Source organism: Meles meles, chromosome 10 (genome assembly GCF_922984935.1).
Source record: "Meles meles chromosome 10, mMelMel3.1 paternal haplotype, whole genome shotgun sequence".
Classification (NCBI taxonomy): domain Eukaryota; kingdom Metazoa; phylum Chordata; class Mammalia; order Carnivora; family Mustelidae; genus Meles; species Meles meles.
The window spans coordinates 15,044,667-15,291,957 of NC_060075.1; the positions used below are offsets into that span (position 1 = coordinate 15,044,667).

The 247,291-nt window shown below is 44.8% G+C and overlaps 3 protein-coding genes and 1 pseudogene across 3 annotated transcripts; 3 read left to right on the top strand and 1 right to left on the bottom strand.

Annotated features, from left to right (window-relative positions):
* Positions 1 to 3,503: 3,503 nt before the first annotated feature.
* ZC3HAV1 (zinc finger CCCH-type containing, antiviral 1) lies at positions 3,504 to 62,927 on the top strand. Its single transcript, XM_046020404.1, has 13 exons — positions 3,504 to 4,182; positions 23,951 to 24,086; positions 26,305 to 26,557; positions 30,743 to 31,885; positions 32,327 to 32,425; positions 35,631 to 35,754; positions 37,973 to 38,147; positions 43,436 to 43,556; positions 48,087 to 48,189; positions 49,818 to 49,899; positions 50,668 to 50,798; positions 51,181 to 51,314; positions 58,914 to 62,927. Exons 1-13 carry the CDS (start codon positions 3,875 to 3,877, stop codon positions 59,177 to 59,179), a joined length of 3,075 nt encoding a protein of 1,024 aa, XP_045876360.1. The 5' UTR covers positions 3,504 to 3,874; the 3' UTR covers positions 59,180 to 62,927.
* A 4,177-nt stretch (positions 62,928 to 67,104) lies between these two features.
* On the top strand, positions 67,105 to 76,158 carry ZC3HAV1L (zinc finger CCCH-type containing, antiviral 1 like). Its single transcript, XM_046020076.1, has 4 exons — positions 67,105 to 67,559; positions 68,521 to 68,656; positions 72,020 to 72,278; positions 74,402 to 76,158. Exons 1-4 carry the CDS (start codon positions 67,189 to 67,191, stop codon positions 74,554 to 74,556), a joined length of 921 nt encoding a protein of 306 aa, XP_045876032.1. The 5' UTR covers positions 67,105 to 67,188; the 3' UTR covers positions 74,557 to 76,158.
* A 7,553-nt stretch (positions 76,159 to 83,711) lies between these two features.
* Positions 83,712 to 228,235, top strand: KIAA1549 (KIAA1549 ortholog). Its single transcript, XM_046020242.1, has 22 exons — positions 83,712 to 83,792; positions 93,881 to 94,638; positions 94,684 to 95,087; positions 146,332 to 149,013; positions 152,089 to 152,177; positions 153,212 to 153,389; positions 154,328 to 154,458; positions 156,593 to 156,776; positions 157,976 to 158,035; positions 159,280 to 159,428; positions 168,199 to 168,376; positions 171,974 to 172,158; positions 180,352 to 180,548; positions 182,428 to 182,543; positions 187,531 to 187,736; positions 189,332 to 189,555; positions 190,447 to 190,600; positions 196,485 to 196,802; positions 205,138 to 205,184; positions 211,124 to 211,281; positions 223,110 to 223,255; positions 225,226 to 228,235. The coding sequence occupies exons 1-22, from the start codon at positions 83,712 to 83,714 to the stop codon at positions 225,478 to 225,480; spliced, it is 6,900 nt and encodes a 2,299-aa protein (XP_045876198.1). The 3' UTR covers positions 225,481 to 228,235.
* On the bottom strand, positions 138,377 to 139,225 carry LOC123951821 (annotated as a pseudogene).
* Positions 228,236 to 247,291: the final 19,056 nt, after the last annotated feature.

Sequence of the window (247,291 nt, forward strand, 5' to 3'; positions counted from 1 at the left end):
TAAAGTGTCAGGATATAAAATCAATGCACAGAAATCAGTTGCATTTCTATACACCAACAACGAGACAGAAGAAAGAGAAATTAAGGAGTCGATCGCATTTACAGTTGCATCCAAAACCATAAGATACCTAGGAATAAACCTAACCAAAGAGGCAAAGACTCTGTACTTACAAAACTATAAAGTACTCATGAAAGAAATTGAGGAACTCACAAAGAAATGGAAAAATGTTCCATGCTCATGGATTGGAAGAACAAATATTGTGAAAATGTCTATGCTACCTTAAGCAATCTACACATTTAATGCAATCCCTATCAAAATTCCTCAATTTTTTTCAAAGAAATGCAACAAATAGTCCTAAAATTTATATGGAACCAGAAAAGACCCCGAATAGCCAGAGGAATGTTGAAAAAAAAAAACAAAAAACACCAAAGTTGGCGGCATCACAATTCCAGACTTCAAGCTCATTGCAAAGCTGTCATCATCAAGACAGTATGGTACTGGCACAAAAACAGACACATGGATCAATGGAACAGAGTAGAGAGCCCAGAAATAGACCCTCAACTCAACGGTCAACTAATCTTTGACAAAGCTGGAAAGAATGTCTAATGGAAAAAAGTCTCTTCAACAAATGGTGTTGGGAAAAATTGGACAGCCCCTTGCAGAAGAATGAAACTGGATCATTTCCTTACACCACACACAAAAATAGACTCTAAATCGATGAAAGACCTCAATGTGAAAAAGGAATCCATGAAAATCCTTGAGGAGAACACAGGTAGCACAACCTCTTTGACCTCAGGCACAGCAACTTCTTCCTAGAAACATCACCAAAGGCAAGGGAAACAAGGGCAAAAATGAACTGTTGGGACTTCATCAAGATCAAAAGCTTCTCACATCAAAGAAAACAGTCAACAAAACCAAAAAAAGAAAAAAAAAAAACCCCGACAGAATGGGAGAAGATATTTGCAAATGACATATCAGATAAATGGCTAGTATCCAGAATCTATAAGGAACTTATCAAACTCAACACCCAAAGAACAAATAATCCAATCAAGAAATGGGCAGAGGACATGAACAGACATTTCTGCAAAGAAGACATCCAGATGGCCAACAGACACATGAAAAAGTGCTCCACATCACTCGGCATCAGGGAAATACAAATCAAAACCACAGTGAGATACCACCTCACACTAGTCAGAATGGCTAAAGTTAACAAGTCAAGAAATGACAGCTGTTGCAAGGATGTGGAGAAAGAGAACTCTCCTACACTGTTGGTGGGAATGCAAGCTGGTGCAGCCACTCTGGAAAATAGTATGGAGGTTCTTCAAAAAGTTGAAAATAGAACTACCCTACGACCCAGCAATTACACTACTGGGTATTTACCCTAAAGATAAAAATGTGGTGATCCTAAGGGGCATGTGCACCCGAATGTTTATAGCAGCAACGTCCACAATAGCCAAACTATGGAAAGAACCTAGATGTCCATCAACAGATGAATGGATAAAGAGGTGAGATATATACAATGGAATACTATGTAGCCATCAAAAACCTGAAATCCTGTCCCGCATGGGCTCTCTGCTCAGCGGGGGGCCTGCTTCCCTCTCTCTCTCTCTCTGCCTGCCTCTCTGCCTTGTTGTGATTTCTCTCTGTCAAATAAATAAATAAAAAATCTTTAAAAAAAAACACACAAAAAAACCCTGAAATCCTGACATTTACAATGACGTGGATGGAACTAGAGGGTATTATGCTAAGTGAAATAAGTCAATCAGAGAAAGACAATTATCATATGATCTCCCTGATATGAGGAATTTGAGAGGCAGGGCGGGTGGGTCGTGGGGAATAGGGATGGAAAAATGAAACAAGATGAGATCAGGAGAGAGACAAACCATAAGAGACTCTTAATCTCAGGAAACAAACTGAGGATTGCTGGGGGTGGGGGGGAGGGATAGGGTGGCTGGGTTATGGACATTGGGGATGCTATTTGCTATGGTGAGTGCCGTGAATTGTATAAGACTGATGAGTCACAGACCTGTACCCCTGAAGCAAATAATACATTATATGTTAAAAAAAAAAAAAAGAGTTGTATGCTTGGGGTACCTTGGTGGCTCAGTCAGTTAAGCATCTGCCTTTGACTCGGGTCATGATCCCAGGACAAGATCCAAGGCCCCATTGGGCTCCCTGCTCAGTGAGGAGTCTGCTTCTCCGCCTCCTTCTGACCCTCCACCCCACTTGTGCTCTCTCTCAAATAAATAAATAAAATCTTAAAAGAAAAAAAGAAAAGAAAGTCGTATGTTCCTCCAACTGAGCCAGCCAGGCACTCCCATTTTGAAGAATTTCTAAGTTGACAATCAAATGTATCATTAAAAAACAACAACAACAACAACAACAACAAAAACAACTTCCTGATCAATGACCCATTTATTTTACCTGGGAGAATGTCGGGAAGAAAACCTTTTTCTTCTTCCAACTTGGATAAGGTGGTTGGGGATCTGCAAATTAACTAACAATAGACAGATCAACAGAAAAAGGACGAGGTTTATTTTCACTTTGGGAGTTGGGGGGAGCTCCCAGTAATGGGAAAGTCCTGGAATAGCCAAAGTTTATATACCTCAATTTAACAGAAGAGTTTATTTTAGGGCTTCAATGGGAGAGTATAGAAGGTTCTATTGCGCTTTCTGATGCTAATGGAAAGGGTCAGCCTGTCTCTTCTGGGCCGCTGAATTAGCAGGAAGCTCCCTTTGAAGGGGGTTAATGGTAGCTGTATCTTCGGGAGGCTCCGCTTTCAGATTAAGAGAATTTCAGATAAAATTTCTTTTTGCGTCTTCTGTAGCTCGAATGTCTTCTTTTTAAAATAATCTTTATACCCACCCTGGGGGTCCAAGAGGGTCTCCGCAAGGGATAAGGCCTTGTCCAAACATCTGAAGAGAGGAACCTACCTGAGATCTTGGCATACGTCTAAGCACGCCTGTGACCATTTGCTGTTGGGAATTAAGCGGCGCCTGCGGCACCCCTGTTACCGATCGACGGCAGGCAAGAAAAGATCAAGAAGTGTCTCTTCTAAAAGCCCTTGAAAAGGAAAAAAAAAAAAAAAAAAAAAAAAGGAAGAGAACTCGTCGCTGTTCTTTAAGAGTACTGGGGGAGAAAGAGCACATCGGTCCTGGCTGGGTGGACCACGATCTGGGGTGTGGGGGCCCGATATGGGGAACCTCGGGTAGCATGCAGTTTCCACCCTGATGGCTGTGTTTGCTCAAGTTACTTCCCCAAGTACAGATCGAGGATCGTAGCATCGAAGCCTTGGAGTCTTGGAGAAGATTGGCTTCTAGAGGAGGTAGGGCGCCTAGCCCTACGCGCTGTGGTCCGTGCTTTCCCGGAATGGGTTGGGTGGAGGAGAACAGAAACCTCCTCAAGGGGGCTCCCAAGACGCGCGTCATTCGCCACTTGGGCTGGCTTATAAAAACTCCACCAGAGCCCCAGATCACTTTTAGTTTCTCTTCTTTCGGAAGAAGCCTCGCGGGGCCCAGCTGGGGAACGTCACCCTCGCGGAGCCCAGAAGCGAGCGAGAGGTCGGTCGGTCGCGGCGGTGACCGGCAGATCGGCGCGCGCCGTCAGCTCTCTTCCCATTCGGCGGCCGTCGCGGGTGACTTGCAGCCAGCCACCGGGCTCGGGTCGGTGAGTTCTGGCCTCTCGACCCGGGGCCGAGCGGGAAAGCGAAAGCGCCTGGTTCGGCTAACGGCGGCGAGGAGCGCGCGCTCGCTGGCTCGGGGCGCGCTCGCCCGAGCACCGCCCGAGCACCGCCCGCGCCCGCCCCCGGACTCCTATAAGTTTCGATTCTCCCCGGAGCGGAGTCGGGCGTCTCGGCCCGAGAGCGCAGCGCGCCATGGCGGACCCGGAGGTGTGCTGCTTCATCACCAAAATCCTGTGCGCCCACGGGGGCCGCATGGCCCTGGACGCGCTGCTCGAAGAGATAAGGCTCCCCGAAGGGCAGCTCCTCGAGGTGCTGGAGGAGGCTGGGCCTGACCGCTTCGTGCTGTTGAAGACGGGCGACAGGGAAGGGATCACCCGGTCCGTGGTGGCCACCACCCGAGCCCGGGTATGCCGTCGCAAGTTTTGCCAGAGACCCTGCGAAGACCTGCACCTCTGCAAGCTCAACCTGCTGGGTCGGTGCAACTATTTGCAGTCGGATCGGTGAGTGCACGAGAAGGAGGGGGGTGGCGGCTTCGCGGGGCTCGGGTCTGGGAGCACTCTCAGGGGTGCTGCTCTGCGAGGGGCGCGCCCTCGTGGGGACCTGGTACGTCCAGTCTCGCGCCTCTGCTTCCCCGGCCCCGCCCGCGCTTCTGCACTTGGCGGTTCCCTTGCGCCCAGCACCTCCACACCTGTCCCCGATTTGGCTAACTCCCCATCGCCTCGGGGAAGACCACGCTCATCTCCCCACCCCCAGAGGAATACAGTACTTTTGGGTCAGCCTGGGTCTAGAGCATTTAGAGGCAGGTTTGGGAAGGAAGGGAAACGCCTCCCCTGTGTGGAATCGTGAGTCTTTCCCTCTGCAACGCTACCGTCGTCCCTGTCCGTGCCCGGATTGTCTGTGCCGCAGCGACCTGGCCCTGCGCTTGGCCCTCCGTTCCCAGCCCCCTCCATGCCCCTCATTACCACTTCCCTGATCCCTGAGGCTAGTCCGCACCACCTGGCCAGAATGGTCCTCTTCAAGGTTACCGAGGAAGTAGTGTCTTCTCCCAGCGCTCCTGCCCCAAGTTCTCCGTGGTGGCCTGAGCGGGCAGTCACCAGCTTGGGACCACTTTGAAAGAGTGCGGCGTATCTCTAGGGCAGCTGCTTCTGGGTTTCCACTTTTTCATTTTTTCCTCTTTAATATAGTGTGCCCCGAGGTATGGGTTCAGCCTTTTGACCTGTCTTCCCAGTCTTCCCCGGAAGAGAGCTCACTCCCTTGGGTCCAGCTGTCACATCTACGAAGATGGCTTCCTTGTGTATACCGGCTGCCTCCGCCTTCCTCCTACATCTGGGTTCTTCCTTCCGCAGTGTCCGAGCAACATCTGTACCTGGATATGCGGCCAGTCAGTCACACTCATCCTCTTTCCTCCACGGCAGGGTCTCTGGCACTGCCCCAAGCCCTTCTTCACCCTTCACAATACCTTCATCACCAAGCCCTTTTCTTGAGGGTTCCTATCCCTTCCAGCTTGGTTTCCTTTATCCCATCCCACTTCTGATTGAATGTTTGTTCAATTAGTGAATGATTCTCTCCGACCACAGTCGTTCTCCCCATCTTTTCTGCCCCTGTGCACTCTTGCTCAATTATTTTTCTTGATGTACTACTTTTTACACTTGGCCCCTCCTTAAAAACTTTAAGTGGTGTCTTGATGTCCAAAATGGCGGCCATCAATCTTTTGATCTTGTGCTTGTTAGCAAAAACCTTTGGATTACTCACCCCCAATATGTGTGTAGGAAAGCATACAAAAGACCGGTGTTTTATTTTATTTTTTAAAGATTTTATTTGTTTATCCAACAGACAGAAATCACAAGTAGGCAGAGAGGCAGGCAGAGAGAGAGGGGGAGGCAGGCTCCCTGCCAAGCAGAGAGCCCGATGCAGGGCTCGACCCCAGGACCCCAGGATCATGACCCCAGCTGAAGGCACAGGCTTTAACCCACTGAGCCACCCAGGCGCCCCAAGACCAGTGTTTTAAATGGATGGGGTAGATAAGATAATATTTAAAACAATTTTTTTTAGGACAAAATGGTAAAACTTCTTAAAAATTGCTGAATGTGCTCCATTATTAAAAAAATATATATTATGTTGTGAAGCACCAAATTGAAAGTTGGTTTCAAAGTTTTGGTAAATTATGAATGAGTGTAGAGGGACTCCTCCAAGTCACAGCGACTCAGGAAATCTGGGAGGAGGAAGAAGGGCAGGGGGTGGAGGATAGAAAGGGAAGGAACATTCTAGTACTATCCTGAATAACAACAGAGTTGAAGGGATTTATCTTCTTCCTTTTTTTTTTTTTTTTTGGTGCTTTTCTGATCTGTTACTAAAAATTCAACTGAGTGTTGGCTTTTAGTTTTAAATACATATATATATATATCCGTTATATTTTATTTTTTTACTCTAGATAGTTTCAAAATATACTACAGAAAAGAGAAGAATGACCTGCTATGTACCCATCATTTTAATTCAACAGTTTTCAAAATATGGTCAGTCTTGTTTCATTTATTTCTCCCTCCCCAGCCCTGTCCCCAGTGCCTAATGTGTTTTCTTACACCAAATCCCGGAGATTACGCGTTCCATAAATTCTTTAGTATCTCTAAAGGGTAAGGACTCTGTTTTATTATTAACATAACTATAGTACAACAATCACAATTTTTTACAATTACAATTTTAATATAATCTGATATATAGTTGGCATTCATATTTCCCTGATGGTCTTATGATAGGACTTGCATTTTCAGGAAGAAACCTACAAAGACATAATCCGTAATTGTGTAAATATGTTACATACCCATATGTAAAGAAACTGGCAATTTCTTATACACAATATGTCTAGACACTTTAGTTTTTTTTTTTAAGAAACTTTAGTTTTTTGTTTTATGAGTATTATTATGGTAGTTTTGTGTGTGTGGTTTGAAACATTAAAACCATTTTAAACTCCTATATTGGGTTGTTAACCAGGACTTTTATGTATTTTAAAAGGAGAGATAGGGTACAAGGATAATTTGCTCTTTCAAATTTGGATGGCTCCTCTGGGGAATTCATTAAAAAGTTGTTTTTTTTTTTTTTCTTTTAGTGAAGCGATACATTTTCACTTCTTACATATATTCGTCTAGTTGTATTTTTTTATTTCCTTTTTCATCACTTTTGAATTAGAGAGAATTACAAATTTTTAATCCATTAAAGTGTATTTTGTCGTCATAATAGGGCCCTTGGGAGAACTTTTTTTTTTTAACTCAAAACTTAAAAATATGTTTTTTCCCCAAGTGTGTTTTAGAAATATTCCCCCTTCTTAGAAATTTATAAAATCTAAAACTTGACATGTAGGAGTCTAAGGACTTCCTACAGGTTAATGGGATCTGTTGACCAAGTGATACTCATATCAGTTGCCTGAGGACAGTTTGCATTTTGCTGGATTTTTAAAATCTCCTTTATACTGCTTTATATAAAAATTCCTTTATATTCATCGATAGGACTTCTCCTATCTGTCCTGCAGTTCTAGTCTTTTTTACATGGGTTTTATTTTTTAAAAACTTAAAAAAAGATTTTATTTATTCATTTGATAGGGAGAGAGAGCACAAGCAAGAGGAGTAGCAGGCAGAGGGAGAGGGAGAAGCAGGCTCCCTGCTGAGCCAGGGAGTCCAAAGCGGGGGCTCGATCCCAGGACCCTGGGATCATGCATGACCTGAGCCACCCAGGCGCCCCTCTCACATTGCTTGTAGCTGTACACCTTAGTCAACATGCTTGCTTCAGTGTTGGGTATTTCCTTGTTTTTGTACATCAGTTTGGATGTTTCCATTTGCTTTGCCGAAATACATGCCCACACATGGAGTTCTGATCCCAGTTCTGATGCAAACAGTTAACTACCGTTTATTGAACAAATAACTACGTATCAAGCACGATGGCAAGCAGTTTAGAGATGGTATCCAAGATGGTCTTTACCATGGCTCCGGAGGTGGGTATTATAAGTCCTTTCTTAATAGAAGTCAACTCAGACCCAGAGCTGTTAGAAATTTCCAGAAGGCCACAGAGCAGATAGCTGGCAGAGTTGTTGAACCCAGATCCATCAGCACGATTACTTAAGGAGCTACTTACGTGGGGAAGTAACTCTGTGAAGTAGGATCTTTCATTAATTCAAGTTGAGTGGGTTTTTGTTTTCTGGGTTTTTTTTGTTTGTGTTTTTTGTTTTTTCTTTCCAAGCATGACTGTTTAACTGTGTGAAGCAGGCTCTCTAGTGTTTTCAACTAGCTTTGCGGTTTTTGCCACTGTGGGTGTTTCCTTTGGGCTCTTTCCTGTTTGTATGCCTTTCCTGTTTGGTTCATTGTAACTTTGGGTGGGGTAGTTAGATGGAAGAGGTTTAATTGACTATTTAATAGATTGGGGGGAAAAGATTTCAAAGAATAATATTCTTTTAAAAATTATTTATGTATTTGACAGAGAGAGAGAGAGAAAGAAAGAAAGAGTGAGCCAGAGAGCACAGGCTGAGGGAATGGCAGAGAGAGGAGGAGAAGGCTTCCTGCTGAGCAGGGAGCTGGATATGGGGCTCCATCCCAGGACCCTGAGATCATGACCTGAGCCAAAGGCCGACGCTTAACTGACTGAGCTGCCTAGGTGCCCGCAAAGAATAATATAACAAGCATCAGAGTATTTATCTATATTCTAAAAATATAACAAAAGTTATATAAAAGAAAATACAAGATAAATAAGCTTACAACTCACCTCCCAGAATAAGAAATACTTATGCTTTTCATTTTGCTTTTCTTTTAAGATATAATAAAAGCCATAACAGGCCAAACATTATTTTCTATTTCCTAGTCTCGTTCCTTTCTCTCCCCAGAAGCAACCTCTGTCAGGATTTATGGTGTGTCTTCTGCCCTTCCATGAATTCTATAATTTCCTCATGTACATGTTTGTATCCTTATACAAAATGTAGTATTGTTTTATATATTTGAGAATTTTTTTCAATGTTCTGCTTTGGAGATATATTCCTAGTGATATGTAAGGGTCTAATTTATTCATCTTAACGGCTGTATAGTATTTCATTCTGTGACTTCTGGCACTTCTGTGGCCCCAGGAACGATCATTTGGGATATTTCCAGTTTTCTGCACTAGCAAACCCTGCTGTCAAGAATATACATGTCTCTTGGTGCTTCTCCAGAGTAGCTAGATCATGAGGAAATGGAATTGCTGGGCTGAATGGTCGCACAGCTTAAACTTTTCCAGATTCTGACAAAGAGTTTCCTGTTTTAGAGTCCCAGTTTCCCCATCTGATGGCTGGCTGGCACTTGGCATTATCAGACTTTTTTTTAGTTTATGCCAATTCCAAGGGCATAAAATGATACCTTAATGTTCCAACTTGTTTTAAAAGACTTTATTTATTTATTTGACAGAGATCACAAGTAGGCAGAAAGGCAGGCAGAGAGAGGAGGGAAGCAGGGCAGAGAGCTGAGCAGAGAGCCCAATGTGGGGCTCGATCCCAGGACCCTGAGATCATGATCATGAGCTGAAGGCAGAGGCTTAACCCGCTGAGCCACCCAGGCGCCCCTGTTCCAATTTTTAAAAGAATTTTCTCTTTAAAGTTTTTTATTATGTGATACTTAAGTCTTATGAAAATATATAAAACATCCAATGAGTTATCTGTGTATGCATGAATCAGCTTCAGAAATACAATATTACTCGTTTAACCGTCCCCTGAATTCTCTCTCTCTCTCTTTTTTAAGTAGACTCCATGCCCAGTGTGGAGCCTACCATGGGGCCTGAACCCTGATATCAAGGGTCCAACGTTTAACTGACTAAGCCACCCAGACATCCCTGAATTCGCTTTCTTGATCATCTCCCCCGTCTTAGAGGTGATAGCGATAAATACTGTTCTTTTTTTCTCTTCAGCTTCAATAAGGTACCATTGACTAACAAACATTATATATACTTAGGTATACAATGTGGTATTTTGTTTTTATTTTTTAAAGTAATCTGTACCCCCAAAGTGAGACTCAAACTCCAGATCTTGAGATTGAGAGCCTCATGCTGCATGGACTGAGCCAGCCAGGTGCCCCTGTGATATTTTGATATATGTATACATTGTAAAATAATGTCCTCAATCAAGCTAATTACCCTATCTATCTCTTCATCTGTTTATGCCTTTTTTTTTTGATGATGATGAGAACACTTAAGATCAACTTTCTTAGCAGATTTTAAGTATACAGTGTTATCATCTATAGCCACCATGGTGTACCTTAGGTCTCTAGAATGTAATCATTTTATAACTGAAGATTTGTATCCTTTGACCAGTATCCCCATATTACTCCCCCCCACACCCCTGCCCCAGTCCCCGGAAATCACCATTCTACTTTCTGTGAGTTTGACTTTTTAGATTCCACATACTAGAGAGATCATACACTATTTGTCTCTCTGGCTTATGTCACTTAGGATAATGTCTTCTAGCTTTATCCATGTTGTTGCAAATTGCAGGATTTCTTTTTATGGCTGAATCATACATATCCCTTTTTTTTAAAAAAAGATTTTATTTATTTATTTGTCAGAGAGAGAGAGCACAAGGAGGGGGAGAGACAGGCAGAGGGAGAAGCAGGCTCCCCCCTGAGCAGGGAGCCCGATGCAGTACTTGATCCCAGAACCCTGGGATCATGACCTGAGCTAAAGGCAGATGCTTAACCTGCGGAGCCACCCAGGCATCCCATACAGATTCCTTTGCATATCTATGTATCTCTGTCTCTTGTCTGTATCCCGCATTTTCCTTATCCATTCATCTGCTGATGGACGTGTAGGATGTTTCCATTTCTTGGCTATTATGAACAATGCTGCATTGAACATGGGAGTGCAGATATCCCTTTGAGATAATGAAGTCATTTCTTTTGGATGTATACCTAGAAGTGGGATTGCTGATTATACGGTAGTTCTGTTTTTAATTTTTTTTTAAAGATTTTTATTTATTTATTTGACAGAGAAAGATCACAAGTAGACAGAGAGGCAGGCAGAGAGAGAGAGAGGGAAGCAGGCTCGCCGCCGAGCAGAGAGCCCGATGCGGGACTCGATCCCAGGACCCTGAGATCATGACCTGAGCCGAAGGCAGCGGCTTAACCCACTGAGCCACCCAGTCGCCCCTGTTTTTAATTTTTTGAGGAATCTCCGTACTGTTTCCTATAGGGGTGTACCAATTTATAATCCTGCCGATGCTACTCTGCATGTGGTTTTTATTTTCCCCATACATTTATTATTTTTACTATATGCATGCATTTCTAAGCAATATTTAGTATTGTGTTGCCTGTTTTCAAGCCTATAAATGATACCGATACTAAGTGTGCAAATACTTGATTTACTTTTCTGTGTGCAGTATCATGATTCTGAGACTCACTTGTAATGTACAAAGCTGTGTTTGTGTTTCTGTACCATCTTGAGACCTGGACAAGATGGACTTCTGCCCTGGGCCCTCTTGCATTACAGCCATACTTCTGGCCGTTATTTATTTATTTATTAGTTATTTAAGATTTTATTTATTTGATGGAGAGTGACAGCACAAGCAGGGGGAGCAGCAGGCAGAGGGAAAGGGAGGAGCAGACTTCCTGCTGAGCAGGGAGCCCGATGCAGGGCTCCATCCCAGGACCCTGGGATCATGACCTGAGCCGAAGGCAGATGCTAACTGACTGAGACACCCAGGCGCCCCTCTGGCTTTTAGTCTTTTAGTTACCATCCCTGCTTACTCTTTGAGGAGACCAAGGAGCCAAGGAATCGTGCCTATCCAGCACCTGTAGCACCCACTTTCATTCTAGACCATGCTCTAGGTTCTGGGGATCCTGGTTTCCCGGGCCCACTTCCGGGCCTGGGAGGACTTCTTTTGCAGGTCCTCCTACATGTGGCTGGCATGCTCGCTGCCTGTGAATGTTGGCTCGAGCAGTGTGGGACACAGTCTGGGGTGGGAAGAGAGAAGGGGTGAGCCAGAGTTGGAAGCCAGGGCCAACTTGCTTCATTCCCCTGTACCTTATCAGAGAACTGGGAGGAGTCTGAGAAGAATTCTCATGTGGCTTTCCAGGTCATTTTGCAAGTATGTTTTCAAGATAGGAAGATGAACAAAAAATTTTTCCCCCAAGATTTTATTTATTTATTTGACAGAGAGAGCGAGAGCACAAGCAGGGGAAGCAGCGGGCAGAGGGAGAAGCAGGCTCCCCTTCAAGGCTCAGTCCCAGGACCTCTGGATCACAGCCTGAGCCAAAGGCAGACGCTTAACCCACTGAGCCACCCAGGTGCCCCGAAGACAGAATATATTTTATTGAACCGTTTCGTAGCTTGATTTTGTACTTTAAATGTTTAGGCGCTTGGTGCATGGATCTCAATTTTATCTTGTCCCGAGTCCCAGACGTTTTAGGAAAGGGACTGCTTTAGCTCTTTGGAATGTATAGACAGCTTTCTTTTATAGGAATTGTGAGATTTATATACCAGTTTTTCTTAGATATGAGAAACCATGATGTTTTGAATATTAAGGTATGTCTCTCCTTGTGTACATGTGCAGGAGCTCCCTGGGTACCTACCATCTTTAATGTTCTGAGATAATACCAGGTTGTTTCCCAAGGGTGCATACCGGCTTCTACTCCGATCAGAAGAATACAAGCCTTCCCTTGCTTCGAATCCTCGCCATTTGAACATCGGCCTTTTGGGGGGGCAGGGGGTGAGGGGTAGGTGAGGAGCGGGGGAAGGGGTACCATAGCTTTATTGCTTTGCCAGGCAAAGGAGACTGCAGCAAAGGTCTGCAAGCCTGCCCGGAGGGGACATCGTCAGCCCTTTACAGTTTGTGCCAGTACAAGCAATGCGGTATCGTACCTCACTGTGGTTTTAATTTATGTATTTCTGCGTCTGGCCATTTTAAGATCTAATGCTCATATTTTTGGTTTGTCTTTTTTGGCATCTGATTAATAAGAAGTAAGAGAATTGCCTCTTATTTCCATTTTTGAATTTTTTTTTTTGTCGTCTTACTGCTCTATTTATTTTTGCTTGGGATAGTCTCTATTTTTTTTTTAACCATTTACAAGTGCATAGTTCATACTTAATCTTGATGAGCACTGAGTAAATGGGTAGAACTGCTGAATCATTAAACAGACACCTGAAATTAGTATAGCCCTGTGTATTAACTATGCTGGAATTAAAATTAAAAAAAAAAGGGCGCCTGGGTGGCTCAGTGGGTTAAGCCGCTGCCTTCGGCTCAGGTCATGATCTCAGGGTCCTGGGATCGAGTCCCACATCGGGCTCTCTGCTCAGCAGGGAGCCTGCTTCTCTCTCTCTCTCTCTCTCTGCCTGCCTCTCTGCCTACTTGTGATCTCTCTGTCAAATAAATAAAATCTTTAAAAAAAAAATAAAAAAAATTAAATTAAATTAAAAAAAAAAAAAGGAATGACCTCCAGACTGGGGGCAGGGGGAAAGCATGCAGTTCAATGGCGATAAGTATGTTCATGATGTTGTGCAATCATTGCCATTCTCTGGTTCCAGAACATTCTCCTCAGCCCACACAGAAGCCCTACACCAATCAGCAGTCATCCTGTTCTCCCCTCTCCCTGCCCACACCCCTCTAATCTACCTGTCGTCTCCATGGATTTGCCTTATTCTGGATGTTTCTTGCAAATGGAATCATACAGTGTTTGTCCTACTGTGTCTGGCTTCTTTCACTTGTTTTGAAGGTTTGCCTTTTACTTTTGCATGTCACATGTCATCTGTGTGGTGTATTCATGGTGCTGGAGTCTTCCCGGAAGTCCCTTCAGTTACTGTGCTCTGTCCGCCGAGTCTAGCTGTCAGGTTGATGGCGGTATCAGGGCCCAGAGAGTGGTGTGCCCCATCAGAATCATTTCGGAATTTCTACTCTCTTTTTAGATTTGCTTCGTGTTTATTTTCACTCGGCTGATTCTGACTTTCAATTCCTGCCGCTTTCTGCAGAAATTAAGCTAAGGGACATAAGGACATTATGAGTGATAGTGTGAATCTTGATGACATGTTGAGTAAGGGACAAAGAAGCATCTGCCAACAAAATACTTTCTACTTTTTACGTAATGGAGAGATGGCCGAAGTGAACAGAGAAAACGAATGCAGGGTTGTTTTCCTTCTGTAAAAGGGTTCTAATTTGCTTACAGTTCCTGACCATATTTACTTCCAAACAGTTGTCTTTGATCTTTACCTATAGGCTACTCTGGGATTGGCAAAGCCCCAGAATGAGGGTGTAAAGGAGTAAAAGAATCCAAGAGGACTTAGGATTTCAGGCCCAGTGAGGAGTCAGTTTCAGTGAGTCGGAGCAGAGGAGCTGGACGCAGGTTTTGAGGAGAAAGCAGAACCCTGTTTTGCCATCTTTTTCGCTCCTCCACCCTGAGAAAGAGTTTCATCCGCATCAGGTCACCTAGGGGAATAGTTTTCAAACATTTTGATTCTTCAGCCCTCTCAGTAGAGAACATTTTGAGCATGTACTCTTATTATGTATATATTTACTTAAAAATCACATAACTAACGTTAACTCTTAATTTGGATATTAAATAGTGACTCACTTGTTTTCATCTTTTAAAAAAATTTTAAAATCAACTTTCTATGATTTACATACAGTAAAACGTACCCATTTAAAAGTATCCAGGCTGAAGAGTCTTTTTTTTTTTTTTTTAAAGATTTTATTTATTTATTTGTCAGAGAGACAGAGAGAGTACAGGCAGGTAGAGTGACAGGCAGAGGCAGAGGGAGAAGCAGGCTCCCAGCCCAGTGTGGGATTTGATCTGAGGACGCTGAGATTATGACCTGAGCCGAAGGCAGCCGCTTAACCGACTGAGCCACCCAGGCATCTCCAGGCTGAAGAGTCTTGATAAATGGATATACCCCATCGGATATACACCAATGGATACAGGCAATTTCTGTTAGAAAAAGAAAAAAGAAAATTTCTGTTCTAAAGGTCATCTTGTGCACCTTCTGAATTAACCAGTGATCCTCCCTACTTCTATAGCCCAGGCAATAATTTTTTACTTTTTTTAAGTAAAAATGTATACAAAGTGGGGCGCCTGGGTGGCTCAGTGGGTTAAAGTTTCTGCCTTCAGCTCGGGTCATGATCTCAGGGTCCTGGGATCGAGCCCCATGTCAGGCTCTTTGCTCAGCAGGAAGCCTGCTTCCCTCTCTCTCTGCCTGCCTCTCTGCCTACTTGTGATTTCTCTCTGTCAAATAAATAAATAAAATTTTAAAAATGTATATAAAGAGTTGTAACTTTTTTTTTTTTTTTTTTTGCTGTACCCTGAGGTATCAGTTTTGGGTAGCTCCTGGGGTGTGGTACCTAACTAGCTTTGGAGCAGTACGTCTCAAACTTTGATATATATCTGAATCCCTTGGGGAGAGCTTACTCAATGCAGATTTCCATGTCCTGCATCAAAGATTCCGGTTTTGCAGAGGTGGGGGGGCTGGGGCGGTGGAGGGTGGATTGGGCCTGAGGATCTGCATTTTCGCCCTCGCCTAGGATTCTTTTGCAGGGGTATGCTTCCTGGCAGATTGCAAAAGTGGGGTTTTATGTGGCTTTGGACTCTGAGGGCATAAAAGAGAAGTGGGATGGATTCTTTAGTGCAGAGTGAACAGAAGTTGAAGAAAAGAATTGCTTTCTCCAAGGTTAGGGTGACCTGTTACTTTTCTGTGATAGAACCGCAAGACACACAGGGAATGTGGGGCATTCTTGCCACTCCCTCAACAAATATTTATTGAGCACATGCTTTCTACGGTAAACAGCCTGTTCTAGAGCCTTCTGCCCCTTTCTTTCCCGCTAAAGGAATCTTCAAACCACTCTTAAGCAGTTTATTAGTCTTTCTCTCTAGTCTATTTGAATCTTTCTCTTTACTTCCAAAGGGATTCATGTTGAGGAGTACGGCAGGGGGAGAAGGGAAGGGATCTTTGTGAGGAGAGGATCTTGGGGGCTCCCTTTTTCTAATCGTCAAGATTCTGGCAAAACCACCACCACCCCCTGAACCCTTTACTCTTTGCTTCCTATGCCTTTGCTTGGTCCTGATGTGGACTTAGGGGGATGGTTCCCAGACTCTGCTGCCCATTGGAATGACTTGAGGAGTCTTTGAAAAGAATCCTGAAGCCCGGCTCCTCCCCCCACAGGTTCCGATTTATTGGGTCTGGAGTATGGCTAGGGCACTAAGCTTTTTTAGAAGTCCCTAGGTGATTCTTTCTTTTTTTTTTTTTTTAAGATTTTATTTATTTATTTGACAGACAGAGATAACAAGCAGGCAGAGAGGCAGACAGAGAGAGAGGAGGAAGCAGGCTCCCTGCTGAGCAGAGAGCCCGATGTGGGGCTCGATCCCAGGACCCTGAGATCATGACCTGAGCGGAAGGCAGAGGATTTAACCCACTGAGCCACCCAGGCGCCTCTCCCTAGGTGATTCTAATGGCAACACTAACTTGGAGCGCTGGGCACGGGAGGCATTGTCTGCAGTGACAGAGAGATGATTTCTGGGTGCCCCACTCTCGGTGGAGTAGACTACATGCAGGTCCTTGGCCCCCCCCCATCCCCCCGCCATCCTCTGCAGGCGTGGTCCTCTCCTGTTGCCCTCTGCTGCCCAAGAGTCTTGCAGCCAATGGGGTGCATTCCTGTCCGTAGCAGGTGTGCCTGGAGTTCACCCTGTGGCCGCAGTTGGCCGGCCTTCTCTTCTTTGCACCTTGTAGGTTCTGGATAGCAAGTCGTGGCTAGAGTCGGCTCCTTTCTTCAGCTCCACGCTTGCTCTTTCCCCACACGGCCCCTTATCCTGCTTCCGGTGCTCTCTATTGGCCCACTCCGATTCTCCCCAGGACTCCCAGATTCACAGAGCCACCCCTATCTCTAGTAGCCTGGCAGTTTAACCTTGAACATCCTTAGTACAACATAGGGAACGGGAGTCTCATGGCTTTGAAATAATACTTCATTACGGTTGTTTTTGATTGATGACATTTTCCTCTTTAGGCCAGAATTTGCTAGATTTTATCTTTTACACGTTCTGGTTCCTTTTCCCCCTGGTTTATAGCATGGTGAGCTGTTTCCTGTTTTCTGTACAAATCAACTCTATCTTTGTTTTTATCAGCCCCTGCCCACAAGGTGTTGGGGAGCAGAGGGAGTGAGTGGAGAAGGGGAGGGTTATTTTGAGACAAATTACTGTCACCCCGCCCCCAAGATTGTTATCTTTTCCCAGTTGCTCTGGTTATGGAGCCCAGAGCTGGCTCTGTGTTGACCAGCTTGGGAAGCACAAGGGCTCCGAGGTGACCTTCTAGCTCAGGAACCGAGCTTAGACTCTGATCGGACGAGTCCAACTAGCAATTCTCAGCCCCAGCTGCACGGTGGAATCACCTGTCACCCCCTGTCCGATTAAATCAGTCTTTCAGGGTTAGGTTTAGGTGTTTCTAAACACTCCCCAGTTGATTATTATGTGTAGCCAGGGATGAGAGCCATTCTGCCGCCCAGCCCTCATCCAAGGTGTGGGGGAGGATTTATTGCCTGGGTTAAAATAACATTTTGTTCTGTGGCTGGAAGAGAAAAGTAAAAAGGTCATTTGTTTTTAGGTTTTGGCCAGAGATTCTTGAAACTGAGACGATTATGTTCTTCCAAGGCCGTCTTTGCTCTTTTTTTTTTTTTTTTTTTTTTAAGTTATCATCTCCTATCCCAGCTCATGCTGTTTGAAGTTTATCTGCTCCAAGTGCAGGCAGAATTCTGCAAACACTTGTTTTCCCCTGGGCAGTTCATAATGGTTTGTAGGAGAGCTCTTCTCTGTGCGAGGCTAGGGGCAGGTCTTGGGAGTGGATTGGGAAGAGGGGAGCCCCTGCCTCTGTGCGCTCACTTGCCTTTTCCCGGAGAAGGCAGCTCAAGTGTTCATCTTCCCAGGTGGAGTCATGGTCCCGGCAGGCAGCGGCATCACCTGGGCGCTTGTCAGAAATGCACATCCGCAGTCCCCACCCCAGGCCCACCTATCAGAAACTCTGGGGGTGGAGCTCAGCAATCTGTGTCCTAGCAAACCTTCTAGAAGATTCTGACGCACGCCAAGAGTTTGAGACCCAGCCAGTAGGTCTGGGATGGGGTCTGAGAATTTGATTTCTGACAACCGCCCAGTGATGCTAGTCTGGGGACCTCGCCTGGAGAACCACTGGCTTAGTGAATCCGAGACAGCCATGGCCGGCTTTCACGCTCTTTCCAGGCTGAAGCCTCCTGGTCAGTATTCAGGACATGGAGCTGGGGCAGAGTGACGAGCAGGATGTGGGAAGGAAGCTTCTGCCACCGCCAACCTAAGTCATGACCTCCGTCAAGCCCTAGTAGTGGCCAGTTCTGCTGAACTTGTCTCCCCAACGCCCATCCTAAGAAGTAGTTTCTCTCGTGCTGTGTGCCTGGTCCCACCCTTCGCAGATTCCCATGCATTGGGAACGGTGCCTTAAATAATCCAGAAGGGCTTTTTGCTTTCCTTCTCCTCCCTCACCTTTTGGTTTGGAAAAGTTCTGATCTGCTTTTGTTTTTCCAGATGAGGTGTTTTTGTTTTGTTTTGAGATGGGGGTTCATTCGTCAGATCTTCCTCTTATTTGAGTTACCTTGGAGTTCCTCATTTTATTTCATTTTTGATTTCTCATTTTATCAGCCTCAGTTTCCATAAACTGCTTCCTCATAGGCATACCATGTTACTTATTAAATATCAGATGGAGAGTGCCTGTCACTTAGTAAACATGTAATAAATGTTGGTTTCGCCCTCCCTGGCTGACTCCGGAGGAGATGAGCACGAACGGCCCCACCCTAGTGGCAGACCAGTATGAAATTAGGCAAAGGGAAAATTAGGCAAAGAGAAAAGCCTCTGAGAAGTGGGGAGCAGCCTAGGGAATGCGGGGAAATGGAGCAGGGCCTCCCTGGGAGGAGGCTGCTGGTCAGAGACCAAGGCTAGACGTAGATGTTGCCAACTGAAGCTGGGTACAGAGTGAGTGTCCCAGAGGACGACGTTAGAGGATTGAGCAGTTTGCCTGAGGGTGGATGTGAGAAATGACGGTGAAATTGAGCCTCCTTCAGACAGGCTGCAGCAAGGACCCAGCCAGCTCAGTGCCAGGCGTGAGTGTCTTGGGTGAGCCCGGAAAAGCCTAGAGACTCAGGGTTCTGGACAGAACCATTAGGCCATTAGGCTGCCTGGTGGCCTCGAGTTATTTACAGGAAATGTTGACTTCGGGGACCTTAGAAGTGCCCTGCTCCTTCTCAGCCAGGACAGGGAGGACCATTGCTGCATCTGGCTGTGACCTGGAGAGGAGTGAATCCTCTTCTGTGATTCTGATTTTGCCATAGGAGAGGGACCATTGTCTTGGCAAGGGTGGCGGGACGACGACGTCTGCAGTAGAGGCTAAAGAGAAAGCAAAGATTCTTCATTCCTTTCCAGGAACAGTTGTCATGTATCTCAGAGACAGAAGGCGGAAGCTGTCTAGTGGTGGGGTGTTTATTTCACCGAGGTCATTTTCCACTCCACAGCAAGGGGATCATTTTTTTAAAAAATTAAATTCAATTAATTAACATACAGTGTATTATTAGTTTCAGAGGTAGAGTTCTGCGACTCATCAGTAGCAAGGGGGGGATCATTAATGGCTCTGGCCAGTGGAGGGAGGGGCCTTCTAGCTAAGGAGTCTCCCATTCATCTGGTGATAGAGCGGTTTTCTGCCTGGACTGGAGGCTGAGGACCCCCTTCCCCCTCAATGTCGATTCTCTCCAGATTCCCCCTCCCATGGGGGGTGGGAGGAGTGATAAGGTGGAGTTGAAGCCCAGCTGCCGAGGGTCCTGGGGCGTACTGCTGGGAGCAGTTTTATCGGAAACCACAGAACCCCAAAGCAAGCTGAGAGAGCTGAAGTCAGCTTTATCAAGGAGTGCCAGAGACGCACAAGGCCCACCCGAGGAAATGGTTAGAATAGAGGCTGTCACCGGAGCCTGCTCAGCTGCCCTTGACTTCTCTATGAAGCAAAGTGCATGGGAGGGCCGCTTGAGTTCTGAGGGCTCAGAGGGTAGCAGACAAAGTCATTGATTCTGTGATTTTTTTTTTTTTTTCCCTGAAGGCAGTTCCATAGCTAGATCTGAAGGCAGCTCCGGAGGGTTTCAGAAATGCCTTACACCCAGACTGCAGCATTTGAATAGTGCCCCCCCCTTTTAGTAATCTCTGTACTCAACATGGACTCAAACTGAAGACCATGAGATCAAGATTCACCTGCTCTACTGACTGAGTGCCCCAGCCAGGCACCCCAGAATAACTGATTTTTAAAGATTAGTTTTTAGAGAATAACTTTTATCTAGATGGTCACATTAAAAAAATTATCAGCTTCATGGGGCTCTTGGGTGGCTCAGTGGGTTAAAGCCTCTGCTTTCGGCTCAGGTCATGATCCCAGGGTCCTGGAATCGAGCCCCGTATCAGGCTCTCTGCTCAGCGGGGAGCCTGCTTCCCCCTCTCTCTGTCTCTGCCTGCCTGTCTGCCTACTTGTGATCTCTGTCTGTCAAATAATAAAAAAAAAATAATCAGCTTCAGTAAGATGGTTTTGCAAAGTCATTTGCATTTCTGCAATGGGTAACAAACAACTAAAAAATAGTGGCGATAGATAAATGTTTAATATTTGGGAAATGAAAGAAAACTATTAAAAGAAAGATTTTAATTCTCCTTAAGAAAAATAAAACTTGAATAAATGGAGAGAGTGTTACTGTTTCGGAATCAGATTAATGTAGTTAAGAAGACATAATATCTGACCTAATTTATGGAGTTAACACAAATTAGATTCTCAATTTGATATTTGTATGGAAATTGACAAAACCTTAACAAAATTTCTATAGAGAAAAATAACAGGTAAGCACACTAAAGAGTTTTTGGAAAAGGAGTAAACCAATGATGTGATAAATTATTCCGTTAATATTTAAAATATGGCGCAAAGGAGATTTATGTTGTATTAGTGTTAAAGCAAAACTATAGATTGACAAAATCCCACTAGAGATTCCAACAGTTCTAAGTTAGTTACAAGATTAACACAAAATAGTCCAGAATTACAGAATAATAAGAGAGGAATCCTATTTAATAGGATTATTATTGAGAGGCGCCTGGATGGCTCAGTCCGTTAAGTGTCCGATTCTTGATTTTGGTTCAGGTCATGATCTTAGGGTTGTGAGATCGAGCCCTGAATGGGGCTCTGTTCTGGGCATGGCACCTGCTTAAGATTTTCTCTCTCCTTCTCCCTCTGTCACTTCCTTCCTCCCTCCCTCTTTTAAAAAAAGAATAGGATTATTATTGAGAAAAGTTGATGTAAAGCATTTCTCTCCCTTTCTGACACAATTTGTCATAATAAGCTCCAGATGTTTTAAAGAATTATAGTTTAAGATATCTCTTTTACAAGTGAAACAAAATGGTTTACTATAGTTATTCTACTATAGTGGAGGAATTAAGACCTCAAGTATTAAAATTATGAAAGGGAGGGGCACCTGGGTGGCTCAGTTGTTACGCATCTGCCTTCAGCTTGGGTCATGATCACAGAGTCCTGTGGTCGAGTCCTGCATCGGGCTCCCTGCTCAGTGGGAAGCCTGCTTCTCCCTCTCCTACTCCCCCTGCCTGCTTGTGTTCCCTCTCTCTCTCTCTCTGTCTGTCTCTCTCCCTGTCAAATAAATAAATAAAAATTCTTTAAAAAATTATTAAGACCATGAAAGAAAATTGGAAGGTTCTGATCATATAAAAATTTAGCAACAGCAACCTTGATTAGAGTTCTTGGTAAAAAGGGAAAAAAATGCAAAACTATTTGAAATAAACAAGCTGGTAGTAATTTTTAGAAGTATAAAGAACAGTTATAAATCTATAGGTCAGTAACCGTTCTCTACTACAGACAGTTAAAAAATACGAACAATTAGTAAGGAAGTAAGGGAAGTAAGGAAAGGAACTATAAACATCAAGCCAACATTTGGTAATATTTCAGTCTCTTTAATAAATAAATTGCAAATTAAAAGCGCAAGTCTATTTTATACCTACTGAAGTAGCAAAAGTGATAAAACCCCTTGTTAAGGAGCGCCTGGGTGGCTCAGTGGATTAAGCCGCTGCCTTCGGCTCAGGTCATGATCTCAGGGTCCTGGGATCGAGCCCCGCATCGGGCTCTCTGCTCCGCAGGGAGCCTGCTTCCCTTCCTCTCTCTCTGCCTGCCTCTCTGCCTACTTGTGATCTCTCTCTCTCTGTCAAATGAATAAATAAAATCTTTAAAAAAAAAAAAAACTCCTTGTTAATGTGCTTGCAGGAAATCGATACACTCACAGATGGCTGGTATGTTTCCTGGAGAGCAGTAGATCAAAGTGAAACAAGCTGCCAAGAGAATTATTGTGTCCTTTGAGGCAATAGTCCCAAAGGAATAAATCCCAGGAGAATATTGTAGAAGATGGGAGGTTATTTGTACAAAGGTAATTGTAGCCATGCTATGTATATAGTGAAACCATACTTAACCACCTGATAATTTGATGATGGTTGTACAAACTAGAAAATATTAATATCCATCATATTAATAACTATTAAAACCATAAATTTGAGAACTTTAGCTATAATTGTGGGTAGTGTATGGAAGTAAAAAACTGGAGTGATTTTGTTACGTGGACACTGATAACTGCCCAATTACTTTTGTCTAATGAAAACAATATTACCATCAGGGTTTCTCAATGATCTAAGGATCTTAATGTCATTAAGTCATTCGGGGATGTTGTTGAAAGGCAGATTTTGATTTAGTATAACTAGGGGCGGGGGCTGAAACTCTGGATTTCTGACAAGCTCTGTGGCCATGGTGATACTACTGGTTCTCCCATACACTGAACACTGAGGACCTAGGTCTCTGCCATTGGGATGGTAGTCACTAGTTCCAGGGGGCTGTTTGAGTTTAAATTAATTAAAATAAGGTAAAATGGAAAATTTAGTTCTGAGGTCTTGCTAGCTGTGTTTCAAGTACTTGGTAGCCATATTGGGAGAGCTCAGATTACAGAACAATTCCATGATCATAGAGTGTGCTCTCCTGGACAGTGTGGACCTAGGCTGTCGATGTCTTAAAGTGCAGGAATTTCTATTTCTTTTTCTGTAAAGTTTTTGAAACGTGCAGCTAAGAACTTGTTCTATTTCTTTGTAGTCACAGATCCTATAAGTATACATTGGTATATAAGACATAGGAGAAATAAAGCAATGAATAATTTTGTATCGTTAAAACATTGGATAAGTAGGGGCACCAGGGTGGCTCAGTTGGTTAAGCCACTGCCTTCAGCTCAGGTCACAATCCTGGAGTCCCAGGATCGAGTCCCACATCGGGCTCCCTGCTCAGTGGGGAGTCTGTTCCCTCTGACCCTTCTCCCTCTCATGCTGTGTCTCTCTCTCTCTCTCTGTTAAACAAGCAAACAAATAAATAAAACCTTTAAAAGGTCTACCTTGAGCTCAGGTCATGATACCAGGGGTCTGAGATCAGCCCCGCATTGGGCTTCATGTTCAGTGGGGAGTCTGCTTCTCCCTCTCCCTCTGTCCACCCTCCTCATTCATGCTCTCTTTCTCTCAAATAAATAAAATCTTAAAAAACTGATAAATGGAACTCTTTTCTCATTCACTTTTATTGTCAGTCCATACACGTATTTTTTTAAAATTCTATTTTTAAGTAATCTCTGCAGCCAATGTGGGACTCAGACTCACAGCCCTGAGATCAAGAGTCATATGCCCTGTGGACTGAACCAGCCCAGGTGCCCCAAGTCCATAGATGTATTCTCCTAATTCTTCTTTGTCCCTGAGTGGGCAGTCATTTCCAATAAATTGATTTTAGTTTCTTTGTCAATTTTTCCCCCTAATAAGGTATATTAGAGGAGATACTGCTTAAAGAAGCATTGCAGCAATTTAAAATATAGATGTGTATAATTTGTGGAAAAAATACAGTGCTGGGGAACCTGGGTGGCTCATTCAGTTGAGCGTCTGACTCTTGGTTTCTACTCAGGTTGTGATCTTGGGGTTGAAGGATCGAGCCCCCATGTCCTCCTCCTTGAGTGTGCGCACACACACACACTCTCTCTCTCTCTCTCAAACAAATAAATAAAATCTTTTAAAAATACATCCCTTGTACCCCCACTGTTTCATCAATTTATATTTTTAAAATGTATTCTCTAAGCAGGATTAGTTACCAAAGGATGTGAGCACTGATAACTGAGAGTTCCCTGGATGATTTGTTTTTCTTTACTTCTGTGTCGTGGAAACACTGACGATTGTTGTCTTCTTCCAGGAATTTGTGCAAATATTCTCACAACGTTCTCTCAGAAGAGAACTTCAAGGTCTTGAAAAACCATGAGCTCTCTGGACTGAACAAAGAGGAATTAGCTGTGCTCCTCCTCCAAAGTGACCCATTTTTTATGCCTGAGGTAAGTTACGATTCCTTAGTTTAGCAGCAAGGAGGGTATGATCGGCTGTGTTGTGTCATGGATGTGTTGGAAGAGGAACACAAAGGACTCAAAGTTACCAGCAGGCTCTGCAGAGAGCAGTCAGCAGGTGACTGTTGCTTAGTGACCTCAAGATTCCAGCAATTTCCTTCCTATTTGAAGTAACCTGAAGATACAGTAGTAGGACTAGGGGTTGCTGTCCATCTAGGTGGCTTCCTGGAAGGAGATGGTCTTTGAATTGAGGTTTTGGGAGACAATGGGGTATATTGGTTGAGGATTATAGGCAAAGCTGTTGCACCAATGAAACCCCAAAATGGAGTGATTCAAATAAAATGGCATTTTACTTCTCTGTCACTTGACAGTCTAGATCCAAGTTCATCAAACATTGGCCTAGGGGCCAAATTTGGCCTGCCCCCTGGTTTTACGAATAAGGTTTTATTGGAACCCAGCCACACTCATTCATCTGCATATTGTCCATACCTATTTTCTTAACACAAGAGTAAGCTGAGTAGTTTCACGGTCCTGAGTCTGTGTGATCTGGCACAAACAGGGACTCCCTCTGGGTCTCACGTCATTTGCAGTTGCGCATTCGTTCGACTGACATTTAGGAGCCTGCAAATTATGGGCACTGAATTAAATGTTGGAGGCAGCAGTGGACAAGACCTCCGAGAGTTCACACTTTCTTGCTTTGCCTTGCCTTGTGAGAACATAAAAGCATGCGGCAAACCTGACTTCCTGGTTTATAAGCTTGTAAAATGTAAATGTGCTTATTGAAGGTAGAAATGCTGTCACTGGTCCTGCCCTAATCAAGGCCAGGAGCATTCCTACCTACGCATTAGAACCGTCCTAGGATCGTTAACCAAAGTGTCATTTGTGAAGTTGCTAATTATTCTTTTTCTGCCAGAGCCTTGAGGACGCTGGTTCTCAAACTTTAGTGAGCCTTGGAATCACCTGGTTTCTTACACCAGCGTGCTGAACCCCACCTCCGGCGGTCCTGACTGTAGCCGTGGGACCGGGTCTGGGGATTTGCATTTCCGATCAGTTTCCAGGAGGCGCTGATGCTGCCAGTCCAGGGACCCCACTTAGAACCCTGCTGGTCTAGAGTCTAAAATCTGAATACTAGACTTGAAAGCAGTGATAGCTACTTGAATCAGGTTTTCGAAGTTGTCTGTGTACCTAAATTGTTGTATTGTTGTTGCTAGAGTCGGAATGTCCTTGCCTCCCAGATAGATCGCAGCGAACCAGGCGGATCCAGGCGGATCCGGTCTGCTCCCTCTGTTGAAACAGTTTATAAATGTTTTGATTCTTTTATGTAACGATTCAAACATGGGCCGTGCATTTTCTATTTTGGACATTTACATATTTTATTATGTAATCCACTCAATTACTTGGGTTGGGGGGACAGAGCAAATATTTTGCTCCTTCACAGCAAAGGAGACAGAGGCCGGGGGAGTCGGTAATTCAGGTGATGTCACAGAGCTGGATCTGGGGCTGCCGCTGTGGACTTTGAAATCCGCTGCTTCCCGTCCTGTGTCATACGGTCCGGCCTCCACAACAGGACCTCAGTGAGAAATACGTATGCCCTCTTTTCAGTAAGAACTATATGTCTGCAGGGCTATTTACATAGAAATAGAAAAATTACCTTCTTTAGTTGATCTTTTGAGAACCCTTGTCACATTCTGCCTCGCAGAGACACCAGCTGCAAGGAAGACCCGCATGTCCTTTTTTTTTTCTAAAGATTTTTATTTTTAAGTAATCTCCACACCCAGTGTGGGGCTCGAACTCGCAACCCTGAGATCAAGGGTCACATGCTCCACCGTCTGAACCAGCCAGGTCTCCCCCTCCCCCAAATGCAGAATGACTTGATAACCTTCCTCTTTGGGGTTCCTTTGTAATGTAGGGCTCCTTTTGGGTCTTGTTTGGTCCTCTCTGCAGCTGGCCATGGCCATCTTACTTTGATTCTTCCAAAGGGTGATTAAATTCGTGGCTCGTTTAGCTAGTGGGCAGTCCTCTTCTACCGCAAATTAATTATCGGTGTGATACAACTCATCTTATGAGTGTGAAAGACCCCATGTATTTCTTTCCTTCGGGTTATCTGCTTACGGCCAACATTTTTGTTGACTTGGGCTTTCCTTAATGACTGCGGCAGATGTGGGCAGGGGTTAATGTCCCTGGCTATTGTCTGTTTCTTTCTCTGCAGATATGCAAAAATTACAAGGGAGAGGGCCGAAAAGTGATATGCGACAAGTATCCACAGTGTGAAAGGCTCCACATCTGCGAGCACTTCACCCGAGGGAACTGTGGCTACACCAACTGCCTCAGGTCCCATAACCTGATGGACAGAAAGGTGCTGGCCATCATGAGAGAGCACGGGCTCAGCTCCAGCGTGGTCCAGAACATCCAGGACATCTGCAACAGCAAACACAACCCAAAGAAACACAGCGGGCACAGAGGTAACTGCTTTCCACGTTTCCGTTAACAGAGGAAACAGAAACAAACCGACATCACAAGGGAAGTGTGACTTTGCCTATAAGCATTCTACCTCCCCATGTGAGACTGTTGTTGCTTTCAGACCTTGTCTGTGTGTGTGCATACTTTTACTGCGTTACAATCATAGCATATATGCGGTTCTGCAACTTGACTTACATGCTAAGCATTCTTCACCCCCATTTGTTAAAATGTTTATCATTTTTCTTTTCTTTTCTTTTTAAAGAGATTTTATTTATTTATTTGTCAGAGAGAGAGAAAGCACAAGTAGGCGGAGTGGCAGGCAGAGGGAGAGGAGAAGCAGGCTCTGTGCTGAGCAGGGAACCCAATGCGGGACTCGATCCCAGGATCCTGGGATCATGACCTGAGTCAAAGGCAGCCACTTAACCGACTGAGCCACCCAGGGGTCCCTATTGTTTTCTAAAAGCTTTTTTCCCCTCAGCTATTATCATTTTGTCCCAGTAGTGTTTTGTCGCCATTGTTTTGTCACTTTCTCTCGATCTTTGTGCACATGTCAACACTGACACGCACACACATAACATTTTTGTGGGTAGAGCGCTTGAGTATGCTGCCTTCAGGAGCCACACACCTGTACACCTGTGTATATAAGCATGCACGTCCTTAAAACAGAGCCACTCTCTTCCGTAACCACAGTACAGTTAATACAGGAAGTCTAGCATTAATGCAAAGCAAACACAATTTAATTCACAGTCCTTAATACTATTTCTTTAAAAATGTATTTATTTTTACCTTTTAAGTTGTGGTAAGAGATAACATAAAATTGACCCCTTTAACCATTTTTTTTAAAGATTTTATTTATTTATTTGACAGAGAGAGACAGAGATCACAAGTAGCAGAGAAGCAGAGAGAGGGAAGGGGGAGGCAGGCTCCCTGCTGAGCAGAGAGCCCGATGTGGGGCTCGATCCCAGGACCCTGGGATCATGAGCGGAGCCGAAGGCAGATGCTTAACCGACTGAGCCACCCAGGCGCCCCCCCTTACCCATTTTTAAGTGTACATTATGGTATTATGTTCACACTGTTGTCGGCCATCGCCACATTGATCCTTGGAACTTTTCCGTCTTTCGGAACTGAAACTCTGTACACAGTAAACAATAACCCCATTCCTTCCTGTGCCTGCACTTAGCAACTTGCCATTCTGTTTTCTGTCTCTATGAATTTGACCTCTCCAGCATCCTCATAGAAGGGGAGTTATATAGGATATATACTTTGTGACGGGCTTATTTCATTTCTATAATGTCTTTGAGGTTCATCCAACCCATGTTATAGCATGTCCTTCCTTTTCAAAAAAAGGAATATATATATATATATAAATTATATATAATTTACGAATTGCAGTAAAAATATACCTAGCAAAATTTACCATATGAACCATTTAAAAAAAAAGATTTTATTTATTTGATAGAGAGAGACACAGCAAGAGAGGGAACACAAGCAGAGGGAGTGGGAGAGGGAGAAACAGGCTTCCCGCAGAGCAGGGCACACAATGCGGGGCGCTATCCCAGGACCCTGAGCCAAAGGCAGATGCTTAATGACTGGGCCACCCAGGTGCCCCCATCTGAACCATTTTTTTTAAAGATAAAAATGTTTATTGGACAACATTATATAAAAGTAAAAAATTATAAATTGTATCTTTTTGCTGTAAGTGATATCATACAAGAGTGAATACAACATATGTTTCAAAGAACAGGAAATGTATGAACCATTTTTAAGTGATCCGCAACATTAAGTACACTCACGTTGTTTTGCAGCCAATCTCTCAAACTCCCTTCATCTTGCAGAACTGAAACTCCATACCTATGAAACAATACCTCCTTCCTCCTCTGCCCAGCCCCTGGCAACCACCGTTCTGCTTTCTGTTTCCATGAATATGACTACTCTAGGGACCAAATAGAAATAGAATCATGTATGATTTGTCTTTTTGAGACACTGGCTTATTTTGCTTTATGTAACACTCCACACTGTATGTATATGCCCCATTTTGTTCCTCCCTTCGTCCCTGGTTGGATACTTGAGTTCCTTCTACCTTTAGCTGTTGTAAGTAATAACTGCTGTGAACATGGGTGCACAAATACCTGCTTGGGGACTTGCTTTCAATTCTCTCGGGTATGTACCCGGAAGTAGAATTGTTGGGTCATGTGATCATGCTCGGTTTAATTTTTTGAGGAACTGTCATCCCATTTTCACAGCAGCTCCGCCATTTTGTATTCTCACCCTCACCACACAAGGGTTCCATTTTCTCTACCTCTTCATCAATACGTGTTATTTTCCGTTTTTAGGATAACAGTCATCTTAATGGGTGTGAAGGGATCAGTTCCATTTTGTGATCATTTTCACATTGTTCAATGATAATAACCCTTGCAATTTTTTGAGCCTGTCTGAAACGGAAGTGAAAGAGGTGAATTTTATAAAGCAAATAGAATACATAATTCTAAGATTCTAGAGTACATAATAAACAATTACACCTCCTTATATTTGAGACAGGCTTTATTATGAACCAGGGATTTTTCACCCAAAATATCTCATCATTGTTCCTGACAGCAAAGCTGTGAAGAAAGGAAGGTGTATTATTAGCCTCATTTAGTTGATAAGGAGACCAAGGCTCAGAAATTATTTATAAGATTTTATTTATTTTTAGAGCGAGACAGCACGAGTGGGAGGGGCAGAGAGAGAGAATCTCAAGCAAATTCCACACTGAGCATGGAGCCCGCTGCGGGGCTTGATCTCAGGACCCTGAGGTCATGACCTGAGCTGAAATCAAGAGTTGGATGTGTACTAACTGTACACCACCCAGGCACCCTGAGTCTCAGAAATTTTAAATGACATCACAAGGAGTCTTAAATCGTTTTTCACTGTGAACAAATGAAAAACAAATTTCCAAGGTCTCACAGCGAGCTTGTGTGTTCTGGTCCCCTCTCTGGTGTTTTTCTCCCACATCAATGCTCTCTGAACAGGGGAACCCCTGAAGGGGTGTTTTCTGGCATAGTTTCCCAAAATAAATACATTGTATGTGAGAGAGATCTTTATTATCCCTCCTGGTTAATTTACTTGATTAGCTATTTTGTTGGCAGGAGAAGGATGTTTGCTTTCACTCTATTACTGCTGTTCTCTGAGTTTGAAGGAGAAAGTCCCTCTTCCCACCCTTCTCCACACACAATAACAAGGCTCATATACCACACACAGGTACACACAACACACATGCCACACGTATACACACGTACCCCACACTTGTACAGGCCACACAGAAACACACATGCTTCCACACCATGCACACTTACCTCACACACCACACACACACACACACACCTTACTGACAGACACATCTCACACACCAGCTACATATCACACACGTGTATCTCTCTCTCACACATATACACGGCCCTCACACGTGTACACCACACATAAGTCTTACACACATACACCCCTCACGTGTGCACGCACATCCAGCACGATACACACCACACATAAATGTCACACACACACCCCTACCTCCCCCACACACTCTTCACACACACTCACAAACACGCACGCTCCCTCATTTCCTCCTCTTCCCAGGGAGTGTGACTCATGCGATTTGTTGAGAGGCTAATTCTTTTTGACGTTTCTCAGTTAAGCTTGGGCATTTGGTGATGAGATGAAAAACTCTGGAAAAACTACCGGATTAAATGGACTCAGAACTTAACACGGTGGATGGATGGATTGATTGATGAATCTTTAATTTGTTTGGGAACCTTTGTCACAAATCTTAATGACTTGGAGAGTCCCTCCTGACTCGCATTCGCATGCGTCTCCCTTGGTCAGAGCGGTGAAAGTTGACTTTGAACTAGAGCACAGTAGACAGCCCTACCTAAGAGTCTGGGGGCTGGGGGGGTGGGATTACATCTGAGGCTCTGGAGAGAAGTCGAGAAGATCCAGGGTCACTCCGAGTCTCAACGTAGACCGTGGGGGTGGTGTTTCCTGCCCTTCCAGCAGAACAATAGATTCCTTCATCATCTTTTAACACTGTTCTCAAGGTGCGGACGCACTAGACAGGGACACTAATCTGACAGAACTCAGATAGCAAACTTGGAGAAGCTGAGGAGAACCCACACCTGTCTGTGCTCATTTTCCTGGTTTCATCTTTTTTTCCCCAGGTCCTCCAGCCTATCGCAGAGACCCGGCCTACCGAGGGAGAAGCAAGAGCAGAGACCGGTCCTTTCATGGCAGCGTGGAATTTCTTCCATCGGCTTCAGCCTCTACTCAGAAGTCCTGCACGGCCGCTGCAGATCAGATCGGCCACAGGCTTTCCCAGGAGGACGTGCCCTTAGAGGACCTGGCCCACAAGTTCGTGCATCTGGGAAGTCAGGATGGCCCTCAGCCTTCCCCTGTCCCGCCTCACAAGGACCATGTCAGAGGAAGAGGTCAAGTGGGAGGAAGCCAGCGGTTTTTGGAGAATGGCAGCCCAGAGGATCTGTTTTATGGGAATCAAGGTAGCGTTTACCTCCCTTCCGATTCAAAGCCTGCTGCCAGCCGGAAGGGCCCTGCATCCTGGCTGAATGGCAAAGGCACCGGGAGAGAGAGTTTGTTTTCGCAGAGTCAGGCTGCCCCTGGCTCTCCTCTAGGTTCTCCACAGACACCCGATGCCATGACAGCCAGGAAGAACACAGGCCTGCTCTCCTCAGATGGCGTGAACGCCGAGGGCAGACGCGGGAAGCAGAATGTCCAGTATGGCCCACTTTTTAGTAATAATGTTGATGGAACGGCCGCAGATATAACTTCCCCAAGATCTTTCAGTTACAAAGCTGCAGCCGGCGGACAGAGGGAAAAATCGCTACCTAGGAATCGGGACCCCGGAACCACTCACGGTAATGTCCAGACCACCGGCAAAGTTGCAGGTGGCAACGACCCTGCCATGGCGTCTGTGAATGGTCAATGCAGAGAGAAGACAGTGTGGGCTAATCACTCTGTCCACGGCACACCAAATGGCTCTAGTCAAGTTGCGGATGAAACCGCCAAAGTCTGTAAAACCGGGGCCACTGGTTTTGACTTCGCGTTGCCATTCAGAGGGGATAAAAACGCGCCGTGCTTTGGAAGTCAGAATCTGGAAGGCCAGGTCCTGTCGACACCTTGGGAGACCACTGTCCCCACACCACAAGTCCGTACTCCGTCCAAGGTGCCATCCTCGACGTCCTCCTCAAGTGACAGAAGTGCAGCGTATGCGAGTCATGGTCAGAACTCTGCCCCCGTCTTGGTGAGCCCCGCCAGTGAGCTTGCGAGGACCCCGAGATGTGCTCCGTGTAAGTCACCGAAGGACAACGGGGGCGCCATGTCTTGTGTCGGCAGCAGAGCGGGTATGGCTGGTGGCCTCTCTGGGGACGTTCCCCAGTAGTTACTAAAGGGCACAGAGTTAGAGGGTTTGGTTAAGGGGTGGTCCTGGTGAGGAGACTGATGCGAAGATTCAAGTACCAACAGTTGCGGCATGTGGGGTAAGCTGCCATGTTTCCTGAGAACGGGAGTGGTCATGGGTTAAACAGTAAGCATACCTCTCGCATGACCCAGACATTCCTGTTTGCTTTTATGGAGGGGCTGTCTAGGCTCTCAGGAGCAACACACGAATCTGGAATTTTCTTGAACATGGTGCCCGTGACATACACTTTCTCCCATTGTGAGATCAGGTATCTTGATTTTTGGTCTAAGCACTACGATTGACATCCACGCCTCATCTTTTTTTTCCACAGATTTTGCGTCGGACGTTGAGAGCACCAGCTCTTCCAGGATGGCTGATTGTGGCTCAAAGGAAATTTGTCTTGACCATCTGTGTAGGGGCTGTCAAGTTGGTGAGTAACTTAAGGACTTTCTAGAAGCCGACATTTACTGAGCATTTGCTGTATTAGGTGCATTGCCAGGAAACTTAGGTGCATCGTCTTTAAACTTCAGAACAACCCTAGAAGCAGGTTCTGTTGTTAACCCATTTCACAGATGTGGAAAGTAGAGTCACTGAGAGGTTAGAGTAGCCAAGTTGGGTTTTGACTCTAAATTGCCCAGCCAGCCTGTGTTCTGGATCGTTGCGTGATATTAAACTTTTGGGATTCACGCTTAGGTGAAATATTATACTTTGTCAGGGACCCTCTTTTCATATGCTAAAGCAAACAAACAAGAAAACAAATCCAAAAAAATAAAAGTGTCCCAGCGGACACACTTCCACAGTTCACGTCCTGTCCCTTAGGCATCATGTCTGTTCCGGGCCATGGGCTCTCTGCGGCCATTTCTCACACATGTACTGAGAGTCCTGCACGCCACAGTCTGGGAGCCACACTTGTTCACTGTCCCCTCCCACCGGGCTTCCTACAGAGCTGCGTCCCATGGAACCGTGTTTGGGACAGATAGTAGCCCTTGTAGCCTGAGACCGCCTGCTCACTTCACGCCTCTGTCCCGGGCCCCAGCATCCCATTGGAGCCCCTCTGTTGGACCCCTTCGTGGTCTTAGACTCAACACCTGGTGTCAGAAAAGGAAGATTGTGGCCTTGTGTTCTTGAAATCCTAAGTCTTTAACTTAAGTGCTTTTTTTCCCTTTTTAATTGTGGTAAAATATACTTAACATAGATTTTACGATCCTAATCATTTTTTTTAAAAAAAGGTTTTATTTATTTGAGAGAGAGAGAGCACGTGTGCCCGGGAGTGGGGGGAGGGCAGAGGAAGAGGGAGAAGCAGGGTCCCCACTGGGCAGGGAGCCCGAGGCAGGACTCCATCGCAGGACTCTAAGATCATGACTGGAGCTGAAGGCAGATGCCTAACCGACTGAGCCACCCAGGTGCCCCATCCTAATCGGTTTTAAGTGTATAGGTCAGTAGGGTTAGAGTCACATTATCGTTCAATGCGTTTCCAGAACTCTTTTTTCATCTTGAAGAAGTAAAACACTACTGCCCTTTGAGCAGCAGCTCTTTTATGCCCTGGCAGCTGCCGTTCTAATTTTTGTTTCTCTGAGGGGGACGACTAGAGGTCCCTCATGAGGGGGGTCACACAGGATTTGTCTCTGTGATGCTGCCCTATTTCACTTTGTGTCACGTCCTCAGGATTCATCCATGGGAAAGAGAATTTCCTCTGTGAGAATTACCTTTTCCTTTTTAAGGCTGAATCATATTTTATTGTGCATATTTGCCACATTTTGTTTATCCATTCATCTGTGATGGATATTTGAGTTGCTTACCCTCTGGCTGTTGTGAATAAGGCTTGCGTGTGTGAGATCTGCTCAGGACCTTGCTTTCACTTCTTTTGGGATATACACCCAGAAGTGGAATTGCTGGATATCATGGTAATTTGGTGTTTATCCAAAAATTTTGTTTTGGGGGTCGCCTGGCTGGCTCAGTTGGTTAAGCATCTGCCATCAGCTCAGGTCATGATCCCGGAGTCCCAGGATTGAGACCCGCATTGGGCTCCCCACTCAGCAGGGCGTCTGCTTCTCTCTCTGCCTATTGCTCACCCTGATTGTGCTCTTTCTTTCTCTCTCTCTCCAAAAAATAAATAAAAAAATAAAATCTTTTAAAAAAAATAAACAATTTGTTTTGATGATTGCATGTTTAACGTTTCAAGAAGCTGCCACACCATTTTCCACAGCGGCTACACATTTTTACGTTTTCTGTAGCAGTGCACAAGGGTTCAAGTTTCTCTGTCTCCTTGCCAACAATTGCTTTTGTTTTGTGTTGCTTTGGTTTTAGAGCCACCATTGGAATGGGCATGAATCACGAATGGTTCTATAGTTTTCAGTCTGCCTCTTCTGGTTTTATTTTGTTTTACTTTTAAAACCTTATTTATTTGAGAGAGAAAGAGAGAGAGCACGGGTGGAAGGGGGAGAGGGAGAGGGAGAGAGAATCGCAAGCAGACTCCGTGCGGGGCACCTGGCTGGTTCAGTCAGGGGAGCGTGATCTCTGGTTGTAAGTTCGAGCCCCACATGGGGTGTAGAGCTTACTTAAAAATAAAATCTTAAAGGGGGGGGCACCTGGGTGGCTCAGTGGGTTAAAGCCTCTGCCTTCAGCTCAGGTCATGATCCCGGGTCCTGGGATCGAGCCCCACATCGGGCTCTCTGCTCGGTGGGGAGCCTGCTTCCTCCTCTCTCTCTCTGCCTGTTTCTCTGCCTACTCGTGATCTCTGTCTGTCGGATAAATAAATAAAATCTTAAAAAAAATAAATAAAATCTTAAAGGAAAAATACTAAAGTAATCACATGTTTTTTGAGCATTTCAAAATGATTTAAACCTAAGGGAATGCAGATTTTCAAAGACGGAACTATTTTCTGCATTCCTGTGTTAACGGGCTTATGATGTTAATGCCAGCAAGCACTCATTTTGTAGCTGTCTGTGCAAGAGCCCGCGTGAGTCATGCGGAGGGGACGAAAGCCACGCAGTGAGGCAGGCTTTTTTTTCTGAGTTTGTGATGGAGGGCGCATCAAATATCCACTAATGAGAAAACTGCATGCCACAAGTAAATGCATAAGTAACAGAAGTTTCAGCTGGGGACTGAATTAGGGCTAAGGGAATGCAAAGTACGAGTCAGATCAGAGCAGAGTGAGATGAGTGAGGGAATCTTTCTGGAAGAGCCCTATCTTAGGCCAGGCTTCGAGGAAATGCATACGGTTGTGGACGCTGGAGCGCATTTTGTCTCCGTGGTACCCCTTGGTACCATGAAGGGGTAATAGTACATTTCTGATGTACTATTACGATGTACATTTACGATGTACCCCAGAAACAGTAATAGTACATTTATGATGACGTCAGATTTCCGTGCGGATAAAGTGACTCCTTGGGGAGTGGGAAATTTCTGTTTTCTGATGAGTCTCTATTGGTGACAAGGGAAGCTGAAGATGCAGATATGGGGCAGCGTGGGCAGGAACCAGCGTGGGCAAAGGTGTAGACTGGAAATGTGCTTGCATGCAGGTCTGGCAGAGAGGGAAAGGCAGGCCTTCGATGGGGAAAGTCAGCAGCAAACTTGGTGGAATTGGTCAGAGCCCACACTCAGCAGACCCTCAGACCTCCTCTCTGTCTTTGTAGAAAGCTGCAACAAAGTTCACTTCCACCTGCCCTACCGGTGGCAGATGTGGCTTGGAAACACCTGGATGGATCTCCAGCCCATGGAGAATATCGAGAAGGCCTATTGTGACCCCCAAATCCACACGTAAGTTGGTGGCCGGACTCTGTCTTGTGGGGTCCACGGCATCATCAAAACAAAACATGGTGCTACGCTCATGGCAAGAAGAAAAAAAACATTTTCCTTCAGAATCGCACTCAGGTTTCTGGTTCCTCTTGAGATAAAGATGGCAGATGCCTGCTGAGTTCATGAAGGAAAACCTGAGCTAGATCTGAAGTCACAAAGAGCCTGGCTAGTACTAGGGGTTCTGGGACTGTTTGCTAACTCGTGCGATATGAGCAGTGACACAGTTACCATCACTGTGTCCTGCAGAAAAACACATTGCGGAGGTCGGTGGGTATTCCTGTGAACTCACACTAGGACCGTGACAAGTACAGTGATGTTAGCTCAGAAGAGCCGCTGGCATAATTTCATAGCTGTGGAACACGCGTTGAGTAATTTCATATAGTTCTAGTGCAGAATTTTGTTGTCTACTTGAGCATTTTATATCTTCTCTTATGTTTGCAATTTTCTCTATCCTGGAGGTACCTGAAAGGATACCTTACATTTCTGTTTCTGCCAGGGGGTAAGTTGGGTGATAGCACTCATGACCATATTTATAAGGTGCATCCTAGTTTTATTAAGGAAACTCTTTTTTTCCCCTCATTCCCTATGCTGTACTTTTCATCCCTGTGATTTATTTTATAACCGGAAGTTTGTACCTCTTACTCCGTTTCACGTATTTTGCCCATCCCCCAACCCCCCCCCGCCCCAACTCTGGCAACACCGATTTGTTTTCTGTATTTATGATTCTGTTTCCTCCTCCCCCGCTGCCTCCTCCTCCTCCTCCTTTCTGTTATAAGGAAATTCTTTGCGGGGGTGGAAGTGGGGTGGGGTGGGGCAATGGTTTACATGCCATCATCGGAGAGTGAATTTTTGGTGGAGAGTGTGTTACTGCATTTTGCCACTAGAGGGCAGCATCAGCTACTTTCTTGTTTGGAGGTGTGTTTCTTCCCCCTAGGTAATTCTGAAGCTGCCTTTCTCAACCTTAGCACTATTGACTTTCGGGGTTAGATAATTATTTGTTTGGGGGGGGCCTGTTTGAGCAGCATTCTTGGCGTTTATCCACTAGATTCCTGTTATGGATAACCAAAAATGTCTTTCAAACTGTGCTGCATGTTCCCTGGGGATAAAACTTCTTCATTGGGAACGACTGATTTAGGAGATGTTTCTTAGAGCAATAATTTTCCAGCTTGTTGGTCTCAGGACCCCTCTACAGTCTTCAGATATATTGAGGATCCCAAAGAACTTCTGTTCATGTGAATTATAGCTGTCAGTATTTACCATATTAAATCAAAACTGGAAAGAATTCAATATTTATGGATTCATTGAAAAATAACAATAAACTCATTTATGGTAACATAAATACCATATTTTCATCTACCTGTAAGTAGATATAATTACTATAAATAGTTACATGTAATAACTGTATATATGTGTATATAACTAAATAATACCTGTTTTCCAAAGTGAAACAGAAAAAGTCATTCAGAAGAATGACATTGTTTTATATTTTGAAAAATCTCTTTAATCTGTTATAGAATCACACATCCTGTAGCCTCTGGAAAACTCCACTGCACCTGTGAGAGTATGAAAGTGAAAAAGGCAAAATAATGTCTTAATATTATTATGAAAATAACTTTAACCTTCCAGGCTTCCTGTAGCTATTTAAATAATAATTCTTGAAAAACCCGACCTAATGTGAGTTTCTGACATTGAGCCAATCATTTTTTTTTTTTTGTGTGGGTCCATTTTATTCTGGCATATTTGTTGAGGAGAGAATATATTTTGTGACATCGTTAACTATATGGGGTGGGTAACTTACCTACCCTCTCTGCATTTCAGTTTTTTTCTTCTTATTTATGTATGACCTGGAGCTTTATAAAGAAAATTTAGGGGCACCTGGGTGGCTCAGTGGGCTAAAGCCTCTACCTTCAGCTCAGGTCATGATCCCGGAGTCCTGGGATCGAGTCCCACATCTGGCTCTCTGCTCGGTAGGGAGCCTGCTTCCTCCTCTTTCTCTGCCTGCCTCTCTGCTTACTTGTGATCGCTGTCTGTCAAATAAATGAATAAAATATTAAAAAAAAAATTTAAAGATCCCGGTCAGCTCGAAGATCTTAATTCTGTGCTTTTGTTAGGGAAGAACAGATTTTAGAAGATGGAGGTCGATGAAATACTCTGTTAACTTTAAGCTTTTCTCTCTCAGCTTTTCTATTGGAGATAAAGACATCGATTTCCAGAAAATGACTTGTAATTTTAACCCTATCCGACGCATATCTACGCCTTCGTCGGTCATAGCGCTGACCAATTTTGTCTTTGCCACGAAGTGGATTTGGTACTGGAACAGTGAATCGAACAAGTGGGTTGAATATGGAGAAGAGGTGAGTACCTTCCTCCTCGCGGGGGCTCTTGACATCTTCAGAGAAACCACCAGTAAAATGTTTGACGCAAGAGGGGACGGGGTAGCGGCAATAGTGCTTTTTCATGTTACGCACAGTGTGTCTGCGTTTTTCCTAGCAAGCGTATACTCTGTTGCCATAAGCAACAGCATCTGTGAATTATTTACAGGGAAACCCTTGAGAGCTGAGTCAGGCCCACATTCTTCTTTCCTCACGATCAGGGACCGAGGTGGAACCTTGAGCCAGCTTCCTCTGTGTGAGTTTGTAACTACACAGAGACTCCTGCTTCCAGCCAGTGGACAAGGCAGGGTGAGAGATCGGAAAACTGGTCTCCAGGATCCCGGCAGGGTCTGGATTCAGATGGATGGGAAGGACCGAACCTGGAAGATGGCAGGTTTACCACCCCACCCCCCAGGGACATGGAAACAGACCATAGAAGTTCAGATAAGGGAGTTATCTGACCCCTTCTGCTGGGGTCATGATCCTGGGGTCCTGGGATCAAGCCCCACATCGGGCTCCCCGCTCTGCGGGGCGTCTGCTTCTCCCTCTCCACATGCCCCCTGCTTGTGCGTGCGCTCTCCCTGACAAATGAATAAATAAAATCTTTTAAAATAAGCAAATAAATAAATAAACAAAATAAACACAAATTAAAAAAAAAAATGAAGCCAGAGCTGAAGTGGGGACAATGAAATGCCAGCGAAAGGTTTTATTCTGCATAGACGTCGACGGGCCCTGAGTTTGGCTGTGAGCGGCCTCACACCCGGAGCTCTCGGGGAAGCACCGTCTGTCACAGCATCAGCTGCGCCTCCACGGGGAGAACACAGCAGTTCCTCCGGAGAAGCATTGCTTTTTTCTGTCAGTGGAACCTGAGGAGACCCTCTCCTCTGGGGCCACAGAGAGGGGAACAGCCAGTGAGGTCCTCCCCAGGAGCCCTCCCGGCTCAGCTCTTCGTGGTACAGTGGTTTCCCCGCTGGCTTCGCCGCAGAGCCGTGTCAGCAAACTGTCGCTCACAGAACCCAAATGAAGGATTGGGGGGGTAGAGCAGAGCTGCCCTGTGGAAACAGGAGAGGGGCTCAGAGCCCGGTCTGTTGGTCTCTTGTCCCCTTCACTCTTCTCTGTCCTGTGGTGGCTTGTAGAACAGGATGGAGTGAAAACCCCTGTGATGCCAACCACTGTCCAGGTTCTCTCCATGGTCCAGCCAAGGATGATGTCAAAGTGCAGTTTTGTAAAAGTGATTCTGTGAGTTGACTGTGGAAATAGGTATGACAAACTCAAGTTAATTAGCCTTGGTTAAAATAAAAATAAACCATAGGCCTCAGTGGTTCTTATGTCAAATACTTGCGGTTTTTGGGAAGAGGGGAAGAGGGTTGGAAAAGATTTGCCTTCTAGGGACATCGGGGTCCCAGAAGTCAAGGAGGACTATCAGTGGGGAATAGATGATATTTAAATATACACAAGTTCCAGTGCTCATGGTCCCTAGTAAAACATCAAGAAATCGAGAAACTTCTTTTCTTTTCTAATTATTAAAGATTTTATTTATTTATTTGACAGACAGAGATCACAAGTAGGCAGAGCAGCAGGCAGAGAGAGAGAGGAGGAAGAATTCTCCCTGCTGAGCAGAGAGCCCAGTGTGGGGCTTGATCCCAGGATTCTGGGATCATGACCTGAGCCGAAGGCAGAGGCTTAACCCACTGAGCCACCCAGGCGCCCCAAGAAACTTCTGATGAAACTTTTTTTAAAAAAAGATTTTATTGATTTGTCAGAGAGAGAGTGGGAGAGAGCAAGCAGGGGGGAGGTGGCAGGCGGAAGGATAGCACGAACAGTGGGGAGAGGCAGAGGGAGAGGGAGAAGCAGATTCCCAGCTGAGCAGGGAGCCTGTTGTGGGGCACGATCTCGGGACCCCTCCCAGGATCATGACCTGAGCCAAAGGCAGACACCTAACCGACTGAGCCACCCAGGAGTCCCGTCTGATAGAACTTCTTGATACGAAGTTCTCCTTGGGACGTTCAATCTGCGTTAAGTGCAGAGTTCTAGAATGTAACCTGGAATTTTATGCAAGCATGTAGAATGTTGTTGGATTCCTTTAATCTGTGGCATATGTTCTTGGTGATGTGACTAAATTATGACTCCCTCATATTAATTAGACCCATCATTATATAAATTGAGTTGGCTTTTCTGGTTTTTTTTTTTTTTTAAGATTTTATTTATTTATTTTGAGAGAGAGAATGAGTAAGAGAGAGCATGAGAGGGTAGAAAGTCAGAGGGAGAAGCAGACTCCCCATGGAGCTGGGAGCCCGATGTGGCACTTGATCCCGGGACCCCAGGATCATGACCTGGGCCAAAGGCAGTTGCCAACCTGACTGAGCCACCCAGGCACCCTTGGCTTTTCTGTTACTAAAAAAACCCAAAGGAAATTAGGCCCTAGGTTTGATGTTTTCCTTGCTGTCTGTCCAGGTGAAGTAAACATCGGTCAAGTCTGTAGCTCTTTGATGGCCTGGTTTGATCCAGTGTAGAGGTTAGAATATTTGGGGAGAAGAGTGGACTGTATAGCCTTCAGATGGGGAGAGTCCTACAGGTTGTATTTCTTGCAGCTGAATTTTTAATAAAATTGGGGCAACTCAGATTTCTGGGTTAGGAGTCCCCCTAGTAGAAACTGGGAGAATGAATGGCTTTTGCCAGCCAAGGGTAGGTGCATGTTCTTGGACTGTGAACTCTTCGGAATGTAGCCTTGATTTCCTTGTATGGAAGCTCAGGTGCTGAGCCAGGACTTGTCCCTACGGAGATGGTAAACAGGGCGAGGATGTGGCATTGGGAGGAGTGATGGTTGCATAGCCGGGCAGGGGAGCCGCCATGGTGCAGGATGGAGTGACAGCAGGAGGGGCAGCAGGAGTGACTGGAGGGCCAGGCCTGGTCGCCATGGGGTTTGCTTTGGGCAGCACCTGCAGGTCCAGACCGCAGAGATGCTGGCTGCGAGCCAAGCTTAGTGGCTGTGACAGCTGGGGTGAGGGGCAGGAGTCCATGGCCGGAGAGAATCACCCAGGGCCAAGGCACGCCATCGCTCTAGAAACCAAGACCAAGGCAGTCATGTGCGCACAGGACAAAAGCCAGGACCTGGTTACGGAAATGGAGATACACATTCAAGTCTTTTGGGAGAATAAATCATTGAAGGCCCAGTCACTCCTTCACTTCCTCAAAACTGGAGTATGGTGAGAGGGAGGGACCCGAGGGCGGACCAGGTGGGAGGCACACTGGGCTGTTCAGACACTCAGACACAGAAGTTGCCTCGCTCTGTCCAGTATGACAGCCACTAGCCGCTTGTGGTGACTATTTCATTTTCGTTCAATTCGTTACATTCAAATAAAATGAACACTTCACTTCCTTGGTCACACTAGTCCCAGACAGCTACCTGTAGCTAGTGGCTATCAAACAGGAAAACACAAGAGAACATTTCCAGGGAAACATTCCAGAAAGTTCCAGCAGACAACATGGATGCAGACCCCGAAGCCTTGCGAGTTGAAGTCAGATCCCAGACCAGCAACACAGGCACCACGGGAGCCCTTTGACAAGCAGAATTAAAAACCCTGCATCTTGGTCTGCATTTTCACAGGATTCCCCGCCCGGCCCACCATGATTCACACACAGATTAAAGTGTGAAAGGCTCTGGCCCAGAGCTTGTGAGGTTCCTTCAGCCAGGAACAGGGTCCTGCTGGGCTGAGCTGGCGGTTGAGGGATCCGGGACTTCAGCTGTCAGAATGGGAGGTTAGGACAGAGATTCGAGGTGGCAGACCAGGGTCCCCAGAGGTGACCGATCTGCCTTGCCGGCCCCTATGTTCTGTCTGTAGGCGTTTGCCCACATCGGCTGCTCTTTGGGATCCTGTGGGGGGGGGGCATGTGACTCACCCCCCACCCCCATCATCTAATCGTGGCAGTCTCATTTCCTCCGGCCCTCTGCTGATGGCAATCTCCTGTACAATTACCTGGGTGGATAATGTCCCTGCCGCTGTCGCAACAAACCCCTTCGAGGTGTGGCTTAATGGTTGGATGCTGCCATTCAGGAAGTTCTGCTAACGGTAGCCTCCGTGCCTTCCAGTCGTCTGTCCTGGTTCTAGCTTCTGAACCTCATTCTCGTTTATTCCCGCTTTGCGCTGTGTGCGGATACCCGAACCCAGCTTCCCTGACCCCACCGTAGTCCTCTCCAGGCTAAGGAGACCTCGTTCCGGCCCTTCTCCATCCAGGACGTTTTCCTTGGAGTCTTTCGAGGTGGCCCCCTCTCCCCTTACATCCAGCAGGCGTGTTCACTGGGGAAGGGGGAACGGGTGGGCGTAGCTGAGGTCTTGTCCTTAAAGAGACGGGGAGACCCTCCCTGCCACAGGCTGGGAATTATCTGTCATTAGCTCCTCCGTTCTAGATCATAAGGAACAGCGTCTCTTCACCGTTACATATCGGGAACCCCTGCTATTCGGGCTTACATCCAGTCCGTCCTGGTCTGCCACCCCGGCACAGGGCGTGGACAGTGGAATGGTGGCCTGGCTCATCTTGCCAGAATCAACACACTTCCCTTTACCCAGCCATTCTGAGGTTCAGACTCTTCATACAGGCCTTGAGACCAGATTCTGTCTTTACATTGTTGGGGGGCTGTGCTCCTTTCTTCTCTCATTACACAGTCCCAGTGAGAGGCAAATCCAAGCGCTTTTTCAATGTTGTTGACCGACTGGAGGGAGGGGGTGGTCCATTTTCTCTGCTTCCTGTGGTTCAGGGCAGAGGAGAAGGGGTAGGTGGTCTACACTGGGACCACAGTGGGCCCATGGGAGCGTCCCTGCCTTTTAGGACAACTCCAGGCTGCTTCCTCACACGTGATGGGCTAAAAACAGCTACGGTGTCTGACTTCATGCCCGAGTGTTGGATTCTGTCAGACAGCGACGGCAGACATGATTTCTGTTCCGTGGGTTTAGGGGGCTCTGTATGCTTGGGTCTTATTTTATAGAAGGCGCGAAAAGGGCATTGTAGAGAGCCCTGTTTTTCAGGCATCCCCCAAGCGTAGGTTCCGTTTCTCCAAGTAGACTGGCCTCTTCTAGCCCCGTGATGGGGACGCCACAAGACCATGTGACATGGCCTGAAGCCGGCTGCCTTTGCAGTCCGGTTTGGGAGGCAAGGTGCATTCCTGTTGAAATCCCACGGCTAAAGTACAATTGTATAAGATATAACGGTTGAGGTTTCTCAAAAGCCTACCCTGAAGTGTCTTTAACTTTTGTTTTTGTTTTTTTAATTAGGCTGACAATCAGCAAGCTTCCAGCATCGACTCTTGCTACCTGGAGTCCTTCTTTGTGTGCCATCCCAGGGGCGTAGTGGCGTTTCACGCGGGCTCCCGGAACTACGAGCTGAGTTTTGCGGGTAAGACTTAGCGTTTGGCAGGGGTGCCTGTCGTTGGGATGTGGCATGCGGTGTCCACGGGGCGGTGGCTGCCGAGCGGAGGTGTAGGCCGTGCTTTTCAGCAAGGCAGGCGGCACGGTGGGGTGGCAGCCAGCGGCTGTCAGGAGACCTGTGCCCGAGAGCCTCGGCTCTAACAACAGCAGAGACTTTGCTTGGGCCCACTGGTGCCTTCGGGACTCTGGAACCTTGCTGTTCTGTACCTTTTGGGCTTCATCATCTAAGTCACTGATCTTATCCATCTCCTTGACTGAAGATTTGGCCTTCTGCCATGTTTATCGGAGCTGCCGTGGAAAGGCCTCCCGCTTAGCTTTGACCAGTCTGTTGTGTTTAGTAAGAGATCAGGGCGGGAACGGCCCTCCCTCTGAAGGTACTGTCCCATCGACTGCATCCCTGGGACCCTTCCTTGCATATGGTCGGATGGTTGCCCTTTCGGGATCAGCCCTGCAGGTGCTTTGAAAGAGGTTAAAGAAGACTTTCTCAGGTCCTTGACGTTCCAGGTGGTACCTGACATCTGGATCCTGTACCAGTTACTGTGTATTGAGGAATGTAGCTTTGAAGGGTTGTTATACCAATTACTGTATGTTGGACAGCAGTCTGGTTCTCCATATCAAGAGATAGTAAGAAATGCTTGTTTTGGGGTGCCTGGCTGGCTTAGTCAGTAGATCATGTGACTCTTGATCACAGGGTCATGAGTTCAAGCCGCGTGTTGGGCATGAAGCCTGCTTTTTCATTTTGTTGAGAATCTTTCTAAGGAAATAATTCACCAGGAGGGAAAAAAAAAGCAATGAGCATGAAGATCTTTAGTAAAGCCCCTATTTGACGTACTACAGTAGAGAAACAGCCTGTAGGTTTGCCCCGTAGTGACCAAACCAATTGGGGTATTAAATTTTGGTGGAGAACTGGTTAAAAATTATGATTATAAAAACTGTACAGTTAGAACCAAAATTTAATGTTGTTAATGGGGCAGAAACCCCAAATTTAAACTTTCGTGCCTTCCTCTCTAGGTGTTGCATTTCAAATGAAAAGTTTTTTTTTTTTTAAATGAGAAGTGTTGTTTTTTTTTAATTTAATGTGCATGGTCAGTGCAACAGTGTATGCACGTGGTCCAAGGCCAGAGGAAATAGAACAGAAATCTCTTCTGTTGATGGTGAAATTAAGAATGGCTTAAATCAAAAAAATTTTTTTTCTCTGGTTGTTACTCTGTTGTTTTGGCAATTTAAAAAAGGGGTGGAGAGAGAACTAGTAATGTACCTTGTTCCCGAACCTGGAGAAATTTGACCTTCAGTTTTGTTCACTTGGTTCATAGAAACTAGTTCAGAGCAGTTTGTGGTATTCTAGGTGATTTTTTCTTATTTCTTGTATTCTGACATCCTTTAAACTGGTATTGGCGTGCCAGGTCTGTTGCTAGGCACTGTTCTGGGTGCGGGCGTCAGGCAATTTCTGAAAATAATGACAGCTCTGGGGACGATGAAGCAGTGTGATGGAGAAGCCAGGGAATTGGAGGAGTCCCTCGGAGACCACCCAGTTTTGTCCCCAGAGGAACCCTTGGTAGGGAAGCAGCAGCTGGTGCATGGGGGAAGGCGGGCCCCCAAGAGAGGGAGGGGCTGGAGCTAAGATGGTGAAGGGCAGACAAGCTGGAGGTTTCGCAGAACAGCGAGAAGATCTGTAGGAGACGAGAGCTGCACGAAGGGTTGAAACGGAGTTGTGCCACCAGGTCATTCATTTATTTATTTATTTATTTTGAGGGGGGGTGTGGATGAGTGGGGGAAGGGCAGAGAGGGTCAGGCAGAGGGAGAAGGAGTAGAGCTAATTCCTGCCTGATCCAGAGGCAGACCGGGGCTGGATCCCATGACCCTGAGATCATGACCTGAGCCGAAATCGAGAATCCCACGCTTAATCAAGTGAGCCACCTGGGCTCCCCGCACCGTCTCATCTTACCTTTTTATTGCTATGTGTGTTTCACTTTGCATCAACTATGATGAAGCATAATTGCTTCAATAAAATACTTCCTTTTTAAAAAAGATTTTATTTAATTGAGAGAGTGGGAGAGAGAGAGAGCGAGAGCGAGCACACAGCCAAGGGGAGGGGCAGAGGGAGCAGACTGGTGAAGCAGACTGTCCGCTGAGCAGGGAGCCAGACAGGGGCTTGGTCCCAGCACCGCAGGATCATGACCTGAGCCAAAGGCAGGTGTTTAACTAATGGAGCCACCCAGGAGCCCCAAATGCATCCATTTTAAGTATGCAGTTGGATGAGCACTGACTTATGTATGGATGCAACTGCTCTCCTGATCAAGCTCTAGAACATTCCCATCAGTCCCAAAAGTTTCCTCATGCCCCTTTTGCAGGCAGTCTCTTCCCACCCATTTGCTGTCTGTCACTACAGATTAGTTTTATCTATTCTAGGACATCATATAAAGAGCATCTTAGGATATGAACTCTGCATGGGGCTGACTTCTTTCACTCAGAATGTTTCTTAGACCCGTCTATGTCGTTGCACGTACAGTAGTTCTTCCCTTTTCAATGCTGAGTCATACTTAATTTTAAGGCTGTACCATGGTTTGTTTTTATCTATTCACACTTAGTATTTTTGGTTGTTTTTTTTCTTCTTTTCTTTTTTTAAAAGATTTTATTTATTAGTTTGATAAAGACAGAGACAGTGAGAGAGGGAACACAACCAGGCGGAGTGGGAGAGGATGAAGCAGGCTTCCCGCCGAGCAGGGAGCCCAATGCAGAACTCGATCCCAGGACCCTGGGATCACGACCTGAGCCGCAGGCAGCCGCTTAATGACTGAATCACCCAGGCACCCCTTTTTGGTTGTTTTCACTTTTTGGTTATTAGAATAATGCTACTTGAATCATTTAAACGCAAGTCTTTGTGTGGGTGTAAGTTTTCATTTCTCTTGGTTAAGTACAAAAGAGCGGGATTGCTAGATCAAGTAGGTACTCTGTGTTTAACTTCGTAAGAAACTGCCCAACTGTTTTCCAAAGCGTTTGTGCCATATTATACTTTCACTAGTAATGTAAGATGATTTCATTTTTATAAAGATTTTATTTTAGGGGCGCCTGGGTGGCTCAGTGGGTTAAAACCCCTGCCTTCGGCTCAGGTCATGATCCCAGGTTTCTGGGATCGAGCCCCACATCAGATTCTCTGCTTAGCAGGGAGCCTGCTTCCTCCTCTCTCTCTGCCTTCCTCTCTGCCTACTTGTGATCTCTGTCTGTCAAATAAATAAATAAAATCTTAAAAAAAAAAGATTTTATTTTATTAAATCAAATTAATTTTAATTAAGTTTAATTTAACAAAATCAATTTAATTTTATAAAATTAAATTTAATAATTTAAATATTAATCAGTTATTTAAATTAATCCAATAATTAAATCAATTTTGATTAATTTAAGCTTAATTAATTTAATGAAATTAAATTGATTTTGTTAAATTAAATTTTATTAAATCTTATTTATTTGAGAGAGTGAGAGAAAGCACAAGTGTGTAGGCGGGGGGAGGGGCAGAGGAGGAGGGAGAGAGAATCCCATGCAGACTCCCCGCCGAGTGCAGAGCCTGATGTAGGGCCCAGTCCCAGCATCCTGAGATCACAGTCTGCCCTGAAACCAAGAATCAGATGCTTGGACACCCAGATGATTTACTTTGTAAAGAGCTCCCTCTGGCTGCAACTTGGCCCTGGGTCAATAAGGTGCATGAGTTGAAAATGACATTTCGGGGCACGTGAGTGACTCAGTGGGTCAAAGCCTGTGCCTTCCGCTCAGGTCATGATCCCAGAGTCCTGGGATCGGACCTTGGGCTCTCTGCTCAGCGGGGAACCTGCTTCCTTCTCTGTCTCTCTGCCTACTTGTGATCTCTGTCTGTCATATAAATAAAATAAAATCTTAAAAAAAAAAAGAAAGACAGTGACATTTCACACTTGATATAGAAAGATCCTTCAAGATATAGCTACCACATTCCAACCCATAATCACTGATGGCTGGTTTATTATCTGGCTGCCCTCGTCCTTCCCTTTACTCTGACTTTGATTTACAGATTAGATTAATTGCTGACTGCTCCTCTCATTGCCTCTTTGTTTCCTGGGTCTTATCAGAAGGGCAGGGAAGGATACAAGTTTTTAATCATGAGCAATTCCCATCCGAAAAGATTTTCTCTGTTCAGACCTGTTACAGTTCAGCCATGCATATTTGCTGTATTACTAGCCTAAGGAAAATAACAGGAGGGGCGCCTGGGTGGCTCAGTGGGTTAAAGCCTCTGCCTTCCGCTCAGGTCATGATCCCAGGATCCTGGGATCGAGCACCACATCAGGATCTCTGCTCAGCAGGGAGCCTGCTTCCCTTCCTCTCTATCTCTCTGCCTGCCTCTCTGCCTACTTGTGATCTCTGTCTCTCAAATAATAAATAAAATCTTTAAAAAAAAAAAGAGAAAATAACAGGACATCATTTTCTAGGACTAATTGTTGGTTCTTGTTTGTTTTCCTTTTTCTCTCTAAAGGCATGATTCAGACAAACGTAGCTTCCAAGACCCAAAAAGGTGTGGTCAGAAGGCCAAAATTTATGTCTTACAAGGATGTGGAGCAGATTAAAAGTGGGTTCAAGTAAGTGTTTGGAAACACTGCCTACCGGCAAGTCCTCAAGACAATCATCCACTGATCTCACCAACTTATTCGTCAGTCTGTGCACTTGAACTCTTCCTGCCTTCATTCCACAGTGGTTTCCTCTTGCATCATCTGCGCTCGTGAAGCCGTACAGGGGCCCCAGAGGGGTGGGTGAGCAGGAAATCCATCTCCCTGGGACTCATAGGGGACTTGGGGCAAACCTCCCATACCGGGGTCCCAGCTTCTTCCTCGTGAATGGCCTGGTCGATGGGGTGAGCCTCGGAAGTAGTCAAGTGCACAGTTAAAGGGGTTTTGTTTTGTTGTGGGTTCTTCTGTGTGTCTTTAGTGTAGCTGAGTGGATTTAACAAGGGGAGGCGGCAGAGAAAGAAATGGAAGAAGAGAGGAATGTGTTAGCTGCCTGAGGGAGGAGATTTGGACAATGATACATGAGATGAAAGGGGATTGTTTAAAGGATACTTTGCTTTGGGGGTTCAATGTTACTCTCCTCTGTCCGCTCTGGAAACTCAGTGAAATCTACATTGTTCCACCGTGGAGATGGACGCTCCCTGCCCCTGCCCCCGGGTAATAATGTGGTTAGGTAAAACAGATTTCAAGGCAGGTATAAAATCAAGCATTGCATTTTTGTAGTTGATTTATATAAATTTTTATCCAAACAAGGTACGTACATTGGATTTGGTAGATTTGTCTCTTAAACCTCTTAATCTATTACATCCCCTCACTTTTTTTTTTAAGAAATGGGGTGATTCGTCCATATAGAATTACCCAAATTCAAAATATATCAAATTGTATGCCCATGGGGGCATCTGATGAGTAATTTCTGCGAGTTGATGGTTAGATGTAGAGGCTTGATTAGACTCAGGCTCCATTTTTGGTCAAGAAAACTACAGACGTGGTACTTTGCTTCCTGCCACACTATAATAAGAAGTATGTAATGTCTAGTTGTCCTATTTTTAATGATGGAGATGAGCTGAGGGGTTCAGGTCGGTCCAGTGTGACCCCTCTGTTCCAGCATCTGATCTCTCAGTGGATCATTATTGTAGCTAATGCGGGGGTCATCGTTTCAATCCATTATTTCACGAGGGGTTACAAAACGGTGGTTTTCTAATCCGATTCTGTCAATTCTGCAGTTAATAGCTATGAATTGTCTATAAAAAAGACTTTTTCCTCCTGAATAACTATACCCCGAAATACAGCTTCTCCAGGAAAGACAGCAGAATTCTTCTCCCGTGCCTCAGCGTACCTCCCGTGCCTCAGCGTACCTCCCCCGGGGCCTCAGTCTTTATTGTTTCACATAGATGCTATAAGATATCTTACTGCTCACGTATTAGGTTCTCTGAAGGTTGGGCAGAAATCTAAAAAGGAATGAGTGCTTTGCATTTTAAATCAGTGGGAAAATAACATTAATTTATCAAATTATGAATAATGACTTTTTTTTGTTTTGAAGCATGATTACTAGTACATCTATACCAGGAATATGCAGGAATATAACCCAAAATAAAGTACAAAGAAAAAATTCTCTGGGAAACCCTTGCTTTGTGGCTGGAATTTTGGGACAGAACTTGGGCATATGAAACAGGGAACGAAGTGAATTCTTTCTCTTCTTGTAGCTATCAGCTGGCGCCGACCCCGTCAGACCCTTTACCCTCAGCCCTGCTTCCTCAGTGGGACTTTGGCTCTGGTGGCTATGAGGTACTTGGTTTTTACCTTTTGGTGTATAAATTGTTTAAAGGCGGGGGGCACGCATTTAGCTGTCAATGTGTGTATTTGTTTGGATGAAAGGACGGATGGTTTCTGTAAAACTCTGGTCAAGATTCAGTGGCATCCCAATGGGAACTGTTACCTTCCCAGAGAAGATCCACATGGTAACTGTGTTACCTTCCCAGAGAACAGCTGCCCTCCACAGGGTACCTCACCGCCCAGCCACACACCATCTCTTACCGCACATCCTTACAACAACCCTCTGACATGCATATTATCGTCTCCACTTCATGGATGGGAGCACTGGAAGTCCTTGTCTGTTAGGGGGAGTTCAAAGGCAGGCTTCTGTGGGACCCACACACTGCCTCACCTCACCACCTAACTTGGATGGGGCAGGACTCTTTCTAGATCACTTAGCTTGGGTGTCATGCTCCAGCTTTGGATGCAGGCCTCTCTAGCTTTAGGCAAGGAACTCATCGGGTCCTTCGAGTAAATCTGACACCTTCAGGGGGGTGTCCCTTTGCCTTTAAGCATAAAGCTAGCCCTAAGTCAGCCTGCACAGATGGGCCCCGGGCCAGCTAGTTCATTACTAAAATGAACCTCCAGATGTGGAGATCCTAAGCCAGCTTATCCCACCTGCTATCAGAGGCTTGGCAAGGACGCTCCATGGTGTAGGGGGTCACGTGTGTGGACATATATGCTTTCAATGTCTCCTGCTTCCCATTTTACATATTTTTTTTTTTTTTTCAAATTTTTTAGTTGTTAGAGATCGATAGTCGGTGTCCGGAATATGCCATGATAGGTGACTATTTTAAAGCTTCCATGAAAAATTTCAAGATTGAAAAGATAAAGAAGATCAAGAACACAAAGCTCTTGAATACTTTTGAAAGGTTGGTGGCCACCTTCTGGGGTTTTCTTTTCTTTTTTTTAAGGCAGAGTTTTGAAAGGATTAGTTAAGTGCTGTTTATAGGTTTAAAACCTATTCACTGGTTTATTTTACAGTCAAGAGTTTCTTCAGTGTCTGGTGGTTTTTTGTTGTAGACTCGAACTTCTCTCAGCTTCAGTGTTAGGACTCTCGGATTTAATGGATCTGTCATTTAAAGGCCCTCATAAATTTACTTTTGTGCACCTGGGGCAATTCATGTTAGAAGCTCTGTTCTGAAAATGGGTGGAATCCCATTTTAAGACGATTAGACTTTATTGGGATTAGTGTCATTAACCAGAGGGGGAGAGGAATGCTCTGGGTGTTAAGTCTCACATTTCCTCTATTAGGAAAAAAATGAAGATGAACAACAGAACGGAAAAAATCCTGTTTTATGCGATAAGCCGCGTCCATCTGGAGTCTATCTGTAAGAATAATTTTGACTGGCTCTTACATGGAACTGGTGAAGCCAAATATGGAAAAGGTTTGTGCTGGAATAGAGAAGCCTAACTAGTAGAGTCCTAACTTAGGCTCTGCTATGAGGTGGGAGCCATGATCATGTACTAAACCAGTGTGTGTGGGCTTTTGCATGCTTGGAGAATTAAGCTCATGGTAACCTTAACTGCCCAAATTATAGGGGTATGTTGATTTGGGACTTGATTGCCATAGCGTATCCTTGCTCCTGTCTTGGGTTTTTTGGGAGATAGAAGGATGGAAGCATCTCATACATGCTTGTGACCTCTTCTAACTGTTGGCTACATTGTCTACCTTTACTGCTCACTTTTACCAACGGCCTGACTTAAGTCCGACCCTACAAAGCCACTGCAAGTAGCCTGCCATTGCCACTGATGGGTTCTTTTTTTTTTTTAAAGATGTTATTTATTTGAGAAAGAGCGTGAGCAGAGGAGAGGGGCATAAGGAGAGAGAAAAGCAGGTTCCCAGTGAGCAGGGAGCCCCATGATGTGGGGCTCGATCCCAGGACCCTTGGATCATTGCCCGAGCTTAACTCAGACCCTTAACTGACTGAGCCCCCCCCCCCAACCCCCCTCTGCTCATTTTTAAATAAGACTGGTTTTTTTGGTGTTGGGTTGTACCGTCCATGTAATTCTCAAAACAAGCAAACACAACGAATCACTCATCTTAAGAGAACAATAAATAGTGTATCAAGTTTCAAAGTGGGCTCAACTCATACAAGGAAGATTAAATTCACGCACACTGCGGAAAGCAAGAAGCGAGTCAGTCAGCCGAAAAAAAAATTTTTTTTTAAAGATTTTATTTATTTGACAGAGATCACAAGTAGGCAGAGAGGCAGGCAGAGAGAGAGAGGAAGGGAAGCAGGCTCCCTGCTGAGCAGAGAGCCCGATGCGGGGCTCGATCCCAGGACCCCGGGATCATGACCCGAGCCGAAGACAGAGGCTTTAACCCACTGAGCCACCCAGGCGCCCCAGCCGAAAAATATTTTTGAGTGCTTTTTGTACACTAGATACGGGGTGGGGAGGCATAGCAGTAAACAAAGTAGACACGGCCCCCATCAAAATTACTTCACATAATTAATCAAATGATGGCAAATGTGCACCTGCTGTAGAGGGAGTGAACAGATTCTGTGGACACCTAGCCTGGCTGGAGAGTGGTTCCCAAGGGAAGGCACAGGAGGGATCATCTACACTGCAGAGTCCCTGTGGGGAGTGAGCGACAAGTGGTGTAAGACATGGTGCCGCAGGAAAGTGTTGGAACTTGACCCTGAGGGCATGGGAAGCTAATGAAGGAGCTTCAGGGGAATGACTTGATGAGAACTTCCTGTGTATTAAGTTTAAATGCATGGATAAAGGGGCACCTGGCTGGCTCAGTGGGAAGAGCATGCGACTCTTGATCTCAGGGTCGTGAGTTCAAGTCCCATGTTGGGTGCAGAGACTACTTAACTAAATAAACAAACTTAAAAAAAAGCCTCACTAAAAATATACTTAGAAGGGGCGCCTGGGTGGCTCAGTCGTTAAGCGGCTGCCTTCGGCTCAGGTCGTGACCCCAGGGTCCTGGGATCGAGCCCCGCATTGGGCTCTCCCCTTGGCGGAAAGCCTGCTTCTCTCTCTCCCACTCCCCTTGCTTGTGTCCCCTTTCTCTCTGTGTCTCTCTCTGTCAAATAAGTAAATAAAATCTTAAAAAAAAATGTACTTAGAAATGTTTGGAGAAAGCAGGATGACCACTTTGAGTGAAACAGGTCTCTCTTATGTTAGAACTCAAAGGAAAATTTATTGCAGAAAATGGAAATATGGTTCACATGTTCTTCAGTTTTGGCCCTATTTGGCTCTGATTGTGATGCATGGGCATGTAGTCTGTTTTTCCTATTTTGTACATGAAAGGGCACTGACACCCTCTAAAATACATCTTTTTTTTTTAAGATTTTATTTTTATTTATTTGACAGAGATCACAAGTAGGCAGAGAGGCAGAGAGAGAAGAGAACGAGGAAGGGAAGCAGGCTCCCTGCTGAGCAGAAAGCCCGATGTGGTGCTCGATCCCAGGACCCTGAGATCATGACCTGAGTCAAAGGCAGAGGCTTAACCCACTGAGCCACCCAGGTGCCCCTGAAATATATCTTGATAGTTGATAGTGTTACTTACTATTGCTTTTCCTTTAACTTAATAAAAGAGGAGAGTTCCTAATAGCCAAGAAAACACAGGCAGAGATGGAGTCCGCAGTTCTCACCGATGGGCAAGGTGTCTGTCCGGGAACTGTGCCCCCTTTCCCATGCCATCCTCCCTTGAGAAGGTGGTGATCCTCCTACTCGGCCTGTCTCCTGTTACCCGGAGTTAGGATGTGTTTTTGTTTTGTTTGTATTTATTTTTCATACCAACTTGCCACTTCCATCACCCATGGTGGTACCAGTCCCGGCTAGTTAGGCGGGTATGAACCGTGGCGCCCATAGTCTTAAAAAAAGTTCAGGCAGTTGTCCTAAGAGAGGCCAAGGAGTGGACCTCAGACATACTGCTCCCCGCCGAGGGAAAACAGAGTCCCCCTTTTGCACCCATGAAACCTCTCCCTAGGCTGTTCTCTGCCTGATTTTGCATGTGACTCTCTTAAGAAGAGTATCTGGAGAGTAAAATGTGCCTGGAAAGACAGGAGGGCTCTGGGCTACTTTTGATAAATTGGAGGCGGGAAGAGGGCGTGTGATGGGAGATGGCGGATGGGAGGGGAAGACAGGTCAGGAGGAGAGCTGGTAAGAGCGGGGAAGCGGAGCCGACCTGCTGAGCAGAGTCTGCACTGAGAAGGACAATAGTTAGGGAAACGCCACTCAACCTCCCAGTCAGAGGAGACGATGAAAACCCCGATTTGGATAGTAAGTGGAAGCAAGTGAAATTCGAAACAGAAGCACATGTTTGGGGGTGGAGCTATGCAAACAAGGACCAGTCCTGGTTACAGACTAGATTCAAGAGACCCAATGGGGGGCATATAAGAACATATTTGGGATCCAGGGTGCCGCAGATATGGAGAGTTATAAAAATCTGCCAAGATTCTGCAACCCAGGGTCTGCCCAGTGGTTGGAAAGAAAGAAACCAAAAATGTTATTTTTGATAATACGAGTGTCTACGTAGAAAACCCGAAGGAATCTACGGAGAATTGGAATGGTGGTATTCTAGCCCCGAAATGGGACACATGAGTTCCCCAGCCACTGGACTCCTGCCCGTCATCCCTGACAGGCCCAGCGAGCTAGAGCCTGGATGCCTGAGTAACCTAGTTAGAGCCAACTTGACCCTTTTGGATTCCCAGCCTAGAACAAGGTCCCTTTCCCTGGTCTCATTCAGAGTTCTTTTCTAGTTAACAAAACCCACTTTCTGCAGTGCGTATCCAGATGGCTATTTTGGTCATCAAAAGCTATGATTCTTTCTTTCTCCTTAAAGATTCCCTCCAGTGGTTCTTATTCTCTCTGAGGCAAAGAATATGTCTGGCTAAAATAAAAGACAGTGATATATAAAGAATTATAAAAAGAAAAAAAAAACATAATATTATCCCATTAAGTCAATTATACTAAGTAAACGAAAAAAAAATGAATAAGGTAGATTATAGGAAGATAGCATATTGTGAAGTCTAGGCAAAAACCAAACCAAACCAGAACAGTTGGGAGAAGAGTGTTTATGAAGGCTGGAAATTGACAAAGGCCAGGAGGGCTGTAGACCGCACAGGGCATTTACGGTCTGGGGGGAATGAGAAAGGAGAAGGCTGGAGCTGGAGGTCAAGATCCAGTCCTGACACACCTTGCAAGCCATGCGAAGGGGAGGGAATTAATCCAGAGGGCAATCACAAACCACCATACCAGGACTGGGGCTGCACGTAAGAAAGGATAGGCAGGACCAAGCCTATAGGAGGAGAGAGTAGGTAGGGAGGTCATTTCCAGAGTCCAGGCCATGGGGTGCCTGAATGGCTCAGCTGGTTAAGCAACTGACTCTTGGTGGAGGTCAGCTCAGCTCCTCCTGATCTCAGGGTTCTGAGGTCGAAGTCCACCTCGGGCTCTGCGCTCAGTGGACAGTCTGCATAAGACTCTGTCCTTCTCCCTCTGCCCACCACTCCCCAAATAAATAAATAAATCTTAAAAAAAAAAAAAAAGAGTTCAGGCCAGAAATGAGGGTGGCCTAGATCCAAGTAGAAGGATGAAGGGATGAAGAGGATATTGGGGTTCAGGGAATCTATCACTCATAAGAGGTATTTACAATAAAACAGAGTCCAGGTTTTAGGAGAGTGGGCTATAAGGTTGGCTCTTCAGGTTGGCTCATGTAAGCAAATATGGCTTCTAGATTATATAAAAGTGATTTTTAAAATCACCTGATGATCGATTTTAAATATCAGTTCTTTAGGGTAATAGTTACTCTTTTTTGAATGGGAAATGATAAAGATACCCTCCAAAGGCCTTAGAGTAACTGTATAAATGTAACTGTGTATGTATTTTGTCATTGGCTTCACTTGTCTTTCATTTGGTTACCACTGATAAGCAAAAATAGCTGAATAGGGGTGCCTGGCTGCCTCAGGCAGTAGAGCGTGCAACTCCTAATCTGTGGGGGCCGTGAGTTCAAGCCCCATATTAGGCATGGAACTTACTTAAAAAAAAATAGCTGGGGCACCTGGGTGGCTCAGTCTGTTAAGTGTCCCAACCCTAGACTTCAACTAACTCAGGGTCATGAGATCAAGTCCCAGGTTGGGGTCTCTCTGGGTGTGGAGCCTGCTTGAGGTTCTCTCTCTTCCCCCCACCATCCCCTGCTTATGTGTGCTCTCTCTCCTCTCTAAAATAAATAAATCTTGAAAAAAAATAGCTAAGTAATCAAATCAGTACTGAGACTTAATTAGAAGATAGAAAAAACTAATTTAACAAATACAAAAGTAACTCAGTGCCGTTAAAATGTGTACAACTATCTCTGAATGTTGCAAATAGGTTTTATGGCTTTATCGAGCAATAAAAATGCACACTAAAAAATATGAATGGAATTTTTGTCTATTGACTTTATTCCATTTGCTTTAAGTCAAATACATTTTTACCAGTAACTCCATACTGTTTATTCGACACTTTTTACATGTGTAAGTGGAGTTCACTTGTCTGGAAAGATTCGCTTTCTGAAAGACAACTTGGAATTGGAAAGAGTGAACAACTGTGTTATGAGTAGCCTACGTTGTTTTCTTAAAATTCCTGTATTGAAGATTGTGTATGTTTTTTCTTGGGAGCTTCTCGGAAACATTTAGTCTTATTTCAAAACAGTGGGTTTTTTTTTTTTTTTTTTCCCTCCTCAGCCCAGCAAGTGTGGAGTGGGAGTAAAGAGATGCTAGAGGCAGGCAGCAAGAAGGAAATTAGCAGTTTTAGGTGGAGAACAAGAGGGGGGATGATCTGCAAGACACAAGCGTAACTTAACATTTTTCTTTTGTGCTGTGCATAGACCATCAGCATAGGAGTAAATGGCTCCATCCGCCTTAGTAACTCAACAGGGCGTCCCTATAATGTAACACCATGTATCAGAATTAATATCTACATCTGACGCATCAGGACAAGAAAGGGCAAAATGACTTGTTCTACTTTTTACATCAGAGAAATGTATGTGTGTTAGAAAGATTTCCTTAAAAAACAGCTTAAGTTGTTTAGAAGTTCTAGAAACCGACATGGGAGGAATGGCTCTTTGCAGACACCAAGAAATGACTTGTGACTAGACTATGATGCACAGAGCCGGGTAGTGTGATACAGAGTTTGTGGAGGGTGTCCATCAAAAGAGAGAGAATAAAAATACAGTACAGGGGCTCCTGGGTGGTTCAGTTGGTGAAGTGTCTGACTTCAGCTCAGGCCGTGATCTTGAGGTTCCAGGATCAAGCCCTGAGTCAGGCTCCCTGCGCAGTGGGAAGTCAGCTTCTACCTCTCCCTCGCTTTCTGCCCCTCGCCCCCACTTGTGCATTCTCTCTCTTTTTTAAAAGATTTTATTTATTTATTTGACAGACAGAGATCACGAGTAGGCAGAGAGGCAGGCAGAGAGAGAGGAGGAAGCAGGCTCCCTGCTGAGCAGAGAGCCTGATGCGGGGCTCGATCCCAAGACCCTGGGATCATGACCTGAGCCGAAGGCAGAGGCTTAACCCCCTGAGCCACCCAGGTGCCCCAATAAATAAAATCTTTAATAACAGTAAAATAAAGGAGGCTCATCCTCTGTACTCAGGGGGTAGCAGAGTGGTATGGAATATATCTGTAGTAGGTCGTCTGGGAAAACAGGAGCTGGAACTGGCTGGCAAGGAGGGTTGTTGGCAGTAACAGAGGTAGAGGGGGTGGCCTGATAGAGTTGTGGTGGGATGATGATTGTCGTTTATGTCCTTGGTCATTTTCCAATTGTCTACTGGCCTACTTTGTAAGATTAGAAAAAGGTCCATATGGTCACTGTCTTTGAAATATAAGCTTGTTTTGGTCACACATCAGTAAAAAAAAAAAAGACAAAAGTACAACAGGAGAAAAAGATGTAGACAAGCTGTTCCAAGAAAGAGCATATGAAGTATGCCAATAAGCCTATGAGAAGATGCTTCATGTCACTAGTATTAAGGGAAAGGCATATTATTTTTTTTAAAGATTTTATTTATTTATTTGACAGAGAGCACAAGTAGGCAGAGCAGCAGGCAGAGGGAGAAGCAGGCTCCCCAGGGAGCAGGGACCCCTATGGGTGGCTCGATCCCAGGACCCTGGGATCATGATCTGAGCTGAAGGCAGCTGCTTAACCGACTGAGCCATCCAGATGCCCTCAAATAAATAAATCTCAGAGAGAGAGAGAGAAGCATCTGGCAATGACAAAAATTAAAATAGGAAATTTCAATTTGTTAAGAGATCATTGTTGATCTGCTGAGTACAGAAACCTCAGTGATGCAGGGGCACGTGGTTGGCTCAGGCCGTGAAGCCTCAGTCTCTTGATTTAAGCTCAGGTCATGATCTCGGGGCCCTGCCTGGGCTCAGCGCTGAGAGTGGAGTCCTGCTTGGGATGCTCACCCTTCTGCCCCTCCCCTTGCTGCACACACGCATGTGCGTGCGCTCTCTTCCTCTCTCTCCCTCTCAAATAAACAAACACAATGTAAAAAAAAGAGAGACCTCAGTGATACAGAGGTTGTTCTAAGGCTGTGGACGGTAGATCAACTCTTTTGGAAAGGTCTGCAGGGTCCATTGCTTGCCCGTGCTATGCTTCCCTCTTTCACATTCTCTGAGACCTTCCCATCAGTAGTAAATGACCTTTGTTCCTTAAAATGCCCACAACAGAAAACGGTCTCTGCTGAAGGATCTTTGGTTCAACAAGTTCCCAAATCAGCTCACCCTGCATGATTTGCACGAGTTGGGCTGCTCACACCATCCCTGGGAGCCGCTGCACAGTGGCGTTTCTGTTATTTCAGTAGGGTTCTATAGTGGATTCAGATTTACTTGCATCATAAACATTTTTTCGGTACAAAGGAAAGTTGATGAGTATCAACACGGTGCTGCGGGCACGTGCTTAGGGAACGCCCATCATCTGATGTTATGTAAATAATCTTACAAACTACATGCCTTCTTTCGTAATAATTCTTTACCCTTTCTCTTTTTCTGATGGTTTCTAGGCATTTACTTCACAAAAGATGCCATCCATGCCCATAAAAATTGCCAGTGTGATACCAAAAACATCGTTATGCTTGTAGCTCGAGTCCTGGTTGGAGATTTTACTCAAGGAGAGATGGGAAGCGTTAGCCCTCCCCCACCGCCGTATGACAGCTACGTGGATATAAGGTTGAATCCCTCCGTTTTTGTTATCTTCGAGAAAGATCAGATTTACCCAGAATATGTGATTGAATATACTGAACTAGACAAAGCCTGTGTGATTAGTTAGGAGTGATGAATACAAGTGTCATAAAGGAGGGCATCACCCTTCTGTTCACTTACAGAGCCAGATTGCCCCAGATCATAACATTTTTACATTTCTCATCTAGTTATCAAACGCCTTAGATCGTGGTTCCCAAACTTTGCTCCACATTCGAATCGTCTGGGAAGCTTTTTGACAAGTCCAGTGTTCAGATCGTACCCCATGCCAACTAAATCACTGTTTCTGGTGTGAGAGCTTGGGCAGTGGTATTTTTTAAAATCCCAAGGATTTGAATATGTCCTAGAGTTTGGGAACCACTGTCTTAGGGTATAACTGGGAAAGACGGATTTCTAAAACGTCTGTAACAGGTTACTCTCCCAGCTCCTCTTCGTTTACTGTAGGACATGGTTTGGTTTTGGTTACATTGAAAGAAAAGTAATTTGGGCAATTTGAGAGAAATCTAAAAATGCCTGTGGAAGTAAGGACATAAGACCGCACTGCCTTGGATAGAAGATTAAGGAAAGTTGTGGGGGGAATTTTTAGGAAAATCCAGGGGTGGGGTTGGGGGGGGAGGTCATTTAAATGCCATCACGGATGTACCTGTACTATACCTTTGTGGTAAAACCGAGTTGGGGCACACATTTCTTTATCTCTACGTTCATTTAGGGGCTCCATCCACGCTGGTTCTCTGGAATACAATGAAAAGAGCCGCAAAGTGGGGCTCAGAGAGAAGCAGCCAGCTGGAGTTAATTGCCCGTTCAGGTTCTTTATATAATTGTAGCAGAGTAGACATTTATATTCTAGTATATGATTATAGAGAAGGTTTTCAGGTTGGACTTTGATGAAATGTCTGTATTGTGGGGGGTCTGAGTTGCAGTAACCAGGCTCACAGTAGCATGACTGATAAACCTGAGTGCTCTTGTAGTCGTTCGCTGTAGTGGGTGAGGCTCACCGTGGAATTAGGAGCCAGGCCATCCCTACTGAAGGATAGGCCCCTTAAGGAGGCGAGATTTGTTTCCCGGTGAGCACGGAATCCGAACAAAGAGAACATTGCCTCAAACAGGTCTTACACCTGTAAGGGGCTTCTTTTTTACTAAATATCACGGATTGTATGGAATTGAAGTACAATCAGTTTTTAAAGCAGTTGAGGTTCCTGGACCAAGATTTCTTTCCTTCTTAGGAAACAGATTTTTCCTTTCAGTTTTTCTTTGCCACGTTCTGTACCATTCACCGAAATTTCATGTTACTTCTTCTGCCAGCAGACATGTTATAAGAGTTAATCAGCATTAGAGGTGATTTTATATTAGTCAGATAGTAGATCAGTACAGTCTGTACTGTAGATTGTACAATCAGTACAGTCTACAATGTGGTATGTCCACAGCCCCTTGGTTTAAAGGACTCCACAAGTAACAAAGGCATAGAGATTTTTTAGGGCAGGATTATTTTCTGGGAGGCTTGTCACAAATAGGTACTCTCATTTGCCTTTTTATTTTATTTTATTTTTTTAATGGTACTTCTGTTTTGGAGTTTTCATTTCCTGATCTTGGTTCTCACGTTTTCAGAGATGCAAATTGTCCAACTCTGATCACGCATTAGACATCTCTGGTTGGATGTTTCACAGACACCTGTAAAGCAACATGTCCCAAATGGAATTCTCAATCTGCCTCCTTTAAACGAATCACCTTCTCCCCGAGTGTTCTGTACCAGAAGTCATCCTTGACTTCTTCCTCTCCTTCTCCCAAGCTGTTCCTCAATCTAATTTTCCCTCTTAAATATTTCATTGTCCCCTTCTGAGTTCTTTACTTAGCAGTAAGAATGGTCATATTTTAACATTTTTTACATAGTAATCTTTAAAAACACAAATCTGACCATGCCTCTAGAATAAAGATCAAAATCATTATTATGATTACTATGGCCCCACACGATTTCTATGTTCCTTGTCCTCTGTCATTTATTTTCTTCTACCTAAGCCACTCTGGCTTACTTTTAGTTCTTAGGTACACCTTTTCCCCTAGCTCAGTGGTTCTCAATGAACATGCCTGCCATTTTTTTTTTTTCTTACACATACATGGTAACATCTACTTTATTATCCTCAAAGTGCAATCCAGTGGTAATATACTCTACCTACACATAATTTCAGATATAAATTTAAAATTAATTAAAATTAGCATTATGATAAAAGGGAAATAAAAGGTACATTACTTGGGCACGACTGTATTAGAAGACTTAAGTAATCAGACGTGTACATCTACTCATAATGGGCAAATTTACAAGAAGGTAGAAGATCAAAATTGACTTTATACAAAGTATGGGAAAATGAAAAAGCAGGAATAGGATGGACCTTAGGGAAAAAACTAGTGATGCATAACTTATTTGCATATGATAGTATTTATAAGAGATATATCGAACTAGCCTTCATTGAAATAAAGATCCTATGCAAGGAAATCTACAAACTGTCGACATGGAGAAAATGAGGAAATAGTCTATTTTTTGCAGACGAGCCGTAGGTCATACAAGAATGTCTAGCGAGACATTCAAAATTCGTGTAGGGTGCAGAATGATTTCTTATTGTGAGGAACTGTCCAGTATATTTCAAGATGTTTGGCATACCTGGCTCTCCCGTACTGAGTGCCGTTAGCACCCTCTCCTCCCCCCCAGGTATAGGGCTAACATAGCCCCTATCAGATCTGTTCACCCTTTCCAGGGCAGTCACATTTTGTCACATCCCGTTTGTTGGCCCGAGAGGACTCCGAGGTCATAGTCTCCTTACACACGTGAATGTCTTTAAAAACTCATTTAACACCCCAGCTGTGTTATGATGGAGACACAAAAGGAAAGAAATGTGTAACTAAAATACAAGGAGTTTCTGTATGTAAATGCTCAGGCATGATTATGCTATCTATGCGACATCAGGAAATAGATATCTACTCCTACTTACAGTGAATAGCTTTGAATTTCAGAGTCGTTTGGAGGCTACTTCTGATAAAGAAGTACAGGAAAATGACAGATGAGAGGTGCGGGCGACTCTGGGATGAAAATCAGTGTTAGGGCGAGTCATAACAGACCACATACCTTCTCTGTATGTGATTAGGGAAAGAGCGCAGTTACCTTCATGGTATAAGGATAACAGATTGTCTACGAGGGAGAAATGAACGATGCTCCCTCTGGCAAGCTGTAGGTCCTACATAAATGTCCGGCGGGACATTAAAGAGGCGAATAGGGTACAGAATAAGTCTTTGTTGTGTGGGACTAACCCATCCACTGCAGGACATCCGTTCTCCCTGGCTGCATCCACTCAGTGGCCAGTAATCGTGCCCACCGGTTATGAAGCCAACAACGCATCCATTTCCAAAATACTACAGTGAGAACCACTGACTTAGTTAATGTCTAGAATCCTCAGATGTGCTCACTTTACCTCCGTAAGGGGTCTTTCTGTGGAGTAGTAGATGAGATGCTTGCTTTCCCGCCCCCGGTTTTTAAAAGACTGTGTGCCTGCCTTTGTTCATGTTTAGCATCTGTCCAACCTGTGGTTGCTTTCTGCTTTAGAATGTAAGCTCCTTGAGGGCTGAATCAACCCGTTAACCCTTTGCGTTCACTGTTCCATACCTGATACTTGGCTGTGTGTTTGACACATGGATCCCTTGGATACATTGTGTTGACTAAAGTAAGCTCAGATGTTTACATTCCAGTCCTTGATTTGTATTTTTTCTTCAAGTGTAATTTGAGACTATCAATAAAGAGAAACATTAACTTTGCCCTGCTGTCTGGATGGACTGTATTTATTTCTAGGTATCTCTGAAAAGGAAATCAGCAGCAGACACTAATTTATTCAGTGGGGGCTAGAGGATGTGTTTGCCCCTTCTGGCTTTTTCATTCCAGGAGTTGATGACCAGAAAGCTGTCAGTAAGAAGCAGGGTGGTAGTGATGGAAAACCCCTGGTTGATCAGCCTATCTTCTGTCTTGGGGCTTGGAGAAGGGGAGGCTGGAAGCTGTGAATATGCCTTTCTTCCTTTGGTCCCAGGAGTGGGAACAAGGCCTGGCTGAAGCACAAAAGTTAAAAATACCCTATCAGTCCTTCCTTCAAAAGCCCTTCTCTGTGCATTCGTTTTGAATCACAGAGCTTTGGATGGAAAGAAAGAGGAAGATCCCTAGATGGCAGCATAACTTTGATTCAAGTGAAGGTAAAACCCATTGGATTTGGATCTCACATTTCCTACATCTGCTTTTTCCACACACATGCAGCCCCTCTGGTCTTCGATTCCTTCCTTACCTACCCTGAGGCCATTCCGTACCTGACCACTCCTTCAATTAATAACTTTCAATCACCCAGAACCCTTGACCTTATGTCTCATCCGTTTGGCAAACCTAGCAGAGGATTCATCAAATTCTCTTTCTATAAATGAGTACTTTTATTTTTATTTATTTATTTTTAAACATTGAGTACTTTCGGAGAGAATTAGCAGTTTGGATTAATACCGCTGCGCATGCCTAGTACTCATATTTGGCAAAGCCCCCTGCCTGCCCACTTGTCCTCCCCGTCCACATTGCCCCATCCCCACAAGACAGCTGTGTCAAACCTCCACCAGCCTCCTCACCGGTTCCCCCTTAACAACACCACAAATGGCCATTGGATCTTTTTTACTTCATCTTAAGCCTACAAACTTGTCCTTTTATATACTTACCCTTACTTCTTTTCCTCTTGTCTAAATGGAAGAGGTATTTCTCCTGAGGTTCATTCTTCCAGCGTCCCGTCCTCTCCCAGTTGCCTTATGAAAATCTCCCACTGAATTCTCTCTCTTCTCAGCCAGATTTTCAACTTTCCCTTCTTACTGGCTTTGTTCACTTGGCATATAACTGTGCTTGCCTCTCCTGTAATAAAACACCGCTCTCAATCTTACATCTTCCTTTAATCATCATTTTATCACTACCTTACCTTTTCAGGTAACTTATTTTAAAGATTTCCTTTATTTCACAGATACAGATCACAAGTAGGCAGAGAGGCAGGCAGAGAGAGAGGAGAAGCAGGCTCCCTGCTGAGCAGAGAGCCCAGTCTGGGGCTCCATCCCAAGACCCTGGAATCATGACCTGAGCCGAAGGCAGAGGCTTTAATCCACTGAGCCACCCAGGTGCCCCCAGATAACTTATTTTAAAAAGCTGGACTTCTCTATTCTTTTTTGCTCTTAGCTTACAGAAATCTGCCTTTTCTCATTATTCCTCCAAAATAAACTTGCCTAATTTATCAGCACCCTTGTAGGGCAACTTCCCATAGCATTTTATAATGCTGACCATCTTTACCTTGAAACTTTCTCCCCTGTCCATGAATGACTGATTTTTCTATACCCTCTTTTTATCGGTTTATGTCTTGGGCTGGCTTCCCTTAGAAGCAAACAGAAAAGGATCGAATGCAGTTTATTTGGGAGGTGGTCCCAGGAAACACTGGTGGAGAAGTGGGGAGGAGACAGGGAAAGGAAGGCAACGGAGAGCTTGTTAATGAGAGGGTTATAGCTGTAGGCAACTGGGGCTCGATGCCACTGAAGGACCTCTGGGAGACTATGAACAACCTTGAAGTTGTTCCACCTGAGAAATAATGCCCTGGGATACTGAGCCTCTATCTGGGGGGAGAAACTCTTCCTTTATTCTTTTAGGTTCAGTTTCTGGAGTGCAAATTTAACAAACAACAGATTAGTAGGAGAAAAAAAAAACCCTCTAAGTTCATCACATGCATCTGGAAATGAAGTGTCTCCCTAAATGGTTAAAGATAGGGGTTTACATATTTATATTAATAGGGGAGAGGAAGGGGGAGAAAAGGCTTCTGTGGGAAAAGCAAATGGGTTTCTGGAGGAACAAACAAGATATGGAAGTTTGTGATTATGTTTATTTATGCAAGTGCCAGTGATCTCCATTTTATTTTTTTTCTTCATGACCATAAAACTGCCCCAGAGAGATCTATGGCAGCCTCACTTCCAGAACTTTCTGCTTTTCACTGAAATAAGGAAAGTTCCAAGAGAGGTTCTTCCTGCGTCTGTTGTATCTCAAATGTCTTTAGTTGAGTCTTCATACCAACTCTGGTGGTCTGAGTGGGCCGCCACACCACTAACTCCCAAATATCACTAGTCAAGGACTCTTCTGGAATGCAAATACCTTGGTAATTCCAGCCTCCCTCAATTGCTGGCAAGCTTGCTCCTTCAGTGGAGAGGAAGAACTTAGAGCAGAGAAATCCAGGTGCAAATGCTGAGTGTCACAAGACTTAGGCAGAGCATTACAAGCTACTTCTGGTTTTCTGGTTTTTCTCTTCCTCCCCTTTTTCAAGGTTCTGTTGTCTCACATTTGCTTTACGCACTCTCCATTTTGCTGGGTGTGCTTAGGAACTCTCACAGCTTCAATTACCTAATAATTTGATGTCACTCATCTCTATTCCCCTCATCTTTTGCTGGCTCTACATTTATATACATAACTCCTACTGGGGATCTTACCTTGAATTGTCCAGTGCAGACTCAACATCGTAAAAACAGGTTATAGTCCCTCAAGACCTCTTCTGTTGTCTTGCTTTTCTAGAAATCCATTCTTCTCATAGCTGCCAGCAATCTTTCTAAAACACCTCTGCTAAGTATGGCCAGGTACTGTTTTGTAAATCTGGGGACAGAGCAATGAATAAGACAAACCAGGTTCCTGCTTTTACTGCTTGAATTCTACGAATATAGAAATAAAGAAAAAGAGAAACTGTCAGTGCTAAGTTCTGTGTAGAGACCAGGGAACTACTCTCATTGGGAGGTCCAGAAAAGTCTTGCTGAAGAGAAGACATTTATGCTCACAGATGAAAGACAGAAAGGAGACATCTAGAGCAGGGGGAAACATTCTGGGCAGAGGGATCCTTCCACTCCCATCTGAAATTCCTTCAATGGTTTCCCCACATCTTCAGCACATAAGCTCAAATTTCTAAGCCTGGCAGAGAAGGTCTTCTAGCACCTGGCCAGTCAGTCGCCTTCCTCTTTAGCTTCTTTACATGACATCCACTCAAGTCATCCTCACAACCACCCTGTAAGACAGCTGGTTGAGTCCTCCATCGGGTCTTACCGACTTCGTCGCTGCATTAGCAGGGGCTAGAAAGCTGTCCACGAAATGAGGAAGGTGTTGGGCAGAAAGGATGGCTGCTGAGCAAACAGGTCTAGACTGGTCTGGTCCAACAGAAAGTGAGCCCCATAGGTAGTTTAACATTTTCTCACACTACGTTAGATAAGTAAAAGAAACAGATTAAATTTAAGGACATTTTATTTAAATATCATCAACTAAACACATTTTTGTTTAAAGATTGTATTTATTTGACAGAGAGAGAAAGAGCAGGAGCAGGGGGAGCGGCAGAGGGAGAGGGTGAAACGGGGAGTCCCCACCCAGCAGGGAGCCCGACGTGGGGCTCCATCCCAGGATCCCCAGTCATGACCCCAGCGGAAGGCAGACGCTGAACCGACTGAGCTCCCCGCAGTGGAGCATGACTAACGAAGTCACTCATGAGAGCGTTTGCATCCTCAATCTTCCAAATCCAGGCTGTGTATCTCACACTTGCATCGCGTCTCGGCTCCAACGGCTCAACCTTCCGAGGCCTCGAGGCCACCTGCGGCTCGGAGCGGACTGAATCCTTCCCCCCCAACTCCCTCGGGCGCCCCAGCGCGCCCCTTCCACCTCGTCACCTGTTTCATCTCCGCAGAACTTACGGGCACCCCGAGCCTCTCCTTTGCTGGCGTGTCACGACTCCCCCACTCTCCACGTCTCCCTTGGCCAGGAACCCCCCCGCCCCCCCACCGCCCTTGACCCGGGGCCGGCACAGAGCAGGCGCCCGGCCAATACAGTCCCCTCCCCCGCCACGGCCGCGCCCCGGGTGCCCCGCGGGCCCCCCTCCTCCTCCGCCGCCGCCGCCGCCGCCGCCGCCTTGGCGCGCCCTCCCCCTCTCGGCCCGGCCGGGCCGGGGAGCTCGGGGCCGGAGTCGTGGACGTGACGGGGAGGAGTCTGCCCGCCTCAGGTTTCCGCGCTCGGCCGCGGCCATGGCGGAGCCCACCGTGTGCTCCTTCCTCACCAAGGTGCTGTGCGCCAACGGCGGCCGCATGTTCCTGCAGGACCTGCGCGGCAACGTGGAGCTGTCGGAGGCCCGGCTCCGGGACGTGCTGCGCCAGGCCGGGCCCGACCGCTTCCTGCTGCAGGAGGTGGAGATGAGGGAGGGCCTCTGGGACGCCGAGGCCGAGGTGGCGGCCGGCGCGAGCGGAGGCGGCGGCGGCGGCCCCTGCGCCTGGCGGGTGGTGGCGGTGTCCTCGGCGCGCCTGTGCGCCCGCTACCAGCGCGGCGAGTGCCAGGCCTGCGACCAGCTGCACCTCTGCCGCCGCCACATGCTGGGCAAGTGCCCGAACCGCGACTGCTGGTGAGGCGGGCGGCGGGGGCGGGCGGCGGTCACCGCGCGAGGGGCCGCGGGCCTGACGCGCCCGGCGGGAAGCGGGACCCCCGAGAAGTGAGAACGAGGCTGGTTGGGTCGGGGCTGCACGCTCCCCCGCACCCCCGCCGCCCCCACCGAGGGCGGCAGGGAAGTCTCGCGAAGGGGCCGCGAGGGTCCTCCAGGCGAGGCCTCCCCGGAGCTTCCAGCTCCCCTAGCGAGTGAGGCCCAGAGCGAGGCCCAGAGCCGTCGCAGTCTGGATTTCTCCACTGCTGCTCGCCCTCGGATCTCAGCCCCTGCCCGCAGGGTTCTCCGCACCTCGGCTTTGGAGTTCATTCACTCCAGCGGTCCCACTGGGGGCTTCCTGCGGACCCGTGAGGTCCGTGCACCCTTCATGGAGGGTGCCCTTTCTTTCCACGCGTAACCTCAAAGTTTTGCCGCAGCGCCTGTGCGCTCCAGGTTTAGAAAGCCCTGTCTAGAACCATCCCCCAGGAACCCGAGGGCTGGGTGGTTTGGGCGAGGTGTTACAGGCCGCCTCCTGACTCTCTAGGCTTCTTTGGTTTTACTCAAGCTCCCCAAAGCCGGGGTGTGGGTCCGCTTTCCTCCTAACGTCGGTGGACTGTGGGGGTGGGCAGTTGTTTGGGGTGGAGAAGGCAAGTGCACCCCCCTTCAGAACAACAGATGGCATCCTCTGCCCCTCAAGGTCGGTGCCTGGGGGAGGGGGTACCTTTGGCTTTAAAGCATCCGGACTTAAAATGAAAATGACCTTGGGAGAAGAGATGCTTCAACTCAGCTGTCTTATTATCCGTGCTTCCTTACTAGGATATAGTATCTGAGGTCATGGAAACTTGTTTAACTTCCATGTGAGTTGAAAGCAACCCGAGGCAGGGAATTTGGGGGACCGGCCCCTTCTTCATCTGGGCCCCTGAGCCCGAGCTCTGTGTTCTCCTAGGTCTACCTGCACCCTTTCCCATGACATCCACACACCCGTCAACATCCAAGTACTGAAAAACCATGGGCTTTTTGGCCTCAATGAGGCCCAGCTTCGGATCCTGCTTTTACAGAATGACCCGTGCCTTTTACCAGAGGTGAGTTACCAAGGGTTCGCCCTCATATTGTCTGCCCGATGAAAGAACTCACTGGAGAACATTGGAGGTCTGCTTGCAGAGGGCAGCAGGTGTGTAGGTGGAGGTAATGGCACAGGGCCGACCTCTGTGGGCTCGTTTTACCAGTGATTTTACCAGGCTTTGACACACAGGGAGTGATGGACACATGTGGTATGGTAATAGCTATTGGTAGTTTTTTTTTTGTTTGTTTACTGAATGCTAAGCCATCCATATACCTCAGCTCATTAATAACATGTCCCTATTTTACAGGTGAGGAAACTGAGGCTCAGATACATTAACTTGCTCCAGGTCACATAGTACACGGCAGATTTGAATTTAGGTCTGTCTGTGAAGCCTGTGTTTTGCGAATTGCCTGTGTCTGCTTTTGCCTATGTTGAGGCGTTTGTCTTTTTCTATTCATTTATGTCTTTAATGATACCAGCCCCTTTTGTGGTCACGTTTGTTGTAAGTATGTCCCCCGTTTACTTTTTGGGGGCTTTAGATATTAATTTTAATTGTTTTGAAATGATTTAGCTCCACATGCTTCACAAGTGCCTATTAGAATTGCTCTCCTGGTGAAATTAGCATGTTTGTATCTGTTTAGCTATACACGAAGAATTTTCTTTAAAGATTTGTTTATTTATTTTAGGGCAGGGGGAGGGGCAGGCAGAGAGGGAGAGAGCATCTCAAGCAGATTCTGCACTGAGCCCGAAGCCCAACACGGAGCTCGCTCTCACCACCCTGAGATCAGGACTTGCGCCAAAACCAAGAGTTGGATGCGCAACCGACTGAGCCACCCAGGCGCCCCTACATGAAGAATTTTTAAAAACAAAATAGTAGGAATCCCAGAAGAAAATAGTACAAGAGCCCTCCAGCTGAAAGAATCTTCTGCTCTAGCACAGTGATGCTGTCTCAGACACTCAAGTTGCCAGGACAGCAGTGGGAAGAAGGGAGGCTGTTGGGAAAGTTGAGGGTAGTTTGTGACTGTGGTCCCTGTTAATGCTAAGGTATTTCAGGCCCAGGAAGGGAAGGGAGTCCCAAGGCTAGAGGAATGAGCTGGAGCCTTAGGGTCAGAGGGCAGCAGGACAGCAGAATCCATAAGGAGTCAGCCTTAAGAGCTAAGAGGTTTGTTCTTGACATCCATGTCTTTTCTCATTTCTTCGGACTTTGAAGCCAGACTTGGTCAGGCTTGGTTATCATAAACCGATACATTCCAACCATACTGCCGAAAGGGCTCCAAGCAGCAGCCGGAGCAAGTTCTTGGCAGGAAGGGAGAGGAGAAAGGCCGCAGCAGGGTCCGGTCCTTCCTCTCTCAGAGAGAAGAGGCAGTGACTCTTCTAGTAGTTACCTTTTAGTTTTTAAGATACTGTGTAACTTGCAGAAGTTTAACATCATTACGTTGTTTAACTTATTGAACACTTTTCTTTATGGCTTCTCCCTACTGTCCAAGATGTTTAGCCTCATCTTGTCACGTCAAACTACTGCCGTGTTCTGTGAGCAGCCAGTGGGTTGGCTGCACTTACGGCAGGAGCCCACTCCTGGTCCTGTCACCCAGGACTGGAGGTGTATGTCATGTGGCCCACAGCGTGGCCGCTTAGATAGCAGGGACCATGGACAAGCACAGTGAATGAGGCAGGAAGGGTGCCTCACATCTCTGGCATGAAAATGCCCCATGACCCTTTCTCATCAGATATATACAGATATACCACTTAGTAAAAAGACAGTAGGGACAAACATTGTGATCTTGGGATTTATAAAGAGAAATATAACATATTTGGTCTTCAATCCCACTCCTGGCAAAGAATTCCTCAAACCCTTGGAATTTCCTAAACGATGAGGGCTATAATAGTGTCTCGTTGTTAAGTCAATGGTGAGTTTTTGGAAAGCCCCTCAGTAACCTAAGGATGGGAGCTGGTTGTCAGGAGAACCAATCTTGTGATTAGACAGTTGTAACTTTTATCCCTTTGCTCCCCACTCTCCCATCTCCTGGGAGTGCAGAGGGGCTGGGGATTGAGTTCATTCACCAGTGGCCAGTGTGATTTAACCTATCATGCCTATGATATGAAGCTTCCATAAAAACCCAAAAGGACAGACTTTCAGAGAGCTTCTAGGTTGGCGAGCACATGGGGGTGCTGGGAGAGTGGGATCCCAGGAAAGGCCATGGAAGCTCCACACCTTCCCCCCCATTCCTTCCTCTGTGCATCTCTCCCATCTGCGTGTTCCTGAGTTACATCCTTTGATAATAAACTGGTCATCTAGTAAGTAAACCATTCCTCTGAGTTCTGTGAACTGTTCTAGCACATTAATCTAACAGACGAGAAGATGGTGAGAACCTTTATAGCAGTGCAGCCAGTGACAGATGGCAATCTCGACCCGCGATGGGCACCTGAAATGGGGGCAGCCTGGTGGGCCTGAGCCCTTAGCCTGTGGGATCCGACTTTATCTCCAGGTAGACAATATTAAGATTGAATTAAAATTTATGGGACACCTGGTCATTGTCCACTGAGAATTACTTGGTGGTGTTGAAAGAAACACACATTGGAAATATGTACAATGTGATGCAGATACATTTGAAAACTTCCATGAAATGGACACATTTCTAGAAAAAATATAACCCATCAAGCCTGATTGAAGGTAGGCCTGGGTGGCATATCGGTTAAGCGTCTGCCTTTGGCTCAGGTCATGATCTGGGGATTGAGCCTTGCATCAGGCTCCTTGCTCAGTGGGAAACCTACTTCTCCCTCTCCCTCTCCCTGCTGCTCCCCCTCTCCTGCTTGTGCTCTTTCTTTGTCAAATAAAAATCTTTTTAAAATCTTTTAAAAAAACCCAAACTGATTCAAGAAAAAGTAGAAAGCCAGAATGGTCTTTATTTTTGAACAACAGAAGCATTAAGATGAAAATTTCAAAACACCCTGAAACGAGAGTATTAGTTAAAAAGTCTTCTACAAGAAAACATTAGGCTCGTATAGTTTTATTGTTGAACTCTATCAAATCTTTAAGGAAAGGATTATTTTGGTTTGGGGACTAGGTCTAGGGTTCTCCTCTTCTTGATCTCCTATGCATTCTGAAATCAGTATCATACTGTTTAAGTAGTTTGTGTTTTAATATATGATGGTACAAGACTCTGTACCCATTACACTTCTTTTTCAAAATTATTTCTTGGGGTGCCTGGTTGGCTCAGTGGGTGGAGCATGCAACTCAGTCTCAGGGTTGTGAGTCTGAGTCCCACGCTGAGTGTAAAGGTTACTTAAAAATAAAAACAAAAAATTTTTTTTTCTTCAATCAATTGCCTTAAGAAACGTAGTGAAAACAAATGTGTTAAGTGTTGCTTCATTTCTGGACCAGGTCTGTTTACTGTACAACAGAGGTGAAGCACTTTATGGCTACTGCAACCTCAAGGATAAATGCAACAAGTTTCACGTGTGCAAATCCTTTGTCAGAGGGGAGTGCAGACTTCAGAAATGCAAACGGTCCCATCAGCTCATTCATGCCACAGCCCTGCAGCTGCTGCAAGACCAAGGACTGAATATTCCAAGCGTCGTTAATTTTCAGATCATCTCTACCTACAAGCACATGAAGCTGCACAAGATGCTTGAAAGTCAAGGTGAGACCATCAGAGGGAGACAGGGCACTAACAATGTCGTTCTGACCTGGAAGTCAGTCTAGGGGGTGGCAGCTCATGCTCTGTCCTTGGGGAAACAGAACCACCAGCATTTTATGATATAAAACTGTGGTTCTAACCAAAGGAGGGAAGGGATAGAGTGTATTTTCAGCGCTGGCAGCCAATAGCTCCTGCTCAAGGGTTTGAACAGTGCGGCTCCTTGCAAAGCTGGGGGCCAGGAAGTAGATACAATCGTCCTCAGGGCTTTGTTAGGAAGAAAGAGGAGGGAGGTGGGCCAGTGGACAAGAAAGGGAAGGAAGACATAGGAATAGCTTTCTTTTATTACATTTGAATTGAAGCGTTTTCTTCTTCTTTCTTTGTTTTTCTTGAGATAGTTAACATAGAACATTATGTAAGTTTCAGATGTACAGCATGGCTCAATATTTGTGTACTTTGCAAAGTGATTGCCGTAAGTTGAGCTAACATCTGTCACCGTCCATAGTCACACAGTTTTTCTTGTAATGAGAACTTTTAAGAAAGTATTTTCTTTGGGGGCACCTGGGTGGTACAGTTGGCTAAGCGTCCGGTTTTGGCTAGGTGCTGATCTCAGGGCCACGGGGTCCAGCTCTGTGTTCAGGCTCCACACGCAGGGCAGAGTCCGCTTGGGATTCTCTCTCCCTCTGTCCCTCCTGCTCATGCTCTCTCTCTGAAATAAGTAAATAAATCTTAAAAAAAAAAACAAAAACCTATTTTCTTTTTCAGTTGTTAAGAAATTTTAACCATATGACAGAAAAATTTGGAAAATAGAGAGTAGAGATATAAATTGCGTATGATTCCGCGCTCTCTATCCATAGTCATTAGTACCATTTAACGTCAGGCCCTTCCCTCCTGTTACCCTACAAATACTGGTCCATTTGTGGTCGCAGTATGCATCAGTATCTAAATTTTCACTTTACACAACATCATAAACATCTTCCCGTATTGCTACATAGTCTCTCATTTTTTAAGGTCTGCCGACTGTGGTCTGGTGTACTTTTAATTACAGTGCATTCAGGTTGCTTAACTTACTAGATTTGCTTATAGCTCAAAATCCGTTTCAGTGGGAGGTAGGCTTAGGGGAATTGTGGACGGGAAAACGAAATCAGGAAAGCCAATGTCTCTAAGCTTTTGATATGTTTTATTTTACCTCTTTTTTTTTTTTAAAGATTTTATTTATTTATTTGACAGATTGAGAGAGAGAGAGAGAGGGAGCACAAGCAGGGGGAGCTGCAGGCAGAGAAAGAAGGAGAAGCAGGCTCCCTGCTTTGACAGGCAGAGATCTCAAGTAGGCAGAGAGGCAGGCAGAGAGAGAGGAGGAAGCAGCTCCCTGCTGAGCAGAGAGCCCGATGCGGGACTCCATCCAAGGACCCTGGGATCATGACCTGAGCCGAAGGCAGAGGCTTTAACCCACTGAGCCAGGTGCCCCTCAATATGGAGTTTTCTTATGTTGGGTTGGTAGTGGCTGACTTCCTGCACAGGAGGTCTGGAGGGAGTATAGGAGGCTGTCAAGGGGACCCCAAATGGTGGCAGGGATCGTCTATACTAGCACAGGGCCCGTCATTACCTTCCTCTGGTCTTCTTTAGTGGGTCTCTCATAACTGAAGTCTCTTTTAGCTGGTCACTGAAATAGTGACTTTCTGCTGTGTGTGTGTGTGTGTGTGTGTGTGTGTGTGTGTGTGTGTATAAAATAAATCCAGAAGACACAAAACTCTCTAAATTCACAGTGTTGGGACTTTTGTCTGAGATCTGATTAGCAGGGTTCATGGTCCCGACATAAACTGATATTGAGAGCCTTAAAAGGGGGATCTCAGGGGGGCGCCTGGGTGGCTCAGTGGGTTAAAGCCTCTGCCTTCGGCTCGGGTCATGATCCCAGGGTCCTGGGATCGAGCCCCACATCGGGCTCTCTGCTCAGCAGGGAGCCTGCTTCCTGCTCTCTCTCTGCCTGCCTCTCTGCCTCCTTGTGATCTCTGTCTGTCAAATAAATAAATAAAATCTTTTTAAAAAAATGAACTAGAAGAGGAGGTTCTGCTTTAAAAAAAAAGGGGGGGGCATCTCAGGAAAGCTCATCTCTCTCCTCTGCTTTTTAGGTAATGCTGCTTCTCCTGCTGAGTATTCGCAAGGCCTCGAGAAGCCAGGCGGACACATGGCTGGCGCCGCAGAGGCCAGTCCTGTGGCTCCCGTCCCTGCTCCATCAGCCAAGAAGCCACACACAGGGAAACCGGAAAGGATGTCTGTGAAATAAGACGCTTGTCCAGTTAGAAGGTCTGAAAACAAAGCTTCTGTTGAGCTTTATTTCTAAGTTCCTTCGTGTAATCACTTATCGATAACGGTCATAGTAATACCTACCTCACACGTTGTTGTAAAGATTAAAGATGATGGAGAAGGGGAGAGCATCAGGTTGCATGGATGACATTGGGGATGGGTGGTTGGGATGTGGTGGGACGTGGAGCAGGCAGAGAGGGGAGAACGTGCATATGGTTTGGGTCAGTCCAGGGCAAACTCTGAAGATGGCAGATTCTGCCTGGAGTCCTTGACAGGTCCCCTAGGCTGGCGGGAGCTCCAAAAGGAGCGGGTTTTGGCTGCCTTGCTCCGTGACCCAGCCAGTGTTTTTCTGCACGCCCACACACACGGCTTACATAGTGGTTGTCAGAGACTGTATATGGACACTTAGTCCTCTTGTTCTTTCTTAACGTGTCATAAGCCTCTTTCCCTATTCACATTTTATCGTATATAATCATTTTTATGCACAGATACACTAACATACAGTCATTTCCTTAACGACTTCCCTTATTCTGGATGTTTCCGTTCTTTCTAATAAATTTCGAATGGAACTCTTTTCCTCAAATCCTCGCAATATTGAATTTTTAAATGTATTCTTTTGCTTAGCTTGTTGGTGCTAAATGATACTGCCTTTTGATTTGCATTTCTTTAAGTATATGCAAGGGAATATTTTTCCAGGGTGTGTGCTTTCTGTATGTGTGTGTGTGTGTGTGTGTGTGTGTGTGCATTTTGTGCCTGCCCTCCTGGGGCTGATGTGGGATGGCGTTTAATTAGGTTCCTTAATTTTCATGAAAGGATATCAGTCGTACCGTGCTCACATGATACCCAGCTCTCCTGGGTTCATCCCTCAGCCGTACCACAAAGTGTGTAACTGTTGAGTGCTCACCAAAGATTTCTACCTCACTGTGTCTACTCCGCATTTCTTATTAAAATTTTCGCCAACACCCCCATTGTGATAGGGTCGTTCATCCATTTCTCAAAGTTGTATCCATTCTTTCTGCGGATCCGGAGGGACTATCAGAAACCTGTAGACTATTTCATGTTGACTTTCCTTCCTTCTCCCTGTCCCCACCACCTGGCTCTCTTCATCCAGTTACACTTAGATGTTTGGTTCTTTGTTTTCATCCAAGGGTACCGCAGAGAATCTGCGTTATGACATCCTTTTCTGTGTTTGCTTTTGTGATATCCCCAAATGTTGATGTGTAAAGTTTTTTTTTTTTTTTAATTTTGACTTTCCTGCAATAACACAATATCTGAGAAATAGGGACGAGGGAGTGAGTTTTGCATAAAGCTGAATTAATTTAGCGTAGAACCATATTTTATCACGAAATGCTGTCTTCTCTGCTGGGGGGAGGTGGGCCAAAATATCCTTTGCAAAGCGAGAAATTGCTGTGTTTTCTCCTACAGACAGTAAGATCATGCTGCTTCTGTGAACCTTTTCACTTTTGCTGTCCACAACAGTATTTCTGAAAGCCCTTAGGTTCTGCATACTTTGTTTCCTTTTTCCTAGTTCTGATTTCTCCTGGTGCTAATTTTTTTTTTTTTTAATTATTTTTACGGGGCACCTGGGTGGCTCAGTGGGTTAAAGCCTCTGCCTTTGGCTCAGGTCATGATCCCAGGGTCCTGGGATCGAGTCCCACATCGGACTGTCTGCTCAGCAGGGAGCCTGCTTCCTCCTCTCTCTCTGCCTACTTGTGATCTGTCAAATAAATAAATAAAATCTTTAAAAAAAGTATTTTTATATTTTATTGTTATTCACATTTTATTCTTTTACCATGTGTATTTTTACGTAAGCCATGTTTAGTTCTTAATGGGAACAGTACAGAGTACACATGTATATCCTGGACATTAGGAGACCAGGTGGACTTTTACAGGCTTGTGTTCTTGCAATGTATCTTTTTTTTTTTCTTGTCATGTATCTTATTACTATGCTTTTATATGCATGAAAACGACCCTCTGTAATCTTTGTTGCAGTGTTTTCTTCAGTTCTTTAATAGTCCATTTAAAGCTTAGTTCTGTTAGTATCCATTCTGTAAAGATATTTCATATAACCCCCCATTTTCATCTCATGAATTCAGCTGTTAGGATGGTTTCACATTGGAGTTGGAGGGGTGGTTTTCTTTGGTCGTTTATCAGGACTTCAGAGGTGAAGCTGCACATCTGTAGACTCCGCAGATCCAACAAACCCTAAGGGAAATGATGACTTTTCCTACAGTCTCGTTCCTCCTTTGGTTGCCCTATTTCCGAGTTGTCACCACCTACGGACTTAACCCATGACCCTGCCGATTGCCCTGTCCTCTTCTTTCTCCTGGTTCCTGGGGTCAAACCCATTACCCAGTGTTGGAGATTAGTTTCCCTTCAAAAAAATCTCAAATTCGCATCCTCCTCTGCCCCTCTCTCTCCCTCCCGGACACCCCACCTTCTTTCTAACCCTCTTCGCCTCTTGCATCTGTTGCACAGACGGACGATTCACTGGTTTTCCGGTCATGTCTCGTGAGAGTATTTTTATAGGAGGTGCTAGGTGGCCCCCTGCTCTCCTTCCGTGATGGCAGTCCCGTTTTAAATTTTTCGTGAAATGGCCTTTTTATGCATTTCATTGATCTCCTGCCACCCTTCTACCTCCCTGCCTTCCATCCTGTGCCTGGTGGATCTTTCGAAATGCAGATCTAATCACATTGCTTTGTTCTGCCATAACCTTCATGGGTCCCCATAAGGCAAGTAGGAGTCATAAACTCAGACGCCTTCTTGGATGAGAAGGGGGAGCTGAAGAGGACGATGTGAGCTGGATGTAGAAGAAATGGGGGAAAAGAGAAGTGTCATAACAATTTGTCCCATCTGAGTGGGGCCCCTGCCTCTTGTGCCCATGTAGGGATGTGGGCCCATTTTTGTCGTGTTTCCTAGTTAGTCGAAAGAAGCCAGATCCAGATTTTATGATAAATTTTCAGATTTTTAAATACTGGCGTTTGACTGACTTTTAAAAAATGCAGACCAATATTGTGTGTGCTGACCTATTTGCAGTTTTTGGAATGTGCCATTTTATTGTATGACTCTCTGTGCTTGTAAATGATGTTCCCATTAAGTGCCACTCCTTCCCTCTTCCTTCCTCAAAACCTGGCAAAATCAGATTCTTTGAAAATGCTAGGTTAGTCTTTTCTGACCCCAGGAAGGGTGGTTCTCTTAGTGTTCTCAATGTTCTAGCATAACACTTACTCTGACATGCTTTCTGCTTCTGTTCCCTAGCTTTGAGCAAAAACAAAACCATTATTTCTTCTTTTTGCACAAGTCTCCAAAAAGAATTTTTTTGGGCATATAACGAATCAAACTTTGTGAATCCATGGAATCAGTATCATATTGGTCTTCATGGTTCTTTCTTCTCCCCACATTGATATTTTCCATTTTCAAAAAGTCTTTTTCCCCTAAGGAATGTGTTATTTCAAGTAAACATCTTTTTGGTACTTCAGTTTGAATCATCTAGGTCTAAAATTAACTGTTTAAGACTTATGCTCATGATACTAATCTTCCCATCAAGGAATTAAGTCTCTTCATTGCTGATGGGTTCCTTGATTTCTTTCATTATAATTTGTTCTTATTTTTGTCTAGCCTTCTATGTCCCTTATTACATTGATTTTTTTCTTGGCTACATACATCTGTATTGCTTCTCTGTATGGGAATCTCTGTCTTTAGAATTCTATTGATTTTTAAAATATTTGTCTTTTGTTGAATTATCTTTGTCCTAACAGTGTTAGATGGCCTCTGTGTTTCTTCTAAATATAAAATCATAGCTGCAAAAAGATTTGGCTTTTCTTATGTATTTCTATTTTGTCTTGTGTTAGATAAAATTGTGGTGAAAAGATATTTTTTGATACTTCTTCATTAAATATGAAGTTAATTGTTCATTTTAAACAAATGTTCTCTACTTAATAAGGGAAATTACATTTATTGTTTGTTAGAAGCTTTTAGTAACAATGGTATCTTTTGCATAATCATGTAATTTTTATCACTTAAATCACCTAATGTGATTATATTACTAGTTTTACTATATTAAAACATTTTAAATTCTGAGGAACTCTACTTGACTATGGCATATACTCTTTCAATGTATTGCTTTTCCCTTTTTTGGTAATTTTTTTTACAATTATATGCATCAATACATTCATAAATAAAATTCATTTATATTTTATATGTGTATGTAGTAATTTCCTTTTTATTTGTATTGCTATATGCTCAAAGTATACATTTTATTCTAAATCCTGTTCTGAGTTTTGCAAATTGATTATAATGTCATTATTATTTTACATTTTTTTCCCCAGCTTTATGGAGGTATTATTTGACATATAACATTGTATTGGTTTAAGGTCGATAAGGTGATGATTTGATACCTACCTGTATATCATGGGAAATGATTCCCACAGTAAGTTTAGTTAACATGTCCATCACCTTATATTCCTTTTTATTTTTATTTTTTTTATTTTTTTTTTAAAAGATTTTATTTATTTATTTGACAGAGAGAGATCACAAGTAGATAGGCAGGTAGAGAGAGAGAGAGAGAGAGAGAGAGAGGGAAGCAGGCTCCCTGCTGAGCAGAGAGCCCGATGCGGGACTCGATCCCGGACCCCGAGATCATGACCTGAGCCGAAGGCAGCGGCTTAACCCACAGAGCCACCCAGGTGCCCCTCCTTTTTATTTTTAAAGTAATGTATTACTTGGAGCACCTGGGTGGCTCCGTCAGTTAAGCTTCTGCCTTAGGCACAGGTCATGATCTCAGGGTCCTGGGATCGAGCCCCACATTGCGGGGGGGGGTGTTGGTCCTTGCTCAGCGGGGAGCCTGCTTCTCCCTTTCCCTCTGCCCCTTCCCCTGCTTGTACACTCTTTCTCTCTCAAACAAATAAAATCTTTAAAGAAATTTATTACTATATCCTTGAATTTCTCTAATCTTATTTAGGAATAATTTTTCCAAAAGATTTTTTTTTTAAATAAAATAAGATATCATTGTGGAAATTTGGGAGAATACAGGAATGTATTCATAAAGTAGTAGTAATTCCCTATAATACCATTGTGTAGTATTGTTCTGAGTTCTTTAGACACACTACCTTGTTTAGTCATCAGAACAGAGGTGAGTTAAATCAGTACTGCCTTGACCTACGCAAGAAGGGACTCTGACTTGGGCCTCTGCTTTAAAAGGTTTTCTCTGCTCGTGATTTACACCAGTCAGACCTCAGGGAAATGCTTCTCCGCCTCTCTTATCCTGTATCCTCAGCACGTAAAATGTGATTGCTTCTGAACCCTGTGCAGGTCTGTGGTTTGAAACACTGTCATCGCTGGAAACAGATACAGTTTAGACTTCGTGGAGGGTTTCTGTGGTGGAAACAAGTGGGTAAGCAAAAAAAAATTAACTTGTCAAGGCCTATCTTTTGGAGAGTGTGGACACAATAGATTCTTACAAAATGAAGTATCCTTCCCAGTGGTTTCCAGCGTGCATTTTCCCTCCTCTTTGTCTCCTAATCAGTAGCTCTGGGGATACCCACAAATTGTATAGTATTTGCTGCAAGTACACACAGGAGCAGGGGAATATTTTTTGCACCATTAAACAATTGATATTATTCTTCAGTATTTATACAGAAGCAGTTTTCCATGTACCGTGTGAAAGACAGGATTCAATTCCTTCCATTAGCAAGAACACGCACGTCGAATGTGGTATTGGACATATGGTTTTATGTCCTTTACAAAAATAGTCTTGATTTAGTTACATTTCTAAAAAAATCAATTGAGGAGTTAGACTTCAGCTCAGGATGTAGAAAATCACAAGAAAAACCAGATAACCTATAATACTGTAACTTTTCTCGAGCCCAAAAGAGACTGGCCATAAGTCCAGTTCACTGAAATCCAAGAAGTGACAAGGTTCTGTACAGAAAGGTGAGGCACAGACATGCTTTGACAGAGCCTGGGGGAGAGATGGTCCCCTTACGAATAGATGATGTCAGGTATATTTTTAATGGATTCTCAAAAGCCAGATATTGATTAACGTGTTAATTTGTAAAAGTTATTAGCAGAAGAAAACACCAAGGAAGTTATGCAAGAATAACTAAAACAAACAGACTGCGATGATTACTGCGTAATCGGCTCCCAACACGGAATTTCATAGATGACATGACCTCTGTAATATAGCAGTGCTTACGAACGCAGCAAAAGATGGTGTGAAGTTACAACATCCAGCTGGATCCGGGGCCTGAGGGCAGATGCTCTCGTGCACTGCTGGAGGATTGGTCTCTTGGACGACAGGTTGGCAATATTGTGAAAGGTCTTAAAAATATACATGCTTTTTAATCAAATACTTTCAGTTTGAGAAATTTATCATATAATAATAAAAGATGTTTAGAGGAATTTACTTACAAAATTGTATCTATTGGCTAGGTCCTGGCAAGAAACAGATGTTAAGAAACACTTAAACAGGATAAATGGAGGGAATTTAATGAAGGACTATCTTTGAAGAGATGGGCAGGGTTAAGGGAAGCCGACGAAGGTTGGGGGTGTAACCCAGGCTAGCAGTGATGGGGACACCGTTCCATGATAAGCATGAAGGCATAAGGTCGGGGGGAGGATTACAGGAACCCGGGGAAAGTAACTATATGAGAGAACATCCCACCAGAGGCATTCAAGGTCTCATGTTGGAGGACACAGCCAACAAGTAGTCTTTTCAGGGTGGGGGCTGGGGGAATACATACCCTTGCCTCACTTTTTTTCTATTATCAGATTTCTTGCTGGTGTTCCCCACGAGCCCCCTTCCATATTGGCCAAAGGCACTGGAAGCCAGAGAGGGAAGGAGCCCAACGAGGCAGTCTTGCAAAGGTCAGCTTCTTGAAGCAAACAGCATGGTGGAGAAGGGTAGATGATGAACCGCAGGGTATATAGGAATTTGCTGAACAATTTGTGATAGGGTTTGATCTTGGAATACAGTGCCACCATTAAAAATGATGTTTTGAGAGTATTATTTATTAAGGTGAAGAGATGTTCATAATGTATTGTTGAGTGCAACACAATTTTATGTACAGTCTGATCCCAACTTTTTTTTTTTAATATTTATTTTTATTTGTTTATTTACAGCATAACAGTGTTTATTGTTTTGGCATCCCAACTTTTTATCAGCATTATATGTAGGTATGTGTGTGTACACATTTATGCATTTAAAGTGCCTGGAAGAGGGGCGCCTGGGTGGCTCAGTTGGTTAAGATTCTGCCTTCAACTCAGGTCATGATTCTAGAGTCCTGGGATTGAGTCCCACATCAGGCTCCTTGCTCAGCCTGCTTCTCCCTCTGCCTGCCACTCACCCAGCTTGTGCTCTCTCTCACTCTCTCTGACAAATAAATATTTAAAAAAAAATGCCTGGAAGAGCATATAGTCTAATGCTAACAGTGTCTCTTTTGGGCAAGTGAGATTACAGATAATTTTAATATTTATAACTTTGATTCTCTGTATATCCTACCTTTTCTACAATGTGTAATAAAAAATTAAAGTTCTTTTTAGAAAAGTGAGAGCTATGGCACGATCCCATATTAATTCTGTGAGTTAAGTAGGTGCTATTCTTAACACTGACGAGGAAAATTCCTTAAAAATTCCATTAGAAACCAATTTCGGTTTTGAATATAGTTACAAAATTCTTAAATAAAATTCCAATGAAAAATTGAACAATAATCATTATCATGGTATACGATTAGTGCCGATTATACTACTGAGTGACTTACCTAATTTTTTAACTTAATTTCATACAACACTATGAAGTAGGAATTCTACTAACATTTCCATTTTTAGGTGACGAAACCAAAGCTCAGAAAAGTCACAACCAAAGTTACAAGGTTATTAAGGGGTAAACCAGTATTTACAGTCAGGTCTGAAAAAAAAAGTAAATAAAGTCAGGTCTGTCTTCATCTAAACCCAGTGTTCCAAACTACATCACGGCTTAGTAGAACTTATCTCCAAAAATATAAGACTGGCAGATCACAGAACTCCGAATATATTCATCATGTCAACAGAATGAATAATGAACATCAGAAAATTACTTTGTAGATATTGCAGAGTCATTGTATAATACTTAAAAGACTCTCAGAAGCTAGAAGCAGGTAGATAACTTAATTCACTTGGTGTTCTATGTCTTTAAAAAAAAGAAAAATCACGTTAACTAGCAATTGGCCTCTATTATAATTATTTCACATGCTTTTAGAGATTATTGTCATTGCTTCAAGATGGCAAAAAAAATGGTTGGAAAGAAAACGATCAAAACCTTACTGTAGTCGCCTGATGGGAATTCCATCATTCATTCAGTAAATATTTACTGAGACCCTGCCTTGTGCCGGCACCGTACCTGGTATGAACCAAGCAGTGGCAAAGGATCCTGACAGCTAACACTGATGGAGAGCTTGCGACATGCGAGGCTCTTTTCTAAGTGTTTTATGTATACCAACTCATTTAATCTTCATACAGCTTCATGAGGTAGTTACTGTTATTGTTCCATTTTACAGATGCGGACACTGAGGCACAAAGGGGCTAGTATGTCATAGCTAATAAGTTGTGGAGCTGTAACACAAATCCAGATAGTACTGGCCCGAGAGCCTGAGCGATCAATCATTGTGTAAAAACTCCTCTCTAAACCAGAATAGTGTCTGCCATCATGGGGATTCTGGTTTAGTGGCAAAATAGATGTGAAACCAAACGCAGAATGAAATATGCAATTTCAAGTAGTAAGTGCCAAGGAGTAAGAAGCCAACAGAAAGGACTTTCTAGGTGGGAGTGGAGCAGTCAGGGAGGGCTGGTAAGGGGAGGAGCCCCCTCAGATCACAGATGTGTGAAGGATGAGGGGCTCAGGAAGAGGAGCAGGTGCAGTCACTGGAAGGATGGTCCCAGTGCCTCGACTTACCTGCAGGAGTCCGAGAACCTTTGCAGGGTGCGCTGAGCAGTGGGTTTTATTTGAAGCGTGATGGGGAGCTTTCAGTGTTTTGCTTTTATATTTATGGAGTGTTTGTTTTCCCTAGAGATGGTTTATCTGCAGACCTCTTATGTCCTATTCACCTGGTGGCTTCTCTGTACGGCACATGAGAGTTCCTCAGACACCCGTGGTCAGGGGTGATGGGGGCTGCGTTCGATGCTGAGTGTCAGGCAAGCAGCCCATCACACCCAAACCTTGAAGTTCAAGTTGATGCTCAGAAGGTTAGAGGGACACCATGCTGAGGGTGGTACGAAGTACTTAAGATGACTCCCATTTTACAGATGAGGCACCTCTGGTAGAGAAAGTGGTGTTTGTCACAGAGTCATGCCACATTCAGGATTTGTGATCAGATCTGCATACCATGCTACAAATTGGCAGTTTCTACATTTACTTTACCACCTGGGAGCCATCACACTTTCCTCCCCGTGGTCCAGAGCTGTGCTGTCCCGTATGGTGGCCAGTAGTCACAGGTGGACAATTAACTTTAAATTAATTAAAATTTTTAAAAAATGTTAAAAATTCCACTTCTCGGTTGCATTAGCCATGCTTGAAGAGCTCGATAGCCATTTGTGGCCAGTGGCTACTTCGTGGATGGCACAGACGTATGGAGCCTCTCCACTGTTGCAGAAAGTTCCATCTTCTGGACAGCACTGGTCCAGAAACTTCGTAACTTGCCCTTTTAAAGGCCACAGTTATTTCTTTTTTATTAAAGATTTTATTTATTTATTTGACAGACAGAGATCACAAGTAGGCAGAGAGGCAGGAAGAGAGGGAGAAGCAGGCTCCCTGTTGAGCTCCCTGCTGGGCTCAATCCCAGGACCCTGAGATCAGGACCTGAGCCAAAGGCAGAGGCTTAACCCACTGAGCCACCCAGGCACCCAACCCAGAGTTGTTTATAGGCAGATAATTTTATCCAGCTTCTCAAAATTTTCATCCAGAGCCTATGAAATTCAAATTTTGTGAGCATATTTTATTGTTTGGAGATTGTCATTTCCTAAAGGGCAGAGACTGTGTTTTTCCTCTACTTTGGGGAAGAGTCTTAGTTCACTACATTTAGTAAATGTTTGCTGGCGCCAATTACTGTAGCTTACGAACTCTGTGTAAGACCCAGGTAATGTCATATCAGAAGTGACCTTTTCCGTTTTCCATGTGCTCTCCATTGGTGTTTCATCACGGATCATGGGGATATCTGGCATTTCTGGACAGACTTTGAAGTCTGTCCCCTGTCAGCGTGAGGGTAGAGAGGTAGATCCCACACAGCGCCTCCCTCCTGGGCCTGGCACGGAAGAACTGTGGGCAAACTTATGCTCCCCTTAGGCTAAGTTGCTAAGTTAACCTAATTAGCTAATTAGGTTAATTGTTCATCAGGGAGAAGGGAGGGATAAGGTGAGGGAGGAGTCTGGCTTGGAGCATATTTTTTGTATTTCTGCTTACTTATTCAACAAGCATTACTTGAGCCCTGTAATCTGCCAAGCGCTGCACCAGACACTGGGGAATAGAGATGAAAACAAGAAGGTCTCTGCTCTTGAAGAACTTAGAGACACGTGAAGTTTTATTGTGTGTGCTCAGTGCTGTGACAAATGCATCCCAGGGACTTAGGGCAGCACAGAGGGAGGGCAGATCACCTCTGGGAGACCACGGAAGGCTTCCTGGAGGAGTGATGCTCTGCCCACAATTCTAAAAGGCTCAAAAGCAGAGATCTCTCCCAGGAAGGGTGTCCACTGAGGGTTTTGAGTGAAGAAGGAGTTTTCTAGAGGATCAGGGTGATCAAGACAGGTACCTAGATAGTGTGGGTTTGGCTTTATTGATTCATGGAGTTGATCAGAACTTATGACAAGATGGGAGAAAAAGACACTGAGCTAGACTACAATCATTATTCTCCTTCTGAATTTGAGCCAGAGTTGATGAGTTTTAGAACATAGTCATATGTGAGTTGGAGTTAGTAGAATGCCAGAGAATGAGGGTGATTCTAAAAACAGCTTTCGCCAACTGTTGCCGTGATTCCAATGTGGATTTTTGGCATGCCTCAGGAGAGCTGCTGGGTCTGGGGCTATAGTGGGAAATGACCATGGAGAGTGTGGGCAGAGGACTGAGCCAGTGGATCTGTGGCAGTCGTGTGTTCGGGGGAAGGAGTTGGGGGAAAGGAGGTGAGGCAAATTGCAATGGACGGAGGCAAGTCTGGGACTGTGCCTTAGGAACATTCTCTTACCACTGAATTGTGCAAGGACAGACATGTTCATCCCGTTTCCAAGACAAGATCCTGGTTTTAAACATTGTGCTTGTGGGGGTACCTGGGTGGCTCAGTCGGTTAAGCATCTAACAGTTGATTTTGATCTCAGGGTCATGGGATTAAGCCCCGCGTCAAGCCCCACATTGGGCTCTATGCTCAGTGGGGAGTCTGCTTGAGATTCTCTCTTCCTCTCCCTCTCCTTTGAGAGAGATCACAAAGAAAAATAATAATAAAGAAAACACATTGTATCTGTGGTGATCAGTGCTTGACAATGTCACTTGCTTGCCCCCAAACCCCGCCCGCTGGCTTCCCTTTTGATAGGCAGGAGTTCCTCTGTAGGTAAATTAAGTAATGACAGGTACCCTACACTTTCTGAAGGTTCATGTTAGGCCAATTGGTTTTTGTTTTTGTTTTTTTTTTTTTTAAGATTTTATTTATTTAATTGACAGAGAGAGAGATCACAAGTAGGCAGAGAGGCAGGCAGAGAGAGAGGAGGAAGCAGGCTCCCTGCGGAGCAGAGAGCCCGATGCGGGGCTCGATCCCAGGACCCTGAGATCATGACCTGAGCCGAAGGCAGCGGCTTAATCCACTGAGCCACCCAGGCGCCCCGCCAATTGGTTTTTTACCAAAGACTTGTATTAGCACCTGTTTTTGCTAATGGAAAGAAATCCAAAGAAGATTTTCGCTTTCATGAAAATAGTTGTTACTGTATTAATGTACGTCTTTCAAACTTTCTGAAAGTGGGGTTTACTCTCCACTTTGTGCCATTTCCATCAGAGAAAAGTTTCATAGCTGTGCCTACTTTCAAATAATGGGGGAAACCTTATTTAGACCATGGCAGACCTGAATTCTTTGCTTGCTACAATCTCGCCATGTTCTATGGATTTGCTCTTTTGTCCCCAAATTCCTTCTTAATGGCTTTTCTTCCAGAGAGGCAAGTGGTCGCTGCCCACATTCTCTTCATTCCTACCCTCTAGTCTTGCCTTTCTACTTCTCTTTTCTCTGCAATACCCTCTTCTTCTTCTTCTTCGTCTCCGTCTCCTCCTTCTCCTTCTCCTTCTTCTTCTTCTTCTCTCTCTCTTTAACAGACATTACCCCTCATTCCCATTGCTCAAGACCCAACTAAGCCTCACCCCGTCTGTGAAATCTTCCCTACCTACTGTAGTTAATGCTGATCTTTTCCTTTTTTGGGTTTTCACACTTCCAAGTCCAAATCCTGTCATCTAACACTGAGACGTCCGGTGCTGGAAGAACGAGAATTCGCTTTGGAGACCACCTAAAACCTCCATCTTGACCCAGTATCATCTTCTCTTGGAAAAAGACATTCCAAACACTTTTTATGGAAAAGACACATCCATCAACAACATCAAAGGGTAACATGCTCATAATCCCTAACGTTACTGCCACCATCTCAAATGTTGCACAATTTCTTTCTAGTCATGCACATTGTTTTATATTAACACACAAACCATTTTATATTTCGTTTTGGTCCCATTTAACGTTATAACCCAAACACGCCCTGCGTGTCTTCACAGTCATTGTAACAGAAGCACACATTCCCTCCTTACTGTAATATGATTCGATCAAGCCGCTCTTCTCATACTGGACACAGGGTCACTGGCCCTGTCTTTTCAAAAGACGTACATGTTGCTCTTGAGTCCGTCTCCTCTAAGCTCTGAGAATGGACTCAATGAACCTTCTCTTGCACTTTGTCCTCTCACTGTCTTCAGGCATTTTCTCTTCTCTTGGCAGGGATGCTTAGTCTTCTCTGTCCTAGAATATGTCTCAAGCCTACTGTGTACCATTCTCTTTGGGAGCCATTATTTCACAAGCAGCTCTTTCTTTTCCTTTGTTTGGCCCCCAGCCTCGCCATTTCATGGAAAGTCTCTTTTTAATGACCAGTCATCAAGTCCAAAGAGATTTTCTCAGTCCTTGTCAGCCCTGACCGCGACCATTCCCTTTGGAAGCTTCCCTCCAGGCCTTTGAAGACACTACATTTCCCTTGTTCTCCTCAGCATTCCCTCAAAGTCTCTCTGCCTTTTTCTACTCCCTTTCAGCTTTTCCGGGATGAAATTCTTTCGTGAGGGCCTGTCCTCAGGCCTCTTCTTTTCTTCTCTCCTACCTTCCCAGACACAGTCATTTACCCTCACATCTGCAGTGAACAGCTTTCAGCAAATGATTTTTGTGTCTGTGTTTTGAGCCCCACCTGCCTTATTTCCCAAGCTGATGCTCTTACCGTCACCGCACTCTCTGTTAACGTTGCTCCCTGGGTGCTGGCCAGGCTCCCACAGCCAACCACTCTGCCCTCAAGTATCTTTCCCCTTAACCTGGACCCTCCAACTGACTTGCCTTTGTCTATCCTAACATATACGGCCTCAGACTCTCTGCACTTGATCTTCGCCAAAAGGCGGAGAAGCAATGACCTCAGAGCCTCTGAATAGTCAACACTTTATTCTTTCCTCCCCTCGTATTTATCAGTTGATTTAAGATCCAGAATATGTCTCATCTATTTTCTAATTTCCATTCCAACCCACAAAGTTTTTATTAAAAAAATTTAAATACATGGTGTGCCTGGGTGGCACAGTCAGTTAAGCATCTGACTCTTGGTTTCCACTCAGGTCGTGACCTCAGGGTCATGAGATCAAGCCCTGTGTGGGGCTCTGTGCTGAGTGTGGAGCCTGCTTAAGATTCTCTCTCTCCCTCTCCCTCTGTCCCTGCCCTGCTCCATGCTTGTTTGTGCTCTTTCTCTCTCTCTCAAAAAATTTTAAATACAAAAGTAGTACACGCTTGTGTTAAAAATGCAAATGATATAATATTACTATTATCAGATGGATTAATATAGAGAGTAAAAAGCAAGTGATTCTCTTCATAAAAGTGAACATTCCCAGGGTGCCTGGGTGGCTCAGTGGGTAAAGCCTCTGCCTTCGGCTCAAGTCATGATCCCAGGGTTCTGGGATCGAGCCCAGCATCGGGCTCTCTACTCAGCAGGGAGCCTGCTTACCCTCTCTCTCTGCCTGCCTCTCTGCCTACTTGTGATCTCTGTCTGTCAAATAAATAAATAAAATCTTAAAAAGGAAAAAAAAAGTGAGCATTCCCTTTCATGTATTTGCTCCCCAACCCCTCTCCAAATTCTGTTTCTTCACCCAGTGATACACTTACACTTTTTTAAAGCAGTGGATTTATAATCACATTTTTTCTCATTCATGGGATTACACAATACAATGTCTTGCTTTCTCTCACATGTAATACATAGATCTTCCATGGAACAGAGTAGGAAGTCCAGAAATAGACCCACACAAACATAGCAATTAATTTTGAGAAAGTATAAAGTCAGTTCAGTGGAGAAAGGAGTCTTTTCAACCAGTGGTATTGTAACAACTGACATATACAAAAAAAAATTAACTGCAACCCTTATCTTACAAAAATATAAAATTTGACTCAGATGGACCATAGAGCTAAACATAAGAGCTAAAAATTACATTTCTAGGGGGAAACATAGAAGAAAATATCTGTGACCTTGGGTTAGGTAAAAATTTCTTATGTAGGACTCAAAAAAGCATGAGTCAAAAAAATAAAGAAGGAAAAAATAAAAATTGGGTTTCATCAAATTTAAAAACTTCTGGTTGTTTTTTTTTTTTTTTGGATACCATCAAGAGAATGAAAAGACAAATCACAGAATATGAGAAATTATTTTCAAAATACTTATTTTCAAAAGGATTTGGTATTCAGGATTTTTAATGATGCTTACAACTTCATACTAAGGAGACAAACGATCCAATTATAAAATGAGTAAAAGATTTGAAGAGACACTTCATCAAAAAAGAAATATCAATGGTAAATAAGCACATGAAAAGATGCTCAATGTTATTAGTCATTAGGAAAATGCAAAATAAGACCACAAGGAGATAGCCCTGCACACCTACTAGAACTGTTCAAATTAAACTGACAAAAGCAAGTGCTGACAATTACGTGGAGCAACTGGAACGCTTAAACATTGCTGGTGAGAATGTGAAGTATTACATCACATGTAATATTTGGAAGACAACTGGGCAGTTTCTTATACAGTCAAATATATAATTGTTACATAATTTTGGAGTTTAATTCCTAGATATTTACCCAAGAAAAATGAAAACATATATTCACACAGAAGCAAACATTTATAGAAGCTGAATTCATGATAGCCCCCAACAAGCAAAACAACCCCCCAAAACAATAAACTGAAATCAGCCAACATGTCCATGAGCTGGTGAATTTATCCAAACAAATTGTGGTACATCCATTAAATGGAATGCTAGTTAGCAGTAGAAAGGAACAAATTATGGATACATGTAACAAGGTAGATGAATCTTAGAGACACGGTAGGTAAAAGAAAGTGGACACAAAAGGCTACATACTGTATCATTCCATTTATGGGATATTCTGGGAAAGGCAAAGCTGTAGAGACAGAAATTAGATCAGTGGTTATCAGGGACTGGGGTAGAGGCAGGGGGTAAACTGCCAGCTGGCATAAAGGAACTTTTGAAGGTGATGGAAACATTCTCTATCTTGAACATGGTGGTGGCTATAGGATTTTTCATACATTTTCCCAAACCCATTAAAGTGTATATTTTAAAAACAATGAATTTTATCTGATGGAATTACTGGACTGAATTTACCTGTCTGAAGTAAGCCTAACTAAAGAACAACACAATAAAAAACAAAACACCAAGGAAGAAAGAAAGAAAGACAGAGAGAGAGACATGCAAAAGCATATCTATATATAGAATTTTCTATACCAGATGGTGAGCTGATTTTAAATTTGGATAGATTAGGCCAAATTGTCCTCCAAAATGGCTCTACCAATTTATACCTCCACGAGTAGAATCCAAGAGTGCCTATTTCCCCACGCTATGGCATAAATGGATATAATCAATTTTTTAAAAGTTCTGTCTATTTGATGGTGAAAAATGTTATGATCCTGATACTTCAGGCATGCACAGTTAAGATCTTGTCCTAATTGGTCTCTCCACTCGCAGTCCTTTCTCTCTCCGAATCATCTTATATAATGTTAATAGAGTAATCCTTCTTGTGCCTGGTTCTAATAATATCTCACAAAAATTATTAACGATACCCCACTGCCTAGAAAATCATGTCCAGACCCTTTACCCAGATATTTGAGTCCTTGTTCTACCCCAGCTCCTACCTTCTCTCTTCTCTATGACTGTCTTCTTATTTTTAGCAGAAAATGTTGACTTAAACCTCTAGTTCAATGGTTCTTACTCCCTTTTCTTTCCAGCCTTTTTGGACGTAGAGTTGACACAAAACGTTGTACACGTTCAGGGTATACAATGTGATGATTTGATACATGTGTATTTTAGGCAAGGTGGGCATAATCAGACCTATCATCAGAAAAGAAAAGACTGAGGTTTGAGAATAAGTTTTCCCCAAGATGACAAGGTTTTATGTGAGAGAGCAGAGCTCAGAACTCAGCTATTCCCATTCCTAGTCCAGGGCTCTCCATTCCATTCCCTCCTGCCTTCTGGCCATCTCCAACTTTCAGGTTGTCAGTCTGTCCTTCCTGTTTCTATTCTACTCCTCAGCACGAAGGGGCCTAGGTCAAAAATACAGCTGGAGGTTTACACTTATTTCGTTGAAATATCAGAAACTTATATGCCACGCAAGCAACCTATTAAATATTGCTCGCCATCTTCCTTGACGAACATACCTTCAAGATGGTCTGGCAGGCGAGGTTCAAAAGCAGAGGGGCTCCTGGGTGGCTCAGTGGGTTAAGCGGCTGCCTTTGGCTCAGGTCGTGATCTCAGGGTCCTGGGATCAAGCCCTGTGTCGCGCTCCCTGCTCAGTGGGAAGTCTCCTCTCCCTCTGCCTCTGTGCTTTCTCTCTCAAGTAAATAGATAAAATCTTTAAAAAGAAAGACAACAAACCAAAAGCAGAATTCCCAGACTCCTTGAAATCTGCATAGTATGGCAGCCAAGCCATATGAGTATGAATACGGGGCTTGTTCCACCCTCTCTGCCCACTCCTTGTTCTTGGCTTCATTCACTTGGGCTTCGTGGGCTCATCTCATCCTACCTGCGTGTCTCAGTTCCCTCACTCCCTGGCAAACAACTACCCACGGCTGCCTTGGGACCAGACATACCTTGGCCCACTCACCCTTTGGGAAGAAGAGGCCACAGGGGCCCTGAAAGTGAGCGTGGGGCCAGCTGGTAGGGCATTGTGGGGGACTGGGTACCAGGCCACGGGGGAATGTGGGCTCCTGCTGGGGTGTTCCTTTGGCTTCTCAGACTCCTAGTCCTGTGGGGAGAGGTGCAGTTGGAGGAGGCCCACTCTGAGACCCTCCCGTAAAGTGGGGCCCATTGTGCTTAGGTGTAAGGGTGCCACTGATCCTATCTCCCTTCCCAAATCAGACAGCAAAACTTTTGAGGACCCAGGCTCATTCTCCCTCACCCCACCCGAGAGATTGTATTTTACTAGAAAACAGGAGATGGGGATTCTAGTTGAGGGTCAGCCCTAGGTAAATAAACTCACCTGCCTGGTTGGTTTCTTTCTCTATACAATGAAAATTGCATGAGATAATATCCAAAATCACTATTTTAATCTTCTTTTATATCCCCCCCTGCCCCCAGCACTAACACATTATAGTATGGCGTTCAGAAGAGTCTGCTGGATTTATTTTTTGCCTCATTTGGTATGAATGCCCCGAGGCCTTGTTTTAATCTCTTCTCAGACACAAGTGTGTATGGGTGTGTGTGTTTACACATGTATGTGCCCCTACCTTGTACCACCCAGTCGGCCTTGGACTTCCAAGTCACACAACCCGCTAGCTGGATGATTAGAGCCCCAGGAGACTTTTTCTTAGACACTCAGGCAGAATGCATGAAATCCTAACAGAGGTAACATTCAGTTTTATGCCTTCAGAGCTTGGAAACTAGGAGACCCTAGGGGTCTTTCTATAGAGAGTTGGTGACCTTGAGTCATTTCTAATATCTCTAAGTTGCAATTTTTATATCCCACTGATGTCAATCCTTTCTTAATGGCTCGGCAACCATTTTATTTTCTTTAAAGTGGCTGAGAACGGAGAGGGAGCCTTCTTCTTTCTCTGACACCCCAGTACCAGTGTAGGTGGGAGCTCTCTGGAGGCTGGGGTCAAATCTGAAAGGTTGAATCTCTTCCCTGGGCGGGTAGATACTCTGGTTCAAGACCACAAATGTATAATGAGGGCTTACCGGTGCTATGGGGATCCCTAAGCTGGATAACATCATCTTGGAACTTCGTACTAATTTGATTGGAGAGCAAAGGATACATTTATAAGAGATAAACTAATACTCGAGGACAAGATAATTTAAGAACCACCCCAAGGCAGTGGTTTGTAGTCAAATGACGTGTTTACACGGTGAGTTCAGAGGGGGAAGAAAGGCATTGAACAAGAGGTCCTAGATCTTGGGCCAAGGTATCCCGGGTCAGACATGCCTGAATAGGCAGTGTTTTCCCAGAGGAACTCACCTGGAGGTTGTGGGCTGAAGGCAAGGTTTGCAGAACTCTCTGGAAGCTGGTGGGTAATCAGTGTTACGAATATAGCACTGTTTGTGATGGGAGGCGTAATGAAGTACAAAACAAATTAGGAACGTCAACAAAAGCTAACTTTCACCTTTACTAATTATCTTCCTCGAAAGTAACAGGTGAGTACTTCTAGGAGGGTGCCTCAGTCTTCTTCAGAGGAAGGCCTGCTACTGATTCTCAAGTCATCTCGCCAGGGGGCAGGGTGTCCAGGTGAGTTGGAGCCGCCAGGCTGGATCTAGCAGGGGAGCCGGACTGGAGAGCAACCGGGATCCTTTTATCAGTGGAGATGAGTCACATTTTCCACTAACCACTACAGTTTCCCAGGCAGTGAGACAGTGTCTCCAACTCACACCTTTAGTCCCCTGCCTGGTGCAAGCCTTCTAAAAGGATGCAAAGATCCAAAATTGCCAAGTTCACATTCCAAGACCTTTACACCAGGTATGTTCAGAGTTAGACGCCTGGCACGTAGCGGCTATTTGACAAATGTTAACTCCCCTCTTGGCTTTCCACTTTTCTCCTCAGTCCCCAAACTCTGACTCCCCAAACGCTTTTCCTCCGACGTTCTCTCCCCTGCCCAAGATAGCTGCTTTCCCTAAAAGGGCCTGGACGGGCGCGCTTCTCTCCAGCTCTGCGGCGCTTCGGTTCAGCAGGCGCCTTCTGAAGACCTACTACGTGCGGGGTTTGCGGACCTCCCAGGCCCAGAGCCTCCTGTCGTTCCGTGACGACCCACACAGGAGGCAGAAGCTCCGGAGGGAGAAAGGATGCGTAGAGCTGTGTGCGCGCTTTTCCCACCTCCTCGGCCGCACGTCGGGCTCTCGGGAAGGGAGCCCGACCTTTGCTTCGCTTTGTCCCCTCCGCAGCCCCGAAGGCTGTCCTCCGAACGCAGGCGCCCCGCTCACACCTGCTGCCCCGCACGGAACGGAGCAGAGCGAAGCCAGGCGCGGGAGGAGGAGCGTAAGGCCCGCCGCTCTCGGGGCTGCCCAGGTTTTCCGGCTCTCACCCCTCCTCGCGGGCCTCCCTCCCTGCCGGCGCCCCCGGGAGCGGAACGCGCGGGGCCCCCCGGGCGGCGGGCCCCGGGGTTCCGTGCGAGGCGGGGCGGCACCGGCCGCCGGCCCGGCCCAGGCCTCCCGCGCCTCCCCCGCGTCCCCCGGCGCCCCCCTCCAGGGAGGCGGGTCCTGGGGGAGACCCGGCACCGGCCCCGCGCGGCGCAGCCCCGGCGCGCCCGAGCCCCGCGCTCGCCGCCTGGCCGCCCCGCAGACAAGCGCCGGACCGGCCGGGAGGTGGTGCTAGCCTCCCCGCGCCCGGGCCCGCGCGTTGCCGAGCAGCCGCTCGGAGGCTCCGAAGGGGGCGGAGCGGCGAGGCCGGCGAGCGGCTGGCGGCCCCTGTCCGCGGTTCCGGCCCCCGGCCCGCCCCCGCCTCGCCGGCCTCCCTCCGCGCCGGTGCGCGGCGCCCCGTCCCAGCCGCAGCCGCAGCGGCCGCCCCTCCCGAGCCCGACAGCGCCGAGCCCCGAGGCCGGGCCGGGGCGCCGGCCGGGACTGCCGGGGGGCGCGGCGCCGACGCCGAGGCGCGGCCATGGAGGGGAAGACCCGCGCCGGGGTCGCGCTGGTCCCGGGGCCGAGCGGCCGCGGGCCTTCCGCCCGCCGCGCCCGCCGCCTCCGCCGCCGCCCGGGGCTGCTGCTCCCCGGCCTCTGGCTGCTGCTGCTGGCCCGGCCGGCCTCGTGCGCCCCAGGTAAGCACCGCCGAGACCCTCGGGCCGCGACCCTGCCTTTTTTAATTGCTGTTATTTTCAAAAAAATCCTGCTTCGCCGCCCACCCTCTTTTATTCTCCATGGCTCCCTAGCCCTCCTTTCTCGAGATGCTTTCCCGTTCTTCTCGGGCCCAGCCGATAAAAGGCACGGCGAAAATACAGCGAGAAAGCGAACGGATTCCGGCCAGTCTTGCTAAAGGTCTGCACAGCTCTCCTGTTATCCACGGAGCCCGAGGCGGGCTGTGGCTTCTCCAAATGTGCCTTTATTTTCTCTGCAAAACGCAGGCACTGGAATTGTATTTGTTCACGGCTGTGCCAGGGTGGCGTGTCAGATGTTCGGGAATACTTCATTGTAGGGGCGAAGGGGGTAGCCTGGGTGTGTGGGCTTTAAAACAGTATTGCGTTACTCCGAGCGGCCCGGCGTCCCCCAGATGCAGGCAGGCTGGCGGTGTCCCCCAGTGCACCAGGACACAAAGAACATTCAAAGAAAATCTCTTGGAAAGCGCCCTGGCCATGGATCTTTCCAGGGAAATAGCTAGTGCTATTACTTCTGCAAAGGCATCAGTACAATAGAGTGGGAAAATATTGTGATTCTTCAGTGTCGGGGCATGAAAGGAGGAAGGGTTGTTTTATAATAGGTGCAGTTTACTGACTGTTCGTCACCCTGGAATTAAGAGGCATCATTTATGAAGGAGCATGTGGGCGGGTTTTGTTGCTGAAATGATTTAATTCATACTGCTTCTCTGAAATGTTTACTTGTCCACACGGAGGACACACACAGGATGCTCTGGAAAGCTTCTCTGAGCTGACACCGGGTAAACCAGTGGTTGCCCCCGCACCCGTCCTCCACCACATTGGGGCTGAGGAGGAGAGGTGGAATGAGCAGCTCTGGGTGGAGAGCATCTGCACAGTGAACACAAACAGAGCCATGGAAGCTCCTGCAAACGCTCCCTTCGTGGGGGCAGGGCCGAAGGACTGCCAAGTGGCTTTGGAAGGAAATGGAACACATTTGAAGGTGTCCCTGGGACATCACTGTCGGAATTATAACCAGTGCCCCCCAGGGGATGGTACAATAGAAACACAAGAAGGGACTTTGGGGATCATAGAGTGAAACCTCTCCTCTTACTACAGAGGAGAGTGATAGAGAATTGGCTTGGTCAAGGTCACTGGCTAGTTGGTGTAGACTCATTGCTTTTCCATTACCCCCTGCTGCCCTGTGACCTGTAGGCTTATAGGCACCTGAGGCTACCGCAGAGATTTCCCGTGACTGGGTGGAACCCTGGCTCAGGGAGCCCCGCCAGAGCTGGGGCGACAAAACAGGACTCTTGCAGGCAGTACACGAAGTGCAAACAACTTTCCTAACCCAGCGGCTCAGGTCCCAGTCCCACCCTCTGTGTGTTCCAGCCCTGCGTGTCCCCGGGAGAGGAGAATCAGGGCTTTCTGTGAGAAAAGCTAATCATGAAGAGTGCCCTTGACTTTCATCTGCAAAGAAAGCCCATCTGATACTAATGGACTCATCTGTGAAGGGACCCGACGCTAATCATTTCCATTTACTGAGCGCTTCCTCGGTGCCAGATGCTGCATTTTATAGACACAATCCAGTCCCATTGTGAGTTGGGCGGGATTAACCCCATTTTACAGATGAGGAAACTAAGACTTCAGGAGTGTAGGTTAGTTTGATTCCAGACTCTATGCATTTAACTTCTGCACAGCTTCCCTATGTGAATATACCACAGATGTTGTGGAGAGCATAGGTAATTCTTTTGATAAACTTAAAGTATATAGCGGAGACATTTGCACTGTCCCTCTGTAGGTTTCTTGTCTTAGTCGTTCCTGTTTCCCATCAACCTCCAATACAAATATTCAGCCTGGACACACGAAATTCAGTGTATTTCTGTGCTAGAGCTGACATCACCGAGGTGGAGACATCTTCTTTTCACTCATTTGTTTTGGGCTTCACTCGTTTGTACAATTACTTCTAGACCAGGTAATAGAATAGCAGATGAAGAGGTAGAGGACACTGGGGCTGTCCCCAGAGATCCAGTCAGAAACTCAGAGCAGGTGCAGATCTGTGCATGGACTGTTCCTTCGAGAAGAAACATCTTAAAGGTAGACCCTGACCCACTTCTTGAAGGCTGTGACAAGCCACAGTGGTGGAGGGTCGCTTCCTGATATGAAGACGTGGACTGGTGCGTGCTGGTTGGTCCTAGGAAGAGGTTGCATTTCCGTTGGCCCGCGTCTCCTCTCTGTGCCACTAGGACCCTCTGGCTCCCAGTCCTGAGTGTTTCCTTTTCACATTGGAGTGGGGATGGGGGAGGCTTTGCCGAACCCTGCTGTAGTGGTTCTATTTCTAAAGCGCCTGATTCAGAAAATGGCATGTCTTAATCCTGTATGGGATTTCCTGGGTTAGGCAGTAGTTCCTTTCAAGGCTGACGGAAAATGATCTCCTTCGGCAGGCTTCTCTTTCCTTGTTAACTTCTGTTAAATGGAGTCCACCTTTCAGTGGGTCCCCTTATTTCAGTCTTTATTTAAATTTCTGTGTTTTATTGATTTCTTGTCTCTTTCTGTCTCATTCAGAATCTTGAATGTGCCCTTTTTTGTTTGTTTAAACATTTATAAATTTGGTCTTGAAGGTTCACTATTGTGCAAACAGCGTGAAGTACTTTGGACTTGCTTTTGATTGTATTTTTAAGGCGATCCTATATCTACAATATAAAAAGAAAGAATTGCACTCCATTTATTCATCTTTTTTTTTAAGATTTTATTTATTTATTTGACAGAGATTACAAATAGGCAGAGAGAGAGGAGGAAGCAGGCTCCCTGCTGAGCAGAGAGCCCGATGTGGGGCTCAATCCCAGGACCCTGAGATCATGACCTGAGCCGAAGGCAGAGGCTTAACCCACTGAGCCACCCAGGCGCCCCTGTTTATTCATCTTATGCATGGATAAGTCTTTCTTTAAAATTATGGTTATTATGAAATTGGTAACTTTGCAGAGATTTTGGAAATTACTAGAAGATACAGAACACAGGTACCCATAACCCCGCAACCCACAGATAGCACTGTAAATAGTTTTTCTTTGTTAACATTTAAGTTGAATTATGGGCACAATTGCATTTATTACTTTTTTCACTCAATATTTAACTTAAGCATTTTCCTATTCATTAAATATTGTTTGGAAACAGTGTTCCATCCTAATAATTTCCTTAATTATTCTTTTATTATTTCCAGCTTTTTTGGCTGTTATAAATAATGCTATGATGAATAGCTGTGTAGATAAGGTTTTGTATTTCTGTGTGTGTGTGTGTGTGTTAAGCATATGTTTCTAAAAGGGGAATTAGAATGCAATTTAAATCTAAGACCCACCAGGCTGAATCTTTGCATGTTCAGTGTGTTGGGTACCTACCAGGTGCTCTATGAGTGGTTGTTGAATGAACTGACTTGTTCTGTGCAGCCATGATGCTGAAATAAACCTTAGTAACTTACACAGTGGCCTATTTCACTTCATCATCATCAGCATTGGATATTATTTTTAAAATTCTTATAGAAGGGCGCCTGGGTGGCTCAGTGGGTTAAGCCTCTGCCTTTGGCTCAGGTCCTGATCTCGGGGTCCTGGAATGGAGCCCCACGTGGGACTCTCTGCTCATTGGGGAGCCTGCTTCCCCGCCCCCCCTTTCTGCCTGCCTCTCTGCCTACTTGTGATCTCTGTCAAATAAATAAAATCTTAAAACAAACAAACAACTCTCATAGAATAAATTTGTAACCCACCGCTTAAATTTTTTTTAATTTGGGTTGGCTATTTTTGGTTTATTTTGTATTTGTATTCTGTGAATTCTCTCTGTGTTTTTGCTCACATGTATGTTGTTGGTATATATTTAAATTTTTTTTATGTTAAGGATAGCAACCGTTTCTCTCCTGTTGGTTGCCGTTTCCCCCTTCCAGTGGATTTTCTCTTCAATTTTAGACAATTTAGAAATTCAGAAGTTTTGATAATTTTGATTAGCAAAATCTGCTGTTCTGCTTTTCTTTTTGTAACTTTTTTCATTGCATTTATTCTCACGACATGTTAAATTTGTATCTTCATGTACTTATTATTAGCCATTTTGAGGTGAAGGTTTGTTGTACTTTTTGGTTTAGTATCTTATATACAAAGACCTTAAATGTTTCAAAAGTGTGATTCCCCAGCCCTCCTGCTTCAATATCACTAAGGGATGTGGGGGTGCTTGTTAAGAAGTTAGATTTCTGGGGCTCACCCTTGACCTATATTAGAGTCTTCAGTGGTGGTGCCTGGGAATCTTCATTTTTAACAAGGTCACAGTTGATTGTCAGGCCCTTTAAACTTTGGAACCACTGATCCAGAGACTGTACACCCAGTAATTGAAAATTTGGGGGACACACTGCTTAATATCTCGCAATTGTCTTTTCATGATTAGAACAATTGATTCAAAATTGTGACGTTGCAATTTTTTTTTTTTTTTGTTCTATCTTGTTGGCTTGGTTTTCTTTGGGTTGGGAGTCAAAGGGCGTAGAGGACTTCATTTTAAATTCTCAGTCCTGGCCACTGGGGAACAGCGGCTGCCCTCTTTGTCAGGAAATGACTCCCTTAATCCTGAAAACAGAACCCAGCCAGGGAGTTGTTAAAACTCACCAGGGACCTAGGAGCCACAGGTTTTCTATCAGTGTGCCCTGGGTGCTAGAGGCAGCTAGTTACTGTAATTAGAATTACACTAGGTTGATTCAGATGGGAAGATGCTGCTGTAACCGATCTAATTTGTTTTCATGTTTTGTAGCTCACAGTGACGTGGTTGCTTTCTTGGGCTTAAGCAGCATGATTTGTTGGGGGGCTCACTGAACTGTGAGCTCACAGACCCGAGTGAGCTCTTTTCCGCTGGTAACTTGCTTTGTGACTGTGGACGAGTTACCTTGCTCTGGGTTTCTTTGTCGGTGTCAGAAGAGGTTGCTGAGATGATCTCTGAATTCCCTTTACCTCTTATATTTCAAGTCCACATGTTGGATATCTTAGAATGCACTTGTTACAGACAGCGACAGTCCTGTTTCTGTTGAATGTTTGTGTCAATGTCTGCCTGTCCTGTAGATGTTCCAACCCAGTGACTTGCCGAAGGCAGTTCATTCAATTCTTTCTGTTTTTTAAAAAAATCCTCCTCTGCTCGTCCCTCCTGCATCTCCACCCGTGGGACACATACTTTGCTCTCTCATATTTTCTTTTTGTCTCTTCCTTTTATCCATCTTCACTGATAATGTTTCAGGTGCGCTAAATGCGCTAAAGCTATGGCTTATGACTTCAGGCATTGCTTCTCCTCGTTAGTGAAAATCTAAACTTCTTACTTATTCTGAAAGTGTGGGCCACAGCTTGTTAGAAATGCAGAATCTCAGGTCCTACCCCGAACCTCCTGCATCCGAATCTGCATTTTCACAAGCTCCTCAGGTGATTTTGAACACACACTTGAAGTTTGGGAAGCACTGAGCCAAGAGGTGGTGCCTCCTGTTCCAACCATCTGGGAGCAAGTGGTATTGGATCCCCAGGGCCTGAGTCAGCCCGCACTACTCTGGAGCCCTTCCAGATCTTCAGGGACCTTGAGATGCACCTGCCTTAGGGACCGAATCTGTGTGAATAGCGCGCAAGAGCCCTACTGCCTTTGACCAGGCAACTTCAGGACAAAATGATTCTCTTGATCTGCCCTGATTTTTAACCCATTCATTCATTATGGCCATTTGGCTGGTTGTGAAAATACTAAAATGGGGCCATACCACTTGGTAGATGGCGGCTAATCCCCAAGTGCCTCCCCCCAGGCAATCTCCAAGTGCCTGGGGTCTCCCTGTCCCCCTCAGGCACTCAAATTTTGAAGACTGAGATGTACCCACCTCAGATGGAGGGTCAGCCCACACAGGTTTTTCAGCCTCAGGGTGTGCTTCCTGGTGACAGACCAGCAGCTGATTGCGGGCCATCTGTCACTTCGGGCCGGGATGGGATGGTGGTGCTGCTGTGTTTGCTCTAGGAGCGAAACAGGGCAGAACGTTAGGGGATGGTGAAAGAGGGTGTGGAAAGGTAGGGACCACTTGTGCAGCTGAGGAAATAGAGAGGAGCACAGCAACACCGGGTGGGGCTCGAGGAAGTGGTGGTGGAAAGGGGGCAGGAGGGAGAAATGGGGGGCTAGCCTGCAGACAGAAGCATTGAGGACAGGGTAGCTTTGTAGAGAGAGGTAGACAAGATGACCTTTTGGGAGGACGGCAGGCAGGGGAGGAATTGGGGGCTCGAGAAAATACAGCTGGTTTCCCGAGACAACTGAGAAGAGGTGAATGCCTCAGCGGTCAGGTGCCTGCTGTCTGCTCTCCCCCCCCGCCCCAGCAGCCCTGGGTGGCCCAGAGCCTTGGCGGGCAGGGAGCGGCCGACGGTGCTCCTGGGTTACCTCCTGGCAAGTCTGGGTGCGAGGTCTGACTGGGGAGGCTCCTGCTCCTGATGATGGGGGGGGGGTGCCCAGCCGTGTGGAGTCATTTAGAAAACTCTCCTTGCTTCTGTCTTTGTTCTCCTGTCTCTTGTTTGGGCCTGCGGAAGCGACCCTTCATCACTATGGTTTTGGGCACTAGGATTAACTTCGGAGCCAGACAGCCTAAAGGGCTTTAAAACACTGGGTAAATACCGCTGGGGAGCCTTCAAAGGGGGAAGCCTCAAACGTAGAAAACAAACCATCTTCTGAAGCCAGCTTTGAGGCGAACTTGGGCAAAGCCCAGGAGACAGGTGTGAACTGGTGGCCAAGTCGCTCGGCCTCTGCTACTCCAGGTGTGGTCCACAGACGAGCAGCCTCAGCAGCCCCTGGGAGCTTGTTAGAAAGGCACAGTGTCTGGTCCCTCCCCACGTCAACCCAGAGGCCACCTCTGACCACCCCTTGGCCGGGAGTCGTGGGCGCACTAAGGTTCGAGATGCTCTGGCCTAGGCTGTGTCTCCTTGAGGTTGGGTGCATTCCAAAGATTTTTGGTTGTTACCCAGTTATTGAGGAGGCTTTACCTTGTAAAAATCCAGCCCAGATTTTAAGTTGATTGGGTAAACCGGGGGAAGGAGCAGGAGCAGAGTAGTTGGTTCAGAGCTGAGCTGGTGTCTGGCTGGACGTGCCAGTCAGAGCGCTGGTCCCACTCCGCCTCTCCCCACAGAACACCCCCCGCCCCACGGGGCCCGAGTGTGTTTGGGAGCTTTTTTTCTAGCCCTTAATTTCTCTGCCCTGATAGCAGGAGTCAGGGCGGCTGGCTGTGGAGGCCTGCAGGAGCACGTGGAGCTCGCTGAGGCAAACAGGTGTCGAAGCTGAGGTGGAGGTGGAAGGGCCCCAGGTGTCTGTCAGGAGACGAACGGATTAACAAAATGCGGCTTATACACACAATGGAATTATTCCTTCTTAAAAAAGAAGGAAATTCGGACACACGCTACAGCATGGATGGGCCTTGACATTCCGCCAAGTGAAATAAGCCAGTCACCAAAAGACAAAACCTGCTGAGTTCTCTTATGTGAGGTATCTGGAGCTGTCAGCATCACGGGGACATGGTGCTCTCCAGGGGCTGCATGGAGGAGGGACCGGGGGCGTCGTGTGGGATGGGGACAGAGTTTCAGTTCCGCAAGACGAAGCGTGTTCTGGAGATCGGTTGGTTGCACAACCAGTGTGAATATACTTAACGTTATCGAACTGTGTGCGTAGAAGTGGGAGGTCGATATGGTGAATTTTATGTGTGTGTGTGTGTGTGTGTTTAACCACAATTATGAAACAAAAACAAAGTGAAGCTGGGTGGGGACTCGCTGGTTGGGTAGCAGAAGTGGACGCTTGTGAGAGCTGGGAGCCACAGTCTGGGGACAGGGCAGGAGCACAAGACAGGTGTTCAGTGGGCTCAGGTGAGAGGCCGGATGCAAGGGCTTCTGCAGACCATGAGAGGCCAGATCTGCATGGGGACAGGAACGGGGCAGGTCAGAGCCTGGTGGCCAGGAGAGGAGTCACAGCCCCTGCACCTGGCCTGTGGCATCAGCTAGGATGTCCAGGTCTGTCTGCCTCAGGACCGCTTCACCTCACCCCGACCGCACCCCACTCACTGCACCCACCTCTCACCTCACCTCTCATCTCACTTTTCACCTCACCCATCATCCCTCACCTCACCTCTCACCTCTCATCTCACCCCTCACCTCACCCTTTACTTTTCATCTCACACTCGTCACCTCACCCCTCACGTCTTTTCGTACCTCCCTTTTCACCTTGTCCTTCACCTCTTACCCTTTACCTTTCACCTCCCCCCTCGCCTCACCCTTAACCTCAGCCCTCACCTCATATCTCACCCCTCCCCCTTTACTTCTCACCTCCCCCTTCTCCTCCCCCTTAACTCTCATTTCACTCCTCACCTCACCCCTTCCCCTCCTATCTCACCTCCCCCATCACCTCTCACCTCACATCTCACCCGTCTCACCTCGCCTTTCATGTCACCTTTTACCCTTCACCTCACCTCATCATCTTCGTGTTACTGAATGGTTTTCTCCTGGATAGCTGTTTGATGGGGGATGGGCTGGGGAACTGGACTGGGGAGGCTGAATAGGATCTTGGGAATTTACAAAATCAGATTCTTTTTCCTAGCCTTTGGAATGGTGCTTTTAAATATTTTTATACATTTTCACAATTACAATAGTTTTGTTGGTTTTTTTCCTGATTATGAAAATAATACATGTTCATTGCACTAATGTGGGTGTACCATTCCCTCCGCCTAGAACATTCTTAATCTCTGATATCATCTACACGGTTTACTACCCGCTTTCTTCAGGTCTGCTCAGATCTCATGTGGTCGGGGAAGCTTTCTCTAACTAAGTTTTAAAAATACAGTGACCTCCTTCATGAGTCCTTGTTCCAGACTCTGCATTAGTTTCCTCCGTGGCGCTCAGCACTGTCTCCTGTGTGTCTCTTTATTCCCTGTCGGCGTCCACGAGACAGTAAGCTTCGTGAGGGCCCGCTGTGTTCTTCTGTGCTGTTTGCTCATCTATTCGTCCCATCTTTCTCCAGTGACTGCTCTGTGCCGGCGCTGTGGTGGGCCCCTGGGATCCATGGGTGAACCCACTTAACTGTATGCTGGGTTCCCAGGCGGTAAGGAAGGAACGGGGCAGAGAAAAGGCTTGGGTGTGAGGAATTGAAGTTCTAATCTGAGTGGTTAGGGAGGCCTCACGGAGAAGGCGAGTATGGTAGTATGCTAGGGCTGCCGTACCGAAACGCCACAAACTGAGTGGCTTACACGAAAGTTACTGTCACATGGTTCTGAAGGCCAGACGTGCCAGATCAAGGTCAGCAGGGCAGTGCTCCTTCGGAAGGCATTAAGGAAGGGTCTGTTCTCGGCGTGTCTCCGAGCTTCTGGTAGTTCCTTAGGTTTGTGCAGCACAACTCTGATCTCCGTGTGGCCTTCTCCCTGTGTGCACGTCTGTGTCCAAATTTCCCCTTTTATAAGCACAGTTTTGTTGGATTGGGGCCATCCTACCCAGTATGACCTCATCTTAACTAATGACATTTACAGTGACCCTGTTTCCACATAAGGTCACATTCTGAGGTACCGGGGGTTAAGACTTGAACATATGAATTTGGTGGTGGTCGGGGGGAGGGCATGGTGCACCCTTAACAATGACATTTAATCTAAGATTTGAAGGAGGTGAGGGGGTGAGCCAAGCAGGTATTTGGGGAAACAGTGTTCCCAGCAGGGGAAATAGCCAGTATAAAAGTGGGAGTTTGCCTGGTGTTGGGGGAGGGGGAGGGGGAGGAGGCCAGTGTGCCCAAAGCGGAGTGGGTGGGGGTGAGGGTCAGCAGGTGCTCGGGTGGGTGCTGGGCATAGAGGAAAGTGGGTGCTGGGGTGGAGCATCAGAGGCCCTCTTAAGGACTTTGGCATCACTCCAGGTGAGGTGGGAAGCGGTTGGAGGGTTTTGAGCAGAGGAGGGATATGATGAAGCTTAAAATGTAAAATTTATTGCACATTAAATGAATTCAGATGGTAAAAAAGATGTAAGTCAGAAAGTGAAAATCACCCCAAATCCTACCACTCAGAGATAACCATTATGACATTTTGGTGTTTCTCTTTTCAGACTTCTTGTTCACACATACAAGCACACACACATACACGCGGAGTGTTGGTGTCATACTCGCCGTGTTTGCTGACTTGCTTTCCTGCACTTCACACTTTATCACTGAATCTTTACGTTGTCAGGAAATATAGATCCACGTTATGATTTGGTACGATGCACTGGATGTTCTATACTTTACTTAACCAGCTCTCTGTTCATGGGTAATTATATTGCTTTCAGATTTCTCGGTGACAAAGAACACTGCTATGAACATCTTTGTATTTCTGTCTTTCCATACTTTTCTAATTATTCCCTTAGGATAAATTCCCAGAAATAGAATTGCTGGACTAGGCAGTATTCATACATTAGATTTTGATACATATTGCCAAATTGCTCTCTAGAAAGGTTGAAGCACTCTGCATTCTCTCTAGCAATGAATCAGAGTGCCGCTTTGCTTCTTCCCTCCATCTTACTGGCTGTTACCAATCTTCATTATCTTTGCCAAACTCCTAGGTAACAAATAGCTGCTTTAAAGTTGCATTTCTTTGACTCTTAATTGGCACTCGGGCCTGTCATCGAGGCCCCCTTTGCTCTCCTTCTTTGGTTCCCTCCTGCAGAAATGTCGGGCTGACCTGGGAGTCATAATACCCAGTAATTACAGAGCGCTAGCTAGCCAGGTGCCAAATGTTGTGGGAGGCATAATGTATCTTTTTAAATCTATACAGTAACCGCAGGAGGTAAGAACTATTATTATCCCCATTTTGCAGATTAGAAAGACCAAGATCAGAGAAGGTTACTAACTTGCTCAAGGTCACACAACTAGTAAGAGTCTTCCTACCTTCAATGTTGGGAGGGGGTGCGCCTCAGCCAGTGCCTCTGGGGCTCTTGGTCCATGCTAGAGAATGAGTCTATAATCTCTACCATTTAGATGCCCACTCACAGGTTTTGCTTGCTGGGTAGAATGAACTCTTTGGATAGAGCTCTGCCGTCAGGGCCTTCTGTGGCCCCTGTGTGTCAGAAGCCCTGGCTGGCTGTGAAGGCTCACCCAGGGCCCCACACAATGATAGAAATGAGACTGGACCCCGAAGTCAAAGGCACAGACAAGGCTTTATTAGGGCTACATCTTGAGTGGAAGAGAGACAGGACACAGGCGGGGAGACCCTGATTGTATAAAGACAGTTCCCTCCTCCTGATTGGTAAGGGCCTCGTCCTGCTTGGTGGGTATTGGCCTCTGAGGCAGCTCATTGATGCTTTTTGGAGCCGCGGCTTCTATTTTAAGTCCGACTTGACTGTGACTGGGTGTCCTGGGTCTGCTCTGAGAGAAGCATGTGTGATAATGACGGTGTCCCATGTGCATAATGGCTTTCGCTCAGGGCTTGTGCCCGTGATCCCTAACTGTCTCGCGCAGAAGGTGCTCACCATCTTGGTTAAGAGAAATGAAGGAAGCGGGCTTGTGAAAACTACAGTATTGTGTGTCATTGAGGTGTCGTTTTTGTTTGATCCCAGCAGATTAAAAATTAAAAGTTTTAAAAGTAAAAAAAAAAAAATTCAGAAAGTTAAAATTAATCTTTCGAGCCTATATTCCCTGTCCTCCCCCGCACGGAGAATAACATTTTTTGTAATATCAAGTAACATTTTTGTACGGCATTTCCTCTCTTATGTGCTGGACCATATCCTTGTGGGTTTGATAATATTTCTTCTTTGTTTCGGCTACACTATCTTTCTGTGGCTTGTTTCTGACTGCAAAGCGTGTGGTTTGTAATACATTTTCTTTGTTAATAAATTGGCATATAACACTGGTTTAAAATCAATTTCTCATTAACTCTGAAATTTTGGTGGGAGGAAGTCAATGCCATAAAATAAATACCTTGTTCGAGACTCAACCAGTGAAACTTGCTGTCCTGGTTCCATTGTTTTATGTGCCCCTTGAGCCTTTTTAGTTCTTCGTAAAACACAGTGTATTAATTCCTTGAGTTCTTGCCTGGATCTGGTGTTAAAGTTTAACCTTCTGAATAATTTCCAGAAATCTTAGGCCTGAAACTGTTCTATTTTTTCCCTCACAGTTTGTATTGACTTTACTCATTGACAACCTTCAAGTTTCTTTTCTCTCTCTTGGAATTCAAGGTTCAAGCCCCCCTGAGAGGAAAGCCACATGTAAAATATGTGTTCTCTCAATCAGGATAGACTAGTTTTGTTGTAGAAAAAACCCCAAATCACAGTGGGTTTCACCTTTTGGCTTTAAGACTTCACCATGCTGATATTTCCCTTTGTCTCTTTCCTTTACCTTTTGGATTTTGTGTGGTTCTGGAAATTTTGCTTTTCCATCCTAGTCTTGCGGTTTCCAGTGCCAGAATGAGTGCCTGAAGGTAGACCAGTTATAAGGAGGCCCCATTCATTCATGCATGTGTGCATTTTTCAGCTAACGTTTTATTTTTTAAAAAAGATTTATTTATTTTTTGGAGGGGGAGAGGGGCAGAGGGACAGAGAATCCTAAGCAGACTCCATGCTGAGTGTGGAGCCTGACGCAGAGCTCACGACCCTGAGATCACAGCCTGAGCCAAAACGAAGATTTGGATGCTTAACCAGCTTTGCCATCCAGGTGTCCCTTCAGCCAGCATTTTTTGAGCACTCACTACCATGTGCTAGAAGCTGGGATATGAAGATGAATATGGCAGTCAGTCATGGCCCTCAAGGAACTCAGTCGGGAAGGAGAGAGAGTCCTGTACATAAGTAACTATACAACAGTGTAGTCAATGCCGTGTTAGAGGACGACAGTGATGATACAAAGAAGGCAAGAACTGGTCGTAGATGTAGGATCAAGGAACTGTGGGATATTTTGTTTTAAGATGGGACGTAAGATTGGAGCATTCTTTTAGTGCTGAAGGGGAGCATTGTTTGGTTATCTATGACTGCATAACAAATCACCCCAAAACTGAATGATACAAAACAACAATGATATATTATTTCTCATGATTCTCTGGGTCAGGAATTTGGACAAGGCTCAGATGGGCAATTCTTCTCCATATAGTCACTACTGAGGTAACTCACTTGGCTGCTTGTGGTTGGTGCTGGGATTGGGCTGGAAGGTTTAAGAGGGTTTCACTGATGTGTCCAGTTCCTTGGTGCTCCTCCCTATGCCTCCCCTTCTCGTATGACTGAGGCTTTCTCGAAGCATAGTGGTCTCAGGGTAGTAGGATTTCCTATTGGGCTACAGTCTTCCAAGAGGGGTGAAGTAGAAGCTGCCAGTTCTCTTAAGATCCTGGGCTTGAAATTTATCCAGAGAAGCCACGAGAATGTTGCCTCTTGTGCATATTGTTGGTTAGAGCAAGTCACAAAGCCAGCCTAGACTCAAGGGTTGGGAGGGAACAGGAGCTTGCCATTGATGGATGGAATAGCATATGAATTGATGGTGGCCATCCTTGGAGAATATCTTCCACAAGCACAACATGGTCCCAAATGGAGAGGAGCTGGAAAGGAGACAGACAGTTGCTGGAGCAAGTTCTCAGCATAGACGGGAATAAGTGATAACAACAGGCATTATAACAGCTAACTCACACTAACTGTGCACTTCTCGTGTGCCGGGCATTCTCTAGGCACTCAGCTCGTGTTCACTATATTAATTTATTTAATCCTGACAACAACCATGTCAGGTACAATTGTTAACTCCCTTTCTCAGATGAAGAAGTCGATACACGGGGAGGCGAAGTAGCTTGCCTTAGGTTGCCCATCTAGTAACTGGGAGCGGAGGAATTCAGGCTCCTTGGACAGGAAGGATGGCGTCTCTTCCACTGAGATAGGTGGGAGGGAAGGAGTGGTGGGTGCAAGTAAGGGTGGGAGGGTCATGCTGTTGAGGAAGCCAATGTCCGATTGGCTCTTTTTTTTTTTTTTGATGGTGCTGTGGTCATCACTTAAGTGCGGTGGGGCTGAAGCAGTTTGGGCTCCATGAAAAACGTTGTTTCTGATGGTAGCATCTGTGCATCATAGCGGAAGGGGCAGAGCAGGGAGCTATAGAGGGACAGCTGAGTGGTCGAGGGCCCTCTCAGGTGTGCCGCAGCAGCGCCCTCTCTTGGCCCAGTGGGGGTTTCTGCGGCTGGATTTGTCAGGTGGAGAAGGTACACAGTGGGGCTGATCCCAGAACGACTCTTTGAACCCATGATAAAAGTCGCTTAGATCTATATTTTCTCCAGCGGCTGTGACTGTCTCGCCTCACAAGATTTCCCCAGTGGCTCTCAGAAAGCAGCATTTCCATCATAGATTTGAAAAGAAGAGTGCCAAGTGACTCCCTGTGTTGATCCCACAAATGCTCCTTGACCTTGCATTGGGTGCCTGTTCCAGGTACCAAGTGTCAAATGTCAAGTCTTGAGACTGTCCCTGGGACAACTTAGAATAGGCTCCCAGAAAAGACGCCACTCTTTTTGGTGGGGTGAAGCATGTGGGCATTGACGGTCACCAGCTCAGATGCGGCTCCCACTCTGCAGGCCACACCGATGGCCTGCAAGGGGCCCGTCTTTCCACAGGACTGCACAGGAAGGGGTCACGCTGGGGATTGAGGAAGAGCCTGCGCTTTGGGTCCCACCCACCCCTTTTATTTGCTCATACCGGGTGGGATCTGTGGTGTTGCTGCAGTCTCCCAGTGCTTACCACTTACATTCTCGGAGACTTTGAATCATAGGAGTCTATCTTCATAATAATTTGATCTCTTTGGAAAATTCAGAAGGTACCTTCACATGTCTTTCTAGTCCTACAGGGCTTTAGAAAGCATTTCTTTCTTTTTTTTTTTTTTAAGATTTTATTTATTTGACAGACAGATCACAAGTAGGCGAAGAGGCAAGCAGAGAGAGAGAGGAGGAAGCAGGCTCCCCTTGGAGCAGAGAGCCCGATGCGGGGCTCAATCCCAGGACCCTGGGATCATGACCTGAGCCGAAGGCAGAGGCTTTAACCCACTGAGCCACCCAGGTACCCCTAGAAAGCATTTCTTGAGAAAAGCACACTTAATATGCAAGGAACAGCTTTACCCCAGAAGGTTCCAGATAAACTGCTATGAGGTGCCCACCTCTGTAGTTTTGGTTCCAGCCTAGGGAGTGTCTGGGAGGTTCTCCGTGTCTGGGATCGGCTTGCTGGTGTTAGAAACATTTTAGTCTGTTATTTTTTGACATATCATACTATCTCCTAAGCCACAGGGCTCCAGGGGACAAATTCTGTTTCTCCTGGACCCCAGTGGCCCAATAAGCCTTCGCCCGTTGGAGTGGGGATATCACTCTAATTCCTGCTTTGATTTGTCTATCTTGGATTAAGTTCTGTGGTATGAGCTAAAGCCTCTAACTGGACCAGATCTTATCCACGTCAGGGGACCGGCGGTCTTCTCCATCTCTGCCCTCTAGTCCAGAGAATGGACCTGAAACCATGAGGCCATGACATTGGGAGTTGAAAATGGTTAGTGCTTAACACCGGTGTTTAAAGAAGGGTCATGTCTAATTCAGAGGCACGGTTCCCTGCAGTCGCTCTGTGATCCTTGCAAGTGGGGTTGGCTCATTTCCCTTGACCCAGCAAGTCAGTTCTTTGGAATTTAACCAACTTCTGACTCTGACAGTAAAATTTACATAACTGTATAAAGACATTTGTTAATGGATCCTCTAATCAAGAAAAATCAATGTCTCTAACTTAACATAAATTTATTTTTTAAAAAGATTTTATTTATTTTTACATGCGTGCGCGCGCTAGGGAGAGAGAAAGAGAGAGAGAGAGAGAGAGAAAGAATGCGAGCGTGCTCACAAGATGGGGGGAGGGGCAGAGGGAGAAGTAGGCTCCCCACTGGGCAGGGAGCCCAATGATGCGGGGCTCCATCCCAGGACCCTGGGATCATGACCTGAACTGAAAGCAGACAGATGCTTAACCAACTGAGCCACCCGGGTGCCCCTTAATGTAAATTTAAATCTTATCTTACAATAAAACTTTCAAGACTTACTTCATGCTGAAATAACTGATAATCAACATCAGGGTTAAAAATGATAACAATGATTATATTTTCTCCATTTATAAAATCTGGGTTTGCCCTGTGCCATTTGGGCCTCTGCACCATGAACCTCCCCACTCCCTTTTTCCCACAGTGGGAACATCGTCTTTTTATTCCATGATGCCCACCTCAGTGTCCCATACAGGCAGACGAGTGAGTGAGTAAATGGGTGAGTGGCCACTTTATCTAGTGGTTCGTGGTCATGATTTATGGTTGTCTTTTGGTTTCGGTGGTTGGTCAGTTACTGAGAGGGAATGAATTAATATACACCAGGTTTTTGTAATACTATTAGGGTTGTTGGGTTCAAAAATTATACATCAGAACTTCTAGCAATAGTACAAAAACAAATCTGCATTTCCTTAAGAGGGTAGCTTGTGCACCTACCTGGACAGGAGCAGCTTCTGAATCCTACCACATTGTTTGGGTCCCATTGGATCCTTGCTGAGAGATCCAGTAGTGTTTGCCGTCCACACTGGGTGGGGGTTGCTAGGTGGAAGCTGGTCCTTTCTGGACCTGGGAGAGGGAGGTGGCTGATGTGGGATAATGGAACAACAACAAAGTGAACTGGGATGAGAGAAATACTGTTTTAAGTGACAGTCCCCGGCAAAGTTGTCATCATGGGAAGGATGTGATAGATTGTAAAATAGTTCATGAGTCATAGAACTTTTCAGCGGGGAAGTTATATAAATAATCATTCATATATCTATATATATATGTCAGTTTCTACTTCTGTGGCCTTGACAAGGTGCCCCAGGGCCTGCACCACCAGGATCCAGACTGTAGGAGTTGGAGACTCTTCCTTTAGGGCACACCCAACAGGATGAATTTCAGCCTTTTTATTATTCTGTCAAGATTCAAATTTTGGGGAGAGAGCCTGCGGCTTAGAATTGCTGTCCCTTCCTTGGGCAGGAGAGCGTGGGCCTCTTGGGTGACAGATGTACTTAGATCATGCTCCGAGGTAGAGGGAACATCCCCAAAACAAGACTGGGGGAGACCAAAACCAGTGTCTACTCCCATGGCCTGCATGTGTGAGTCATGCAGGTGCAAATGGGCAGACCCATAATCAGAGAGAAACACGCCTGTTTATCCAGAGGAAGACAGTCATGCAAAGATGAGAAGAGTCAGAAATAGGCATTAACAGACATTTCCACGCATACAAAATACGCGAAGACACGTGAGTATATACAGAAGCATCGTGTGTACGTGTGTGTAGGTCAGTAGCGGCTTGAAGGGAGATGCCCCTATAGACAGGCACGTGGAAATACTGCATAAATGCAGACCCACTTACGAATACATGCCGGTGGCAAAGTGCGTGGGTGCTTGGAGAGAAAATGAGCAGAGGAAAGGAGGCTGCATCGTGGAGGGTGGATAAAGGAGAGAGAGTACGGGGGCAGCAGAGTGCCATGCTTTCACCAAGTAGTCGGTCAAGATTTATAGATTGGCTTTGGATTTCTGCCTGTGTTCTTCGTAGGCCTCTTGGCTCTGGTCCCTGTTCCTGTATCCACTAAGTTCATTTGATCAGAAGGGCAATGTGATGCCGCAGATGGCAATCTCCCCGCGGAGCCTTCATTTTCCTTGGTCTGCCTGTGTTAATGGAACAGCCTCTTCCGCCTTTCATGCCTCACTTTCTTCCTCTGCTCCCACCATACCGTCCTGGCTGTGTGGCTGTTCCCATAAGGGGAACCATGTTGAGTTCTTTCATGCCTCCGTGCCTTTGTACATGCTGTTCCTATACTGTTCCTTCTGCTTGGGATGCTCTTTCTTCTCATTTGCCTGATTCTACTCTTCTCTCAAAAATTGCAGGCCTGATGTCGCCTCCTCCAGGAAGCCTTCCAGAAATCCCAGAATGGTTTAGACACCATCCCTCCAGGTGCATCCCTATTAAAGCACTAACTGCTCTGCGCTGTAATTGTTTTTAACCATATCAGAAGCTTCTGGAGGGTAGAGATGTATATTTGCATCCTCACCGTCTAGTGTTGAATCGTTACATGAGTGATTGAAAGAATGACTCTATGAATGAATGAATGATTGTATAAATGAGCAAATGAACTAGAATAAATAATGACTTGGTGAGTTTGGTAACCTGAACTTCATAAAGCTGGGAATTCCTTTTATTTTTTTGCTGCTTCTGACCTGTTTTCTCCTCTTAAATCATAATTCAGAGCTGCTTTTCATACCCCCTGTTCTTACTTGAAGACCTTACTCATGTGGTTGAACCTCAAAACTACACCTTCATTTAAACCCCTGGAGTTGATTGTCATTTAAAACTCAGTAGTTTCTGAGTCTGAGTTTTCCTGGCATGCCCATCCCTTCTGTGTGGGGCAAGAAAGGTTTATTTGTCTCTGATGGCAAATAATACTCATTTATATATACTTTGTGAAGTATGGAAGTACATTTGGAAGAAGATAAGGATCTTTATTTCTACCGCCTCACTATTTTGTAAAATGTCTGATATGTGTCTTTATAGTCTTCTAGGAAATGTGCGTACATGTATATATGAAAGACTTGACTTTTCCGTAAACAGAGCTATCAGATCTGTCTGTGTAATCTCGCATCTTGTAGATTTCACTTCCTGACAACGTTTCCCATGCTATCACATATTCTCTAAAACGTTTTCTGAGGAATGCATAGTATTTCTTTATACAGCAGAATTTTCCAGGTCACTCTTTAATCGTTTGGTGCTTATTGTTGCTGTTATGTACGACGTTATGATGAACCACTTTGTACATAGGTGTTTGACTTCTAGTTATTTCCTTTAGGTTGGGTTTATTGAAGACGAATAACTCGGTCAAGAAGGGTAGGCTTTAAAAGAAAAAATCTTGTGTGTATGTGTAACCCAGAATGCACTGCAGAATAACGATTACAAAATACGCCCTCTCTGTTGGGATTTTCAGAATAGATTTATGGTTTGTGTCGTTGAGCTGTTTTCCAGAACAGGAGTTCTGCGGCCGGGACTGTTGCTTTTCCCAGCCCTGCTGTCTGGTCATGTCCTGTGTCATCTCTCGTTGGGAGCAGGTGTTTCCCCAGAAGGGGGTCTCCACCCTATGCACACCTTTAAAGATCCGGAACCCGGGAGACAGAAGGTGTTGGCTTTGGGAATCTCGGCCACACTGGGGATGTGGGATGTTCCTTGCTGGGGCTTGATGGTGTGATCTAGAGGTGAGAGGAGGAGAGCTGGAGAACTAGGCCCTTTTCTGGGGCATCCCGCCTGCCGTCACCCAGCGGTGACCCTCCTTTGTGCAGCAACTGTTTCCATTGTCTTTGTACTGGCGGTCATACTAGTGACCAATCGATCGCTTACTGGGGTAAATATGCACGATACAGGATCTACCATGGAACTGTTTTTACAGGCACAGTGCGGCGGTGTGAAGTGCACTCACGCTGTTGTGTGCCAGCCCCAGAAGTTACCACCTCTTACCGAAATTCTCCGAATGACTTACTTTTAATTCGGAGCAGCGCAGGGTCAGGGACTGTGTCTCCAGATCCCAGAAATCTGGGGCGGTCTGTGGCACAGAGTAGCAGCCTGTCAGTGTTGGCAGAAGAGATGGCAGAGTCCCCTGAAGTCACGTCACGGGAGGCCCAGCTACACGGTTTGGGGTCATCCCTGTTGTTGGGTGTGGCCCTGTCCGCCTGGCCCACGGCTCCCCGACTCCGCTGTCCTGGAATTAGACTGCACAAGTGCCCTCTGATTCCTTTTCTTTTCTTTTTTTTTTTTTTCTTTCTTTTTTTTTAATTAGGTTTTATTCACTTATTTGTGGTGAGAGAGAGAGCACAAGCAGGGGGAGAGGCAGGCAGAGAGAGGGAGAGCAGGCTTCCCGCTGAGCAAGGAGCCCGATGTAGGACTCGATCCCAGGACTCTGGGATCATGACCTGAGCCGAAGGCAGATGCTTAACTGCCTGAGCCACCCATCCGTCCCTCCTTCCTCTTTTAGCCATTTCTGTCACTTCATTCCTTTGCCCTTATGAGGATCGAATTTTTATTATTCTCCATCTGAGCTTTTGTGTATACATCTTGTTTCCCTGCTAAAATGATTCGCTCGCGGCCAGCACAAAGCCTTGCATGCTGTAATATTACTGCTGATTACTGGTATAATAGTTCATTGATGCGACGATGCCATCAGCAGCGTGACGGACCATTTATTTTTGGCACCTCTGAGAAAGCAATATCATGAATCAAAAAACACTGTCCCTTAAGCCATGACACACCATTGGTCCTAAGTGCACCCTAATTTCAGATATCTTAGAATGTGAAAAAATGTATTTTTGAACGGATGAATCTCAGTAAGCAAGAAGTAAATGCTTGTTTCATGTTTTGTTTCTCTGTGTGTATCTGTATTAGGTGAAAGACGGGTGAGAACGTTTATAGATATTATAGGCAAAATAAAATCTTATTTTGTGAAAATTCCTGAATAAATTTCCATTGATTCTCTTCTTGAGGATGTAAATCACAACGTTCTCCATTCTTTCCTAAGGTGGCTGTCCTCCTTTTGTTTCACTTGTGTTTCTTTCATATTTTTGTTTTTTACTACAGATTTTCAGTTTATTCGTTCTGGGTTGTGGGCTTTTTTTTTCCTCCCTTTTTTCTTTCTTTCTTTCTTTCTTTTTTTTTTTTTTTTGCCGTGTTTCCTGTAGGAACGGTGACCCTTCTTTTAAAGGCCTCCTGGAAACCTCTAGAGTATTTTTTTTCAGGGCCCAAAAGAGTCTTACAATTAGCAGAGTGACAGAAGTGATAAGAGCAAGTGTTAGTGTCTTTAATGTCAAGTGCAAATTTCAGTGACTGAAAAATGCATTTTTAGACTAGAGTATGAATATTTTGCTAAAGTGGCCCATTAGATGATGATTATATTAGTAGCTGGTTGGATCTTCAGGTCCTGGGAATTCATATCAGCAATTTACAGTTCCTACTGCTTAACTATGGGTAACCTTCAGTGAACACCACTTGATACAGTGTGTCCTTAATTTATTCCTGGGAACTACATTTTCTTTTTAAATTATACTGCTGAGAAGAGCAGGAACAAGAAAGCATGTTTGTTTCTATGGGCCCTCAAACCTATTTCTGCTTAAGCTTCTTGATTATTAACTCACTTGCCTTAGCTTGATTTCTTTTATGTGCCTAATCTTGTTTACACCCAGACCCTGAATTCTTATTTTTTTCTAAGCCATATTATTAATAATTACAAAGAGCTGGCATGTGTTTTGAAAGCTCGCCTCATTATTCAGTGGCTCTTGACCTTGGGCGCATTAAATCACTTGGGAAACTTTCAACTTCCGGCCCATACCCAGACAATTGCAGTTAGGATCTCAGAGCGGAACCCGGGCATCCTATCCCTGCCATGTACTATCTCATTTAATCTGTCCAACGACCCTGTGAGGCTTCTATTCTTTTCCTTATTTATGGATGGAAACACCGAGGACAGGATTGAGTGACCCAGCATTTGTGGAGACTCAAACCCAGTCTGTCAGATACCGAGGACTGTTCTTTCCATACCTATTAGTTATGCATTGGCACCAGATTGTTTCGTTAAAATAAAGCAATTATTGGGATGCCTGGATGGCTCAGTCGGTTAAGCGTCTGCCTTCGGCTCAGGTAGTGATCCCGGGATCCTGGGATCGAGTCCCACATCAGGCTCCTTGCTCAGCAGGAAGCCTGCTTCTCCTTCTGCCTGCTGCTCTCACTGCTTGAACTCTCTCTCTCTCTCTCTGACAAATAAATAAAGTATTTTAAAAAATCACATTAAAAAAACTCGAAGCAGTTATGTTCTGCAGTATTTATAAAGGTAACTCTTCACCCATCACTTCATGAGTCGTTTCAAAGTCCTGGCCATTGTGCGGGGCTATGTTGTGTTCTTTTCTCTTGTGATGGGCTCTTCAGGATGCATTAAATTTCCGCTGGCTCTGGAGTATCCACCAAACTGGAATTTTATTAACTCAGATGGTCCTGAAGGATCCTGGAGGAATGACTTGTTCTGTTTGTAATACTTCAGTCACTTGTTTTGTGGAGAGAGCAGTGTTATCGCCCAAGAGGTGGGTTTATAGAGTGAGCCTGTGAGAGTCGTTCATCTGAGTGGCTCCCAGAACCCCAGGGATGGACAGAAACAGCCCCAAGGGCCAGCCTTGTGAGTGTAAACCCACCAGAGGAAATGCAGAGAAGAGATGCTAATTGTGCCTTCCAGGAAATGCCCCGGGAAGGAAAGCACAAGGGATTTAAAAAAAAAAAAAAAAAAAAGAAGTAGGGACTGGGTAGGGGCAGCAACAACAGGGTTAAGGACCCGTGTCTGATGTTTGAAGGAGAGAAGATTTTAAGGAGGAAGAGAGACGAAGCTGGTTGGAGGTAGGTCCCCATGAGCCCGCGTTCTGAGATGCCGTGTTTGGGTTCAGAGAGGAAGATGTGTAGGTAGATGGGGAGGGGAGAGGTGCACCTGACCTTGGGGGCTGAAGGGGTGATAGGGAGGTACCTGGTGACACAGATGGGCCAAGGTGAGGGTGAAGGTGGTGGGGGCCTCGTGGGAGATAATTGAGCGATACTTGAGCAAAGCAGGAGAGATGATCTGGTGAGAGGGGGTGGTTTCAGCCCCAGCCAGAGCAGGAGGACAGCAGCCCTAGGGAGGAAGGGGATCTGGGGAGAGCTGGTGGTCCCCTCTGCCCTCTGCCATGCAAAAAGGGGGGTGGGGAAGGAGCAGCCCTGAAGGTAATTTGGAAGTGATTATTCTTGGGCTAAACAGTCTTTAGATGATAAGAGGCCCCTAAGGCACTTAAATGTAATTCAGATTCCAGAGGTGGTTTCCGTACAGGTTTTTAAGAATTCATCTCATCAAAGCATTAAGGCTCACAAAGCAAATTCTCTTTTCTGGAAGACCGGGAAGGCTGGAAGGACGATTATAGGCAACCTTTCCCTTTTCCCAACAGCTTAGTTGAGTGGTTTAGCTAACTAACCAACCAGCTTAGCGGGAGTGTTTGGTGGGTCTGTTAGAAGTGTTTTAAGGGTTTTTGATAGAAGTACAGTTTTTGAAATTTTATATATCTCTACACCTTTTACTTGTATCTTGAGGTGTTATATATTATTATATATGTTATGTATGTATATATATACGTACTCTTAAGTATATAGCTCCATGAATTTGCCCAGACTGAATACAGCTGTGTAACAATACTGAGATCAAGAAACAGAACATTCCCCACCCTTCAGAAATGCACCCCCGCAATGCGTTCTTCTTCCAGGCTCGAGCCCCTCCTAGCAAGGTAACCCTTGTCCTGACCTCTGACAGCCGAAGCACTAAATTAGTGTGTGCCATCATGTCAGACACACATTTGAGTGCGATGGAGACCACCGGCGTGTTAGCTTATGTGGCTGGGGTAACTTCGTTTTTGTGCAGATCCTAAAATAAGATGGCTTTAGCCGTCTTCTTGAAAATGTGGCATGAATTAGGAGGATTGTGGCTTGGCACAGGCTGTTGACTTCAGCTCTGCTCAGTGCCCTCTTGAGCTCGCACAAGCTGCCCCCAGTGCCCGCGCTGGTTCGTAGGGCTCAGACGTGTTTGCTTAGTGTGTGTGACGCATCCCTGGGTCTCTGGGAGCCCCGTGTGTTACAGCCCCTTCTGGGGTCTGTCTCGGCTCCCTGGTGCTCCTGGGCCTCTGCATTCATTCCAGGGACCACAAGTGATTGTTAGGTAACTTTAGGGACTCTTAGTATTTTTATTATTTTATATTTATTATTATTTTTTAAGATTTTATTTATTTGACACAGAGAGAGAGAGCACAAGCAGGAGGAGCGGGAGAGAGAGAAGCAGACTCCCCACCGAGCAGGGAGCCCAACACAGGGCTCGATCCCAGGACCTTGGGATCATGACCTGAGCCTAAGGCAGACGCTCAACAACTGAGCCACCCAGGCACCCAATATTTTTACTATTTTTTAAATTGAAAATAGATTATTCTGGCATAGGTAATGTACAGTGTTGTTAGTTCCAGGCGTACAATCTAGAGATTGACCAGTTCTACACATTGTGCAGTGCTCAGCAGGGTAAGGGTGCCCCTAGCCGCCTTGGCCCGTTTCACACATCCCCTCCCCACCCCTCCCCTCCGGTAACCATCAGTGTGTTCTCTGTAGTTACGGGTCTGTTTTTTAGTTTCTCTCTCTTTTTTTCTTGGTTCATTTGTTTGTTTCTTAAATTCCACATACGAGTGAAGTCATATGGTATTTGTCTTTCTTTGCCTGACTTATTTCACTTAGCGTTACACTTTCTAGATCTGTCCATGTTGTTGCAAATGGCAAGATTTCTTTCTTTTTTATGGTTGAGTAGTAATTCCTCTGTGTGTGTGTGTGTGTGTGTGTGTGTGTGTGTGTGTGTGTGTATTACTTCTTTATCCAGCCATCTATTGGTGGACCCTTGGGCTGCTTCCGTAACTGGGCTGTTGTGACTAATGCTGTGACTAAAACACAGGGGTACTAGATCTTTTCAAATTAGTGTTTTCATATTCCTCAGGTAAATGTCCAGTAGTGGCATTACTGGATCGTGTGGTAATTCTGTTTTTAATGTTTTGAGGAACCTCTAGATGGTTTTCCATAGTGGCTGTACCGGTTTGGCTCCCTGCAACAGTGCAGGAGGGCGGAACTCTTCAGTCTCAGCGCAGACATTTCCTGGTGCTCCTGTTTTGAAGTTGAGCCTGAAGAAGTGGGCTTGTTGGCCTGCAGACTTAGTTATTTATTTATTTTTAAAGATTTTATTTATTTATTTGATAGAGAGAGATCACAAGTAGGTGGAGAGGCAGGTGGGGAATGGAGGGAAGAAGGCTCCCTGCTGAGCAGAGAGCCTGATGCGGGGCTCAATCCCAGGACCCTGGGATCATGACCTGAGCCGAAGGCAGAGGCTTTACCCACTGAGCCACCCAGGCGCCTCTTATTTTTAAATGTTGAAAGAATTGCTAACATTTAGAGATGCAGAGATTTCACATCAAAATGTAAATTTCAGTCATATCTTGAGGTAACAGGATAGTCAGAATCCTCAGCCTCACCGAGCCCACTTTTATGAACCGTGACCCCATGCTGAGGATGCTTCTGGGCAACCCCCTTTACTTGACCTCACACCCATTATTTTGTACAGTCACTCCTGGGCGTCTTTCCTTCTCCTGTAGGCGCTTGTGTTGAAGAGCCTTCTGAGGTTGCAAAGTGAGGAGTTCAAGAAATGTTACAATTTTTTGTTAAGTTTGATTTAGAATGTTCTCGGTATTGAGCAATGTAACTATTTTTCAGCAAATATATATATATATATATTTTTATATCAATATTTTCAGCAAAATTTTCAGCAAATATATATATATATATATTTTTTTTTTTTATATCAATCATGGATCACAAGCTTCCAGCCAGAATTGGCAGACATGGTATGGTATTTTGTTGTTTTAAATTTTTTATTAATCTAATTTTTATTGAATAGGTCATACTTTCACCTGGTTCCAAGTTTAAAAGGCTAAGTCGCAGGGTGCCTGGGTGGCTCAGTGGGTTAAAGCCTCTGCCTTCGGCTCAGGTCATGATCCCAGGGTCCTGGGATCGAGCCCCACGTGGGGCTCTCTTTCAGCAGGGGGCCTGCTTCTTCCTCTCTCTCTCTTCCTGCCTCTCTGCCTACTTGTGATCTCTGCCTGTCAAATAAATAAAATCTTTAAAAAAAAAAAAGGTTAAGTCACAAACTCAGACACCTGCAGAGGGGAGTCAGGTGGAGAATAAATAAATGAAGCAGGCTGGTGGCACAGTAGTCAAAGGACAGTAGGGGATAGTGGGGCCTGTGGAGAATGCCCTTTTAGGTATTACAATTTTATTTTATTTTATTTTACTTTTTATTTTATTTTATTTATTTATTTGAGAGAGAGATAACGAGAGACAGTAGGAGCAGGGGGATGAGGGAGAATTAGCTCCTTGCTGAGCAGGGATCCTGATGTGAGGCTTAATCCCAGGACCCTGGGATCATGACCTGAGCTGAAGACAGACGCTTAACTGACTTGAGTCACCCAGGTCCCCTTAGGCATTAAATTTTAAAAACTATGTGCAAATGTTGGCAAGAGCCTGAAAGTGATTGCCTGGTGGTTAGGAACTGGGGATGTGGGATTGACTAGGAGGAGCATAAGAGAACTTTCTGGGCTGATGGAAATATTCTAATATCTTGCTTTGGGTGGTGGTTACATGTGTACTTTGATCAGATAAACTTCATCAAATAAATTCAAAAGACACAAATTATAAATAGCAAAGTGTCCCTGCTACCCTGTTACCTGACCACCTAATTCCCCTCCTCGAAGGGTATCAGTGTCTTCTGTATCCTTCCAGAGATTAACGCAAATGCAAGCAAAAGGGCGTGCACGTGTGTGCCTCGCTTTACACAGACGCCTTCCCTGTACCTTTCCTTTTCCATTCAAGAACTGATCTTACAGACTAGATTAATACTTAAGGAGCCTCCTCATATTCTGTTGCATATATTACACTTTTAGAAAAGTTAAGAGTAATTTGAATCTGGGTGTTTGAGATCAGGGCTGCACTTTCTCGGTCCCTCAAAGCCCCACCGCTCCCTAGAGCCTCCCTCTGCACTGCTTTGTGGGGACGGGTGTTCCCTGCCGGGCCCTAGAGGCATATATGCATTTGCTCTGGGAGTCCAGCCTTTCTGCTATCCTGACCCAAGTCCTACCGTTGCTATGAAGGCCTCCCCAAGCACATATCATGGGATTTGGGGAATTCTATCATTCTTGCAATTACATTTAATTGTCTTGCCACCCCAAGAATTTTTTAAGTTCTATGTGGCCATTTTTAAAAAAAATATTTTATTTATTTGACAGAGAGAAATCACAATTAGGCAGAGAGGCAGGCAGAGAGAGAGGAGGAAGCAGGCTCCCTGCGGAGCAGAGAGCCTGATGCGGGGCTCGATCCCAGGACCCTGGGATCATGACCTGAGCCGAAGGCAGAGGCTTTAACCCACTGAGCCTCCCAGGTGCCCCTATGTGGCCATTTTTTTTTATGTTTCTAGGACACCTAATAATTTACTTGGTGCCTGGTAGATACTGAGTAGATAAGCATTGACCCAATGAGACTAGATGATTTGACCTTTATTAACTTGGAGTTGGTGGACCTTTTGGGAGTTAAGATGTCAGAGGGTCCTACAGGTCTCTCTCTTTACCATATGACGAGATAGCAGTATGAACTTGTGGTTTCCAGAGTGGGAGAAAAATAGAACATTTACTTATTTTAAAAAAATTTCTATTTTATGGGGACATCTGGGTGGCTCCGTCAGTTAAATGGCTGCCTTTGGCTTGGGTCATGATCCCGGGGTCCTGGGATGGAGCCCCTCATCGGGGTCCTTGCTCAGTGGGGAGCCTGCTTCCTCCTCTCTCTCTGCCTGCCTGCCTCTCTGCCTACTTGTGCTCTCTCTCTCTGTCAAATAAATAAATAAAATCTTAAAAAAAAAAGAAAAAATACCTATTTTGTATATAAAATTCGAGATGATGTTTTCCAATAGGTCGTGTATGGCTTGAGCCTGACGCCCTCATCTGGTGGGTATGACAGGGTTTCGCGTCACATACAGAGCATAGAGGACTCGAACACTGGGGAGGGAGACGATGGCAGCGGGTCTGTTCCGTGTTGCTGTCTTTCAGTGGCTTGGGGTGGATGGAGGTGTGTGAATGCTCTGGTAAGTGGGAACAGATCGGTGAGCAGGACTGGCCGAGCCCACGCCGCTCCTGCTCCCAGCTGAGCTCTTCAGCCTGGTCACCGCAAAGACAGTGACTGAATCTCTGTGGTCTCCCAGGGCTGCCCACACAAGGTACCCCAAGCTGGCTGAAAGCCACAGAAATGTACTGGCTCGCTGTAGAACCTGTTTCCCAAGAAGGTCATGTCCAGAGGTACTGGGCGTAAGACCTTCAACATATTTTTTTGCAGGGGACGCAATTCCACCCACAGGGGCATTTTATCAGATGTGGTAAGAAATTGACCCTTGAATATTGACACTGAATCATGTCATGTATCACATGTTCATATCATTCTTTTAGAACTTGGTTATGGGTGGGGTGTTCGGGTGGCTCAGTTGGTTAAGCATCCCACGCATGACCTCAGCTCAGGTCTTGATCTCAGGGTCATGAGCTCAAGCCCTGTGTTGGGCTCCATGCTGGGTGTGGAGCCTACTTAAAAGATAAAATGTGGTTATGTATATGATTCGTAAGATTCATAATATTAAAACACTAGGCTTTGTGTGGGTTTTGTTTTTTTTTAAAGATTTTATTAATTTATTTGACAGAGGGAGACACACAGTGAGAGAGGGAACACAAGCAGGGGGAGTGGGAGAGGAAGAAGCAGGCTTCCCTCTGTGCAGGGAGCCCAGTGTAGGGCTTGATCCTGGGACTCCAGAATCATGACCTGAGCTGAAGGCAGACGCCTAATGACTGAGCCACCTAGGCACCTCTGTATGGGGATTTTAAAAAAGAAATAAAAGCATATGAGTGGAGGTGTGCTTGGGAATTTTTAATGGAGTGTGTGTCCTGCCAGTCTGGAGACCACCGCCTGGGGTGTCTGACCAGTGGGAGCAGGTGCACAGGGCTGGAGGCCGGCAAACCCATGTATAGATTCCTGTTCCCTGTCCTACTATCAGATGGCCCCCGTGGATTCCTTTACCTTTCCAGCTTTAGTTTCTTCATTTGCAGAATGGGTTTTTGGAGAAAGTTAGTGCTATGATCCCTGAAAGGTGCTTAGCTCAAAACTTGGCTTACAGTAGACAGTCAAGAAATATTAGCCATCACTGATGTTAATAAACGGGTTTTTGACTCTTTTCATTTCATCGCAGGGAAACTGCTCAGCCCTTGGGGGCCACAAATCACACAAGAAACACAACTGGATAAATCGTGATTCTGTACCAACAGGCTTAAAAACAGATCGTGTAGAAGGGAGTGGAAGAATTTACTTTTAGTCCCACCCGCTTGGTGTGAACATGTCAGCAACCCTAACTGAACATACTGCTGTATGTATGCCAGCTGGGAGGGGTCTGCCAGGGGCGACCTGGGGTTGTTGACCTGTCCTCATCAGCTGGTCTCCCCAGGCTGCCCCAGTAAAGGAGCAGGTACGGCAGTGGTTCTCAGCCGGGTAGTGTCACCTGCAAGGCATTTGTTGTCACTGTCAGAATTGGGGACACGTTACAAACAGCTGGTGGGGTCAGGGATTCCAAACATTTGGGGACCTCTACATGTCCCTGTGTAGGACTGCTGTAAGGCCTGAATTTATTTATTTATTTATTTATTTATTTATTTATTTTAAGCTAAAGTTCTGTTTTGGAATATCTTTGGTCTGTGAGAGACTTTTCTTCCTGTCCCCATAGCCCAGCAAAAGAAGGAGTCATTGTATCAGGACAGTAGAGTGGTTTAAAATTCTCACTGAGGATGCCCTGTGTTCCTTTTTTAAATGGTGTCTGTAATCAAGACCCTTTTTCTCTCAGAGGCCATGGATTCCTCAAGAGAAATCAACCAAGGCTTACATACAAGCAGGAAAAAAAAATTTTTTTTTTTTAAAGAACAAATTACAATCAGTGTTTAAAAGCAGAGAATAAAAAGCCCCACTCAGTAAATGTAACAATGACTATAATAGGTTATTTGGTTTCATATTCTTGTGTTAAACCAGGGGAGGAACGGGAGAAGACAAGAGGCAGATGAGAACACAAGCTCTGGGGAGAAGCTGGGGAAGGACGGGGAGAGAAGGGGAAGCGGCCAGGGGGAGGGCCCGTAGTAAGAGATGGGGAACTAGCTTACGGAGCATTCTCTGCCAAGATTGCTGCTCATCCAGACTGGAGGTGCACGTCACAGTTGCCACTCATATAAGAACATTTCTCATCTTACTTAAAAATTGGTTCATCTTAAAGGATGATTTTTTAAAAAAGATTTTATTTATTTATTTGACAGACAGAGATCACAAGTAGGCAGAGAGGCAGGCAGAGAGAGAGAGGGAAGCAGGCTCCCTGCTGAACAGAGAGCCCGATGCGGGGCTCGATCCCAGGACCCTTGGATCACGACCTAAGCTGAAGGCAGAGGCTTAACCCACTGAGCCACCCAGGCGCCCCTTAAAGGATGACTTTTAATATGTCTAGAAGAAACCGTGTTAGTAATCTTGGGTTTTAAAGTGGAGATGGTCAGAAATCCATCACAGTCTTTGGGTCAGATGGCACGTGTGAATTCAGGCTTTGAGTATGAACTGTACTTTGAATACATAAAATTAACAGATGAAAGTACAAACGTAGAAAACCAACAAAGTCTCATCAGTCTCAAAAGCAGGGTAGCCACCTCTGTGGAACAGAAGCGGCACAGGGCTGCACCTAGTCAGCAGGGTCAAGGTCGGCTTCTGCCGGGTGAAGGTGCTTGACTTAGCAAATGCGACTGAGCGCTCACACAGCAGATGCTTACAGCTCGGAGGGGGTACCCAGACAGCAGCTGTCAGCATATAGGAAGGAGGTGATCAACACCTTCCTTTTGAGAAGCTCTGGGAACTGGCTGGAAGGACAAGGATGGGCATCTTAGAGGTGGTGCCTACGCACTAGGTTCCTGGGTCCCATCCTCTTGGAAAGTCGGGGGGAAAGGCCTGGAAATCCATATTTTTAAAAGAGCTTGAGGAGATTCTGAGAGCAGGACCCCTTGGAGCAACACTGTGGGGATAGGAAAGTCAGTTTGAGGATAGCAAGCTTACCAAAGTTAAATCGGCAGAAGGGTATTTCACCTGCACCCCTGTACCCAGGAGCTTTTTGTATTTGAGCCCTTGAATTGATTGCTTTAAAAAATTATCGTAACTGGGTGCCTGGGTGGCTCAGTGGGTTAAGCCTCTGCCTTCGGCTCAGGTCATGATCTCAGGGTCCTGGGATCGAGTCCCGCATCGGGCTCTCTGCTCGGCAGGGAGCCTGCTTCCTCCTCTCTCTCTCTCTGCCTACTTGTGATCTCTCTCTATCAAATAAATAAATAAAAATCTTAAAAAAAATTAAAAAAATTTATCGTAAAATGCACATAACCCAAAATTGCCATTTTAATTATTTTAAAGTGTGCAATTCAGTGGCGTCAGGGATAATCACAGTGTTGTGCAAACATCACCCCCATCCCCCCACACCCCCAGCAGCCCCTAATCTCCTTTCTGTTCCTCAGAGTTGCTGATTCTAGATATTTCATGCAAATGAAATCATACAATATGTGGGGGGTGTGTGTGTGTGTGTCTGTGTCTGTGTCTGTGTCTGCTCTCACTTAGCATAATATTTTCAAGGTTCATCTGAGTCGGAGAATGTATGAGTACTTAATTCATTTTTGTGGCTAGATAATACTGCCTTGTATGAATGGGCCACGTTTAGTCTCTTCATTTGTTGATGGCTTTTTGGTGGTTTGCACCTCTTAGCTGTTGTTAATAGTGCTGGTGTGAACATTCCTGTACCAGTTTTTGTTTGAACACCTGTCTCCAGTTCTTTCGGGTCTCTGCCTAAGAGTGGGATTACTGGAGGGGCGCCTGGGTGGCTCAGTGGTTTAAGCCGCTGCCTTCGGCTCAGGTCATGATCTCGGGGTCCTAGGATCGAGTCCCGCATCGGGCTCTCTGCTCGGCAGGGAGCCTGCTTCCCTCTCACTCTCTCTGCCTGCCTCTCTGCCTACTTGTATCTCTCTTTGTCAAATAAATAAAATCTTTAAAAAAAAAAAAAGTGGGATTACTGGGTCCTGTGGTGATTCTGTGCTTAACTTGCTGAGCACGGCAAAATCTTTTCCACAGCCAAGGCGAGGCAGTGAATGAGGATTCCAGTTCCTCCACACTCTGCCCAACACTTTTTTTTAAAAATCAGGCTCTCGGGGCGCCTGGGTGGCTCAGTGGGTTAAGCTTCTGCCTTTGGCTCAGGTCATGATCTCAGGGTCCTGGGATTGAGCCCCGCATCCGGCTCAGCAGAGAGACGCTTCCCTTCCTCTCTCTCTGCCTGCCTCTCTGACTACTTGTGATCTCTGTCTGTCAAATAAATAAATAAAATCTTTAAAAAATTTTTTTAATAAAAAAAAAGAAAATCGGCTCTCCTAATGGGTGTGAATTGGTATGTCATCGTGGTTTCTCTAATGGCTGATGACATTGACCACTGTTTCCTGTGTTTGTTGGCAATTATATTGCTCTTAAGTTCAGAGGTACTCAGATGCCTGTTATTTGCGGCATGCGGTGGAGCCCTTTGCTATACTGTGACAGAAGACACAGGCAGACCAGGGTCCTAGCCCTGATTCTCTTGCTAGAACTCTCTGCACCTGCCTTCCTGTTGCTGAAGCTCTGACGGGACCTTCCCTACCTTCCCGGCAGGGCTCTGTGAGAGCAGAGGGGTCCGTGTAAAGTGTCTAGGAACAGAGGGAGCCCTACATCATCATCGTTTTCACAGGTGATCCCTGCTTCTTTCTTGTGGGTCTGACAGCAGTCCTCAGTGACTGAAGAGAGACCACCCCGAGGGGCACATTTTCATTGCCTGTCCACTGCGTGAGGCCCCTGGGACCAATTTCTGAGTTGCTGGGGGTAGCAGGTGTTTTGGGCCTTTGTATTCCTGCTTGGGTTTTCCTGTTTTGGGCCCCACCTCCCGTTTCTCCTTGCAGGTAAGGCAGTGAATGTATTATGGGCACAGTGCCTGGGAAAGCTCATCCCTAGGAAAGTTCTCAACCTTTTCACGGATCCCCTTTCTGGGCCTCCCTACGGGCCTGAGCATCCTTAGCCAAGTACTGGGTCTTCCTGTGGCATTACTCCTCTGCGGTCCTGGTCCTGGTCCTGGGGAGATGCAGAGCTGACCCCAGAAGTTTCATGCCCCTATGGACACAGGGTCCAAGACGTGATCCTTGCTGTGTTATTCTTTTACATATTGTGTAGTGCACCCCAAGTTGGTAGGCCTGTGTTGGGAGGCAGTGAGCACAGTTTTCAAGTTGGGAAGTTGTTTTTATTTTTATTTTTTTATTTTTTAAATATTTATTTATTTGACAGAGAGAAATCACAACTAGGCAGAGAGGCAGGCAGAGAGAGAGGGGGAAGCAGACTCCCTGCTGAGCAGAGAGCCCGATGCAGGGCTCGATCCCAGGACCCTGAGAGATCATGATCTGAGCTAAAGGCAGAGGCTTAACCCACTGAGCCACCCAGGCACCCCTGGGAAGTCGTTTTTAATATATAGAAGTCTTGTTTGTTGTGTAATTATAAAGACTTTTGTGCATAGTTATTCAAGAATGATAATCTGGAACTTCCCCTTGAAAACTCTTGGGTGCAATTTAAGATCCACCTCCCCAGAGAGGCGGTGTGGTGCTATGTAGGGAGCAGCGGGTTTTGGTGACAGAGGGGTTGGGGTCACCTGGAACAGAGGGGTGGTGATCGCGGACGCAGTCATATGGGCTCAGCTGACCAGCTGGCCATTGCAATGTTTTTTCTTTATTGCAGTAAGACACACAGAACATACAAATAACCATTTTAATGATTTTTAAGGATATAGCTCAGTGGCATTCATTGCAACATTTGAAACATTTCCTTACTGGTGGAATTCAGCCTCTCTCCCCATCATCTCTGGAGGCCACACCTGATGGCAGGACTCCCCAGCCCCTCCCCTACTACTTGGGGCCCCACAGGCTTGTCCTGTGAGCTGCAGACTCCCTGCCCCAGAGGGAAATGCAGGCTGGCTGGGGAGGCTTAGCTATTAATAGAGGCTTTCTCAGGGTCATTAAATGATTCCACAGAAGGTATTAACTAGTGTCCAGTTTTGGAGGAGGGGAGGATTCTTATGTTCTCAGAGGCATTATACTGTTTATTAACTTCTGAGTATGGGACAGGGAAAAAAAAGATTCAGGTTCTTTTTTTCCTATTTTCTCGAAACTCCAGTTAAGGGGTTTGGGAAAAAGTGAAATTGACCATCATGTTTTAAAGTTATTTTAGTGCTCCATTCATCTCTCCTTTGGGAAGGGACTAAAATAAATGTACTGCTTTGGAGATATTCTGACATTTTATTTCCTCCTCCCCTCCTCCTTCATAATTCTCATAATTTCCAAGATTTCCTTTATTTTTTATTCACTATCTTTTAGGAACTTTGAATTTAAGAGCGAGTCAGACAGACTTAAGGCTTTATTCTGTTATGTGCAGAATCAGTCATTTATCTGTAATCTTTCTAAAGAACAGTACAGAAATGAACATCTTTGTACTGAATTAACCAGGTGACTTAAGAAATGTTCTCAAACACACACAGATATGTTATTACGTAATCATGTTATTGTTTCAGACACTAAATAATTATTATTCTTTCTGTGAGTATATCTCAGAAGTGTTAGGAATATCTTTTTTTTTTAATATTTTATTTATTTATTGGACAGAGAGAGAGATCACAAGCAGATAGAGAGGCAGGCAGAGAGAGAGAGAGAGGGAAGCAGGCTCCCTGCCGAGCAGAAAGCCCGATGCGGGACTCGATCCCAGGACCCCGAGATCATGACCCGAGCCGAAGGCAGCGGCTTAACCCACTGAGCCACCCAGGCACCCAGGAATATCTTTTAATTAACGCAGGCTTAAATAACTTGCAACCTACCTAATGAAATAAGGGATGTAAGCAATAATCGTCATGACTGTTTCATCATTAGGTGACAAGTTGGTGAAGAGCCTTTTCATGCATAGAGCTGACTGTCACCGCCTAAAACCCCTGATCAGCTTGAGACTCACTGAACATGGGACAACCAGGTACCAGTCACCTCCTGAAGTGTTGCCATGGGAAGTACAAAGGAGTACCTAGAAAATATTCTTGCTAAAAATATTAATCCTGTATCTAATGAAGGCTCTCAATATAATGACAGGTTTATAGAAAATTTGGGGGTTAGAAGAACATCCTAAATGACACTGTGAGAATACAGTTAGCCAAATACGGAATATGGGCTGGCCATGGGGACAAATGACCTTTTTCTTTAACAAGTCAATTATGAGAGCTTAAAAATATAAAAAAGGAGGAAGAAACTCTTATAGAGTAAAAGAGACTTAGGAGACACATCACCCAAAGCAGTGTGTGTTCTTGGTTTGGATCCTGATTTGCAAAAGGCAATTGTACAAAAATATTTGGAGGCCATCAAGGAGAACTAAGTATGGAACGTGTAATTAGATGATATTAGGAATTATTTTTAATTTTGTTGGCTGTGATAATGCTTGTGGTTATGAATTTTTTTAAGTCTTTATCAGAGATACCAGAGTATTTATTGGTGAAATGAATAGTATGGGGGACTTGCTTTACTCTTGGTTAAAAAAAAAGAGTGGGGGATAGAGGAAGTGAACATGGCCAAGAGTTGAGATTGAAGCCTAGTAATGGGTTCTGTCCAGTCTTTCCGTTTTCATGTATGTCTGAAAATTTCATAATGAAAAGTTTAAAAGGCTGAAATTGGTTTCGTGGTGGCATTTAGACACTTTAAAATAGCAAAAACAAATATAGAACTCTCTACACTGGTAAAGCCTCAATTTTGGAAAATTGCCTTTTGGCTTATCTACATATTTGGTCTGGTTAGTTTCTTGGCAAATTAGTATTTACATTAACTTCATGTTATTCCTCATCCTGGAGTCCCACGGAGCCCTCAAATAAACTAAGAGAAGTCATAATTATAGATACTTAGAGAGTTAATGCTACGGATAATTGCTAATCAGTTGGCTCTTCATACCAATAAGCAGGCAGAAGAGGGGGTTTGGGAAAGATTGTCAGTGAATGGAAATAAATTAAGTAAGGATGAGAATAATTTGTGTGCTTGACTGAATTGGATTGTGGAAGGGTATGTAAATAGCACTCTGTCTGGTATGAGTGCTAAAGGTCGCCCCTTCTGATTGCTGCAGAAAACTGGGTTCTCCTGCCACCCCTGAAATGAACTAGAGTTACGGGAGTTGAACTTTTTTCTCTCTCTCTTCCTTGATGGGGTCGTTTGACTTCGGTCATAATCTTTCCTCAGATAATTACCAAATCTGTCTCCCCAGCCCCAGTGGCTCTTTGGAGCACTAGAATCACATTTCTACCCCCCCCCCCCCCCGGGGTTGGCTTCCTGCCTTCTGCACCGGCCTCCAGCTGGCCGGGCTCCCCTCCCCAGCTCTGCGCCCGTGCACACCACACACCGGCTGTATCTACATCTCTCCACATCTCTCCTGCCTCAGGCTTTTGCATGCACCATCCCTCTCCCGCTCTCTCTTACTCCTGGCTTCTCGTCTTCTAGGTGTTGGCTCAGACACAACCTCCTCAGAGTCGATTTTCCTGACCTTTACCCATCATTCTGGGTCGCCAGCATCTTGCTTGTTTCCTTAGTAGCTTTCTGAGTTGAGCTGGTAACTCCTGTCTCCTCTCCTCCGCGGTGATGTCCCTGAGCTAGCAGGGGGACCTTTCTGTCTTGGTAGAGTTCTGAGCAAGCAGTCATAAGGACTCCAGCTCTTTAGCCGGGGTGATGGGAATGAAGGGATCTGGGAGTTCTTGGAAAGACCCTGGTGTGAAAATGAGTGTTAGCTGGAAAGGTGGGCTGGTCAGGGTGGGGGTCGGGGGTTCTTAAGGACAGATACTTGGGGGTGTTGTCTGCAGTGGGCGGTTGAATCTGTGACTCAGAATCACCTTGGACTTCCCGGTCCATCCCTCCAGCTGCCAAGTTCTACACCTTTACAGTTGTGCATCTCACTGACTTGTGGCTTCTTTCCCATCTTTTCCATTCCCGTGTGACCCTGCTCTGTTACTGCTTGTCCCGTCGGCTGCGTACCGCGCTCAGGGTCACTGTCTCCTGCTTCTGCCGGCTTGCTCTTTCTGCAGAATAACTACTAAAAAGGCCCCTTTGCTCAAAATAACCCAATGGATCCCCATTGTCTGCGGACTTTCTCACGTCCCTTAGCCAACTTTTCTAGTATTCTCTCCAACCAGTGGGAGCCACGACTGTTTGTTACGCAAACACATCCCACATTGTGCAGACGTGGAGCCTTTTGTCTGCGAGGCTGCTTCCAGCCAGAATGGCTCCTCTCTGTCTTTTAAGCCTCCTGCTCCCCTGATATAATATAAAAGCTTAATTTAGAGCTGAATTAAGGAATTCAGCCTGTAGCATAAGCTCTTCACTGTTTGTTGGAATTAGACCCACCCAGGGAGGCGGTGATGTCTCCTGGTCACTTAGCTAAGGGCTCGTGCATTTGTGCGGACACGGGTGCTGGGGTGGCTGCAGTGTTTGGGCGGGAAAGTGCCTCTTCCTGCTGAGTCATGGGATGTCCTGCGCCATTCCAGCCCGGAGTGTAACCAGAGACAGAAGATTATCTCAAAGCTGATGGTGTTCTTTTCCCTGTTGCTATGGGACTGTGTTTTGAATTAAATTATTTTAGAAACAGATGGCTGACTGAGAATTTTTTGCCTTTGTTCTTAGTGAGTTGGGAGTTTGGTTTGGTTGGTTTTTGTGGCTTGCGGTGCCGATGGTCCTGCCTCGCGGGGTGGTAAGAGGATTGCGTTTTATTTCGGAAAGGAGAGAACAAAGCAAACCAGCATCTTCCGATAAATACTCTGTACCATGCTTTGAATTAAGCCAACATTTCAATATCTTTATGTGCTCAAATGAGAAAATCATGCAAAGAAACCGAGTCCCTAAATCCCAGCACAAAGTCCATACGGTAGCCCCCCCTTATCCGTGAGGTGTACATTCCAAATCCTGTTTGCGTGGATCCCTGAAACTGTGGCTAGTACCGAAGCCTCTATATACCGTCTTCTGTCTTATGCATACATACCTGCGGGCAAGTTTCATTGAAAAATGAGCATAGCAAGAGATAAACAACAATACCTAGTAATAAAATAGAACAATTATAATAACATACTTTAATAAAAGTTACAGGAATCTGCTCTCTCTCAAAATATGTTATTATACTGTCCTCAGCCTTCTTGTGTTGATGTGAGATGACGAAATGCCTACCTGACAAGGTGAAGGGAGGTGAGCAGCGTAGGCATGGTGATGTCACGTTAGGTCTCTGTTGACCTTCTGAGCTTCCATCAGGAGGATCATTTGCTTCTGGACTGCAGCTAACAGCAGTTGTGGAGTGAAAACTGGGGAGGGAGGGGGGACTAGTATGCTGATGTTTTTAATTGTAATAGTGTCAATTTTTTTAAAAACGCTTTGTGGAGCATTCTTTAGTGTTAGTTTTCTGAAGTTACTCATTAGTTCTTGCCATGTTTTAGGGAAGCCACTAATTGTTCTGCGTCCCCATCTCTAGAGGAGGAAATGGAAGGTGTGGCTAATTATAAGGGATTTCTCCAGGGAACCTGAGCAAGTTTGAGGTAAAACAGGGCCCATTTCTCTGTGGAATGTTCTGGAGCTTTTGGCCCTGTTACCTCCCTCTCTGACTGGGATTGTATTCCACTGGTGCTGAAGGGCTGTGCTTTTTCTTAGCTAAAACTGAAGCCCCCTCCCACTACTGACGTAGTGGCCATTTGTCATCTTGGGAGCCTCCCCTTTCCCTTTCAGGAAATCTTTCATTGTGTGAGGGTCAGAAGACTGCAGGGTTGAGGCAATGTGGCTTGGGATTTAGACATGGCCAGTGGGACCCTCTCAGCTGGACTTTGAATTTTGAGGATATTTTGCCATGAAGCAGAGGAATGGCGGGTCCGTTGGCAGCTGGGCCAGTGGAGAGCCGCTTGGCGTCATCAGCAGACACTGTCAGCCGTGGGCTTCTCTGCTGCCCAGTCGCATTTGGCCCTTTTTAAAAAAATAAAATTATTTATTTATTTATTTATTTGACAGATCACAAGTAGGCAGAGAGGCAGGCAGGGCAGGGGGAGGCAGGCTCCCTGCTGAGCAAAGAGCCCAATTGGGGGGGGGGGGCTCAATCCCAGGACCCTGGGATCATGACCTGAGCTGAAGGCAGAGGCTTTAACCCACTGAGCCACCCAGGTGCCCCCGGCTTTTGTCTGTGTTCTGAAACTGAGCTGCCTTGTCCATTCTCTGGACCCCCTGGTATCCTTCCACCGAATTCCCCTCCTGCTTATGCAGTCAGAGTTGTTGCCATTGCAAACAACAGAGAACCCTGACTGAGAAAACCTACACATAAGCCAAGGCCCTTATTTCGGGCCTATACATAGAAAGTCAACCCCTGAGTGCTCATTTTTCAAGTAGTGATTTTCAGGAATCCTATATCTTTCTAGCCAAAGCGGGAACTGAGACCCAGGAATGTGACCTGAGTTACACAAAGTGGGCAGTTAATTAACTGTGGTGGACCAGGGTGAAGTCCAAGGCCTACAGGCTCTTGTTGCTGGTAGTGCCTACCCGTTCCCAGCGCCTCTTGTTTGAGTCAGGAAGGGAAGTTGTCTCTTAGCCTCTTGGGCTGTTATAACAGAATGTCACAGACTGCGTGGTTAAACATCAGACATTTATTTTCTCATAGTTCTGGAGGCTGGAAGTTCAAGATCAAGGTGCTGGCAGGGCTGGTTTCTTGGGAAGCCTCTTTCTGCTCACAGATGGTGTCCTCTTGCTGTGTTCTTATATAGCCTTTCCTCTGTGCCAGTGCACCTAGAGGGAGTGAGCTCTGGTGTCCCTCCCTCTTCTCAGAAGGATGCCGGTTCTGCGGGACCAGGATTGCACCCCTATGACCTCATTTAACCGCATCTACCTCTGTGAAGGTCGGTCTCCAAATACAGCCTTATTGGGGGTTAGATCTTCAACATATGAATTTTTTTGGTGGGGGGTGGCTCACGATTCAGCCCATTCTAGATGTGAAATATGGAAAGAAATATGGACCTTCTGATGTTGTCTGTGACTTAATAAAAGCTGAGCAACAAAAATGTCAAAGGAATATTTCTTCTTCTTTTTCTCCTTCTCTTTCTTCTTAAAGAAAGGGAGAGGGAGTGGTTCGGGGGTGCTGAGGGAGGAGAGAGAGAATCTGAAGCAGGCACCACACTCAGCCAGAGCCCGATGTAGGGCTCCATCTGATGACCCCGAGATCATGACCTGAGCCAAAATCAGTAGGCAGACGCTTAACTGACTGAGCCACCCACACGCCCCCAAGGAAGATGTCTAAAAGAAGTGTTGACATCTTCAAGTGTCGGGACTGTGCAGCTGGGTACTTAACATTCACCCTGAGAGCTCATCGGTGGTTGTTCTTAGGGTGAGTCCCCATACCCAGCTATAGCCTAAAATGCTGATTTGGGAACAGCACCTTTTCCTCACGCGGGACATGAAACCCACTTTCTGGTTTAGGACTGTATCTCTATGGGAGAGCCTGGTGGTGTTGCTCATGTCTGTAGGCAGCCCTGCTCCCCACTCCATGTCTTTTTCACACATGTCCTGGTGTTCCACTGGCCTGGTGCTCTCTGCCCTATGCTAGCTCTGACCTTCTCTTATGTTCTCACCAGCATGTCTGTGCAACTGACCCGTCTTTGTTCTCCTCCTCTTAGTCTGTCCTCTAATTGAGCATCAAAGGCCACTTCCCCTCTGGATGCCATTTCTTCTTCCTTCTCAGCCACTGGGGTTGCTCACTAATCCACTGCATCTTCTAGCTCTTCCTCTTTTCTGGATTGTTCCACTGGCTCTGCTCTAGTCCAGTATCTTTCAAAGGAAGGTCTCTGTATTTGTGTTAGAATTACCCATGGCGTTGGTTCAAAACGTAGATTCCAAAACAGCAAGAACAGTAGCAAATACAACACACTCCAATTCCTAAGCCCCATGCCTGGTCTATTGAATGAGAACGTGAGTTTAGTTTTTGTTTTAATACACCGAGTTCCCATATACCCTTTAATCAGCTTGCCCTAAGGTTAAGATCTTATGTAATCATAGTCGAATGATCAAAGCTAAGAAATTAACTGTGTTACAATACTATTAACTAGACTACAGACTTCATAGGGTTTCACCAGTTTTCCCACTTCTGTTCTGGAATCCAGTCCGCAATCCCATATTGCATCTGGTTGTCCTTTCTCCTTCATCTTCTCTAGTCTGTGACCATTCCTTACTCTTTCCTTGTCAGTTATGACCTTGAGATCTTTGAAGGGTCAGGTCTTCTGTAGAATGTCCTTGGGCTTGTCTGACATTTTCTCTTGATTAGATTAGCATTTGCTTTCCAAGAAACCTGTGCCTTTAATGATCCCCTGGGTGATTCTTACCTACTGTCTGAGAAATGACTTCCCCTGGACCCTTCCAGTTGCCCTCCTGTCCCGATCCTTCCCTATACAGCGAAACCCAAAAAAGTTCCTGCAAAAAATCCCCGTTTCCTCACCTGTCATTCACTCTTCAACCCACACCAACCTGGCTCTGCTACCACAAGGCCAGAGACCAGTTATCCTGTCTAGGTGGTGCCCCCCGTATTCCTCTGCTTGGCCTCTCTGGGTCATTCAGCACAGGTGACCCCTTCCTGACTCCTAAACAACTTTTCTGTCGGCTTGTCATCTCACATTCCTGGTTCCCCCTGCTTCTCAGATTTCTCCTTACTTTTGCAGGTTTATCTCCAGGCTCATATATCTGTTTGCAAACTTGATATCTCCACGTGGTTTCTCTTTTAAAAAATCCCCCCCTCCCCAAAACAAAATAAAACAAAAACTTTAACGGGCACATGAATCACTGGGAATCTTGTAAAAAGCAATTTCTGACCCACTAATATCTTGATGGGCCAAAGAGGATGCGTTTCTGAAACAGCCCTGGTGATGCTGCTGGTCTGCAGGCTACACTGAGTAGCAGAGTTTTGGAAAGAACACTCTACTGTAAGGCACCATCATCTCAGGCCTCGACTACTGTGAGCACATAACCAGTCTCTCCCCATCTCCTCTTGCTCCCTGTTCTCCTGCTCTGCACACTGAAGCAGGAGGGAGTTTTAAAACCATTCTTCTGGTGAAGTCATTGTCATGTTTCTGAACCTCCTCGATGGCTTCCCGTTGCGTTTATGAAATCGTTCTCCTCAACATCATGGCTTCCAAGCCTTGTATGTTCTGATGCCCTCCCTCCCTCTCACTCCATCTTTGGGCACTTTATCCTCCCTTCCTTCCTTCCTTCCTTCCTTCCTTCCTTCCTTCCTTCCTTCCTTCCTTCCCAGACACACTTGTCTTCTCTGTGTTCTTCAGTGGGCTGCCTTACCAGTTCTTCCTCCACCTGTCCCGCCCCACTGGACGTTCTGGAGCTCCCACATCCTCTGCCCAGATGATACCGTGCAATGAGCTGGCCTGCAAAGTCTTGTCTTCCATCCAAAATGAGATAAGGAACTTAGACCGGAGCACAAATTGACCCCTTGTGGAGCATGCTTTCTAGTTAGCTGACATTTTTGTATCACGACCTACTCTATAAGAAGCTGTGCATCTTACATGGTGACTCCAGAACCTTCTCTCATTACAGGCCAGTGATGAAAAGTGCAGCCACTTTGAGTTTCGGTCTGAGATACTCTCATCCATGTTCATACTGCATATACGTGCACACACACATACACACACATGTGCACACAGACTGTATACCTCCAGGCACATGGTGGCTTTAGATGGGAAAGGCAAAACCTCAAAACTTTGAGAAGACAGTGTAAGGCCATTGTCAAGCTTTTTTTTTTTTAATATTAAAAAATTTAAAAACTTTCTTTTCAGTGTCATTGTCAAACTTTTTGATGTAGGGAAGGATTTCTTAAACCTCTGTGTTAAGAGCAATGCATGTGACCCTCAGACAATAACAGAAAAGATTGTTGAATTTGACCATTTTTTTTTGGTCTCCAAATCCTGATTCTAAAATCAAGGTAGGTCTTTAAGACTTTGATCCTGCCCATGAAGCCCCACATTCTAGGATACATTATTCCCCATTAGCGTGTCTGTGGTTTGACAAAAATCAGAGTACATACTCTCATATAGGAGCACATTAAGATCATTGAAATTCATAATTACAGTGTTTAACCTGTTCCATAATTACTTAAAAATTCATAACAGCATCACTGAAACTTGTTAATTTTCAGGGAAGTTGATTTAGGAACATTTCCTCTTGCAACGATTGTACTACTATCCATTTATATTTATTTCTAATTAAATTCAATTTTGACTACCTGATTCTGAGTGTGAGGTAGCCTCATAGTTTTATTGTTATGAAAGTAGCAGGTTCCAAAGTACCATGTGAAATATTCAATTAGATTAAAATGAGAGGAAAATACGGGATCAGTTAAACCATTTCCTCACTTGGCATACGAACTAAAAAAAAAAAAAATAAATAAAAATTAAAAAACCCCAAAATACCATCCATCTTTAGTGATAAAGATACAGTTCTTTTGTGAGCATAGATACAATACATGGCATCTGTTTCTTTCCATGAAAAGAAGAGTCAAGAGAAAAGGACTCAAAGTCTGTGGCTACCTTTTGGTTAACCCGTGTAAGAATGTACGTAAACTCAGGCTTGTGAGCATGTGGTTTCAGCATCGTGCAGAGTGACTGGATGAAGCAGGATCCGTCCTTTGAGTTTCGCCAGGAATAGTAACCAGGGGCCGTGGAATAGGCATACAGGAAGTCCTCTTCAACTGGTATTTTCTGACAGACCTTGTTGTCCTCGGTTCCACTGTCCATCTCAATACCACAGTCCAGGTCTGTGCCTCAGCAGGCCTGAATAATGAAAAGTTTGGGTTTTCCAGTCAGACTTCTACAGTAATCCCCTCTGAAGAAACCTGTTAGTTTTTTCAGGTCAACAGGTCCATTGGTTCCAAAAATTATCCCTTCATCCCCATGGCTTAGAAGTATGCAAACAAAACTGCTCCTTTGCTATGATCTTCTTTAGAGACACTGTCCATTAATTCCAAAATTTCTTCGCATGTGAGATCATTTTTATTCCTGACTTCATATTTCAAGTTCATGGATGTTTCCCGGAGGTTTGCTGCATCTACATTGTACCAGACCAAGGTGTCATTCCAGTACTACTATGAAAGTTCTTATTATTAATTATTATACATAAACCCATTTCAGGATAATCCATTTTATAACTGTTGTCCAAGGACATTCCAGAGTCCACTGATTTGCTTCCATGTAAGATCTTTGTTTCTGAATTTTTAATGGATTTTGCATCTAGTGAGCGTTTACTGTTCTCCATGGATACTTCTAACACACAGCCTCCAAACAACAGTCACGTACGGATTTTTCTCGCACTCGTTAGGCTTCCCCGAATTTGACCATATTAAAATTGAGAATTACTGTTCATCAGAAGGCCATATAAAGAGAGTCAGACAACAAGCCACAAAACTGGGAGAAGTTATAACTGACAGAGGATTAGTATCAAGAATGCCTTTAGATCAGAAAGAAAAAGACAACCCCATAGCAAAATGGGCAGTAGAATTGAAAAGACACCAGAAGAGGCAACATGAATGGCTAACAGATATGGAAAAGGTGTTCAGTCTATTATAATCAGGGAAATGCAAATGAAAACCTTAAAACTATAAGGTTTCACACTAGCTAGATTAGTAAAAATGTGGCTATCTAGGAGTCTTTAAGTATTGATGACAATTTGTAGCAATCAACAGTGGGAGTATAAACTGATTCAACTACTTGGAAAGATTACTTGGCATTATTTAGTAAAGTTTCAGGTGAATATCTCTTTTAACCCAACAATTTTTAATTTTAAAAATATTAATATAAATGTTAATATATAATATTAATATATAATATCTATATATTAATATTTAAATATTTAAAAAATATTTTATTTATGTATTTGAGAGAGAGATAGAATGAGCAGGAGGAGGGGCAGAGGGAGAGAGAAAAGGAGAAACAGACTCCCTGCTGAGCAGGGGGCCTGACATGGGACTCGATCCCATGACTCTGAGATCATGACCTGAGCCGAAGTCAGACACTTAACCGACTGAGCCACCCAATCCCTCCCAGTCCAGCAGTTCTTTTCTCATGCACATACACAGCACACATGCACACATGTTCTTAAGACACAGGTGTACACACACAATCATATACACATACACACATCCATGTACACATACGTACTCACATGAATATTTATATTTTATATATACATTTATGTACCAAAAGATGAGTAAGAAAGTTCATATCAGAAATGTTTGGGGCGCCTGGGTGGCTCCGTCAGTTAAGGATCTGACTCTTGATCTCAGCTCAGGTCTTGATCTCAGGGTCATGAATTCAAGCTCCATGCGGAGCTCCATATACTGGGCATGCAGCCTACTTAAAAAAAAAAAAAAAAAAAAGGTGGGCGCCTGGATGGCTCAACTGGTTAAGCATCTGCCTTTGGCTGAGGTCATGATCCCAGGGTCCTGGGACTAAGTCTCGCATTGGGCTCCCTGTTCAGTGGGGAGTCTCCTTCTCCTTCTTTCTCTCCCTCTGCTCCTCCCTCCTGCTCATGCTCTCTCTCTCTTTCACTCTCTCAAATAAGTAAAAATAAAATCTTAAAAAAAAGAAATGTTTGTAATAACAAAATAGATAGTAGTCCAACTGTTCAACAATAGGTAGATAGGGATGCCTGGGTGGCTCAGTCGGTTAAGTGGCTGCCTCTGGCTCAGGTCATGATCCCAGGGTCCTGGGATCAAGTCCCACATTGGGCTCCTTGCTTGGCAGGGAGACTGCTTCTCCCTCTGCCTCTGACTACCACTCTGCCTGCCACTCTGCCTGCCTGAGCTCTCTCTCTGACAAATAAATAAATAAAAAATCTTTAAAAATCCTCCCCCAAAACAGATAGATAAATTAATTTTAGTATGTTCATACCATGGAGTTCATGTTGAAGTGGGAATAAGTACATGCAAAAAATACACTGGGACGAATCTATAAAAAATGGAGAAAAATAAGTTTCAGGAGAACATATGTGATATAATTGCTTTTTGATAAAGTTTGAAGACACAGGAAACAGGAGAATATGTACTCTTTAGGGATACACACATGTGGTAAGACGAGAAGGAAAGCAAGGCTTGAGAAAGGCATATTTCAAGAGTGATTCTTTCCGTGAAAGGGAGGAGGAGAGGGGTCCCCAGGGGATGTCAGAGGAAAGGGCGAACTTTTTTTCTTAAACTAGGTGATAGGAACTCGGGTGTTCTTTATACAATTGTCTATATACTTGGCAAATATGTTTTTATAAATAGTATTTCTTAACGTACTTGATAATTTGATAATAAAACCCATACCAGTTGGAAGAGAGAGTAATCTAGTAGAAGGTATTAGTATACGGTTGGGTTTGGAAAAGAGAAGGGGAAGGAAGATACTTTTTTCTAAACCAGGGAGAAAAATGGGAAGGGGAAGGATGATATTTGTTTTAAAGATTTGCTTTTTTATCCTAGAGACAGACAGAGAGAGAGAGAGAGAGCGCGAGCGAGAAGGGGGAGGAGGAGGGGCAGAGGGAGAGGAAGAGAATCCCAAGCAGACTGCCCCAGGGAGCACAGAGCTGGATGTGGGGCTTAGTCCCCTGATCCCAGAGATCATGCCATGAGCCAAAATCAAGTGTAAGAGGCCCAACCGACTGAGCCACCCAGGCAACCCCCGGAGGATGATTTTAATAACAGCACTAAAGGCTCCAGGGTAACCCGAGACCTGCAAAACGAATTAAAGTTGATAAACATTGACCCAACCAGGTACTAGTTTAATTATCTGCTTTTCTGTTTTAATTCTTAGAAACCCTAGGGGGTCCTTGTTTGGTAGTTGACGTAACCTCCACCCAGAGTTGAGATGACTCACTATGCTTTGAAAATTCCACAATTTCACAAAGAAGCAAAAGTAATGGTTCCATTTGGATTAAAGCTCTTTAGAGGTTATTGCCACCGGGTTTCCCAGGCCAGCCCTCCGAGCATGTGTTGTTCTCCTGGTACCTGGGCCTGCACCTGTGAGCTGTCCCCAGGTGGATGTGAGGCCTCACAGCTCCGAAGACAAGCCTCTGCATGGGCTTCAGCAGCACAGAATCATAATATATGCTCTCAGCTCCTTTATGATGTCATATAATTTGGCATGTTTTCCAATGTAATTTCTTTACTAACAATTGTAATTAAATGGACTGATTTGACTAAGGGTGCTGTGATGTGTGAGGCGCCTTCAGTCACTGAGCCTTTATGAACCCGCCTTCCTAAGGCTGCCTTGGGCCCGGGTGCTATTTTAAGCAAGTCAGCTTAAACTCTTTGAGCCTCCTTTGCAACGTGATGGGATCAATTCAGGTCTTAAAGTCTCCATTCAGGTCGGAAAGGCCACAATTCCATGATCGACCACTGTATTTGGGGACGATTTCCAGATAGAACAATATGACTAAAAACAAGAAAACAAAATTATCTTGCTTGGGTAAGACCAACAAGTTCCTAGAGACAGTTGGGCATCTCCCTCGTAGATTTCTAAAAACATCCTGAAAAGCTTTCTAAGAGATTCTTAAAAGCGTTTGTTTTTTTCAAAGAACAGTTTTAGGTTCACTGAACGGCGAAATTGAGCGGAAGGTGTAATTTCCTCTATGTCTTCTACCTCCCACACATGCATAGCCTCCCCCTCGCCCCCCCTCAGCATCCCCCACCCAGCGGCATGTTTGTTACAAACCGTGAATCTAGGTGGACAAATCATTTGTCACCCAAAGTCCATAGTTTATACCTTAGGGTTCGTGCTTGCTGTTGTACGTTCTGTGGGTTTGCCTTGTGAGTTGCTAAGCCCTGCGAGTCTGCGGAGCAGTAGGACAGGCCCAGCTCTGTTACTACAGCTTGGCAAGATTGGAGCCCAGGTCGAGGTACAAGGTAGGTACCCAGTACGTCTGTGTGGCTTGGTCTCCACGGGAGAGAGTGCCTCAACACGGGCTCTACAGGGTGGCTGCAGCCGGGACACCACCTGAGAGCGACGCGGAAACTCAGCGCCACCACAGCCCTGCTGGGACAGCACCTGCCTTTCATCAAGACCCCCATGACCCCCATAACTCCCCCACCCCCAGTTTATGAGCACAGAGTCTGAGAAGCAGGGGTATCTCCCCAGCCCCCTGCCTTTCTCTCTGTTGGCACAGAGACAGCATTTTGCTCTGGTGAACTAACGCTTTAGAGCTTGAAAGTTGATCTCCAGGGCTTGAAATTAGAGTCTATGAAGGCTTTTCTGCTGGGAGAGACTCACTTGGGTTTTCTAACCTCTTCCTGAATTAACTGCACAAGTTATTCCCATGGCATCTCAGCTGCTGTCTCTTCGGAGCTGGTTTCTCTCTCTTCGGGGACTTGGCCAAAAAAGCAGGGGAAAAAGAAAAACAAGCCCAGAACCACAAACCCCATCACAGCTTGGCGTACCTCACATTTCCTAGTGGGAAGTGTTGGTTCCTCTTTTTTACCGCCCAGAGAATTTTTCATCTTTTTGACCGCTTTGCTTTCCCTCTTCCATGTCCTTTGTAAACAGAGTGGATTGAATTCTAACTTGCATCAGATACTCGGGCTTATAACTTAGCCCCAAACTGTTGCTTTTCTTTGCCGTTTCATCTTTTGTAGTCTTCCGGTGCATTTTCAAATATGTTTCCGATTCATTTTAAAAGGGAGCATGCTCTCTATTCAGATCTTCGATTTCAAAATAAATTAGATCATAGCAGAGTTTTAAAGCACACATAAAATGATTTGTCCTTAGAAAAACTTTGAAATCTATATGTTATGTAGGTGGACAGAATGTTGATTTTATTACTTTTATTACTATAAATAGATTTATAACTGTTTATCCTTTACTGTGGGAAAAAAAACAGCGGCGACTTACTTTGGTGTGGTTGTGAGAAGCATCGTGATTACTTTTTTGCCCATGCTTGGAATGTGATAGGTAAATAGTAAAGTATATAGGGAAAATATCCTGGAGCTAGGTTGTAAGGAAGACAACAGATGCCTAATAATATTGAAATCTCTAAGAAATGCTTTCCTTCTTTTATTCATTTTTAAAAGTCGCATTCCATAAAAAAGAGTGTGACCCGTTTAAGTAAGCAGCTTATATCTGGTGTAAGTTTGTGACTTTCAAATGTTAATGAACCAGTTAGAAATCTTTTGTCTAATAAACATATGGTTAAATATCATGTACTAATTTTAGAGGATATACATAAAATCGATTCACAGAATTTTGTCTTAATCTTGATTTACATTTCTGCTAACGAGTCACAGGTACCCCTGGATGCCCTCTTTCAGCTTCTGTGGGATCATAGTAAGCTATATTAATTCTGTAGTATGTTTTTTAACCTCACAAATTATCTAACCTAATATTGTTCATTTATACGCACAGTATTTGCTTAGATTTAGCTGTATCTTTCTCATTTATTTATCCTCCGTTCATTCTTCTCCAATCTTCCTTCTGGATTAATTACCTTTCCTTTTGAAGTATATGCTTGTTTAGAGAGGCCCCCCTACTGAAGGTCTTCTGTTGGTATAATCACTTTCTGTTTACCAGAAAATGTCCCTATTTTAACAAATAGAGAGTATTGTTGGTTATTCAAATCTAAGATGTGAGATATTTTCTCTTAACACTTTGAAAATTTTATTTTGTTGTCACTTGGCTCCTAGCTCTGGGAAGAAGTTATCTGACGGTGTAATTGCCAGTCCTTTCCTCTGACTCATTTACAGTTTTTCTCTGTCTTTGGTGTTCTATAGTATCATCATGTGTGTAGATATGAGTATTTCTTTATTATTTTGGTGGGGGACGCAGAGGTAGAGGGAGAGAGAATCCCAAGCTCACTTCACACCCACTGTGGAGCCCACCTCAGGGTTTAATCTCACAACCCTGAGATCATGACCTGAGCTGAAATCAAGAGTCGTACACTGAACTGACTGAGGTGCCCCTAACATGAATTTTTTTTTAAAGATTTTATTTGACAGACAGCACAAGTAAGCAGAGAGAGAGAGAGGCAGAGAGAGAGGAGGAAGCAGGCTCCCTGCTGAGCAGAGAGCCGGATGCGGGGCTCGATCCCAGGACCCTGGGATCATGACCTGAGCTGAAGGCAGAGGCTTAACCCACTGAGCCACCCAGGCGCCCCTCTATCACGTCTTTTAAGAACTTGTATCAAATGTATATTGGACTGTCTCATTGTAGCTTCCATAATTTTTTTTTTAAGTATGTTCCATGTCCAGTGCAGAGCCCAGTGTGAGACTCAAACTCAAGATCCTGAGATCAAGACCTGAGCTGAGATCAAGGGTCAGATGCTTAACTGACTGAGCCACCCAGGCACCCCATATCTTTCATACTTAACTTCTCTTTTTAATATTCTCATCTTTCTGTTTCTCTCTATTCCATCTGTGTAATTTTCAGATCTATCTTCCAGTTCACTAACTCTGTCTTTAGCTATGTCTAAATTGCTATTCACTGTTTATTTTAAATTGCATATTGAATTTCAAAATTTTAGCTACTATATATATTTTTCAAGTTTTTAAATTCAGGGGCATCTGGTTGACTCAGTCAGTTAAGTGTCTGCCTTTGGCTCAGGCCATGATCCCAGGTTCCTGGGATTGAGCCTTATATCAGGCTCCCTACTCAGCAGGCTGCCTGCTTCTCCCTCTGCTGCTCCCCCTGCTTGTGCTCTCTCACTTTCTCTGTCAAACAAATAAACAAAATCTTTAAAAAATGATAAAAATTTTAAAATTTATTTAAGTAATGTCTGCATCCAATGCGGAACTCAAACTCATGACCCTGAGATCAAGAGTTGCAGGCTTCTCCAACTGAGCTAGCTAGGGTCCCCCCCCTTTATTTTTTCATTTCCAAATATTCTTTTAATTATTTTTCAAGCCTTTCTGGCAATTTTTATATGGTCTTTTGCTCCTTACTCATGTTTGCAGCCGGCTCTTGTGGAAGAGCAGGAACATGGGCTTGGGAGTCAAGGCAGGCTTATATTGAGATTCCACTCCACCTCTGTCTGGGTGATCATGTAATTGATGTAGTTACCTTCTCTGAACTCTCTTTCTTGTGTGGTAAATGAGACAGAATGGACTAGACAGCCTACTAGGACCTCCTCCATTTCAGTATTCTGTGGTGTCGTTTGAAAGTAAGAGAAAAAAAGTCAATGGCTTCTTACACATAAGCTTAAGCAAAGGTGGAGGTCATGGTTATGAATATTGGCAGATATTACCGTGACTGTAATTCTGGCGATTTCTGGCTCCCACTTAGCTGTTTAACTTCTAATTGTGAGTTATGCGTATTCACACTGTGTGGATATTTGTTGTCCGTTTTTCTATCTGAAACAAAGTGTTGGTAGTTTGACTTTGATTGCCTTGCAACTAACCCAACTTTTACTTCCCTTATAGATGAGCTCTTCCTGGAACAGCAAAACCTCTCTTCATCCTCTGTGGAGCTCATGATGAAGAAAAGCACCGTGCACAGCACTGCACATGTGGCCTTAACAGAAACTGCCCCAGGGCCCCGGCAAAGCAGTTCTCTCCATGTCACATCCTCTCCATCCGCCACTATTTTTGATACAATCTTTTTTCACCAAGGAACACTGACCCAAGGTATAGCCGATCACAGCATCTTGGTGGCAAATTATGTGTCGATGATGAGCAATGTGGGGGTCAGAGATGACGATGAAATGGATAACTTTTTGCCAGAAGCTCCCTGGACCACTTCCCGAGCGGTTTCTCCCATCCAGTATCTCCCGCTCAGCCTGCCAGTGCCGACTCCATCTTCACCCATTATTTCTTTACGGGATGAACAGACGACATCAGCCTGGCAACACACGGTGCAACAGCCAACAGCGTACACTGAATCCCCCAGTCATTTCAGTGCTTTTGGGTCAGCTTTTCCCACATCTGGGGGCATACTTCCAACTCCTAGTCGGAACTTGGTGCTTTATCCTACTGATGCTTATGGGCACTCAGCAAGGAGAACTTTGCCAGAGATCATGGCTTCAGGCACGGGGGAGGCAGAAACCCTTCTTTCCAGCTCTCTGTCTGCAGAGCCTCTGCTCTTAGGCAGTGGCCTTACTCGGCAGCCTTTTTCCTCCTGGGCAGAGGTCCCACTGCCTGCAGAGGATGTTCTGGCCACAGGCACCGACAGATACCCCGAGGCAACCACGGCTCCGAGTCCCAGTCTAGAAGGAACCATCCTCTCTAGAACAGACCCTGCTGCGGCTCTGGCATGGACAGCCCTCGCTTGTAGCAGCAGCAGCCCCAGTTTGGCTTTGTCTTTCTCTCCTCCTGCCTCCGTGTCCTTTTCTCCCCAATCAGCCGATGCTTCTTTTCACCCCTTTCTTCCCGGCAGCTCCAGGGAGCCGTCGGAGCTGCCGGGCGAGGCCGTGGTGGCCCCAAGTCTCGTGGTCGACCCTGGGGTCCTGAGCCCGGTGTCGCCTCAGAGACCGTACACGTGGTGTGTGACCTGCCATGTGGCGTCGCCTCGGCCCGTCGCGTCAGCCAGCCTCCCGGAAGGGGAAGACGTGGGCTCGGGGGACGGCGCCGAGACCCTGTCGGTGACCACCCCGGAGGCCAGCGGCGTCCCTCTGCCCAGCCGCGGAGTGACGGACTTCTCCGAATTCGAATTCGAAGAGGAGCCCCAGCCATTCAACACGCTTTTCCCCTCCCGGCCGGTCGTTGCGCTCCCTTCTCCCTCCGTGGGCGTCTCTGTCGAGGGAGGTGTGGGGGGACTCGAGACCACCCGGGCGCCTCTTGCCAGCGGCCACCTCTCCGCGCCCGTGTCGCTCGATCCTGCTCCCTCGGGCTCGTCCTCTGTCCCTGAAGCATCGGGAGCGCCGTCGCCATCGTGGGGGGCAGCTGGGCTCCCCTGGGTCGTCAGCAGCGCGCTCCCCGCCTCCTCCGTCCGGGGCACGGCCGGCCAGCACCGGGGCCCGCCAGCGGCCGGAGACGCACGTCCTTCCCCGTCCTCCGCCCCGGGCCCGCCTGTGGGGCCCTCGCGGCTCCCTGACCTCGAACCTGGCAGCTTCTCCGCGCCCCACACTGGCGGGGTTTTGGAGTCCTCGTCCGGTTTTTTCTCAACTCCGCCGCTGGAGTTCAGCAGCCTGGCCCTCTCGTCTTCAGAAGCGCTTGCCTCTCCGTCCGCCCCGTCTACGAGGCCAGCGGGCGACCCGGTGGCCGTCACCGCTCAGGTCTTCACCTCGGCTGAGACGCTGGCCTGGGCCGACTCTCCCCGCCGGCCCTCTGCGCCGCTTTCCCTTCCCAGTTCCACAGCCTCTGGCTCTTCCCAGCTCTGGCCGAGCTCAGACCTTCTCATAAGCACCTTCACGTTCCTTCCCGGCTCCTCTGAAGGGTCGCTCCTCGCCGGCTTCCCTTCTGACTCTCTCGAGTTCTCCCCGGAGGGCCCCGGCGCCCACCTCACCTCAGTCCTCACCGCAGCTACCTCCTCCTGTTTTGAGTTGTCGCTCGTGGCCCGTGAGTCTGCGGTCACCACTCCGGTGCCCTCCGGTTCTGAGCCCGCCCTGGACATTCTGACTCTCGGGACTCACTCACCAACACCTTGGACTGCTTTTCCTACGACACCCATTTTAGCAGAATCTTCTCTCTTCCCGTCTCCGACTCCAGCACCTCCCGGTGACGATGTCAGTGCTGCGGGTGACCGCACACCCGCCTTGCCCTCTTTCTCCAAAGTCCTCCCTAGCACCACACTCCTGGTCACTGACGCGTTCCTGCCGCCAGCATCCTCCTCGGCTCCTGAGGCGATCCCCTCACCTCTCCCTACAGAGCCCACGTTTGTGGGCCCGTCATTCCCACGCACAGATTTCCCAGTGAACACCACCGTGGAACGGAACCCACCGGACACCAGTCCTGCCCCTGGTCGTACCGTTGACAGCACCCCGAGCAGCAGGGGTGACTCTGCGGGTCAGACCCCCCCGGAGAGCAGTTCGGCACGACCCCCGCCATCCCTTCCTCCCGTGCCCACCTCCACTTCTGAAGCAGTGGTTGACACTCCAGCGCTCGTCACCACCAAACCGCCATATGTGTGTGATATTACGGTTCCCGATGCCTATTTGATCACGACCGGTAAGGCCCCGCTTCAAGTCACCTCTCGGTTGGGGTGATCTTTCTAAGGTGCTTGTATGGCATGGCTCCGTGATGTGGAGCATCATGGGAAAGAGTGTGGGCTTTGGCCCCAGGGAACCCCTGGGTGGGAACCCTCACCCCTTCACCTTTCTCCTGTGAGTTCTCTGGATAGTTCTCTCTCAGTCACTCTGCTTCTCGGTTTCCTCAGCTATCAGCCCGTTTTGTTGGGTGATAAATAAAGTAAAATAAAAGTAAATAAAAATAAATAAAGTTAAAAAGCAAATAAAAGCTTTAAATGGAGGCCTTAGGAGGGTTTGCTAAGATCTTTGTCTTTGGAACTCCTATCCCGGTGGCTGCGTAGACGGCGTGGTTAGAACAAAAACCTTCATGTTTTGTTCAAGCAGGTAGTTGTGCAAATGCGTATTGGCAACTGCTACAACTTCTTACTAATTTCTTATTCTCTTCCTTGAAAGGAAGGAGCACTTTGCTCCTACGTGTTCCTGTAAATGTCACTTAGATCCTGAGAATCCGAGAAAGAAACAGGGAGCGGCTAAATGTCTGATCTCAATTATAGACTTTGATCTGTGCCCTGGTCTGGAGCCCAAGTGACAGGATGACAAACAGCAGCTTCCCTTGTACCTGCCCAGCTGCTTTAGTCTAATGAAGTGGGAGCATGTTTGACGTCATGTCTATGTCCAGTGACTGCGGCCTGCTGTGCCGGGTTCTCCAGCTTGTTCTTCATCAGGAATGACAGGCTGCGTGTTAAGTCTTACGACCTGGTAATGTACTTGAATGCAATGTCATACGCATCTGCAAGCCTGGCTCTGCTGTGTTGATTTTGGTGGGAATGGAGGATAGAAATGGAGAAGGGAGACAGAAGGTGGTAGAACAAAGGAGGAATGGAGTGGAGTAGAGAAGGAGGAAGAACAGGGAAAGGGAAGGTGAGGAAAAAGAAGGTCGTGCTGTGAGGTAGGCCATGCATCCTCTGCCCATCATGGTGGTGTCACCCCTCTCTGAGCTGGTGCAGAGAAGCTGAAGCCTTTGCTCTCCTAAATCCCTCCCTCCCCTAAGTAAGGAACCATTTATCGATTCATCTGACAAATAATTATGGAGCCCTCAGTATGTGCAGGTGCCTTTAGAAGGTCTAAGCGTATCTAGATGAAGGATATGGATCTGACCTTCAAGGAACTTAGATTCTAGTAGGGTAGACACAAGATATGTTTTCTTGGAAGCTGTGATAAGAATGGTTGAAAGAGAGTTCTATAAGAGCGACTTTTGGGATGATGAGGGATGGGTTTGGAAGGATGTGAATTGGAGGTACACACTCAAGAGGGCTGTTGTCTGGAGATGGAGGGAAGTGTCCTCCTGGTGGAAGGTGTGCACGCAGGTGGAGAGGTCGGACAGCCCAACAACAGTATAATGGGATGAGGTTTGGGGAAGTGGTGAACTTTTATCTGTGGTATAACGGCAGTCCAGAGGGGGGAGAAGAGTTTCTGGTAGATATACTTTTCTTCCTTTCTATAAAATTACTACATAATAACTACGAAGTGGTCAGTTACAAGAAGCTTATTAAAAGAACTACTGAAAGCTTCTTTATTTCTTGGATTTCGTGACATTTGTGATACTTGGAAGTATAATGCGTCTTTTCACATTTTTCTACAAATAATTAGAAACCGTTTTTGGAAGTATCTCTAAGAATATCAGATAGACATAGTACTGATTAAACTGTCGCAGAGGATATACATGTAATGAATTTGGTGTCCTTTGTTAGAGATCTGTGTATTTGCAATTTTAGGGTGAAATTCACCCACTGTAAATGTCCACTTCAGTTGTTAAGTGTGTGGAGTTGTACATAAGTAACCCTACTGTTACATTGTATTTTTAAGTGGACAGGAGTGCTGTCTTTTGCTCTCAGTGGTTATCTTTGAGCCATAGGAAGGATCACCTCGTTTAGAATCTTCATTTGGATTTGGCCGTGGTTTATTTTTAGTAATTATCAGAGAGAGAGGGTTGGGTTGATCTCATGTCCTCTGAAAGGGTTCTTTTTATGGAGCTCTGTCATGAAAGTAAACGCCCTCTGTCGATCTGTGGCAGGCTGTTGGGAGAATCCTTCATCATGTGGAACCTCTAAGGGGTGAGGCTGTGCTCCCACTCAGGGCCTGCCTGACCTTGGCCTCCTTGGCAGGGGTCTCTTGCTTCTCCTGGTTCAAACCAGGTATCTAGAGAAACAGATAGTTGTTGCTGATGATCCTTTCCCCCCAAAGACCCTTGTGCTCATATCCTGATGTTACAGTTTAGGTCTTACTCAGATTAACTAGAAAAGGTGTGGGGTTTTCATGGTGGGCCATGCAGACTATTCAGAGTAAGATGTGGCTGGTTCTCCCTTTAGATGGGGCTACTTACAATGTGTAATTTCTCCTTTCCTCTTTTGGATTTTTCTGTCGCTGATTCTCCGTTCTGTCTCTCCATTCCCCAAGTTTAGCTTTTGAGATCTTGGAAGAGAAAAGAAAAAATAATAGGGAAAAAAAGGGGGGCAGCAGGACATGTTTACTAAATACTGAGAAAGAGCCTCTCTTATTACAGATTTTAAAATAGAATTTCTCAGATGTGGAAGGAGAGTTAAATATAGCTAGACTTTGTTACAAGAAATATTTTACTTCCTACATAAAATTTTAATACACGAGGATTGTGAAAATCTTTTCCGCCCTGTTATTAGTGGTGAAAACCCTTCCCTTATTGCATTGAAAAATTGTGGTAGGAGACCTCATTTTATAGGGGAAGATGTCATCTAGTTTTGCTGAGTAACATCTTAAAGCCTTTTAAAATATTACGGCTGAGAGTTAAAACTTTGTGTTTTACTGTTAGGGGCATAGCCAAGAGGAAAAAAAAAATCCAGGAATGTCCAGATCTACTGCTGTTCCTCTGTTCTTTCGTAGTCTGGGCCTGATTTTACAAAATGATTTTCAGAGCTCGTGTCACAGTTTGGCTGAGCACTGCCTTGGGGCCCAGAAATGTGCAGTCCACGTTATTCGTAATGAAACTAAACTGCGTTTGGTGGTTGGCTTTGGTTTGCAGTGCTGGCCAGGAGAGCCGTGCACGAGTACATCATCACGGCCATCAAAGAAGTGCTGAGGATTCACTTCAACCGTGCGGTGGAGCTCAAGGTGGGTCCCTGTGGCGCGGGAGCTCAGGCTGAAGGCATGTCATGGTTCTAGAACGCTCGCTCTCTCCTCTCCCCCCTCCTCCTCTTGGTGAATGCCTACTCATTCCAGGATAGCCACTCAAACGTCACTTCGTCAGGGAAGCCCTGATCCCACCCGAGGCCAGGTGTATGCACTGGAGGGGTATGTTGGCAGAATTGGAACAAAAAGGCTCTAAGACCAGAGTTGGGGATGATGATGTGATGATTTTGCTTCCTTTGATTTATATAAGAAAGGACTTGGATTCGAATTTTAATTATATTTTAGAGTGAGTACCTAGGCACGTTTTTGTACACTCAGTGGGCTAGAGATCGATTTCTGTATGTTTTACGTGGACAAATGGCTCCTTCCTCCTCGCCCCGATGAGGTCAGAAAGCCCCGCTCTAGGTCCGCAGTGGCTGCCGAGCACATGAAAGGGGCTTGTCTGAATTGAGATGTGCTGAGTGCAACTCTCACACAGGATTTCAAGGGCCGCGTGAAAAAAGAAAGGTAAACGATCTCATTAATAATGTTTTTACGTCGGCCACATGTTGAAATGCTGTTTCAGATGTCTTGGGTTAAATAAAATGAATTTCACCTGTTTCTTTATATTTTTTTTAATGTGGCTACTAGAGATTTTAAAAATTGCATATGGGGCTCATGGATTTCTTTTGGACAGCCCTGCTCAGCAGAATAAGTGTTCTTCTACATGTGGATTGAACACAACGACATTGAATCCCCCATTACTCGTTATTCAGTTATTATCAGCTGTTGTTTCTCGTTGCCTTCGCTCTTGTAATTCTGTGCTGTTTTTGAGAAGGCGGGCAGATCTGCAAAAGGGATAAGTAAAATGAAATTTCGATTGTCTCCGCACTGCTCCCTCTTCATTTAGGGTTACCTCTTTATTTTTCACCTCACTTGCTCTGTTATTTTTCTACTTCATGCAGCTTCCTTTAATTTTGAGTTACAGTCCTCTCAATTTGATAATTACTGTCTTTTGTGTTTTTTAATTTTCGTAGGTTTATGAACTGTTCGCTGACTTCACTTTCCTGGTCACATCTGGACCTTTTGTTTACACAGCAATATCAGTGATAAATGTACTTATAAACAGTAAACTTGTACGTGACCAAAGTCCTTTAATCCTGGCTGTGAAACCTTCCTTCCTTGTGCCAGAGTCCAGGTTCCAAGTTCACACGGGTGAGAAAACTGAGCATAGTTGTTTTGATTGATTTGTACATAAAATTTCATTTTATTTTTTATGCCGTTAGAACATTGGGGGAGGATTTAAAAAAATTAATTTAAATTTAAAAAAAGCCTTTATCATTACAGAAAACTTCTAGCCTATACGAAATTGCACAGAATACTTGAATGAGCCCCCATGTAGTCATTGTATGGCTTCAACAATTTTCACCTCCTAGTCTGTCTTGTGACACCTACGTGCCCTCCTCCCACGTTATTTTGATATGGCATCATGTCATCTCACCCATAAATATTTCAGCCTGTGCCTCTAAGAGATGAAGCTTATTAAATACACTCTCACACACATATCCACGCTTGAAAAATTACCCATTGGTCTTTTTCCCATTGACATTTTCCCATTGTTCTGTCTGTCCCCCACAGTGGTTTTCTTTTTTTTTTTTTTAAGATTTTATTTACTTATTTGACAGAGAGATCACAAGTAGGCAGAAAGGCAGGCAGAGCGAGGGAGTGAAGCAGGCTCCCTGCTGAGCAGAGAGCCCAACAGGACCCTGAGATCATGACCTGAGCTGAAGGCAGAGGCTTAACCTACTGAGCCACCCAGGCGGCCCCTCACCCTCCACGGTGTTTTTTGAGGAGTAGAGAGTGTTTTCACCTTTCCCACTTGAAATGTTGCTGTCAGTTGCATCTTTTGGTGCTCCCGTTGTTACCTTTTTCCATTTTCAATGATACAAGTCACCTTCACTTGTATGTATCCATTTGGTGCGAGTTCCCCTTGTACATTTCCCTGCTGGGAGGCTGCTAACTCCTCCCTCTCCATACTTAATCCCGTGCTGGGGGTGGCGTTCCTCGAGTTAGATAGTATTTTTCGCCTCCTCAGTCCTCAGTCCTAAGCCAGCACCTGGTTCATGGGCCTGTGGTTGCTGTCCATCTCTTAGTTCTTCAGTTCGTGCCTCAGAGTGTGGATACCGGCTTCTGCAACTTCAGCCAGCACATCGAGAAAGGCCTGACGGTAGCTCTTTCTGAAGTGAGAAAACACCACCAGGGGACGCATAACTTCACCGTGCAGGTGAGAATAGCACTGCATGCAGAAGAAGGCGCTCTGCCCTTTGGAGAGGAACTTGTTTGACGAGTCTCGTTGAGGTCACAGTGAACTCTTCCTCATTCCCTCTCGTGGAAGAAATTCAGTTCGCGTGAATCAGGGTCGATCTCTTTCTGGGGCATGGAGTTCACGGGGCGTGAATAGGCAAGTACTTGAAGATTACAGAGCAGTAGGATAACCACGGAGCTCAGTTGTGGTGAGCTGGACAGGGATGAGCATATGCCAGAAACACAGGAATGTTCTAGGAAGGAACAGTATCAACCTACCCCCACCCCCCAAATGGGGGCAGTGCCTCAGTACACTGGTGTTTCGTGTTATGGGGTACCACGAAATGCAGTGTTTCACTCTAAAAAACAGTCTAGCCACTCTAGATGAACAGGTTTTGTGTGGATTGTATGGAAACCCCTGATGTTGTTATATTTCTGTGATATTTTTCCTCTGTATTCTTTGTTCTCTTTTTCTAGATTTTATAGCAAATAGATTTTTGTGCACCTGGAGCCACCTTTCCTAATTCTTATGTTTTCTTGTAATACCATCTCTTTTTAAATTCCCCATTTTTGCACTTTCTATTTATTTATTTTTAAGGTTTTACTTATTTATTTGACAGAGAAAGAGGTCACAAGTAGGCAGAGAGGCAGGCAGAGAGAGAGGGGGAAGCAGGCTCCCCGGTGACCAGAGAGACCGATGGTGGGGGGAGGGTCCATCCCAGGACCCTGAGATCATGACCTGAGCCAAAGGCAGAGGCTTAACCCACTGAGCCACCCGGGCGCCCCTGCACATGTTCTAAACTTTGTTCCCTGAGTCATTAATTTCGTCTTCAGCTGTGTTCATCGTGTTTCTCAATCCCTCTGCTGACTTTGCTTTCAACTGTCCTTTTTCTGTTGTTCTTGGCTCCTTTCTCATGGTGATTTCTCCTGCAAAGACGCAGGATTATCTTGAATGGTGATGCCATATCACCTTGGAAATAAATCTCTGAGGACATTAACCAGCGTTTGTTTAAAAAGTTACCTTCAGGTTCCCACATTGTGTTTTCTCAGCAGCCATTGTTCTGTGTTGATCTTGGTCCTTGGCGCTAGGACTCCTAGTTTTCCGTAAACTATCTGGACACTGTTGGTTAGTCGCCATAAGGAGTGAAGAAGCAGGTTGTTAATTTTGGCATCTCACCCCTTCAGCTGTGGCATCTGTGAGCACATCCGCCCTGTCTCCTGATGGGAGGCCTCCCTGGAGCACTGGGTCCCAGGCAGGGGACGAGGTTGGTGGGGCGGACTGGAACCCCTGCCCTAGTGCAGGACAAGGATTTTGGGGGATGGAGTGCTTCACAGCAAAGCTGCCTTTTCTTTCCTTTTCTTCCCTTCTCTGTCTCTCATGGGCTCTGGTGGGTAGGAGTCTCTACCCTCATTCCTAGTGGCCAAACCCACAGCCTTGTAACCTGCTCTGACCAGGAGCTCCTTTTCCTTATGGAGCTGTTCTTTGGGCTGGTCAGGGGGCAGGTGTGACTGCGCTAGCTCCTCTGTGTTGGCCTGCCCGTGGCAGTGAGGAAGGAGGGAGGAGGGAAAAAGTCAGCTCAGCTCTTTGGTACGTGGGCTTTGAATAATTGTACTGATTGCTGCTCATGGCCTCCTCTGGGGTCGGTTCCTGCAGAGCTCTCCCCACTCTCTGCTCCTGAGCTCCAGGCCTGGCTGATTTGGGTCTCCGTTCCCTCCATTCTGGCTTATATCATTATGATCCCATCCTGTCTCCATCTTCCAGGAATTTGACAGAATCTCTGATTTTCTTCCATTCTCGGAGCTGCTGTGGATTTACTCCCCTTTGTTCAGCTTCTTGTTATTTCAGTGGGATTTGGAGTGGGCGGGGCAGGGAGGGACTATGAATACACGTGTTCGGTTCATCGCTTCATGTGAAAAACATTTTCAATAAACTGAGAATTTTAAGTATTGCAAACAGGAACCAAGTTGTGGAGCTGGTTGGTTCCTTTGAAAAATATTCTCTTCTTTTAAAAAAAAAAAAAATCAGTGAGAGAAAGTGTAAGGGAGAAACCATTGGCTTTTAGCTCAGTGTTTCGCTTTCTTTTGGAAGCTGATCCCACCTTCCTTCTTTTTAGATCCTGAATATCACCATGGGTGCTTCAAGGCCGGCCCCTCGGCGGGGCCCGGTGAATATCATCTTTGCGGTCAGAGGCACGCGGGGGTTTTTGAACGGGACAGAAGTGAGTCGGCTGCTCAGGAACTTGAGCGTGGTGGAGTTCAGTTTCTACCTGGGGTACCCCGTGCTCCAGATCGCAGAACGTGAGTATGGCTCTCACCAAACGCTGGGAAAGTGGCCACAAGTGTTTTCATTGCTGGATCTCTTTTGAAATATTTGGCTGAAGTCCAGAGTGTAAATCAGATAAAATCAGAGCCTCTCAGAGTCAGTTCTGGCTGGGGCCTCCGGAGCCCGCCTCACCCACTGGCCTTGCTTTATTATTGTCCTTTGAGAGTACAGGGCACTGGTAAAGACTACAGCAGTTCTGGGAAGGGTAAAACCAGAGGCACAGAGAACAGACCTGTGGTTGCCAGGGGTGACGGGTGGGAGGCAGGCTAGACTGCGGAAGAGTAGCAGAAGGCAACTTTTGGGGGCTGATGAGCCTGTTCTGTATCTTTGATGTGGTGGTGGTTATGCAACTTTGTGCATTTGTCAAAAGCCATAAAGCCGCACGCCAGAAAGAGTAAATTTTGTCGCATGCACGCACAAAACTAAGAAAAGAATAATAGATGAAAACAAACAAAACCTTTCTTCCTGGCCGAAGCAATTAGAATCACGGTGCCCATGGAGCGGGCTGGGGGTGGGGTAAACATTTACTTCAAAAAACAGTAGATTCGAGGGTTGAAGTCAGGCCAAAAAACACATCAAATTCCTTTTCAAAAAAATGGAACAGCCCAATGGTCTAATGACTTTGTGTGTTTCCGTGTGCGGTTAATTCAATTAAAAAGGGTGACTTGTCAGATGCAGAAGTAGGCAGGGATAGAAATTGTTCTTCACAAATTGCACCGTTCGTTCTGTGCTGTGCAGGTATGCGTCAAAGAGTAAGGATGACAGCGGGGGTAGCCCGGGCCTGTCCCGGGCAAGCCAGGACATAGTGTCACTTTACCTGGAGTCATTGCAGGCAAATCCTGGGTCCCAGCGAACACAGTGTGAAATCTCATTGCTCTGGAACAGTGAGATTTCAAGGGGATCGCGTGCGTGGGTGGGCTCTGGGTGAAGCCGTGTTCCACTGTGTCACTCGAGCCAGCCTTTTACTTCTCCTTCTCTGCCTTTCCTGTGCTCAGAAACTGCCTGTGGTCCTTGCCTTCACACCAGTCTGGCATTTTGTTCTAACACGTTTTGCACTAAAGGCGAAATAACCGTGGAAAGGCAAAGTACCGTGACTTAGCGGGTCCTCCCTAGACTTACCTTCCTGGTGCGTGCAAACTTGTTCTGACGCTTTTCCCTCCTTTCCCTTTTATAGCCTTCCAGTACCCACAGCTGAACTTATCTCAGTTGTTGAAATCCTCCTGGGTGAGAACAGGTATGTTGGACTTACATAATGCTTTGGCAGCTGTACGAATAAAAAGTCTGTGCAGATGTACTGAGTGTGATGTCGCCTTTCGTGCGTCTGAGTCCTAAATTCAGGGCACCATGTCCCTTAAATTCTTGGCAAAGAATGAATGAGAAGGGAATTCAGATTCAGCTGTGGGAATATGTCCCGCTGAGTTATGGCACAAAAAGGACTGGCTTTCTTTAAAATTCATACATCAAGTTTAGGGGAAGGTCTAACAGGAATTGACAGTCTTCTGATCCCAGACAGGATAGAGTTCCAAAGCAAGGATCTCTCTCTCTCTGTTTTCTTTTCTTCTTCTTCTTTTTTTTTTTTTTTTCCTAAAAAGACTTATTTGTTTGGCTTTATGAGGATGAATAAGATAGCTTGGTGAGCAAATAAGGTTTTTTTTTAAAAAGTCTTGTGGGCCTGGGTCAGATATGTATAGCTATGGCATCGCAGACAGGCTTTCTAACTGGGTAACCAAAGTCTAAGAGAGAGTGACACCCTCACGATGTGCTCAGTGTGCGAGCGGTACAGTAAGTGACTGGTCCTGGAGAGAATCGTGTGCTGTGGTGACGGTCACCATTCGTGGTTTCTCAGACCCTGTCGGTCCTCCTTGCCTCATATACAATATCCCGTGGAAAGGCTCCACTTCTTTGTGTGGTGCAGTGGCCCCATTTCCCAGATCATTTTCCTAGTACTTCGGAGACTCGTTGCTGGCTATCTCCAGGCGGAGTTGAGCCGGTTCTGGCTGCAAAGCCCAGGGGTCTTTCCTCTGACCGTGTGCTGACAAGCCCATTATCTGTTTGATAATCTTGTTTACAGCAGATGTTTTTCAGACAGGCACCCTTATCTGGGGTGAGTCCGTGCATCTAAGTCTTGAGTCTAGATGGGATATGAACTAGAGCGTTTCCAGAAGTTGTGAAATAAGGCTGGATAAAATGTTTGCCTGTGTGTGGGAGTTCTTAGCTCCAAAGCTTCTATGCTGCCGAGTTCCTGGGACTTCTGGCCCCCAGCCTGTGTAAGAGCTTGGCACTGTAAAGAAGACTCCTGAGCAGCACTGCTGGGCTCCCCGTGACCCCGATCATGTTCACTTTCTCTCCTTAGTATCTCCTCTTGAGGGGCGGGCACGTGATAGGAATCCCACGTTAATTTGTCCTCCACATGGGCTCATTTTCCCTCCGCTGCTAACTTGTTTCGGGGCCTGTGTGTGTTTCATTTTGTAAATGCAGTTCTCCTGGGCGTCGTGGAGAAGCAGCTCCAGAATGAAGTGTTTCAGGCTGAGATGGAGCGCAAGCTGGCCCAGCTGCTCAGCGAGGTGTCCACGCGGAGGCGGATGTGGAGAAGGGCCACCATCGCTGCTGGGAACAGCGTGGTGCAGGTACTCTAAGAAGGCCAAGGGAGGAGGGAAGGAGGGGCAGAGATTTGTCTAAAAACACACGGAATTTTCAGGCAAGTGGAAGATGCCATGAGAAAATTCTCATTGGGACTGATGACTCTATCTGGTAGCAAGTGAGCGTGGTCGCATTTCAGTTCGACTAGAGTCTAGACACATAGACCCATGGGGAGCACGGCAAGAAAATTGTGTCACTGGGTTGCCATGCCATCAACATGACCTTGTTTTTTGGAGTAGTTTTTAATTACCAAAAACGTAGTCAATTTTATGCAGTGGTAAGTATTATGAATAGCATCATAGCTATAAATCATCCATCTGGAAGAGACCTTACGGGATCAGAGAGAGGAGAATTTTGTGTCCTCCCTTTAGCACTTTATCCTCCCTGACTCCAGCCAGTGCAGGTGGTTTCATGTTACCCAACTATCTCCACTTTGTTGTTGTTTTAATTGGGGTAAAATTGGTATATGACATTATGTTAGTTTCAGACGTACAAGATAATGATTTGATGTTTGCAGACACTCCAAAGCGACCACCGCAAGAAGTCTAGTTACCATCCGTCACCCTACAGTCCATTTTGTAACTAGCAGGAAGGCCACAAACAACAGATTCATTTGAATCCAAAAGTGACCCATCAAAAATGCAAGTGCTCGCAGAGAGCTGGAGGTTGGGGCTGTAATTTATTCCCATCTCAATGTGAATTCTGATATTTTGGATTTTTTAATTTATTGACTGCTGACTTCTAGAGCTAGGAAAACGGGATATTTAAAGTTAAGGCGTCGAGGGACGCCTGGGTGACTCAGTCGGTTGAGCGGCTGCCTTCGGCTCAGGTGGTGATCCCAGTGTCCTGGGATCAAGTCCCGCATCGGACTCCCCACACGGCGGGGAGCCTGCTTCTCCCTTGCCTCTGCCTGCCCCTCTGCCTCTGCCTGCCACTCTGCCTGCCTGTGTGCTCTCTCTCTGACAAATAAATAAAAATAAAAAAATTTTAAAGTTAAAGCATCGCAGAGACAGGAAAGCCGGTGAGACCCGGGGGGTGCAGGGGCATCAGAGGGAAGGGTACTCAGCTGACCTGGCCGGGGGTGGCGGGAGTTTGCCTTGAGCTGTTGGCATTGTCATGTGACCCTCTTACCGAGTTTCCCCGGCAGCGTTGCTCTTGATTCCCTCTCCCAGAGTCGTTCCTTCGCCAGTTACAGTCAAGTATAGAGAAATTTTTAAAAGCTAATGAAAAATTGAGAACATTAAATAAGCATTAAACAAAGAAGAAATTAAAATGACCTATAAAAGCCTTGCCTTATTTAGCAGCCCTGGCTTCGTAGAGTTCAAGGTCTTTGTGGAGGCTAATTTATGCACGTAGAACAGAGACCTCATTAAACTACCTAATGAAGTGCTACGCTAGTTGTGCAAGTTCCCTCAGGTAGGAGTGTGAGGTCTGTGGAAGTGAACCGAGCCACCCCCAGCCAGTGGTGCCTCCCGACGGATTGCATTGGGACTGTGCCCCACATCTTTCCCCCCTTAGGGTGACCCAATGAGGAGACGTAGACAAGGATTCATGTGCAACAGTTCAGGACTCTTCATCGAAATATCATCTGTAAAAGGGAAAACATGAGAGCAACCTCAATGACCAGCAGTTGGAGAATGAGTAAATAAATTGTAGTGAATCTTTATATGTTGGAATGTTAGGTGGCCATTGTCATTAAAAAAAAACTATTGAGGAGTACCTGGGTGGCTTAGCGGGTTAAGCATCCGGCTCTTGATTTTAGCTCAGGTTTTGATCTCAGGGTCGAGAAACCAAGCCCCACTCCATACTCCATGTGGAGCCTGCTTCAGATTCTCTCTCTCCCTCTCCCTCTGCCCTTCCCCTCCCGGCCCCCTCCCCCACCCACTCCCCCTCTGCCCTTCCCCTCCTGGCCCCCTCCTCCACTCACTCTCTCTCTTTCTCAAAATACATAAATTAATAGAGTGATATGGTGAACAAAGATTACCAAAGAATGCATGCGTTGTCATCCAAATATTAATATGAAACCTATGAAAAAAATAATGGAAGTACGCCACAGTGTTTATAATAATTTTCTTTGGTTGATTGAACTTCAGGTGATTTTCATTTTTTTTTATACATTTTGTGTGTCTTCAGAATTTCTCCAATGAGCATGTAATTTGTACAGTGAACATGTGATTTTAATCAGAAAATAACTTAAAAAAATGAAATTGAAAACATTGCCCAAAATGATGACTCCATCCTACTACGGTTGTATGGATTCCAGATATGAATCTGATAAGAAGTCATCAGTAAGGATGCTAGAATTAGATTTTACTGGCTGTTGCTTTTAGATTGGATGAGTTTATAGAATCTTTAATTATATACCCAAATACACTGGAACTTGGTTTCTGCCAGGTGAAACCATTTCTAAAAGGTATCAAAACTTTTTCAGTGTAGTAAACATTCACATAGTCCTTTGATAGTATTCCATTCTCAGGGCTAATAAAAAATTAATCATTACAGCCCAGTTTGGGAAGGGAGTAGGTGGTTAGGGAGTAGAAGTGGTCAGGGAATGAGCCTAGACATGGCAAACAAAGGACAGGATAGATGAGCCCTTCTTAGAATGGGGAGGTATAAAGAACAGATTCTCCAGGGATGAGAGTTTGGACCTGTTTGCTAAGGATCTTTTTAAATTATCTGGAAGAAGGCATTCACAGTGAAATCATGAAGTTGTTGATTTGCCAGAAGTTTCCAGTGGGGAAGAAGGAGTCCCGCAGCCGTGTCCAGAACGCAGGGCAGTATTACAATTCTGTACACGTGGCTAGAAAAGTAGCAGCTGCATTTTGCCAATGACAAATGTAGAGACCAAAAATTCAAATTGCTTATGCAAAATAGAGGGCTTGGACTCATTGTTGACATTAGTCCTGCATTTTGCTGGAGTCTCAAGGGTAGTAAAATTGTTGAATATTATTAGAGAAACAGCAACAAAATAGAAACATGTATTTATGTAAAACTGTGATACAGCAAGGATACCAGATTCTGAAATCCTAATATGAGAGGGCACCAGAGGGAGATCAATTCTGAGACAAATCAAAGCACTATTTGACTAGGTGATTGTGAATTTGTGTACAACTTTCTAGCTTGATTGAAAGATAATTGACATGATACCATATAGGTTGAAAGTGTGCAATTGATGATTCGATATATGTATATATTGCAAAGTGACAATAACATTAGTTAACACATCCATTACTATTTTTTGTATGTGGTAAGAATTTTTTTGGTTGTGGTGAGAATTTTTAAGATCTATACTCAGCACCTCTCAAGTATATAAAACAGCATTGTTGGCCCTATGCTGTGCATTAGACCCCTGGAACTTACTCATCTTACAGCTGGAAGTTCATACCCTTTGGCCACCATCACCCATTTCTCCCAACTCCTGTCCCTGGCAACTACTATCTACTCTCTATTTTTATGAGTTTGGCTTTTTTAGATTCCACAAATAAGCAAGAGCATACGGTGTTTGTCTTTCTTTGTCTGCCTTATTTCGGTTTGCGTAATGCCTTCCAGGTCCATGTGGTTGCAAATGGCAGGATTTCCTTCTTTCTTATGACCAAATGATATTCCATGTGTGTGTATGTGTGCACGCACATGTGTGTGCATATCACATCACATCTTCTTTATCCATTCGCCTATAGATGGACACTTAGGTCACTTCCATGTCTTGGTGGTTGTAAATAATGCTGCAGTGAGAAGGGGCGGGGCTGGGGGAATACAGATATCTTTTCAAGATAGTGGATTTCACTTCCTTTCGGTATATACCCAGAAGTGGGATTCCTGGATCACATGGTAGTTCCATTTAAAATTTTTTGAGGAATGTCCATATTGTTTTCCACAATGCCAGCACCAATTTATATTCCCACCAACCATGCACAAGGGTTCCCTTTTCCCCATCTTCTTACCAGCACCCATCTCTTGTCTTCTGATGATAGCCATTCTATCAGGTGTGACGGGGTACCTCATTGTGGCTTTGATTTACTTTTCTCCGATGATTAGTGATGTTGACCTTTTCATACACCTGTTGGCTCTTTGTGTGTATTTTTTGGAAAAATGCCTGTTCAGATCTTGTGCCCAATGAGTTTAGGTGTGTTTTCATTTGTTTGCTGTCGAGTTGTATGAGTTCCTTCTATATTTTGGATATTAATCTCTTATCAGATATATGATTTGTTGCATATTTTCTCCCTTTCCATATGTTGTCTTTTCATTTTGTGGAGTCTTTCTTTTGCTATGCGGAAGCTTTTAAGTTTGATACAGTCCGCTTGTTTATTTTTGCTTTTTTTTTGGCTTGTGCTTTGAGTGTTATATCTAGAAAGTCATTGCCAAGACCAACGTCAAGGAGCCTTTCCCTTATGTTTTCTTTTAAGAGTTTTATGGTTTCAGGTCTTACACTTAAATCTTTCCATTGGAGTTTTTTTAAAAAATATTTTTATTTATTTATTTGACAAACAGAGATCACAAGTAGGCAGAGAGTCAGGCAGAGAGAGAGGAGGAAGCAGGCTCCCCGCTGAGCATAGCCCAATGCAGAGCTCTACCCCAGGACCCTGGGATCATGACCTGAACCAAAGGCAGATGCTCAACCTACTGAGCCACCCAGGTGCTCCTGGAGTTATTTTTTGTGAGTAATATAAGATAGGGACCCAGCTTATTTTTTTTGGTTGTGCATATACAGTTTTCCCAGCACCATTTATTGAAGAGACTATCTTTTTCACATTGAGTATTCTTGACTCCTTTGTTACCAGGGTCTTATGTGATCCCATATGAATATTAGGATTATTTTTTTCTATTTCTAAAATGCCATTAGAATTTAGATGGCTACAGAGGGCTATAGGTGGCACCTGTAGATGGCTTTGGGTAGTATGTACATTTAAAAAATATATTTTATTTATTTGAGAGAGAGTGCACAAGCACGCAGAGAGGCAGAGGGAAAGGGAGAAATAGACTTGCTGCTGAGCAGGGAGACCAACGTGTGGCTTGATCCCAGGACCCTGGGATCATGACCTGAGGCAAAGGCAGATGCTTAACCGACTGAGCCACCCAGTGCCCCAAGATAATATGGACATTTTAACAAATTCTTCCAGTCCATGAACACAAAGTATCTTTCCATTTATTTGTGTCTTTAATTTCTTTCATCAGTGTCTTATAGTTTTTAGTGTACAGGTCTGCTAATTCCTTGGTTAAATTTATTCCTAGGTATTTTACTATTTTTGATGCTGTTGTGAATGGTACTATTTTATTTCTTTTTCAAAATCTTCATTATTATTATAGAGAAAACATGGGGGCACCTGCGTGGCTCAGTTGGTTGGGTATTGGACTCTTGATTTCAGCTTGGGTCTTGATCTCAAGGTCATGTGTTCAAGTCCTGCATTAGGCTCCACACTTGACATGGAATCTACTTAAACACACACACACACACACACACACAGGCGCCTGTGTGGCTCAGTGGTTTAAGCCTCTGCCTCCAGCTCGGATCATGATCTCAGGGTCCTGGGATCGAGTCCCACGAAGGACTCTCTGCTCAGTTGGGAGCCTGCTTCCCCTCTCTCTCTGCCTACTTGTGATCTCTCTCTCTTTCTCTGTCAAATAAATAAAATTTTTTTTAAAAAAAAACCACACACACACACCCCTCACAAACACAACAGATTTTTAATATATTAATTTTGTATCCTGTAACTTTATTGAAGGTGGAGTGTTTTGGGTTTTCTAATATAATATCATTTCATCTGCAAATAGTGACAGTTTTACATCTTCCTTTCTGCTTTGGATGCCTTTTATTTCTTTTTCTTGTCTGATTGCACTGGCTAGGATAGTACTGTATTGAATAGGAGTGCTGAGAATTTTTTGTCTTGTTTCTGATTTTATTTATTTATTCCCCCCCCCTCAAATTTTATTTATTTATTTATTTATTTATTTATTTATTTGACAGTGAGAGGGAGAGACACAGTGAGAGAGGGAACACAAGCAGGTGGAGTGGGAGAGGGAGAAGCAGGCTTCCTGCTGAGCAGGAAGCCTGACGTGGGGCTCGATCTCAGGACCCAGGAATCATGACCTGAGCTTAAGGCAGACTCTTAACAACTGAGCCACACAGGCATCCCTTGTTTCTGATTATATAGGAAAAACTTTCAGTGTTAGCTCTCGGTTTGTTATGTACAGCCTTTCCTATGTTGAGATATGTTCCTTCCACACTCGGTTTGTTGCTGGTTTATATCTTGAGTGGAAATTGAATTTTGTCAAATGCTTTTCCGACATCTGTTTAGATGATCATATGATTTTTATCTTTCATTTATCAATGTGATTTATCAAACTTACTGATTGACTTGTTGAACCATCCTTGCATTTCAAGGATGAATCCCTCTTGATCATAGTGCATGATTTTTTTTTTTAAGATTTTACTTATTTATTTTATGAGAGTGAGAGAGAGTGTGCAAGAGAGAACATGAGTGAAGTGATGGAAGGAGCAGAGGGAGTGGGAGAGAAAAAGAATCCTGATGGAGCCTGGAGCCTGATGTGGGGTGTGATCTTACAACCCTGAGATCATGACCTGAGCCAAAACCAAGGTTCAGGTGCTTAACCAACTGAGCCACCCAGGAGCCCCATGTTGCATGATCTTTTGAATGTATTCTTGCATTTGGTTTGCTTGTATTTTGTTGAAAATTTTTGCATCCAATTCATAAGAGATATTGCCCTGTAGGGTGTTTTTGTTTGTTTTTGTTTTTGTAGTAACCTTAGTAGACTTTGGTATCATGGTAATATTGGTCTCATAAAATGAGTTTGGGAATGTTCCCTTCTCTTTATTGTTTTGGAAACTTTTGAGAAGGATTAGTATTAATTCTTTGAATGTTTTGTAGAATTCGTCAGTGAAACCATCTGGTCCTGGGTTTTTTGGGGGGAAGTTTTTGATTACTGATTCAGCCTTCTTAATTCTTATTGGTCTGTTCACATTTTCTGTTTCTTCCTGATTCAGTCTCAGTAGGTTGTGTGTTTCCAGGAACTTATCCATTGCTTCTGGGTTATCTAGTTTGTTGGTGTGTAATTATTTAAAGTATTCTTTTATGATCCTTTGTGTTTCTGTTACCTGTTGTAGTGTCTCCTCTTTCATTTGTAACTTTCACTGGAGTCCTCTTTTTTCTTTGTTGGTCTAGCTGAAGATTTATCAATTTTGCTGCTTTTCGAAGAGCCAATGCTTCGTTTTGTTAATTTTTCCTGTTCTCGATTTTATTAATTTGTGCTTTGATCTTTATTATTTTCTCCCTTCTGCTAACCTTGGACTTAGGTTTTTCCTTTTTTCCTTAGGTCCTTGAGGTATAAAGTTAGTTTTTTGTTTTTATTTTTTAAAGATTTATTTATTTATTTCAGAGAGAGAGTGTGTACTACGAGCAGACTAGAGGAGGGAGGGTCAGAGGGTGAGAGAGAATCTCAAGAAGGCTCACTACTGAGTATGGAGCTTGATGTGGGGCTTGATCCCACAACCCTGAGATCATGACCTGAACTGAAATCAAGAGTTGGATGCTTAACTGACTGAGTCTCCCAGATGCCCAAGTTTTTTACTTGAATCTTTCGTTTTTCTTAATGTATGCATTTATGGCTATAAACTTCCCTCTTATAACCGCTTTTGGTATATCCCATAAATTTTGGTATGTTGTATTTCTGTTTTCATTTGTCTCGATATTTTTAAAATTTCCTTTTCAATTTGTTCTTTGGTCTAATGGTATTTTCAGGAGTGTGCTGTTTGATTTCCATGTGTTTGTGAAATATCCAGCTTTCTCCTATTATTGATTTTATTTTCATACTGTTGTGGTCAGAAAAGATACTTGATATAATTTCTGTTGTCTTGAATTTGTTGAGACTGTTTTGTGGCCTAACATATGGTATATCCTAGAAAATGTTCCATGTGTGCTTAAGGAGAATGTGTTTTCTGTTGATACTGAATGGAATGTTCCGTAAATGTCTGTTAGGTTCCTTTAGTCTATAGTGTTGCTCAGATCTGCTGTTTCCTTACTAATTCTCCATCCATGTGATTTATCCGTTGTTGAGAGTGAGATGTTGAAGAATTTATAATCCCGAGAGCAGTGATTCTCAAGTGGTGGTGATTTTATGCCCCCTGCCGGTGCATCTGGCATGTCTAGTGACATTTTTGGTTGTCACAGCTGGTGAGGGAGGTGTGGCTATTGGTCCTGGCATCTGGTGAGTGGAAGACAGTAATGCTGCAAAATATCCTGCGATACTTGGGATAGCCCCCCCAAAATGTCAGTAGTACCAAGGTTGAGAAGTTGTGCCCTAAAAAAAGAGAAAATGCCAAGATTCAAGGTGAGATTGATGGAACCAGGCATAGTTTCTGAGAACCAGGGATGCATGTAACCCTTATGATTCATATTGGGAGGACAGCAGCATTCTCCCATGACAGGCTGGACGTGGTCGGTCCCAGTTTAAGACTGCGTGGACTTGGCCAACTCTGTGTTCTCTGTGTCCTACTTGCCCATTTGTCTCAGGGACTATCTTGAGCAAGATGAGGCACATTTGTTATTCTGTACAGAGTAACATTCATTGTCCCTCTTCCCACTGAAAGAGCATCGTGGGGATTCTGGGATCCAGAATGGTGTCACAAGCTCATTATGAGCTTTGGAATGAATCCTGAATCACACAGTCAAGACCGAGTGCCCTGAGCAAGGGCATCTGGAAATAGGAGCTTCAAAAACGCTAATGGTTTCTGTTATCTTTCAGATGGTCAACGTGTCAAGGCTAGAGGGAGAAGACAATCCTGTGCAGCTCATCTACTTTGTGGAGGATCAAGATGGAGAAAGACTCAGCGCAGTCAGGTCTTCAGATCTGATTAACAAGATAGACATCCAGAGAGCAGCCATTATCTTGGGTTACCGCATTCAAGGTGCTGTTGCCCAACGTAAGTGTGTGACGCGTAGACCCTAAGTGCTGTCTGTGCTGTGCTGGCATCAAAAGCCAGGTCTGCTTTTCTTTTCTCCTAACAATGAAATCTGAATTTAAAGCATTCTTGTGTGCATAGAGTAATGTCTTAAACCCTTATTATTTATTATGTGGCACTTGTATAAAACATCATTTTTTATTTATTTTATTTTAATTTTTTAAAGATTTTATTTATTCATTTGACAGAGATCACAAGTAGGCAGAGAGGCAGGCAGAGAGAGAGGGGGAAGCAGGCTCCCCGCTGAGCAGAGAGCCCGATGCGATGCAGGGCTCCATCCCAGGACACTGGGATCCTGACCTGAGCCCAAGGCAGAGGTTTTAACCCACTGAGCTGCCCAGGCACCCCTAAAGCGTCATTTAAAAAAAAATTTTATGTATTTGAGAGAGAGCGAGCAAGAGAGCATGAGTGGGGGGAGGGGCAGAGGGAGAGGGAGAAGCAGGCTTCCCACTGAGCAGAGAACCAGAGGGCCCCCCCCCCAAAGAGCCCCTAACCCCTCCCTGCCCAGCCTCTGAGAGTCCCTGAGAGCCCCCCCTCCAGAGCCTGAGGTAGGGCTTCATCCCAGGACCTTGAGATGCCTTACCAACTGAGCCATCCCAGTGTCCCAAAATGTCCGTTGTTAAAATTTACTTGCCAAGTCCTTTATTTCAGCTACTTGCACTTGTAGCCTGCACAACTGTTCTCTACCCAGCGTTTTGTACCCCCAGGGTTAGAGCGAGTCAGCTTAAGTTAACTGTAATACTTTTCCCCCTACGCCTGTACTATTTCACTTTTTAAAAAATGTTGCCTTATGTAAAATAACTTGTTTTCTCTATATTTATTCTGAAATCTTGTCTGTCATATTTTGAACGTTGGTGGGGACAGTTAGTCACACAGGAAGCTGGGAGGTGCCCTCTGCATTTATTGGCTTCCTGCTGAGTTTTGCAACACAAAGAAGTCCTTGATCCTTACCCGGTTCAGTGCTGTTTCTCTCCCTCCCCGTCCTGCAGTACTTCACAATTTAGAAAGAGATATTTTGATATTTCTGTATTATTGTTGGAAGATACTTGGCTCCTGCCCCCGGCAGCGGTTACTCCCAGTGCCTTAGTTTTCAACTCCCAGATTCTGGGCATTTAAAATTAAGAAAACGGAGAGACACAGAAGAGTGTCTTTCTCTAAATGTTCCTTTATGAACCAGACGGCTCTTTTAATGTGAACGCTTTTGCCTGTGAGCCCGAGAGCAATCCTTGTAGGAGCTCGGTGATATTTGCTCCCAACAGTAAAGGGATAAGTAAGTGTTTAGAAGGAATGGAGCATCAGAAAATATTGAAAGTTCTTTACAAAGAACACGTAGGCTGTGAAGGCACCTTTATAAAATGACAGCTTCACAGTGATCCTTGGTAACGGAAGGCTCTTTGTGACCTCTGTACTTGTCCCTGGAAACTAAGCAGGGCCAGGGCTCGAGGGCACGCTTTGTCTAATTCACAGATGATGTTGGGGAGAGTTTAAGCAAACAGTCCATTGGTGGTTTGTGTATTTGAGATATAATTGTATGTTAGCGTGTTCTGTTTCAAAGCAGTGAGAAAAAAACGAAGCACATAGTTATATGTCTTCATCGAGGACGTCTCTGATTGTGGGAGAGTTGCCCCGGTCCAGCTAAGCCTCTGAAAGAAGATGAGTTACTCTAGGGTGTTACTCTGTGAAGCGCCTTCCCTCTGTTGTTTGCATCTCTCCTCCATCAGTTTCCTGCTAAAAACCACAGGATAAAGATCATGGGATTGGAAGCCTCAGCCCCCGACAGCTGTAGACCCTGGTAGCCGGGCCTGCTTTGGTCCATGTGCGTCCCTCCCGGGTGTTCCCAGGTCAGAACTAAGAAGAGCATCCAGTTGTCACAGCTCCTTGGTTTGATTCTGTCCCTCCTGTATTGTCCGTTGTTTTCATGCAAAATAAGCTACGTGTTATAGACGCTCTTCAGGCCAAATTTAAAAATAAGATTAATACTTTGTCCCTTTTTCCATTTCCTGCGTGGTCCCTGCTGTGTAATTCGTGCCTCCTCCATGGCACTCGAGCTGCGGACTGCTTGCTTGGCTCCCTGGTCTCTCAGAGGCCGGAGCCCACACGTAAACCAGCACCGAGAATCTTTTCTGTTGCTCCATCTTTGAGCAGAAACATTTTGATCCCATGGCAGGTGCTAACCATCATGGAATATGAAAAGAGCCCCTGCCCCTGGAGACTGAACCATATTTGAAAAGACAAGACTCAGAGTCATGACCGTATTAATGAGTAAAGTGCACTGCATCGAGATGACAACATTTATATAATAAAATGCACTTTAAAATAGTAAGATACCGGGGCATCTGGGTGGCTCAGTCGGTTAAGCATCGGCCTTCAGCTCAGGTCAGGATCTCCAGGTCCTGGAATTGAGTCCAGCATTCGGCTTCCTGCTCAGTCGGAGTCTGCTTCTCTCTCTGCCTCTGCCCCTCCCCACTGCTCGGTCTCTCTCTTTCTCAAATAAATAAAATCTTTGGAAAAAGAAAATAGTAAGGTACCATTTATAAGGCAAAGGCCCCCGGACAAAACAACTTAGGCAAGCAGGAAACTCACCTTCTCACGGAGTAGTTTTTATGAAGTGATGAGAACTGGTGAGAAGGTTGAGCAGAGGGGAGGGGGACATTTTGGTAATTGGAACCTAAGCTTTAAGAGGAGCTGAGTCCTTTGAGAGGATGAGCGCAGAATGAAGAAGACGAGGGCCGGGGCGCCTGAGTGGCTCAGTGGGTTAAAGCCTCTGCCTTCTGCTTAGGTCATGATCCCAGGGTCCTGGGATCGAGCCCCGCATCGGGCTCTCTGCTCTGCGGGGAGCCTGCTTCCTCCTCCCTCTCTGCCTGCCCTCTGCCTACTTGTGATTTCTTTCTGTCAAATAAATAAAAATATTAAAAAAAAAAAAAAAAAAAGACGAGGGCCCAGGACCAGGAGGGGAGGTTAGGGAAAGGAGCTGGTAACGGAGAGGAAGGCAGAGCGCTTGAAGCATGTTCCTCCCAGGCCGTGGAAGCTGGGAGGCTGTGGCAGTGGTCGGGGTTGGGGCTGGGGGGGAGGTGTTCGGGAGCGTGGGGAGGGGCAGACTCTGAGTAGGTAAGTTGGAGGTCATATAATGTTTAAACTGACACCTGGTACCTTAAATCTTGTTTCAGGAATTTAGAGAGATACACAGGTGAAGAAATTAAGGCAACGTTCGTAGACTGTTTATGGGGATTTCTGACTTTTAGTATGGAAACGTTCCTGCAGTGAGATTAGGGTAGAGCCAGTGGGGTACCCAGGAGTCAGGAGACCTGGAATTAACCTAGCTCTGCCATTGGATGACCTGTCTGTATGTCACCATGGTCCCTCGGGCACTGAGGATGTAGTCTTGTAGGCAGTGTTTCTGGCCATCAGGAGATCGCAGAGTCTAACCCTTTGCCTCAACCTGAAATGACAAAGAGCTTCCAGGTTTCTCACAGATGAAGCCATGTTCCCTGCACAGACGGGCTGTCACGTAAGTGAGTGCAGAGCAATTAGTGAACAGCTTGTCTTCTCTCCCTGCAGCCTTGGACAGAGTGAAGAGGCCATCCCCCGAGTCCCAGAGCAGCAACCTGTGGGTCATTGTCGGCGTGGTCATTCCAGTGCTGGTGGTCATGGTGATTGTTGTCATCCTGTACTGGAAACTCTGCCGCACGGACAAGCTGGACTTCCAGCCTGACACGGTGGCCAGCATCCAGCAACGCCAGAAGGTGAGAGGGTGAGCCCCAGCCTGCACGCAGGCGGTCTTACGGGCTGGGGTAGGCAGAGCCCAGGCCCTTGATGCTCAGCGATGGGACAGAAAGCTGATAGGGACACTTTTTTGGCTTTAGTGGTAGTATCTCTTTGCCTCACATTTGCTTACTGGAACCACAATTCTTCTGTAATCTTAATTATAGGCCGAGAAGATGAAGCCGTATCAAGGCTTTGCCATGTCACGGGTGCCGAGTTCTCCTGTAATTTTATTTACGAAATGATTAATTCAAAGATCACATCCAGTTTGTATGAATTCTGATCTCTATTCACCCTGGATATTTTCAAAGAACAGGAGCCAAGGGAGGTTTTCTCAGATCTGTGTGTCTCTTTCGTACACGGTTCCACTGGACGGCTCCTTTAGTTTCCATCCACCATATTGGAAAGCCACTGTGCGCCTTGATCAAGACCAATTAATCATTAGAAAAATAACACTATACTCCTTAAATATTTTAACTTAAATATATGAGTGGGTCTGTATTCACCAGTCTTGATGTATGCTGAGTCTTTTTCTTTTTTTTTTTTTAATATTTTATTTATTTATTTGACACAGAGAGAGAGAGACAGTGAGAGAGGGAATATAAGCAGGGGGAGTGGGAGAAGGAGAAGCAGACTCCCCACGATGCATGGAGCCCAATGCAGGGCTCGATCCCAGAACCCTTGGATCATGACTTGAGCTGAAGGCAGACACTTAATGACTAAGCCACCCAAGCACCCCTGAGTCTTTTTTTTTTTTTTTTTTTTTTTTTTCATTTTATATTTTGGACTGTTGGTTTACTCAGAGGATTTTGTTTGGTTTTTCTTGTAAGAAACAACACACCTAGGGGTACCTGGGTGGCTCCGTCCTTTATGTGTCCGCTTGATTTAGTCTCAGGTCATGATCTCAGGGTCGTGAGACCGAGTCCCACATCAGGATACCAACATTGGGCTCTGTCCCACACCAGAGATACCAACGGAGCCTGTTTGTGATTCTCTCTCTCCCTCTCAAAAACAAAAATTAAAATTAAAAAAATTAAAAAACAACACCAAAATGCACCAGCTGCAGTTTCCAGTGTGGGTTTCTTTGGAGAAGAGCAAGCAACCTGAGTGTAAAATTCCCTGGGTTTTTTTTCCCCGATCCCACCCCAACTCTGTAATCTTCTAGAGCTCATTCACTTACACCTAATTGGACAGCAGTGTGTTTTTATTTTTTTTTAATTTTTTTAGATTTTATTTATTTATCAGAGAGAGAGAGAGAGCGAGAGTGAGCACAGGCAGACAGAGTGGCAGGCAGAGGCAGAGAGAGAAGCAGGCTCCCCACCGAGCACGGAGGCCGATGTGGACTCGATCCCAGGACGCTGGGATCATGACCTGAGCCGAAGGCAAAGGCTTAACAACTGAGCCACCCAGGCGTCCCAGCAGTATGTTTTTAAACATCTTTTTCATGTTGTACCAAAGCATCCCATTTAGTTTTCATAATACTGGCAGTTCTCACTTTTACGTTTCAATGATTTCTGCAATCTTGAACTGTCGTGCACAGCTTCAGAGCAAAGACATTGAGTTTTGGTAAGGATCGAGTTTTGGTTGATCTGGTGTGAGCGGAAGAAACCTGACAGACCTTGGAAGAGAACGCAGTAGCCGTTCACCTCTAGTATATCAGAGGACGGGCCGTTGGCAAGGGGACGGAAGGTGGTAATCCGTCCACTGTGTGTGTGAATGTGCACCCTCCGTGGGTCTCACACATTTAGAGGAACGTACTTGACTCTGGAACTTTGATAAGAAAAAGCAAGGAAGAGAGAGAAGGACAAGAAATAAGGGGTTGTCTGTTAACTTTTTAGATTTATTCTGTCTGCGTCTAAAAAATTCTGCCCATTACAATGGTACACCTGCTGAATAAAAAAAAGAAGCATTCTGAATTTATTGTACTTTGTAAAAGTAAATGAAGAGTTTTCCTTTTCTTAGGAATTCGGTAAAAATGCAAAATCGTGACTAAATTGGAAGTGGATGGTTATCAAGTGAATTGGAAGCATTTTGTGCATTAACATTATATTTATTCCCAACTCCATTTATTATTTAGAGAGTGTGCTTAGACTGTTTTGTTCTTAGACTAGATAGTGCCGTGGAAAACCCTGGGAGAAGTGCTGGAGGTACTGAATCATTCATAGTGTGGATTTCATTTTAGTAAGATCAACAGCGAGTTTGGAAACGTTTTTGTTCTGGTGAAAGAGTGTGGTTGCAGAGAGCGATGCCCAGTGTAGATAGTTATGTATTCAGGTCTTTCATGTTCCAGGTTCCCTAACGTAAACACTCCCTGGGAAAGCCCATCTATCATCTGTTACTTCATGCAGATGTCAGAGGACAGCATCCCTTGTGTTCAAAACAGGCTGCTCCCCAAGTTTTCTCCTCCTCTCACTTTGACTGCTGAAATATCTTCATGCACGAGATGTTGCGTAAATCAGATGGACAGCGGGGCGCCTGGGTGGCTCAGTCGTTAAGCGTCAGCCTTCGACTCAGGTCATGATCCCAGAGTCCTGGGATCAAGCCGCACGTCAGGGTCCCTGCTCAGCGGGAAGCCTGCTTCTCTCTCTCCCACTCACCCTCCTTGTGTTCCTCCTCTTGCTGTCTCTCTCTCTGTGTCAAATAAATAAATAAAATCTTCAAAAAAAAAAAAATCAGGTGGATAGAGTTTCAAATAGGTCTCCAGCCCTGGAGTTGCTCTCGCTTTGTGTGTGCTGGAGGATCTGTGCGTCTGTCTCTACAACATATTTGTCAGAAGGTTTTCTGTGTGGCAGAGTCCCTGGGGAATCAGCGTCTTCTGACCTGGGTGGAGGGCCTGACCTCCGTGACATTTCAGAAGGGTGGTCCTTGCTTTGCTGGCACAGGAAACTACCGTATAGATTCTGTCGTGTGTTTATAATAGGAAAAGGATGATCTCCGCTTAGTTGAGAATCATATCTCTCCTTCATTAGTGTTTCTTCTAAGATTTACCTGGCAGTAGTGAAGGGCCTCGATCTAGCCCATCCCTTGGGACGATTTGATCGATGATCCCAGTTTCCCCTGAGACTTCAAGACTTCTTTTTCCTTCTCGTCTGGCTCTCTGTTGTCTCCGTATTCTGCTCACCCTGCCCCCTTGCTGCTGCCTCGCTGCTCCTCTCCCAGATCCTTGAGCTCAGTAATCCCAGAGCTACCAACATCACAGACGATACACGTGCCCACCAAAAACCCCACACCCCCTGCCCTCTGTAGTGAGCAGGAAGCCTCTTCGGATTGGCTGGGAGTGGGTTCATTTGATCATATGTCACATTTTGAGACAAGGTCCTTTTTTATTTCCAATCATTAAAAAACCAAATCTAACTCTTATCTTTCAACTGGAGTCTCTTTAAAGTCATCCCCGTTTACTGGTCTCAGGAAAATGGCAGCCGGACCCACCTCGCCCTGTTGAGGCTCTGTTTGAAGAGATGAACAGCATTGGCTAGATGCCGCTGGTCCTGTAACACTTGTTCCTTCCCATGGGGACAGTCCGCTGTCTATGACTGGCGTGGGACTGTGGTTCCTGACCGGTGGGCACTGCGGGCACCACACGGAGCTGCCTTAGTCACTGCGTATCTGTTCATCGAACTCTGAGCATTTGCTCTGAGCCAGGCGGGGCCAGGCTGGTTGCAAGCCCAGGTAGCATGCAGTCCCTGTTTCCAGGGCTTCCGGAAGGAGAAGGACACATAGCAATGGAAGTCTGTCTAGGCTATCTTGGAAGCAGGGAGGAGGGACAGGACTCCCCCCACGCCCCCCCACTGCCCTGCCATTGGGTGGGGGGCTGCCTCTGCCTCCTGGAAAGAGGCAGTGCTGGGACTGGAGCTCAGAAGCGGAGATGAAGCCAGGTGCAAGCCGGCCCAGGTGGAGGGGATGGCCCCTATGTCGGGCATGATGGAGCAAACGTCCGCAAAGGCACAGCCAAAACTGGGGTGACAGGAGGCAAGAGCCAGACTGGGAGGAGCTGTCGGACACATCAGCGGTGGGCAGTGGTGCTGTAGGTAGTGGGGAGCCACGGAAGGATTTTCAGCAGGGAGAGCAGCTTGAACCCATTTATGTCCGAATGACCTCTTCGGGAGCCGCGTGGACAGCTGACTGAAGAGCGAGGCTCCACGGGCGTTTCTCCCTGTCTCAGCCAAATTCATCTCGTCCCCCGTGGCTGGGTTGCCCTTTGAGTGTCTGCAGGGACCCCGTGGCACCTAATACGTGGAGAGTTCAGTTCACCGGCGGTCCTTTGGCTGCGATCCACTGCGGCCCTGGGGGCGGCAGAGTCTTGGGGTTCTGCAGGGTGACCGAGGCTTGATGGCACAGCAGACACAGGCATAAGGACACCGTGCCCCCGCCTTCTGCATGGAAGCAGCGCGGCGACTGTGGAGACGTCCACGGATCTCATCCGTCCAGTAAGAAATGGGAAGACAATGCCGCTGTCTTTGAGATGGCAGAGTTTTACTCCGGCACATCTAGGGTCTGCTCTGTGACTTCTGTTGTCATCTTAAGTGCTCCTTCCCAGGGCCTCCGGCTCCCCGGAGGGCTGGAGACTCGCGCCGTCTTGTTCCGCCCGGGTTGTAGTATGTCCGCGGCTCACGTGCTTTAAAACTCACCAGGCATCTCTCCTGTTCTTCGGCTGACCTGCTTTACCCGCCCGCTCTGACTCGGTAGCGCCGTTATTCCAGTGGAGCACGGACCATGGGGCTGTCCCCTCTGTGACATATTAAAGAGAGAAGGAACAAAAGAGCCTTCTTTCCTCAGAAATAAGGGGTCCTAATGGAAATATCGAAGGCATTAAGTCATTGTGGCTCTTCTTCTATAAAATACTGATCGAGGCTTATTCTGCATGGGGAAGCTGGGGACACGATACAGCCAGACTTACTACTAGAATTTTTTTTTTTCAAGACATGGAAAAACTAGAAAAAGCATTCTGGAAAGTAAGGATGAAACAAAAGGAGCTAATTCCATGAGAGGGCAAGATTTTCTCGAATTTCTTCCTTCTGGGTGTTCTAAGGTAGCTTTTGTTTCGTGCAGAAACACCGAATAGTCACCAAATTTCTGTTGTCGTAGAAGGTGGAGACTCACCCTGCTGGTGAGAAGTGCAAGGATCTAAGGGAGATACTTGACAGTGTTGGTGGGAATCAACAGTAAACCCACAGGGCTTCGATGGCCATGTGTTTTATTGAGGACGTATACCCTTTTTCATGGCTCCCCACAAGAGCCAGCAAGTTTGAAGCTTCAGCTGACTTTTAAAAATTCACTTAGCCATCCAGTATTTACAGACGGTCTACCGTGTGTCACACCCTGTTGCTGAATTATAAAATTTTTTATCTAATGTCATAGCTTTTATCTGATAGCTGAGAATGCGTAGGTATTTATATGAACTGCCAATAGCAACAATAATGAAGCATTTGACACATACATACGCTTGTTTCTTGCACGAACCCTGGCGCGTTTGTCAGGGTAGACCAGTTGTATTAACTCCTAAGGCTTTGGGTACGCTGACTGCTCACAGGTAGAGCTGTTTTATTTTTCTTTCCCTCATTCACTTGGAGACCTCTGCTTGGAGGAGGCGATCTGTGGCTCCTCCTTCAATTTTGGTAAAGCAGACCATCTGCCTTGCAACACTGATTATCTCTTGGTCATTGGAGGCATTTAGTTTCTTGCTGGGAAATAGACTAAAAAAGATTATACCAAGTTTTATTAAATGGCGTTGATGGTGTTGGCTCGGCGATCATTGATTATGCTTGTGATTCTTTCATTCAGAGGCCGCTGGTTTAGGGAGCTGTCATGAGGTGTGGCTAGGTAAAGACTCCCTGTGGGTGAAGGGGTGCCTCTCTCCTGTAAAGCAGGAGAAGGACCCTTAGAACGGGTGGTGGGGGGCAGGAGAGGGGAAACGCGACGCCCAGACTACAGGCACGCTCTTGGGAAAATCATTGGTGATCCTGAGGAGCGTACACAGAACTTGTCCGTCTGGATGGTTGACAGTCTCAAAGTGGCTGCACGCCCCTAGGAAGACGTACACCCCCCAGGGATTCAGGGAGCCCCGCTGAAGGTCACAGTCTGTGGAGGAGGAGATCGACTTATCCTGAGTGGTTGGAGGGGAGGGGGAACCAGAGGGCGGCAGGTTTGGGTTCATATTCATGAAAGAGTGTTCCTGAGTCAAGGACTATGGTGGAGTCGCTTGGCCTTGTCACATGACCTCATTAATTTAGAAAATACAGCCACACCGGGTCTTTACCTTTTGTTTCCAAGCCACATCTTTGTAAACCACACTTGTAGTAAGTTTTGTCTCCCTCTGCTGGCAGAAGTCATCATTGCAGACTCCTTCCCCTCTCTTCACTGATCGTAGACTTGCGGTGCTTAAAAGACCTTCGAGATCACCAACAGAAGCCCCTGGTGCTGTCACTCATTTGGCATAAAATTAACACAGATATGGCAAAACCTTTTGCTTCTACATAACACATTGTCTACAATAACTCCTTAGGTTGGTTCGGCCTTTGTCTTTGGCGGATGGACTGTCTCTAGGGGTGGAATGCAGCTTGGCTAAGGGCTTCGGTTGTGTTGTGGCCTTTCCAAGGAGGCCACTGGGACAATTACTGAAATGCAGTTGAGTTTCCTCTACCTGCAAGCTCAGATTAATGATGCACGACCCCTCCCCCCTACACTTTTAGTGTCGCACAAAGGGAGCCTCACCTTTGGTGCCCACAGTTCTCTGTACTTTTTAAGCACCTTTCCTGTGATTTTGCAGGAAGCCGGAAGCCGAGATCCGGGCTCCGTGGTGACAGGGTTCTGGGTTGTGGGTTTGGTGTAATTCTGGTGTATCTCAGGTAGGACTTCTGCGTCCCCCAGTGTGAGAGGTGGGGCTTTTTGAAGACCCCTCTCTCCTTCCTCCTTGTGCCCCCAGGACTTCTGTTGGCCACTTATTTCTAGAAATTCTCTATCCTCTTGCCTTCTGTTACATTGAACTTCACAAATTCTTTTCTTTGAGGTTATCTATTTTTTCCTTACCTCCTTTTCCTCCTTTGAGCCCCAAACTATTAGATGTTCCCCAACATTTTATCCACAGACTGTTTTCATCTTGAAAAATCTGAGGAAAAAAAAAAAAGTCTCAGGTCCCCTACCTGTCCTCTTCTATACAGATCCTCTCAAAGTCCTGTCTCCAGCCCGAAATTTCCCCCAAGCTATTGTCCTCCGTGTCCAGCTACATGGGGCTACTCTCCTTTGGAGCTTTTTCTGCTATCTCCAACTAAGCGGGTCTAAAGTGAAACCCGTCTTTTTATCTCCTCAGGTTACCATCCTTTCATGATGAATGTCCCTTCCCCTGCTCAGGATGCCTGCCTAGAAGTCATTCAAGTCATCACTGGCTGCTTTCCCTCCTTTGCCTCTTGTGTCTATTTTTGGCTTCCAGATCCTTCCGTCTGGTCTCTAGATCTATTCATTCCTTCTCGTTTCCATTGCTAGGGTTTGGGGCTCAGGCTTTTGTCATTTCTTGCGTGGGTATCATTGGCCCTTCGACAGCCCTTTCTGTCCTGTCTGCTTGGATTTTAGAAATCTGCCTCTTCAGAAATATTTTGTGGTTTTCTGCTCTAGAAACTGGCATTTGGTGTTGGCCCCCCTTCTTCCCCTCCCCACATTCTGACCCTTCTAGGGCAGCTGATGGCCTGTCTTCCCAGCCCGGAAGTGTTCTCTGGTCATGATCTAGAACATTCTCTCTGTAGCTGCCCCTTTTCATTTCCAAGTTCTACCTGTCCTGTAAATCCTGGCTCTAGTCTCCATTTCTCTATAAAGAATATCTCGCTCGTGCCACTCCCTCCGGAACCGCATAGCGTGTGATCGCGCTACTGTGACAGTGGGTCGGGTATCGTCTTGTGATACGATTTGTATTAGGGTCTAGCTGTTTGATCCTGTACTCTTCTTTAATCTTTCGCCAGGGTCTGTCTTTTCTGCAAAGCCCACATGGGAACAGCACTGTGCCCACAGTTAATGACTGAGCGATGCTTGTTGCATTAGAATGATGGGCTGGCAGGCGCGATCTCGGGTCAGAAGTCAGCACTCAGCAGTCTTGCCAGCTCTCACAGTCTTCAGATTTCAGACTGACTGTCTTCGCTTGTGTGTGTGTGTGTGTGTGTGTGTGTGTGTGTGTGTGTGTGTTTTAGTTGCAGATCCCTAGTGTGAAGGGCTTTGACTTTGCGAAGCAGCATCTGGGTCAGCACAATAAAGATGACATCCTGATGATTCACGAGCCAGCGCCACTGCCCGGACCTGTGAAGGACCACACCACGCCCTCTGAGAACGGAGACGTGCCGAGCCCCAAGGCCAAGATCCCCTCCAAGAACGTCCGTCACAGAGGAAGGTTCTTATCAGGCTTTCTGTCTTATTCCCTGCCGCAGAGCATGTTTCCCTCCTCAGTTTTGTCACTTTCCAGGGTCCCAAGAGCTGATGGTGAGTATCTCCTGGGTCCGCAGCCCCGGAGACGGGCAGCAGCTTGCCCAAAGTCCATGAACCGGAGGGTTCTTGATCCATACCAGTGGACCAGCAGAGGCGGCCAGATGCTTTGGTGGTGTCCCCACCCCCCAACCTCCATACTTGATTAGCTCTTGCCTAGCTCGGTGGGTATGTTCTGGGGTGATCATTCTGGGCCCTCTGGAGATGGTATCAGAAGAAATGTCTAAAAAGTGCATGGCATGGGGTGCCTGGGTGGCTCAGTGGGTTAAAGCCTCTGCCTTCGGCTCAGGTCATGATCCTAGGGTCCTGGGATTGAGCCCCACATCGGGCTCTCTGCTCGGCGGGGAGCCTGCTTCCTCCTCTCTCTCTCTCTGCCTGCCTCTCTGCCTACTTGTGATCTCTATCTGTCAAATAAATAAATAAAATCTTAAAAAAAAAAAGTGCACAGTACATCATACGCACTCAGCCAGTGGTGGCTTCGCCTTTGCTGCTGTGCCAGCGGCCGGCTCTGCCTTCATTGCTTTGTCTGCAGGGGACTTTCATCAGATCCTTTTCTCTTTGCTGCTTTCCCTCCGGCCGTGCTGTCACCCTCGTTAGCATGTTTCCATGGACTCGGCACCGCCTCCTCCCTGCCCAGCTCCCCATCCCCAGTGTCTTTCCATTTCTCCTATCAAAGGGAAGCAGGCGGAGGGTTGCATGTTAACATGCCACCTGGAAGTCCCCCATCACCCTCTGATCCGAGGAGAAGGGCCGTAGCTGGGTGAAAGTTCGGAGTCAGGTTTTATGCAGCTGCCTTCAGATCTCAGCACAATCACACTAGGGTATCGAAGCCTCAAATTATCAGCCTGCCTTTGAGCTTTGAACTCCAAATCTTGATTTCCTGTGAAGAGGGAAGAAACGTGTGATCATACCAACATTTGAAACGCTGTCACAATTTCTGACTTCCCAGAAAACCTACCCCGGGGGGTTCTGGCCTAGTTTTCACAATTTTAATGGATATGACACCACGATCTTTACAAAAGAAAATGAATTATGTAGAGAGATGTTATTTGCTTAATCATCTTGCTGGCTAAGAATAAATCAAATCATTAAAGACTGTTGAATATGTTAGTATAATTTTGCCAGTTTTTTTTTTTTTTTCCTCTTCCCTTGGTCATCTCATCCTAAACATTTAGGTGCAACATTTCAGTGGTCTGCATGGCTAATGTAGGACTTTAGCATCCCTCAGGGGCCCAGAGAGAAGGGGTGCTAACTGGTTGAGGACTTTGATTAACCGCTTGCAAGCTGGTTCTGTATCACCCTTGCTTCTGAGAGGCAGAATCAAAGCTCAGGGGAGGTCGTTTCTTTTGTGTTTAAGTACGGGCTTCTCTCAGAGCTTTGGGGTTCTGTTGACGATAGGATCATCCTGGGTTCTTTGGGATTCTGCCGTCCCCTTTGACCTGGAACCATGCCTGAATACAGATCTTATGATACAATCTGTGCCAGACTCAGACTGCCAGTCCAGAGCCCTGGTAACTGAGGGAGCCGGCCCTTAACTTCCTAGCATTTGTTGGAATGCCGCCTGCTGAGCCCTAGAAGCCGTGTGATTACTGTCTTCAGGAGGGGACCATGTGCTATCGACGTGTTCCTTGAAAATGGTTTTTGGGAACTGTTTCGTTTCTGTCTGTTTTGCCCGGAAGCCTGACTTCCAATCTAAATTAATGCGACCTCTCCCCACCCACCACCCTGTCTCCCCAGGCCCCTTCTTTCTTTTTTCCCTAATGTTTGCATTTGTTTTGTGACTGCAGAGTTTCTCCCTCGGATGCTGACTCTACCGTAAGCGAGGAGTCCGGCGAGAGGGACGCGGGAGACAAGACGCCGGGAGCGGTGAACGATGTCCAGTCCCACAGAGCCCCACAGAGCGGTCGGTGACTCTTCCCATTCTCTGTGTTAAACGTAGTGATTATGAGATTCCAAGAGGAATCTCTTGGATTCCTCTTTTATTTTATTTATTCCTCAATTTATTTATTTTATTTATTTATACTCAATTTATTCCTCTTTTATTTTATTTATTCCTCAATTTATGCTACTTCAAATGCTAGACACTAAAAAAAAAAAAAAAAAAAAAAAAAGTCTGCAGGGGAATATTCATCATCCGTATGGTGAATTTCTCCGCATCACTGCCTAAGGTTGTACTGGTGTCTGGATGGGGGCGGGACACCGTGCTAGAGGTTAGGGGATCGCTCAAGTGTGTTTTGAGGTTAATAGCCACATTCCATTCTAGTTTAGAGTCCTAATGGTTTTCCTCCCCGACGAACAGGAGGAGTCAAATGAAAACCAGAGTCTCAAAAACTACCTTTAGCATTTAGGGACCTTCTTACGATCCAATTCTGGATTTTTCTCAGCTGTCACTGCCAGAAGGTTCTTTATTTATCATGGGTCCAAATGCATTCTGTTTGGTCCTGTTGCTAGAGCCTTCTTCCCGCAGGCAGTGTAGTGCAGTTGTGTCTGTAGTCTGTGGCTTGTTAGGTCTGGAATGAAATTCATGTCCACCCCAAAGGACTGTACCGTAGACCTCACTGTGGTCAGACTAGGCCCACAGGTTCTAACTAGACATAGGGTCATTTCCTGGTGTGATGGCGAGGTAGTTTGGTTTTAGTTTCACAGATTCTGTTAAATGAGTGTGTGAGTACAGCTCTTACATTTGTTGGAGTTTAATCTATATCTCAGGACTGTTTTAGTAATGCAGAGAAGAACGGGTGCCTCAGATATCATTTTTAATGCTAATTTTTATACTTACACATTTGTCATCGCAAATTTCTTTGTTTGAAAATGCAATACAGGGGCGCCTGGGTGGCTCAGTGGGTTAAAGCCTCTGCCTTCGGCTCAGGTCATGATCCCAGGGTCCTGGGATCGAGCCCCACATCAGGCTCTCTGCTCAGCATGGAGCCTGCTTCCCTTCCTCTCTCTCTGCCTGCCTCTCTGCCTACTTGTGACCTCTCTGTGTCAAATAAATAAATAAAATCTTTAAAAAAAAAAAAGAAAATGCAATACAGAACGAGTCATATTCTGTCGATGAACAGATTCTAGCTGGAAGCCAGAGGGCCTGATCTGTCACCGTCCCGGCTGTAACCGTGTGAGTCCCTCAGCCTTTGGGGCTTCTGTGGGACTAAACTAGCTCATTTTTTAAATTCCTTCCAGCTCCTTCTGATGTTAAAGAAAACCCCCTTAGAAGAAGGGAAGAGTTTTTTTTTTTCCTTTGGATTCCGTTTCGCAGAATCTTAGAAGTTGTCTAGCACCGTGAAGACAAGTGCTCTGTTTCAGATAGGCAGGACTAAAATCTAATTTTGATCCCAGGAAGGAAATATTTGTGGGGGTTAAAAAAAAGAAAAAAAAAATCTGCTCTGGAGTTTCCTCTATTCCTGTTAATTGCTTATCTGAGAAAATCTCACTTTTTGTTCCTACATTTAACTCCTGACAGTTTTGGTATATTCTGCGTGGGTAACAAAAATCAAAAGTCACCATCCTCGTATATTCAAAATCCAGGGAGTGAGCACGTCAGGTGTGGGACCGAGTTGCCTGTGGAAGGAGGCAAGTGTGTTCGATGTTCTCGTGAGTTCTAGAAGCTTAGCTGCTGCTCTTACGACTTGGAGAGACACCACAGTCTGCACGTTATTTTCATGTTTCAGAAAGATGATTTCTCACTGTAAATATCAATTCACTTTATTTCTGTAAAGCTGCCATGAAGGCATTTTATTGCTTGCATAGAACTTAATTAAGTACCCTAGAGAAAAGATTGCGAGTTTCTAATCCTAGCTTTTGAATTGTTCTGTAATTCATGTAAAAGTCTTTCTTCTGTGGCAACTCAGCTGCTTGAGAACCATTCGGGTCCCTCCTCCATGTTGCCCTGGGGCCAGCGTCCCCTCTCACCACAGCAGGTGGCATGGCCACTGGGTCCCTTCCCACTCCTTGGCCAGGCTTTTGATGGATGTCACAAGTCATCTGACATTTCCAGGACCCACACGGCAATGATCGCTGAGAAAAGAGCATGGTTTTGGTTTGGGTCCATTAGAGGTCCTGCTTGATTCCCTTCCCAGCTGACTGTCTGTGGAAGGCAGCTGGACCGTGATGCACACATGACCGTCCATGGATGGACCTTTATGAGGTTAATGACTCAGATGTCACTGTGTCAGTTATCACGGTTTTAGACTAAGTCACAGCATTACCAAGGCTTCCCTTTAGCAGAGCTGCGGAGAGCGAGAGGAGATGGGGGGTGACGCACCTTCTTCGAGTGAAGGCAGTGGCATTCGCACTGTCACCGTGCCCCCACGGTGGTGTCCCCGTGTAATGCCGCATCCCCCCACTTCTGTCAGCAGGAAGCCACCCAGTGGGTAAGGACTGTGAAACGTGTGTGCAAGGGTGTGATTTTGAAGTAGTTGGAACTTCATTAATAAGACTTGCACAAATTCCGAATTCTAGAATGGAATTCTTAGTTGGAGCTGAGCGTCCAGCTCTTGGTTTCGGCTCAGGTCGCCGTCTCAGGGTCCTAGGATCGAGCCCTGAGTTGGCTGTGTGCTTGGCAGGGGAGTCTGCCTGAGGATTCTCTCTGTCTGCCCCTCCTCCTGCTCACTCGCCCTCTCTCTCTCAAATAAATAAACCTTAAAAAAAAAAAAAAAAGGTTTGCAACACAAATTCATAGTTGTAGAGAGATTGCACGGCAACTGTTTTGAGTGCCTGTCACATCAGAGTTTTCCAGGTAATTGTGGAACGCTTATTTATGAAATGAGCTGAGGTCATAAATTAGAATTCTTTGTCTCTTTGGGGTAACATTTTATAAACTTAGCTGAGGTGACTGGTTGTGTAGTCCTGAGTTCAGCAGAGAGTGCTCAGGGCTTGGGGTCTGAGGCGCTGGGACAGGACGGAAAGGGAGGGAGAGATGGGATCCCTGCCTCTCCGGATAGTAACGGTGGGGGGGGGGACCCTGGGCCGTGGTGACGATGCCCTCTGGTTGTACTCACCCACAGATAATGAAGTTCATATTTCTGGAAGTGTCCCATTGCTTCAGCATTTTATTTATTTATTTTAAAAATTTATTATTATTATTTTGAAAGATTTTAGTTATTCATTTGACAGAGATCACAAGTAGGCAGAGAGGCAGGCAGAGAGAGAGAGAGAGGAGGAGGAAGCAGGCTCCTTGCTCAGCAGAGAGCTGATGCAGGGCTCAATCCCAGGACCCTGGGATCATGACCTGAGCCGGAGGCAGAGGCTTTAACCCACTGAGCCACCCAGGCGCCTCTTGGTTCAGCATTTTAGCAGCAGATACTGGCCTTCCCTCTGTCACTCTGCTCCGTCGATGGTATCCCATACTCTGATTTCTATCATTACAATTTTGTTTTGTAATATTTGAATAGAAATGGGTTTTAATCCAAAGTCTCTAAACTTAACCTTAAGGTAGATTCACACCCATGAGTCTGTGTCTCCAGTTGTACTCACTGTTGGTTATTGTTGTCCAGTTTTTTTGTTGTTTTTAAAGTATGCAGTATATGGCAAACAATAAAAATAACCCAGTTATAAAATATATATATTAGAAGGGCTGGGTTCTGAGCAGTATGGAAGCTCGATGATTTTCTGGGCTTCTCGTGTGTCTCTTGTTGCAGTGGTAAATTCTAGAGCGATGAGCCATGACCACGGCTGGGGGCTGGAACAGGGCCCAGACAGGAGCTGGTCCCAGGCCTGCAGCTCGCAGGTATCCAGGCAGGCAGACTGCACTTCGGGGTGAGGGGATGCATTCGTCCTTTGTCATCGATGTGTCCTGGTCTTTTCACCCTCTTGGAGGAAAGCAGTCTCACCTTTAAGTGTCAGTAGTCTAATGGGCCCTCCCCTTTGTGACATTCACTGCTACCTTGTAAGTTTTCTTGTAAGTTTCAGTTAGCCAGGCTAGACTATGTGGAGAAGCTAATTACCTCCTTTTAGGCATCCTGCCTGTAATTTGAGCAGCGGCCACCAGATGAATGGTGGTGCCCAGCTGTGCTTGCATTGCACAGATAGGCTCCCTCCCTGCCCAGGGCAGGGAAAGAAAGCCCCAGAATAGCCTGAATCGAGACAGCTCTGCCTCCTCGCTACCAGAGGCGTCATTCATTCACAGTTGCAATAACCATTTCTAATCCTGTGGGGTAACGAATGAATGTAATTCACACGGAGAGGAAGTACAAAGACATACCACTGATGTACGTGCGTTCCTTATGTCAAATCGCTGCTCATATTTCCTACTGTTTTGTTCAAATCTGTCCTGCTTATCTTTTTAAGATTTTATTTATTTATTTGAGAGACAGAGATAGCGTGAGAGAGCACGAGCTGGGAGGAGAGGGCCAAGAAGTCTCCCTGCTGAGCAGGGAGGCCGACACGGGGCTCGAACCCAGGACCTGAGATCACGACCTGGGCTGAAGGCAGACACTTCACTGACTGGGCCACCCAGCCCCCTTGACGATTTTTAGGGGTACTGGTCTTCTTTTTTTAAAGTGGGAACGAATCCCCCACACGAAACAGCCTTTTCTTCTCATGGGTCTTCACCTTGGTTTTCTTGGTGAATCAGAACTGAAAGTGCCTGCAGACCCACACTACCCTCATCTCCAGTCTTTTTCCCAGTATCATTGCCTTGGTGACCACGTTTATCTCCTTCCAGATGAGAGCGGGAGGTTAGAGCTGCTGTCCGTGTTTCTCTAAAAGTTCCGTGAGCTGCTTAGTGACTCACTGCGCAGCTCCTGCCTTTTTCCTTCTCCTCCCAAAGACTTTGAAACACCTTTAGGCAAAGCAGGGCACATTTTGGCACCAAGTAGCATGAGGACTGATTATTTGCTGTTTCTTTAGGATGGCTTTATCTATTTGTGCTTCTGCTTCCCTTTTTGCTGCAGGGCCACCACCGCCCAGTTCGGGAAATGAGCAGCACTCGTCGGCCTCCATCTTCGAGCATGTGGACAGGCTGTCCCGGTCCTCGGAGGCCAGCCGGCGGGTCCCCAGTAAGATACAGCTGATCGCCATGCAGCCCATCCCGGCACCTCCGGTCCAGCACCCTGTCCTGGCCGACCGGGTGGCCGAAACCAACAAAATTAACAAAGAGGTATTTGCTCTTTTTAAAAAGTGCATTTATATTTAAAAAAAATTCACATTCTGATTGGGTCAGTGCTTAAAAACAGGGGGAAGCTGCAGCTCCCCCCTGAGGCGAGGGGGAGCTGCTGACAGCCATTCTCCGTTTTAAACACGAAGCTGAGTTTTTATTTAGATGCAGTGCCATTCAAGGACACGGGTAGGCGTACGGCAGACGTGCAGAGAGTTGACATAGCCAAGCCCGCTGTCCTTCAGGAGTCCTGCTGTGTGGCCCTTGGCTGGTGTTTGGGAATTTACATTTCAGAAACGTTCCCACTCTTCCCAGAACAGAGCGGCTCACCGTGCCCAGATCGTTTATGCAAACAGTATGACTTATCTGAACATCTTTTCCTTCCGGGACTGTGGAATTTTGGCGCATGCGACGCGGAGGGAGCCTGTTGGACCGGCCCCAAGTACGCGCATCCTGGGCTTTGCATCTCTAATGGGCTTCCTTGCTGGACATTTCACATGCCTTGTCGCAGATCATTGCTGGAGGGTTGAAGCGTCATTGTTCTGTGTGACTCTCCTGGGGAAGGCCTCCTAGAAGCTTGCTCCTGGTTTCCTTCAGACTTCGCCCCACATGCCATTTCTCTTTGCTTATTTTGATTTGCATCATTTTGCTATAATAAATGGGACTAGCTGCTGAGTCCTATGAGTTTTCCTAATGAACCTTTGAACCTGGGGTGATCTTGGGACCACTGTAGACTTTGTGATCCCTGATAGATCCGCTCTGGCCCCAAGGATCCATTTACAATACCTTGTAAAATCCTATTCCAGTGAATCCTGGAAGAGTGAGTTAGATCCACATTCCTCCTAGGATTCTGGGAACCAGAAGGCCAGGCCAAGTCACTGTTCACTGGGCCTTGAGAGATTTGTCCTAGGCTGGACAGTGAGTGGAGTGAAGCCCATTTAGGATTGTACCGTTTCCCACCTCTAAGAAACACCTGCTATGGCTGTGAATTCTGCCAGGGTGAGGTAGTGGAGAACTGGTACAGTTGCAACCCCCTCCCTGCTTTAAAGGTGATCCTTAAAATAGATCCTCTTACAGAAGTTCTATTAAGAGTTCTTAACGGTCTTTCCTTCTTGCTGAGAATGTGCGCTGTGGTATGGGGTGGTGTGCGCTGCCTCTGCTCACCAATGCTGGGGAGCCCCAGCCCTGCGCAGCCCCGTCCCAACCTAGACCTGTCTCCAGCATCACCAGTTGCATGTGCCTCTGTGCCCGCCCTAGAGCGGATTCTCCATCTGCTGGAAAGAAGGAAGGGCATGTGCTCACCAGGCCTGTGACCCCACAACTTGATAGCATACATTGCCATGCTTTTCTTTTACTCTCTTTTTAAAATGTAGTACTTGACGCATAGCAGGCTAGGGGACCCAGCCCGTGGCGATGGCAGGTTCTCTGTCCCTGAGTGTGGGTGTGGCTGTCCGTGTCACACCCTTCGAGGCTTCGCAGGATCCTGGGACGGCTGTCTGGGGGAAAGGGATGCCTTCCCAAGATGCTGTCTCCGCATGGGGGCCAGAAAGCTTCCAGAACATTCCAGGTGTCTCCCTTGTCTCCCCTCGGTGGTGCAGATCCAGACGGCGCTGCGGCACAAGTCCGAGATCGAGCACCATCGGAACAAGATCCGGCTCCGTGCCAAGCGCCGCGGGCACTACGAGTTCCCGGTGGTGGACGACCTGTCCTCGGGGGACACACGCGAGCGGCACCGCGTGTACCGCCGGGCACAGATGCAGATCGACAAGATCCTGGACCCCACGGCCAGCGTGCCCTCGGTGTTCATAGAGCCCAGGAAGAGGTGCGCCTCCCCAGCAGGGCCCCCAGTGTTGCCTTCAGAGGCCCCGGGGCTCTGCTCCCACTGGGGCTGCTCTCATCTGCCCGCCGGCCCCTCCAGTTGCCACAGAATCTTGTTCCTGGGTGTATTCTGCCTCCTGGACTTCAGCTAGTTAAGACTGGCAGTCACTCTTACTTTCTCAGATGGTTGCCCCTGGTTTCCCTCCTCCGTGTCCCCTCACCCCTCACCCTCACTCCCGGTGCCTTCACCTCTGCGGCTGGGGCAGGCCCATTTCTTTTCCCACCACGGCCCTCAGAGTTTTGGTTTCTCGGTCTTCCAGACCCCTGTCCCTGAGGCACAAGCATTTTCTCTCATCACTGCTCTCATTTACATCTTGCTCTGCTCAACACCTGCCATGGTTTTGGTTGCCTGCCCTGTGGAGCCTGTGTTCCTGCAACAGGTGGGGCCCTGCCTCTCCACTCTGGCTGCTTTCCACCATCCCGCAGTGTGGACAGTGTCTCCCCACTAGAGGGTCCCTCGTTGCCCCCCATATTCATTTACTTCCTGTTTTTTGGCCCTCCGGGTGGTGGTGCCTTCACCTCCAGCCTCTCCCTACATCCCTCCCCTCCGTCAGATCCTGCTTGTGCTTCAAGACCCATCTCGGCCGGAGAGCCAGCCATGCTCTCAGTAGCTCACACTGACCTTGCCCTTTTCTCTTGTTTCGTGCATTTAATGTGCTCAGGTGGACTGTAGCTTCCTCATGGCAGAGTCTCACACACTGTTTGTGTCCTGTGGGGTGTTTACCACAGTGGCCAGCATCTCCCAGAGGCTCAGAAAAGACTTAGTGTGTAGCTGATAAGCTACGGGCAGGAAGGTTTTTTTTCCTACGAAGATAACCCTTTTCTCCCCTGGAAGCTCCAGGATAAAGCGATCTCCCAAACCACGTCGAAAACACCAGGTCAATGGCTGTCCCGGCGATGCTGAGAAGGACAGACTCATCACCACAGACAGCGACGGCACTTACAAAAGGCCCCCCGGGGTCCACAACTCTGCCTACATCGGTTGCCCGGTATGTAATGCCCCCTCTTGCTTCTGGGGTCAGGGTGGAGTGGCTCTTAGAGGGAGGAGAGTGAATAGCGGTGGCTGTGGCCCCGTGCGGTGGTGTTGCCAGCTGGGCCCTGAGGCATGGGGGGAGGCGGCCGGTGGGTCACAGAGCCCAGCGGGCTGCGGAGAGAGCCCCCTGGAAATGTCACTCTTGCGTTGGTCCTTTCTGTATGCAAGCCTGTTTTCTAACGTTCGGGGTGGGTACTCTTTGAGGTTAACTGGAAAAGAGAAGGTTTTTTTTGTTTGTTTTTGTTTTTTATCTTCCCCTGGTCAGATAATTGTTTGGGTTTCTTGGTAATAGGAGGGATATTTAGAGTTTTGTCTCTCCCTTCTGTTCCTGGAGGGCTAAGAAGATATTTTATTTGCATGCGCGTGTGTGTGTGTGTGTGTGTGTGTGTGTGTATAATCTGAATGGAAGAAAAAGCTTAATGGAAACTAAGAAATACAGAATTAGATATTTTTGTTTTTGAACGGAAAGGGGCCCACTCCGAATTGCTTGAAGTGTTCAAGGCAGACATTGATGGCATTAAGGCACACATACATAGACCCCATTGAGCTGGGGAGAAAGGGCCCGCCTCCCCAGGGTCTGAGACACCCCCAGACAGAGAGGGAGCTCCAGATGTGGCCGACTCCATCAGCGCCAGACACACAGTGGTCACCTGGAGCTTTGTGCCAGGGGCCAGGCTGGCTCATTGCACCCCTTCCTCCTTCCAGAGACACTCACAGAGGCTTCCTTGTTTCGAGAGAAATCAGGGAAAAAACCCCACATCCTTGGAGAAGGGGTTTGTGACATACAAGATCACTTTGGATAGAGCTTGTGTGCCCTTAGCCTTTGTCTCCTAATGACACAAATAACTAACCCCGAAAGATGTGAAGCCTGATTACACGCATATGCCAAATACCGTAATGACATTGGGACTCCATATCATTAAATCATGATCACTTGAGAGAACCAGACTTTTCCCTGGCACCTTCCTGTCTTTCTAGTGTCCTAAAGACTGGCAGCGCCTGCTTGTGGGGATGGGTGCCGTCCCGAAGGGTGCAGGCTTCTCCTGACGAGGCTGCTTTGCTCCTGCCTGGAATGAATCCGGCCGGAGGGGAAGGCGCGAGGGAACGCCTCTGACATGGGAGCCGCTGGCCGTTCTCACAGCAGATGGAGCTCTTGTGCTGCGGTCCTGTCTTGGGCAGGTGGTTGTCTGGGCATCTGCAGTGTTTGGCTTCATCCGGGAGGACTGTCCTCTTGGCTCCCCACAGTGGTCACTTGAAGCTTCGGCTTTTGTCTCCCACAGGACTTGTAGGCCTGATGTCTGAAGCCAGTGATTAGAAGAAGGGGGGCTTCCTTCTCCCCACCCCGCCCGCTTACTTCCCTAGTCCGCCCGGCTCCTTCCCTCAAAAGAAATCTGCATCTTTGCTATCGCAATCCTGGCCCCTCTTTTTTTTTTTTTTTTTTTAAGTAGCTCCACATTCTGTCATCTGATGCCATTGGGTCTCGTGTCTTCCCCTTGATCTCTCCATTTGTCTTCTTCAGTGATCTGAAATCACGCTGCCTTCGCCGGCAGCGGGGCGGGTGTGCTGGGGAACTGGGATCATCTTTTCACTTCTTGCTTTTTTCTTAGCAGCAAGTGGAGGGTTTCCTCCTTCAGCTGGTGGACAGAGACCCTTCCCCAGAGAGCACCACCGTAGTTGGCCGGCTTCATTTTTCAGAGATTCCCTGAAATGAAATTTTTCTAAGACAGACTTTTTACTTTCTGTAAAAATTCTGAAGCACATGCTTTTTAAATGCAATGCCTTTTTGTGGAACTCCCTTTTTCTTAGGTACTATTTCATTTTGAATATTTTACGGCACATATATATGTTTTTTCTTAAATTTTGCACTTGGTCCTCAAAATATCTTCTCGTTATGAGCTCTTTTCTCCTAGGGTGGAAGAAATATGCTTGTATTTTTTGGCCACTAGGGTCACCATTATAATTCAGGCCTCGGCACACCATTGGCCTCAGGCCAGATCCGACGAGCGACCAGTTTTTGTGAAGTTTTATTGGAACACCATCACTCTCGTTCATCTGCGTGTTCTCTCGGGCTCCTGCTCTGAGTGGAACTCTACCACTCAGAACTCAGCAACCGAGTCTATGGGACTCAGAGCCTATGATATTTTGCCGTTTGGTCCTTTACAGAAAAAGTTTGTCTACCCCGATCTAATTTGTCACCCAAATCTGACACCTAGGAGAGTGGTAGGAGGCTCTATTAATGATTCTTTGGGGACAGCAGGCACAGGCTGAGATTGTCCTCGGCCATCCAGGGTGTCTGGTCACTTTCTTATAATACTGACAAATGATGCCAGATAGCACCAGGATACATCCTTTCCGATGACTGAAGGTAAAAAAGAAATTGCTATGTCCTTCTGCGAAATGACAGGTGGATGTGTATTGGGGCAAGGGAAACAAATTAACTAATAATGAAATTATCAGACCGAGATTCAAGAGAGCGGAATTCAAATCCAGCAGGGACCCTGGGTAAATCTTAACATCCGTAGGGTCACCTGGGTGGCTCAGTGGGTTAAAGCCTCTGCCTTCAGCTCAGGTCATGATCCCAGGGTCCTGGGATTGAGCCTCACATCGGGCTCTCTGCTCAGCGGGGAGCCTGCTTCCTCCTCTCTCTCTGCCTGCTTCTCTGCCTATTTGTGATCTCTGTCTGTCAAATAAGTAAATAAAATCTTAAAAAAAAAATCTTAACATCCATAGACCACTGTTAATCCATTTGTTAATTCAGTACTTCCCGTCTGTGAAACACTGTGCAGATGTCGGGATTTAGAAAAACGAACAAGACCTCTTCTTGGCCTGGGAGGTGCTGGCTGTGGAGCCTGCCAAAGAGGAGACTGTTGTAGGAAGAAGGAACGAGAAGCTCTGACGTCCCTATGGCCCCGTAGCTCTTTCCCTTCTTGGCGGGATTCACGAGTCCCATCTTCAGAGCATCACAGCCCTGTTTCTTGCTATAAACGTTAAACCGTTGGAATCTCAGTTCAGGCTTGCAGTGTTTTATGTGGCTGCACGCTCGCTTCCTTGCCACGTGGTGTTCTAAAACAAAATTCAGCTGAGTAAATTTGAAGATCTCATTAGCTTTATTCAGCAGTTCATGAATCCAGCAGCGTCCCCACCCAGCAAGTAGAAAGGAGCTCCACCGGGCAGTACAAAATGCAAGGATTTTAGAGACTCAAGGGGGCAGAAAAGGAAGTTTTCTAACAAAGAGTGGATTGTTTCAGGCAAGGTCACCTTTCTTGGGGGGAAAAAAGGGGGGGTCTGTGTGCAGATTACCTCACTAGTGCTGATCAGGAATTTCCAGATCCACTGGTTAAAGGTCACATTCCTGGGAGAGGCTGAAAGTCTTGCTTTGCTCTCTGGGGGCAGTGACTCCTTTCGGGGCTGGTCGGTCGTTGCTTTCTTGCTTGCTTTTTTGTTTTTTGAAGAAACAGCTGTGCAGTCATTTACTGGAACCACCACTGGGAGCATCCCTTCTGTCTTTGGAAAGACTCATTCACTTACCATGGGATGTGTTTACAGGGACACTTATCCTTTTACTCCTCCTGTTAGGTTGGTGACACACTCCTGGCCAGTCTTCCATCTCTGCTCCCCAGGAAAACCCAAGAGTGGGAAAAAGGCCAGCACATGGACCTTTTATCCACCCCACCAGGAAAGAAATACAGAGTTCTTCCAGGGCTTCATCATAGATCCCCTTTTGGGGCCCCAAATCTGTACTTAGAATCCCTAGCTGACAGATGTCACTCAGAACCTTTCCTGGCATAGCCCAGTTTTGTTTTTTTTTTTTAAGATTTTACTTATTTATTTGATAGAGATCACAAGTAGGCAGAGAGGCAGGTGGAGAGAGAGAGGAGGAAGCAGGCTCTGCCACTGAGCAGAGAGCCTGATGCGGGGTGCAAACCAGGACCCTGGGATCATGACCTGAGCTGTGACCTGAGATCATGACCTAGGATCGTGACCTGGGATCATGACCCGAGCTGAAGGCAGAGGCTTTAACCCACTGATCCACCCAGGCGCCCTGGCATAGCCTAGTTTTAAGGAAACAGACTTCTGGGGCTAAGGGGTCCCGCCCACAGCAGGGAGACTGCCCACTCGCTGCTGGGAGGGGTAGGGCACCCGCCCTATCCCAGGAGGGCAGTCCCGGCTCAAGGCCAGTGCTTTCCGTGGATGAGTTGGGGCCTGGTGATGCCACAGGTTCAGAATCAGCCAGGAGAATCCGGAAATCTGAGCTTTAGTTTGAAATTTTCAGATTTTAAGAACTATTGACTCTTTATATATTTTAGATGCCACAGGCCAAGCAAAACAGGTCTCTGGGCCATGTGTAGTGTACCAGTCCGCGATCTGGTTTTCTGTCTGGAGTTAACCGACTGCTGCCCTTTAGCGTTCAGCGCTGGCTTGGATGATAATGGATTATCTGTTGGATGGAACCTAATCATGAGGAAGCATTTTATTATTTTATTTTTTTCATGATTTTATTTATTTATTTGACAGAGAAAACACAGGCAGGAGGAGTAGCAGAGGGAGAGGGAGAAGCAGGCTCCCCATTGAGCAGGGACCCTGATGTGGGGCTCCATCCCAAGACCCCGAGATCATGGCCTGAGCTGAAGGCAGCTGCTTAACTGACTGAGCCACCCAGGTGCCCCATGAGGAAGCATTTTAGACAGTTGTCTGAGAGTAAGGATGTGTCTGTGGAAGAGAGATTTTTCTTTATAAGTTATTGATCCAAACATTGATACAGACAGGAATGTCTTCTTCCAACCAGCTGAGCTAGACTGGGCCAGCTGGACGAGCGAAGCTTTCTAGGTACAAGGCGCCCACCCTTCCTCATGGAAGACGCAGGATCACCAGTCCCCCGTGCCCAGCCCCTCCTCTTCTCAGGGTGTCCCTGACAGTAACTGTGACGGTGCACTTCTGGCGCCGCGGACACCGGGAAGACCTCTCCTCACGGTACTGTCCTCTTTGTCTCTTGGCAGTTGACTCCGTGTATATGACAACAGTATTTTGCTCATAAAGCAGTATCAGGAAATAAGATTTTAAGAAACCTTAGTTGTTACTTTTATCCCTGACTCTTTGACAGTAGGTGGAGAATATAAGTTAAACCTTTCTGGGTGACTCATGTTATCCAGAGGTAACTCCATTTGAAAGACGTGTGGTTTCTGAATAAACACTTTCTATTTACTATTATAAGCAGTTGTTACAATAAGTATTAGAGTTGTTTATGCATAGACAGGTACGATATGGTGGTGACTTTGAACTCTTCTGGGTGGTATGTAGGGCGACTTTTTCTTGCCATAGTCAATAGACTGCTTTAGTTTGGTATGTGTGAAAAGTTGACTTAGTATTTTAGTCTATAAGACTCTGAGACATTTTTTGGCTTCTTAGGGGCATTTAATAAAAATACATATTTGCAGGTATTGGCATGCATTTCAGATAGTGGGTGAGTTCTTTTTTTGTTTTTGTTTTTTTAAGATTTTTATTTTTTGACAGAGACGGTGAGAGAGGGAACACAAGCAGGGGGAGTGTCTGAGCCGAAGGCAGACGCTCAACCACTGAGCCACCCAGGCACCCCTAGATAGTTGGTTGAGTTTTGCCGGCCAAATGATTGGTGACTATTTTCACTTTTTTCGCTCATCCCGATTTAAGCTCCCCCTGCCACCACTACCCTCTAGCTGTCATTTAAAAAATTCTTACGGTAAACTTTTTCCTCCATGTCAGTGAAAATTATTAAGTTCCATTTTGGCCCTGTGGTCGTGATTTTGTGTCACCACAGAAGCCACCTCTGATCCTCCTTCCCTTTGCTCTTTGCCTTGCTGCAGTCTGATCCTGACCTCCCAGCCGACGTACAGACACCGTCCTCAGCTGAGCTGGGGAGGTATCCAGGCCTGCCCTTCCCAGCCTCCCAGTATATCCCGCCCCAGCCGTCAATCGAGGAGGCGCGCCAGACCATGCACTCCCTCCTGGACGACGCCTTTGCCCTCGTGGCCCCCAGCAGCCAGCCTGCCAGCGCTGCGGTCGCAGGCCCTGGGGTCCCAGCCGTCCTGCCTGTGAACAGCACCCCTTCCCGGGAGGAGAGGCGAGCCACCCAATGGGGGTCCTTCTACAGCTCTGCTCAGACGGCCAACAACCCATGTAGCGTAAGTACTGGCCTTCTAGAATTCTCTCACGGACCAGATGTTGGAACTTTGTTGCCTGGCTCCCTCCATTTCAGAATCACTACAATAACACTCGCTTCACTTGATAAGAATTAAAGCTTGGCTGAGGGGTCTCAGTTTTCAGTATTGTTTCCCAAATAAATTCTTAATGTTGGAAGCACCCTTTTATGCAACTCTGGTATTTAATGGGAGTCTCTTCCTGGGTTCCCTTCAGTGTCATGAAGTGGAGATGGGGTAACTGTCAAAGCATATTCTCATTGATGTCTTTATAAAAGGTGAAGTTTAGAATGTGCCAAGTCATTAGGCTTCTTCTTAGAAGGCCACCTGGGACTGGAGTGGTTCTCAAGGCTCCAGGAGTGTGGGCAGCTAGGCCACAGGCAGAAAAGGACAACCATTCCAAATATCAGGTTTCCATTTTAGGACTTAATATTTCAGGATTTCGTCTTCCATTGTTATCCCCCTTTTTTTTTTTTTTCATATTCCATCAGTCCTTTCCAATGTGTCTTCTCAAAACATGGAGGAAGGGGAAAAACTGAAGGATGTAAAATTAAATATTTTTTTGCTAATTCCAGATTGGATGATTGAACTAAAACATTCAACTCTGGAGGGAAGTTAATTAGATCCAGTTTCTCAAGGAGTGCTTATACTGGGTCATCTGATTTTGTTACCCATATTAAGGTGAAGTTGGGTGGTCATGAACACACTTTAAAGGAATCTTCGTCTCTGAAATTGTTTTGAATTTTCGAAGTATGTGGTTAGTAATGGATTGTTTCCTTCAATAACTGCTACCATGTGGGGAAAAATACCATTCCATCTCATTGTTTTTAATGTTACAACTATAAATATTAAATATTTCATATTTGTAACTGGTAGTTTATAACCTTTAAGGAAATTAGTGATACAGAACGAACTCTTTGATAAATTGAATGTGGCTTCAGCTGCTGTCTCTTCATTTTAAGCTTCTTTCACTTGTTTATTCATCCAGGGAGCTTTATGGAGCATCTGCTGTGTTCGGGTATTCTGCTGGGTGTTGGGGATACAGCAGTGCACAATGCACAACTACAACTTCTGTATTACAGCAGGGGGATGTGGAAAAATTGAAGCAGTAATTTTGAAACTGCATGGTGGATGCCTTGGCAGGGGTAGAGTACAGTCAGGGAAGCACCTGCCTGAGCTGTCAGGTGTTTAGAAGGATTCTGTGGCTGAAACGGCACCAAAGCGGAAGTCTGAAGGCTAATTAATGGTTTCAGTAGGGAAACATGGCAGATACAGAATTAAAAGTATCCAGTACAAACTTCTTCTGAGCAAGATGGAGGAACAAGGTTGGATTACCTCCCTTCCAGAAACAACTAAGATAACAAGGAGGGAAAAATATATAAATACACATACACACATACATATCTGTGGCTTTTCACAACCCTGGGCATTAGGCAGCAGAGGAGAAGGATTGCTAAGAAATGGGTTGAGCTCTACACTTACTCCAGTTCATTATCTTGAGAGAGTTTCTAGCTGTGGTGTAGGGAGGGAGACCCTCAGGCAGAGTGTAGTGTTCTCTCTGAGTTGAGATAGATAAAATTGGAGACCGGGGAGGAAAAGATAGCTAGATTTCACAACAGGGAGTACAAGAAAGCCGAGAATTTTAGAGATCTGCAGGGAATCTTCATCTGAGTACTGACCATTTTAAGGGTATGAGGAAACTACCTAAGGCTGGGGAAAGAACCACCTAAAAAAATGAAAGGAAACAGTCCTCAGAGCTCACACAGGTGTGGAAATAAGTCCCTACTCTAGAGTGAATTGTGTATCCCCAAATCCAATTGTTGAAGTCTAACCCCCCTGTGGCTATATTAGAGCTGGGATCTTTAAGAAGGTGACTAAGGTTAAATGAGGTCCTAAGGTTGCAACCCTGATCTGATAGAACTGGTGCCCTTCTAAGAAGGAGAGACACCAGAGCTCGCTCTCTGCCATCTGAGGATACAGCAAGAAGGTGGCTGTCTATAAAGCAGAAAGAGAGCTCTCACCATAAACCAAACCCTGCCGGAAATTTGATCTTGGACTTTCAGACCTACAGAACTGCAAGAAAATACATTTCTGTTGTTGAAGCCACCCATTCTATGGTATTTTGTTATGACGGCCCAAGCTGATGATTACAGTTCCTTTTCTTCCAGAGCAGAAAGCTGCATAATTCATGGAGCACCAGTTAGGTTACTCAGAAGGGACATCAGGTTGCTTCAGTAGTGGGGCAAAATGAGCCCCAGATTAAAGCTTCCCTAGTTCTACCTAACAAAGCAAAAAACAATACGTGAACCTGGACAAAGCTCAAGAATATTTATAAGAATCCAAAAATACATAGCACTCAACAAGTTAAAATTAATAAGGTCTGAAATCTAATCAAAACTAGCCAGGTAAGCAAAGAGGCAGGAAAATGACTCAGAAGTAGTAGACAAGGATTTTAAAAGAATAGACAAATGGAAAACAGCAAGATGTTAGATTTAAATTCAGCCCTATCAATAATCACATTAAATATGAATAGTCTAAATATTCCTATTACAGGGCAACTATCAGTGGAATAAAATTAATGATCCAATTATCTGTTGCCCACAAGACACATCAAATATAAAGCCACAAATAGGTTAAAAGTATGGAGAAAGAAAGAAAAAAGTCTGGAGATAGATGAACTGTGTTAACACTCATCACAAGAAACTGAGTGGCTCTATTAATGTTAGCCAAAATGATTTCATAGTAAAGAATATTACACAGGGATCATTTTATAGTAATATATTAGTCAGTTCATCAGGAAGACATAAAATCCTAAATGTTTATGTGCCTATGACAGGGAATCAAAATATGGGAAGTAAAAACTAATAGAACTTTACGCAGAAATAAAGCCAATGTTATAGGCAGAGATTTCAACACTTCTCTTTCAATAATTGATAGAATGAGTATATAAAAAATCATTAAGGTAGAGAAAACTTGAACAAGTCTTGCATTCATACTGATTATGAGCTTGAACTAATTGACATTTATAAAGTGCTTCACCCAAGAAAAGCAGAAAGAGTGTACTGTATTTATACGGTGGGATACTACTCATTAATAAAGAAGAATGATTATTTGTACATTTGACAATTATTTATACATATGACAACATGGTTGGGTCTCAGAATAGTTATGCTGAGGGAGAGGAGCTCCCCCACCCCCCAAAAAGTGCATGTTGTATGATTCCATTTATTAGTAATTCTAGAAAATTCAAACTACTTTATAGTGACAGAAAGCAGATCAGTGGTTGCCTAGGGATGGAGTGAATTTGGGAAAGGTTATGGGACAGAGGGATTACAGAGGGGCACCAGGAAGCGTGGGTGGTGATGGATATGTTCATTATCTGGTTTATGAACATGGTTTGTGGGTACCAACATTTGCCAAAACTTAAAAATTTGCATACTTGAACATGTACAGTTCATGGTGTGTCAATTATAATGAAATGAGGCTATCAAAATTTTTGCTCCAAAATGTTTTTAGCAATGAAATTAGTTCTAGCGGACTAATACAGGGTGAGAAGTAGGAGTGGTGAGACATGAGGCAGGAAAGAAAAAGCAGGAAGCTGTTGGGACAGAGCCTAGACCTCATCCTGAGGGTAATGGTCAGACACTGAAGAGTTTTGAGCACTCTAAAGACATAATTCAGTGTGCCTTTTTGAGAGATTGCTCTCATTTTAGATTGGAGAATGGTTTGTCAGAATGCAAGACTAGAAGCAGGGAGACATTTAGAAAGTTTTCACGGTAATCTTGGTGAGTGATGTTGGTGGCCCCAACTAGCATCCTGCAGAGAATGGATTCCAGAGGAAGAATCTTCATCCTCAGTGTGTTTAATTGCTGATGGCACTGAGCCAGCCTAGAGGGAGAGTTCAATGGTACAGGAAAGGGGATCCAGAGTACCGAAGGAGGAATTATCTTTAGAAATGAGGGGATATATTTCTTCCAATTTAATAGTGGGAGTGGGGAGGAGCTGGGTGCAGATATAATCATGTTTGTAGTGGGTGACAAGAAGTTGAGGGACCTCCCATCTCATTGTGGCTTCTATTTTTCACAGTGGAGAAAGCAGAATCACTTATTGAGAATGATGCAAGTGTGGCAGGGCAAGAGATTCGAGGGAGAGCAGAGATTGTGCATACTTTTGGTAGAGAATGAAAGAAGACCATTTAGGGACATAGGAGTAACTACTTAGTGGCATTGAAGCTCCTATTGAGATTGGCTGTCACAAAATTATAGTGGCACGAATTAAAGTTCTGGATTTTTGTTGATCAGCATTCGGATACACAGGTGGAGACAAGGAGACAATGGGCAGTTGGATTAATCCGAGAATAGAAGTTTCTCAGGCAAATGGGATGAAAGGACAAGAGACGTGCAGACTAGAGGGTGCAGGGCACCTGGATGGTGCAGTCGTTAAGCGTCTGCTTCAGCTCAGGTCATGGTCCCGGGATCCTGGGATCGAGCCCCCACATCGGGCTCCCTGCTCAGCGGGAAGCCTACTTCTCCTTCTCCCGCTCCCCCTACTTGTGTTCCCTCTCTCGCTGTGCCTCTCTCTGTCAAATAAGTAAATAAAATCTTAAAAAAAAAGGCACGAGGCGGCAGTTGAAGTGGTGGTAGATTGTACACTGCAGGCAAAGACAGGGAGTTGGGGTCCATTCAACATGCTGCAGCTTTGTAGTTTCTCCCTCTAGTGTCCTCGGCATCATGTAGGTTGGACCCAGCTCATCTCACCACCACTGCAGGACTTCCTGATTGTTTTCTGGCTCCAGTCTTGGATGTAGGATATGAGGGTGGTGGCTGACCTCTAAAATGCCACTTACTGCTGTTAAGCAGGCCGGGGGGCGGAGAGGCTGACACATCCGTGGCCATCTTAATTTCCCCTTTCCTGGTAAGGGCCGTACGTACCCTACCTGCTAGGAAGCCTAAATAATTCTGGCACTCAGCTGGTTTTTCTGAATCATTTCCCCCCATGAATAGGCAGTGGTTCATTTGATCTTCAGATTCAGCTTTTTCATTCACTTTAGGGAAGCTTTCTTTAATATCTAAATCAATTTTCTTACTCTCTTCCATTTATTGGAGTCGGAGATACCAATTATCTTCGTGTTGGCTCATCTTTGTTTTCTGTACCTATCCTTTCATTCTCTAATGGCTTTAGCTACTTTGTCCTGGTCTCTCTGCCTTCTTTATGATTATCATGGGCCTTTTGTCTGTGGCATTGACTTGATTTGGAGCCATATCTATGCTTTTCCCCACTAGTTGATTTCTTAGAGTCATAAAGGCATTATTTCAGTCCTCAAATAATCTCCATCAATAATTAGGTCCCAAATTATTTCAGTTCTCTGGTCTCCCATTTCCATTCATTCTGTTCTTTTATCATCTCATCTTTGAACTTAAAAAAAGTAATTGCTATTCTTATTATTTACCATTATGCAGCCACAGTCCTTTTTTATTCCTTGGCTGCTAGTTCTCTCAGTTTATGGCATGAATCTGTTTCTTTCTTTGCTTCTTTGGTCTCTGCTTGTGTTTTAGCAATAATTTTTGATTGATTTGTGTTATTATTTTTATTATTTTTTCATTGTTCATAGGTTTTGGAGATGAACAATTCCACAATAACACCTTAATCTGCCATCTTAAACCAAGAACTCAAATCCATAGCAAGTTTTTTTTTAAAGATTTTATTTATTTATTTGACAGAGAGAGATCACAAGTAGGCAGAGAGGCAGGCAGAGAGAGAGAGGGAGAAGCAGGCTCCCCGCTAAGCAGAGAGCCCGATGCGGGGCTCGATCCCAGGACCCTGAGATCATGACCTGAGCTGAAGGCAGAGGCTTAACCCACTGAGCCACCCAGGCGCCCCTCCATAGCAAGATTTTTATAAACACGCTTAACAGAGTGGTTTTCTCATCATGGACCTTGGATATTACCCCACTTGTTTTGATAATGATAGCTGTTTAATCTATCATCGGCTCTATCTGTGCATATCTAATATAATTTGATGATGTTTATAAATTGGTCATAAATTACTGTTTATTGCCAGAAGGAACCTGATCACCCTTTATTCCCTTCTTTGACTATAGTAAAAACATAATAATGTAGATCTCAGGATGTCCTCAGTTACCACATGAACCTTATTTACCATCTAATGACATTTTTTTTTCATCTTTTTTTGGGACAGTATAAGGGTATTAGTTATGCATTGGTGAGAAGGCTACATTAGGTGATGAGTGGTGTTTCTGCTTTCCTGAGCAGCATTAACCTCCCTGGAGCTGTCTTCTAAGTACAAGTATGGATGTCTGAACCAGGACATTTTATAAGCAGACCCATCCCAGTCTCCACCAACGATTTAACATGTCTTTCTTGCTCTATTGGCCTGTTTTATACTGAATGGAAGGAAGGGATGCAGTAAAATGGGATTTTCATTTGACATCGCTGGTTGAAACCTTAAAATTCTATTATGTTGCCCAAAGCTTTATATAGCTGTGACCCACTTGAACACCTGTCATTATGTCTCTGATTTTTTAAAATCTTTTTCACTGGGGCATGCACTACTGAAAAAATCACTTCCTTTTTCTGATTACAATAGAGTTGAAATCCCTCGTACCATAATAACAAAACAGGTAGAGTAGACGGCTCGTTTTCACTGTTCTGTTAGTTTATCACTTACTGGACCTCCTGAAATCCTGATACGTAAACTTTGATCTTTTTTTGTTTTGTTTTATTTTGCACATGAGTATGTTTAAAAAATCAAGACTGCTGAAAAACACAGGGACCACTGTGAATAATCTTTATCTGGTCTCAGATTTCCCTTTAATTATTTGAGAAGGAATCGAAACTCCTCTTCCTTCTCTTCTTCCCTTCTTCCATAATCCTCTTGGCCTGTTTGACCTCAAATGGGGAAATGTACAAGGTTCTCTTCTCCCTCCCTCTGCCAAGGAAATGGAAGCAGAGAGGGTCAGAAGATGAAGTAATTTAAGCACAGTTTCATACAGAATAATCCTTTCAAACTGTATGAGGTATAGGGTTCATTCTATCCTCCTTGGCATCAGGAAATAGGCCCAGGGAAGTTGAGTAGCTTGGCTAGTCTGTTTGATTCCAAATCCTCTACTTTTCTTCACAAAGTAGAGATTTATTCAATGGGGTTATATCTGGCTTGGGAACCATGGGCCTTGCAATGCAGTGGTTAAAACCTGGTCTTTTGAGTCAGAAAGACTTACCAGGAGGAAATTACTCAACTTCCTTGTGAGTTGATTTCATCTATAAAACGAAGCTAGTGAGCCCTTTGTTTCTGTTACTGGGGCCGGGGTTAGCACTCATCGTGCTTACTACAAAATACTAATTCATTAAATGGCAGCTTAAAATAGATCTAATATGAGAGCAGGTCCAGAAGCAAGGCTGACATAGTAACTTCACTTGAAGCTATAGATCCTGGACAACCAGTTGGTTCAAGCTGACTGCAGCTGGATGGACTCTGGCCAGCGTAACTGCTTGTTAAATCTGATACCCAAATATCGACTCAAAGCTGTTGAAAGGAGTCCCATGAATGTTAGAGTCAGGATGTGTTGATACCATGAGGAACACAACATAGATACATGTTTCTTTAAATTTGATGCCGTATTGGTATTGTTTTAGCCAAAGAACACATGGTTAGCTGAGATTAGCTCAAGTAAGAAGTGCTGATCGAAGGATATAGGCACTGTGTGGAACATAAGGGCAGCAGTATGGCTGGGACTCCTTGGAGCCGGAAAACTTTCAGAAACTGAAGGTGTTAACCTCATCTTTAAGCATTTGTCTAATTTCTGGTTCTCGTTGTAGTCTTTCCCTTTCCACAGTGTTCTACAACACAGTACAACACTCACATACTTTAGTTTTGTGGGTGTGTTTGGATTGCTGCTGGAAACCGGCGGGCTCTGATGACCATCATGGCCCATGTGGGTAGAGTCATTTGTACTCAGTATGACCACAAAGGCCTATCTTTTTAGCAGAAGATACAGATTTGTAGAGAATGCGCCTGTAGGGAGAAACAGAGGCCAGAAGGCTGTTACTCATATTTTCAAAAAAGAAAGAAAGGTCTAGAAATGAGTTTTTTTTTTTTTTTTTAAAGCATGGTAGTTTCAGTTCCCCAGACTGAATCGTCTGGCATTATTGATGGCAGAATGCTTAAATGACATGCCAGCTGTTTTATGAGAAAATAATTCTCTTGAGAATCAATCCTGCAAACCCAAATTTGTATGTTTGCTATTGTCACTTTCTAATAAATGTGGAATGTTAATCTTCATCTTCTTTTGGTTTTCTTCCAGAGATATGAAGACTATGGAATGACTCCCCCATCAGGCCCATTGCCGAGGTAAAGTTTTTAGGAGAAATGCATTAGGACTTCCTCACATAAACTTTTATACATTTTGTAAACTCACTTTTTTGAGCCAGTATTTAGAGCAGATGAAAACTTCAGAGTTGTGTGTTCTCTTGGGCTAATCTGAAGAGGAGAAAAAAGGTAGAATTTAAGGTCTGCTTCCAATAATGACAGACTAGATAATTTGCTGAGGGCAACTAGAAAAGCTAGACAAGATGTTAAAATAAAACAAAACCAAACCCAGATAGCTAACAGGACAGTGAAGTGGTGTGGGGCCAAGATCCAGGAAATCCAGAGAGATGAGCCCTGCCTTTTGGGCAAAGATTTTCCCAGGGGCACCTGCTGATTCCAAAGGAGGTGACTGAGAGGGTGAGCAGGACTTTGGACAGACTCATGCAGCTTGGAGTCTTGAAAAGTCGACATAGTGAAAGTTGTGGGATACATCTCAAGGCATGCTCAGGGGGGAGTTTGATGCCTTAAGTGAATCAAAATATATTTGAAAAGAAAAATGGCTGAAAACCAGTGATCTAAGTATCTATCTCAATGTTTAAAAAAAAACAACCCACATCTAATTAAATCTAAAGTAAGTAGAAGGAAGGAAATAATAAAAATAAGAATAGAAATTTAAAGAAAGGGGCCACCGAGTAGTTCAGTCGGTTGAGCGTCTTCCTTCAGCTCAGGTCATGATCCCAGGGTCCTGGAATCGAGCCTCATGTTGGGCTTCCTGCTCAGCAGGGGAGTCTGCTTTTCCCTCTCCCTCTGCTTGTGCTCTCTCTCTCTCTCGTTTGCTTGCTCACTTTCTCTCAAATAAATAAATAAAATTGAAAAAAATTAATAAATAAAAAGAAATTACTGAAATAGAAAAACAAATACCATAATAGGGGAGATTGACAAAACTCCCCTATTCTTTGGTTCTTTGAGAGAAGCTAATCAAATGGTAAATCCCTGGAGAGCTTGATCAAGTAAGCTGCATATCATTATCACTGACGGGAATGAAAAAAGGACATATTAATCCAGATCTTTCAGAAATAAAAAAGATTTTGACAGATTTTTAAAAAAGATTTCACAGATGTTAGGAAGATTCTACGAACGCAATATTGTTAAATTTAAAATGGAAAGTAGGTCAGTTAAGCGTCTGCCTTCGGCTCAGTTCATGATCCCAGGGTCTTGGGATCTTAGTTCTGCATCTGGCTCCTTCCTCAGCAGAAAAGACTTTCTGCTTCTCCCTCTACCCCTTCCGCCTGCTTGTGCTTACTCTCTGTCTCATGCTCTCTCTCACATTCTCTCTCTCAAATAAATACAATCTTTAAAAAAAAATTCTTAAATGGAAAACTTCTGGGGTATCTGGCTGGCTCGGTCAGTGAGCATCCGACCCTTGATCTCAGGGTTGTGATAGGAGGCCCACGCTGGGGTTAGAACTTATCAAGAAATAAATTAAATTGAAAAAAAAATTTTTTTTTCAAAATAAGATGGATGGGAAATTTTCTAGAAAGAAAGCCTGAATTGTCATGTAACTATTAAAGAAATTGAAATCATTCTTAAAATTCTTCCCACAAAGAAAACTTTGGGCTTCGATGATGAATTCTACCAAAAACATGAAAGGAAGTAAACATGCCAGTGTCCTACGAATTATCTATAGGATATAAGAACAGAGAACGCTCCCCACCTCATTCTTTAGGACTGCATAACCTTTATCTTTTATTTTTTTATTTGACAGAGAGGGAGAGAGCATGAGAGAGAGCACAAGTAGGGGAAGTAGCAGGCAGAGGTAGAGGGAGAAACAAGCTCCCTGCTGAGCGGAGAACCCAATGAGGGACTTGATCCTAGAATCCTGGAATCATGACCTGAGCCGAAGACAGACACTTAACAACTGAGCCACCCAGGTGCCCCAAGACTGCATCACCTTGATATCAAGGATGACACAAGGACAGGGAAATTGCAGGAAAGAAGACATTAAAGGTTCATGAATTTTACTCATGAGCATAGATGCAGAAACTTGAAACCAAATATTAGCAAACATATCCAGCATTGTATATGAGAGGATATCATATCACAGCCAAACTGGATTTGTTCCAACAATGCAAGGGCAATTTAACATTTTGGAAAATCAGCCAATCTAATTCACTACCTTGAGGAGAAAAAAAGGGAAATCTCATTTCACTAAATAGAGCATTTGATAAAATTCATCATCCATTCGTGGTGAAAATATTAGCAAGCAGAGAATAGAAGCGACCTTGTCTAATATGATAAGTTATCTCAGCAAATATGACTTAAGGTTGAAATGTTGAAAGTTCTCCTTTTGAGAATAGAAGCAAGACAAAGATAGCTGCTTCCATTACTTCTGTTGCCCTGGGGATCTGCATTGCCCTGAGGGTCTAGATGGTTTAATGAAACAAATAAAAAGAAAGAAACAAAAAGATTAAGGAATTCAAGAAAAGAAATAATACTGTTATTATTCTCAAATGATATATTTTTTTAAATGAAATCCTCAAATGTCAAGTTGAGAGGTAAAGTGGTGGGTTTGAGGGGTAGGGAAGGAAAAAATGAAACAAGATGGGACTGGGGAGGGAGACAAACCATAAGAAACTCTTAATCTCACAAAACAAACTGAGGGTTGCCCCGGGAGGTGGGTAGGGAGAGGGTGGTTGGGTTATGGACATTGGCGAAGGTATGTACTAGGGTATGTGCTATGGTGAGTTCTGTGATGTGTGTAAACCTGGCGATTCACAGACCTGTACCCTGGGGCTAATAATACATTATATGTTTATAAAAAAAAAAAAAGAAAACCCTCAAATGTCAACACATAAATTGTTAGTATTAAGAGTATTTAACAAGATAGATAAATTACAAAATAGCTAGATATAAGATCTGCATACAAAAATCTGTTTTATTTCTGTTCATGAGCAACAGACAAAATAAAAACTTTTAAAGATAATACCCAAAATAGCATTAAGAAATATAAAATATCTCAGAATTAATCTCACAAAAGGTAGCTAAGCCCTCTAAAGAAAGTGTTCATGGATTGGGCAACTCACTGTATTTAAAATATCAGTTTCCCATAAGTAATGTACAGATTCATTTTGACCCTATTCAAAACCCTCGTAGTTCATTGTCTTTAAAGAGATATGTGGAGACTGACAAGCTGATTTTAAAATGTATGTAGAAATGCAAAGGGCCAATAATACTCAAGACACTTTGAGAAAAAGAATAATACGTGAGGACTGTTCTAAAGCTTGTAACTTACTATAAGGTAATGAAGACATTGTGCTATCACTGTAAAACTAGACAAATAGACCAGGGGAACAGAATAAAGAGTCCATAAGCAGACCCACAGGAGTGGACAAATGATTTTGTATTACAAAGGAGGAATTGCAGAAAACCAGTTAATCTCAGAAGTCATATTCAACTATTCTTTCAATGACCACAAATCACACAGAAGTAGGAATGTTACCTGCTTCCTCATTTTTTTCTGTTCTTTCTTTGCCCACATTTTCAGAGGGGCTTGTTTTATTCTCCCCCAAAGCCCTCCCCAGCCCAGGCACTGCTTCATGGTCCAAAAACAACAAAGGTAAAGAGGGTGCATGAAGATTAGGTGATCTGGGGCAGAAGTTAAAGATGGGGGGTGATCTGATCTGGTTTGCCCAGCTCAGTGCAGTTTACACCTGTTTTTTAGAGTAATTATTAATCACTTGGACTCTCAAAGGCATTCTGGTTTGGATGGCCAATTTTATGGCTACTCAAGTTAAAGGATTCTGGGGGATTGGGATCCAAATGAACTGTGTGCACACAATTTAGGATAAAAAGGATGCACATGGAGCCAGGAGGAGGATAACTGGGTAAAGTAGAAATAACTAAAAGGCAAGAGCTAGTTCTTGGGTAGGTGGTCAAGAGATTATGATTCGATGAGGTGAACTGCAGGCTACAGATGCGGAAGGAGCAGCATGCCTTCATGTTACACTCTTAGATCCGTAAGGTCAGAAATGTCAGGCATCTCTCTCCGAGGTCAACCTAAAACAGTAGCAGTGATCTACAGATAGCAATATAAATAGCTCAGGCTTCAGCTGCCAGGAGGTGCTCTAGAAATAAGACTATAGAGTAGGGGCAAACCAGTCTGTGTTCTCCTCAGACTAGTTTGATCTGTTAATTACGAGTTGACTGTCATTTGCAAAGAGCTGTAATTGGACTATCGTATTTTTTTATTCTCGAGTTTCTTTAGAAGAGTGGTTCTCAAGGTGGGATTCTCATAACCCTTGAGGGTCCTCGACACCCTTTGGGTGGGTGGGTTGGGTCTATGAAGTCAAAACTGTGTTTCATAATAATATTAAAGCGTTATTTGACCTTTTTTTTTTTTTTTTTTTTTTTTTTTTTTTAAATTGTGTTGATGCCTACACTGAGGGGCAAAAGCAATGGTGGATGAAACTTCTGGAGCCTTAGCCCGAGTCGAGGCAGAGGCACCAAATGGCCTGAATGTCCTCATATTCCTCACCACCATGTAGTCCGACTTTTAAAAATGCCAGCTTGTTAGTTATGTTAGCATGTCCTTGATGAAGTAGTACAAATTACTAATTTTATTAAAAGTAAACCCTTGAGTTTTTAATCACAAAAGAGGACAAAAGAGGAATACATATAAAGTGCTTTGTGCAGTATGGGATTTTGAAGGACAAGCACCTGCTCAGGTGTTTGTGTCGAGAACTGATCTGTACTGCTGCTCAGTTTTCCGTTTGCGTTGTCAATTGGCAGACATCATCATTCAGACTTGTGCTGCTTGGCAGACACTGTCTTGAGAATGAAGGAAGTGAGCCTGTCACTTCAAGAAAAATAACTGACAGGATTTGTTGTCAATGATAAAATTGAGCTTTCAAGTGAAAATTTGATTTTTGTCTGCCACTGGGCGCTTGACAACTTCCTAGTACTTAAAAGACTATTTTGCTGAGCTCAGTGGTGATATTAATGAATTAATTTTTTTTGGTACTACCAAATGAAATGTATCAATATCTAGGAAGTCTGCATAACTCAATGAACCCATATTTTCCAAATGACTTATGTCATAAAATCATGCATGTGTCCGTTCAAAGTGCAAAATAAATCAGTGGGATTTCTAACTGACAGCAACTGATTGAATACAAAGTATATGAAAATCCAGATGTTATCTATTAAGGAGATTTGAAAAAAAAGTCAAACTCTTCTCACTACTTTTTGGGGAGGGAGGGGTTAGAAAATATAATTGATTTCATGAGAACATATTAACGGGTAAGATGCTTAATATTGTGATTTTTAAATTAATTTTAGGCATAGGTATTTAAAACTGTTTTCATTTTAATTCTGAATGCAAGAAATATCTGTAGATATAATCCACATAAACAGATGTTCTCAAGAGTCCTCAGTAATTTATGATTATAAAGGTGTCCTGAGACCAAAAAGTAGGAGAACCCCCACTTGAAGCACTGGTCTTCAGCCTTCAGTATCAGGACCGTCAGTGGAACTCTGAACTGCCCTATCTGGGTGCCACCTCTAGAGGTTCTGTTTTCATTGGGCTGGGGTGCAGCATGGACATCGGGGGGTTTTAAAAGATACTACTGTGCAGCCGAGGTTGGGAACCACCACTGAGTCCCATGCTGGAGAGGCTCCGGCGCTGGAACCTCACCTGCACCTTCCTGGGGTCTGTGAGCTAAGGCATTTCTTCCTCAGTCATCTGGCAGAGATTTCTCCAGCACCAGCTATATCCCAGGCACTGTTCTTGGCGCTGGAGATATGTACATGAGCAAAGAGAAAACGCCTTTGCCCTTAGGGAGCTCGTGTTCCAGGCAAGGAGACAGATAATACACTGCTAGGCAGAGAGGTCTTCCTTGTCTGTAGGGCCAAGGGTGGCACTAGTCAAATACCAGAGCCGGGGGGACGTGTGGTCCTGATGCCTGGGCTTGCTTTGCCTTCAGACCAGGTTTTGGCTCCGGTTTGCTGCAGTCTTCGGAGCTCGTTCCCCCGGAGCCCCAGCAGCCACAGACGTCGGCTGATGCCCCGTTCGCCGCCCGAGGGATCTACTCGGAGGATGCGCCATCGGTGGCCCGGCCACGGCCTGTCGGGGGCACTACAGGTACATGGGGCTGTTTAGCTTGCATTCGGCCACAGTCTGGCAGAGGACATGTCAGACTTCCCGGCGTTTCAGTGTCCCGGTGTTCGGTGACACCTCCACTGGTCTGAGCCGCGTTCCCCTGGATCCTGGTGGAGGTGTAGGCAGGGGAGGTGGGAGATGAGGGTCGCCGAGAGATCCCAGGACTGACGCCCTCTGGTTTCTTCCTGGGTCTGTGTCTCAGAAGCTGTCCCTTCACCTGGAATTCACAGCACAACTCTTCCAGAGAAGACAGTTTCTAAATTCTCATGGTACACTGAAAGATATCTGGCCGGGCTCTTGGTGTGGCGTTAAAACAGTGTTTGTTTTAAAGAAGGCATTTTTCCAGCTTGTGATAAGCAGCTCTGGACATTGCTGGCCAGTGACCTGAGGGAGGTTTTTGTTTCATTTGTTCCTCGTGACGAAGGTTGCTGCTCGTAGGTGACAGGCAGGGCCCAGCAGGGCCGAGCTGAGGTTCCTACATGGCACTGGGCTGGTCTGCCCCAGCGGTTTACCTGAGCATTAAAAATTGCTTTTTAATTAATTATTAATTAAATTTAATTAATTACCATTAATTAATCACTGATTAATTAAATTAATTAATTGCGATTTCGTGTCGTGGAACCCCGTCTCAAGAACAGTTGATACTATGAACGGCTGTTCATGGTTCCCAAAGCATCTGTGGAGTTTCTAAGATTCTAAGCCCTTTCTTTTTTTTTTTTTTTAATACAGCTCAGCATACTCTGAAAAATCCTCAAATTTCATTCTGCCTATCTGTGTTTATTCCAAGGGCGCAGTTGCTCTGTTGTTTCCCTTTTTATTTTATTTTCATTTCTTCACCTTCCTGTTGGAAGCTTTAGTGAGGAGCCGTGACATATTAAATAGCTTATCTTTTATTTTTTTCTATTTTCTAACTTTCTGGATGATCCCTACCTTTATAATGTCATCAAGGAACCAGTTTAAGCCGATTCAAAACTTGTAATAATTGGTGGATAATTACCCATTCTTGTTTCTTTGGAAGTTCTTGTATGTTGCATTATCAGTCAGCCAAACAAATAATGTATCTGGATGTCTGACAGGATTTCATGTATTCTACCCTGCTTACAGTCGGTTTTGTTTCTCCTGCTTATCATTGCTTATTGGAACACTGTTGTGTATTACATATCCGAAACAAAATTCAGACATATCCATCTTTACTCTAGGAGAATAGGGAAATGATACATATAGAACATTTGAAAAGGATGTTATTTTCTAATAATTTCTAATAAGAGATTAAGTTATGTAAAAACCTGTGATAGAAAATAGTAAGATATACTTTCTGACTGTGTAAAATGGTCAAATATGTCTGTGTCTATGTCTAAAAATTAGTAAAAGCAAAAGGAAAACAGTATCTGGGGAAGTATTCAGCAGATAGGTCCATGAGGTGTTTTTTATTAGAGGATGATTCGTATAAATTGGTAAGTAGGCCGACTTCAGAGCGTGAATGTGCAAAGGACAGGAAGAATGAATTCATAGAAGGAATATTTGTGTGGGGTGTGAAAGTGAACATATGAAAAATGCCCAGTTTTGAGAATTACTAAAGAAATGCACCATTAAAACCATGGCGAGACACCATATCGGTGTTGTATCTTTCCATAGTAATGTGCTCTGTACAATGGGCATAATGTGTTAGTACTTACCTCCTGTAGTTGTTTTGAGGATTACAGAAGAGAAAAGATATGAAGGGCTCAAAATAGTGCCTGGCATGTTGTAAACTCTCAGTGAATATCAGCTACAATTATTCTATTTTCAATGGTGGTATAAACCACTGAACATTTGGAAAGCAGCTGGGCAACACTATTTACTGAACTTTGGATTTGGTAATTCCACTTTTGAGAATCTAGGATTCTCCTCCCCAAAGAAATCCAACTACTGGAAAAAACTACATGTGCAAAGATATTTATTAGTGCATTATTCATAATAGCGACAAATTATGAGCCCCCAAATGCCTAGTAATAGGGGAATCAGTGAGTAAATTGTGTCGTGGAACCCCACATAATTATTTATTCTTAATTAATTCCTTAACTTCATTTTAGTTTTTGGTTTTTTTTTTTTAATTCCAATATACTTAACATGTAGGGTAATATGAGTTTCAGGCATACAGTATAGTGATGCAGCCTTTCTATACATTACTCGGTGCTGATCATGGTAAGTGTATCTCTTTCACCTATTTCACCCATCCCCCACCTCCCTTCTCTGTTAACCATCTGTTTGTTCTCCATAGTTAAGAATTTGTTATTTTGTTTGTCTCTTTTTTCTTTGTTTATGTGTTTTGTTTCTTACATTCCACATGAGTTTAGTTGTATGATATTTATCTTCCTCTGACGGACTTAGACGGACTTATTTCCCTTAGCATTACACCCTCTAGCTCCATCCATGTCATGGCAAATTGCAAGATTTCGTTCTTTTTTATGGCTGAGTAATATTCCAGTGCATACACAGGCCACGTCTTTTTTTTTTTATTAAAAAAATTTTTTTTCAGTGTTCCAAGATCCATTGTTTATGCACCACACGAGTGCTCCATGCAATACATGCCCTCCTTAATACCACCTCTTCTTTAGCTATTCATCTATGGTTGGATACTCGGGTTGCTTTCATAATTTGGCTATTGCAAATAATGCTGCTATAAACATAGAGGTGCATATATCTTTTTGCATTAATGTTTTCATTTCTTTGGGTAGATACCACAAGTGGAATTACTGGATTGTAGAGTAGTTCTATTTTTAATTTTTTGAGGAAACTCCCTATTTTCCAGAGTGGCTGCACCAGTTTGCGTTCCAAGCAACAGTGCACAAGGGTTCCTTTTGTCTCTGTCTCCTTGTCAACACCTGTTGCTTCGTGTTTTTTGTTTTTTGTTGTTTTTTTGTTTTTACTTTAGCCATTCTGACAGGTGTGAGGTGATATCTCATTGTAGTTTTGATTTGCATTTTCCTGATGATGAGTGATGTTGAGCATCTTTTCCTGGGTCTGGATGTCTTCTTTGCAGAAGTGTCTGTTCATGTCTTTTGCCTATTTTTAATTGGATTATTTGTTTTGGTTTGGTTTTTTTTGTTTTGTTTTGTTTTGCTTTTGTTTTGGTACTGAGTTGTATCAGTTCTTTCTATATTTTGGATACTAACCCTTTGTAGGATATGTCACTTGCAAATATCTTTTCCCATGTCATAGGTTGCCTTTATTTGTTTATTTATTTATTTATTTAAGTTAGCTAGCATATATAGTACATCATTAGTTTTTGATGTAGTGTAAATGACTCATTGGTTGTATATAACACTCTCCTTTGCTGTGCAAAAGCTTTTTATTTATCCCAATAGTTTATTTTTGCTTTCGTTGCACTTGGTCAGGAGACATATCTAGAAAAATGCTGCTGTGGCTCATGTTAGAGAAGTCACTGCCTGTGGTTTCTTCTAGGATTTTTGTGGTTTCAGGTCTCACATTTAGGTGTTTAATCTATTCTCATTTTATTTTTGTTTGTAGTATAAGAAAGTGGTCCAGTTTCATTCTTTTGCATGCTGCCGTCCAGTTTTGCCAACACCATTTGCTGAAGAGACTGTCTTTTTCCCATTGCATGTCCTTGCTTCCTTTGTTGAAGATTAGTTGACCATATGACTGTGGGTTTTTCTTGGCTCACTGTTCTGTACCACTGACCTATGTGTCTCTTTGTGCCAGTACCATACTATTTCGATCAGTATATTTTGTAGTATATCTTGAAATCTGAGATTGTGAGATCTCCAGTTTTGTTCTTCTTTTTCAAGATTGCTTTGGCTATTTAGGGTCTTTTATGGTTCCATACAAATTTTAGGATCATTTGACCTAGTTCTTTGAAAAATACTGTTGGTATTTTGATAGATGTATTTGATAGGGATTGCATTAAATCTGTAGATTGCTTTGGGTAGTATGGGAATTTTAGCAATATTTGTTATTCCAATCCATGAGCATGGACTATCTTACATTTTATTGTGTCGTCTTCTAGTTTCTTCACTTTCTTTATCAGTGTTGTATGGTTTTCAGAATACAGATCATTTACCTCTTTGCTTAAGTTTATTCCTAGGTATTTTATTATTTTTGGTGCCATTATATATGGTATTGTTTTCTTATTTTCTCTTTCTGATACTTCAATATTAGTATATAGAAATGCAGCAGATTTCTGTATATTGATTTTGTATCCTGTGACCTTACTGATTAATTTATCAGTTCTAGTAGTTTTTTGGTGGAGTCTTTGGGGTTTTCTATACATAGTATCATATCTCTGCAAATAGTGAAAGTTTTACTTCCTTACCAATCTGAATGCCTTTTATTTCTTTTTGTTGTATAATTGCTATGGCTAGGACTTCCAGTACTATGTTGAATAAAAGTGGTTAGTGGACATCCTTGTCTTTTTCCTCCTGATCTTAGGGGAAAATCTCTCAGTTTTTCAGCATTGAGTATGATGTTAGCTGTGGGTTTTTCATATCTGGCCTTTATTATGTTGAGGTATGTTCCCTCTAAATATAGTTTTTTGAGGGTTCTTATCATGAATAGATGTTGTACTTCATCCAATGCTTTTTCTACCTCTACTGAAGTGATCATATTGTTATTTACTCTTGTTGATGTGATGTATCACATTGATTTATTTGGCAATATTGAATTACCCTTGTATCCTAAGAACAAATCCCACTTGATTGTGGTGAATTATTTTTTAAATGCATTGTTGGATTTGGCTTCCTCATATTTTTTGAGGCTTTTTACATTCATGTGCATCAGCGATATTGGCCTGGTGTGTGTGTGTGTGTGTGTGTGAGAGAGAGAGATGTTTTTATCAGGGTAATGCTAGCCTCATAGAATAAATTTGGAGGTTTCCTTCCTCTTCTGTTTTCTTGGAATAGTTTGAACAAAATAGGTATTAACTCTTTTTTAAATGTTTGGTAGAATTTGGGGCACCTGGGTGGCTCTGTCATTTAAGTGTCTGACTCTTGATTTTGGCTCAGGTCATGTTCTCAGGGCCATGGGATTGAGCCCCATTACGGGCTCCACACTCAGGAAGTCTGCTTGGGATTCTCACTCTCTCTCTGCTCTTCCCCACCCATCTCTCTCAAATAAATGAATAAATCTTAAAAAAAAAATGTTTGGGTGCCTGGGTGGTTCAGTTGGTTGAGCGACTGCCTTCAGCTCAGGTTATGATCCTGGAGTACCGGGATCGAGTCCCTCATCGGGCTCCCAGCTCCACAGGGAGTCTGCTTCTCCCTCTGACCTCTCTCATTCTCTCTCTCTCTTTTTCTCTCTCAAATAAATAAATAAAATCTTTAAAAAAATTTTTTTAAATGTTTGGTAAAATTCATCTGTGAAGCCATCTAGTTCTGGATTCTGTTGGTTGGGACTCTTTTGATTACTGATTCGATTCCATCACTGTTAATTGGTCTGTTCAAATTTTCTGTTTCTTCTTGATTCAGTTTTAGGAGGTTATATGTTTCTAAGAATTTATCTATCATTTCTTCTAGATTGTCCACTTTGTTGGCATATAATTTTTCATGATATTCTCTTATAGTCCTTTGTATTTCTGTGGTGTTCATTATTACTCTTTCATTTATGGTTTTGTTTGAGTCTTTTCTTTCCTTCTTTCTTTCTTTTTTTTTTTTTTTTAATGATTCTGGCCAAAGGTTGTTCAATTTTGTTGACTGTTTCAAAGAACTGGCTCCTAGTTTCTATTGATCTGTTCTGTTTGTTTTTGTTTTTGTTTTTAGTATCTACTTTATTTGTGCTCTGATCTTTTTTATTTTCTTCCTTTTACTGGTTTTAGGTTTAGTTTGTTCTTTCTCTAGCTCCTTTCAGTGTAAGGTTAGGTTGTTTGAGATTTTGTTCTTGAAATATGCCTATATTACAATAAACTTCCCTCTTAGATCAGCTTTCACTGCTTTCCAAAGATTTTGGGCCATTGTGTTTGTTTATTTGTTTCATTTGTCTCCATGTGTTTTTTTATTTCCTCTTTGATTTCTTGGTCAACCCATCCATTGTTTAGCAGCATTTTATTTAACTTTCATGTGTTTGCGATCTTTCCATATTTTTATCTTGTGGTTGACTTTTAGTTTCATAGCATGGTGGTCATAAAAGATGCATGGTATGACTTCAGCCTTTCTGAATTTGTTGAGACTTGTTTTGTGGCCTAACATATGATCTATTCTGCAGAATGTTCCATGTGCACTTGAAAAGAATGTGTATTCTGTTTTAGGATGGAATGTTCTAAATCTGTTAGATCCCAGGGGTCCAATGTGTCATTCAAAGCTACTGTGTCCTTGTTGATGTTCTGTTTGGATGATCTATCCATTGATGTAAGTGGGGTGTTTTAATTCCCTACTATTATTGGATTGCTGTTGATACTTTGTGTATATTTGTTAATAGCTGTTTTCTGTATTTGGGTGCTCTTATTTATTTATTTTTTTTAGATTTTATTTTTATTTATTTGACAGAGAGATCACAAATAGGCAGAGAGGCAGGCGGGAGGTGGGAGGGAAGCAGGCTCCCTGCTAAGCAGAACCCCGATGCAGGGGTCAATTCCAGGACTCTGGGGTCATGACCTGAGCTGAAGGCAGAGGCTTAACCCACTGAGCCACCCAGGTGCCCCATGGGTGCTCTTATATTGGTTGCATAAATATTTATAATTGTTGTATCTTCATTTTGGATTGTTTCCTCTATGATTATGTAGTGTTCTTCTTTGTCTTTTGTTACAGCTTTTGTCTTAAAGTCTGTTTTATCTGATATAAGTATTCCTATCCCAGCTTTCTTTTCACTTCTATTTCCATGATATATATTTTTTCATTTCTGTATTTCAGTCTGCATGAGTATTTGGTCTGAAATGGGTCTTTTGTAGGCAGCATATTTTTGGTTTTTTTTAAATCCATTCTGTCACCCCCCCCATATCTTTTGAATGGTGCATTTAGTCCATTTACATTCAAAATAATTATTGATAAGTATGTACTTACTGTCATTTTGTCACTTGTTTTATGGTTGTTTTGTAGTTCTTCTGTATTCTCTTCTCTTGTTCTCTTATCTCATGGTGCCCTGGCTTAATTTAGTGATATACTTGAATTCCCTTCTCTTCATTTTTTTCAGATCCATTACTGATTTTTTTTCTTGTGGTTACCATTAGGTTTATATATAACATCTTATGCATTTTGAAGTCTATTTTAACTTGATGGTCGTTTAAGTTTGAACCCATTCTAAAAGCACTGCATTTTTACTCTTCACCCTTCCATGTTTTAGGTAAATGGTGTCATACTTTGCGTCCTTTTATTTTGTGAATCCCTTGACTGATTTTATAGATATACTTAATTTGTACTGCTTTTGTGCTTCCTGCTGTTCTTATTTTTGCTATGGTCTCATTTCTACTCAAAGAGTCCCCTTTAACACTTCTTGTAGGGCTAGTTTAGTGGTGATGAATTCCTTTAACTTTTGTTTGTCTGGGAGACTCTTACTCTTTATCTCTCTTTGTATTGTGAATTATAGCCTTGATAGTTAGAGTAGTCTTGGTTGCAGGCTTTTTTTTTTTCTTTTTTCTTTCAGCGCTTTGAATATGTCATGTCACTCCCTTTTGGTCTGCAAAGTTTCTGCTGAAAAATCCACTGATAGCTATATGGAGCTTCCCTTGTATGTAACTGTTTTCTTTTCTCTTGCTCTTTTTGAAACTCTCTGTTTATCACAATTTTCTTGCCATTTTAATTGCTATGTGTTTTGTTGTGGACCTCCTTTGGTTGGTTTTGTTGAAAACTCTCTGTGCTTCTAAGATCTGAATTTCTTTTTCCTTCCCCAGATTTGGGAAGTTTTCAGCTATTTCTTCAAATAAATTTTCTGCCCCCTTTTCTCTCTCTTTTTGTGGGATCCTTATAATGCAAATATTGTACTTGATGGAGTTCCCTTAATCTAGACTCATTTTTTATGATTCTTTTTTTCTCTCCCCTGTTCAACTTGACTGTCTTCCACTATTCTGTCCTCCAGAAATTTCAGTGACTGAGTTTTTCATCTCTGATTCATTCTTTATGTTTTCTATCTCTTTGTTGAGGGTCTCACTGAGATCCTCCACTCATTTCTCAAGTCCAGTGAGTATCCTTATGATTATTACTTTTAATTCTTTATCTGGCGGGGTGCCTGGGTGGCTCAGTTGTTAGGCATCTGGCTTTGGCTCAGGTCATGATCCCAGAGTCATGGGATCAAGTCCCGTGTCAGGCTCCCTGCTCAGTGGGAAGCCTGCTTCTCTCTCTCCCACTCCCCTTGCTTGTGTTCCCTCTCTCACTGTCTCTGTCTCTCTGTCAAATAAATAAATAAAATCTTTTAAAAAATTATTTATCTGGCATATGACTTATCTCTCTTTCATTTAGCTTTCTTGCTGTGATTTTGTCCTCGCTTTATTTGGGACATAGTCCTCTGTCTCCTCATTTTGTCTAAATCTCTGTGTCTGTCTCTCTGTGTTAGGAAAGTCAGCTATATCTCCTGCTCTTGAAAGTAGTGGTCTTATGAAGAAGAGGTGCTGGAGTGCCCTGCAGTGTCCTCTGTTCACCAGAACCTGGTGCTTAAGGGCTATCTCCTAAGCACCTCCTGTGTGAGGGTGCCCCCTACAGTTGTGGCTGTGCCACTTTTGCCTTCAGTCCAGTTGTTGGTGATGGCTCTCGTTGCCTGTTGTGGGCAAGATTTGGACCCTTATTATTAGTGGGCCGTCTAGGGCCACACTGGGCTTGCTTTGGGTCAGACCAGGTGTTTGCCAGAGATATAGTAGCACTGAACTACAGGGCACTTTCCCTGTATTGTCCCCTTAGAAGCTTTCCTTGGTTAGTGGGACTTGCAGTCACAACAGATGCCTTCCCCCAGCCCACTGCTGGGGTCCCAGTTGGACTGCTGTGCGTGTGGTTTTCTTCCTCTCACTCCAGAGCAGGAATCCCTTTCTGAGTGGTGCTGATCCCCGTCAGGGCTGCTTGCTTACTGCCATGCTATGACACTTCTTTGTAGGGATTCCGGCCAAGCGTGGGTTGGAGGGAGTGTGTCTGCAGGAGGATACAGGAACAGGGTGTGCAGTGTTAGCAGAGCTTCTCAGTTCTGCCTGGGGAGGAACCTGGAGCTGCTTTGGAGAGGTGCTAAGGACAGGTTGGAGGGGGTGGATCCACAGAAGTGTGTGGGGCAGAGTGCACTGTTAGGGAGCGAGGTGGAGAGTATTTGTGCTGTGCTGGTTCCTGCAGGTGTCACCTATATGTAGGCTGGGAGTGGTGGGCAGGGAAGTGGCATCTCTATACCCCAGGTGTTTCACAAACTGCCGCCTCTGTGCTGTTTCAAAGTGAGGCTGTTTTTGCGCTGTCTCTTTAAGGGTGGGAACTCAATTTTCTCTCACTCTCTGGCTTCCAGAGTTGAGCCTGTTCATTTTTAAAGTTCTAGGTCTTAAACTCCACTGATTATAAGAATTCATGAAGTTAAGACCCTCTGGTTTTCAAAGCCAAAGGATATGGGGATTGTATTCCCAGTGCAGGCCCGCTGTGCCTGGGGTGCCTGAGCTGGAGTCTTCTCCTCTGCCTTCTCTGTGCTGGCAGTGATCCTCCTCCTGAGGACAGTCTGGAGGGTTGGTTTGGTTCCCAGTCGCATCTCTGCCCTACCTATCCTTTCTGATGTGGCTCCTTCTCTACGTTTAGCTGTGGAGAGTCTGTTCTGCCAGGCTTCAGGTCATTTTCCGGGTTGTTTACCCTGATGTGCGTGTTCTCTAGGTGTATCTGTGGGATGAAGTGAGCTTCAGGTTCTACTTCACCATCTTCCCAGAAGTCCCCAGTTGTGCAGCTCTTTAAAATGAGGAGCTCAGAAAGAATCAGAAAAAGAGCGTTTTAAGATTTCCCGATTGCCTCTTACTTTTATGGTACTTGACCTATTTTATCTCTTTCAGTTCTTGAAATAACATCATGAGGTGGATTTTTTATCCCCATTCGAGAATTGAGGCATCAAGGCTCAATGGGAGTGGTAGCCAGCTGCCCAAGGTCGCAGTGGCGGGGCTGGAATGCAAACCCAGGTTTTCCTGCATGTGATGCCCCACTTGCATCATGGGGAAAAGCTTGTGCTGTAACATTAAGTTAACAAAGCAAGATACAGAATTGTGTCTCGATTAGGATTTCAACTACCACTGTACTTTTAACACAAAGGTAGGCTTTTCTGTCTACGTACTTGTCTGCACCTTGGTAAATGCTGGGGAACAGTGTGCTGCATTTTTGTTCCTTGCAGGATTTGCTGAATGTGTGTTGGGTAAACAGTACTGATCGTCCTAGTAATTTTAATAACTATATAAAACTTCAGTAACTGGCAAGAGTTTCTGCAGGGTACATTGCTCTGATAGAAGCCTGGCAGGTTTTTTCTGACCTTTAGTTATTAGATACCCAGATAAAATTGTGGTATTCCTTTTTTTTTTTTTTTTTAATGTATTTGGCTAATGGAGGCTGTTAATTTGATCGGTCAAGTAGGAGAGAACTGGAAGGTGGAGAGGCCCACCTCCCCTCCCTCTGTGAAATCTCTGAACCTTGTAGGACCGGTCCGCACAGCACAGATGAATTTTATGATCCGAGAAGCTTTTGGATACAAGTGTTTTATTTCACAGTGCTTAAAGATCACTTTTTTCCTCCCTTAATCTATGAAATAGGGATATATCCATATACCAAAAGTTGATGGAGGAGAAAACATGTCATTCATAGCCCAGCCTTCATAGCTACTTGAGACTACAGCATGTCTACGTGTGGAACATGAGCTCTAGAGAGACTCCTCACTTCAGCCATCAGTATACCTCACTTGGGAAGTTGGGGGGAAGGGGTCTTAAATTTTTAATTATGACATAGCCAAGTTATGGGGAAAATGTGAGTATAGTGAAAATAAATGTACTTAAACATTCTGAAAGGAAAAAGATAGGCACCGTGCCTTTTAAGAAAAAAAAAAAAAATGCAAGGGGCGCCTGGGTGGCTCAGTGGGTTAAAGCCTCTGCCTTCGGCTCAGGTCGTGATCCCAGGGTCCTGGGATCGAGCCCCTCATCGGGCACTCTGCTCTGCGGAGAGCCTGCTTCCTCCTCTCTCTCTGCCTGCCTCTCTGCCTGCCTCTCTGCCTACTTGTGATTTCTCTCTGTCAAATAAATATTAAAAAAAATGCATATTATATTTTCTCTCCATGTGAGTCTCAAAGCCACGAGCAAGAAGGAACTACGTTACATCTTCTTTATGACTCCAAAACCTTTCACTCATTTTTTCTAAGTAAGATCATCCTTATTTGTAACCTCTATAGAAATGAATGGAAGGGCCCTCTATTATAGCCATTATACCCTGTCCTTTGATGTCTAGCCAGGAAGATAAGAACATTGCTGTTAGCCACTGTATTCAATGGAAATAAGAGCCCACGAACCAAGACGCTCACGGTCTGTTTTCCATAGGAAATGTTATTCTCTGGAGGTAGAACTGGTGCCATGTTTGAACACTGCTTGTATCCCTTGTCCCTAAGGAAGAGCTGTGGTCAGAATCGAAGTGTCTTGAGCACAAGTGTCCAACTCTTGGTTTCAGCTCAGGTCGTGATTTCATGTTGTGAGATTGAGCCCATGTGTCGGGCTCCCCTGCTCAGTGCGGAATCTGCTGGAGATTCTCTCTCTCTCTCCCCCCTTCTTCTGCCCCTCCTCTCTTTCTCAAATAAATAAATCTAAAACAAAACAAAACAAAACAAAAAACAAACAAAAAGCTGGAGTGTCTTGTCCAGCAGCCTCACGTCCCAGCAAGTGGTGACCAGCCTGTCCCACTGTGTTCCTTCAGGCTCCCAGATTCAGCACCTGACACAGGTGGGAATTGCAAGCAGAATTGGAGCCCAGCCAGTGGAAATCCCACCCAGCAGAGGCGGCCAGTATGGGGGACCCGGCTGGCCTTCATATGGGGAGGATGAAGCTGGCCGAAGAGAGGCTGTAAGTATCTTGTGTTTGGGTCATCACTGAAAACGCAGACATAATCATTAAGTTTAGCTGCTTCTGCTTTGAGGATCCGTTTTTAAAACCTACATAAATAAAAGTTTTAACCTCTCTCCCTTTTCTCTGTGAGTGTATTTTTGCTTGCAGTTTTTACGTAGTAAGTTCCCACCGACCCAGGGTGGGTGAGTAATTACACTGAACTTATAGAAAGTATATAATTTTACCTGAGGCAGATTTCAGGCTTAAAGTAGTGAATTTTTGAAAATAACCTTTTAAAAAGATAGTAAAAGTGATACTCATTACAGAAAATCTGGACAGAGACCTGTAAGTAACAGCTACCTTTAAAATTTTTCTAATTTTTGTATACTGTGGTAAAACACACATAATATAAAAATTGCCATCTTTGACACTTGTAAGTATACAGTTCAGTGGTTTTAAGTATATCCTCGATGTCACGCTACTATGTCCACCATCCATCTCCATAGTATTTTTCATCTTATAAAGTGGAAATTCTTTGCTCATTAAACACTAAGTGCATTTGCCCTGCCCTGTGCCCCCCGCCCACCCTGGCTGCAGGCAACCACAGTTGTACTTTCTGATTCAGTGATTTTGACTTTCAAGTAGTGAATTTGAACGTGTAGGTGACTAAAATCTGGACTTGATCTTCGGCGTTATTGGGTAAATTTGCATGATCTTACATACCTACTTGCTCACCATTTATGGTTTGTTGTGGGCTTATCCACATCATTTCCGTTATGACCACCCCATGGAGTTGCTTCAGCCATAAGCTCACAGTTTGGGGGTCCCAAGGCACAGTTTCTCTTAGAGGCTTCTCATCCCTTTGATCACTCCTTTGTAGGAATGGGATCAATACAGACACAAATGTTCTCCTCAGTTTTTCTCAAGAATTTTACATGCATTTACATGTCTTTCCAGCAAATGCACTAAATTATTTTCCTGACTGGAGGCTTCTACTACTCAGTGAAAGAAAATTAATTTGAGAATATAATTTTCCTCTAATAAATACATTGTTATACTTCGAATTTCAGGTATCTGCTTTACATTTGCTGACCTTTTTCTGCCTTCATTGTGCCTAGCTTATTTTCATAAGGTATTTTGGATTTTCCTCTCAAACCCGGTGTTTACTTGACACTGCCTCTTTATCACTATTTGGAAGCGTGAGGGCTTGAATGCCATGTTTACCAGGAGACTTACTTCTTAACATCAGTGAAACCACAGATTTAGTACTCATGTATATATCTAAAGAGAAATTTTTCACTGAAAAAATACGAAAAAATCACTGAAAAGTACAATAATTCTAGTCCAATGAATGCCCAATTACTTTGTTATGCAAATATAAGCAAAACTATTGTGTGTCTTACTGCAGATAACTTTCTAAAGAAAAGGCTGCGCAGAAGAGTCAGTAGATGCACGTAAATAAAGTAGAAAATGATCTTGTGACATTCCTCACATGCTGCGGTCCCCGCTGTGTGTCACACGCACACCCTCCCAGGGCTCGAGTCCCAGAGCAAAGCAGTTCTTGTCAGTCTCTCTGCAAGTACTTGCTCGTCTCTTCCAGCTCTCAGATACTCTCATCTGACCCTTCACCTCAACGGGGCACCCCAGCTCTCCAGGTCCCTTTCTGTTCTCCCAGTGGGCCCCTCCCTTGCACACACAGGGGGCACCGAGACTTGGCCAACGTCATCCTTCTTTCTGTCTGCCTTTAAGCCAGTATTTAATAGGCACCTGCTAAGTTCAGGGCTTTCCTTTTTTGTACTGCTCTCCCTCCAGCCGTTCTTCCACAGTTTCTATATTCCAACTCCGGGGGCCTTCTTGGAGGGTCACATTCGGTGGGAGGTGGGCAGGAGGAGGTCGAGTCCAGGGAGCCCGCCCACCACCAGTTTGAATGGGGTTTCCCCTCCTGCGCTTCCATGGGAAGTCCAGTGACGTTTGCCGTGTTTTTTCAGACGCACGTGCTTGGACATCAGGAGTACTCTAACTCACCGCTGTTCCAGGTGCCAAGGACTTCAGGCAGGGAGCCTTCCGCTCCTCCCGGGAACCTCCCGCACAGGGGGCTGCAGGGCGCGGGGCTGACTTACCCCACCAGCTCCACGGAAGACCTCCAGCCTGGCCACTCTTCAGCTTCACTCATCAAAGCGATCCGCGAGGAGCTGCTCCGGCTTTCTCAGAAACAGACCGCCGTGCAGAACTTCCACAGCTGATCGGCATCGCCTTGCAAATTTGCCAAGTATCCGCTTCCCGTGGAAGCAAGACTCAACGGAAATCAACGAAATGGGTGTTGGTGAGAGAACGCGCATCTCCTGGGCTAGGTGCCCGTGCGAGGGAGCAAGCGGCAAAGTTAGAGGATGCCATAAAGTCACGGGACGGCTCACGATGCTTTTAATAAGTGGGCAGTTTTTTGACCACTTGGGTTGTAGTCGACATGTACATACTTTTGGCCAAAAGCCAGCAGCATTTCGTGAAGGCAAACCACAAACCTAAGCTAACGAAAAAAAAAATCACTAAATTCGTCTCCTTTTTAAAGGTAAAAGGTGGAAATATGTAGATGGTATAGGGATGAACGGAATCGAGCATTTCCGTGGGAAGGTGTGATTCAGACTGGTTTGTATGGTGAACTTGCTGCTTTGTTTTCTGAGAAAAGAGATTTGAAGACATTTTATTAACAGCTTGATTTCCCTCTTTTTCTCCATAGGAACTTATTTTAATAGTCATATTAACAACAAAAATACTAAGACTGTTTGGGAATTAAAAAAGCTACTAGTGAGAAACCAAATGATAGATTGTAGAGACTGATGATTCCAAAAGAAGCCATCATCTGCATTTTTCCTCCTTCTTCTGGTGCTACAGCTCCAAGGGCCCCCTCCACCTTTCTGTGTGTGAAATGCAACTTTGGCTTTTGCAGTAAGAACACACTGAAGATTTCATTTTGTTCTAGAAAGAACAAAACAACCAACCTCCCAAACGGGGTGGGAGGGAGCCTGGGAGAAAGTTTAATATTTATTTGGTTATTCAAAATACATATTGAAGTTTAGATTTACATTCTTAATTGTATTTGCTGTTTATTAATTGGGCGCATGCAAGTACCAACAACATCCCATTTCGGTGCATGCCGTCATTGAGGTCAGACCTACAGAAGGAGGCTTTCAGGAGGTCATAACTCATCCTTGCACTTGGCTGATGAGTTGCTCACAAATTATGTTTGAATGAGAAAAAAATTAATTACCAAAACTACCAGGGCCAACAAATTATTATTCACGAGTACGTTTCTAGTAATCACATTCTTCTGTGTTCAAGACCTGGAGATAGAACAGAGTTCAGTCCAGCCTGTCAGTAATAAATCAAGATATTTAAAGAAGAGCTTTGAGGACCACAAGGGAAAGGCAAGAGTTGCTCTTGGTTTCTGATTTTATTGTGCATGACCACTGAGTGACTTAAAACCATCTTATGTTCTTGGGGCCTGGCAGAGGGTATCATCTGTCTTGAGATTCACTCCTGAAGTAAACATTTCCCTACTTCCCAAACTAGAGTAAGGAATATAATAATAAGGGCCATTCTTTTTTCTGATACCTGAGTGAAGCACAGAAGAAAACCATAACAGATTTCCACTAGGAATCCTTTTTTATTAGATCCACTAATACATTTGATGAATGACAGAGAAACAGAGATTTGGAGCTCTGATGAATCAAAATCTGTAACAAATTTTAAGAACCCTGAAACAGCTAAAATATGTTTCCAAAGTGTAATCATTGGGGACCACAATCATGTTTTTTTTTTTTTTTTAAGATTTTATTTATTTATTTGACAGACAGACCACAGGTAGGCAGAGAGGTAGCCAGAGAGAGAGGAAGGGAAGCAGGCTCCCTGCTGAGCAGAGAGCCCGATGCGGGGCTCAATCCCAGGACCCTGGGATCATGACCTGAGCTGAAGGCAGAGGCTTTAACCCACTGAGCCACCCAGGCGCCCCCACAATCATGTTTTTATAGCGCTTTCTTAATGAAGCTGGTCAGACAGTCTGATGATACAGGGAATATTTCTTCTGGGAAGTTAAATGTAGCCTTTTCTTCCTCTGTGCCAGTATTTGGGAAATACCAGCTTTCCCAAATATGTTAAGAATTTGAGATAGCCAAGCAGAATTTTATTACAGACACCTTACAATAAATTTAGGTCGTGTGACAGGAAATGGAGTAAACGTAGGCCCCCTCCTCCCATTCTGCTCAGTGTCCTCTTTGCACACAGTGTACTAAGAATGGTTACCTCCTCTGTACATCCCAGAAATGGGTATCTGTTTTCCAGAGGGCTGCAGTAGTGATTTTGATGCCTTTCAGACTAGTATAAAAGGATTCCACCTGTATTGTTATGCTTAGAATTGATAGACTTTTCAACTAATGTCATGACCAAAGATAACATAGGATAACCGGTGGTGTGGTGTGGGCAGGCTCACGGGATCACCAGCACTCTTGGTTTGATTGTAAAGCACACTCTGCACCTGTTTCCTCTGAACACCTGCAGCAGTTTCCTGTCACCAAACTCAGGACAGACTGACTGTTGTTGGGAGCACCACACCCAGGTGGGTCTTTGGACACTCGGTTAATATGATCTACTTAAAAGAAAGGTTCTCATGTTGATCTTATGTGGCTTTGGAGTTCCATTAACTGAAGTACTCTAAAATGAAAAGTCAAATTTTGTGTCTATTCTTTTTTCCTAGTTTAAGTCTGGTGGTGGGACGCCTGGGTGGCTCAGCTGGTTAAGTGGATGCCTTTGGCTCAAGTCATGGTCCTAAAGTCCTGGGATCGAATCTCAGATCAGGCTCCTTGCTCAGCAGGGAGCCTGCTTCTCCCTGTCTGCCTGCCACTTCCCCTGCTTGTACTCACTCTCTCTGATTAAAAAAAATAATAATAGTAAAAAATATATATAAGTTCTAGTGGTAATCATGCCAGCCATTAGGTTGAATCAGAATTTCAGAGAGGGTTGGAGATCATTTTCAGAGTCTACTTTGTCACCAACTTGCTGTGTCAGGTACCTTCCTGAGCCTCTTTCTCCCCATCAGCCAAATGAGGACAGACCTCTTCCATCCACCTCCCAGAATTGATTGTTTCAAGATTCATATATGATCTTGTGTGCGAACAATCCTCAAGGAGGGTGCACAAAGCTTGGTGATATGTAAAATGTTATCTGTGTGATTGAACTGGTATTGGACAGCCTGACATGCTGTTATCTACCAGTGAATGACTTCACATGGAGGTAACCAGAGCAAAACTAAGGGCGCCACGTGACTCCTCTTCCTCTTTCTCTATTTGCTTGAAATTCACTTCCTTCATTCTTAACTTTAAAACATCATTTATCAAACATCTTTTTGCACCTGAATTTTTGCCATTTCTAGCACCAAAAATGTCGACATTATTCTTGTCTTTTAGAGCTTAGAATCTAAATCAGATAGCACAGCTGGGTATAAAAGATGGATGCTACAGATACATCATGTGGTGTGAACACCAGTAAGATTCACTGAAAATATGCAAGTGCATGGGGTACTCAGGAGAAGGGATGTTGCACATTTGGAAACCATGGGATCCTGGGGAGAAGCCCACTTCTAAAGCTACTTTAATGAAGGTGGAGGAGCTGGTGAGATGGCAAGGGAAGAGCTGGGAATGGGCCTGGTGGAGGATGGAGAAAGTGGATGAAGCTGTCCTTGAAAATGAACTTGATCTGCTGCAATATGGAGACAGGATCCCTAACTGCACCATATAGGGAGTTCTAAGTAAACAAGAGGAGGAAATGGGGCTGTGAGAATGTGTTTTCAAGAATACAGTGGGTCTGTGAAGAAGGTGTGCACAGCAAGAGATCCAGTCTGGAGGAGGGAAGAGAAGGGTACCAAGAACTGCTGAAGGACCAATTTTAAAGTATGAAAATATTGTAAGACTTCCACCGAGGTTTACTGCTTAGGGCAGCTCTCAGTGGTCAGCCATTCAGACACATTAAGTCCTTTGTGGAGCATAGTAGGTTATAAATAAATATATTCCACTTCTTTGTAGCTGTCTACACAATTTTCTCCAAATTTTATTTGATTTCAGAATATGTTTTGACTTTGGTGGGACATGGGTTTTGAGCACCAGACAAAGCAGGTTTTGCCAGCCAGATTTTTCAGGGCCTGAGGCTTGTGATGCAAAGCATAGTGAAGGTGTACCTAAAGGCTTTGGGCCAAAACAGGTAATTCTGTGTTTTATGAGCCTCCCATTTAACTGTGTACAGGGTCAGTGTTTACTGCATTGCCCTTCTTAGTGCTCCAGTGACCAAACCAGTCCCAGTGGGGACACCGATTTGCATTTGCAGTAATTCACACGTTAATCATTAAATACACTTCTCTTTCCCTTTCATATTAGATTCTTAGACATGAATGCATTTGCTGGTTGAAAGGAAAGCTGGTTAAGGTTCTGGGCAGGCGAGAAGGGGGCCTCCAGTCTTAACGGCCATACCGACTTCAGCTCAAGGTGAGCTTTAGCCATTCCATTTCTACCTCCAAAGCCAGTCTCCAGAGCCTGCTTATCCACATTTGTCCCTGAAGGGAGCGTGAAGGAGTCCACTTCTGGACCTGCACACTGACCATTTGATCACAAAACACATTTTTATGGAATGGTAACCTGAACTTCATTTTTACATTTAATCCAACACATGAATGAATAGTCTTAAAACAGGTGAGAGGGGTTTCTAAGAGCAGCTGCTGTAACATACTCATAAAATGTAATAGGCTCACATTTACTACCTAATGAATAAGGAGTGTGTATATTTTAGGTTTCTTTTGATATTCTTGGAAGTGACTTTGAGTGTGTAGGACTCCCCTCCCTAGTATTAAAAAGACTTGAAAACTGAAACCTCACGGTACGATCCTAATTCCATGCCCATGTGTGTTAACAGTACATTTAAGAACTTAAGAACACGCAGCAGCATTGAAATTTAGGAAAAGAATATTAAATGCCTTGGAAATATGAAGCAAAGTTAGGAACCAGCGAGCAAGTGAGAGAAGGAATGGATGTCTTAATCTGAGGTGGTCTGTCCAAAGTAGTTTTTCCCACAGGGTAGTTCTACAGGATCCTTGCTTTTCCTTCTTCTTCCAAGTTTTTCTGCTCTGGGGCCACTTCACATTTCATGAAAGAGTGAATGGTAGAAGAGACAGAGATAGAAATTGCAGCGATTTGAGTCGCTCGGTCCCTGATTGCACTGAAACGTTTCTGGACATCTTGGAGCATCACGAAGGGTCTCATGGCCCCCGTTTTAGGCATTCATGACTTGACTTCCTAAGTGTGCAAGTTAGGAATAGTACAGGACCGAGTTCAAGCCAGACCCCCTGTACTGTTCCTCTTGTTCATGTGGGGAAAGAAGGAGACTCCACTGATGAATGCACTCGCTCTAAACACCAGAGGGCTCATTTCAGAAAGGGGGTAAACACTCAGCTTGGCCCTCCTCCAGAGAATCCTTGAGGGAGCATGGAGATTGGGTTCATTACCCTGGCTCAGCAGAGCTGCTCCGGGATGCCCACCTGTCTCCTCCTACTTTGTAAAGGTCCATGTTCTTCAGACTCTTCCTGCACTCATTCCTGGACTGTGAGTGATAATGTACGAAAATATGCAGAGTAAATTGAGGCCAACTGTGGCACTGATACTGCAACTTGAACTTGACAATCATGGTTTGCTGGTCTCAAATGGGCACTTAAATTTCAGCGTGGGTATATGATTTAGTAATCGAACCCTCCCTTCTATTTGTCAAGTTATGTTTCTACCCTTCGATTAGCTGCCCTGTTTTCTAATGTGCTGTAGAGTTTTTGAAATAATTTATGCAAGTGTTTGGTTTCCATGTTTACAATTTATACTGCTTTCCTAGCATTTTAAATGGAAATGTCAATAAATGCTATAATTGGTGTCAAATGATCTTTTCTGTTTATTTCCTTTGTAGTGCGATTTTCTCATTTGTAAAGTGTGATCGTAGAAGGAAATGATCTCTTCCTCTAATGGTTGTGTCCCTGATGAAAACACCTAGGACCTTCATTTTCTAAGGAGTTAAGTCGAAATGAATCTAGTCTGCTTGTGCAATTTGCAGAACGGTTCACTCCTCCCTTGGCTGGTACCACCTGCTTTTGCCCACTGTGTTTTGCTTTTCTGCTTCCCACCAATCAGATTGATGCTTCCACTAAGAGCAGATTCATTTTGGAATTAAAGGATTAGGTCTCTACAATCTAGAATGATAAAGGAGAAGATCAAAGTCTGCACAATCTTGGAGGGGCATAGGGTAAACCTGGAGTTGTTTATGAAACCCAAGACAATAATGCCTTGAAACTGAGAAAAGCAAAAGGAAGAAAATGCAGGGCAACAGAACAATGGCATGAAATGTGGAAACATGGATAGGATCCGGGAACAACAAGAACAATAACAAATGACATTAGAGGAAAAAGTAATGAAACCCAAATCAAGTTCATAGGGTAGTTAGCAGTATTGTACAAAGGTTAATTTGTTGGTTTTGCTAACTTTACTGTGATTACTAAGACTTCTCTCAGGGGACATGCAGAAACACTCTACTTTTATAGTTTTTCTCTACATCTAAAATGGTTTAAAAATTTACAAATTTGGTACAGAGGAGGCCGCCGGACCCCATGCAGAGAGGCTCATGTGAGCCTGCTAGGGCCACCCACCCCCCACCCCCTAGCCCCCGCCATGCTTCTCAGAGCAGCCGGTTCCTGTTGGAAGTTGGAACCACAGTTAACAATAGCCAAGTCTTGGCAGAAAATAAACCTCCATGAAGGAGAAGTCATAGGATCAACCAAAGGAGAGTTTGGACCTAAAAATCAGAAAAAAAGATGGACCTAAAAATCATAAAAAAGAAAGAGACCTTAGGAAAGTATGTTTTTAAATGACAAAACGAAATATTAATCCTTGAAGGAAAAATAAGGGAATTTTAAAACAAGTGCACTCTAGTATTTTCAACATAGCTGGCAGTTTTAATTAATATGTCCTCCTGATTTAATAAACATAGCTTTAGATAAAAAAAGAACAAGCAAAATACAATGTAGACTAAGTGATGCAACTGGTTCCCCTGAGATTTTTTATGTTCTGCACGTCAATAGGTTCAAAACCATAGAAGAACAAGGAATTACTGGAAGTAGCTAAGTCATGAAAGAAAGGTCAGGCTGGTCCCACGCCCAGAGCCTGAACACGGAGTTGACATGAATATAAATTTAAACTATGATTGGCATTTCTTTCCCCACTGTCTCCCCTTACACTTTGTACCTGCCAAGTGCCGCTTACTGTAAAAAGAAAACATGAAATAGTAGCAATACAAAGAGAAAACCTTTGGTCCAGTGTCTGAATTAGATAATCAAATTAATGAAACGTTTTTGTTGTTGTTGGACCACACACTGTTTGTTTAGTAACTTCTTTCCTTTAAAGATTTCCTGAACATTCCTTGCTATACCTCTCTGAGGAATAAGGAGACTGGTGTATGCTTGATTTCTCCAGGGTTAAGGACTCGAAAAATTACAACCACAAGTCCAGGTAACCCACATTTGTGTAGTTAAACTATTTTTTTGTTGTACTCATGCCAAAGGATAGTATTACAGAAGCCTAAAACAACATAGCTGGAAATCTTACTGTAAACTTGTTTTAGAATGGCTGGGTCTTGATGCTTATACCAGTGTCTTGAAATCTGCATTAGTGTAAGTACTTAAGTTTTGATTCTGTGATGTGATGATATCAGTGGTTGGTTTCCCTCATCCAGCATTTTAAAATTCTGAGATTGGTCTAAAGCAAACAATACAAAGAATGAGAGAGAGAGAGAGAGAGAGAGAGAGAGAGAGACTTAAAAGCAGAAACGGAGTTGTTGCATTCAATAACAGTGAATGTTGATCTTTTTTCCCAACAGTATTTTGCACTGTGCCTGCTTTTGAAGAGAAGCAAGGACGTTCTACTTTTAGCAGAATCCAGAAGTATCTCTTCCCTCTTAGATCCTCCTAAAGCTGTGATGGATGGGAGTTATCCCGGGTTTGAAGGCCAAGAGGCAGTGTATTTTCAGATTGCTGTCTTACATTTCCCCAGTACTCTTATTTCTGGATTCCTTGTGAGACTAATTTTATACACAAAGAAGTAAAGTTTTTTTAAAAAAGACATAATTAACCAAATTTAAATCAGAATATCCTGTTACTATATGTAGCCAGGTAACCCTAGCCTTTTTGTGTTCTGTCTTTCCTGGTCAAAGAACAGATTAGCAAAAAAGAAGAAAATAAAAACAACTCCACCATCAGAAATACAGCCATCAAAATTCTAGTGAATTTTGGTCTTAAAAAAAAAAATCTCAGCCAACTTAATCTTGTGAATGGGACTGATGAGAATGCTTTGCTTTCTAATTGATTTTACAATAAACTATTGGTTTGGGTTCTAAAGCACACAAGAACAGAGGGAGGGCTGGGAGGAGGGCAGAAGGATGAGAGTTGGTGTTAGAGGTCATCTGGAAAGAAGGATGGGGAGATGTGTCTGAAGACCTTCAGCAGCAGGTTTTCTAACTGCTAGAGGAAAAGGGCACCATGACCATGAGAGACCCAACCCTTTCTTCCTATCTGCACGCCAGCAGGGGGTGCTGCCCAACAGACCCCCTGACCCATCCCGTAGAATGGGACCTCCTGCATGGTGTCAGAGATAGAGGACTTCATGGATAGACAGAAAGCATTATTTCGGTCCAGAGAGTAATAGTCTGTTTCTGGCCCTTAGCCTTAACGCTTGGTAACTTAAAGACTTCAGTACCAAATTGGATTTGAGGGACCCTTGTGAAAAGCATGTGCCTCAGTGTCTTTTCCTTGATGGTGGGGCTCTCCTTAACTGGCTAACTAGACATAAACATCAGCCCTGCACAATGCATTTCCTGCCCTGGCTGGCACTTTGTCTCCTCCTGGATGAAGCAGGAGTAGCATCTCAGCTTTTCCACAGGGTCAGTGGCCTATGGCTTATGACAAAGTCCTCTGTGCCTTGACACTTTTCTGGATAACTAAGGTTTCACCTTCTGAGTTTACTGGGCCCAGGACCTTAGAAATTAGAGTTTCTTTGCTCTTCACATAAATGAGTTCAGAGTGATTTGCTGAATTTTATATTTTTTATATTTTTATATTTTCAAAATTTAGCAGGATGGTATTGTGATGGGTGGCAATCAGAAGTCAAAATGTGGAGCTCCTGGGTGGCTCAACTGGTTAAGCATCCAACTTGATTTTGGCTCAGGTCATGATCTCAGGGTCATGAAATCGAGCCCCACATCGGGGCCCACACCCAGTGGGGAGTCTCCTTATGATTCTCTCTCTCCCTCTGCTCCTACCTTCCTATGCTCGCACTCTCTAAAATAAATAAATCTTTTTTTTTTAAGTTAAATGATATTAACAGGCCACCTCACAGGCCACACACACAAAAAATCAAAATTTCATTTATTTTTACTAAGTTTAAAGTCCTACTTCTAGGATTAAAAAAATCCATGATATACATATAGAATAAAGGGAGTATGGTCTAATAGCACTTTATAGGAACAGATTTGAGGGTGTTAACAGACGTGTTAGGAGTGCTGGGCATATCTGAAAGATCAGTGCAGACTTAGACACTATAAATAGAAATATATTGCCCCAGTGAGGGGGTATAAGAATTTCCATCTCCCTTGGTTGTTATTTGAAAAGTATAGGTGCCATATTTTGAAAGGAATGCTTATGAATTGGATGGAAAGATTGGGAGAAGAGGAGTCAGAATGGAGAGATGGGAATCCATGTCGTTTGCGGAAGAAATGAAGAAATTAGGTGTTTATCGTGAGCAGCGAAGGCTTTGTAGGAAGCATAGCTGTCTTCAAATATCCAAACTGGTGTCATGAGAACAGGGATTGACTTGCTTTATGGTATGCTGGAAGACAGAACTAATATTTTGTAGAAAGTAGATCTTGGCCCTGCTAAAAGAAGGAACTTGACACTTAGTAGGTTCACACAGAAAAGCCATTCTCTGCAAGTCCTTCCCATTGGCCCCTGGTGAGAACCTGTGTCCCATGGCAATGAGCTTGTCCATCACATGGCCTTCAGCAGAAGGGTGGGCATGTCCCGGCATTGAGGTCTTCCAGCTCACCTAGTCCTTTTCTAAGACTCCAGAATCAGTACAGCGGACAAACACTCCATCGCCTTCTCCATTAGGCAGGGGGCAGGGGAGGCTATGTTTAGTATGTCTTGGAAAACTAGCTATGAATAATGTTTAATGGTTTACAAATGTACTTATACAGTTAGAACTTGGTATACCACTTGTGCATAAGAGAGAACAATTTTAATTCCATGAACCTCATGGAAGAGCAAATACATTCACTGAAAATGGACTAGATTGGATGGTCATACAACTGATGCATGAATGCATCCCCAAATGTTTATTGACTGCCAGCTATGTGCTAGATACTATTGTAGGCACCAGGAATTTGTAATACACTGGGGAATAAGATAGACAAATCCCTTGCTCCAAATGGGGAGTTACAGATACACAACATGGGGGTGTGGGGGACCTTGACAGGAGCAGTTTTTGTGGTGTGCTGGAGAAAGAAGTTAGCTTGGAGGGAGGCTGACAGAGGACTAGGAGATGGGAATGGAGAGAACAGTGAATTTAGAGAATTCTTTTCAGATACTTGGCCAAAAAGGGATAAAGAGAAATGGGGTGGTAGGTAACTGGAAGGTATGGATGTAGGGAAAATGACAAGGGTTGCCAAATAAAATGCAGGGAAACCTGCAGTTAAGTTAAGATGACTTAAGATGAATTTCATTATACTTAAAAAAATTTTTTTTTTATTTGACAGAGATTACAAGTAGGCAGAGAGGCAGGCAGAGAGAGAGGAGGAAGCAGGCTCTCTGCTGAGCAGAGAGCCTGATGCAGGGCTCGATTCCAGGACTCTGGGATCATGACCTGAGCCGAAGGCAGAGGCTTTAACCCACTGAGCCACCCAGGCACCCATAAGATGAATTTCAGATAAACAAAGAATACTTTTTTTTAGTTTAGGTATGTCCTAAATATTGCATGGGACACACATACTTAAACATTATTTGTTGTTTATCTGACACTCTGATTTACCTAGGTGTCTGTGTTTTTATTTGCTAATTGGAAACCTTAAAGTGACCAGCATTGAATACGTTGTATGCTGATGGGGTTGACCCATGGAGTGGGGGAGGTTATCACTGACAACGCAGAAAACAGAGAAGAAAGTGAGAGGTTCTGGGATTCAGAGCATAATGGGGAAATTAACCTTCAGAAGAGCAGGGATATTATTCTATTGTGTAAAGGAAGAAAAACAGAGCATAGCACAGATCCAGGTCATTGAATTTTTGATTCTGAAAAAAAAAAAAATTCCAAGTGAGTATGTTACCATTTCTTTTATTTTTTAAAAAACATTTTATTTATTTATTTGAGAGAGAGAGAGAATGAGCAGGGGAATGGGGGGTGCAGAGGGGTGGGGGGAGAGAAGCAGATTCCCCTCTGACTAGGGAGCTTGATGTGGGGCTCCTGGGATCATGACCTGAGCAGATGCTTAACCCGCTGAGCCACCCAGGTGCCCCTGTTTTGATTTAGAAGTTCAGGGATTCTTTTTTTTTTTTTAGTAGCAAAACATTATTTTATTTCATGATAAATTATCTAGTTTTGTGCTTTCTTAAAGATGCACTCTGGTTCATTTTCAATGGCTGGTAAGATACATTCAGATAAATAGTGTCTGTTATTTGGGCTAACATAATGACTGAGTGACATGGTGGTATTTATTCTGTTAAATTTTTTAAGGTGTGTTTTTCGGTCCAGAATGTGGTCTATTTTGGTGAATATTACATGTGGGCTTGAGAAGAATGTGTTGTCTGCTGTTGTTGAATGGAATAGTCTATGAATGTCAATTAAATCCAGTTGATTGATGGTTCTGTTCAGTTTAACTATGTCCTTCCTGATTTTCTGCCTGCGGGTTCTGTCAATTATGGGTAGAGGAGTGTTGAAGTCTCCAACTGTAATAGTGGATTCATCTGTTTCTCCTTGTGGTTCTATCAGTATTTGCCTCACATATTTTGTTGCTCTATTGTTAAGAGTGTACATGTTAAGGATTGTTATGTCTTCTTGGAAAATTTGATCCTTTATCATTTTATAGTGCTTCTCTTTATCTCTGATAAATTTTCTTGCTCTAAAGTCTCCTCTACAATTAATATAGCTACTCCAGCATTTAACATTAGCATGGTATATCTTTCTCCATCCCTTTACTTTTTATCTGTCTTTATATTTAAACTCGGTTTCTTGTAGGTATCATAGAGGTGGGTCTTGTTTTTTTAATCCAATTTGATAGTCTTTGTCTTTTATTTGGGTATTTGGACCTTTCACATTTAAAGTGATTATTGGTCTATTTTTAACTGTTTTCATCTATAGACCTTGTTCTTTGTTTTTGGATTTTTGTTTTGTTTTGTGTTTTGGTCTTCCACTCTTTTTCTGCCTCCTCTAATTTTATTAGCATTTTATATCATTCCATTTCTCTCCTCTCTTAGCATATAAATTTTTGCTTTTTTAAGCAGTTGTCCTAGACTTTGCAATATACATTAATGATTAATCCAAGTCCTTTTGCAAATAACACTGTACTGCTTCACAGGTAGTGTAAAGACTTTAGATCAGAGTACCAAGCTCTTTACATGTTGGACTAAAAAATTGCAAGACATGGTATATCTAATTCACAATTAAATACATATTACAAACATGCCACCCAGACATACACATTCCCTCATCATGTTGTTCAAATTTAATATGCAATATATTCAGACAGCCCTCAACATTTCAGTGAAAGCTGTATCAGGCTTTTTCCTATGCCTTTTCTTATACCCAGTAGAGGGATATATTATATATACAATATTTTTTTCCCGTTTTCCTTCTTTAGCATGGCCATAAACATTCTCTTGGGTCATTAAAGATCATTTTTGTCCAGCATTTTATGTCTATAGAGATACATATTTTTCCAGATTCTTGTGTAATTTGTCATTTGTTTATCTTATAGCTTCCATGTATCTGAGTTCATTTCTTTACTGAAATCATTTTTTCCCTTGGCAACTTGATTACACTTGTTTCTTTTAAAAATTTTGTAGTTGGCACTCCCATTTCTTTTAATATTTCAGCAAAGAAATTGCTGATTTGTTCATCATTCTTGGCTAAATAGGAAGCACATAATTAGTTTTGGAGGAGGAAGTTGGAGATCAGGGTGTGAGTTTGGTAGGGTGAGGAGTCTCTGTCTTCCAGGTTGCAGACTTCTCATTGTATCCTCCCATGGTAGAAGGGGCTAGGTATTTTTTTCTGCATAATATTCCTTCTATGGATCTACCATAACTTATCCATCTCCCTAATGTTAATGTTTGGTTGTTTCTAATGCTTTGCTATTATAAATGATGGTGGGCTAAATACCTTTGTGTTTAAGTTGTCTGACTTTCAGATTACTTCCTTAGAATAAATTCCTAGAAGTGAAATTACTGAGGTGAATGGTCTGAGTAGAGTTAAAGAGACTTCTTCTATATTATTTTTTGGAATTCCTGGGCCAATTTATATCCCTAATGTCTACTTTGAGAATACATGTGATTGTCCTCTTACCAGGGTTGAGAAAATAAAACCGTATACATATACATATACATATATATATATACATATACGTGTGTGTGTGTATGATTTTATTTATTTATTTGAGAGAGAGAGAGAGAGAGAATGAGCAGGAGGAGGGAGAGAGAGAAGTAGACTCCCTGCCCAGCAGAGATCCCAATGCAGGGTTCAATCCCAGGAGCCCGGGATCATTAGCTGAGCTGAAGGCAGATGCCTAAACGACTGAGCCACCCAGGCACCCTATATTTATATTTAAAATATTTTATAATTTGACCAAAAAAATGTTTCCACATAGTTCTCATGGTTATCATTTTATATCTCTCTAATAACCCATAGTAATATTATCTTACCTTAGCCCTGTTTTTTGTTAGTGGTCTTTTTCTAATATGTTACATAATGTAGAATAGCAAAATATTAGAAATAACTATTTTCCAGACTATTTTCTACCTTTGTTTTCCTTTGAATTATTTTTTAATGAGACAAATTATCAGCAATAGGTCATAAATTGTAGACATTTTCATTACATACGGACTTTAAGGGGGTCTCTTATAACGTGATGAACATCATTTACTGGAAGTCACTGAGCAAGAACACATCCTTCTTAAAAAGTGTGTGTGTGAGTGTGAGTGTGTATGAGAGAAAGAGGTCAGAGGGAAGAGGAGAGAAGGGAAAGGAAGGGAAGGAAGGGAGGGAGGGAGAGAGGCGGGGAAGGAGAGAGGGGGAGGAGGAGAGAAATGGAGACCACTGGCCTCTAAGGTCCCTTCTAACTCTGATTTTGTGACTCACTATATTGTCCATTACCCAAGGCAGTCTTGGTGATGAGGATTTAAAGAACTCCAGACCTGGAGAGGATCGGATTTTTGTTTGTTTTTAATCCAAGCTGAGCTGTTTAGACTAATGTGACTTCGGCCAACTTACATTATCTCCTTGGGTTTCAATGAAACCCATAGATGCACATAAAGGTAATTCATGTAAATTACATTAAATGCTAACTTAAACGTCTCTGGATTAAAAAAAGAATTAATGTTGTTACCTTTGGACCATCATGGAGATCTGATTTGCCTAACATGCAAATTCCTCCTGCCCCACAGATGTTGTCCACCTGGCTCCTTGCTGCTGCCCCACCCCACACGCCTTAGGGTTCTTCTAAGGGAATTACCCTTGGGAAGCTGGAGGTGAGAGGTTTGTTCCTGTTGAGCTGGTTGCCTTCCATGTGGCTTTATCCAGGAAGGCTTGGAAAGCTGCTTTCTCTGAAAACAAATTAGAGATATTCAGACACGTCATTGTCTTCTGAAGAATTTAACACTTGCAATGGTGTAGCAAGTCTGTGGAAATTATTTTATTTTTTTAAAGCCTATTTATTTTAAGTCACCTCTACACCCAGTACGGGGCTCGAACTCATGATCCTGAGATCAAGAGTCACATACTCTTCTGACTGGACAGTCAGTATTTTAAATTACTTTAAAATACTAAAAGTAATTTTTGATTTTTGAAAAAAGTAATTCTTTAAAATTAAAAAAACTCCTGGCCCTCTGGCATCGACATTCTAGCATTTTATAGAATAACAATGCAAAAGGGCACCTGGGTGGCTCAGTTGGTTAAGCGTCTGCCTTCAGTTCAGATCATGATCCTGGGGTGCTGGGATCCAGGCCCACATCTGGCTCTCTGCTCAGTGTGGAGTCTGCTTCTCCCTCTCCCTCTGACCCTACCCCTGCTCATGCTCTTGTGTTTTCTCTCTCTCTCTCTCTCAAATGAATAAATAAAAAATCTTAAAAAAGAATAACAATGGACCAAAATATCCTCTGTATAAAACTCACAGGTCATGATGTCTGAAAGTTTTCTCAGCATCTTAACACAAAACCTGGGTTTTAGGACCTGCTCTATTGTTTGTTCTCATTGCCAGGGTGGACTTATAGAACTGACCGGTAGTGTGTACATTTCATTCATTCTGACAGAAACACCCTGTGGTGTGGTGTGGTCTCACGCATAGTTCCCAAAAAGTCAACTGCCAACTCTTTTGAACAAAAACAGATCCTTCACATTTCCCTAAACCTGGCACGATCCTGGCGTATCTGAAGGTGAAAAGACTGCATTGGAGCCAGGAATCTGGTAACGGGCCACAAATTTTATTTTTAATCAGGCAAAATGCACACTGGCCTAGAATTATATTTACAGCCAACCTTTAAAAAATCTCACATAAAAAGAAAAATGTTCACTCTAATACAAATCAATAGCAATTCTGTCTTCAGATCAAAATAAAATTGAATTCAGTAAGTTGAATTCAATATCTAATAGTGGGTATGCTGTGCGTGTTACCTTTGGGTAAAACATGGGCATGATTGATGTCTATCCTGAACCGGTAGATAGAAAGAAATAATAAAAAGTCAATTTCAATTTCTGGGACAATTGAATGAAATATCTATATGCCAATTTAAAAAGCAAGTTATCCCGTACTACTTAAATTAAGAATATATTTCTCCTGTGACCCAGCATTACTGTATCTGGCAATATTTCCCAAGGAAGTACATTCACAGGCCCATGAAGGGAGACGGTAAGGATTTCATGGTGGTGCAGGGCGGAAGTGGGGCTTGAGGCCAGCTAGGAGTGCATCTCCTAGAGAAGGGAGAGGTGAACCGTGGTGGCTTATGCAGAACCTTATGCCGGCAGCTAGAGGCTCTGGACATAGGGACGTAGGGTCACAGATCTGAAAAACATTACTCTTGTGTGAGTAAAGAGGCAGGATGAAATCTAGTTTATGTAAATTCAAAACAACTGAACTTAAAATAATTGTTCCCGATCCATAAGAGCACAGGGAGGGACCCCTATGGTCATCATACGGAATGGGAGCTGGAGACGGAGAGAGGCCTGGGGGGGATAAGGGTGACTGAGGAGTAACATGAATGGTACTGGCCGCGGATGGTAGAGTCAGAGCTACCTCCCCACACAGACACACAGAGAAGTGGAGGACAGTGTAGGCTATGAATGAATTAAACTTTTGAGGAAGGCTTGGTCTAACACTGGGAATATAGCGTACATTTTTCCCAAATCCATAAATAAATGAGTTCAGTTCTCTTAAGAATAAATGGGTCCTTACCATTTTAATCTCTTCAGTGATCCTAAGAATGGACTTGGTGAGCTAATTTTGGTATTAAAGTTTGGTGCTAACGCATAAGATACAGAAGGCGTCCGTCCATTAGTAGTCCTATGTTGAATGTTTTAAATTCAAGTGTATTTAACTTGATGCATACATTATCACCTTTCTCCTGAGCAAGAAGATTCTCCTAGATTCTCATAAATTGGTTTTTCAAAAAATAGACTCCCCCATTCATTCTTGTCTCCCCACTAATCTGTTCACTGATCTGTTCGCCGTCTCCATCGTTTCGCCTTTTCCAGAATGTCATGCGGTTGGACTCCTACGGTACGGAGCTTCTTTCACGTAGTAATATTTCTCCTTTCCCGTAATAATACACATTTAGGTTTCCACCATGTCTTCTCATGGCTTCGTAGCTTGTAAATCAGTTTCCCAAAGAATATTTTATCTGAGCATCTCGGAAGTATAATTGAGTGTTCTCTGTACTTAATCTATGGCTCATAACAATGCGAAGTTTTGTTTTGGGGCTTTCGTATGAGACAAAGTTTTGGGGAGCTTGTACCAGACAAGCCTATAATGGAAACCATGTGAGACATCTTATGTGTCATTTTTTCCCCACTCTTAGGTTTTGGTGGCTCCTAGGACACCTCTATATGATAAAAGGTGCCCATTCTTCAAGAAAAATGGAGTAAGTGCATATGAACAACTTGAGCTACCCTAGAAGGGCTTTCCAGATCCCAGTGGGCAGCAGCCTTGGTGACCCCATCGCCCTCCTGATCAGGTGTACCCTGGACTCCAGGGTGCCCCGTGTTGGCTTCTCAAACACTCCATGTTCCTTTTCTCTGCCATCCAGAGACAGGTGAGGACACAGACTCAGCAGTGTCGGGGCGGGGGGCAGGTGGAGGAGGGAAGCGAGCTTGGGGCCCCCAGAGTGGGGCTGGGACAAGGTGCTGGTGAGTGCCCTCTGCGAGTGTGTGCACGGCTGTGCGTACAGCATGGGCTTATTAGAAGGGTTTGCCAGAAGGGGATTCCTGCTGCCCCAGGACCAGTATGAGAAGCCCGCGTTGCTTCATTCCCCACCCCTCTTGCTCCCAGCTCTCACACAGATAAGTCTGGATGGAATCGTGACTTGGCAGGGCGCAGGGGATGTGTGTGAGCCTGGGGCTGGCATCCACCACCTCAAGTAGCAGCTCCCAAGGAGAGTCTCCACCCTCTTGCCCTGTTCTTGGGCAGGTCATACGTGGTGTGATGGGACGCAGGGAGGGGCATACCTGCCCGTGTGTCTTGTGCACAGGGAATCACTGAACACTCCCGTAGCTGGACACTCCCTGGGCGCTGCCTCCTGCGTACCTGTCTAGTTGCTCACACGTCTGTGGTCTGTATATCACAGGCACTTGAAAACAGGCTGCACTTTGTTTCAAGTCGAAACTGCTCTTTTCAACAACTCATGCTCTGTATTAGTTTGCTAAGGTGGTTGTAACAGGTACTACAAACTGGGTGGCTAAGTCGGACAGAGGGAGAGAGATGGAGGGTCTCCCTGCTCAGAGGCTAGAAATCTGAGATCAGCATGTCAGCAGGGCCGGCCCTCTCTGAGCACCAAGGGGGAGAATCCATTCCTGACCTCTCCCCTGGTGTCCGCTGGGTCACTAGTGATCTTTGGGACCCCTTGGCTTGCAGACGTGTCACCCCGATCTCTGCCTTCAGCACATACTCTTCTACTGGTGGGCAGGTCTGGTCCAAATCTCCCGTTTATATAAAAAAACAGACTGGATTAGCGGCCCACCCTATTTCGGTGTGACTTAAGTAATTACACAGCAACGACCCTACTTCTGAAGAAGATCACATTCTGAGGTCCTGGGGCCTTCATCAGCATTTGCAGGGGATAGAGTTCAGCCTATAATTCTCCCTCTTGGTAGTTTCCTTCCTTTGATGGGGTAACAGGAACTTCCCAGGGAAAAAGATCTCCTTCAAGGTATGAAGAATAGGACAGGCGTTTCAACAAAGAGTTGAACAAAAAGTCATGGTGGAAATGAAGGAGGGCCACCCAAATGGGAAGCCAAAGCTATTCATTCAGAGTCTACTCTCGCCAGGGAGTCCGCCTCCATCCCTTACATCTGGTAGTCACTGGGAGGCAGGCAGGAAAGTGGGAAAGCTTCACAGCCAAAGAGGAGAAGGCTCCCAATCTTCCGTGTGTCCTGATTATGGCCATTGGCATGGGCCAGTGGCAGGTGAGCTGACTGGGAGTGGGGCATGCTGTGTGCTTGGTTAGGGGTACGCATTTCACTTTCCCTGGAGGGTCCAGACTTGGAAGTAGGGCTGAAAATTAATTTATCGAAGCTGTCTGTTATTCACCAAATCTTTGGCTGTTTGGGCTGAGTGCTATGGAAGCTGTTTGCCTTCCTGGCTTGGGTGCTACACATGGTAGTCTGACTTCCTAGACTAGCTGGTGTCCGAGACTACCTTCCTACACAGGTAGTGGTTTGGCTTCTTGGGCTGGTTGTTGCAGATTGTGGTCAAATTTCTATTTTTATACACAGTCTGGTCCTTGCCCATTGTCTCTCCTCACAGAACTGGTGGGGAGACCTGCCCATTACTCATTTCCACAAATGACTTAAATATATGTTTATTATAAACTTATGGAAAAATAATGAAAATTTTTTTCCAACCTTGAGACACCAGATTTTCCCAAGAGCCTCCTCCTCTGTCTTCACAGTTCTAACTCTTTACTGTGACTCTTGGCACAGGTCACATTCTTGGGTCTCGTCTGAATCACTAATTCATCAAATGTTTTCTGAGTTTGTGCTGCACATCTGGGCCTTGGGAAGGTGGAAGGAATCTGAGGTTAAAAACACATGGGTCTTCCAAGAGACCCATGAGAAAGACTAGGTAGATATTATACCCTAACATGCTTTGTTGTCAAAAAAAAAAAAAAAATGCTGCACACTGATGTGGTTAAGGACACATTTTAATTGTAATATACTATTTAGTAGGAAAGTAGGGAAGAGAGTCTAGCAAGAACTCAACTTTGATTTGTACAGAGTGACTGGGTGTGTTACAGAGCAAAGAGGGAGTGGGGAGTGGGGAGAGCTGGGGCTCAGTGGAGTCAGGGAAGTGAGAAATGCAAAAAGTTGGTCAGTGTAAACGCTGATGATTAGGCCAGCTGTGTCTGCCAGCTGTCAGTCATCAAAGTTAGGATCCTGTCCTTCCTGATGATTACATTTTAAAGGAATAGCTTCCAGATGCTGGTCGTAACAGATATATGGATGGATAGATATATAGTTAGATACATAGATGTAGAAATGGGTACATATATCTCAAAGGGACAGAGGAAGGATTTATGCTTGTAAGTCCCTTTTAGTAAATGCTCTAAGAAAAGGTGGTCAGGTGCCTACTGTTAGACATCGGTTAGAACAAAGTGTCAATCCTTTTGTCAGCCTTGAGCACTCTCAGGCAAGAGCTTCAAGGGGGTGGGAATAGGGTCATCCTGGAGATGTGGCCTTGAGTTGTTAGAAGCTGTATTAATGTTCGTTCAAGTCTTTGAATATGTGGAGAGAAGGCAGACAAAATGGTTTTTGTTGGGATTCTGTGGTTTTTCTAGGCCAGGGTTGAGGCCTAGTTGAGAAGAGGGATCAAGAGGAGCCTGGCTAGAGTTTGGTCAAGCACTTCGTCATTGTGCTGCCCTGCAGGTGAGCATAGGCCCTTGAGGTGGTGCAGGTGTCCATCTATCCAGGGACGAGGGTCAGCTGGACTGGAAAGACCACTTCCAGGAACCTAAATGAGTCCAATCAGAAGAGGTAAGGGGGAGCAGAAAGGCAAGGTTCAGGTTTATGGGGCCTCACATGTATACAATTTAAAAGGCCCTCTTTAAAAAAAATACAGAATTAGAAATACAAAATTAGGTAGTGGGCCTAGGGCGAGGGAGCATGCAAGTGAGTGCAAGCCTCCCTTGGCTCATGAGAAATCTGCCTCCTGGGAAGAGTATGTTCCAGGCCCTGTGAATGGCAAGAACAAAGAGGGGGAGGATAGAAAAGGCCTGGCGTGTTTAAGAACTGAAATAATTCACACCTGGGTTTGCAGGAAGGGTATGTAAACATTACGCTAAAGAAATCCCTGGGGATCTAATCCCAGAAGGCCTTCGGGGTCATCCTAAGAGTATGGGTTTACTCTGCCAGCTGTCAGGAGTCACAGGAGGATTCCAGGCAGGGGAGTGCCTTGATCACTTATTTAGGCATTAGAAAGATTATTCTGGAAGAAAGTGTGAAGGATGGGCTCGATCAGGTAAGGCTGGAAGGAGATGCCAGACAGGCTGTCTGTAAGGCCCTCCTACCACAGGCCGATGAAAACCAATGCAATCACACCATATTCTGTATACATGATCTTAATACAGATGCCAGGGTTCAGGCAGAGAAAGTTGCTCTTCATCAAAAACATTTCTAGATTATTATTTCTCAAAGTTAAAAAGTGTATTTACACATATTTTTATGGAAAAGGTAGCCTAAGACTTGTTGTTGATGAATCTTGCATGGTATACGATTTTATTTTATAAAAGATTTAATTTATTTATTTGCCAGAGAGAGGGTCGGGGGGAGGGAGCACAAGCAGGGGGAGGGGCAGAGGGAGAAGCAGACTTCCCGATGAGCAGGGAGCCCGATGTGGGGCTCGATCCCAGGACCCCAGGATCATGACCTGAGCTGAAGGCAGATGCTTAACTGACTGAGCCACCCACGCGCTCCTAACATTTTATTTTTAATAAAAAACATATATATTTGATTTATTTGTCCCTAGGTATCATGCATCTATAAAAAGGTATAGATTTTAAAGTCAGATAATTGTGCCACACCTTAATGCTTAATATTCTGTTTCTACGCAGGCCACTTTGGTACGGAGGTGCCCCAAGCAGTGTGGACTCTGCGTCACCCAGCCTGTGACAAGCCTGTGGGGGCAACACCGTCTACTAAAAGCAAAAATCTTCGATGAAGAGCACATCTACCGTTAGGTGGGTCCTGCCTGGTGCTTTATACCAGGGAGTTCTTAGGTCCCTGGAAACTGTACTTGGTTTTCTCCTTCAGGTTTTCCTTTTTAATTTATTGATAAGTCTTCGCTTGGATAGCGTGATGAGATCCCACGCGGAGGGAAAAGGTGAGATGAGACATCTGGAAAGACGAGCCATCCAATTACGCAACTTGTCTTTCGGTCTAGTCTCAGAGAAAAGAGGGATTATTTGGATTTGGTTTGTCCATGCTCTGGTACAGAGGAAAGGGAGGCGATTCACAACACGCCTGCATTTGA

Coding starts and splice junctions, on each gene's coding strand:
- ZC3HAV1 (XM_046020404.1), top strand. CDS start 3,875: ATGGCGGACCCGGAGGTGTGCTGCTTCATCACCAAAATCCTGTGCGCC. Junction 48,190..49,817: donor CAGATTAAAAGTGGGTTCAA/GTAAGTGTTTGG, acceptor CTCTTCTTGTAG/CTATCAGCTGGCGCCGACCC. Junction 50,799..51,180: donor CTCTTGAATACTTTTGAAAG/GTTGGTGGCCAC, acceptor TTCCTCTATTAG/GAAAAAAATGAAGATGAACA.
- ZC3HAV1L (XM_046020076.1), top strand. CDS start 67,189: ATGGCGGAGCCCACCGTGTGCTCCTTCCTCACCAAGGTGCTGTGCGCC. Junction 67,560..68,520: donor TGCCCGAACCGCGACTGCTG/GTGAGGCGGGCG, acceptor GTGTTCTCCTAG/GTCTACCTGCACCCTTTCCC. Junction 72,279..74,401: donor CAAGATGCTTGAAAGTCAAG/GTGAGACCATCA, acceptor TCTGCTTTTTAG/GTAATGCTGCTTCTCCTGCT.
- KIAA1549 (XM_046020242.1), top strand. CDS start 83,712: ATGGGGGCTGCGTTCGATGCTGAGTGTCAGGCAAGCAGCCCATCACAC. Junction 172,159..180,351: donor GCATCCAGCAACGCCAGAAG/GTGAGAGGGTGA, acceptor TGTGTGTTTTAG/TTGCAGATCCCTAGTGTGAA. Junction 187,737..189,331: donor CCAACAAAATTAACAAAGAG/GTATTTGCTCTT, acceptor TCGGTGGTGCAG/ATCCAGACGGCGCTGCGGCA.